We start from the raw sequence: 288,358 nt of genomic DNA, 5'->3' as shown, positions 1-288,358 counted from the left end.
CAACCCTTAAGTGGTATGCCCTGATTTTTAAATTTATTACTAACACATATGCAGATTTTTCTCTTTCCCTGCTGATGTTTATAGGGGTTGAGAAAAGCAATTGACTGTAAGATTAAGGAAGTGAACCATGCACTACACGTTGTCATGCCCAAAATGGAAGAGAATTTAAGGGTGGTTACTTTTTTTAACTTCAGAAGTTCTGAGAATCTTGTTCCTGGAGCCCTGAGCATCTCCTGTAGCTGAGCTGGGGCAACTTCTGCTCTGAGCTGTTGGTTCTGGGTAACTGAAACACCTCCCAGTTCAGGTAGGACTGTGAAAACCCTGAGCTAATGCTCGTTAACTGTCCTCTTATACACACTTAATTAGCCCTTCAGTTACTCTGAAGTTACTTAAGTCACTCTGAAGCCCAGGTGGCTGCTGCTAGCGCAGGGTTAAACAGCAGTGCAGGCAGTTCCCCCACAAATCCAAAGTGCTCTCAGCTGGCACCAGCTTATCCCACCCCAGTTTTTCACAGAGCTGAGGTTTAAGGCTCTTCCAGAAGGTCACTGCCAGAAATCCACTCAGCATTCCAGAGAGGAGCAAAGCCTGAACTGCCGTCGTCTGTGTTTGGTGTTGGAGGTGACTCCAGCAGGTGCAGAGATTCTCTTTGGCAGTGTTCCCCTCAGTAGCTGTTTAGTGGGAGCAGAAGTGGAGGCAGAGAACTGGCAAAGGGCTGCCCAAGGAGAGGTGAGCCAGTGACAAGGCAGACTGGAACCCACTCGTGCTATTCCACAAAGCAAAGGATTTCTTGGTTCCCTTGCTGTAGTCCTGACGTGGCAAATTTGTGCAAGGAGACAAGAGACAGTCTAAGGGAAATATGGTGGGAAAAGAGTAGAACAGAGTCCCTTACCTTGTGCCTTACACAGTGCAGGTGCCTGCAGAGGGGAGGTGGGAGAGGAGCTGCCCGTGTCCCCCAGACCAGGGAACTTCCACAGAACTTGGGTCCAGCAGCTCCTGCATCAAAAGAAGAGAGCCCAAGGCCCTGCTTGGCTTTTATGTGTGGCTGTGGCAGCTCGGACTGGCTGCCAGCTCATCTGTATGCAATGGCTCATTAATGCTGGGCCTCCTTTGTGCCGTGCATGTGCAAGGCAGGGGAAGGGGCTGCAGGACAGGGGGAAAGTCAGTGGGAGAATTGGGCTACCAGAGACAAAAAGTAATGCAGCATTACCTGGAGGAGCTGGCATTACTCCTGCTGCCACCAACACCTGAGTGCCCTGTCCCATCCCACCAGCACCGGCAAAGCACGAGTGCCTTGGCTGCCTGTGAGCATCAGGCCTGTCCTCGGCATGGGGAGATGGTTTGGGCAGGAACCAGGAGCCTCTTGATGCCCTCCTGTACTGCACAACTCTCTGCAGCCTGATTTAATGGGGCTGTGCTCTGGGAGCTGGGTGTGCCCAAACTCCTGCTCTGCCTTCCCCCCCAGATCTGAGCTGAACCCCTGAGCCCATCTGAGCCCTTTGCAGAGGGGGGACTGCAGGAGTGACCTCACTGAGACTGCAGGAGTGACCTCAGTGCTGTGGGACTGCAGGAGTGACCTCACTGAGACTGCAGGAGTGACCTCAGTGCTGTGGGGCTGCAGGAGTGACCCCACTGAGGCTGCAGGAGTGACCTCAGTGCTGTGGGGCTGCAGGAGTGACCCCACCGAGCCTGCTGTCTCTCTCTCTGCACTGCTGTCACCTTGGAGCTTAAAGAAATGTCCATCTCTTGTAGTTCTCAGTCCTTTGCATCCTGAGGGACCAAGTGACCTAGGCCTGGGATCACCGCACTCACCTGCAGGCACACAGAAATGAGGTGTCTGATGAAGCAGTTCTGGTTCCCCTCGTGCTCAGGAGGCACCTCCTCGCTCTCAGACAGGTGTCCAAGGCTGCACGGCTTTGTGGCGGTGCCCATCCCTCTCCACCAGCAGAGAGAGGGCATGGATGGCTGGGGCAGGTTGTATCCCTGAGTTCTGGAGCCCCTGCTGTAACTAAATGAGTTCTTCCCTCACCAGCCCCCAGCCTGGAAGCTGCTCCTCCCTGGGGACAGAGCAACAAGCACCGGGCGCCTCTGGCCATCACCAGGGACAGCTGGAGATGGGATCCTCCAAGGCTTGAGGAAGTTGGGAACAGGATTCGTATGTTCAAAAGCAGCTCTTTAGCCCTTGGGCAGAGCCAGGTGTGCTCAGAGTTGAAGCAGAGGAGCTTTGAGGCTCAGGGAGGCGGCGTTTGCCCCCCAGCACCCTGAGGACAAAAGGCCCAGAACAAGGAATTAACTCTGTTATTAGACACCCCTTTGTTTTTATAGCTCCATCATTAATAACAAATTTGATCCCACCCAGGCAGCCCTTTTCATCTGCAGAGCATGTCAATCCATCTGTTCCACCTCCTGACACTCCTGGCAGGCAGGTGTGTCACACCAACACCTTTGGGCTTTTCCAGCACCAGTGACTGAGCACGGAATTGCTCCAGACCCTTTACCACGAGCTGATTGATGAGGTACACCCTGAAAAAACCTGATTATTTTTATATCCGACCTACTACACTCAGGATTTACATCTTTTTCACCTCTTGGCAGTTCACAATGGCACAAATTAATTTTCTTGCATCACTTAACACACTGAAGATTGTTTAACATAATTTTCCAAAGCATCTGGCTGGTTCTCCTGTACTGAAACTCAACAGGATTTTCCCCTCTAGCTTCAAAGAGCATAGCTGAGCCCTTAAAGGGATTTACTTCTGTTAAATATTATCCTCAAAACTGAGAAATTAAAAGCAAATGGGCTTTCTTCCTTTTTCCTCTAAGACATGTCGAAAGAATATTGTAAGAAAGAATAGCCTTCCCCAGCTTTCAGAGAGTCCCCAAGTGAATTTCAATTGCAGGTTTTTAGGAAAGAGCGTAATTAACAACTTTATTCAGTCTGGAGCCAGAAAATACATTCTATATTTAGCATGGAAAAAGCAGAGCGGGAGGAGGGGAGTACATGACCTAGATTTTCACAAGTGACAAATGACTCCAAGGTGCTTGGAGCCCCCTCGGATGGCAGGGATTCCCACAAAGTGCAGAAGGATTTCTCCTCCTTGTCTCGCATGTCAGACATTCCAAACCACCTAAGGCACTCTTGGGAATCCAAGGGGCTGTGTTTGTGAAACTGTTTATTTATTCACCTTGGGTAATATTCCCAAAACTGCATCCATAACCAAGCAATTAAATCCCATTTTCAGCAGCGACCTTGGTGTGCTGGGAGCTCTCCTAATTCCCAACATTGCCCACTTTTCTGAGCGTCCTCCATTGTTTTCCTGGAAATGTGTGCCATGAGAGCATCTCCCACCAGGAAGAAACGGGGAAAACAAGGCATGACTGAGCTCCCATTTCCAGAATGTCCCTTGCTATATTTGCATTTTCTTGCCTCTCAGTGTTCTGTTTGCCACGATAAAGGCAACATTTTCTATAAAAAGCAAGAGCCTGCTTGCCTACCAGCAGTTTTTCTGTCTAAATGCTGATAATCTCTGTTCTGTCAAAGGAAACATCCAATGCTTTTATCTCTTGGAATGGTTATTTATGGAGAGGTCTCTCGAAGATGCAATCAAAGATATAGATGTTAAAAATAGGAGGCGAGTGAGTCCTGCAGGCGGTTGTTTATTCATTAACCTCGGTGCAGGAATCCTGGCAGCCTCCCAGTCCTTATTTACTGCGAGCTGAGCACGGGAGGGATGGGAGCTCCAGCGCAGTCCCGGGAGGGATGATTCCATCCTTCCGGGGATGAGCCACGCGCTGAGCGAGTTCCAGCCCGTGGAGGAGCAGGGAGAGCAGCAGGGAGAGCAGCAGTGACGGGGGGTGAGCGCTCGCTCTGCTGCCTGAGCGCCTCTGAGTCACTCCCGAACTTCCTTCTCTGGGAATGAGCGCCGTCACAGCCCAGGGAAATGCGCGACCGGGGCTTTGGCTGCTCTTGGCTTCCCCGCCAGCCTGCCCTAAATAAAGCGAGCACGCAGGCAGGGAGTGTAAATCTCTGGGTGCCTGCAGTGGAAGAACAGTCTTAGGGGTGGAGTAAATTACACCCCTCATCCGTCCCAGCACCTTCAAGCCTTGCTAGTAATGAAGGGAAAGGGTCTGTGATCACTTCAGCCTCGCGTGTTCTCAGGCAGCAGGCTGGTGAAGCCTCGCCCTCCTCTGCTGAGTCTAATGACAAAATTTAAATGCATAGGCTGTTTAAATGCTGGTTTGTAGCGCTGGCTGTGCATGTGGGAACCCAGAAAGGCAGAGACCAGTGGGAGTTGACTCCTCGAGGTCAGAAACAGCAGCAGGGCCCTTGTGTTCTCTGCCCTGCTCTTTACAGAGCACTGAGGGCGGGTCGGAGAGGGGAATTCCCTTCTCGGGTTCGACAGCATGAGAGATGCCCTGGTGAGTTATCCCGGAATCACAGAACCATGGAATATCCTGAGCTGGGAGGGACCCACCAGGATCATTCAGCCCAGCTCCTGGCCCTGCACCAACACCCCAACAATCCCTCCCTGTGCCTCCGAATGTTGTCCACATCTGTCCCCCACTGCCCCGTGTGGGGATGCTGAAGACCTCCCTGAGGTCTCCCCTCAGCCTCCTCCTCTCCAGGCTGAACAAACCAAGTTGTTTGGTGTCTTTCTGACACGTTCACACACTTCATTGTTCTGTAACTTTTCAGAGAACTGATGACGAGAATTTAGCACTATCTTTAAGTTGTTACACTGGAGAGGCACAGCTGCCGTAAAGAATTCCTAAAACTGTAGGATCTGGAATGCCCCGGGGTCCCTGGCAAGGCCTCAGGGGACAACACCTCTGCTGGCAGTGCCACGTGGGGAAAGTGGGGCTTATGCAACTCTGCTGATGGAGGGAATTATCCCGACTTCTGCTGGAAGGAGCAAAGCTCCTTACCTGTATTTACTTGTAACTCAGCTGCTTGGCAGAGCAGGGGGTGCCAGGGAAGTCCTTACTTCCCCTGAAAATGTAGGGCACGGGTGCACTGCACAAAGGCACCCCTCTCCATCCGGGCTGGGCTCAGCTGGAGTTCAGCACGGGGAGCGCGGCAAATCCATCAGCGTGGGATGGATGGGGCACGGAGCAGGGAGAGGGATCGGAGCAGGGAGAGGGATGGGAACAGGGAGTGGGATGGGAACAGGGAGTGGGATCGGAGCAGGGAGAGGGATCGGAGCAGGGAGAGGGATGGGAACAGGGAGTGGGATCGGAGCAGGGAGTGGGATCGGAGCAGGGAGAGGGATGGGAACAGGGAGTGGGATCGGAGCAGGGAGAGGGATGGGAACAGGGAGAGGGATGGGAGCAGGGAGTGGGATCGGAGCAGGGAGAGGGATGGGAACAGGGAGTGGGATCGGAGCAGGGAGAGGGATCGGAGCAGGGAGAGGGATGGGAGCAGGGAGAGGGACCGGAGCAGGGAGAGGGATCGGAGCAGTGAGAGGGATCAAGGGCTTGTGGCACCCAGGGTGGAGGGTGTGCAATCCCCCCTGCACAAACAGGGGGGTCACTTCCCTTTCCTAGTCACTGAATCCTCCTTTCAGAGAGTTAAGCCGAGCCTACAGAAGAAAAGATAAGGCTTGTACTGATAAAGAGCCATATTCCTGCATTGGCAGCCGTGTCCTTGTCACCTGCCCTGCACTCCTAAGCAAAGGAATCCGTGATGGAAAAAATGAGTGAGTGCTCTGAACAGTGGCCACTCTGTAGAGAACAGGACAGAGAACACAAGGGCCCTGCTGCTGTTTCTGACCTCGAGGAGTCAACTCCCACTGGTCTCTCCCTTTCTGGGTTCCCACATTTTCAGAGGTATCTGAAATCTCTTTTTCTGCTTGAAGCTCGAAAAACAAGTTTGAAACCTTCTGTGTAGGAAAGTGTTTGAAGCCCTTGAAGAACCAGTCAGCAGCTAACACCTGCTAAAGTTTCATTTCCAAATTTTCAGCTGGATTTGTCTGGTACCATGAAGTTTCTGTGGGACATTGGAGCCCTCACTCTTCCGGTGTTCATGATGGTATTAAGAGTGTTAATTAGTAGCTGCAACTCAGTGACAAAGTTAATTAATTGGGTAGAAGAAGGAGCACAGATGTCCCAGGTACACACAACCTACCAAGGTCTTTCTGAGCAGCAATTGATCAAATACTATGAAGCCTTACAATGAGCTCACGCTTCATTTCATCCTCTGCATGTCTCCTCTCCCATTGGTTTCCAAATAAACACACTTCTGGAAGCTCTTGAAAGGGCATTTAGGAAAGTTTAAGTTGTTCCCAAGGGCCTGAGATGTTTCCAAAATGCCATTTGTGAGGTGTTGTCCCCACACCAACCCCTGAGAGCCCCCAGGCTGTCAGATCCAGCTTTGCTGGGAGCACAGAGGTGTCTCCACACAGGTTTTCCTCTGGAGCATGGCATATCCTGCTTGCCTGAGCCAGCCTGGGAGCTGGATAAGGAGCAGGGTGGCACAGCCAGGCATGGGGACTGTCTCCTGTCTGCCAGAAGGAGAATATCCAAGCAGGAAATGAGCAGATTAGGGTATATTTGGCTTACTTCAGTTGTCTTCCTGGGGTTCACACACATTCAACATCGCCAGCAAAATTCAGTTCGGAATACAATATAATCTCTAGTTCTGGAGAAAGGGTTCTGAAGAAGCAGATATGGATTCCTGGTAAATCTGCTGTCTGTGCCTCAATTTTTCCACCCCTTGTACTTCCCAGATGAGGAAAGGAAGAGTTCTGTGCAGCTACAACCCTGCCTCACTCTGCTCAGCAGCGGCCACTCCTCGTGCTGCTGTTCCCCAAGGCCCTGGGCAATCCAATGAGTTCATCTTGCTGCTCCTCAGGAGTTCCCAGATATTGTCCTGCCTCTGGTTTCCTCTGCAGCAGGACCTGCTGATGGTGGTTGTTGCCCCCCTCTGAGGTCAGTTTTTGGGTCAATGTCCAACTGACCATTTTAGCCTTCCCTTCCTTCCACCTTCAGGAGTTCGTTCCACCTGTTCCCCAAACAGGCCTCAGCTGCGTTTCACAGACTGTTAGACTCAGGTTTTACTTGGGTTTGATAGTGCTGGTTTTACTTTGGACAGTGTCAGTGGGTGCTCTGAGAAGAAAGAGTGCAGCACAATCCTTCTGCGAGGTGGAACATTCAGTTGTGTCCCCAAGGGCTCCATCAGCATTAACAAATGAAACTCCCCCTGTCTTTGGGAATGCAGGTGAGGCAGAGAAGGAGGCAGGAAGCAGTCACCATCCCATTTCTCACAGAGGATAACCAAGGCAGAGAGAGGCAAAGCAAGGTTTGATACCCTGCCCCACTGAAGTCAGGCACTGCTCTCTCCTGGGAGCCATGAAGAAAGTGAGAACACATTGTGTGAAGGAATTACAGCCCTGCTGAATTCCCTCTGCAGATAATGGCTGGGATGGAGCCCACGGTGATAGGCAGAGTGAGGAAGTGAGCAAGTTGTGTGGAATGATTGTTTATTTAGTCATCTCCCAAGAGAAGGAGTGAGGTCCCAGAAGCTGCAAAGACACACGACAGGCTAGTGAGGAAATCAGCACATCCCCTTCACATGTTTTATGCTCTTTGTTCTGCTCTTTCCCTGGGAAAAGGGTTTGCTTTGATTGGTGTCTGAGTGTAGTTCTGTGGAGCCTGGCATTGGGAGATTGAGGCACAGCCTCTGTAGGAAGAGCTGGATCCATCCAGGAGCCAAGCCTGCATTTCTGAGCAGCTGCAGGAGTCTGTTCTCCATGAAGGCAATGCCAAGGGGAACTGGAGCCCCTGGATCCCTGCCTCCCTCAGGAACTCCCCAGCCCTTTACCCTGGGAGCAGCAGAGCTGGGTGGCAGCTTTGTCCCTGCTCCTCAGGGCAGCAGGGTGGGCTGGCAGTCCCACACTGCTCCCAGGGAAGTTGCCATTCCTTTTGTGTGTGGCTGCTGTTATCAGAAGAAAAGAGCATGGAGCATCCAGCAGGCTTTTCCCCTCAGCTGAGACCTGCAGGTGCCTCAGTCCAGGGCTCCCTTAGCAGGAGCACATTTCCCAGGCCTTGCTTTGGAAGGCCAGCACTTGAGGAAGAGGGATGGCTGTTTTCCAGAGGAGTGAGCCCATCCAGGCACTGACCCCGGAGCGCACTGGGAACGGGCAGGGAGCTGTTGCCACCCAGGGTAAGAGAAAGCAGCCTCAGGGACCAGCTGGACCCTGCTCCATTTGCATCAGCACTGGCAGGGGGCTGGAAGAGAAGGCTGGAAAAACCACGGGGACAGTGACAGAGTGGCTCTTCCTGGTTCGGTTTTGGCCAAGTCGCTCAGGGTGCCACAGAGCTTTCCTCAGGAGGCAGCTCCAGAGCCTCTGCCTTCCTGCTGGGATAGGGAGCAGGAATTCAGCCAACTCGGAGCCAGGTTGGCTCCTTATCTTTCTCGACCCTAAAAGGCTGCCAGGCTGGGTAGATGAGACACTCTGCCCTTCCTCTTACAGTGTGTCCATACCCTAAGGCCTCTTTGTGCCAAAGTTTCCCCTTTACAAAGTTTTTATTCCACAGAGACTCTTTCTGAAGAGGAACTTGATTTATGCCCAGGCAGGCACCTCCAGCTCTTGTGGCAAGATTTTTGGGAGGTCTCCATCACTCACACTGAGGTGAAACTTGACTCTGCACAACCTCTTCTGTCAGTGGTAGATGTGCCAGAACATGTTTGTCCTGCACAGGACTTTCTAAAACAATGAACTCTTATCTAGACCTCATATATGGGTAAAGAACTTAAAATCAGCGTGTCTTTGCCATCAAACTATGGACAAAGATTACTTCAGTAAAGCTTCTGCTTCATGCTTAGAACCATGGAATGGTTTGGGTTGGAAGGGACCTTAAGGATCATCTGGTTCCAACCCCTGCCATGGGCAGGAGCACCTTCCACTAGAAAACTTATGCTTGACCAAAATAAAAATGCGTAATCTTTCCTTGCAAACAGGGTGTGTGGTTAAATAATGTCCTAGAGATGTGTGGCTTTACCCTGAGACTGGGCAGGAGAGGAAAAACCAGTGTGGTGGCCCACTCCCCTCTGCTGGGCTGTGCAGGCACTGCTGGAGGCAACGCTGGCTGCTTGTGGTGTGAAAACCTCTGGAAAACATGAAATAAAGGTGGAGGGGAGCGGGGGAAGGCGAAGCTTTGGGCAGGAAAGGTTTTAGCATTTTCCTGCCGTACGTGCCTGAGCCCTACAAAGATCCATCGTGCTCCTTAAAACAGGGCCAGTGCTGTCAATGAAAAAAACCACTCAACCCTTTCTCAGATGGCAAAACCCTCTTGCACAGCAAATGGTGGAATCAGAGAGGCTGAACTCTCCATGCAGCTGTGGTTGTCCTGCTGATGTCTTGGGGATGGGGTGGCCACACTTGGGAGCTGAAGCAAGGGTGGTGGTAGCACTCCCTGTCTGTTGGCTTGAGCAGTTTTACCTCAGATTTAACACAGCTCAGACGAGAGCAGCATCTGGTCCAGGCACAGCAGGGAATTTTCTTGGCCTTGGCTCAGAGTGCTGCATAAGTCTTGGATAAATCACCCAAAGCAACAACCAGAGCCCTTCTGGCAACTCAGGGACTTTATTGGGTGACAAGGTGTGTGCAGGCTGTCAGCATGAATGAATCAATTCTCCACGAATGGGACAGTGCAGAATCCACAAGTTCCAGTGGTTTTGTCAGTGTGGAAACACCACAGCCCAAGGCAATTTCCATACTGAGCTGACATAACCCAGTGCTCTTGCTCGGAAACGTTCTGACATGGAAACGCCTGGGGAGCTGCGAGAAGCCTCACCAGAACAAAGACCATGTCCATATGGCATCATATTTCCTGGGAAAGCTTATTTTTATGCTTTTTGACATGTCTACAATTCTGGTGTTATGCCTCATTTGCACTGGTATGTCCTGGGAAATCCAGTCAATAATTCCTCGTGTCTGTTCCTGCACGGAGCAGAGGGACCCTGGAGCTGGCTGAGTTATGGCTGTGGTTGTGTTCCACGCTGAGAAGGTTTTATAAAGCTGAGATTACACTGATCTCCTTCATCTTGGGCTCAGATACATCAAACAGAGGATGAAATTCATGACTAACCAGAAAGTAAAGTAAATTTCATCCATCTGGGTGAAGCATCTTTTCTCGTTCAATTTTAGCACTGAGCAGCAGTAAAATTTGGAGTTGGTGTGTGGAGTGGCACAGGAAGAAGCCCCTGGCAGATCCAGGCAGAAAGGAAAGTTCCGCCGAGGGGCTGCGGGGTGAATCCAACAGTTTTGCTGCAGTTTCAGAGAGGTGTTGCTGCACAGTGACAGCAGGGGAGGGAGCCCTCCAGTGTCACTGAATCCTGACGAATTCCAGGGAGGGGTGAAGGTTGCAGAGGACCCAGTTTGTCTCCCAGCAGCACAGCCCCATTCCCAGGACTCCCTGAAAGGTCCCTGGCTCTGACCTGCAGCAGGTTCCACATAGGTCACAGCAGAACTCATCTGTTCACTCCTTAGGAGGACTGGGAACACTGTGAGGTCGGCCAATTAAGGGTTCCCCAAAAGTGGTGGGGCACTGGAACAGCCCCCCAGGGAATGGGCACGGCCCCGAGGCTGCCAGAGCTCCAGGAGCATTTGGACAGCGCTGCCAGGGATGCCCAGGGTGGGGTTGTTGGGGTGTCTGTGCAGGGCCAGGGGATGCACTGGGTGATCCTGGTGGTCCCTTCCAACTTGGGATACTCCATGATTCCATGAAAAGCCGTTGTGCAGCTCAGCTCCAGGAGCAGCAGGCAGCTGTCCCACCTGGAGGGGCAGGGTTTGGCCTGCCTGAGCAGCAGGTGCCTGCATCCCTCCTTGTTCCGGCGAATTCAGATCCCACAGCGCAGCACCTTCCTCCTGGGCACACCAGTGGGCTCCAGAGGGTGTCCTGCACTGCAGCCCGCTCTGGAGGACAGCAGGGTGTGTTTGGAGAGGGCTGCCAGGCCCTGCTGTCACAGCCACGGGCTCTGAGGCACCTGAGTCCCACAGCAAAGGTTCCATCCTCTCTGTCCTGTGGGAGAAATGAGGGACACGGAGCCTCCCAGCCCGTGCAGAGCCGGGAATTCGGAGGAGGCAGGAGCAGGGCCACCCCAGAGCTTTGGCACGTTCTGTCCTCAGTGCCTGAGCCAGTCACTGCTGCAGTTTTATATTTATGAACCCGTGCCGGGGGATTGCTGGAGAGGTCTTTAATTTCCTCTGGTTTCGCTCTGAACATGCCTCTCTCGGGACAGAGGGAACATTTTCGGTGTTATTGAATGTCATTTCTGCGCAAACTGAACAGAGGAAAAATATTCTGATAATAACTGGAATATATGGAGGGTGGTAGCTCCTGGCTGATTTTTTTTTTTTTCCTCCCTCTGATGAGAGTTTCAAGGTCAGCTGGCTCCACAGACACAAATATGCCAGGAACAAAATGTGCAGATGCTCAGGAGTGTGGGACAGCCACGCTGGCACCGTAAACAGCCCTGGCTCGTGGCCAGCACTGCCGGCACCCAGCAGGCAGGAGGGTTCAGGAAAAAGCACTTTATTACAGCCAGCTCAAGATTTATCTTTTCTCTCAGCTGCATCATTAAATGTGAGTTATTTGTATTTTTGTGGGAAAACCTGGATTCAGCACAACCTCAACATTTTATTTGGAGGATGAGGAGGGGTTTTATTCAGAACCCAAAAGCAATATCTGAGTGTATAACAGCACTGAATGAGTGGCTGGAACAAAAACAGGAAAAAAAGGTTCTTTTCCTGATTCTGCTGCTGATTTATTGTGTAAACACAGACAAATCTTTCACTGTAGCTGTTGCAGTTTCTTATACACCCTCTCTTTTCCCTCCTAGATATGTCTCCTTTTGTCAGTTACTTGTGTGAACTAAATATCAGCCAGTCAGGCAAGAGCTGGCAATATCTTCCTCCAGCAGTCTCAGGCAGACTTAAAATATTAATGCATTTTATAATGTACTTATTTTTTGTAACTGTCAGTCGTTGCTACTAAGACAGGGAATTCCTTATAAATATTGAATGCTGCTGCAAGGTCTGCAAATAAAATTCTAGAAATGGTTCTCTCAAGCTCCCAAATGACTGAAAAACTGCTGAAAATCTTGCTAATTTTAGTAAAGTGTGTGGAAATCCAAGTTGCGTAACTGTTTCTGGGATTTTCTGATGAACAGCGATAGGTTTTGAATTGAAGCAGCGCTTGCAGATTCCTCACTGGACACAGACACTTTGGGGACGCAGTGTCCAATGGAATGATTGGTTTTGTTCTGTAGGACTCCCTTGAAGGTGCAACTGCATCTCAGAAATCGGCTTGAAGGTCGATGATGTGTAAAAGAATAAAACTTAATTGCAGAGGCGATCCAGTGCCCAGCCCAAGGGCTGGAATTGTGACGAAGCAGAAAATCCCCCTGGAGAGCGTTTCCAGCCTGTGCAGGGGAAAGAGAGTGCAGCCAGGGATGCTGGGCCAGGTGTGGCAGCAGGAATTCACATTTGGTTCTTGTGTGGACCCTTCTCCCACCTAAAGGATCCCAGGAAAAGGCTGAGCAGGCAGCAAGGGTGGGTGAGTCCGGCTGCAAGGGCTGAGCTGCTTTTAATTCCTGAGAACGGATTGCAAAGAGCATCCAAACCTGTCACTTACACAAACTGGTGCTGCAGGGCCTCTCACTGCTGCTTTTGCTCCATGGATTGTGCTTTCTGCTCAGTGACCACAGCATGTGCTGCAAGGGGCTGGTAGTGGTGCCCTGATCTGTGTCCGGGCGATCCTTGGTTCACAGGGAACACAATCCAGGCCTGGAAGGAGCACACAGGGCTTTGGCTGAGCTGCTTCCAGTGCCCAAAGGCGACGTTCAGGGTGGGACACTCTCACGCAGAGACATTTGTGGGATCTCCCTGAATCACCTAAATCCCCCGGAAGGTTCCTCACGGGCAAATGCAGGAATTGCTGGCTCTGCCTCCTGCCTCTTTCCTGCCGCCGCTGGGAAAGCCACAAGCTGGAGGTGAGACCCGTTTTCAATTAAGGGGTTAATTACTGGCTGATTTGAGAAGCGGGCTGCACCCTTCTGGTTACAGCCCGTATCCATCCATCCCACCCCGCGCTTCAGAGGGGGGGCTGCGTGTGTTAGGAGGGAGTTAAAGCAACAGGATTCCCACCTGAAAGAACCGGGGCGTTTGCTTTTGTCAGAAACCTTTTGGAATTCTGACAGCCTAACAAGGATATTGTCTTCCTAAATTTGCCATCAGCAGATGTGCTCTGGCTGCTGTGTTGTGCAGTTCCTGGGCTCGCAGGCAGGGAGAAGCCAGGCTCGGGAGCCGTGGTTTATTCCCAGGGGAGGTGTCACACGTGTCCCGGTTCACACCGTGCCCCTCCCAGCGATTCCTCGCCCTGCAGCCACTGGGCAAGTTCCGTCTCTGGGCGCCCTTCAGCCTTAGGTGCTGCTGCGGCACCTGCAAAACGAGAGCTTAATTAGTGTTAATTACCACAGCAGCTCGCTCAGAACGCGACTAACCCACTCGCGGGCAATCCCGAAGTTCAAAGATCCAAGGGGGAATCCGTGCCCGGCCCGGTGCAGCCGGCAGAGGAGCGGTCGTTCCCGGGGTCTGGATGGGATCCTCATTATCACATCAAAGCACACCCGGGCTGACTCCTCCACAGCGCCTCGCCGAGCGGGGGAGTTCGCCGAGAAAACTTCCCCTCGCCTGCTTCCCAAGTTTCGTTTTGATTTTGGGGGCTGGATAAGCCCCAAACACAAAAGGAAGCCGAGACAGAGTGGGTGACAGTCACGTCAGGATTCTCAGAGCCTCAGCTCCCGTTCAGGGAAGGCTGGAGGTGGATGAGCAATCCTAGGAGCTGTATCCAGCACTGGCTCTTAAAACTCTGTTTTCTTCTAGTGGGGTGGTCGGGTCACGGCTGACAAACGGGAAGAGACATCTCTCATTCCAGAGATCAAATTGCACAACGAATTAAAACGCTCCCTGGAGGCACCGCTGCTCCCTCTCCTCTCAAAGTCAAAGCCTGCCCTGACTGCAGAGCAGGTACCCCCTGTCACCAGGGCTCACTGTCCCTTTGGGTGACGAGTGTCAGAGCCAGTCTGGGCTCAGCAGGGACCGTGGCTCGTTTCTATCCCGTGAAACCTCAGGGAAATGCCGGTAACTCCTCATTTGGTCCCTTACAGCTCAAAAATGGGGCTGCCCTGCTGTGTTCTACAGGAACCTGCAAAAATCCAAACTCTTCATTTTAGGCAAGTTTTGATATAAGTAACATCCTCAAAGAGCAATTTAGTTATACCAAAATGAGATTAGAGCTTGTTCTTCCACATCTTGTTGTTCTGCTTGCAGTTCCAGGAGCTGAGCATTCCACGGTTGCCATAAATCCCCCCCTGTAAATAGCCTGGGATGTCCTTTGAGCAGTACAGCTGTTAGAGCTTATGAGCACCCCCAGGAAAATCAAGATGCTGCAGTGATGTGAAATCTGCACCTCCGTGCTCCTGGAATTGGATCATTCATCCCATTCCAGCACAAGGCCCAATTTGGCTGCCTCCTGCTCCTACCTGTCTCTCTGCATCAGCTGGGAAGGAAGGAGTGCGGCTGTTCAGACTCAGACCAGCGCACCCTGAATGCCACTGCCTGAGGTGAATCCCATCCTGAACAGAAAATCAATCCCTCTGCATTTCCGTGTTTCCATCCCAGCCCAAAACCACCCAAACTGTGCTGTCATTTGGTGTTAAATCAGCCCTTCTGCAGCCCGCTGATCCCTGCAGGTCTGGAACATATTTCAAACCTGTGAGGCCATTGACAACTTTTTCACCACCTCAGCGGGGGCACAGTGATGTCACTGGAGTTGGTTTGCAGATGAAAAACTGCTCTTGGGCCTGGCTGGTCTTTAATCAGCACAAATTGGGAGATGTCTGCTGAAATAATACATGAAACAAAGCAGAGTTCGCAGTGCAGGGATGAGGAAGGAAAGCCGGGACTCAGAGGGACCAGGGAGAAGATGCTTCCTGCCTGGGGATTAAAGAAATGTTCCTTTGGTGCTGATTGAAGCAGTGCCTCTCGAGAGCCCTGTTTGGTGTGGCCTCTGCTGTGCTGAGTGACGTGTTTGGTGCCTCAGCCCTGGTGACAGGCACAGAAAGGCACAGAAAGGCACTGCCAGCGGGTGCTGGGTGGGTCAGGAGCTCCGCTTCGCTCCGAGCTGACACCTGGGCAGAGGGGTGGGCACAGTGCTGTGTGATCCCACAAGATGGGGAAGGGTCAGAGTCATCCACCTGCTCATGAACGAACGTGCCTGGGGGAGAAGCCTCTTTTCCCAGCTGGAGAACACATGTGGGATGCCGGGGGAGCTGGGATTTCTGCCGCCCCTGGGGCTGGGGGCGCTGTGAAAATCCAGGCTCCCGTTTAACCCCTGGCGTAACCCCGCTTGTGTCGTGGTTTTGGGGCTGGTTTGGAGGAGGGACGGGCGCGGTGCCGGCAGATGGCAGTGCCTGTCAGAATTCCACTGTCGGGAGATTAGAATTCCACTGTCGGAAGCCCCGGGAACGTGCCCAGGCCGGGAAAGGTGTCAGTGCCACGGCACGAGGCAAGAGCCGCTCTGGCCATGGGAGCCGTGCGGGGCTGGGCAGACACCACCCCACAGCAGCAGAGACCCCTCCCACGGCTCCCCTGCTCCCCGGGACCCCATCCACGCGTCCCCAGGGCAGACACGTGGGATGAGCGTGTGGGATGAGGGAAGGGAGGCTCCCCCAGCCTTGGCCGTGGCACACCAGCCTTGCAGTGACTCTGCTCCTCCGGGGCTGCCGGTTGGGCAGCACAAAGGTTTCTTCTACATTTCCTAGCACAAAAATTCATTCCAAATCTTGTTAACAGAGATGAGATGAAGGAGGAAGCAGAGCTGGTGCCCTTCTGAAGGTGGCACTGTCCTTAGTGCTGGGGAAGCAGCATCCAGGGACCGGCTCGGAAAGCCAGCGCTGTGATTTAGGGGGGCTGACTCTCCCACTGGATGAATTTACCCTTTAGTGCTTTTGAAGTAAGTTTGAATGCTCATTAAAAATACCCAAACTGCGACTGTCCTCCCCAAGCAGCACTTTTGTAAGGCCATCACAGACATACCCCTAAAAGGTAAAAGTAATTCTCCTAAAAAGACATTCCTGGCAGTTATGAGCAGGCAGAAGATCTGATGGAATTTCCCAGGATTTGATCAGCAGTTCCCTACCATTCCTTTCTTTCATTGCAGGTGGGTTTGCTGCTGACTGGAATTCAGTCCTGAGCTGTTGCAGCCTTGCTGGGCCCCCCTGTGCTGCTGCTGGGGAAACCGGAGCCGGCCTGGCTGGGCCGAGCTCACTGCCCACCCTGCACTGGAGTGCCAAATGTGAACTAACATGTGGAAAAGCAAAATTACATCTGCAAAACTGATTTTTGATGGCTGAAGTCCTTGGTCTGGCTCCAGATTCCTGTCCCATCTGGACAGATCCGACATCCACATCCAGAGCAGGGAACAAGAGCACTGATAAAAGGAGGGTGTGTAGAGATGGGCTTCCTTCTCCCAGTCCCCGGGCAATACGACTATTAATAATCTTCAAACCTGTGGTTATTTCCCTTTCTTCAGCATGTTTGTCTTTGATTTTTCCAGTCTAGTCTCCATAATAAGGTGTTATGTAGCCTAGATTTGAGCTGGTTAAGAATCAAGTTTTCTGATCTACATGAAGTTCCATTAGTTCCCCTTTTCCCCATTCCTAAAAAAAAGAGAATGCAAATAATGAATTTCAAAATGTCTATGTAGGAAAATAAAAGTATCGTTCCAACGCTGATGTATCTCATTAGTGATAGTGTAACTTTTAAAAAAAGAAAAAACTGAAAATCATTCAAAGCTTGCAAATTCCAGCAATACCTGCACGTTCCTGCACAGTGCTTTGGTTTGGGTAAGTTCTCTTTTCCTGACCAGACAAAGCTTCTGTGAAAGCTTTTCTGACGGGCTGTAATGCGTGTGCTCCTGGAACAGGGAGTCAGGGAGGACAGGGGACAGGGCTGCGGGAACAGGGCAACACAGCCTGGGGGTAACCCGCAGTCACCAGGCAGATGTGTCTCAGATACGCGGCTGCCCTGACATTTGCTTTTCAGAAAAGGAAATGTCTCACTAAGCTGGGGAGACAGTGTGGTATTATCAGCGACAAAGGGAAAAAAAATAAAAGAAGAAGAAAAAAGAGAAAGACAAAAAAATAACGGCAAAGCCCTGAAGTGCTTTGAGAGCAGTCCCAGGCAAACCCCCCAACTCCGTAAGCAAACACCACGGCACAGCCTGACGGGTGCCAGGCGAGGGAAACGTGCCGGCGGAGTGATGCTCTCCCCCTTTCCCCGCTTTCCCCACATTCCCCGGTCCAGCCCGGCAGAGTTTCCCCGGTGCCGGTGACGATTTCCACACGTGTGAACCGCGCGGCTCCCGCGCCCTCCCTCCCTCCTGGCTTTTAGGAACTGCTTTCTGTTTGTGTGATTTTGAACCACAAGCACAGCCCCCACCCCCTGACGAGCGCCGGCCCACCCCGCGGCCCGGGAAAGGCGATCCCAGGAGGAGAAGGGAGCGCTCAGCGCTGCGGGAGCCGCTCGGGAGCTGCCCGGGAGCCCCTCGCTGGTCGCGCCCCGTGAGCTCGGAGGTCTTTCCCGAGCACGGAGCTCCTGCGATCCCGAGCTCCCAAGGCAGGGATTCGCCTCCCTCCCCTCCCGGCAGCGCCCAAACCCCTCCCTCGCCCCCCGCCCCTGCGCTCATTGAGAACAGATAAGGCGCCGTCACACGCAGCCTCCGCGCCCTCCCTCTGCCCCAGCCCTTCAAAAGCTCGGGACCACCACGGATCCCTCGGAACGGGAGAGGAGCAGGGAAGCGCAGGCGAAGGAGAGGCAAAAGTGGCAGCGCAGCGGGGGAGGGGGAGGGCTTGGAGCGGAGCGGGGAAATCAGGGATACCCACGGACAGGGGCGTGGGCATCCTCAGTGCCACATCGATGTTTGCTGCCAACGGGCAGCGGCAAGGAGGCGGGAGGCGGCCCGGGGCTCCGAGGACGATCCCGGCTCCCTGGTGATGGCATGGACCGGCCGCTGCTCCCGCAGCAGCTCCCGGCCCCGCTCCTGCCCCCGGCCAGCTGCCCTCCGGAGCCCAGGCGCGACTCTGATGCGGAGCCGCTCGTAGCAAGTAAGTTACCGATTCCTTTGTTATTCCAGGTCACTCCCGGTCTTCTCCGGCTGCAAAGGATCGGGAGCCCAGCGGGCAGCGGGACAAACGCGGAGCTGTTGGGCCAGCGGGATGCCAGGCTCCTGTGCCCAAAGCTGCCGGGGTGTGAGCTGTGGACATGCTGCTGCCTAACTCGCAGCTGCCAGGGAACTCTTTGGGAAGGCAGGGATTGGATGCTGATCTTGGGCAAAAGCACTGTCAGATCTAAAGGTGGGATGCAGGAAAAGACGTTAAAAACCAGGAACTGCTCAGATACAGGATTAGTGGAGATCACTGGAATGCAAAGGGCGCCAGGAGACTGATCAGTGAGCAGCCCCGAATTGTGTGGAGTGACTCCACAATCCTTATCTGGAGTCCAAGATTAAATTCTTTCATAATTAGGATACTTGCCAGTCAGCTTGGAGTTACAGAGCCCTGGCAGGGCAGTCTCCAGATGAGGAAGTGGCATGTTCAGCCCTTGGAGGGGACAAGGAATGCAGAGCACTGGGAATCCCTCGGGGGTTATGGCTCTGGGAGGTAAAAGCATGACTGATTTTTTTACCAGTGTCCTGTTGCATCACTCAGAAAGGCGCCTGGGGTTCTCACTGTGCCAGCACATGGTGCTTGGGAGCATCAGGTTAACTTTTACGAAGCATCTCTTCCTTGGGCTTGAGCAGGGAGTTTCAGGAACCAGCTGAGAACTGGCAGAAACTGGCCCTATCCCAAAAAACTTACCTCTGGCTTTTGGAGATTCTGTCACCAAGCAGCTGCTTCCTCCTGTGCCCTTTTACTTTAAAATAGACCTTGAATTCGTGGAAGAGGGGCTCGGGGGAATCCAAACTGGCTTTTCTCACTGGTTCTCTGACCAGGCCGAGCAGCCAGGATCTCCCCGTGAAGGTGGGGAGTGTGTGGGGCAGTGTTTGTGCTGGGGGGTTATTTCACTTCTGGGGTTCAGTTCTTTGCCTCACCATTCCTACCCAGCTGGAGATAAAGGATCAGGATCATTTCTGATTCCCGTGGCAGAATATTCTCCAACCCTGGAAAGTTCCAGCCCATTTATTTGCAAAAAAAGGGCAAACAGAGCTTTGGAGTAATATTCCAAGGCAAATCTCCAGACTGCACTATTTAAGTCACCCCCTTTCTATTGGGTTTGAGGTCAGGAGAGGCACCTGGACACTTGAGGTGAGCACGGGCCCTCGGCCAGCAGCTTGGTCTGAGGTCGGTTTGTCCCTCTGTGACTCCTGTGCCCTTTCTGCAGCCGGTTCGAGCACTGCTGAAGGCCTTGGGGCAAAAAGAGCCTGTGTTTGGGCAGTCTGTCTGTGAACTCTTTGTTGCAAGGTACTGCAGACACATGAAGTGTTTCAACAGTTTTATTGTATTTCTTTGAAGCAGATTACAGAGTGATTCTCTGTTGCTGTGATGGTGAATTCCTAAACAATGGAGAATGGGAACGTTGGTGCTCCTGGGGCAGGATTTTCTCCTAGAACTGAGATTCTGCTTTCCCAACATTCAGTGTTTTCTGTTCAGTGTAAACAGCCAGGAGCAGGAGAAACAGGAGAACCAGGAGTGTCTGATGAGGACAGAGGTGTCCCTGTCTTTGTTCAGGTTGAGAGACAATGATCAGATTTCCAATGACACCATAAGGTATCCCTAAAAATAGAGATGAGGTGAGAGGCCAGGGACAGAGAGGCTGCAGAGTGCCTCAGGCACAGTCACTTCCTTGGAGGTGGAATCAAATTGATTTATTTCCAGGCTCTATTTGTTGTTGATAGAGAAAATATCATTTGACTGTTCCAAATCAAGGAAAACCCCTAAGAGCACAATATTGTGGTTGCATCCTTTGCACAGGCACTTGTCCTGCTCAAGGTCTTGAACACAATGAAGTACAACAGAGTTGCTTGGGAGTTCCATGGATTAATTCCTCCAAGGATTGGAGGACTGGTGGAACTGTGCCATAGGAGATACTCCCAATCTTATAGAAACTCCATACTCTCCAGTTCTTGTGCTCTAACAAGTTGTAAAAGCCTGCATGATGCCTCAAAAGGCATTTTCTAGTTTTCATCTTGTTCTTTTTCTGCAAAAAAACTCCTCCCAGTCTCTCTCCTCATCATACTTTTGTGTCTCCACTCTTTTCTCTATAGGTCTGGAGTCATTATATTTAATGCAGCTGTGAACTTGTGTTATGTGGGGGGGTTTATACTTCAATCCATAGTTGAGGAAAAAAACATATTTGAAACCTGTGGCTATTTGAGAGAACAGAAACTGCCTTTGTTGGCTTTGGAAATAATCCTGCTGGGTTATTGATCCGAGGGATCCGGCTGTGGGGGCTTTGCAGAGTGACCTTCACACACACCTGAGGCAGGCAGGGACTGCATTCCCTGCTGCTGGAGTGGGGCAAGGAGGAAAGAGTTCTGCAGTGATTCCAGGCGCTGATTTAGGATTTTGGAACTGCTACATTTAATTCCTGCCCTGCCACAGACTCCCAGCTGGGTGCAGAAGAACTAAGTGTCTTTGTGAGTAGATAGAGCCCTTCCTTGGTCCAGGCATCTCGGGAAATGCATAAATAAAACTTTCCAGCGTGTGATAGCTACACTGAGCGCTGTGAAACACTCGGATGCTCTGGGAGTGGGAGGGTCACGCTCCTCCCTCACAACTGACAATGGAAAGGCCCCAGGATATCAGAGGAGAAGGATGGATTGGGAGGTAACTCCCAGGTAAAAGGAAAGTGCAAATGTCCATAAACCCTTCCTTGGGGTCAGGTTGGCTCCCCAGTCAGAGAGATTTTCTTTGGAAAGACCGAGCACCTTCTGCTGGGGTATTTCTGAGCCAGGCGCACTCTGGGCACACAGGAGCTGTCACAGCCCAGCCCAGCTCTGTGACAAGCACAAAGCCACCCTGCCCCTTCAGATGGACCAGCAGCCACCCGTCTTTGTGACCTGGTGGTGGGGTGAGGTCTCCTCCAGCCCCAGAGGAATCTGCTGTTACATCCTGAGTGCCAGGAAAGTGGTGCTGAGACTTATCAAAAACTCACAGAGGAAATGAGAGGCACCTTCCCACCTCAGCGCTGAGTGAGGTGACACTGGGAGAGGCAATTACTGGGATCAGGGAGCTTTTGTGCCACAGGTCTCCCTTCTTTTCCCCTGCCTTTCAATAGCACAGCTTTTCTGCAGCCTTCCCTCCACCTGTGGACTCCCAAGCACTTTCCAAAGAGACAGCCACCAAAACCCCAAAGCTCTATTTATACAGAGTCAGAAAGACGGAACATTCCATGGTTCACCCCAAATCCACCTGCCTTTCCTCACCTTGCATGCACAGCTCTGTGTGGAAGGGCAGTCTGGTGGTGTTGGCTGTTCAGTCCCACTCACACACAGGCAATGAAGACAAGGGTGGAGGAAAGGTGCCTTTTTCAGGGAAATCAAAGCCCCACCTAAGCCAGAGCCTATCTAAAGTAATTTTTCTTTGGGTTGTCAAAGGCCATCTTCTCCTAAGATTTCTCCTTCCTCCATCTTTCCATGAGCACTCAGTATTCAGCAGCCAATGCTTTTATTCTCTTCGGGTGCTGCTGCTTTCATTTCCTTTATTCCTGCACCAACTTCCCCACGTTGCTCTTGTCTGACAATTAAGAATTTCATTCCCTTGCAGCACTGTAACCTAAAGCAGAATTATGTGGCCCAGAGGAAGCTGGGCACAGTAACCTGGTTTATGTGGTGTGGGCTAACAGGCAGCAAAAGAACCAGGTCAGGTTTTTCAGTGATCTCTGTTCAGTATTATTGGTTGCTTGTTGAGCAGTACAGGACTCATTGTCTGCAAAAAAACAATGACAGGGTTAAGTAAAAAAATACTCTTTTGGGAGGTGTGGGAGGTTTGCTAAAGAACGGTTGCTCAATTATTCTCCTAATGTGAGAAAACACAGGCATCAGGTTTAAAAGAAACAAAAAGAGGTCTGCTTTTACACAAATTTGATGACAGATTCACATCTTCAGACTCCACCTGCCTGCCAGTTTAGTCCTTTCCAGCATCAAATCCCATCCCCATGGAAATCTGTTTGTTTACTGCAGCCAGATCAGCAATTGTTTAAATGGGAAAAGCCCCCTGGTCAGCAGGGAAAGAAGTTTCTTCAAGTGTTTTGTACTTTTACCTTCTGTGATGTCTCTGGCAAATTGCTGGAGCTGCCAGGAGCACCTCAGCTCTGTCAGAAGGGGCTGGGAGCTGCTCTGCCAAGCGCTGCCTCCTGGAGATTCTCACCTAACCCCAGCCTGACTCTTGTGCAGCAAATCCCAGCCCCTAAATGTCGCCGCCTGCCCCGAGTGTGTCATCTGGGCAGAGCTTAACATCAGCAGGGCTGATAAAAACCTCTCTGCAAGGCTGATAATGCACTGACTCACAGCTCCTCATGCAGTAGCCTGTCCTGAAGGAAGGCAGCTTTGTACAGAAGTGACATTTTTATTATCCTGGCCTCGTTTAACCAAAGATGGTAAATGCCAAAGAAACAGAAGAGTGCCTGTGACTGTAAGAGGCAATTTCACCTCCTGGCTCTCTGTGCTGGAGGGAGCAGGGATTTACAGACTGGAGCCGAAATCTCTGGGAGGTGCATGAACATATTTACCACGATGTGGCAGAGATGTTTATGTCCGGCAGCAGTGGCTGTGCATGACACAGTGAGGAGTTAACCAGGTCCTTACACAGTTGCACTGCTCCTTTCAGAGCATCTTCTCATTTGGGCTAAAGTTTCCCAGGGCCCTTAAAATCACAAAGGAATGACAGCAAATTTCCTAGAAGATTCTCATGCCTGGGATCTCACAGACCATTCACATCCATATCACAAATTTTACTGCTGGGGAATTAAGGCAGAAGCAAAAGCAGTGATTTGCTCAGAATTAGAAAGCCCTGGAATCATTTGGAGCAGAAAGCTGGATAGTGTGCAGCCATCCAGAGCTGTGCTCAAACTGCTAAGCAGGAGCATTCTGTTTAAAGACTCTGAAGAAAACATTCATGTGCTTAATTATTTTCAATAAGCACAGACTGAGATTATGCTCACACTACAACGGGAGAGTTACAGATGAAATATCCATAGGAATTGCAATGCCACTGAAGCTGTCAGTGAAGTTCTTATCCAGCAGGAATTTTTCTGCATTACTGGATCACTTGGAAGGTGTTCCTGAAGGTTTGCAGAGATGCTTCAGCTGAGCTGTTGTTGGAGATCAGTAGCACCACCAGAGATGTTGCCAGTCCTGTGAGTGTTTTAGTTAAAAAGGTTCCCCTATACATTCATTACTGGTCAGCTCCTCAAACCTGCTCCACCAGAGTGATATTTCCAGTGATTTAGGATTTTTGGTTGCTTTTACTCTGTTCTGTTCTTTGTAGTAAGTTTTAAGATCCTTTTGGTCTCTTTGGTGTGAATCCAGAACATGAAACCTTTCACTCTAGATTGATGTCTGAAACGGGATTGTTCTCTCTCCCATGGTGCCAGTGAAAGCTTTAAATTTACTTTTATAACAAAATTATCTTTAAAACAAGTCTTTTAAAATTGAAAACATGCAACCCTTGCCTGGTTTTACATTTAGATTGATGACAAGCTTTTTAGTCCAAATGGAGTAATTTTGGATTAATCAATCAATGCAAACATGCATCAAGAATATTGTTTGTAAGAAGGAAGCGAGGAGGTTCTTCACTACCTGATTCCCAGTGGATAGGAGGCTTCTTTCTCTATTAAAGAGGGGGAAAAGGTGTCTGATTGTTCTGCCATGTGCTTTCACATGCTGGGAAATGAGAGTCAAGCTGTGCCCCTGTCATTTTTCAGCACCTTGCAGCACTTTGCTCACGTGTAAAGAGACAAACTTCAGAGTGCAGAGACAGCCAGGCGAGGAGGTCGGGAGGTTTCAACTGCACCAGGCAGTGAAAAGGGCTGAGGACGAGTGTGAACACACCCCGAGCCAGCTCTCAGGAGGGACAGGAACAGAGCAGGGGGTGACTATTCTGTCAAAGTCCTGGATGCTCCCGCTGGAGGAAGGGAACACACAGCACTGGACACCTGATCCCTCCTGATTTCCCCTCCCAGCGCCTCGAATCCCCATTCTCTGCCCCTCACCGTGGCTGCAGGGGCTCAGCCCTGGCCCCAGCCCTGCCAGGCAGGCGCTGTGGCAGCAGGAAGCTCTGCTGGGCACAGATGGTTGGGCTCCCTGCGGAGCAGAGCCAGCGGGGCTGGTTCCAGCAACAGGCTCCGGCTGCTTCGTTGGAGCAGTGATTGATGGTGACTTAGATAAGGGCCACGAGGAATTCTCTGCCATTAACCAGACTTGGCTGCAGCCGAATGGAAGTGAAAATTTGTTGCTTCATTTATTCATCCTGCCTCTGCTTCCTTCCCGCCCACCCTTTGTGCTTTTTAATACCAAAAAGATGAAGCTACTTTGCTCAGTCTTAAAAATTGTCTCTCCCAAGATACTCTTAATTGTATCTCTACACCTTTTCTCATTCACAGGAGCATAAGAAGATTAAAGATAGAGGGAGCAGTGATAGATTTAGTTAGGTTTTAATAGGATTTGTAGAGGACAATGCAGGGAATGAACACCATACAAAATATTGCTGCTCTATCTTTGATATCCCTAAGGCTCCTTAGGTAGTCTTTGACAGAGATTTAGTCTGTGCCCTGCATCCAGAGTCAAGACTCTCATTTTTTAAAGGAGTATCTAATCATCTCAGTAAACAGGATGTTACATTATAACTGGCAGAAAGCATTGCAGCCTTCATCTTGTGTTATTTATTTGTATCCTGGTAAGCATAACTCTGAACGTCGACAGCGGGATTGTTAACAGCTCTCTGATGCGTTCCTAAGAGTGCCCAGTGATTTTGTCTAATGTCAGGTGGAGCAAAGGGGTGAGCTCTGACAGATCTCATTAACAGCAGGCCTGGGTTCATCACACCTTCCAATGTGGGATTCAAGATGCTCAATTAAATGTTTATTTCACGTTTGAAGCCCAGGCTCACGAATAAACTTCCAGAAGGTGATTCAGCACTCCTGAAATCTGAATTATCCCTGGAGATGCCTTTCTCTGCTGACTGCAAGGGAAGCCTTCATGCATAATTTAGACTCATGTGAGATTTAGGTAGACAGCGGTGCTCAGCGTTTTCTCTTAATTTCTAAGGTTTCTCTTGATATGCACCCAAAACCTGAGGCATCAAAAAGCTCCTCCTGAAAAGATGTTGACGCATCTTTACTTTGTTCCAAGTTGTGATCTCGAGCAAATTTAGTGTGTAAAAAATCTAAGGACAAAAAGAAAGCCCCAAAATGTTCCAAGGTTTAGCTTTTCCACACTCCCAGAGTGTGCCCATCACCCTGGCAGCGGCTGATGCTTGAAGGGCCTGTGTGTAATAAGCCAGTCTTTACTTCCAGGTCACTGCAGAGTTGCGTTCAACAAGTGGCTGTTGTGGGAGAAGTGCGAACCCTCCAGAAACAACGTCCTGATGGTCCAGACAGTGAAATAAAATGGCTTTTGTCTCTTTTCCTTCTGCCTGAAACTGTCTTTCTTTGTTGTGCAGCCCAGCCATGGCTGGAGATTCCCGGATCTTCATGAACCAGGACATGGACATCGGGGTCACATCCCGGGAGCCCAAGAAGATCCCCAAGCAGGCTCGGGATGACGTCCCCATCGCCACGGACAGGACCCGGCTCATTTCTGCCGAGGGCAAGAAGCCACGGCAGCGCTACATGGAGAAGAGCGGGAAGTGCAACGTGCACCACGGGAACGTCCAGGAGACCTATCGGTACCTCAGCGACCTCTTCACCACCCTGGTGGACCTCAAGTGGCGCTTCAACCTGCTGGTCTTCACCATGGTCTACACCATCACCTGGCTGTTCTTTGGGTTCATCTGGTGGCTCATCGCCTACATCCGGGGAGACCTGGACCACCTGGAAGACGAGAACTGGATCCCCTGCGTTGAAAACCTCAGCGGGTTTGTGTCGGCATTCCTGTTCTCCATCGAGACCGAGACCACCATTGGGTACGGCCACAGGGTCATCACAGAGAAGTGCCCCGAGGGCATCGTGCTGCTCCTGGTCCAGGCCATCCTGGGCTCCATCGTCAATGCCTTCATGGTGGGGTGCATGTTTGTCAAGATCAGCCAACCAAAGAAGAGGGCGGAGACCCTCATGTTCTCCAACAATGCCGTCATTTCCATGAGGGATGAGAAGCTCTGCCTCATGTTCCGGGTCGGGGACCTCCGCAATTCCCACATTGTCGAGGCTTCCATTCGAGCCAAACTGATTAAGTCCAAACAGACCAAAGAAGGGGAGTTTATTCCCCTGAACCAAACGGACATCAACGTGGGATTTGACACCGGAGATGACAGGTTGTTCCTGGTGTCCCCTCTCATCATCTCACACGAGATCAATGAGAAAAGCCCCTTCTGGGAGATGTCCCGCACCCAGCTGGAGAAGGAGGAGTTTGAGATTGTGGTCATCCTGGAAGGAATGGTGGAAGCCACAGGTAAGGATCTGTCGACAATCAGTCACGGTTTTGAGGAGGAAAGGGGCACAGTGAAGGGCAGTTTGGCGTTAGGATTTCACTGCCCATGTCACCTGGACTGGGAACACAGTGGAGTTTGTCCTTGGGTAGTGCCTGACCCAGGCAGGGTGTCTGACATAACCAGTAGTGAAAGGTGGGGCCTTTAGCTCCTGTTGTAGGGCTTCACCCTCTTTTTTGTAGTGTTTCACCCTCTTTTATAAGTCTGGGATTGAGGTAAAGGGGTTAGTCCAGGAGCTGCCCATAATCACTTAGAACTGATCCAGAGGAGAAAAAAGCAATGGATTAAAGGAATTCATGAAGTCTCTGGTGGACCTGTTTCCTGTGATCAAAATTCATGGTGTGAATCTTTTCCCATTTCTCCTCTGTGTTAAAGACTGGCTGTAACTGTGCTATTTTAGGTACTGCTGTAGTGTTGATTTTAATGGGGGCTATGAAGTGCCCAAGTCTCACTGTATCCCATAAAGCAGCACGTGCTGAGGCTGAATGACTTGCACGTGGTGCAGGACACACATCCCCAGAAGGAGCTCAAAGAGGAAAAATACAGAAACTGCTTTTGTGACTCTTGCAGCCCTGCAGCTGCTTAACAGCTCAGACAAAGCTGGGTAATGGGAAATTAGGAGATATCCTCAGCCCATTCCCAGTTTCCTCCTAGGGGTGTGCTTGTGGCAGGCGATGAAAGAACTCTGTGTCCGTGTAGAGTGAATGTGGAAAAGCGGTGAGCTCCAGCTGTCCGAGGAGTGGGAAAGGCAGCTGGGGGGAGGGATGGGCACAGAGGCTTCCCAGCTCCTTCCCACAGGTGTCTCCCACATCTCCCTATCTCCCTCTCTCTCTGCCTGGGGAGGAGGCTGCACCTGGCAGTGGTGGCACTGTGGGTCATTTCCACTTGCATGAATTCCTTTGTTCCAGGTTTCAGGAGGAGCTGGCAGCTCTTCCTGCTGCACTTGTGGCACAGCAAGTGTGTCCAAGCCCCTGAGATGCTCAGGTCCCTTCCAGGCAGGATTTTCCAGCCTGGGATGGGCAGAATGCATTGGTGGAATCGGGGTCTGCAGGGGGAAGGGGCTGCAGGCAGCTCTGAGGAGAGAACTCCTGGCTAAAGATGAACAAATGAAGTCAGAGGTGCAAAAAAAGCTTTTAGCAGGTTTCCCCTTTGGTGTTTCAGGATTTTAGTTATGAGCTCAGGGTTTTCCTGTGGGTGGTGGCTGGATTTTTTTCCCATTCTCTTTGAATCATTAGCAGGGGTTTTCAGCTTGTTACAAGTGCTCAGTGGTGTCAGCACCCTGTCTCACAGATTCTGCCCCTTGCTGACTGTTAATGTTATCCCCTCCTGCAGATTTGCTCATTAGTCTCCCAACAGCCAGAGGAGGAAAATCTCTCAAATTCCTGCATCCCAAACCTTTGCTCCTAGAGGCAGCTGTCTAGAGAGGTAATTCAGTGTCCCAGAGTCTCCCTTTAGGTGATCAGCAGTAGCTGGCTTCCCCAAACAGAGCTGATGGGAGGGGATGGATAAGTTACATTCCACTGAGGCTGGAATACGTGCTGTGGACGTGGAACTCACCTGGCACTTCCAGGGAAATGTTCTTCCCCAGCAGAGCATTGTAGAGACGTGGCAAAGGAAGGGTGGAAAAGACTATCAAAGGCAAGGATTTGTAACAGTGACTTATTCCGCAGCCAAAACATTTATTAGAGGCTGGAGCCTCCTAATCTGAGCATGGAATGCAGCTCCTTGTTTGTCCAAAGCCTCTTTCCCTGTCACACAGTGACACTAGAAATGCTTTGAACTCCTGCTGCTCTGCCTTCCTCGCAGGAAGGCTCAGCCTCTGCTGGGGATGTGTGAGAGGAAGTCATTATCAATAACAACCTCGGAATTAAAAGCATGGCATGGGAATAACACTGCCTTACAAATGGGCTCCTCTCCCAGAGGGATCACACAGGCTGGGCTGTAATGGTGTTAAGGAGCACACATCCGTGGAAATGAATTATCCTGGGCTCAGAAGGCAGCCTGGGAAATCCCACACTGCAGCTGGGGCAGGCACTTTGCACTGAACTCGGAGCTGGGTGGACCTTGGATGATTCCAGGATCCAATTTGGAGGCTGGGATGTGTCTTGAAGGACCTATGGCAGCCAGGGGGGAGGGATATTTTGTCACAAGAAGAGTGGCCTGCAGAGACAGTGTTTGTGCTTTCCTGCTTCGTCCTCACACTTGGGAACACTGATAAAGCAGTTTGGGGTTATTAATCCCTCCCTCCACACCTTAAAATCTGCTCCAAGCAAATTCTTTAGGCTGTTCCCAGCCCATGGCACTGCTCAAGCCCCATCTGCTCTCAGGAGTGGTGTGATATTTACACCCAGCAGGACTTCTGTTAAATCCTGACACTGTCACAGCCTGGTCGGGTTCAGGGCAGCGTAAAATACAACAGAGAATTTGTTCCCTTAGCAACCCCTACGAAAAATTAGGAATCCACTCCCCAGAGTTCAGAGGTACCACTGGTCAGAACATACAGCTCTGCTTCCCACCAGGTGTTTGGAAAGCAGGTCAGAATGGTGACTGGCAACATATCAACGACTACAGAAATTTTAGCATGACTAAAAGTGGGGATGTTTTTCACTGATAATTTGGGACAGCGATTTTATAGCTATTTTCAGTAGATTTAACCAGGCACACACATATTACAAATGTAATGTATTGTCTCCTCTCAAACAAGCAGCTCTATTTACTGACATTTAAGTTTAATTCTGACCCAGTGCAAGGCAGAGATGGTAAATAGCTTCAAATGAAAAGTGTAGAGTAAATGCTGAGGAGTTCACATCCTTCAAGACATTGGGGTTTTTACATTTTTACAAAGTGAAACATTGTGGCTTAAAACAATGATTTTGTGTTCAGGTTGCCTTGACTTTTCAAAGGCCTGAGTTACAGCACATGAAGAACAGCAGCTCACCGGCCAGCCTAAAGCGCAGTGGGTTTATTTTGCTGAAAAGGACAATAAACGTGGTGTTATTCCAGCGAGAGCCCTGGGGGTATCCAGGGCTGCCCCACTGCCTGACCCTCAGAGCCAGCCATGGCACAAAGCCAGATGTGGCTTTTCCCATCGATATTTGGGATGGGCGAGGCACCGTGGCTCCTCAGCGGATGGGAAAGGCCAAAGGCAGAGTGAGTTTCTGGGCAGATCTGTTGTGGTCATTGCTGGGTGAAACAAGCACTGTGAAGACAAAATCAATATTGCTGACAAGTGTTCTGACTCCAGGGATGCTTTGTGGGTGTCTCGGGGGCAGCAGCATCGCTCCCAGTGCTCCTGATCAACTGGGCCCAGGGATTACTGCAGGGAATTCATTATCTCTGCCTTATCAGAGCTGGACTCTTGTCAAGATCAGCTGCCCCAAATCTGACCTGCAAGAAAAGGGAACAAAGCAAAGGTGGAAAATCTGTTTGCACAGTGAATACATTTTTGCTTTCCCTGCTTCTCTGCTTCCCAAAATCTCAGGGCCACCCTGGTGACAGGACAGCTCCTGGTTGCTGCTGGCCAAAGCTCCTGCCCTTCCCCTCCTGATCCCAAACTGAACACAGTTTGGAAGCTGCTGGGACAGGGCAGAGCAGGGCAGGTCCAGCCCCCTCCCAAGTGGTGCAGAATCAGCTGGGCTGTGATGAAGGATTTGCCTGATCCAATTAGGGAACATTAGCAAGTCCAATTTTTTTAAATACTGTTTTTCCCTGTAAGCCATCACTCCATGTGCTGACACACTCTGCATATCCTACCAGACTTCCTGGCAGGTGATTTGAAGGGACTCTCTTCTCTTCCAGCTTTACCCTTCCTCTGCTGTTTGCTGACAGTTACCCAAATCCTGCTTTTTCCGTAGCTTCCTGCTGCCCTCATTCCCTGGGCTCAGCCCCCAGCTCTGCTCTCTGGGCACGGAGGGGGCAGAGCTTGTTACTCCACTCCTGGTCCTCCCTGGTTTTGATTGCCTCTTTTCCCCAGCACAATTAAATAAGGCACAAGAGACACTCCAGATGCCTCATTAGTCCAGTCACTAAGTGAAGTTTTAATGAACTCTTATGTAAGTACAGGTATATATTCTTCTGGCTTAGAGTCTGTGATAAAAAGGGATTTAGTGATTAGAAGTAATTAACCCATCCTGTCCCTGTGGGAGAGTAGGCAAACAGCAGAGTTTTCACACCTCCATTTATCCACCTTTCCAGAGGACAGAGTGCAGTTTCCTGGCTGTAAATGTAGGGCCAAATGGAGTAGTGACAACAAAAGATATGCTGAAATTAATCATTATTTTCATGGGAGAACAACGGAAGGGTAAAATTACTAAATTGAGTTTCTGGGCATTCATCATCTGGTTTGGGTTGTCTTGTGTTGTTTTGCATTTTGCATATAAATAACTTTTCTGTGAGGAGGACCTTGCAGAAGTGTTCCAGAAAGTGCCTAAAACATTATAGGGAAGAGCTGTCTCAGGTCATTGTGCCTGAGGTGCCCTGCAGTCACTGTAAACTCCTTTGGGAGGGACCCAAAGTTACCTGGTGTGAGCTTGGCTCGGGCTGGGCCTGGTAGAGACATGGCAATTGAATCCAAGGTCTTTACATCATAAAGTCCTTTTATTATATTTTTTTCCCCAGTGCCTAGGAGCTTTTGCATGCCTGGAGAGCATTCAGATAAATTAAAATCCTATTACTCTCCTCTGGCATAAATATCAAAGTGAATCAAGCCCAGCCATGTCCTCTAAAGGAGACAAGCACAAATAATTGGAGGACCATGCTCCTACCTTCTAATATTCCTTTTCAAGTTGGAGGAATATTGACTTTTTGGAGGTTATAGTGTTCTTTGGTCTAATTAACACAGAGGGACTAATAACTTTTATAACTTACCATATGCTAATGCAAATTGAAAAACATGTATTGCTTAATTACAGCAATAGAACTTAAATTTTTTATAGCCTCTCCTTGCCACCCCTAAACTTCCATCACTGCCACTGCACCTCCGAGGCCATCAGCTCCTGGGGTGTGGGTGTTCCACAGCTTCAGAGCATCTGGGAGAAGGGGAAAAGTCACCCTGGACACAAGAGAATGTGCAAACAAGGGCAAAGGAGGGAGATCGCTCCCAGCAGTGCCCAAGCTGGAGGGAGCCGAGCAGATCTGGCCCAGCCCAGCCCAGCCCAGGCACATGACATTTCTCAGCAGATAATCACTGTGCTCCCTGGAATTTCAATGAGCACAGTTAATTTTAGCCTGATGAAAAATGTGGTCTTGACACCCCCAGGGGCTGGGATATCTCTGCCCACTGAGGAGGTTCAGGCCATGGAGCAGCACTGGAAGATTCGCCTCTGCTCGGGGTGGGATCCCATGGAAGCCTGGGGATTGCAGAGCACCCTCTGCGTCCCCCCGTGCTCTCCCATTACCCCTCCAGTGAGGCCACCTGGCTCGGATGGGATGTTTGCCAAAAATCAGCATCCCCCAACAGCTGGGGAGAGCCTTTGGTGGTACAGACAGCTGCAGCTGCAGATTTGGGGTGACGAGGGCTGGTTTTACCTGGGAACCAGGACCAGCGTCCCCTGTGCCGGCATGGGGCAGCGCAGAGCTCTGCTGCAGGGGCAGGATCAGAGGGATCAGCTCGGAGCAGCCCCAGCCCCGTGCTGAGCCAGCTCCTCCTGCCCTTTGTCAGCACGTTCAGACATTCCCAGCTCTTTGATAACGCAGGAGCCACTTGATCCCGCTGATTGTGATGACAGGAAGGAGCCTTACTGGAGAGTTCCCTGGCGCTTGTTTTACACACCAGCGTTTCCTCTGTTCTCAGACGTGGTGAGACACCTGCTTTAATGCACATCACAGTCTCCTCTGCACTTTTCAGCTGCTGGGAAGCAGAACGGAGCTGAATAGGGAGGATCCCTGGCTGCCTTCAGCAGGAACAGGCACAGCTCAGTTATTGATCTGTGGCTCCAACCCACAGACAAAACATCCACTTCTTAGGACTCTGCTATAATGAAATTATCATTAAAACTCTGGGAAATGTTTATTGCACAACTTGAAACCAGGATACAGTGCCCTGGTCTCCAGCTGCTATAAATCTTGCGACTGGTTCCAGCTTTATTGAAAACTTGATACATCTGCTTCTAACTTCAAACAGGTTTTATCTCTGGTTTCTATTAAAAATGAGTTTTGTTTGCAACACGAAGCTGAGCTGCTCAGTGAGAGATGAGAAAGCTGCAACTAAAAGTTGACACCTGAAGATTTCTTATATCATTCCATGTTTTCCATAACGGACAGATTGCACACATTTATATTAAACATAAACTTTTTTACGTTTAGACCAGATTGTTTGTTAGATGAAACTTCTAATGGTCTTACAACCTGGAAAATAGGATAGAGTTGAAAACTATGTGTCTGTGACTTCAAGTACATCTACTTGGACCACAAAAAGGAAAATGAGGATACAGGGCCATGAAGATGATGGGATGGAGCAGCTCTCCTCTGAGGCAAGGCTGAGACAACTGGGATTGTTCGGAAGAGAAGGCTCCAGGGAGAGCTCAGAGCTCCTTCCAGGGCCTAAAGGGGCTCCAGGAGAGCTGGAGAGGGACTGGGGACAAGGGATGGAGGGACAGGATACAGGGAATGGCTTCCCAGTGCCAGAGGGCAGGGCTGGATGGGATATTGGGCAGGAATTGTTCCCTGGGAGGGTGGGCAGGCCCTGGCACAGGGTGCCCAGAGCAGCTGGGGCTGCCCCTGGATCCCTGGCAGTGCCCAAGGCCAGGCTGGACACTGGGGCTTGGAGCAGCCTGGGACAGTGGGAGGTGTCAATGTTTAATGTCCCTTCCAACCCAAACCATTCTGGGATTCTGTATTCTTTTGGCATGAAGTTTGTTTAAATGAAACCTCCAAATGCCACTTCTCTGTATCTGCACCATTTAAACCCAAAATGTGTAGTCATATCTTCTTTAAGGAAAGGATTAACAGCCTTTATCAGGGCCATACGTACTATGGTTTATAACATGGCAAGAAATTTGGAGAGTTTGGAATCTCTCTTGAGTTCTTGTGCGCCTCGAAGTGTCAGGGCTTCAGGGCTGCATGAGTGATATGGAAGAGCAGTGATGTCACAGCTGGTGTGGCACCCAGATCTGGGTCTGTTTGCAGCCAGGAGCTTCACTGGCTGATCCTTGTGGCTTCCTTCCAATTCAAGATATTCTGAATTCTGATTCTACTTGATGTATAGGAGCATATTGCAAATGATTCCCTCTACCTGTGACATCCCACAGACTCAGATAAACAAGAATTCTGCAATTAAACAGGTGATTTTTTCAGGGATACACAGAGGTCTGAGTCCAGGGGATTGCTGTGCCCCACTGCAAGGGGAAACTGGCATATTCCGAGCATGGAGGGCACATGTTGTGTTCCAGTGGAAGTGGCTGCATCCATGTGCTCTTAATAAAAATTAGGTTTATTGTTTCCACACCTCTTCTGTCATCTTTTCACAGTCACAGAGGCAATAATTAGCTAGGGACATTACAGATGCATTAATTAACCAGGCTGGAGAGCACAGGGCAGCCTGCAAAGCAGGCACTTAATGGAATTTAAGGCAGAGACAATGGTGTTGTTTACTGGGCGATGTGGGAGTTGCCAAGCAGTGTGTCCCCACGCAATTAAACACCACTGCACATGTGCTAAAAAGGAATATTTGAATGGGATTATGGAGCAATTACAAGTTGTCTTATTGTGCTGGCTCTGTGTCCCCCTGGGGTTACAGAAAGCAGCTCCTACAGGAAGCTGGCAGCAGCAGTGTTTGGTTGCTGAAAGCTTTCCATTGTTCCTGCCCTAATTGAATCCTTGGAGCAGGACTGGGACGGTGTCCCAGGAGCTCAGGTTCACTCAGGTGCTCCCCCAGGGAAGGAGCTATTTCAGGCCCGGATTATAAGGCAATTGTTCCCTTAGGGAGCTCCAGGCCCCCACATTTCACAAGGACACCCCATCTTTGCCCCGGGGACTCCTTCGTGGTACCTTGATGCAGCACTTGGAAAACCAGGGTGAGAATCAGCTGGTTCATTCACAGGGCTGATCCTGGAGCCTGTGGGGTCTCCTCTCCTGCTCTCCTTGCTTGCTCTGGAGGAGGAACTTGGAGGCCTTTGGGATTTCTGGTGCCAAACCAGCTCTGTGCAAAGGGAAAAGGGCTGGTTTATTTTAGCCAGCTGCTGGTTTCCAACCTCCTGGCACGAGGCAGCACCATGAAATGGGATTAGCCCTGCAGCCCTGACCCCCATAGCCCAGGAATAAAAGCCCTTGCCCAGGGAGGTCAGTGTGTGAGCAGTGCCGGTGACACAGCTTCCCTGGGAAAACCTGTCCCAGGACTGGCAAATCAGCAGGAATCCGGGCTTCCAGGGTGAGTGGAGCTGGCCCAGGGCAGGAGGGCTGGCACTCTTCACGGCGAGGGCGGGCGATGCTGCACATTGCAGAGCCGCCGGAGTCAGGAGTGGCCTCACCCTGTTCTTCACTCTAAAGCAAAAGCCGAGAGTTTCCTGAAAAGACGCTGAACTTCCACAGAGCTTCTCCTTAAGGCGGCAACACTTGGGGTGATTTTTAATTCCCTGGCTGTGTTTTTCATGGCAGCCTCTGCACTTCCTGGTTCCTTCCAGCCCAGGAAGCAGGCACGCTGGAACAGTGTGACTAACGCTGTACTTGTTGTTCCTGCCCAGAAGCAAACACTCCTGCAGATCTTGAGGGGAAAAATTGGGTTTTCAGTCTGTACTACAAAACTGCAGATGTCTCAGCATTGCGTGTGTCACTGTCTCTTCCCCTTTCAAGGAACAAAATACTCCTGGCCTGGTAGCTTTAAACCAAGGAAAGCAGTGAGAGACTTTTGGCTTTGCAGAGCACTTGCATGTGTGGGTGTCTTTTAATGGTCTGTAGCAATTCTGAGAACAAAATATTCCTCTTTTGACAAAGGCGGGGTTTTTTTAAAAGGAAAGGGGTTTTCTGATTGCTCTGAGATTTCAGTCACTTAGGAGCTCACAGAGTGAGAATATGTGATATGCTCTTCCCTGAATGATCTGACACTGAGACTTTTCCCCCTATGCATTACTTCAGATTTCTGTCTGTGTGCTCTGGGCTGCAGGAATTAGTCTTGAAAGTATTGGCCAGAAACTGGATCGAGTGCATGTTCTGAATGTATTCCAGTCCGGCCAACCTCTCACCCTCCATGAGAGAACAGTGGGAGGACTTTGTGAGGTTAGGTTTTCACTGGAAATTAATTCCAAAATCAAAACATAATTAGAACAAAGAGAAGACAAATGTTTGGAAGAGAAGTGAGCCTTGACATTGCGAGGTGATTCCAAGGGCATTTGCACACAGGTGTGCTTATCCTTGCTCTGCAAAGCTCTCTTTAAACTTTTCTAAAGTAAATTAGCTCTGATCCGTGGGGCTGAGAAGCAGCTCGACAAATATCAGTGCCCTGTTAGCCACAGTTCATTCAATCCACAACCCATCGGGACAAGGGATTGAACCCTCCGAGGGGATTTCAAAGCCAGCTTGGTTGGGAACCTCTCACCTTCCAGGCTGTACATCCAGGTGTGTGCGGCTGCGTGCACAGGAATTGTGGCACTGATGGAGAGGGAATTGTGGCACTGATGGAGAGGGAATTGTGGCACTGCTGCTCAGGGAATTGTGGCACTGCTGCACAGGAATTGTGGCACTGCTGCACAGGAATTGTGGCACTGCAGCTCAGGGAATTGTGGCACTGCAGCTCAGGGAATTGTGGCACTGCTGCAGAGGGAATTGTGGCACTGCTGCAGAGGGAATTGTGGCACTGCTGCAGAGGGAATTGCGGCACTGCTGCTCAGGGAATTGTGGCACTGCTGCAGGGGAATTGTGGCACTGCTGCAGAGGGAATTGTGGCACTGCTGCAGAGGGAATTGCGGCACTGCTGCTCAGGGAATTGTGGCACTGCTGCTCAGGGAATTGTGGCACTGCTGCAGAGGGAATTGTGGCACTGCAGCTCAGGGAATTGTGGCACTGCTGCAGGGGAATTGTGGCACTGCTGCAGAGGGAATTGTGGTACTGCAGCTCAGGGAATTGTGGCACTGCTGCAGGGGAATTGTGGCACTGCTGCAGGGGCATTGTGGCACTGCTGCTCAGGGAATTGTGGCACTGCTGCTCAGGGAATTGTGGCACTGCTGCAGAGGGAATTGTGGCACTGCTGCAGAAGAGGAGGGATGGGCCCGGCTCCGGAAGAGGGCAGGGCAGTGACTGCCTGTGCTCAGGGCTGTGTGGGTCAGGGCTGGGGCAGCACTTGCAGGGCTGGGGGTTGTTCCAGCAGGATCCACCGGGAGCTGTTGCTGTCAGCCACACAAACAACATCTCAGCAGAGCAGGGTGAGGCAGAGAGAAGCTGCTTAGAGGCCCCCGCCTGCAAACCCGTAAGCACGAGGTTCAGGAGGAGGAAGATGCCGAGATGAATGCATCCCTTTCCCTTTGGGTGCTCAGCTTGTTCATGATAGAGGCTTTTGTGAGGCTTATCAAGCGAAGACTTTTCTGTGTCCCAGAGCAATCAGGTATGGAAACGACACGAAAGTGCTTTTAAGTGCCAGGTGTGGTTGGGTGAGCAGGTAAGGGAGCTTTGCCTCTAACATCCCTCTCTTTCCACCCAGGGATGACTTGCCAGGCTCGCAGCTCCTACATGGACACCGAGGTACTGTGGGGACACCGCTTCACCCCCGTGCTCACCCTGGAGAAGGATTTTTACGAGGTGGACTATAACAGCTTCCACAGCACCTACGAGACCCACACGCCCGTGTGCTGTGCCAAGGAGCTGGCGCAGTCCCGCCGGGAAGGGCAGCTCCTCGGAGCCCTGCCCAGCCTGGGCCGGGACGCAGGGACAGCCAGGGAGGACGAGGAGGACGAGGAGGAGGACGAGGAGCAGGAGGAAGAAGGCAGGGAGCCGACGGGACTGAGCGGAGCCAACGGGACAGCGGGAGGGGGGAAGGAGGAGGTGCCGGTATAACCCCGGGCCGTCCTGGGACACGGCACCGGCCGGCCGGGAGCCGCCGGGGAGCCAGGGCTGGGGCTCGTGTCCAGCTCTGCTGCCTGCTGCTCATCCTGGCAGTCACTGCCCTGCACCGTGCCTCAGTTTCCCTCCTCCTTCCTGAGGCGCTGAGCTTTGCCCTCCTCTGCAAAGCATCTGGGTCTCCGTGGACAAGGCTCGCTCACTCTTCTCGTCGCTGTTAAAACCGAAATCCCCTCCACTGGCTGTTTCAAAGGGTGTGCATTGGGCGTGCAGAGCTCTGCCCCTCCTGAGAGGGTGTCTAACCAGTCCGGAATGTCCCATCTCAGTATGAAGAATGTGATTTCATACCTTCACTTAATTTGTGAGTCAATGTATTGTAGACATTGTTACAGCTAAATTAAAAGAAAAGGAAAAAAACTCTCTGCTATGTAGCGAAGTGTTTTGCCCTCGTGAATTTTACAAGCAGATTTTAGTGTTTTCTTCCAGGATCGCAGCCATTGGGATTTATTTCCTGCAAAATGTCTGATATGAGCAGGGCACCTTTCCCTGCAGACCTCTAACATGTTTATCCAGTATTTTGTCTTCTCCAGCTGAAGTGTTTCGTGTACTCTTTTAATGGAATCTCTGACACATTTCATAGGCTACACATGGCCAGAGAAAGTTTAGATTTTGCCCCCATGAAGGCTTTTTTTTCTGGCCTCAATGTCCCAGCTGCAGTTCCATTTGATGGTTTAAAACAAAGGAAGTAGCCCCTTGGGGATTGGAATGTTCTAGAATTTCAGAGGCTCTGGAGTAGGGAGGCTGGGTAAGTGGCAGTTTGCAAAATTCGCTGCTCTTCTGCAAGGCATGTATTTACAATAAAGGTTGAGGTGCTGATGTTCCTGCAGCTAATGGGAACACACACTGACATAACTGAAGCCAGCAATTTTGATCTTTAGAAAGAGGCAGAGAACCAGATTTCCCAAAGAGGATTGTCTCATCCAGAAAAGGAATGAAGAAAAGCAGTCTGTGAGATGAAAGATTTCCACAAATTTCAACAACACAGGAAAAAAAATGGCCTTGTTGGAGAAAATCTCTTCCCTTGCTCCTCAGACTTCAGTGGGAAAAAAAGGATACCTGCAGAATTACTTTCATAAAATAAAATGAAGAATACATAATACGCAAGAGTTATTTTCCGTAGAGAAAGGACTGTATCTTTATCTGGGGAATAAATGTGCACTGTCTGGACTGAGCTGAAAAACAGTTTTATCTCTTGATTTTACCACAAAGACAAGATAAACTGGAAATAGAAAGCAGTGGTCTTACTGACGTGGAAACAAGGAGGAGAATACAATCTGGAGGGGTCAGAGGTAGCATTTACTTAGAGATACAATCTTATAATGTAGGTAAAAGAGAAATTTGTGGGGGTTTTCCTGAGGAGGTGGAAGAATGCCCACGACATGGCTCTGTTGTACTTAAACCATGTTAGGAGCCAGCAGGCAGCTCGGCTGCCAGGGTACAGGAGTTACCTCTCAGTTACGCAGCACATTTCCAAGGGAAACAACGTCACTGGAAATGCTCAGCAGTTCTAGAAAGCATCTTGCAGCCTTGGAGTGGGCAGAACTTTTCCAGAGGTCTCCCTTTTGTTTTTCTGCTCAGGTTCTTCTTTTTCTATCCTGAGTCTCAGAAGGAACAGAGAGAAGAAAACAGAGAGAAAAATGAGATCCTCAGAATGGCTTGTTCTTTTTCTGAGACCTTCTGTCCTCACCCAACCTCTGCAAGATAATTATGTGTCAGAAATCAAGACTGGGTTTCAGATTTTTTTCCTCTGGAGCTGAAGTGATCTCCTAATGCAGGAGATGGAAATGGAAAGTAAAACTGCAGTGGGTCTGTGCAAGTCAGAGGCAGTTTGAGCCCTCAGAGGGATGTTACGTAAGCTCTGCCCGACGAACTGCCTCGTCCAGCTCAGCTGACCATGAGAGAGGTTTGATGGGTCCCTGCTGTGAGGCCAGAGACAGAGAGCCTGGAAAATTGCACTGGACTCCCTCTGCACCTTTCTCCTTCCTGGCTCTTGCCCTCCAGAGAGAAGGTGGCCACCTGCAAATATCCCAAAAGCTCTTTTGTCTGCTCATTGCCCTCAAGATTTCATCCCACAAAACTGCTCCTTCCTAAGAGTGTCAAGTCTGGGAATTCATATATCCTCATGTAAGGAATTGGGTTGTTGCTGAAGGCTGGGTTGTGCAAATCCATCCCAGGGCATGGGGGGTAGGACAAGGCTTGTTCTGTGTTTGGAATCTGCAGAGATGCCCCAGTGACTTCCTGAACTGAGCCTTCAAATAGTGTCTGCATGAGCTGAGCCCAGGAACTTCCCAGGTTCTGGAGGATGGGAGAAACACCCTCCTGCATCCCTCACTGAGCTGAGCAGATCCAGGGCAGCGATCCCCCAGGGCTGGGGGCACCCTGTGTTTCTTGTATTTCCAAACCATATTTTCAAGTTGTGCGGCTTGGCCACCACTTCTGGGAGTTCAGGGACCCTTTCCAAAGACTGGCAGACAGGCCCCAGGGTTGTCCTTTTCCTGAAAGAGATTTAATTTAGTGAGTGTATTGAACTTTTCTGGAAGTGAGGGAGAACACCTCTTCCAGATTTGTCATCTCTGACAATTGGATCTGTTTCCTTGCTGTTCACCAGCGTGTGCAGGACAATGGGAATAAAAGCATAACAGACCCACTCTTTGCTGTAATGAACATTTAATACAAAGCTGCATCTCTTGTGGGAGTTGAAATAGCTCACACAGATACATCCACCCACGTAAATATCCCATATGAACTCCACACTCATCGGTGTACTTTAAAAAATGTTAACTAATAGTCCACAAGAAACATTTGTAACCTGTAAGCACGCTGTTCACCCACGAATAACCATTCACAGTTCTAGAATGGACCCAGTAAACAAGCTGAAAATACATATTCAAAACATGGAAAACATCTGCTTTATGAATATATCACTGATAAGCCAAATTCACAGCAGGATCCATCCACAACTCATGTGGGAACCACTTCAGCATAACAGGGGCTCTCAGAAGCTGCCAGCGTTGTGTGCGCAAACATTTCCACCTGAATCCTGCATTTTAACACAGCACCTGAGGGCTGGGTTATTAAACACGAGCCCAGGTGCCTCCCCACACACAAATGTGCACATGGTGTCCCCAGCAGGCAAAGCTGCACCTTCAGAGGGTTTCCCAACAGAGGCAGACCCCGCGTGGCACAGCACAAACCCCCTCGGCAGCAGAGCGGGGAAGGGGCTGGAATCCAGGGTGTGCTCCTGCCCCGCACTCATCCACCAGAGCTTTGGAGCAGCCAAAAGCCGCGTTCCCTGTGCTTAATTTTCCTCCCTGTGCAGGATGGCTGGGGAGCACCTCTCAAAGAGGAGAGCTGAGGGGGCAGCGGAGCAGGCAGGGGCAGCACAGCAGAGGCTTTGTGCTCAGCTGGGTTTTGAGGGAGGCTTTGGGAGTGCACCGGGAGGAGCCCTGCACACCCCGTGGTTTTATTTAATCAGTTGCTTTCCCAGACCCATCCTTTGAGCTGTTCTGTCCCTGGGCAGTGGCACTGGTGCTCAGGGAGGGCCAGGCTGACCTGTGTGCCTCGGGCGTTTCTTTCTCCTGTATGAATTCCCATATTTATGCTTGTAAAGACTTTTCATTTTAGTTAATTTCTTGGACTGATCTGAAGATATCGTGGAAAAACCCAGCCCTTGCCTTGGCAGATGGTTCTGGGCAGGGGCTAATCAATATCCCTCTTGGAAATATACCTTTATTTTTCGCTTTAATTATTCTGGCTTTAATTTTCACTCATTGCAAGATTCATCACTCATTTTAGGCTTAAATTTGCCGCCTCATTGTTTTCACTCTCTCTTGTTACTGTGAATATATTTCCATCAGAAAGGGTGGATCATGGGGCTGAGAGAAGAGGGAATGTTATTTATGCTCAAGTAATTAATACCCAGTGATAAGCTCTGTTTGCTGCCAGCCATATCTCCTGCAATATATGAGGGGCAGGTTGCCAGGATGTGTTAAGCAGCAGTTTGGGGGACGATGGAGAAGATGCTTAATTAAGGTACAGGGAAAGCAGGCAGGGTTTCAGAAAAGTGGTTCCATTCCAAGGCCAGTGAATCAGTGATGAGCTACTGAGAGTCTGCTTGGTGTGACACCAGTCAGGGCTTCATTTCCAGGGGTGCCTGGTCTGTGGTGGCTGTGAGGAGCAGCAGAATCCAGATGCTGGCATTTTATTCCATGAGGAAGTCAGGGCTGAATTCTGATTTCTTTCTGGGTGATCGTTCTCTCTCAGGGAAATGGGGAAAGGTTCCAGGTGACCCCAGTGGGTCCCTCAGCTTTGCCAACAACTGTCAGACCAGAACTTGGTTCTTAAGTCCTGCTGTAGGGAATGGAGGGGAAAGTTGCACTTTCAGACACTGTTGTGCATAAGAAAATGCCCACAGGGTGTCTGTGCTGAACAACTGGTGCTGGGGGATCATTTCTGCTGAAAAGTAAAGCCTAATTCTGCAGCTTTGCTGAAGGAAGTTTGTTATTCTCCTTGCAGGACTGAGCTGTCCTGCTTAGCTGAAACCAGGCAGCACAAACATGCAGCTGCTTTCCTGAGAAGGTGAAATCCAATGTTCCACTAAAATCTGTGCTTTGCATGTTGGGGTGAATGCAATTCTAGAGCTAGTTCAGCAAGCACTGAAGGTGTGGGCAAATACAGACTCTGGTTCAGTGGGGTGATCTGAAAGAATGAATGAAAAACCAGCAGCCTGGTTTCATTAACTCCAGTAAAACCGGGAGTAACTCCTTGGAACCAGAGCTGTATTTCGGTTGGGTTAGTGACATCAGAACCAGGACATGAAGTGGTTGTAAAGCTCTGCTTTAACTCACAATTATTTGCATCCTGGTCCATCTCTGAGTAGGACAGAGGAGGAAATCAAGGACCTTTCTGTAGCTGGGAGTAGAAACAAGCTGATCAGTGGGATTTGCTGCTCTCTGACTGTCTCTCAAATCCCAGAAGAACAGGATGACCTGGTGCAAAGAGGGGCAGGTGCAGCACTGCACAGCAAAGAGCTGAGCCTTCCATTTAGCAAATACTGTGAATAACAGCAGGCGAGGAGGAGGGGAGGCCTTGGGCCATCACACAGGGCTCGTTTGCCCCAGGGGTGACAAGAGCTCCGTGTCCCCTCAGTGAAGCCAGAGCTGGTTTGTTCCAAGCAGCAAAGGGGGACAGCAAGGGGGTTCCAGCTCAGGGAGCTCCATCCTCACCCAGTTTGTGCTGGATTTAACCCTCTCGTTTCCTACCAAATAGGGCAAGTTATTTAAGGAAGGGTGATTCAAAATTGGAACAACTCTATCCTTTCAAGCCTCATCTTGTAATTGAAATATTCATAAAGCTCTTCATTCAGCATAAGACCATTGCAGGAATATTTTAAGGATTTCATGCCTTTTGCAGTTACAATGTGCAAATTCAGCAAGACTAGCCTGCATTTTAGGAGTGCAAATGCATCATGTTTTTGACCCATCTTTCTTTGATTATATTTTCCTTTATGGGATTTTCATCAGATTGAAAGAAATTGTGGTTTTATTGTGTGTGCAAACAGCAGCTCTGGGTTAGGCTGGGAACCACTGAATTCACTGTCCTGGTTGACAATTGTTTTGGGGATGGATGTCAGAAAATACTAATCTTAAAATCTGTTCTTTCTTAATTTTACTCAGGTCCTCATATCCTGTGTGGATTTAGAGATGAAAACTAAATGCAGATAAAGCCCAAGGTTAATAAAAAACATATTTCCATCCCAAAGAGGAGCAAATGCTTCCACAATTCCACTTTTGTTACCCCAGTACTCAGAAGTGCCTCATGTCCTGGTGTGCAGCTCACTGAGCAGGGACACAGCAGTTCTCACTGCCCAAAAGTGCAAGAAATGCCTTGTAGGAAACCAGAGCAACAGAGCTAAAAGCACCTGAGCAGAACCCGGCTGACAACTCCAACCCTCCATGTTTCTGCAGATTTATCACTGAATGAGGAGGAAAACTCACACTAACAGGAAAATTAATGATGGTGAAAGCTCCTGGGTGCTCACCCCTGGTGTGTTCGGGTTGTTCCATCGCGGGTCCGTCATTTTCGTGCCGAACAAATGAGCAGCACAACCACACTGAACCCGTGCTCCATCTGCCTCCCGTTCTGAGCAGGGCTCAGCTGCTTCCCTGCTCCCAGAATAGAAGGAGGAGAGGCAGTGCCAGGTGGAGGCAGAGACAGCCTTGGCCTGCTGTACCCTTCCAGGGAGCCCAGGAGGGGTTTGTCCTTCCCTGGCAGAGCCTCTCCACGCTGCCAAGGCGGATAAAGGGACAGAAACAGCACTTGGGAAAGGAGAGGGAGCAGGGCCAGGACCTTGATCTCCTGGGGCAGCTGGGACAGGGCTTCCAGTAGTGGAGAGGAGGCGTTTTTCCACCCTGAATTTCAGGATGTCAGGTTCTATTGGATCAGGGGTGTTTGCTGCCCTGTGCTTCACACGCCCGGTTCCCCTCCCCATCTGCTGCCGGGAGAGCTCAGCTCCCGGGGTTGTGTCTGCAGAGCCCGAGTTGGGCAGCTCCTCTTGCATTCCACATCCAAAACTCAGCCCCTCTGCAGCTCCTCCTGCTTTACACCCCAGCAATCAGCCCTGTGAGCCCAGTGAGGAACTGGTCCTGGCTGGTGTCCCTGAGCAGCCAGCCCAGCACAGAGAGCTGCCCCTGGCTCCACACAATGAGGGGAAGGCACCGTAACCGGGGGCTGACTCCGAGCCCTGCATTTGCCCCTGGCTCCCGCTGGCCCCGCACAATTAACGTGACCCTGCTCACACGTGCGGCTTTGTGGGATCTGTTTAGGCTCTGGCTCAGGAAGGCCCACAAGCATGTCCTGAATTTTAAACGGGTTGGTTTTTAGAGCTGGGGCTTTATGGCTGCAATTTAATTGAGGCTGGAGCTGTTTCTTAATCCAGGTTTGTACAACAGTGGAGTGGGGCACTGGCACAGGACATCGTGCAGCCCTTGAGTGCAGGGTGGGACATCTCCCTGTGACTGTGCTTCATCAGCATGGGCATGGATGTTGGGCATGGATGTTGGGCATAAGAACCAGGAAAAGCTGTGTCCCGACAGGGCAGACTGACTGGGGACTCAAACAGCGGGGAGGAAGGCCCTGGGAATATCAGACCATGCAAACTTGGAACATCTCCCACCTGCAAAGCCTGCAGGCTCCCAGGATTTTCCATTCAGAAGGTGGGGTCTACAAACTAAATCCCCAGTGGGATTTGGGAGATACCTGCATGAGGCAGCCTGGCAGAGGTGGGAATGGCTCCTCATCCTCAGGGCTGAGCTGTGCCTGCACAGCCCGGTCCGTACAGGGAACATGATCAGCCCCTGCTGTGTTTTGGGGGTGGACGGGGGGTCTGCAGTGTTCTGAGCAAGAGCAGGTTCCGTACCTGGAACAGTAATTGCTCCATTTACATAAAACATATCCATTAATTGCCTGAGTTTCTGTACTCCCTGACGAGCTCCCTGCCTCCCCAGACCTCGCCTGCCTCAGGCTTTATTTATAGGCTCCCCTGACCTTTTCATTACTCAGAGTCTCTCATGGATCCTGTCCTCTGTATGTTACCACATCACTTTTTCTTGTCCCGTCTGACATTTAATTTTTATTAACTGTGGTGTGAGGTAAAGCTGGTTTTCTTTGTTTTCCACACTGTGTTCTTCTCCTGCTCTCCAGGCCATAGAAAGTCATTCCAGAATCACTTGGGAGAATTTTTTTCCTTGACATTCTGAGATTTTCCAGCAGGACATGGAAGATTAAACCTGGATTTAAGGTTAATAATGTCTCCCTGAGCCCATGAGGACTGTAAGGTGGGTACATGAACACGAGCCTCAGATCTTCAAGGGTCTAAGTGTGGGTCAATATCTTGTACACACCAGAAGGTGACCACTGGTCACTGGAGAGCCCCTCTGCACCTCCTGGTTCTTGAGTGGCTGGCTCTCATTCCAGTTTGTGCAAAAAAGCAGGAGCATATGGTGGGAATTTGGGTATAATGGAGACATGCTGTAGTTTTCCAGCCATGCTTAATGTGTTTGCCACACCCTCTGCTGAGGAATCTCTTGTTGTTACTCATTTAACTGAATAATCCCATGAACTCAAACAGTTTAAGCAGAAAACATCCAAACCAGGAATATTTGTGAGAGACAGATGAAAAAATCCTTCCATTAGCTGCTCTTCATTTGGGAGGTTCCTGCCAATTAACAGCAGCCGTTGCTCACTCTTGGATGATGTGTTGTCTCCTGAACTTTACCGGCTAATTAAAAAATCCTTCCCTCAAAAAGATGAAATCCTCCCCATCTTTTTGGTGAGTCACTGTGCGTGTTTCAGTGAGAAGTGCCTCACGCTGAATTTACAGCCTGCATGAATCTGTATACAAACATGTTTATGCAAACAAACATTTCTTGGAATGGATCCATGGCTCAATTCTGACTCTAATGGACAGTAGAGAAGCACGAGCTAAAGCCAAATCTCACTAAATTAAATCCTTTAATTCTGTTCAATAGAGCAGCTAAATTCCCAAATGCCAGGAGGGAGAATCTCAAGTGCAGGCCCTGGGATGAGTGGCTCTGAAGCAGAGCTCGCCGGGGGGAGGCCCCTCAGGACGAGAAGGACATTGAGGGGCTGGAGCGTATCCAGGGAAGGGAATGGAGCTGGGAAGGGTCTGGAGCCCCAGGAGAGGCTGAGGGAGCTGGGAAAGGGGCTCAGGCTGGAGCAAAGGAGGCTCAGGGGGGGACCTTGTGGCTCTGCACAAGTCCCTGACAGGAGGGGGCAGCCGGGGGGGTCGGGCTCTGCTCGCAGAGAACAGGGACAGGAGGAGAGGGAACGGCCTCAGGCTGGGCCAGGGGAGGTTTAGATCAGATATTGGGGAAATTTTCGTCACTGAAAGAATTGTCGAGCCCTTCCAGAGCTGCCCAGGGCAGGGGTGGAGTTCCCATCCCTGGAGAGATTAAAAAGCTGTGTGGATGTGGCACCTGGGGACATGATTTAGTGGTGGCCTTGGATATGCTGGGCTGTTGTTGCCAGGTGGCTGCTGTTGGACTTGATGGTCTTAGAGGGTTTTTCCTGTTCTGTGGCTCTAAATACAAAGTTTTCTATGTGAATATTGATATAGTCTATATTCCAAAATGATGGAATATTTCACATTGCTTTTAGATTAAAAGTTGAAACCAGATCTCCAAATTTCTCATGGGACTCTTGTATTATGTACTGAGCAATAGTATTGTGCTACTGTGTGTACAGGGGAATATCAGATGTCTGGAAGAATTAATGAATATTCAAGGAGTTCTGCTTTGCAACGAGCTTCAGCTGAGAGCTGTGTTCATTCATATACATTTAAGTAAAGCTTGGATTTCTCATTTTTCATAAATCTTCTTTCGAAAGGAGGAAAACAATCAGGCTGTGCTTTTATAGAGTGAATTTAAAATTAAAATTAGACATTTAGGTGTCATTTCAGTTGTAAAGTAGCCCTTAGTCTGATGGTTGGAACAGTGGTTCCAATTATGTTTAATTTGTATGCACAGGGCTTGGTTAGACAAAGTATTAAGTGTTCTTACTTGTTCATAATATTTCTGTCGTGTGCAAGGCTTTTCAACACCCTCACTAAATTAGTTCTTGGAAGCCCTTGTTCACTATATTAACGTAATCTATCCCACACACAGTAAAACAAACTGTTTGGCCTTTCCAATGAGAGGACCCCAATCTTAATAAATATTGAATTATAAAACCCCTGCGTGGGGAATACAAGCTAATTCTTTTCTCTTTGCACCAGCTGCGAGCTGCTCCATGTGATGTATGGCACAAACTCTCCAGGAAAGAGGAGCAAATTGAAAACACCACCCCTGTGGGTTCCCTTATTAGACTGGAAGTGACTGTGAAATTTGCAGGACACAGCTCATTAAAACAAGGCTGGCAATCTGTGACCCCTTGAATGGGAAGAGGAGATCCATGCTGGAAAACAGGCTGTTGCTCTGACTGGGGAAACTCAGCTAAGGAGGAGGAAAATGTGTGTGGCTGCTTGTTAACCCCCTCCTCACCAGAGTCCTTACAGGGAGCATCTTCAGGACATTGGGGCAGCAGTGGCTCAGGCCCGGTTAGAAATGAAGGGGTGGAAGCCTGGAGAGCTGCTGGTGTTCCCCAGCCCAGCTCCAGGGGTGCTTGTGCTGCTTGGGCACCCGAATGGTGCAGTGAAAGTATTAGTGCCCAGGTGTTTCATCAGGCACGTGGGAACTCAGCGCAGCACAGGACCAAGGGCTACAGAGCTGCATTTTCATTATTGAGATATTTAATTGGTATTAATTTGGTGATGATCGCAGTGGCCCCCCTGACCCAGGCAAGTCTCTCACAGAATCCCAGGATGGGTCAGGCTGGAGGGGACCTCAGAGGGTCACCGGGTCACAGCTCCCCGCTCCAGCAGGGCCATCCCAGAGCACAGGGCTGTGTCCAGAGGGTTCTGGGGTGTCCCCAGTGAGGGACACTCCACACCCTCTCTGGGCTCTGCTCAGAGCAGCAGTTCTGCCTCCTGTGCAGGGCAATTGCTGGGCTCAGGCCCTGCCCGTGGCTCTGGTGCCACTGCCGGGCCCCGGAGCAGAGCCTGGGCCCTGCCCTGAGCCCTCCCCGCACCCAGGGACAGCCAGGGCTGAGGGCCCCTCTCAGCTGGGGCTCCTCTCGAGGCTGAGCAGCCCCGGCTCCCTCAGCCTGTGCTGGGCACGGAGCTGCTCCAGGCCCTTCCTCAGCTGCACAGCCCTCGCTGGCCCCACTCCAGGAGGAGCCCAGAGCTGGACTCAACATTCCAGATGTGCCTCGCAGGACTGGGCCCAGGGGCAGGATCACTCACCTGCTGGCAATGCTCTTCCCAATGCTTCCCTGGATATACCATTGGCCTCCTTGGCCCCCAGGACAACGTGCTGGCTCATGGTCAACTCCATTCCATCCTGGGCTGTCCCATGAAATGACTCCTTGGAGTACCTGGTGCTGAATTCCATCCTTTTGGCAGCTCCGAGCACCATGCTCTGTGTGTGGAAAGCCTCAGCTGCAGGGGAGCTGTCCTGGCTCTGTAAATCAGCTCCCAGCACTGTCAGAAGCCAGACCAGACCCAGACTGCACAGCCAATCTCACTTGCCCTCAGGCACAAGTCCTCAGAATTCCTCTGTGTGAGTGTGCACTGCCCAGGGTGCTCCCAGACCTGGCCTAGTCCTAGTTCAGTTTGGTGTTGAATATTCAGCTGTCAGCTGTTTGCACTGAAGAAAAGAACAGGATAATTTACCCCAAACTTATTCCAGGTTCTAATAAATCCCATTTTCATGCCACCAGAACTCAGGGAAAAAACAAGGCAAGAATGTTAATATTTTCTGCTTGAAAAAGCAGCTCTCTTAGTAGTTAAGTTCAATCCCTTAAGTGATCATCTAATTCTAGTCTGACATTTTCTGTAAGCGAATAAACCTGTATCTTAATTCTCCCCCTGTCAAAGATTAAATAATGCTACATCAGCTTTTAACGTGATTGATCCAAATAAAGACCATGAAAAATGTAGCCTCGTTGGAAACATTCAATGAAATAATACATCTGGGGAGGGCTCCCCACATCCCTGCTGATGTGAAAGAGCTGGATTGCGGGAAGAGAAAAGCTGGGATGACAACACTTAAACTGACATTGCTCTGTGTGAGGGAGAGGAGAGGCTGAGCACAAAAGGGGCTCAGTAATTGCGAGTGAGATCCAGCATGGATGCCTTGGGAAGAGCAGGTGCCCTTGAGGCAGATCAAGCTGGATTTCCAAAACGACCCCTCAGCCACAGGTGAAGATTTTGGCCCTGCTTACCATGACAGAGGAAAGGACCAAACCGCCTTATGTGTGACATGTGGGGGATTGGTAACCTTCCCTTGGACTTGGGACTTTCCCTTAGGAAGAATGGGAAGTGGGGGTACAAGAAGTAAAAGTCTTACACATTTCTCATGCCTTTTGTGCCAATATTGCTGTTCTTTTACGGAGAATGAGGGGTGGAGGGACACCTGACTGGAAGGGACAACAAGGAAAGGACTTTATGATGCTGAACTTTGTGTTACTGTGGTAGTTGTCCATCATCTGCCTGTGAGTATCCTGTAGTCTCTGAACCATTACATTTGTTTTTCAGTTGAAAATAAGTTGTAAATTCTTCCTGCTGTAATTGTGACGTGGAAAAGCTGCCTTTTCCTCATCCAAATCAATTTAGTGATTCACTCCTTACACAGTCTGCTGATGGTTATGAGAATGGAATACAGGCTTTGTAAATGATTGTAAAACACAGGCCCGGCTCCAGAGTGGTTTATTTTCGTATCAGTGATTTAGAAAGTGAACTTAAAAGTGCTGTAGATTTCCTTGTGCACTGGGAGGCTGGAGAGAGGATTTTTGGAATATTTGATCTGCACAAAGTGCAGATGAGAAGATTGCTGACTAGGTGGGCAGAAGAGAGAAAGAAAACAGAGAAAGAAAACAAAGGAAGGAAGAAAGCCAGGAAAGCAAAGGTTTATTTTTAGGAAGTGTTTATTCTTAGAGTGGGAACTCACAGCCAGGCTGCACACAATGTTCTGACCTGCAGGTGCCCAGATACCCTTCCAGAGCCCCACACAACCCCAGCAGCTTTGGGTCATCCCAAGAGAAGTGGCTGATTGCTTTTGCACCTATGCTATTAATAACTGAGGTGGGAGGGCAAAACTGATAGGTTTTAAACACTGAGGTCATTCCTTAAAGTCAGATTATACTGGGCTTATGCATTTGTTCTCATCCCAATTAAATTTGTGGTCCTCCCTCTTTGAATAGTGCACGTTCCAAAGATTAAGTAGAACGTTACTGGAAAAACTCTGAACTGATAAAAAGAGATTCATATTTCTTACCTAATTGTCATTGAGGTGGATGTTTTGGGAATATTTCCAAGACTACACTTGGTTTAGTAGCCACGCTTTGAGCACATCTTGCTGAAGCCTTAGGAAGTGGTGAAGGACAGGGATGTGTTTCCTGCATGGCAACCCTAAAGACTCTGGGATGAGCTGACCCAGGCTGGGCCCCATGATCCCAGGGATTACACAGGGAATCTTTAGCACATCTGGAAAGTTTGTTCAATAATTAAATTACTCGTTTGGAACTGTGAGTCTTAAACTTCCTCAGTTGTTGGGCATTTGTCAGTGAATATGTTGGACCCCTTGCTGGAAGGTTGTGCTCCCACATGGAAAATTGCAGGAAAGCCTGGGTGCAGTAATTCGGGCCCTGGCTGAGAGGATGCTCTTCTTGACGGCTCCCACTCCAAACTGGCCACAAGGAGAGAAGGGATAATCAGGACAGCAGCTGAAGGAGTGAAGATCCCCTCCCTCGCCCTTTTGCCTGCTGTCCCCCCCAGAGCCACAAGTGCTGACAGCAACTCTGGTTCCGATTTGTTTTCCCGTTCCTATCGGAGCACAGGGCTGTCCAGGGGAGGGAACCTTTCACGCCGATCCGCCAGGTCCTTGACGGGTGTGAAGAGTAAACGAGGTGTGAACAACACATCAAGTGGGCAGCACAGGGAAGCGGAGCCGTGAAAGGATTTGCTCCGTAAAAATAGAACGGGGCTGTTGGCAGCAAGAGGTGTCTGGAACAGATAAACCCGGCCCGGAGTGAGTGATGGGAGCTGGGCGTGTTTTACTGACGCCGCAGTCTGAGCTTCCCGACCTTATGAGAGAGGAGGGAGTTGGGCAGGACAGGTGAGCTGGTAATTTGTTCTTTAACGCTGCACGGACTGCACCTCTCCTGATTCTGTACACAACAACCGAGAGCAGTTTTTAACCCCGGATCGTCACCTCACCTCTCAGCTGGAATGGGGAATACAGGGTAGATTAACACCGAGCAGTGGTCCCATGGAAAAGCGTGAGCCGCACTCTCCTTTGTTTTAATGGGCTTCACCGTGGAGGAGCTGCAGCTCTGGAGTCCCTCTGGAGCCCCCAGTATCCATCCAGCCCATCCTCTTTGATTATCCCCGGGCACTGGGAAGCTTGTCTGTGTGCTTGGATTTAGCGTGGATGTTCTTCTCAGGTGAAATATTTATAAATCAAGGGGAGTTTTTCTGACTAAACAATAAATGGCAGCGTGGGTTTGCTATGAACATCCCTCAGGTATAACTGTCATAGCACAGCACTGCCTTCAATCCAGGGATCTCATCCATCCCCATCCCACAGAGATCAGCATATTACGAGCAGAAAGTGATTTACCAGACAAGTCCCAGTTCCTGCCTGTATTATTCCATGATTTATGGCCCATCTGATGTGGCTGTAGCTGGAGTGCAAGAGAGAAGCTGTTCTGCAACACAAGCAAAGGGATTAGACTAACAGCTCTGATATTGAAAGATGGGTATCTCTTTGCATTGCAGCTCTCTGGCCTGCTGTTTATTTGCTGTCTCACTCAACTCCAGCTCCAGCCTTGCTGCTCTGCTGCCACAAAGGCTAAAGCATAAAATGGAATTACAGGTATTAACAGCTGTGGGTTGTGTCACCCAGGAGCACACAGCAACCACTGGAAGGGCCACCAAGGATGGGGAGGGACAGCAAAAGGGTGCTCAGCACTCAAACCCGTGAGGTTTTCCCCACTGGCACCAGGATTTCAGGTTTGGCCTGATGGGAGCAACCACTCTGAGTGAGATTTCAGCCACTCTGTGGCTTTTAAAGGCATTAATAGAGCATCTAAATTTAGAGCACTGCACTTTTGTTTCATTAAGAGTTCCACTTTAGAAGCAGACAGACTCCATGGAATCTGCCCCCGGAGCAGCCACTCTGCTGCACGGATTAACTCTCGCTCCTCACAGGGCCTCCTCTCACCCTCAGCTGCTCACAGCTTGGGGTCTTCTTCACATTCTGGGACCTTGAACCTCAGCTAACCCCGTTCTTTAGGTGTCATGGGGCAAGTGCTGCTCAGCTGAAGCCACTGGAACAAGAGCTCATTTTAGCCTAAAATTGAGTGAGGAGGCCTCGTGTGAGTGCCTGCAGAGAAAAGAAACACATGCAGGTTTGCAAACATCACTAGTGCTTGAATTTCCCTTCTGTGCCATCTTGGGGTGAGCAGATAGAGAAATTCAGGGGTTTCTCATAGATCCCATAGAAGCTGAGACTCAAAGGTGATGAAATCAGGCTTCAAACAGCACTGCAAAGAGCCCAAATCAGGCACCCCGCTCTGGACACCCCAGCTTTGGGCACTGGGCCTCTCAGAGGACTTTGGATGCTGCCAGGTGTCTTGCTGGTGGATCGTGTTATCCAGGAGCCAGCGGGAGCCCTGGGGAAATGAGCTGAAACTTCAGAAAAGACAGGTACTGGTGTGACAGATGGGACCTTGGCCCAAAGCTTAGGAATAGTGAGAATTAGAAGTGTCACCAGGGAAAAGCGAGATCAAATGCTTTAAATCACAATATATTACACCTCCCTCTAGCATTTTAGCAATATACAAGCTTAATGCCTCCTTTTTGCCCTTTTTGGGGGAAAGAATGCCTCAGTGTGGACTTACCCTAACAGTCCCTAAAAATTGGGAATTTTTTAGCACTTGATTATTCTAAAATACTGAGGGTTTGTGGCACTTGAGCAAGTGGACTTGAAATCCCTGGTTGGCATCTTGATGGTTTTTCTCTTTGGCCTCATTTGTTAAAGGGATTGTTTGGCCAGAGGCATTTCTGTCATCTCTCGGGAGATGGTGCATGTGACTTTCTGTTTTCCATGGAAACTGGAGCAGGAAATAGTTAACAAAAGGCTCCCAGCTCTGCAGTGTGCGGGAGCAGCTTAAGAGGTTTGGGGGAAAAAAACCAGAAAACAAGAGCATCACTCTCAGCAGCAGCCAAGGGCAGAGCTCTCCAATCTCCTGCCAGAGCCTGTTCCCGGGGCAGTCAGGCTCACTCTCTCTTCTCCAGAGCCTCGTGTGGTTTGAGGGCTCCACAGACCTTCCCCTCCTCCTCAGCCTGAAAATCCTCACCGAGGAGCTCTGACAAACTTGGGGAGATAATTTGGTCTAAAGCTTGCAAAAGCACCTGTCTGGCCTCCTCAAAGCAAGAAACCTCCCTGGTTGAGAAGTGATGAATTCCAGGGCTGTTTGGAGCCCTGGCCACCCCCATTTAATTGGAGGTTTCCTGCAGAGCCAGGGGCTTTGCTGGCTTTGGGCATCACCTTTGGAGCCCAACCCAGCAGGCAGCTGGGGCATGGGGCTGGAAAGCAGCAGAAAGATGCTGCTCATAAACTAACCCAGCTTGGCTTCCTGGCAGGGAGTGTCCACTGGAGGTGTCTGTTGGGAAGGATTTCCATCCATATGGACCTTCCCCCGCTGGTGCCTCAGTTTCTCCTTTGGGTCCCAGCTCTTCTGTGACCTCACTGGTGCTGATGAAACTTTAATGCTTGAGAGGGTCATTGCTGGAGGTCTGCTCTTGGTTAATTTTCTCCTCATGGCTGTGGACTGTGGAGGAAAATTTCCCCATTGCTCTCCCGTGGTATTTTGTCAGAGCTTGTCACATCCCCTCCACTCAGCAGCTTCTCCCTGGGGAACTCCCAACCTTTGCTTTTCCCTGGCAGGCTGTGCAGGAAAGAATGGCTGCAATTTAAGAGCAGAGCAAAGCACTCAGAGCCACAAAAGCACTGGAGATTCAAAGCCTCCCCTACCTGTGTTCCCAGGAAGCTCACAGAGTCTCAGCAGGCTGTTCCTGAACACAATTGTGCCTGCAAAGAACCTGTCTGAGCACTGTACAGCACAGGGCAGACTTTTAAGTCCTTTTTTTCTTCCTTTTGCTCCCATATCCAAGGTCTTTCTCGCTTTGATTTATGGATCTGGAGTCCATCTTTAATTATTTGCCCTGAAAAGCTGCCTGAAGCAGGGCTCAGCAGCAGTCAGACAGAGGCAGCTCAGCCCTCCTGGCTTTGCACAGCAGCGTTCCATGGGAATGGCCATTCCCATGTGTGTGTGAGGGGCACAGCTCCCTGGCTCCTGCCCTTGGGCTGTGGATGTGCTTGGATGTGCTGGGCGAGCTCACAGGCTCCAGCACTTCATGTGCTTGTCCACCTCACCCCCCTGCTCCACAGAGCACAAAGGGACAAGGCCCACAACAGACACAGACGATTCCAGCGAGGCAAATCACCCTGGATGTGATGCCTAAAGGTATTTTCAGTGCTGGGAAATAAGGGCTCATTTATTCCCTTAAAAATTTCTGCTCCAGGATGAATAGCAGTGATGAAAATCTGCCACAGAGCAGGCAGGTCTGCATGGTCACCCTTGTACTGCTTAGCAAGACCTGTTTGGGTCTGGGAGCTCAATTTCCCTGTCTCAAGATGCTTTGAATGGCTCTGTCTTGATTGCACTTCCATCCACTCAAGATAAATAATTGTGTTATCAGTCCACAGCAAAGCCTGAGCCTCCAGGGTTTCCTAGCAGCAGCACTGGAGCTCCCAGTGCTCACACAGGATGGGGGACCCAGAGCAGCTGTGGCTGCCCCTGGATCCCTGGAAGTGTCCAAGGCCAGCTTAGATGGGGCTTGGAGCAGCCTGGGACAGTGGAAGGTGTCCCTGCCCATGGCAGGGAGTGGGATGAGATGGGCTCTAAGGGCCTTTCCAACCCAAACAGCTCTGGGATTCCATGATTCTCTTCCCTACTGATTGCAGGGATCATCCTCCACCTGTGCATGGTGGGATGCAAAACTGAAGCTTCTTCCTCTATGGGTAAATCCTATTTGAGCTCCCTTAAATCTGTTCTTCCCCAAAAAAAGCTTACAACAGCTCTCTGCTGGAAGCAGGGGGATGGTTGTCGAAGCCTCAGGAAACCCCTTTGATGTGGGGCAGGCAGCTGGGAGAGGTGGTAATGAGGTGCTGGGAGAACTTCAGTCACCAGGGAGGGAGCCCAGCAGTTCTGAAGCTGCCGGAGCAGCAGGGCCCCTGTGCTGACAGACCACAGGGTGAGGGGATGGCTGATTAAAGCTTACAGGCCCTGAGTGCTTTAGGGACAGACTCATTCTGTGGCTCTGAACAGAATTTCTGGACTTGCAAATTTATGGAAACACTTTTTTGGGTCAGCAACAGAGGGAGCAAACAGGTATTCAGTTTTCAGATCATACTTCACTTCAAAGTGTTCATCCCTGCCTGCAGGCTGCTTAAATGGAGAATTCTCTGGGGCAGGACCTCTGCCCTTCTCCTCCTGCACGGCTCAGAATAGAAAGGGATTTCAGGCCTGGGTGGAGTGCCCTGATACCAGGTTATAAATACAGTGGTGGTGGCACTGCTCTCTGCTGAGGGGCTTCGTGCCAGCCCCAGCCAGTGAGGGCCTGACTGAAGCTACAGCAGCAAAGAACAGACCTGTGGGTTGCAGATAGTCCTGCTCAGTGGCATCAGGGTCACCTCCCTCGTGCTGCCATCACGGGCACCTCTGAGGCCACTGCTGCAGGGACACACGTGGCAGTGCTGGATTAGAGACCTGTGCCAAACTGTTTCCCAGCTGGGGACACGCAGGGACAGCCAGCACTGTCCCCGGGACGTGTCACCCGTGCAGCACCACCGCTGAGGCAGCACCACCTCGTGACATTTACCCTGCCCCTTCCCACCTTGGCTTTCCCCAGAAATGCTCCTGCTGCTCTCTGTTCCCAGGCCATGGGGTGTGGCTTTGTGTCCTGCTGCTGCCAGCCCTGTGCTCCGGGGACACTGTGACCTGGCTGTGACAGCTGAGCCTTCCTGGGAATTCTGAGTTATGGGATGGTGAGTGCTTTACGTCCAGCATCCACCTGGACAAAACCTCTGCCTTCTGAGAGCTGCTGTGAGACAGAAACACTCTGAACGCTTATTCCACGGTGTATTTTCCTGAAATTTGACTCCAAAACCGACACAATTCCCCATCCAGATTCCCCCCTCCACAGCCCTGCTGGAATCACAAAGGCAGGACCACAGTTCACATCCCCTGCTGAGTAAGGCAGAGCTGAGCTTTGACCTGGTCTAAGCCTCCAAAGCCTGACTGTAAATCACAAATGCAGATTGTGTGCCAGACAGATTTTTATCTTTTCCTAACTAAAGTACTGTTGGTATCTCCAAAGTACTGACAGGAATTTTCCCTGCTGCAAGTGTGGACACTGGGGAGGATAACAAAGTGTGTTTGTGTGGCTTGGGCTGCTGCTTAATAACTTGAGAAGAGACTCCAACTTCTCATTAGAAAGTACCATTTCACCTTTTTATTGTTTTTTAATGAAACCATTTCTTCCCGAAAGGGAAGAGAATTGCCTTGTTCCTAAGTGGATGTTTTCATGAAAAAATAATTCCTGAGTTTTCATTACAGTCTTGAACAAGAACTTGAAAATAAAATCTGCTTGTTTCTTCCCCTGGCACACTGCAAAAGGGAAAAATAGAAGAAAAACAGAGCAAATGGGAATTCTCAACGCACATTTTTGTGGACAGAGTGGAAACATGTAAAAGCTTGCTTGGTTTTGAGATGCTATGAATTGAGTTGACATTTTCCAAAGTCTTCATAAACCCTACTGGATTATTTTGGGCGGGTTTCATCTCTAACACCCCAAAACCGAGTGGGAGCAATGTGGTTTTGCTCTCAGGTACCTCCCCAGGCCCTCAGGAGGACTCCCTCCAGCTGCTGAGAGAGCAGAGGTTACTGGGGTCCTTCTTTTGTGTTTTCCTGTGATGAAAAGTGGGGGTTGAACTTGGTTTTGCTCTGCAAGAAAATAGCTTTGGTTTGGCTGGAGGGGCTGAAATCTCCTGATAGACATGGGGGGCTTCTCCTTGACTTCTCTGCTGTTTTGAGCTTGGCAGGGACAGGTTCAGGCCCCTACTGCCTTCTGCCCTGCTTCCCTGAGGAAAAGGAGCAGCCATGGAGGAGCGGGAGGGGAGGAAAACTGGAAGGGGTTTGCATGCTGCCCTTATTGTGTATGTGGAAAAACCAAGCTGGCTTCTTTCTGAGGGGCTCAGCCTGGGGGTAATTACTCTCCTTAGGGTGCCCCATGCTGGCACCTTTCTTGAGGTGGGATTTGTGCACTTGGAGTGGTTGTTTGGGTGGTTTTGCTGTGCTTCAGGGTCTGGCTGTGCTGCCAGTGTTGGTGTGAAGGACGAGTGCACCAGGTAGTGACCAAGTCATGTCTTTGTCAGGAGGTGCTTTTTGCTTTGCTGAGCACTGAGATATGGACAGTAACCCAGTTCCATCCTGCTCTGCGCCTGGGGATCTTGCCAAAGCCCCTTTAGCCCCTGCCCCCCTAAAGGCTGCATTCCTTGGTCACAGCAGTCACACAACCTGTAGCTGGCGTTGCAGGGGTTTGTGTTCTAAAGCATTCCATGGGCGCCTGGTGCCACTTTCCACTTGTGCAGCGGGAGGAACTGAAGCACAGAGCAGGCAGGTAATGGGATAAATGTTAGAAACAGATTTGTATGGAGACTTGCGGGGTCTGAGAACTTTTGTGAGGCCTCTCTTAAGCTCTCTGGCCTCCTCCTCAGCTGCTGACAGGGCTGTGATAGCACAGAAAGCAGTAATTCCAGTGAGGTACTGCCCACCTTGCACTTAGACCTGCTTAGGGCCCACTGGCCCTCCGTGACCCATCTGTGAAACTGAGGCACGCAGCTCCCAGGGCTTGCAAATCCCCTGCTTGTGCAGGCAGGAAAACTGCTGGAAACTGCAGCACTTCTGGAGAGAGGTGCTGGTGGCAGAGTGGGTCCTTCTCCTGTTTGGCAGAACTGGCATCGAGGTGGCTTTGGGGGTTTCTCCTCCCCTTTGGCACCACAAGGGCAGCACCTTTCCAAAGCTTTGCCTCCTGCTTGTCCCACTGGATTCTCTGGACACCTGGAAGCTTCTGTCTCTTCTCTCCCTCCCAAATTCAGTACAAAGCTGCTTCTTATGCTGCCTGAAATCCCTGACACAGGAGGATTTCCACCCTGCTGGGATCATTAACCTTCCTCCCTTTCCAGTATTTGCAGCTAATGGATAATTTCCTTGTTGTTTCGGTAATTGTTTTGTTTTTTCAACTATTATTCATTTAGGGAAGTTCTGGGACTGCCACCTACCTGTCGTGGTCCATGGGCACAGCCTTCCCTGTGCCACAGCAGGGCTCTGAGAGCATCAGGTCGGGCCAGCAGGGAAATCACAGCAGTGACACCAGGTGCTCCTTATGAGGGACTTGCAGCAGTTAAACCTCACCTCATCCCATTTCAGGGCAGGGAGCAAAGAGCAACCCCACACCATCACTAAAGGGAGGGGCACGGGGGCTCAGCTCGGTGCTGGCACAGCAGGATGCTTCTCCTGCCCGGGAACAGGGAGCTGTGGGGTTTAGGATTGACCTGTGCAGTGCCACAGAGCAATCCCTAAGTAGGTCAAGCACAGGCATCCTGGAAGTGCCAGGAATGTACCTGTGGAGGCACAGAAAGAGCTGCAGTGCTGGGCTGAGCATGTGCTCCCTCCCCAGCACTCAGCAGGGCTGAAGTGCCTCTGGGGGCCTTTTCTCCAGCCCCAAAATGAGATCATCTGTGTGCTCAGGAGGCACCAAACCCCTCTCCTGACAGCAGGAATGCTCAGAGTCAGCAGGAACAGGCAATCCACCCTGCCCTGGGATCTTGGGCAGAGTTGGCAGCAGGGTTGCTGTGCCACGAGGTTGTGCTGTCAGAAATCCTTTCAGGCTGCTCACAATGCAGTAGGGAGGGTTTCCAATCACGAGAGGGAACTGAATTCCTACTGCATGGACATTAATTTGCTGCTTCAGCCACCAAGTGGGTGAAAAAGCATCTGAGGATGCAGCAGTGCAGCTGTTAATGTGTTTACTGGGATGAAGAGTGTGCTGGGAACATGCCCGGAGTGGTGGCTTCTGTTTCTTTGCAGAAGGCACAGAACACACCAGCAGGATTTAGGAATGTGGAGCTCCTGGTTACAGCCAGGGACCAGCTCGTGTTTCTATGAAGCCGTGTTTGACTGCAGGACACGATGGGGGTGTCTGTCACATAAACACCCAGCGTTAAAGGCTGTGGTTAAAGCTGCCCCATGATTCTATGGAGCTCCTCATGTTCTTCCGTGCTCAGCCTTCCCACTTCCTCATCCATTCCCAGCCTGCAGGCTTCCCATTGCTGGCCAGGTTTCTCCTTACAGACTTATTATCTGCATTTCTTGTTCCGTGGGGAACTGGACCACTCTGTTTCCCTGGTTTCCCTGAATTCCCCAATCCCCACTCTGACTCTGCTGTGGTTGTGCTCCGTGCCCCGTTTCCTTCTCCTGGACTCTCTGCTCAGGTGTTTCCAGTTCCCTCCCTTTCTTTCTTGTGCTCTGCAGCTTCTCATCAAATCCTGTGTTGTCCCACCCCCAAAGGCTTCTCCTGCTCTCCCTTTGGGGTGTCCCTTTTCCCCCTGCTCCCATCAGGTGAGTGGGGCCCAGAGGGGACATTGCAGGAGTGGGGGTGCTCCATTACTTCTCCAAGGGTTTTGCTCCCTAGGGAAGGTGGGGTGTTGGCACTGCTGTTGAAAAGGGCGGAATTTGGGGCTATTTTAGAACCTTAAAGGCAAATCCTACTTCAGGTGCATTGTTTGGGTGGGCACTGCAGGCAAGGAGGTGCCTGGATGCAAACTGGAACCCAGTGGATGTTTCTCCATATCCCAAGAGATGAGATGGATTTTCAGCTGAGGCTTTGCTGGAGAGCCCTGTTGTACTGCCGGGATGTGCTGGGCAATATTTCCTGTGGCTCCACAGTTAAGTTTTTATGGAAGCCTCGTTTGGTTTAATGTAACTGTAGCTGGGTTATAAATTAATAATCCCAGCTGCTGGGACTGCTGTGTAGCAAGATGGCTTTGCTGAATGTGTGTGTAAATAATTCATGCCATTAAATTCATTGTGTTCCCTGTCCACAGCTCGTTTACCTGCTGTGACTACAAATACTGCTCTGCACGTTGGAGAAGGTGTTGGGAGATGCCAGGCGTGAGAGGTCCGTGTCTGCCAGGGAGAGGCTCTCCCCTGGCTAAATGGATCAGAGGCTCGTGGGACAGGGAGGGCCAGGGAAGTCTGGTTTGTGAAGATGACAGGGTGGAGATCTCACCTTGGGTTTGGAGATGATGGCAAGGTCCAGGCTGTGAGAGATGGGCTTCCCTGGCACATCCATCCTGGGGATCAGGAGGAATTTCTTCATGGAAAGGGGCTGCCCAGGGAGGTTTGGAGTCCCCATCCCTGGAGGTGTCCAAGGAGGGCCTGGACATGGCACTGAGTGCTCTGGGCTGGGGACAAGGTGGGGATCAGGCACAGGCTGGACTCGATGGCCCTGGAGGGCTTTTCCAACCTCAGTGCTCCAGTGATTACAGCTCTGCCTCCTTTCCAAGCTCCCCCTCTTTGTTTATAGCTCTTCTGGAATTATTTCAGTGGTTGTCCCTACCAATAAACCAGGAAGAATTGGAATTCTTCCCTGCTTTGCATGCAAATTCCATGTGGTTTCCAATGTATTCTTTTTATTTAAATTCCCCCCATGTTTCCTTGGAAAGCAGCTCCCACAGAAGTAGTGAAGAGTCCTTTCCAGCCTCAGGCATCACCATTCTGTGCTGCAGTGAACAGAGCAGGGTAATGACAAAAATCCTGCACAGATAAATGTAAAAAGAGTACAAAAGAAAATAAGAAAAGATATTATTAAGTCTAAGAGCTGTTTTCCAGAGTTCCAATGCACAGTCTCTAAAATGCTTGCATCTTTGTGGCACTACCTGATGTTTCCAAGAGCTTTGATGCTGTTTTATTTCCCCTGTATTGGCAGATTATTTCAGAACACACTGGTGATGCTTTTGCTGGTGTGATGTTGTCAATTCTGGTTTGTTTTCCCTCAGCCTTGCTGCTGCTCTCATCTGCATGTGATGATCCAGGGCAAGACTTGAGGGAATCCAGGGAAGACTGTGCTGGAATAACTTCCATCTTCTCCCCACACACCAGAAACCTGATCCTCTGACAGTCAGTAATATTTATGTGCTTTTATGCATCATACATAACCTGTAAAATTGTGTTATTGTCAAGTTACCATCATATATTATCTAGAAGCAACTTAAAAAGCTTGGTTTAGCTTCATGTATAAATATTGATGAGAAATCTGAAGCATGTTTTTCTGCAGAAAATACTTACATTCATATCAGACTCACATTTATCTGGAAAAGATGTTATTCCTTATGTTCCTGCTGAAGTCTACTTAGGAGACAGCCTGAGCAAGGCTGTGTCTGTATAAATGACAAGGACTATTCGTTTGGGACCAATTTAGTCACTGAAAAGGCTTCTGAAGAAATGCATCAGCATATTGGAAATCACTGGAAAGGGTTTGGGTGAGGTTCATTTGGGCTGAAGACAAATGTCTGGGATGGAAGGAAACAAGAAAGAAGAAGTCCTGTAGTTACAGGAGCTGAACAAAATGAGGCAGGTGCTTGTTAGCTTTGAAATAACTGCGAGTTCTTAAAGTTTTTTATGAGGGAAGTTTCACTGCTGTTCGTTTTGGTTCAAAAACAGGTTTCTGTTTATCTGGGAAAAAGATTTTTAAATAGTGAAGGAACGAGTGACATGAGTGACATCGTGATTCGAAGTTTGGCACTTGGCAATGAATCTGTTTGTTCTGGTTAAGCTTTAGGTTGGGATTTACAAGTGATGCCCAGCAAATGTCCAGCATGCCTGGCCAATGCTCCCAGACAAACTGGAAAAGCAGAGCAGTGGCCACTGCAGGTTGCCCTGGGAGGACACCTCTTGTCCCAGTCAGTCAGCTGGGACTGACTGGGAGGAGGCAAAGGGATGGAGCTGCTCCTCCTAAACAGGAAAATGGGCTCTAATATCTCCTTTAAAAGCTGCTGCAAACAGGCTGGGGAGTGTTTTACTGCCGCCAGGCAGGAGTGACCTCCCGGACAGCCCTGCTCTGAGGGGCATTGCTGCCTTGGCTGGGTTTGGTGTGTGATTTTGGAGGCTCCCACAGCCCCAGCCCAGCACTCTGTGTGATGCTGTTTGCACAGAGCACGGGGCCATAATGGAACTTGAAGTATTGTGCTCTTCCCTAACCTATTTACATGACTTCATTACCATTGAATTTTTACTAGACATGTCAGGATTGGAGAGGGAAATCTGGTCTAATAGGAAGGAATGTACCTCTCTGGAGCAGTGAGGCTGTGAGATAAAAAATGGGGTTTAGACAGACAAATGAACTGAGGCACTGGGGAAGGAAATGATCACACTCTTATTCTTCCCCCAAAAACGAGTTAAAATTCCTCCCACAAGTTAATGTTGTGGCAATATTCAAATGTCCCAACCAGTATATTTTGCAAGGATTGAAAGGAATAACAAAGCCAAAGGTGATGGAAATAACTGGATGATGCAGTGGATGAGAGTCAGCTGGGACTGGGATGTCCATACCCCTAAAATGCATTGATCAAATGCATGAATGTATCTCACTGTCCCCGACTGTTTGCCTTGAAATGGAAGCAATTTAATCTTTAAAAAAAATAATGAAAGAGCAAACTGTAAATGAGACCTTCTGGCAGCAGGACGGGCTGTGGTCCCAGAGGCAGCAGCACAGGCCAGGATGACAAATGAGGTCATTAAAGTAAATAGTGTAAATTGAGTTTTGGCAGTGGGAAGGAATCCTTATTATGATGAAGGGCATTAATATGGGAAGAAGAAAAGGGGGAGGAGGAATTCAGTGGTGACAGGCTCATCTGGGGCAGGGAGCAGTGTAATCCTGTGGCTGCTCCAGCTGCCTCCTCATTGCAAGGCAAGGAGCCCATTTAATTTCACAGGGTTTTCAGCAGGGCACGGTTTCAAAGTGCATTAAAGATTATGAAGTGTCACCTCTCCAAACAGCATCCAGGAGGTGCTGAACCAAGGGCTGGGATTCTTTACTCATTTGGTCTCGTCTTTGACATCACATTTGCAGCACAGTTGTGCTTTGCCTGCTGATTTTTCATTTTTAAAGAGTTTCTTAATATGAGTGTTCAAAACCTGATCACTTGGTTGCCGCTGGGTAGTCCTTGATTATGGAAAGTGCAAACCGTGGTGTTAAAGGGCTGTGGCAGCCAGTTCCCACTGACTGACCAGCCAGGGAGTTCTGGCCTCTAAATCTAGGCTTCTTTAGGTGCTGGTGACAGCCAGGTTGATTATCCTGCTCAGATTAATGCGGAGTTGTGGCAGTCCTTAAGCTCACAGAGACTTTTTAAAGTTGCCGGGCTCTTTGAAAGCTGCTCTGAGAATCAGTGGGCAGCTCTGTGCAAAGTCTTGGGGTTGCTCTTCCTCGTTCAGTGATACTGAAATAAATCCCTGCTCTTGTAAGAGCAGATATAACTGACAAGTTTGGGCATTGCCCTGGGAATCTTGAGCCCTCAGTGTCACTGTCCTCTGGCCTTTCTGTGGCCACTGTAATGGCACTAGTGACACACTGTGTAAAGGCACCTTACAGGATGTTACTAATTAAATACAACTTCATATGGTCCCATTAGTACCCTAAAGTTCTGTGGTTTTCATTCTCTGAGGTTCAGTTCCTCTGCTCATCCTATTGCGAGGATAAATCACTTGTGAAACGCAGTTTGAGTTAATGAAAAACACATTTTGCCTTCAACGAGATGGTCTGTGAGGTCCCTTCCAACCCGAAGTCTGTGCCTAGGGCCAGATTTTCCTACACACTCCTGAGCCGTCAAAGAGGGCTCTGAGGCATGGAAAGGCATGGAAATGCACTTTTCCTGTTTAGCTTGCAGAGGCAGATTTATCTCTAAGAGTAGCTCTTATTTTTTCACAACATGCCTTGAAAAAATGAAAGCCCAACCAAAACCAAACAGAAATGTTCTCCCTTTGCTCTGGAAATGCTGGGTTTTGTTGAGCCCATCATGGTGTGGTAATAGAGATTTGCATGGCCTGTTGAAAGGAATGAGCTCCAAAGCTGCTGGGAATGGCACTGAGCTGTGGGAGGAGGGGAGGAGGAGGCTCAGGGACAGTTCAGGGTATTTGCATTAACAAACACTGCTGGGGCTGGGGTTGAGGCTTTGAAAAAGTACATTTCACAGCAGCATCTCATGTGAGTGCAGCAGGACGGAGGAACACTTCCACAGGGCTTTGTGGCACACAATTGGATGAATTGCTGCAGAATGGATGGTGGAGGAGCAGGGAAATGGGATGTGAAGGAGCTCCAGGAGCACTTGAAATCATGATGGTCCAGACAGAGAGCAGAGAGCTGCATTAGGGAGACCTCTAAAATCAGTTTTCACCTAAAGGTGTGGAAGGACTCTTGGGTCAGGCTGGGTACCAGGAAAGGCTGTGCCCCCAGAGGGTGCTGGGCACTGCCCAGGCTCCCCAGGGAATGGGCACGGCCCCGAGGCTGCCAGAGCTCCAGGAGCGTTTGGACAGCGCTGCCAGTCAGTCCCAGCTGCTTTCTTTGGCTCCAACGTGTGTGTGCCTGGCCTGGGAGAGCCCTGTGGGACTCCTGGATGTCCCACAGGTCTGGGGAACACTCCACCAAGCAGCCTCACCCCCATACACTTGGGTTTTCCTTGTAAAACTCCAATTTCAGGCACAGGCAGCCTGTTCTGCCAGAGCCCAGGGAAGCATGGAACAGGGGAGTTGAAGGTGGAGAGTTCATTTGCTCAGGTTTTGCCTCTATTTGCTGCAGAGTGAAAGTCTGCTCTGCTTTTCTTGGGGTGGTTGAATCCAACCAGAACTCAAATCCAAGGGCAATAAATGTTTCTTGCAAATGGGGGTAGGAGAAAAGCACTGATTCCCCCAGCTCTGGGAAAAGGGACCTAAGGAAAATTTATGGTGAGGGCTCAGCACTCCCTGAGTGAAACCCCAGCCCTTGAGAGGATCAGATGGGGTTTTTGTTACACTGGGTTGAGGAATCCCAGCCACGTGCCAGGTCCTGACACTGGGAAAAGATTGTGTGGCATGTTTGGGTGAAATCTGTGTGGTTTTGTAACAAAAAGTGTGTTGGGTGATGTTTTGATGATCAGAGCTTTTCTGCCATGAGAAGAAGCAGGAAGCTGAGCAGAAATGAAAACTCTGTCCCCAGCTGTGTGCCCTGCAGGGCCAGGAGAAATTCAAGGACTCACTTAATGCTGTTGTTATTAGTTAGAACATCTATATGCTGGAAAATGCTCCTAGAATATCAATAAAATAACTATAATTTTTTGCCAAGAAATATTCAAAACCTTTTAAGCAAATACTGGAGAAAAGCATTTATTAGAAGAAGAAGGGGAAAAAAGGGATTGATTCTGAAAAATGGGATTTCAAACACCTCCCTCAGTCATGGAGAAACCTGAAGTTGTGCTTCATCAGTAGGAAACCAAAAATGTGGCTCTGGTGCCACAAATCCCTAAACAAATGTGGCTTGAATAATAGATTGACTTGCTTAGGAGAGCTTTCCCCTAAGCAAACTTAGGAATCAATAACTAATTATTTGCAGGAATAGCCTTGTGAATTTCCCATCATAAACAGATCCAGGAAAACTCTCAGTTGCTCCAATCCATTTGTGAACAGTAAAAAGTAATTATTCTCTTAGCTCACAAACTGATTTATCCTTGGTTTTTGCTCTGCTTGTATTTGATGGAACAGCTGCACTTAACCCATGGCCTTGTTTTTGCTGGGAAAACCAGATCCTTTAACTGCAAACACATCACTTCAGGAGCTGAACCAGTTCCTCAGCTGCAGGTTCCCAGTGTGGGTTCAAACTTCGTTGCTGTTTAGAACCCGAGTGCAGCTGGGTGAGGGTTTGGACGCGATGGACGAAGGGACTCCCGTCAGGCCCAGGGTCTCAGGGGCTCTGCTCCGAGCAGGGGCTCTGCAGCTTGCTGACATCTGCTTGCTGTGAAAGCCTTTCCTGCCACAGGGCTGCTGCCATGGGCTCTTTCCCTCTGCCTGGCTGCTATTTCCATAAAACTTGCCAGAGCTTCATCGTCTTTGGGGCTTCTCTCCTCCAAAGTGATGCCCTCCGATGAGCTCCTGGGTCTGGTCAAAGTGAGGCCAAGGTGTGGCCTTGGTACAGGGGAATGCACAGAAGCTGAAAGCTTGTGACCACCAGTGTTTGTGGGTGTGTTTTCCCTTGCAGAGGACAGAACCTGTCTCAGGTATTTATATGTGTTTGTATTTGTTCTTTCCCCAAATTTAAATCAGCTCAAAGGGGCCAAGCAGATCATACATTCTGATGGGTCTCTGTCTCTGCAGCCGAGCTGCTGCTTATCTTATCTTGATAAAAGCCCTCCAGAGCGTCTCTTTCCAGCTCAATGAATTGCTGTGTAAGATCTCCAGTATTTGCTGTTGCTGCTGGACTGGGAACAGGCCTGTGGAAATCAGCTTGTCTGTGGAAAATGGAGATGTGGGAGCGTGAGTGGGATAAACATCACCCCCCTCGACTGGAGCTGCTCTGAGCAGCCCGAGGCTGCCAAGGAGCTGCTGGTCCTGCCTCACGTGCAGAGCCTTTCCTGGGCACCTCTGCTCTTCATTCACTGCCTTCAGTGTCTGTTCAGCCCTTTCATTTCTCCAGTGTCAGACTGTCAGTGTCAGACTCTGTCCCAGTAACACTTCCTGGGGCTCAGGCTCTTGTCAGGCCCTTTCTCTCCAGAGTATTTCATTTTGCTCATTGATAGCAGCAGCTTTCTCTGGAGAAGCAAAATCCCTCCTTCCCTCCCCCTTCTCCCCTGGGCTCCTGTTAAATAACCTCGTGCACAGCCAAGCCAGAAATGGCTCTGGGAGAAAACCAGGCTGAAAGCCCCAGTGTGGCCTGGGCACTAAATCCAGGAGCAAATCCAGCAGGAATCCAGAGCTGTGAGGATGATGAGGGAACTGGACCATGTGTCCCGTGAGGAAAGGCTTGGAGGGTGGCAGAGCCCTGAAAGAGCTGCCCAGGAGGCTGTGGAGTCTCCTTGTCTGGAGGTGTCCAGCCCCATGGGCTCCCTCCTGTGCCGTGGGGTGACCCTGCTCCAGCACAGGACTGGAGGTGACCTCCAGAGGCTCCGCTCTGTGATCCCGGGCTGGGCTCTGCTGTGGCCTCAGCTCACCCCCAACGATTGAGGCTGCTCAGTGTCATTGCAGAAGGAGCTGAAATTGTTCCCAGCTTGCCCAGTCCCGTTGCTGGTTGGTGCTGGCTCTGTTTTGGATGGAGCCAGCTCAGGAGGACTCTCGGTCTTGCTTCAGGTTTGTTCGATCAGGGATACTTGGGTGAAAATTAGTCCAGATTAACAAAGAGCATGGATTGAAGGTGGATCACTTAAACTGCACTGGCATGGCTGCTCTAGGTCAGAACAAAGGCGGCCTTTAGTTATTTACTTCAGAGCTCAAACAAACGAAACCTGCTTCTAGCTGAGTCCACACAGGGGTTTAATCCAGTTTTTCTATGCCAGTCTTACTCAGATGGACTCCTCAAAGCAAGGATATTCCAGAGGATGGGAGAACTTGGCCCATGGATCCTCAGTGTGTGTGTGTCACACTGTGCTCATGCCAAGGTCCCTGTGGGAGCCTGTGGGGTGTGACAGCTTTTGCCATCCATGGCAGGAGTCCAAGTGGTCCTTTTCAAGACATCTCTGTACCCCCTTAAGTCCTGGAGCCCCCCATCCCTGCTCCCCTGTCTTCATCTCTTTGTCCAAGACCTCTCAGTGGTGGATAAGCACCAATTTCCTTGTCTAGAAAAGCTGGAGAAGGGAAAAAAGCAACCCCAATTTGTATAAGTATAGGGAAAAGTGAACACTGCTAATATTAGTGTTGCTTTTGTATTAAAAATTCTCTGATAAATGCCTGGGTTTTTTCTTTCCCAGTCTAAAAATACTCACCCAGCTTGGCAGTGTGTTGTGACTGTGATAATGAAAGTGCAGCAGCATGTGCCTGCCACAGCTCCTGCCCTTTCCTCCTGGGCTGGCACAGCTCTGGGGTTGTCTGAGGGAAGAGAGGGCACACAGATACTGAGATGAAGGAAAGCTGGTCCCGACTCCTGCCTTCCAAAAGGCCACAGCCCAGGAATTATCTCAATTTCAGTGGAACCCAGTGTATTGTGGAAATGTCACGTCCCTGAGCCAGGGAGAGAGGTGGAGCACAAAACCAAACCAAGAATGCTACAAAATTTTAAAAGAAACAGCTCATTTTGAACTGATTGAGGTTAAATATAGATTTTTTTAAAGTGTTTTTTATCTCAAAGACCGTGGAACTCCCTGCTAGAAGTACTTGTGGAGTCAAAGGGAGTGTGCACGTGTTCAGGTGATGAATGTGTGGTTTGGTAGTGCCTGTGGCTGGGAGAGGACCCTGTTGTCACTGTCACTGTTTAACTGTTGTCATTGGTGCTGCACCTGTATGTCATGACAGCTTTCACTCTGAAAGGACATTCAAGCAGAAGCTGCAGCACAAGGTTGCTGAGTGCCTGCCCAGATGCTGGAGATCATCTTTCTGCTGGCTTATGGCAAGTCCTGGACCTACACAGGATTTTTGGGGTGTAGCTCTGAGTGCCTGCAGTGGCTGGGTGGGTTTGGGGTGTGCTTCTGCTGGGAGGGAGCTCCTTGCTGGGAGCTTCAGCTGGTGGGAAGAGGACTCTGCTCTGCACTCGGGTGTCATTCCCTCCCTCACACTCTGTGTTTTGGGCTCTCTATGGGGACAGAACCTTTATACCCCTGGGCCAGACCGGACCAGAGTCACATCCTGTGGTGCCAAAGAGGAGTCTAAGCTTTGAGTATTGAGCCATCCTCAGGTACATGAGTTTTAGGAACCACCCTATGGTTTTTGTGCCAAGGGACAAAGGAGGGGACGAGGCAGATGCTCTGTGGGATGCAGGGACCTGCAGAGGGGTCAGTGGTGGCACCCAGCCTGTCCCCTCAGCTCTGGGCTTTTGCTTTCCCAGCCCCTGTCTGCTCCCTGCAGAAGGTGCCTGCTGCATTCCCAGCCCGGGCTGGAGCCAGCACTGATTCCTGAGGCAGCTCCTGGCACTGGGAGAGGAGCCAGGGGAGGGGAAGGACGGGTTCCCAGCGGTGTCAGCCCCAAGCCCTGCAGAGATGGGTGTCAGGGGCTGTGTCCTGTCCCTGTTGTCCCTTAGCTGGGGCAGCAGAGCTGGCTGTTGTGGTGCTGAGCTGGACTGGGGTGGGTGGGGTGGGGTGGATTGGGGTGGGTTGGGGCTGCATCCAGCAGCTCCCCTGCTCCCTCTGCCTTTCCTGTTTCAAGAAACGAGGCTGTTTTGTTTTTATAAACATGGCAGCCAGGGAGCTGATGATCCTGGTGGCACCAGACAGCCCAGCCTGGGGTATTTGTGCCACCAGCAACCTCCTGGTGGGAAAGGGGAGTGGAAATGCCTTGTCCTAGAAACAAGGCAGAGCTCTTGGACCCACCCTGTGGGCTCAGAGGCTGTGGAGAATCAGTTTGGGAGGCAGCTGAAGGGTTTATTGCTGCTTGCAGAGGCCTTGGGAGAAATGTCCTTTTCTTGCATGTTTTCCTTGAGGTTTCAGTCTTGGAGTGATCCTTGAAAGGAAGGGATTGCATTTATTTCCCCGGGACTCAGGCTCAGGAGGCTGCTCAGGACAAGAGGAGCCCAGAGAGGGGATGGCTGAGAGGCTGGAGGGATTTGCTGTGACCACAGCAGCTGGGCCAAAGGAAGCTGGAAAGGCCACGGGAAGATGAGGTCAGCTGTGCCCTTGTCCCGCTCCTGCCTCTTTCCACAGGGACACAGAGCTGCCTTCCAGGACTTGGATCCTGGGAAATGCCCACAGGGGTTTTCCTCTGCAGGAAACATCCACCACTGACCTTGTCCTTGACAGAGCAGGGCAGGAGGAGGCGTGGGACCAGCAGGGCAGTGACAGCTTTTTTCTCACAGGTAGAGCAGAAACACTCAGGAGTTGGGACTCTGGGGGGGTTCCCATGGTCAGGGCTGGTTGGTGCCTGGTTGGTGACCTTGGGACCCGTGACTCCTGTTCAGAGCTTTGGGGCTCAGTAATTTGGCTTTTCCCCACTCTCTGAGGTGTGTCCAGTGGCACAGGGTGGTTTCCAGGCACATCCCAGCAGTTCCTCTGCAGAAAGGGGGATGTTACCTCATCCCCTGACTATCCAAGGGAAAACACTTGGATGAGTGTTAAAATGGGAGACATTTTGTGCACACTGGAGAGAATTCACAGGATTTGAGTGGATAGAGAGAAAAGGAACCTCTTCAGCCTTAATTGCTTTGGCATTTCTATTCCTCAAGTGCAGAGTGCCCTCCTGAGCTCAGGATGCTTCAGTGGGAGTCCTGGGAGTGTCCAAAAGCAAACCTGCAGCATGGGAAAGACTGGACAGGGCTGTGTCCCAGCTGCTGGCAGCTCTCCATCCTACTCTTCTGCCTGCTGAAACAAAGGGGATAAATCTGATTTGTATGCCTAGCTAGTGACCCCAAACTGATCAGGTGCTTAATTACCTCTGAAGGTTCTGGCTTGGCTGCTGGTGCCATCTGAGCCTGGGAACTGGACTTTGGGAGCTGAGGAGCCTGGGGAGGGTCTGCAGTGTGACCTGTTCCCCATCACTGTGCAAAGATAAACCAGGAGAGAATAAACCTGGAGTCTGAAGCCAGGAAAATTAGCTCAGGCACTTGTGGCAGGGTCTCCTGGGGACACTGGTGTATGTGGGGTCCCATTGTCACCTCCCAGGTGCTGTTTGACCCTGTAAATTCACTGAGCTGAAGAACTCTGGTTTTCCTTCAATAAAATGGGGATGAAACCTGCTTCCCAAGGCCTGGGAATGAGAAACTGGAGTGTTTTGAAATCCATCTTCATGGAGTCCCAGAGTGGTTTGGGTTGGAAAGGGACCTTAAAGCTCATCCAGTTCCCTGGGCAGGGACACCTTCCACTATCCCAGGGTGCTCCAAGCCCCATCCAACCTGTAATCATCCATTCCCCAATCCTGTAGGGATTTTTGACAGACAAATTTGGTGTCCCTGTGTCCCAGTTTGAGACAAATTAGGAGGAAACATCTGAAATGAATGTGTCCTCTGACAGAAGGCAGGTTTCAGAAGCCCCTCCCCCACCAGGTTCAGAAAGAAATTTCTTGGAGGAAAGTGAAAAAAAGCTGTTTATTTAATGAGCAGGGTGCACGCAGGCACGAGAGGGAAGAAAAAATGAATCGTTAAATAAAGAAACCTCTCGCTGTGGAGAAGACCTGGTAGATTCAGAGCCCTTTCTGTAGGTGTGGCTCTGCTCTCCCCGGAGCTGGGATGTGGCGTGGGCCCCTCCGGGCCGCGCTGTGGGGCCTCCCAGTGATATGTTCCGGACCGAAGCTGAACAGTCCCAGGAAAACTCCTTGCTTCAGCTAACGAACAAGAAGCTAGCTAAAGAGCAAAGAATTTTAACTCTCTCTCTCCTGAGAAAAGGAGCCGAGAGCTGGGGAAAAGCAGGAAGGTGCTCCCTCAGCTCCGCAGCAGTGTCTTGGTTCGAAAGACAGGTGTCTGCTAAGGAAGGCAGGAGCCCCCCTTGGAATGGAAAATGCAACCCCCTTCCCTCCGAGTTATTATAATTTTGAAATCAAGGGGCTTTTAGGCAAAGATGTGGGAAATAGGAATAGCAGTTCTTTACTATTATATATATAACCAGTCAAACAAACAGCAATAACTCTGGCAGTAACAGCAAACAATCCCAAACCCCGTCCCAGCCTTCTCGGCTGTCGGGCCCTTTCCCCTCGGGTGCAGTTCCGCTCGCAGCCGGCAGGGGCGCTGGCGGCTCCCGGTGAGCAGGGCAGGTGCGATGGTTCCCCCGCGGCTGCAGGGGGCGCTCCGGAGCGAGCTCTGGGAGCACGCGGCACTGGCGGCCTGGGATCCCGGGAAGGGATGGAACAAAGGCTTCACAAACCCCTGGGCAGCCGATCCCGGGATCCCGGGAAGGGATGGAACAAAGGCTTCACAAACCCCTGGGCAGCCGATCCCGGGATCCCGGGAAGGGATGGAACAAAGGCTTCACAAACCCCTGGGCAGCCGATCCCGGGATCCCGGGAAGGGATGGGACAAAGGCTTCACAAACCCCTGGGCAGCCGATCCCGGACTCTCGGGAACAGCAGGCTGGAACGGCAGGGATGAGCACAAATCCCGGGTGGCAGATGAGATGTATCAAACTCCAGAGCTGTGGTGGGAGCCCCCGGAGGTCTGGGCAGGCAGGGCGAGCGGGGCTACAGAGCAGCGAGGGCTCGAAGCAACGGCGGGGCCAGGGCAGCTGCAGCCCAGCTCCCAGCGGGGCAGGGAAAGGTGGGCTTGGGATCCCGGGGTTTCTCCCTGAGGCACGGTGCAGACGGTGGAAAGGTGGGGTGTTGGGGTCCCGGTGCAATGGCCGCTCCAGCAAGCAAGCTCCACTCACGGTAGAAGGGAGGCATCCAAAAGCAGAAGCCTGCAGCAGCAACAGAACTCCCTCCACAATGATGGGAGCCCTCCCCTCCCTCCGAACACCGAGAACACCAGCCAGCCAGGGGCTGTACCCACCCCATTTTCCCAGTTCAAATCTCACGGCATCCCCCGCCCTACAGGAGAAAACCCCAGGTGAAAAAGAGAAGCCAGATGCACCCCTCCCACTGTGGCTGGGTCTTTCGTTTTTCTTAAGCAGCCAGTAATTTGTCCCCTGGCAACATGTATGGGGAAATTCTTTAAAGAGAAAAAGAAAACGGAGAACTCTTGAAACCCCAACAAGCGGGTGAGAGGCAGTCTGTGAGTCCTTGAGCACAAACCTTGCTGAAGAATTCGCTCGGCTTTCCCTCCCCTTTCTCTTGGACCCATCTTAAAGGCGCAGAGAGGCACAGGACTCATGTCTGGGCATAGAGCGGCGAGAGGGGATACACATCATAAAGTCACCCCAAGACATTCCACCCCTCATCCCAGATGGTCGGCTCAATGCCCAAACGAACACATTCCAACTGCACACACACACAGACATATCCGTACGTGTACACACACACACACGGCACCCCAAGCCACCCTGTCATGAGCTGGGGATTTCTGTGAAGGTGCTGCTGGCCCAGCTTCCCATTGCAGGACCCTTCTCCTCATAAATGATGGATTCTGTGAGCCGGATTTTATTGTTAGTGAGTGGTAGTTAACCTGTGGTAATGAGGTCCTGATGGGGGAAAGGCCTCCCGGATGTGAGGACGGATCATCCCTAAGGCACCGCACAGCTCAGGGGTGCTCCAGTCCATGGCACCTGGCAGGACATGGATGCTCTGGGTCTGAGTTTGTCTGTGTTACACCCAGAAAGCCACAGCATCTGTAGCGGGAAAAAAGAATGTAAACCTAACCCCTTGTTCTCTTTCTTCCCTTTCATGATGAGGGGCTTTGCCAGAGCCTCCTTCCCACTGGTGCTTTTGTGGGGAGACACAAACCATCAGAGCTCCCTGCTAATTCAGGTGCTGAGTTCCTCTCTGCCTGCTCTGACTCTCCACAGAGTCTCTGCTCCCTCCTTGTCCTCACTGCTCCATGGTCCATCCTCCCCAAGCTGAGCTGAAAGGGAGCAGGAACAGGGACACAGCTGCTGGAGCTGAGGTGGGGGCAGGCTGTGACGGGAGTGAAGAGACGGTCCGAAGATCCCTCATCTGCCTCACGGTCATCGCCGAGGACAGAGACTGAGCACAGCAGTCCTGGCCTGGCTGAGGTGGGATGTCTGCCCAGTGTTGCCTGCAGGTGTGCCCGCTGGGAACTGGTACGCATTCCTGAGGAAATTTGTGCAGGTCACAGTGGACTGCACCGTTCTTGCTGCCCAGGCGGGAAGGACTGCGCTGAAGCGGAAAGGAATGACCTGTCCTGTCCCACCTGTCCTGTCCCACCTGTCCTGTCCACCTGTCCTGTACCTGCTTCCCAAAGCAACAGGCCCCATAACAATGGCTGTAGATTTCCCAACCTCTTGGCCAGTTGCCCCTCACTTCTGAAGTGGACTATAAAGGGACTTTCTGAAATAACTGAGATGAGATCTCCCCACGGAAGGAAGACAAATCTATTGGCAGCAGAGCACGAGGACTTCGTCTCATCTGTTGGTAGCCATTGCCCCCCCTTTTTCTTCCTCTCTACTCTTTTACTTTGTTTTTCTTTATCTCTCTCTTTCTCTCCTCTATCGCATTACCGTGTTGTGGGCACTTAATAAAGGTGCATTGTTCTGATTAAAACTGAAATCCCTTGTGTCCTTTTGCACTCAGAGATCTATAAACGAACCATCACGACCCTCACTTGTATTAGTGGATCCTGACAAGTGTGCAGGAGCAGGGAGCAGAGGCGGCATCTACAACACAAACCCACAAAGAGAATTCCTGAGGTTGCAAAGAGAGGAATTGCTAGCAGAGGGATGGCTGGGGAGTCTCAGTCTGAACCTTTGTGTCTCAGCATTATGATGGCTTTTATCTGTGCAGCCCCACTGTCCTTTCCCAAGGCTCCCAACCCACCTCTTGTGGGGTGCAGGATGGATCACGTTCACCTGCTTAGCCCCCATTAAATATTCTTTTTTTCCTGTGGTCTCATGTCTGTGCCTCCATTACTCAAATCCTGCTCTGGAGAAGGGAGTGGTTAACTTCAAGCCTCACAGGCTTTTATGCCATCAGTTGCTGCTTCACCAACAGCAAATAACCCCTCTGGCTCTTGGGAAGGAGCTTTTCCCTATTTTCCTGATGGCCCACCTGTCCCTCAAAACCTAACGTGAAAATCACTCAGTTCAGTTGGACCAGATGAGCTTGAAGGGCTCCCTCCCACCTAAACCATTCCATGATTCCCAGCTGCCCTGCAGATTCCAGACTCTGACAGCCCTGAGGGAAACCTCCATCCATGAGAAGAGCTCACTGTGAGTGGGGACACTGAGCCTACCCTCATCCTTCACCTTAAAACCATCCCTGAGGTGCAAGGGAAAAGGTTGTGACTTGGGGGTGTTGTTACAGGGGGGTTGTTTTGCTTTTGGACTTATTTTGTTGATAGAGGAAAGTATTTTATAAAGTGATGGCACTTTGGCTCCTTTCCCAAGAGTCTTTCAGACAAGGGAAATGTGAGGAAGTTTAAGGCAGCCTCTCCTGCTCTCCTGCAGCAGTTGGTGTCTTTTGTGTTGGAGATTAGTTGGGAAGTTGCTGCATTCTCGGTGAAATTCCACTTTCTCCATATCAGTGAGAATAAAGAGGGGTTTCTGGCCAGCACAGTGGGGTTTGTGGTGGGATCCATCCACCTGCCCTTCCTGTGCAGCCATCCCTCCCCAGCTGTCTTTGGCCACAGAAGGTGAGGCAGATCCTGCTCCATCTCCCACCCTTGTGGGGCTGGATCAACGGAGAAAGGCTGGCAAAGCTTGAGCTGGATTCAGAGAAAAGAAACCAAAGGCTTGAAACAAAAACCCCAGGGGGGAGGTGATGCAGGTCCCCCTCAGAAAGCAACCAGAGGGAATGCAAAGAAAAGAAATAAGAAAAGAAGAGAATAAATAAAGAGCAGGGATGAGGAGCAAGGAAGCTGTCTGCCCGTGCTGTGTTTGTGCTGCTGGCTGCCTGCCTGCCTGTCTGAAAACCTGGCCCCGTCTGGCACCTCTTTTTTTATTCTGATGTTTGAATTTATAGCTTGAAGTGCAGCAGAATGAGGTTCTCTGGAATATTGCTGTAGGTGGGATTGGCTGCCCGGGAGGGCGAGGGTGGATTTGGAGGAGGGGGGACTTGGGTTTCCCTTGCAAGTTTAATGTGGGCTGCTGTGTTCTCCTCCCTCCCTGTGCCTCTGCCTCCCTGCTGCCTTTCCGTGTGTGTTTGCATCAGATCTGAGTGACACGGGTGGCTCAGGAGCAGCTTCTCCCTGGGTGTATCCTGAGTGCATCCCACTGGGATTTTCGGTGTAGTCTGGGGGCGGAGGGGAAGCAGGGCTGCTGTGAAGTGCTGAGGTGCAGAGCAGAGCCAGAATCCATGCAAACCGCTGCAGCCGCCTCCTCCGCCGGGATGACACGGATCACCCACACTTCCTCCCTGGGAGCGTGCCAGGAGACTTGTTCTCAGTGAAGGTTTTCAGGCCTCCAGGCTTCAAACGTTCACACAGTTTGAATAATGCATAAAGCTCCAGCACTTGCGGGAGTCAAATATTCTTCTCCAGCATCTTTAAAAAAGGGATGAACACATTTTTACTTGAAAACCTCCCCCTCTGTGTAACCTGCTTCTCCTTTCTCACCTGACGCACCTACAATCCTTGCATCCTTCTAAATGCACAGCCCCCATCAGGGTCAGATCTGTTCGAGGATCTCGTTCTTCCCCGCTGCCTTTGATATTTGGAAAGGCAAATTTCCTTGTTCAGGAGGTGGGAGCCTCCTGACTGCATCTGCCTGTAATTAATGGATTCAGTCACTCTATACCAGGAGGTTTCTGGGGGGATCCATCTTCCTCTTCCCCTTGTGAGGGAATCAGAGCAGTGACGCTCCCCCTGTGCTGCTGGGCAGGCCCTGGGTGGCACGACAGGGACTGTGTCACGACAGGTGGGACAGCAGCTCTGGGCAGAGCCTGGAGGAGGCTTCGTGGGGCAGGGAGACCTTCCCAGGCAGATACTGGAGGAGCCCGTCCTGCAGTTTGACCATAAAACACAGACACAGTCTGGACTCAAGGTGTCTGTCTGAGGCTGGTGACTTTCCCTGGCCCACTGGGAAGGATCTGGAACTGGAAGGATTAAGGTGCATGGGATGGAGTTGAGGCAGATTCAATTTTCCTGTGAAATGCACCAAGCCCACCCTTTTTCCAGGACAGCCCATTCCCTATTCCAGAGATGCTTTCTGCTGGTCACACCTTTGGTTTGGGCTCTGCTGCCTCTTGAATTATTGACCTTAGGTGTGGGGGTGTGGTTTGGCCACCCCACAGGACACTGCAGTGACTCTGTGTGTGCTCAGCAGCAGCCCCCAGGTTTAATCAGGAGGGGGGGATCCCTTCCTCAGGACACCTCAGCCCTTCCCAACACCCCTGACTTCTCTCACTGCATCTGAGCACCCAGATGGCACAGGATTAACAGAAACCCTTCAGGAAAGGTTGATGAAGTGATGGCAGAGGGGCAGGGGAGTGTTGCTGTGACAGCTCCTGATGCAGAGCTGCCTCGAAGCTTTTGCAGAGGAAAAGCAAAGGGCAGGACCTTGCCCTCTCTGCTCTTCCCGAGGCAGGAGTGGGAGGAGGCTGGACAGCCCTGGAGCAGGGAGCTTGCTGCGGCTGTCCCCGGGAAGGATGAGAGGAGCACAAAGGGTTGCTTTTCCCATCCATTTTGGTTGTTGGTGTTGGCCCCATATCACGAATTCTCCCTTAGAAGAGGCCGGTCTGGCGCTCCTGGGCCGTGCCTGGGCAGGATCCCTGCCCTCCGTGACAGCTCTCTGGAGGGGCTGGCAGGCAGCTCCTGCACCAGCAATGCCAATCCAGGGGATTTGTGTGACGTGCCGCATCCCTCCCCCGCTCCTGTGACGCTGCCAAACTTCTGTCGAGCCCTGCTGGAGAGGGGCACCAGCAGCTCCCAGCTTGGAGGGATCCGGGGCAGAGTCACCTCTGTCCCCCTGCCCTGCCTGGCCCCTCAGCCCCTGGGGGATGGGAAGATGAGAACACAAATGCAGGCTTGGGTTTGGGGAGGGAGGAAGGGAAGGGGAAGGGAGGCTCAGCCGCGGCATGGCTGGGGATGTGTTTGCCCAAGCCTTGCTCTGGCAGGTGCTGGGGGCTCTTCTGGCTCTGTGGGCTCATCATGAATCTTAGCCGGGCATCCGTGAATCAGCTGGAGGGAGAGAGGAAGGACTGAGCATCTCTCCGGCTTTCCCAGCATCAGTTGCTGGTTTTGGATGACTTTTAGTGTGGAAGTGAACATATTGTTGTGTTCCTCAGGGACGGGGTCCTGAACAGCCGGTGGCTGCTCGGGGAGCAGCAGAGCCCTGCCAAGGTCTGCAGGTCCCTTCCCAGTGGAGATGCTCAGGATCTGGGTGAGCGGGGCTGCTCGGCCGGGCGCTCACACGGGGCTGCTCCTCAGGATGCTGCCGGCATTGACACTCTGCAGATCTCCTCTGATATGAAAAAATTTAAAGGAAACCCGCCCCTACACACAAGGAGCTGGAAGCCCGAGCGGAAACTGCTAGAACAGAACCTCATCATCATCCTTTTCAGCGGCCGGCCAGGTCGGGTTTGAGAGGCGGAGGCGGTCTAACAGCGCTGCCTGCTGGAAACTCCTTGGGAGAAAAGAGATTCTGCGGCCCGGGTTTCACCAGTCCTTCGGCAGTTTAAATCCGTCCTTCTCCCTTTTCCACAGCCTGCTCTTCCCACAGACCTCAGCTGCTCGGGACAGGCTGTCAGAGAGGATGGAGTTTCCATCCCGTTTATCCTCACAGCAGAGGCTGGAGAACTGGGTGCACCCCGGGCGCTCTCCCGGCGTGTGGAACCCCAGGCCTGGAATTCAGGGCTCACTGGGATCTCGGTGGCATTAAAGGAAACGCCCGTGGTGCTGCTTTTGGAGCATTTCAGGCCAAGCCAAGCTGGGGAGGTGGATGTCACTTCTGGGGCTGCTCCCTGAGGAAACACCCCTGGGGTTCATCCTCCTGCTCTTCCCTTACCCACCCAACCCAAGTGTCCTGGCATAGATTTACCCACCCTTCTCAGCAGAGTACTGTGCAGAAAAAGGGCTGAGCAGCCACCAACACTTCAGTTAAGATGTGAATTTGTCTACTGGACTGAAAAGTCAAGATTTTTATTTGCCAAGTCAGCCTGGTCATGTCCTGCCCTCCGAGGGCAGCTCTGGTGTCCTCCCACGAGAGGGGGGACACTGAGCACGGAGGGTGCTCTGCAAGGCCCCCTGGTCCTGGCTCTGGCAGAGCAGGAATTCCTGGCTCACACAGGAGGGTTGGGCTGCTGGGTTTGCTGGTGGAACCCTACAAGGACAGCAGTGCCGAGTCTGGGTGTGCATTAATGAGCAGATCTGGACTGGAAAGGGAGGATTTGGGAGCAGATGAGGCCAAGATTTCCGAAGCCCTAACGCAGCCCCGCTGTGCTCACACAAAGCCTCCGGGCAGAGCTGGACTGCACAGCACGAGCCACCCCTGCCCCACAGGGCCATGAGCAGTGGGGTCACCTGTCCTCCAAGGAGAGGAGGATTAGGCTGCTTTGATTCCTGGCAGCAGTTCTACACCCCATAACATCTACTGGATGAAAAGATTCTGAGAATTCCTTCTCAGAGTGTTAAAAATGTTTGAAATTCGCTTCCTTTCATAATCTTTTTGCTATTAACTATGAGCAGTATTACTGTGGTGCCCAGAATCCCTCCCAGCTGGCTCAGAGGTGGCCTGTGCCATCTGTTTGTCCTGACTTCATCTGCCCTGTGCCTTCTGTGCCAGGGCCAGGCTGTTTCTGCTCATGCTGTCCTGCTGGGTGAGAGGAAAGGGACACTCACACAGCCCAGGCAGGTTTATTTATTGTTAGGAAGCAGCAATGGGCACAAGTGGAGTGGCACAGATAAGCCCAAGCCTTGGCACAGAACTCAAAGTCACCTCCTTCATCCTTAGCTGCCTGCCAGCATCCCTCCCTCCAAAGCACGGCCCCAGGCTGGCTCTCCCTGTTTTGTTTTTTTAACTACACTGTTAATTAACAAGGCAGAGGAAAAAATACACACAGGCACAGCAGAGTAGTTTTTAACCTGGCTTGATTAATGCTGTCAAGTTGCACATCTGAGTGTGAGCTCAGTGGGACTGTTGCTTTTGTTTAATACCACAAGACACCTCAGTCTGGATTGTTGCATTACAGTACAAATAAAAAACAGAAACAAAACCACATCTGCATCATACAAGGTGAGAAGAATATGAGAATTCTAAATATTTACAGAGAAGGGCAAGTGGGGAAACCACAAAAAATATTTACATAAAAATACATGAGCTTGTCGGCATATACATTTTACACCAGTTCACAAAAAAAGACACTCTATAAATTAAAGTGAAGGGAACTCCAAAGGTAACCCAAGACTTTCTGGGATGTTTCTTTCATGCGGCTCAGGGAAAGAAAAATCAAGTCTTCTACAGCAGGAAAATGAACGGCAAAACAACAACCCTTTTCTCCCCCCCTCCCTCCCCCCAGCTGGACGAGGCAGGACTCTGCACACAGGAGGAATGGTGCTGTTTGCTCACACCACACCATGCCTTTCACACCGGGACCCGGGGCGCTGGGAAAACAGGAACGTGCCTAAGCCGCCGCAACGAAAGGAAGGAAAACAACTTCTCACCCAGATTTCCTGACATTTAACACATCACTCGAGTCAATGCCCTGTCACCAGCCTGGGGGATGGCAGAGCACACTTGAGGTTCTGTCCCTTCTGGGCTCGAAGAGGAACAGGACGTTTTCAAGTCGGTTTTGGTTTTGTGTAGCAACTTACTACCACTGTGCAATCCTTACTAATCCCCCCAGTGATGAGCAGGGCAGGGGGATCACTGCAAAGACAGAGGCACAACGTTGTGGGGGTGTTCTCAGAGATGCATATAGATATCACCTGATAAGACTCTGCAAAAGTCAGAAATTAATGCTTTACATAAGACTTCATAGGGGCCAAGTCCTCATTACTCACCCACTGACTGCACTCCCCTTCCCAAGGAAGGTCTCCTGGGGCTCACGTCCTACTCCAAAGCAGAGGTGAAAATCCAGAGCTGGAGCACACTCCTGGACCCCCATTCCTGCGTGCACTGGGAGACCCTCGTCTGGAAACGGAGGGAGTGGCAGCTGAAGATGCAGACAGCGCCCATGTGAGGGAACTGCTGAGGAACAGAGCTGCTGTCACCTCGTGGGGACGTGGTTAGGCAAGGAATTACTGAGCCCGAGCACAACTGCACTTGGATTAGAGAATTACCTGCGCTGCTGTCCCCCTGCTCTCCACTCCTCTGCTGGGACACAGGACTGGGCTGTCACCTTCCTCCACCTCACCCACCCCGGACTCCTGGTGTCACCTCCCCGCCTTGCTCTGATGCACCCTTTCCAACCTCACCTATGAATTTTGGGATTAATGAGGATGTAGAACTCTCTGTAGGACCAGCAGACTGAGCCCAGAGCAGGAGCAGGACTGCATAGTTCACTGTATGGCTTGGCAGGGCGGGATCGTGCGGGATGCTGAAGCCGTGGGCAGAAGCAACAACAAAAGGTGTTGGTCTATGTTATTTGGGAAAAGCTGGTGCCTTCACCTTTCTGAATTCTGTACTGTGGCTCAGTAGTGCTGGACACGAGTTTGGGTTCTTGGAGAGCTTCCACCCTTGGAGCACACCTGGCTGGGGCTGCGTGCCTAGGGGGAGATGGCAGGGAGTCACTGCTGTCTTCTTCCTCTCGTTCCCAAAAGGCTGTTTGCAGCAGCCCTCTGGGTTAGGGTACAAGTGAGCACTTCCAGGAGCCCTTTGGGAAAGGTTTGTTTCCGATGGGATGAGCGGGTGCTTCGCACCTGGCACTTCACACAACGCAGGGAGAGCCCGGCTCGGGCGGGAGCAGCACGGCACTGAGGAGCAGGGGCTGCCCAGGGATGGCACTTGGGCTCTACAGGGAGACAGTGGCTTCGAGCAGGAAAATCCAGAGGCGTTTACAAATAGTGGGAGCTGGGAGCAGCCCCTTGTAGTGGCAGGATAGTCCTAGCTGATGTAAGGCCCAGGCGGAGGGAGGGAGAGGCTGCGGGGCACGGGGGGAGTTAAGGCTTTCACAGAGAGAGAGGTGGGACCTGCAGCTCTCGTTACCTGAATCCCAAATAGCCTGAATCCCAAATAGCCTGAACCAAACACTTGTCCCTGCTTCAACTGGAGACCTGGCAGGTATCCAGGGGCTGAGGCTGGTCCTGCTACAACACAGCTCTGCTGAGAGCACAGATAATCCAGCCTGGCTCCCAAGGAACCGGGGCAGCTCAGCCTTTCCTTGGAGCTACTGCCAGTGGAGACAGCCTAGCTCACCCAGTGGCCCCTCTGTGTGTAGTTCTGTCTGTTTTCCTTAAAAGAAAACATTACAAAAAGCATTCCCTCACCAAAAACCCCAACCCCTCTACCTGGGAATTCCTCGTGAGGAGATTGTGGTAACCTGGATCACAGTGCTGCTTTTTTCTTTTTTTTTTTCTTCCTTCTTTCCTACTGCCAGATTTCATTCTGTAACATGTGAGAACTCTTCTAAACAAAATGCTTAAAACACCAGCATTGCACAATAAAACAGAACCAGAAGGTAGTTACTGAAACAGCCCCAGACAAGGCTCCAAGGTTAAAAGAAGCAAACAGCTACAGACTAGTCAGCAACTAGAAGCAGGTTTTCCTTAGGATTTAAAAGTCCCAAAATAGCCATGAAACTTTTTTGTTCAAAAAAACCCCACCTAAGCAGCTGTGTGCTAAGTGCAGGACTTCCAGGTTTTTTCATAAAACATTAGAGATTTGAAACAGGTAGAGAAGTTCTTCAACCACACAGAACAGGAATGGCCCTGGAATTTATCAGCAAACATTTAAAAACTTCTAAATCTCAAGTATTGCTTGCAAGCCCTGCCTAATGGGATGGATGTGCTTTATTTGTACAGGGGGTGTGAGTCCTGGGGAATCTGAGAGGCAGCATGAGGGGCTGCCAGGCTGTTTTTACAATATCAGAGCTTTTCAACAGCTTGGACACCATATTTGGTGTATTTTAGAGTGCACTGGCCTTCTGTCCCTACTCACTGAGTACTGGGGGAGCTGCACCTGGGCACAGCACTACTCCCTGTGTGCCACAACTCTACAGGGATCTCTGCCCAACACGGAATGCAGAGGCTGCAGAGAGCCTGGAGAACTCCAGCTTAAGCTCAGCAGGAGCATTCCCTGATGGAATTGCTGCAGGACCTGGCCCAGGGTAGCTGCTCATGCAGACAACTTGTCACACACAGCTGGCAAGGTGGGCTCTGATTTACATAATACTATAGACTTTTAAAAAATCTATTGTTCTAGTATTGTTTGCAGTGAGATGACACAGTCTGGCCAGCCACAGGATGGAATGAGCTCATCTAGGCCACGGAGAGCCTTGCAGCAAAGAGGAAGAACTGGCATGGAATGGGTGTGCTGTTCTGGGAGTAGGGTTTGGTGTAGTTTTGTGTTTTATTTCTTTTGGTGTGAGAAATGCAAACCTGCCCTACATGGCTCCCGCAGCTGGCCTCTGCTTACAATAGAGAAATGTGAAGGAACTGGACTCCTTGTAGGCAGAAGCAGCTTGTTAAGCAAGAAATGTAACAAGTGAGACCTGTTGTGAGCTAGCTTCGGAGCCTATTCCACAGGTTTGAAGTCAAAACAGGCCCCCACCCACCTTGGAGCAGCTGCAGTGGGTGCACCATGCCCACGGGAGAGGCAGGGCCTCAGCATGAACCCAGGAGAGGATCCCTGGGGAGCCTTTCCCCCAGCCCCACTCTTGCTGTTAACTCCAAGGAGCAGTGGTTCCTCCACAGTGTGGCAGGGAGCCCCTTTCCCGGGAGCCAGCCTGGGACAGGCAGTTTGCAGCAGGAGAGAGCTGCAGGCACAGTCCATCGTGCACAGCCCATCGTGCATGGGACCGTGGGTGTGGGGAGGAGCAGCCAGTGTCACGTCTGGGAAGGGAAAACTTCCCTCCCTGCCCCAACAGCTTCTGTGTCAGCCCTGCCCGGCCTCTGGCAACACCTGTGTGCCAACAGCCTGCCCTGTCCTCCCAGGTGGCTCAAAACTACATGAAAATCTATAGCTCTACTACGTAAAAACAGTGAGTGGGGGCTGGGGGGGCTGAGGGGGGTTTGCTTTGCTCACCGGGGCAGGGTCGGGGGGTTTTTTTCCATCACTGAAAAAATAAAACAGTCCACTGTCCAGCAGAGGCTGCTTAGACTCTATCCCTCGTCCTCCCCAGCTCACTCGACGTGCACCTCTGTCTCGGGCCTCTGCAGACACAGCTCTGTGGGCAGGAAGGCTCCCTGCCCCAGCGCCGTGGCGTAAGTTCTGCTGTGCACGTGGGGGAAGCCGGGGGGCACGAAGCCCCCTGCTCCAGCATAGCCCCCTCTTTGGTGCTGAGGCAGGGTATGGTAATCCTCCAGATTATCGTACTGGGACACCACAGTCATCGTGCTTTGGCGCTTGCCCAGGGTTTGGTAGGGGTACAGCAGGGCAGAGTCCCTCTCCATGGGCTCGGGGTGCTGCATCCGGAGGCTGTGGCTCCGCTCGGGCTTGGGCGGCGGTGCCACGGAAGGGGCAGCGTGTTCCTCCTCCTTGTAGCAGTCTCTGGAGTGCTTCTCCATGGATGCTCTGCCTCGGGGCCTCTCCAGGTCTGGCCTGTCCTCTGCCAGCCTCCCCTCCTTGTGGTTCAGCCTCAGGGTCTCCTGGCCGGCCGTGATGTACTTGCTGCCCGAGTGCTGGTAGCCCATGGGCTCGGACGGCTCTGGGCCACCCTTAGGCCTGTACTCGGAGTAGGGGGGCCCGTTTTTGGGTTCGGAAGGCTGCCTATGGCTCGCTTCCTGCTGCAAATGCGTCCTGTGCTCGCTGCTGCTGCCACCCGGCTCGTGCATCTTCCTGTTCCGGATGCTGCTCTGCTTCTGGGGCAGGGATGGCTTCTCGGGCTGCCCGTTCCCGTAGCCCCCGCCGTGGTAGTGGGCTCTGTCCAGCTCGGGCTCTGCGTGCTGCCCGTAGTAACGCTCATCCCCCTCGGGCGTGGCCGCCTTGGCCGGGTACCTGCCCTCCTTCCCTTCGGCCACCGTGAGCAGCCCGCTCTTGCCGGGATCCGATTTGCTGCGCAGGTGGACGGAGTCCAGGCCCCCCAGCTCGTCCGGCAGCAGCGGGGCCACGTTGTCGTACTGGGACATGAGGGGCCCTTTGACCTTCTGGCGCGTGCGGCTCTCGCGGCGGATGGACTGCATGCGGTACTTCTCCATGTCCTCCAGGTCCCAGGACATGTACATGTGCTTGATGTCCGGGGCGGGGGGCACATCCCTGCTCACAAAGCTGTGCTCCTTGCCCAGGTGGTTGATGAGCCCTGCCCGGGGGTAGGCAGCCAGGCTGGGGTAGCGGTACAGCCCCTTGCCCTGCAGCCGGGACGTGTAGGGGCCGAACTCGCGGCCGGGCAGGCCGTGGAAGGGCCGCACCCGCACGGTGCTGTAGGGATCCAGGTCGTAGAAGCTCCCGTCGGCCGCGGTGTAGTAGGGGGAGCTGGAGGAGCTGGAGTAGGGACTGTAGCGATAATGGACCCGCCCATTCTCGAAGTAAGGCTGGAGCTGCGTGACGTGGTAGTCGGAGTGGGGCTGATATGGCTTGTACTGGTAGAGGGGCCGCGGGCAGTACATGGGCTCGTCGTCTGGAGGCACCTCCGTGCGGGAGATGGGCACAGAGCGGATGGCGGCGGCGGCGGCCGGGCTGGGCACGTGCAGCGACTGCACCCTGCGGATGGTGGGGTACGGGGGGGCCTCCTCGGCGTAGCCGGTGCCCCGCAGCCCCGTGGGGCTCACGGAGGACACGAAGTCGGTGCGGCCGCGGGGCTTGGGGTGCAGGCCCGCGGCAGAGCCCTTGCCCTGCGTGCCGTAGGAGCTGTAGCGCGCGCCCGCAGCAACGGGCGGCTCCGGGCGGGGCGGGTAGGGCTGGTGCTGCTCGGCCTTGCCGTGGTAGCTGTGGGCAGGGACGCTCTCAGGCCGGTACTGGTGCTTGGCGTGCAGGTAGCCGTCGGGCCCCACGGGCTCAGGGAGGCTCTCCGGCTTGGGGTGCGGCACGTACACCGGCTGCAGGGATGCGTGCTTGGGTGGCGGTGGCGGTGGCAGCAGCGCCTCCTCCACGGAGGATGCCAGCATGGAGGAGGCCAGGAAGGAGTGGTAGTTGGAGTTGTTGATGGTGTCCGTGTTGTTGGAGTGCATGGCTGCAGCGATCTTACTCTCCAGCGTCCTCACAGGCGGCACAGGCGGGGTGAAGCTGTAGGAGGAGGGCGCAGGGACGGACTCAGAGCGCAGGTGCAGCGGGGGAGCCCTCGTGCTCTCCCGAGGCTTTTCCAACTGGCTCTGGTGGCCTGCGGGCACAGAAGAGGAGCCACGGGTGCTGGAACTGCTCTCGGAGACAAAGCCAGGCACAGGCTCTGGAGGCTTCTCAGGTGCAGCGGTGCTCCACACCTGCAGGGAAGAAAGCAGCCAAAGTTAGGGACAAGCGGCTTTTCCCCTGCTGTTGTGTAGTTAGAACATCCCAGACACTCATGTGGGTCAGCTCCATTACAGCCTGTCTGTGCCTGGTTTGTTTGCTGGGCAAGGACAGATGTGTAAGTTCCCTCTCTCAGCATGGTGCCACTGGCAGATTTGGGGATTCATCACAACTGCTGTGTTCTGCAAATGCCAAACCAGAGGAAGGGGAGGAGGTGGCTGTCTCTTCACACAGTGCCCTCAGTGTTTTGTTAGGTGGTCTGCTTTTAAATGTATGATGTTAATGAAAACTTTCCTGGATTTAACCTGCTCAGGGTCCTGGTGAGCACATCAAGGAGTGCAATAGAGCAGAAATTCCTGCCTTAAATGTGGCTGCAGGGCTTAGGATGGGCTGCAGCCAGGCATGGGCTGGGGGGTTTGGATTTCTGACGGAACACTTCCATGTTTCAATCCTGCACAAGGAATCTGACCTGCTTTGTTTAACCCAATCACAGAATCATTTAGGTTGGAAAAGACCTCTGAGACTGTCGAGTCCAACCTGAGACTGATCCCCACCACCTTGTCACCAGCCCAGAGCACTGAATGCCATGTCCAGTTGTTCCTTGGACACTTCCAGGGATGGGGACTCCACCAGTTCCCTGGGCAGCCCCTTCCAGCACCTAACCACCCTTTCTGTGAAGAAATTCTTCCTATTGTCCAACCCAAACCCCCCTCGGCGCAGGTTAAGACTGTTCTTCTCATCCTGTCACTGACTGGACAAGACCCTAATCAGAATGCTGGAAGAGGACCTTGTCAGAGGATCCAAGAATTCTTGTTTCTGAGCACTCTAAACCATCATTCCCTCTGTCAGCTGCCTCTGCAGATACTTTTTTCCTTAAAACCAAGGAGAGTGGGTATACTGGGACGTTCCCTTGAGAAAGCAGCACAGGATTTCCCGCAAGGCTGTGTTATACCCACATCACTCCTGCTGTCCTGCGAATCCCCCCCGTTGCCATTTGGATTTGGACCGACTTTCCCAGTGCTCAGCACTCCAGAGGAGCTGTGCAGGGAGCAGCACGTACCTGCCCGGAGCCGCTGGGTGCTTTGGCCGCTGGCACCTGTCCCACAGCTGCCTGGTGCTCCTGTCTCTGTGCCGGGGCCGCGCGCGGCGCGGGCGGGACGGTGACATCCGCCGGGGGAGCAGCGCCGGGCGGGGCGTGGGGCTCAGCGGCCGTGCTGGGGAGGGTGCTCAGGTATGGCACCACGGCCGGGCCGCCCTTGTCCCCGGCAGGAGCCACGGATGGAGACTGCAGCTTGTCCTCGGCCGTGCAGGGAGCGTGCAGCTTGTCCCCAAGCAGGCCCGTGCGCAGGTGGGGCTGCTCCACAGCCAGCTCCGCGGCAGGCGGCTCCCGCTCGGGCAGCGCCCCTGGGCCGTGCGGGGCCGCGGGCTCCCAGTCCCCGCCGTGGGCCGGGAAAGGCTCCTTGTCCCCCGCTCTGCCGGGGTGGAAGCTGCACTGCTCCTGCTCCGCATCCCTGCTGCCAGGCGTGTCCCCGGGCACGCCCGCGTGGAGAGGCGGGGGCTCCTGGCCTCCAGGTGCGCCGGGAGGGTGGTTCTGCTCCCCGGCCGTGCCTTGGCAGTCCTGCTCTAAAGGTGCCCCGGGCTGGAAGTGCAGGCGGTTCTCGGGCAGAGCAGTGAACAGGTGGAGCTTGTCGGGAGCACCCGCAGAAAGATGGAGCTTTTCTAGAGCTGTGCCAGCTTCAGCCTCTCCATAATTTGTGCTTTCAGCATGAGCATCTCCTGGCCTTTTGTGGGACTGGGCGGATGCTTGCTGTGCGGACTCGGCTAACGCTAGGGCCAGCATGCGCGCTGCGTTTTTCGGAGGAGGAGGAGGGATAAGAGACACAGAACTGACGGGAACAGGATCCTGGGGGGAGTCGAGGGCAACTGCTCCTAATGGGGGGAAAATTGAGAGAGAGAGTGATTTTATGTTACCCAATAAGGAGAGTGACCTTAAGACTATTATAAAAAAATAGATGCTCTCCACACTTTCACAGTGGAAGTTCCTTCTGATGTGAAACACTTGTGTCTCACAGGCAAACGCTGCTCGACAGCACAGCAGTTCATCACAAAGAGGAAAAAACCCACGAGATTGTCTAAATCCTCTTGCATTTCTAGAGAGGTAGGAAGGAGGTAGCAGAGAATGAGATACCCTTACACAATTTTGATCATAAGGTTTTAGGTGGAAAGGTCCCTTCTTCGAGTGTTGGCAGATTTTTAATTTAAAAAAGGAAAGTCTTAGATGGTCTACTGGCTGAAATGATTGAGAAGGACATGCTAGAGATTTTCACGCATGACAGGATGGGAAAAAAAAAGCGGAATATAAAGCATTATGGAAATTATCCGAGATTTGTGTGATGTAGGGAGAAGGCAGAGGTTAAGACCTTACTGATCTGCACAGCCCTGCAAGACACTCGTGACCAGAACTGATGGGCAATCCCCTCTCCTAAAGGCACGCAGAGGAGGACGGTTCTGAGAGCAGCTCCCCTTTGGAACTTAAAGAAAGAATGGAGGAAAATGCACTGTACCTGGCTGTGTGTGTCCACCGGGTACAGTCTTATTCTGACTGCTTGGCATGGCTCTCTCCCCTTCTTCTGGCAACTCTGCTTTGCAAGCAGCCACTAGCTGGGGATGCTGCAGCTCTTGGTGGGCTCCTTCCCCTGCTCCTGTTTCACTGTTTTTCAGGGGCAAGGACATCTGGGTTGGGGACCTGTTTGTGATCTCAGTGATGCCAATCCCTTTGCTCCAGCTGGAAGCAGAGGAGTTCCTGGATGTGGTGGGCACTCCTCCCAGGGCCTCTGGCACACGGCTGGGCAGCACAAAGGAGGTGGGTTCTGTGGTCAGTGGTGGAGATTTGATAGGCTTTCGGGCTGTCTTGGGTGAGAAGCTGAGGGGTTTGCAGGCCTGCTCTTCCGTGGGGCTCAGGTCCAGCGTAAAGAAGGGACTCATCTTCTCCTGGAAAGGGGACACTGGCTCAGAGCTCGTGGCACTGCCCGGGGTCTGGGACTGGCTGCCTGATTCTAAATCCTTCTTGAGCAGGCTTGGCTTCTCCTTATTGATGTCAACAGACTCCAGCAGGGAGGTGCTGCTGTCCAGGCACTCGGACTCCGCCTGGGGGGGGCTGCACTGGAAGGACATGGGGTCAAAGTCCAGGCTGGCGACACCGATGTCCGGCGGGCTCAGGTCCACATCCTCCGAGGAGCGGGGAGAGATGAGGGCAGGGACATGGATGAGCCCCTCGTCCCCGTCGCTGTCGTCGTGGGGGAGGTTGTCATAGGAGTTGCAGCGGTTCATGTTCCCCAGGAGCTCCCCGTTGAAGGAGGCAGACAGGGCATCGCTGCTGGACCTGGGCCTTCGGGGCCGGAACAGTTTGGATTCACCTGGAACGAGGAGACACACATGGGTTAGTGACAGCACCTCCTGTCCAGGAGGCCAGGCCCTGTGGGCAGGGGTCAGAACAGTCCTAAGGCAGCAAGAGGTTCCCTGGTGATCTCTGCACACAAAGTAACATCGTTGGCAGTAACTGCTTATTACATTTGCTTAAACTCTTTTGCGTGACTTGATCTGAAACTAAGCTGTGTGCACAGGCAAAGACTAAATGTGCTGAAGCCCTTTCTCAGAGATGACTTTCCTTCACAGTGCTGTCCTATCAACCTTTAAATAGCGAGGGGAGGTGCCAAGGAATGAACATAAGCAGTGCCAGCTACACCAGAGCAAGAGGTTTGCTTTTTTTAATCTTCAAAGCAGGAGAAGCCATGAAGAGCATTTCTGTGAGACCCATCTGTGCTGGGAGCAGAAAGCTGCTTCATCAGTTAGCAAGTTCAGCTTCCCTGAAAGGGTGGAAAACCTGCCCTGTTTAATATCTGCAGCCAGAGATGACCAAGTGCCTCCCTTAATGCCCATTTCCTGGAAGTGCAGGTAGGATTCTGCCTTACCATCCACGGCATGCAGGGAGGTGAGGGACTCCTCGCTCTTGGCCGAGCGGAGCGTCCCGCTGTCTCCTCGTCCTCCTGAGGGAAGGAACCACACAGGGAAAGGATCAGTTAGGAAACGGGTTTACATTTAGCTGGGTAACGGTGGCAGGAAAAACATAAATGCGTTTCTAGCACCAACATCACTGTCTTGAGAGTAATTTTGTTTTGAGGGTGGGTTTCTGATTCTCATTTTACCTGGAAACCATAACTGACCCAAATGGTGACTGCTGCAGGTGACAGGTTGGGAAACAAATCCCCACAAGCAAAACCCCTCAAAAAGGGGGAAGGAAGGAACATTTACACACCCTGGTTTATGGGCACTAAACAAGTACAATTTCAGTCTCTGAGGAGACAGTCCCAAAGGGCATCACAGAGTGTGCGAGGACTGTGAGGGTAAGAATTTAAAGAGCGACCTGGGAGATGAGGGGATAAAAGTTCTCACAGGCCCACATTTTGGGATGTGTGGTGTGTTCTAGTGCAAAAACACGTTGGTATTTTTTAGTTTGGAAAGAGACAGAAAATTATATATGGAAAAGGCTGAGAATTCCACCTACATATCCTGGCTGTGGCTACAAAGGCTTGTTGGCTGCCTTCTCTGGGTACTCTGGTCCAGCTTTCGGAGGGAATGTTTGTGGGAAGGTGCCTTTCCCCTGTTTCATCTTCTGACAGCAGCAAGGGGAACCAGAACTGCATTCTCATTTCATAATGAGAGTGTCAGAAGGAATTACCCCGTGATTTATTACAGCAGCACCCACATCTTGTCTTTCCAAAGCTGCTCCAAGCAAAGCACGGAGGTGCAAGCCCTGGCAGGCTCCAGAGCTGCCTGAGATCCATCGGGAAAGAGCAGCTGCTGGAGGTGTCGTGCATGGCTTGGACGCTAGAAGGAGATAAAAGCCCGCTGCACACATCCCTCTGCACTGCTGAAATGCCCGGGTTTTGGAAGGGGGCCTCACCTGCCAGGGCTATGGCTTTCATTTCCGAGGGCTCGCTGGGGTTGCGCTGCAGTTTGCGCTTGGACACGGAGGAGGATTTTCCCAGGTTGAAGAAGGAACGCCAGCTCCCCACTGGAGACTTCTTCATCTTACTGGGAGGCCTTTTCCTGGGGAGAGAAAATGGAACACATGGATGGAGGGGGAGCTGCAGCTCAATCCTGGCTGCTTGTCATCAGCACTCTCTGCTTTCTGCTCAGAAACTCCTGGTTTCTGCTTGGAAACTCCCTCTTTTCCATAGCCGAGGACGTTTTCATTCTTCCAGCTCAGCCCTAAAGTCTTGCTAGGTGAATTCCCCCAGCCTCTGCAAAGCAGCTGCAGTGCAGGTGAGGAAAGGCTCCTCCTTGTCCAGTCCAGCAGCCAAGGGATGGATTTTATGGAAGAAGCCCCAGCTCTCTGGGAAGCTGGACAGCCATAAAGGTGTTCAAAAGCATCTCTCACTCCTGCTGTAAAACCACCTTTGTCTCCTCCACTGCCATATTTAATTTCTAGTGTCCTCAAGCCTGTCCAACTGCTCCACTTCAAGCGAACCTGGATCTGTGACAGGCACTTAGTCCTGAGATCTGGAAAACCCCAGCATCTGCAGGTGTTCACCCTGTTCACATTTCTGTGTGTGACTGGTCCAGGCATCTCTGCATCACAGACAACAGGGATTTATACATTTAATGATACCCCTGCTGAAAACAAGGGAGTAGAGCACAAATTATTTTTGTCCACCACACCACTGATGTGAGCTAAATCCTCCCAGAGTCCAAAGCAGGTGGAAAACTGGCTCCAATGCTTTACATATTTAACGAGTCTCAAGTCAATATAAGCAAATTCTTGCCATATTCAAAATAACACAGTTATGACACATGCTGGAAAGGAAACCTGTCTCTACCTTTCAGATGGGAAGTCTATAACTGTGTGGAACTTCCCCTGCAAAGCTGCTGGGCCTTCTCCCACTTCGATGTACTTGCTGTCTGCCACGATGGGAGAGTTGATCTGGGCCTGCGTCCGTGCCTGAGCCTCCTCCAGCGTGAGCAGCTTCGTGGAAGGGGAGGACACCAGCAGAGACTTGGGCCGGGACAAAGAGCTGTGCCCTGCAAGGAAAACCACAGGCAACAGGGAGAGTCAGCAAACAGCAGTGCAAAGATCAAAGCTCAGCTCTGTGTGTCTAGGGAGGTGCTGTGTTTTTCTGAACCTTTGTTATCCCAACCACCAAGACGTGGACAAAATGTGGTCACAATGTCACAGATACGTTGATGACTAAAAGAATAATGGCTTCGTGTATTAAAAAAAAAAAAAAAAAGCAGAGGGAAGCAGGTAGGATGGAAACCTTTGTGACATACTTTCCTTCATCTCTATTCAAGAGCATAAAGAAAATTATGTTTTCCTTTGTATAAAACCTGGGCCATTCCCAGATTCCACTTCTCGCTGCAGCAGGAAATGCCATGTGTGACTGAAACTGCTAAAAACCAAAGTGCACCTGGGCACAGCAAACAGAATCTGCTGTGTGCCCTGCCCGTGGCCTTTTACAGCTTGTGCCTGGTTTTGGAGACAAATGTGTAAAATTTCAAAGTAGATGCTGTTGCCTCCTGCTGCTGACAGGTTCAGTGGAGAGGAGATTACAGGGAGCCTGTTGTAGGAGCAGCTCTCCTGTGTCTGCCACTGCCTCTTGTACAGGTGTTTCTAAGGTTATTCCCAGGTGAGTTCGGGGCTGTGAGGGAGATGTGCCAGTGCAGAACATCCTGGTTGGTCCAGTCCCATGGCTGGCCCTGGAGCAGCACAGCTCTGTGGGAAGGATGCACAGTCTGGGGGGTGTGGGAGCTGTAAATGCTGTCCTGGGTGAAGTTCAGGTCTAAACAGGTCTGGCAGCACCCCTCTCACAGGTGGGTGCAGGAGCTGTGCTCACACCCAGAGGCTTCCAGGAAGCCATTCTGGGATGCAGAATTCCTGCACTTGGTCAATATGCTGCCCAACAGCCTGACCCTTCTCCCTGCCAGGTCTGTGTCAAAGCCACTGAATGCAAATGACCAAGTCATTAAACAATTAGCCGAATTTACACGGGCCATTCTAAGCCTGGATAATCATCTGGCTGGGATTCGGGGCATGCTTATCTTCCTTCCCCTGGCAGAGTCAGCCTGCTGGGGCTGGCACTGCTCAGCCAAGCTAACCTCTGGCTTCCATGGTGTGAGGAGCCAATTCAGTTTTGCTATGGCTGTCAGAGGCATGTGGAGGAGGGGTGCACATGTGCCATGTGCAGGAGGCAACCAGAAGCAGCCTGGGCTCTGGGGGGACTCTGCCTGGCAACACCTCCCATGGGGCAGGCAGTAGGACGCTGTGGAGGAGCTTCTCCAATCAGGTCGAGAAAGGTCTCCACCCATGGATGGCACAGGAAGGCTGGACCAGACCAGTGGTTCCCTGTCAGCAGGCGGACTTTGGGAGGGGCCAGGGGGTAGAAAAACCAACTGCACTGCTGCTCGTGGGGCTTGCTGCTGTTTGCTGGTGTTTGCCAGCTGGCTCGCTCGCTCCTTTGCCCTGGCCCCAGCCTGCCTTCTGGCTCTGCTGCCCTCGCTGGCTCGCCCTCGCACCTGTCCTGCCTTCCTGTGCCACTTCACCCCATGTCCTTGCCCGGGCTGCCCGCATCCTTCCCTGCCGTGACCCCGTCCAGGCTCCTGGTGCTCCTGGTGCTCCGTCCGAGCGCCCACTCGCCGCACGTCCAGGGCCGTCGCCCCTCGGGAGCAGCCCCAGGAAGGCAGCGAGCACGGCCCCCACCTGGGCACCCACAGCACTGCCCTGACCTGCTGGGGGTAATGCCCTCTTCTTCCCTCTGTCCCCTCTCTCTCCTCTCCCCCAATCCTTTTCCATTCTCCTTTCTTCTTTTCTGTCTCTTCCATACCTCTTTCGTTTGGGCAACTCCTTTTCCTTCTCTTTTTTGTTACCAATAAATGGTTCTCAGATACAACGTTTGCCTTGTTTGGCTTCATTTCCTTCCCGACCATCCATTTTTAAAACTCCTCGCAGTTTCGCCACAGTGGAACACAACACATGGACTTAGAACTGCCTTATGGCAGGAGAAAAAGCTGGACTTGGATCAACTCTGCCAGCCTAAGCAGAGGTAGGGTTTGTTTAAAAGAAGGGAGCAGCAAATACAGTGGAAACCCAGCTCTGTGCAGTCCCCAGGTGGGGGCAATTGCAGTGTCTGTGCATGTTCCAGGCAAGGGCAGGTTATCAAGGCAGATGGTGCAGCCTTAATGCTGCTTAGGAGCAGGAACAGCTTGTGGCAGCCACACTGACACAGAGTAAACTTTTCTCCCGGTGCAACTCTGCTCCTTCTCCATGGAACAGGTACATGGTCTCAGTTACTCCAGGGAATTTGTAGGTTTTAAGGCTGGATGACGTTCCAGGTGCTCCAGGTTCATTCCTCATCCTAAAGCAACACCAGCCTGAGCTGTGTGGCTGCTCAGCCCTGCTCATGAGCCCACACAGGTTCTGCAGAAGGAATAACCAGTACAGCAGATGTCAAAATAGCCTTTTAAGAGCAAGATTTAAGTTCCTTAACCTCAACATTACTGAATGCAGAGAGACTGCTTTACACCAGTTCATTCCTCTTTGTGCTCTAAGGTATGGATGAGGGTAGACAGACATTGGTAAGTAATACTGAAGCAGGAACATCAGTAAAGATGGTTTTAAAAAGGAGAGGGAGCAGGGGGGACAAAGATTTAAGTGATTCCTTGCAATTTCACGGTGGCAGGACATAGAAGTAGAAGCCAAACATTCATCTCTGCACTCCTGTGGCTTCTAAGAAAGGTACTGACAGCAATTTCTAAAACCAAGCCATGTCTGGGTTCTGACATCCCAACCCAGAAACGCGTCCTCTAGGTTAAAAAAAAAACATTTCAGCGTCCCAGAGGAGGCTCAGAGACCACAAAGTGCTGCCATTCCTGCCCAAGTGAAGCAGCAGAGAGCACGCACCTGCCCCATCCCGGATGACAGAGCTGAGCTTGGAGCTGAAGAGCACATCCACGTGGTTCAGGATGAACTCCACCACCACCGACTGGATCCGCACCTCCATGAAGGCGGCCGTGCCGCTGAAGCAGGCGGACTCGATCTGCTTGGACCTGCACAAAGGGACACTGCGTGAGGGGAGAGGCTCCTGCTGGCTGAGGCCGGGGCACCTGTGGGGCTGCAGGGCCTGGGGCTCAGGCAGAAAAGGCTTCAGGACAGTTCTGGGGTTCAATCTCAGCAACGCTCACAAATGATCACTGACTGTGGGGATTTATGGCCAAACTGCAGATCCAGGTGCCAGTCTTACTCACAGGGCAAGAGGAACACTGGGCTGGGAGGAAAAGGGAGTGTGGGACAGGTCTGAATTGAGGTAAATACACTGAACACCCACAGTGAAGAGCTCTTTGTTAACTCATTTCCATGGCTGGAACAATTTAAGGCAGTGCTGTTGTACAAACCTACTGTGGCCTCTAAGGGGATTTTCCCTTGAGCAGGGAGTGTCTCCAACTGATCCTGCTGAGTGAGTGCCCCAGGACCCACCAAAGCAATCTCAAACACAAGGTCACTCCACTGCTTGTGGAAGAATTGCCAGAAAGAAGAGCCCACCTGCATAAACTGGGAGTGTCCAAGGCCAGGACAGGGCTTGGAGCAATCTGGGATAGGTGAAGGTGTCCCTGCCCATGGCAGGGCTTTAAGGTCCCTCCCAACCCAAAACCCTTCTGGGATTCCACAATGAACTGCACACTCGGATTTCTCAGGTTGCTAACAACAGCAGTTCAGGAGTCAGTACAATAGAGGGCAGGGTGACACTCTTTTTTTGCTTTTAAAGCAAAATGTTTTAAGTTACACCATTAAAGTGCCCTATCATGCAGATTCAAAACCGATTTTAGGGGACAGATTTATCCAAGATCACTTCTGTAAGTTTCAATTCTTGCAGCCAAAAGCTGTCAAATTAGACTCTAGAGACTTATGCAGTGGGAAATCAGTGATGCCACTGTAGAAATTTTCCTGGATGATCAAAGACACACCAGTCTCATCTAACCAGGAGAGGAGAAATTATCCTCTAAAAGAGGGTTGAGGGAACTCTTCTTTGTCACTACTGACAGAACTGCAGGCAGTGGAACTGTGTTGTGTGAGACAGGATAATACAGGGGCTGGTTTACATCACTAGGTCAGGAACTTGCCAGTTGATCTTAAATCCTGCTTAGAATAATTTCCCATATTTTACAGGAGGAGAAGAGCACCCTGGGTGAAGAAAGGAAGAGCTCTTTCCAGCTGCTGAAAGCTGCGATTTTCTGCAGTATCTGTTGTTTATAAATGTGAACATTTATCTTCCATTGAAATGGGAAAATCCCACAGTACCTGAGGAGGTTTGGAGCCCAGACGATGGCCAAGTTCTTGGTGTGCATATTTGTGATGGAGCAATAATCAGCCAGACGAGCCAAGTGTCTCATTAGGAACTCCAGTGTCCTGGAAAACAGGAGAGAGGCAAACGTTCAGCACCACTGAGCAAAGCCAGGCCGTGATCCACAGCACAAACCCAGCTCATTATTTCCTTTTGGTTTGACAGCTCCCAGAAAGGAATGTTGAACTCTTTCCCCTGAGCCCCATGGTGGACATGGCTTCGGCAACAATGACACATGCTGGGGTGAGGGGAGTCTCTTCTGACTTGTCCAGGCTCAAGGAAAGGACAGCTCCAGAAAAAAACCCTCTGCAGGTGTGTGGCAGCCCTGAGGGGCTGCTCAGGGATGTGCGGGGAAGGATGTGGAATGCTAATCCTGGGAAGGGGGGGAGTATTGCTTCAGACACCCCAGGACACTGAAAACCAGCCAGCTGTATCTGAGCCCTACTTTGGAAATTCCTGGCTGCAGGTTTCCTGTGGGTGGGTAAGGCAGATAGAAGGTTAAACTTCAGAGGCTTCTGTTCACATTAAAAAATGGTGAGTTTTATATATTAAGCACTCTTGTGTTTAATACAGGCTGGGGAGGAGGGAGCAGGAGGTGGCAGTGAAAATGCTGCTCTACCCTCCTGGTGCCCCTGGCTTGTGTCTGTCTCACAGCCTATCCTTTTTTGGGGGGGAAGTGAGATGGAGCAGGGAGGGTGATTTGGGGCTCAAAATTCCACAAATAGACAAGACTGGAAGTGAAGAAAACAGCTATGGCTGGAAACCAAGCAGACACCTCCTGCCTGCAACTTCTCATCACTGAGTGGAAGAAAAAGAAAGTGTTTTTTCCTTTTTCCAAGTAAACCCCAGGAAAGGAGAGCAGCCCCCTGTAACCTACAGATTCTACATCCAGGTGTTGTGCCCCCTCTCAGAGACTGATGAGCTGCTGGTACCAGTGCCCAGTTTAACCAGCCCCATAAAGCAAAAATCATTTCAGGGAAGAGGTGAATGGAAAAGAAGGAGATCAGTCTATTTTTGCAAGGACCACACCCCCCTCAATTAACATCAGTGTTGCAATTAGTTACTACAAGCAGCAGCTGTTGCACCAACTAGCCAACCTTACAGAAAGAGCAAGTAGCACAGCTGTAGTTTATAACACATCAGTTAAATCCCAGTTAACTTTTACAATTAGTTATTTATACCACTCACTGCAGCATTGCAGTTGTCCAGCTAATCACCACAGATCACAGTAATTGAAATTTAAGCATTTATTAGCAGAAATGACTATAAAGTTATGGATAGCTGTCCTCATGTGTTACACCAGACCACTTGGACCAGAATTCTAACTCATCCTGCAGATTAACATACGTTACAATAATCAATTGATGATTGTGATGAAGTATTGTAATTTAGGTAACAACAGCCAAATATCGCCTGCATTCACCCCAAATGGGCACCTAAACCACGGGCACACATCAGGGCAACTGGCCCAGCCAATTAAAATAGTCACCAATCTGTAAATAACTTCCACCATACACTGTCATTAGCTGTTTCTACCAAGTGCAGTTCACAATTAGTGAATGCTACTTACCATGCATCACTAGTAATTAATATTAAAGTCTCATTAACATGTATTCTATGTAGTTATTAACGCCAATCACCAATACCAGTTTGTCTGATGCCTTTTCACCATACCCTGCCATAATTTTTGTTACTAAAGACCGTTAAAATGTTGTTGTTCTTAGTCAAGACTCATTACCATACAGCATGAGTTCTTACTACCACTTATTAACTTGAATACAGTATTTTAACTGGTGATTTTTAAACACCATATTATGCTCTCTAATATATAACACTAATATAACTAATTACATCAGTTATTCTCACAGAGCATTGTTGTATTTGCTCATTACTGTTGCTGCAGGGAGGGGCAATCTGGAGACAAAATACAGTTGACCAAGTTTGACTGAAGGCCTGAGCAATTTTTTGGCTATATTTCACTTTTTTTAAAGTGCTCTTAGCACTGTATTGTGCCCCCCCACAATGAAACTGTTTCCTTAGTCTGACATAACGAGCTCCTCTTTCCCTCCCACACGGAGTTTCCAAGGAAGTCAATTAAGACCATGTTTAGTGTACAGCATTTGGGAAGGAGCTAACTAAAATATAAATCAACCTTCTATAGCCATAACCATTTCAGTATGCAGAGGCACAGGGTGGCTGTCTGGAGAGGGAAACTGGAATTACAGAATTCCTCTCACAAAATGCCCACAACACCCCAAAGGCTGCACTCACCTGTAGTGGGGAGGTGGCAGCTGCTGGATCACATCATGGATCTTAACCAGCCTTTCCTCATCTGTAGCAGCAGAAACAGCATCCTGGAATGAGGCAGGAAAGGATTTAACTGCAAATAAACCCCCAACACACCAATCTTGGCAGTGAGGTGGATTTTGTTGCTCTTCTCCCCCTTGGGTGAGGGGTCTGTCTTGGGGACAGAGCAGCACATGGATCATGTAAGGAAGGCCAAGTAACTCATGACCTGGGACATGTTAATGGCACAGAGAATTCCTGCAGAAGGCATTCAGCTCAGAGAATCATTTGCTTCTCATCCCGTTCCTAGGAAATGGCAAACAAGATGGGAACTCCTGCAAAGCGTGGGAAGTGTGCCAGGTACCTTCTGCTGGGGCCCCTCAAGTGGAACCAACACAGTGTGGCACAGGGGACAAAGGCACCTGTGAGTAACCTAAAGGGGACACAGAAAAGGCCCCTCAGACCCCGGGCCACTGCCAGCCCCTTCTGGAATGGCAGGATGGAATCGGGAGTGTGGGCAGCACAGTGTCAGGCTGGGAATTCTGGTGATACACCCTTCTGATGGCTCCAAACCCCAACTGACACAGAGCAGAGAGGGAAGAGAGTGGAAGGCAGGTCCAGCTTCCAGGTTTTCTCTGCTCTACCAGCTGAAGCCCCACTGAAAGGGGAAGTGCCCCACATTTGCCTCATACTTACAGAGAACTTCTCATAGAGTTGGTAGGTGAGCAGGGGGTTGGGGAGCTCACGGAAGTACAGCTTGCACAGGGAGCCCACACAGTGGATGTCCTGGATGTAAATATCCTTGGTCAGGTCAGGAATCTGCTCGGAGTCGAACTCGTGGCTGGCAATGAGAACAGAGAAATGGGTAAAGGGGTTTGAGGAGGAGGAATGACATCAAACCCAGCACAAATTACAGCAAGGCTTTCCTGATTTACAGGAAAAAATAAACACTTAGTCACCAAAGCCACATGACCCACGGCTGTGGGGCAGCCAGTGGGGATTTTTTCCAAAAAAGAGACTTTTCTTTTTTCTAATAAGGCATTTTCAGCTAGTTTTACGACCAACTGGCTGCAATCCTTTTTGCTGCATCAGGGCTTTTCACAAAGTCTCCAGAGAACATCTTCCAAGACCACAAGAACAAGTTTAACTCCCAAGGGCTGTGCCTGGGATTGCCCATAGGAATGATGAAAGCTGCTGTCTCTCTGCATTTCAAAGGCCTGGAAATGGCAATGACAAAGCCATGCCAGCAGCACTGCCATCGGCAGCATATGGAAACCAGGGAGTGCAGGAATTCCTGGGGGATGAGCTGGTGAGCTGAGCCTGCCTCTGCTACAGGGAGAAGACAGCCAGGAACCACATGAAGAAAATCCCATAGCACTCCCTTGGTTTTCAGAGAGAGAAAAAACCCCAAATCACCAATGTTTATGAAATAAAAGCTGAGCTCAGAAGGCTGAGCTGGCTCACTGCTGGGAGTATGTGCTGGGAAGTGCTGTTTCCAATTAGCAGGACACTCCAGGGGGATGAGCGTGGTGAGCCAGGCCCTGGGAGCTGGAGAACCTCAGGGTCCCTGCCAGGGTCTTCAGGCTGCTCACAGCCATGGGGACTCATCCTGTCAGCACTGCAACCACAGCTGGGGCTAGCTGTGGTGGCCATGTCCCTGTCCCTGTCCTGTCCCCCACCCAAAGCTGGCAGGTTGTGCCCAGAGGGTCACACAACCCCTGAGCTCACTCTGCCCAGGGAGCAGGACGTGCCCAGGGCACCAGGCATGTTTGTAACTGGGCCCTCCCGGGACCAGGCCGAGCTCCTTCCATCCCTGGACACAGACACTGCTTGTGGGAAGCCCTTCACACCCCACACCAGGGGCAGGACAGGTCCCCACCTCCTCAGGGTGAACAGGCCATCCCTTCCTCACCCCAAGGACAGCACAGGAGGAAGGGAAGGATTCAGTTTTCCAAGCCCTCAGTGTCAAGCACACACCACTGCCACAGGCACCTTCTGACTCCCCCCTTGCTCACATCTGGGACAGAAACTCAGTTCCTGCACTTGGCTCCACAGAGAAGCTCAGGAAGGCACGAGCCCGCCCCACACAAACACACTCAGCCCTGGCTCCACCTCCCTGCCCATATCCTGCCCCACTCTGCTGGCTTTTCCTGGGAATAAAGCTCACACTGGGTCAGATGTTCCCCTGCAGAAGTGAATGTGGAGGGAAGACAGGGATGCCCCACTACACTCAACCCTCCATCCCTCTGCACTGACTGTTCCCAGTGCTACATGTTATTCCTTCTAACCCAAAGAAGAAGGATACAGGGATCCACACCCCAAACCAACAATGGCTCTGCTGGCCCACCTGCCAAATAAAGGCAGCTACTGCCCTACTGAAGAGCCAACCTCTGTCCCATTGAAATCCCCCATGTAGAATAAATTTTCTAACCTTCTCTCCAACCAAAAAGCCCTTTAAATCCAGGAGATCCAGTTCTTCTGTGGGAAACCTAAGCACAGTGACTCACTTGTAAGGATACTGCAGCCCTAGCTTTGAAATGCCCTGTTTATACAGCTGGGAACTGCAGCAAGACGTGTCTTACGTTCATCAAACACTCAAAATCTGTAGTGATTTACATGAACAGGGACAGCGTCAATAAGTTATGCCATGTACTCCCTTCCTTTTGTCCTTGGAACATCTCAGAAACCTGGAAAACAGGCTGTTACTGCATTCTCTGCACTGGAACAGGGAACGATGCCATTACAATTTTAGAAAACCATTTCTAAAGCACCTTCGATACACACTGAAGGAGAAAATGGTCCTGGCAACACTAAAGGGAAAAAATGGACTAGGGCAGAGATTAGAAGGATGGTCCAGCCCAAGTCAAAATGGGGAATAAAGGGATGTAACTGAAGCAACAGCAAATGTTTTATTCAGTCACAGCTCCAGTTGGAGCCTTTGGATTCTGGATATCAAAGTCTTGGGACCAGATTTTTAAAATGGGACTTGCTCAGATGAGAAACGGGATTAATCTGAAGCAGAACAAATCCATCCATCCAAGGGTTTGAACAGTCACTGTCCCAGCTCAAACCTGCCCACTGAACTGGGGGACAGCTGGGACCAAAAAAATCCTCTGCCTACGGAAAATCCCCCCATGCTGCCTCTGCAGGCCGCGGGCCCAGGACCAGTGCTGGAATGAGTCACGTCCACTCGGCACCCTCAGCGCTCCACAACAGAATATCCCACACCAAACGGCAGGAGGAAAACAGCCTCACAGAACAATAAAGGGTTTGCTGTGATGGGAACACAACCAGGACACACTCCTGGCCCTTCCCTGTGCAGCACAGCAGTGCCACCCCCCAGACTCAGGCACGTATCCTTTGCACATCACCAATTAACTGCGGGTAAAAGCCAGGAGCCCAGGGCAGCAGGGAGAAACATCAACTGCTCCAAAGGGCTCCCGGAGCGAGGAGGAACAGAAATGAAACATGACAGCACAGTGACACCATGAGCCTGATCCTTTACCCTAAAGGAAAGCTTCCTGCAGGATGACTCTGCCTGTGGAAGCCCAGGCTGTGCCCCTGCCCGTGCCAGGGGCTCCAAGGCAGGCCCTTACCGGAGTTTCTGGATGTTGGAGGCGATCCCGGACAGCCGGTATATCCCATCCACAATGCCGTGCTTCTCGATGAACTCAGTGCAGCTCTTGAGGACCTGGGGCACTGAACAACAACAGCTGGGGTTAGTGAAGTCCTAGTTCAGGCTGTGCTCTTGGCAGGTGCCATAAACTACTCCCAGCTGGGCCATGGCTTCAGTTCCTCCTTAGGGGAGAAAGCCTGTAGGAAATTTAACTTCAGGAGTTGGTGTGGAAACTGGTCAGAGGTGCTCCTGCTTTAACAAGAGAATGCCAGGATATGGATCAGGTCAAAAAAGGCCAATTCTGGCCAAACAGAGACAGTACAGGTCCCATGACAACTCGCACAGGAACTGTGGTGTGAAATCCCATCCCAGAAGAGCCTTAAAACGGAATAAATGCTATCTTTCAAATCTAGATAGGATTAACCTATCCTGCTCGGTGTAAGGAAATACAAACATCAGGGAGATGCTACGAGAGCTTTTATAACCGATAATTTCATCCCCAATAATTTCAGCTGGATGTGGAGAGCTCCACAGCATCCCACGCTCACAGAAAGTGCAGACAGAGCGGGGCATGACAGAATGGAAAAATCAGCCCAGGGGATATAATCAGGTGTCAAGTTAATATTGCAGCCGCTTCACCACCCCATTCCTTCCAGCTGGCTTCCCAGGCTCACGCACATCCAGTGCCGGGGCCGCGCGTCCATCCCTGGAAGCTCGAAGAGGAGCGAATCCCTGGATTTACAAAAGGCCATAAAACTGCCCCCAACACACAGAGAGCTCCTGTGAGCATCAGCAAATCTTCACAGAAAAAGCTGGGGTCCCTGTGGATCCCTGTGGATCCCTCTGCCAGCCGCCCTTTTGCAGCAGCTCCTCTGCTGATCTCGGTTTGTTCTGTAAATGCCAGGTCTGGCCAATGTGCCATGTGACACAGATTCCGAGCAGCTCATGTGGCAAATCCCCTTACCCCACGCAGCAAACGCCATCTGGCAGGCACTGCTCCCAAGGGCTGCTGCACTTGGGTGCTCCATGCTCCCCCCAGCCTCCACAAGGCTGCTTTCCCAGCCTGCAGCAAACCCTCACAGCTGGAGGAAAGGCTCCTTTCAGACGGCTCCCTGGAAATCAGCAGGTGTATCCCAGGATAAAGGCACGTCTGCTCTGCACTGGAGCACAGGACAGGGTGAAAGCTGTAAATCCTGCAGCATGTCAATCGCAGGCTCAGCTGGAGCAGATTAAACCCTGAACCTGGAATGCCCCAAGGCACCAAGAGACAGCCAGAACCGAGCCAGCCAGGCTCCAGAGTTACATTCCCAGGGATGTACAGCAGCTCTCACCATTTTCCAGTCAGGGGCAGGCTTTGAGACAAACAGAGCTGTTGTACATTAAGCAAAGAGCCTTGGAAACCCAGTGCTGCTTTTCTGGGGAACAAAAACCAGTGGAGGTGAAGCCTCCTGCTACCTCGGCACCGGTGAGCTCCGAGGAGGACCACAGCTGATGGCTTCAGGAACCAACCAGACACTCTGAGCTGTCTGAGCTGGGATAGGCAACAGGTTCTCACTGAACACACACCCAAAGCACACTGGGGGACACATCCATCAGTCACCCACAAGGACAGATTTGAGCAGAGCAAGTAGAACACGAGGCCCAGAATTCTCATAGTGTCTCAAAACATTTCTGGAGGACAACACTTAAGCCTTTATGCAAAAAGATTCAACGCCTCTTGAAAAAGAAAGTTTTTAAGGCTGGAAGTGGACAGGGAAGGAGTTCTATCCTACTCAAGCAGTGGCCAGAAAGGGCTGAAGTGTGCACTGTACTGCACTACAGCACTGGGAGATGAGTGGGGCCCAGATGTGAACTGTGCAGGGCAGCAGAGGTGCAACAGCTCCATCCCGTGCAGCAAAGGACGAGGACAAGGCTCTGTGTGCTGACACAGCCGGTGGTGTTTGTCCCCTGTGGGAGAAGAGCACCCCAGGCTGCCAGACACACCCGAATCAGACCCTGTGGATGTCCATGTGCACCTGCCCCACCACCACCCCTACAATGGTCACAGATCTCACCGGTGACCTGCACAGGGCTGAGCCCCCAGCAGCAGCATTTCCTGCATGCAGAGTCCCAGAGGATCGGGCAAAGGAGTTTTACCAAGTTTTAAAGTGTTGTGGCAACATCTGCTAATGCTGCAAATCCCAAAGACCTAAATGGTCCATCCTGCAGCCACAGGAGGGGGCCCCTGGAATCAGTAGAGCCCATTGAAATAAATAAATCAAGATGCAAATAAATCAAGAAGCAAACACATCAAGAGGCAGATAAATAAACAGCACCCTCCCTGTCTGCCCCATTCCCACCAGGAAACCTGGAGGGACAGTGGGGAGCAGGGCAGGGGAGCCAAGGGCTGCAGCACCAACGCTCTGCCTCAAGTTCTCTTTTGTCATGGAAGAGCCTGGGTACAGTGAGAATAATTAATACACCCTAAAAAGATCCCCCCAGGCTTGTTCCAGGCATTTCCTCATCTGGTTACCAGGATGATCTGTTCTTTAAGCTAAATATACCATACCAGCACCAAGGATATTTTGGGGGAATTCTGCACGGTTGGAGAAGGAACCGAAATTCAAGGAGGGTTAAAATTGTACCTGAGGGCCCTTTGCTGGAGTGGTGACTTCATTTTTCAGTTTCTGAATGAAGATGACACCTGGCCATCGGGTGTGTGTTTAACCTCCCTCTGCCCTTTGAATCCCCAGCCTTTGGCTGAATACCCATTTTAGGGATGTACATCCACACATGGAGGGAACAGTGACTGTTCCCTCAGAAGGAAAAGGCAGGATGACAGGATGACAATCCAAGACTTAATTTTGCAAATGTCAAGTGTGCCCTGACCATCACCTAGAGCAGCTCCTGACACCACACTGTGACTCTGTCGGGTACCTGTGTCCATCTGCTGCAGAAATCCCTCCCCTGCAGGTGAACTTCTCGGTTCAGGAACTGATTTTGGCTTCTAGATCCCAAACCACAACCCAGGTTTGAACCAGACAGGTGATGCCTTAGGTTTTAATTTTCTTACTTTTCAAATCCTGCACTGCCCAGTGTGTAACTCTGGAGTTTCTTGGAGCCTGTTCACTTCTGCTCTCTCGTGCCAGGCAGACATAACAAAGCCTCTCCAGGCCTGCTCTCCAGGGACACCCAGACTGTCCTAGGCCAAAATGTGTAAACCAAAGCCTCTAAAGGGGGGGGGGGGCAAGCTTGGGGAAACGACATCATTAACTGAAGCTTTAATTGGAGAACTAACCCTGATATGCAAATGAACCGAAGCTATAAAAGTGTGAAGAACTCATGACCTGGGGTCCACCTTGGGGTCCATCTGGGCAGTGGCCTCTGGCTCCCCAGGGGTATCTTTGAAGGCCTTTCAAATAAAAACCTGCTTTACTCCCTTACTCCTGTCGAGTCTCTGTTTTTAGGTGGCCTCAAGGCATCACAGGTACCTCAGCCTCATCCCAGCAGGGAACAGACACAGATTTCCTCTCGCAGGATGTAACAGCAGCAACACTAAAGTTCTGCTAATGGCAGTTAATTACTGTGGGTTCCTGCAATTACACCAGACTCGATGGCACACGTGGTTTGCATGAAGAGCCATAAAGGCCCACCTGGGCCAGCATGTGGCTCCTGGCAATGCCCAGGAGCTTTGGGAAAGGCAGGAGGAGGGAGTGAGCGAGCACAGGATGACACTCAGTGCACTCCTGCAGCCCCATCCAGGGAACTGGGTCAGAGAATCTCTGAGCCCAGAACTGGGGCTGGGTTCTCCAGCTGAGCACACAGCCCTTTCCAGTGCCACATTCCCAGGCAAGTAACAAAAATCACTGATCCTAAGCTGGATTTTAGTCCTTTTCTGAGCTGTGGGGTCTTCAGCCAGTGAGCCCAGAAACCCTCCCTGCAGGAAGTCACTGCCTCAGCTGCAAGCAGCTCAAACCCTGCCAGGTGCTGCCTGGGAACAACCAGCTCTGCAGTGGACACTCCTCCCATTCCAGAAACAATCACCTCTCCTCCTTCCCTCTGCTATCTCCAGTACCAGGTGGTTCCAGGAGATAAAGTGCAAAGGGCTGGAAATGTGGATGCCTCACCAAAGGGGACCCCAGCACATTTCATCATCACAGCAGCCAAAGGAATTCATTCGAGTCCTTCCTGAGCATCTCTCAGCTGGTTTGAAAGGTTTATTGCATCTCCAAGGGCTCGTTAACTGCTTAATTCTCTGCCATCAAGAGGAAGCAGAAGTTTTATGGTTTTCATTCTGAAAAACATTTTGATTCATCCTCACATCAGGCACATTTCCCTTCCTATCATCTTGTTGGGTGGGGTTTTTTTAAAATCTTTTGTAATGTTCCCTCCCTGGGCTTTGGGAGGCTTGCTCGTGTTGTGTTTTATTTTATTTTATTTTCTTAGCACATTACTGGAACCAGAAGTGTTTGTTCAGCCCGGGGCACGAGGCCTCCGACCAAGCCCCCCTCTGGCACTGGCGTTTTCCCAAAACACAGCAGTGGGGTGCAGGTCCCATGGGCCAGGCCTTGGGGATGGACAGTGGCCCAGAGCACCCGAAATGCTGCTCCTCACTGAATTCCACACGTAGCAAACCCACAAGGGAGCTCAGCATCCAGGAACACCGACTGCCCCCAGCTCCACCTCAGCAGAGGTGACAATCAGCACCCAGTGCCAGCAGCCTTGGGGAGCACACTGGGTATGGGGTCCTTCTGGGTAACAGAAGGTTAAAGGCTGTTTTGAGCCACCAGGGTAGAAACTGCAACAATCAGCCACCAGATAAAACACAGGTGGAGGAGCTGACCCCTGGCTGTCCAGGCTCCTTTGGGAACAGCTGGGAAGGACAGGCAGGGGCAGGGGAAAAGCACCCCAAGGATACCCAGCACAGCACAAACGGTGCCACTGCAGCAGCATGAGCCCCTTTCTTGGAATTCTGTGCCTGGCCCAGACTGACAACTTCCAGGCATCTGGAATTAGCCAATAAATCCCAAATCCCTTGCTATTAATGCAGGATTATGTAAAAACCTAACAAGGAATATCCTCTCTTGAAGAAATACAGTTGTTTTTACTCCAGTAATTTCCTACTTTAACTCAATTTTAGAACCATTCAGGTTGGAAAAGACCTCTAAGATCATCAAGGCCATTTTCAAAAAAACTGTCCAAGTATTTCCTTAAAAAAAACCAAAACAGTAAAAACCCTGTAATATTTCAGCCTGTGACTTTCAAACTTCTCATTTCTGAAGCTCTTCCCTCCACCTTAGAGTGAAGGTTCCAAAAAGGTGTAAAGCAGCAGAGGAGAGAGGTTAAGGATTTTCTCTTTATTGTTCCCTGTCATACAATATTGTACCTGCACGTGTCATTCCACAGGCGCCAGCCCCCTGCACATTCAGAAGAACATCAAACTCTAAAAGACTCTTTTCTCTGGACTTTTGTCTCATTCCTAAATCCCTGTCCTCATGTTCGAATCACCAAGAGAAATACAAGAGCAACCAGACAGACACTTTCTGTCCTTCAAGGTGCTCAAGGCCAGGTTGGACAGGGATTGGAGCACCCTGGTCTAGTGGAAGGTGTGGGGAAGGAAGGGGGTGGGACTAGGTGGGATTTGAGGTCCCTTCCAACCCAAACCAGCCTGGGATTCTGTGATTCTTCAATTCCCTGTCCCTCATTTCCAAGCCGTGAACCACATTTCAATTATCCACACTGGTGATGAGCGGTACAAAGTCCGAGCTGCCCCAGCTCCTGGTCACACACACACAGTTCTTATCTGGAGTGTGACTTTTGCACTTGGGAAGGTGCAACCACGGCAGAGTGGACCGTAACCCCTGAGCTGCGTCCCTGATCCACGCAGCGCCCGCAGAGGGATCGGCACCGGACTCTGCTTCCTCAGCCTGGAATTGGCTTTTATGGCAGCTCAGCCAGGGCTGTGCAAAAGCAAAGTGCAAAGCTCAGGCCTGGGGAACATAAATCCCCCTGGGCTGCATCAGGCAGGGCAGGTCGATAGCCACGTCTGTCAGGTCCTGGCAGATCAGCAATGTTCCCATGGCTGTGCCAGGACAGCCTGGAACCTGAGGGCTGCCAGGGGGCCCTCACTGCCCATTATCCACGATGGAGATGTTGTACAGCCAATCCCTAGCCCAGGCTGCACCCACCAGTTCCCAGGGTTTGGGTTTAATTGGTTTTAATACAAAATGTCACAGAATCATTCAGGTTGGAAAAGCCTCTAAGATTGAGTCCAGCTGCTCTCCCAGCACTGCCATGGCTGAACCATATCCCCAAGTGCCACAACCCCACAGCTTTTAAATCCCTGGGCAGCCTGAGCAGTTCCAATGCTTGACAACCCCTTCAGTGAAGGAATTTTTCCTAATATCCAACAATACCTCAGATTTGGCCAATGTGCTGGACCTTTTTTGTTTCAATCAATTACACTCCCTACAATAAATTGAGAGGGGGGAAATGTTCTCCCCGTGCTAAGAGCAGCAGGGTAAGAGCACAAGCAATTCCTGTACTTGACTGTGACATTGTTCCTCATGTTTGTTCCCCCCACAGCTGTAGTGTTTCGAAATGCAAATTAATTTTCAACTCCCGGCTGTCCTCAGGGTCACTCAGGCACAAAGAATTCTCCCCTCGCAGCTGCAGACAGGGTGAGAGAGAAGGGGAGAGACAAACTGGGTCTTTTTTAACAGCAAAGGCCTGTGCTCCCTGCTCAGCAACCCCAGGGATGTCCCCCAAACAAGGCATTCTCCACAGGGATCCCATATACCCCTTTGTAATGCTGACCCCATACCCAATAATCTCGAGTTCCAGCAGGAGGGCAGATGGTGAAGCAATAACAGTGCCTATTGTGGTTGGAAATGTGCCCAAAATAGCTCAAAACTCTCAGCCTTTGAAAGTATCAAGTTGTGTCCAGTTAGTTTGTGCAGCAGGGAACACATCTGCAGCAAGGGGAGTTCTCTACTCATCTCCATTTTGGGTCAACTATTCCCTTTTTTTCCAGGCTGCTGGATCCACCTTTGATGCCACACGAGACACTCACTGCCACATCCAGGAGGACTTCAGGCACCTAAAACACTCTGGCTTGCCACAGTTCAACATCAGAAATGTTCGGATTTGGGAAACCCAACCACGGAACACAATAAATACAGGGGGAACACACAGGGAAATTTACTTAATTCCCATACACATTCACAACTGGATGTCACATGCCAACCTGTGCTGGCACTTGGATAAATACTATTTGATATTTATATCCCACTCCTAATCTCCCAAGTACCTCCTGGGTATTAGGAATTTACCTCGTGGCACCTTGGGGGCAGGTACAGGTTATTAGTTTGATTGTACAAGCCTGGAGATGGAATGGGAGATAACAAACAAGTTCCCCAAAGCCAAAAACTTCTGGTAGAGACAGCTCAGGGCCAGAACTCTGAGTGCAGCCATGGCCATTAACTGCCCCAGTCCTCTGGAGATGGATTTTGAATTACTATATTGATTACTACAAATCAGGAAATACTGAAAGGAAACTGGTTTTGGCATGTTTGAGGCTGCCTGGTTTCAATATATTGCCAATTCAATTAAAAAAGGGACAGCAGGATGGAGGGAAGGGGATGGCTAAGATCACCTGGGAGCTCAGAGGTTGTGAAGCCACAACAGCTCCACAGAACTCCTGCCCCAGAACACCACTTTAAAACCTCTTTCCCCCCATTTACACCATGTGTGCACAGGGCTGTGCACAACAGGGACTCAGGTGCAAGTGACAATGCTGAGACAGGCCAGCATTCCTTCAGTGCATGACAGGAAACTGTTTATAGACACACAAACACCACCGAGGCAGGCAGAGCAGGAGGATTTCCAGTGGCCCCAGTTAGGTGGCCTTGTCAGGAAACAAAGATCCACCCCTGATTTGTGAGCTGCAGCTCTGTATATAAACAGCCAAGCCCAGATATCCAGGAGAGCATTACAGAAATTACTGGATGAGTAAGGATGCATTATTTTTCCTGCTGTGCCAATGGAGAAGTTAGGATCCCCTTTTTTAAAAAACCACCTGTAATAGGGTAGACAAGGTGAATCACCTCCAGACATCCCCACCTGCTTGGATAACAAGTGTAAAGGAGACAGGCCCTACTTTAAGGGACTTGCCAAAGTCACACAAGGAATGTCTCAGTAGAGAAGAGAACTGCAAACAAAAACTTCAGAACTCAGATTTGTGTCCTAATCACAAACTGCTTTAGGCATATAAATGCTTAAAAATAGAGCCAGAAGGAAAACTTGAACTGAAGCTACTTGGAGGTTTGAAACTTTTCAGTTTACATCCAAACTTGTCAGCTTGGACACTCTGAAAATACCTCCCGAAAGCACAAAAAAGCCCCAAGGGTTCATTCCCAGAGTGAGCACATCTAACACAACCTCCAGCCTCATCCAGAGCCAACATTCCCTCACCCTGCTGGAACGGCCGTGGCCCACGTCACTGCTCTGAGGGAAATGTCACACGCACGCCACACACAACCAACACTTCAATAAACCTTTGTACAGGAACAAGTTGTTATTGCCTGAACAAACCCATTGATGTGGCTGCCAGCATTCAATAACAATTCCAAACATACCTGGGAATCACAGGCCAGGCTGCTGAGCTGCCACAGAACTCCATGGGAGCTGCAGGTAAAAACTGAGGATCTATTTCACGTGGAAGCTCTGCAAATGTTCCAAAGTCTCTCTGAAGAGAAAATCCTTAGAGCAAAGCCAGGCCATCATGAGCAGGGATTTCGCCATGGTCATCAGAACACTGAATCCCAGAAAGGTTCAGGTTGGAAGGGACCTTAAAGCTCCCTCAGTCCCATCCCTGCCACGGACAGGGACAGAGCAATAACAGGGAGTGGGAACTGGTTACATTTGCCCTCTTGGAGTTAAAAAAGCAAGAAAACTGGAATTACTTAATCTGTAAGACTCAGCTGTCCTGAACTCCCAATCAAAGCTTCCTTCAGGATAACAGAGATTCCAAGCCAGGCAGGCAGATTATAACGACAATTCTGAGCTGGTTGAAGGGGCTCCTCACATCAATACCAGGAGCCAAAGGGGTGACACAGACTGCCAAACCTGTGCTCAAGCTAAGGGCAACCAGGCTTTCTGAGATCCCAGCCAAGAGGCTACCAAGACCCCATTCCTTGTGCTTGTGTTCTGGCAACAGCTCTCTCTATACCTAAATCTGCCATCAATTACCATCAGAGGCAAGTACATCATCCAGCTGCAGGTAGGGGATGGCTCCAAGGGATGGATAACTACTGAGGACCCCAAACAAGCCGTGATGTCACCAGAAACCCCACGGTGCTGCTACGGACCTTTCTGAAGAGCATCAGAACCAGCACAGGAGAATAAAGCACCCCTGGCAAACCCTTGCTGCTCCTGCCCAGTACATAGAGATGCAGATGCCCTATCTGCTATTTTCTGCTGTTCTCTTCCATTTTATTTTTTATTTAATTCTACCCACCTGTCCAAATTAATTCTGAATAAATGTGGCAAACTGGAAGAACAGGAAGGACACAGAGCAAGATCAGGCGTGTTAGTGAACTCTGTCTTTTGTAGGCATTTATATCTTCAGCAGCAAGCCAGTGCCTCTTCCTGCTGACCACACAGCGTGGGTATTTTATAAAAATATAAAAATAATGTATAGATCCTTCACTATGGGAAACTTGTCAATTAAAAATTCCATTTGTGAATATATCTTTTCCAGTGGTGGAAGCTGATGATGTATGAATGTGACAAAGGCATAAAGAGGTACAAAAAATGCCATTTGCCTTTAGCCTACAAAATCCTCTGTGGATCCAGCTGGTTGTATGATGGATTGTCTCTGGAGCTGAATCCTTGACACCACCTCACTGGGGGACCCCAGGGCTGGCCTGTGCTTCAGTCCAACTGCTAAGGGAGAAAGGGTCACTCTCAACAAGTGACAGGTGACAGGAACACTGCTGGCTTGGCAGAACAAATGGTGTCCCCATGCTCTGCAGCCCAAGCAAGCGCAGCACACGATGCCCAGCAGTGTTTGAATAAAAAGTATATTGGAAAGTAACCCCTCAGTGCTGAAGCTCAGGAGTCCCCCACTCCCAGAACAGCAAAGTGAGCTTTTTCCTGGTGAGTGCTGACCCTTCCTGCTGGGTGCTGACCCACCCTGGCCTGTGCTGACCCATCCCACCACACGGAGCAGCCCCAGCCCTGCCTGGGCTCCCCGTGGGCATTGGGGCTCCATCCAACCCCTCGTTGATCCATGAGCGCCTCAGGACCATGCCCAGCTCGTCGAGCCCTGCCTCTCCTGCAGCCCAGCACCATGTTCCCCCTCACTCCCACCCCAGGAGCCGTGGGGAGCTCCCTGGCCAAACATTCCAAGGCAGGATCCAGGGCACAGTGCAGCTGCTGCAATGCAGCACTCCACCAGCTCCCACACTCCACAAACGTCCTCTGCCAGCAGAATCCTGCTAATTGGGGTCGGGCTAAATTTAAGTTCTATTTCATTTCTTTCAAGAGAGAAAAACTTGGGGGAAAAAAAAGAATCTCTGCCTACAAAGGGAATAAGAACAAGGTCTCTTCAGGAGTCAGGGACTGGGGTGGATTTGCTGTATCTCTCAGCTCCATGAAATTGTGACAGGACACAGGGAATGGCTGGAGCTGTGTCAGGAGAGGTTTACGCTGGTATCAGGGAAAGGTTCGTCCCCCAGAGGGTGCTGGGCACTGCCCAGGCTCCCCAGGGAATGGGCACGGCCCCGAGGCTGCCAGAGCTCCAGGAGCATTTGGACAGCGCTGCCAGGGACGCCCAGGGTGGGATTTTGGGGTGTCTGTGCAGGGCCAGGAGCTGGACCAGATGATCCTGGTGGTCTCTCCCAGTTCAGAATACCCTGTGAATTTGTAAAAGAAACCAGCAAGGCAGGTGGCAACTGCACCAACCCAACTGGGAGCATTTCTAAGGGTGATGGAGAAACAGCAACTCCCTGCTGAGCCTGGTCTGCTGCCAAGAGACGCTTCCCTGGCAGGGAAGTATCCCAAGCCCAGCAGGAGCCAAGAGATGAGTAAGGCACTGGATGGGATGCAGACAGGACTCTTCAAGCAGGCTCCACAGGGTGTCTGGAGCTGACTGGAGAAATATTGTGCAAACCAACATACTTGAAGGGAGCATTACAACAGGCTCTGCCAACAGAGAAATCAAAAAGCCCTCGTATCAAAACTGGTTTTACTCCGGCAGGTCCCAGCCCATCATTCAGTGCTGACATGTGACAAGAGAGAAGAAAAGGACACCCTGCTGAGACTTTCACTGGAAGCAACACACCCATGCATACCCAGCCCCATGCCCAGGAGTCACGTGGCTCCCAATTCCCTCTTTTCCAAGCAGCTTGGAGCACAGATGACTTTGAAAAATAATCCTGTGATCTGCCCATGACTCAGAACCTCACCAAAGAGACTGGACAGCAATGCTTCCTTCCCCTCACCTCCCAGGGCCTTTGGGGAAGGACTGCCTGGCACCTCGTGGAGGTGTAACTCCTGCCCTGGAAGGGCTCCAGCATTGTTTGGCCAGCCCAGAGTGTCAGCACAAACCAAAGTGCAACTGAAAAGCAAACACACCAAACCCAACCCCCGGGACACTGCCCAGCACTCAGCACAACCCCCCCCCATGAATCACCAGGATCACAGGAGGGTTTTAGGGCGCACTGCTCACCCCTCACACTGTTACTGTAAACACTTGTTAAATCCTCACCTCCCTCCCTGCAGCTGCTCAGTGTTTCTGCTCAGACCCACACAGGACACTCAGGGAAATGACAAGCCACCTCCTCCCCAGGGCAGCAGCACCACCAGCCTGTTCCTGCACTCCTCTGCCTTCCCCAGACACCGTTCCCTAGGGAGAAACCTGGGCACAGCCGTATCATATCCTGATCTATAGAGCTGCAGGTTCTGTCCCGCCAGCCTGGGAGGCTCCTTCCAGCAAGGAGAGCACGGCCTCGGCACAGGCCCATCCCAAAAACTCAGATAACCACGACAAATGCTCTGCTAGACCAGGACTTGGCAAGTGCTGCACGTGGAGCTTTGCAGGATGGCATCCCAAGGCTCCTGGTCCCTATCAGCAAACCAGGGCACATTCCTGCATCACTTTCCTCCTGTGCATCCCATGGCAGATTTATCCTCCTTCTGACAGCGGCTCAGCAGACCCAGAGCAAGGGATTACTTGCTGAGCCCACAGAAAGACAAGGTATTGCAGTCAGTGAAACATCTCCTCTGTGTTTGTAAACCCCCCCTGGGTGCACAGCAAACACACTCTTCTCCTGGCTAAGCAATCTGAGCCAGCTGCCTCAGCGCAGGGTTTATTACAAAAATGTTACACTTATTGCAGTTTTTGTCCTTAGCCCTTTTATTCTCTCCTTCCACTTCCCACTCACTAAAACTAAGCCCAGTTTCAGAGACTCATGACTACAGAATTGGGGCTGCTCGTGTTGTTTCTCAGCAAATTCTTGAGAATTTGTCAGCTTCACAAAGCTTCTTAGCATAACTCCAGTTTGGTTCAATATTGCATTTTTGAGGTGCACATGATGCCTTGTCACTCACTGCAGTCACTGGGGACAGTGGCATTTGCTCCTTCAGCCCTGATAAATATTTTTGGGGGTTGGACATTGACCCAACAAAACTAACATGAGCTTAAACAAATCAATGAATGTATTGGGTTCTTTTTGTTCTTCTGAATTCAGATGTTGCAGGCTGTGATCCCAAAGTGTCATCAGCAGGTGCCACGCACACACTTCAGCCAGAGCATGCTCTGAGCTCCTGGAAAAAGCACTTGATGTTCTGACTGTGAGAAGGAGCTTCTTTAATTCACCTCAGGCCCCTTTCAGTAGGCCAGCACTGCAAGAGGCTCCACGACTGAGCCACAGTAATGCTACAGGAGGAGGGAATCTTAAAATGCTGTGCATGCACAGAGCTCTACTCGCAGGGACCCAGAAACGTCTCCACAAGCCCCATTCTGGGGATTACTCACTTGGAATACAGGTCAGGGAGCTGAATCACGTGGGAAACAACAATCCTGCTGTGGGAAACAGAGCCATGCCCCTATGGGCAACACTCAAATTGGATCTGCTTCACTCCAGGGAGTTAGGAAAGGGTTATTAAATCAAGGGTGAAAGCAGCTGGTGACTCCTGAGCTGAGGGACCTCGTTAGCACAGCACAGTCAGTGTCACCCCATTGTGTGGGGTAGCGGGGAGCGACCAGGAGAAGAACAGAGCTCCCAGAGACTGTCAAACAAGAACCTCCAGTGGAGTTAAAGCAGTTTAGTTCAGCTCAGGATGTGTCTCTGAATGCTACATAAACCACCCCTTGAAGCCAGGGGAAGAAGTCAGCGCAGAGGGCAGGGAAAAGCTTTGGCCATCGCTGACATGTGCCTAACGAAAACAGCCAGGAGGAGGGCTGGGGATGAAAGGGAATTCTCTCCTTCCCATTCATGAGCTCACTCTGCTGGCACAGCTCCTGCCCTCCAAGGGTGCTCCCACAGCATGCACATAAAACCAGCTCCAGAGCCACCCGGTGTGTGAATTACCTACCCCTGATGCAGCTCCACATGGGTCACTGTCTGTTCCTGACTCCAAACCATCTCTGGTGTTTTTCAAGCCCCAATAAAGATCTCTACTGGTTCCAATTAGGCTAACGAGCCTTGCCACCGGCCTAATTTCATAAGGACAAGCACACATTCTGCACCAGCTGCTAGTGAACACTTTTCTGTCAGGTGAGGGAGTGCACATAGCAGTTACCAACCAAATCAGCTGGAAAAAGAGCAAGAAATGGCTCCCTGCCCTTTGCCAGCCCTTTTTCAAAAGGCACTTGGATGAACAAGGAGTCTGAAGACTCACTGAAAACAACTTTAACAGAGAAACTCCCTTCCTGCCCCACACATCCTGTCACTTCTCCCTCTACCTGCACACAAAAGCTGGGAGACATCAGACGGACAACTCTGGCACAAAGGATCTGCTGCAAAGCCACCCAACAGATCCCATCACTGCTTTCCTGATGGCCTCAACTCCTGGGCAAACCACCAGGCTCCATTCCAGGCTGCATTCCCAAACATCCCTCAGTGTGGGCTCCCAACAGGAACAGCCCTGGCTGGGGCCCTGGGACAGCATCTGAGTGCTCTGGCTGCTCCTCAGCACTGCAGGAACCTGGGCTGGAGGTGGCACAGGGAAAGGGCAGGAAAAAGCCCGTGAAATCAGAGTTCGTGTTGGTAACAATTGTGTGATTTTTTTCTTGGAATGGAGAGGTTTTTTCCTCTGCCTCCCTGAGCTGCTGATGGGGAGAGAAAAGGGACCCAAAGGGAGACAGAATGAACAGAGAGGGAAAGTAAGCTGTGAGGAAACACAATATCCGGTTAATTCCTGTAAATTCTGTGAAATCCAAGGAAAAGGCAGATGAAGGATTTACACTGCAAATTGTGCTAGAATCATACAAAGGTACTGAGTTAGAGAATGTGGGGGTTTAACATGCCTGTTCATCAATCACTGATGCTGACATACACATAAAGCTTATATACCTGCAAAAAAATATTTATTTGAAGATGTGAAGAGGTTGAAAACCCATCTGCAGGAGTTGCAGCCACCTTCAGTGTTCCCACATCAAACCACAATGCTTCCCACGTCAAAGCATGATGTTTGCATCTTATTAGGCTCAGTTTCCCTTTCAGCCACGGATCTGTACCACACATTTGTCCCCCAGCACGAACCCCGAACAGCTACGATCACCCTGACAAACTCCCAACAGAGGAAGAACCCAGGAGCAGGTTGTTTCTTACCGTCATGGCCAGAGTTGAGCAGGTGCTCCCCCAGGTCACAGCCAAACACCCTTTCCTTGAGGATCCCCCGCTGTTTCAGTTTCTGTTTCGTTGGGCGCGACTTCATGAATGTCCGGAGGAAGGTGATGAGCTTCCCGTGCTTCTTTGACACTGCACGAGACAGCAAAACAACCAATTCATTCCTGATCTGGCAGCCACTGAGCAGAACTCATTCTACAAAGCACATAAGAACTGTAGTAACGTTAATATCAATTATTTACAGGAACAGATTTTCCAAGGTTCAACACTAAGCAGAGACTTGGCTTTTGTCCCAACCCTTGGCTAGTGCAGAGTCACCAGGAGCCAGCTGGAATAGAAGGACTAACACAGAGACACATTTCTCTGCAGAGCAGCTTCAGGCGGGAGCGACCTGAAAGGCTGATGGTGGGCAGCACCTGGGAGGGCAATTTCATCTCTGGCAAAGGGAATGAGGCTCAGCTGAGAAATCTGGTAATCTCCTGTGCAAATCAGTGGGCAACCCACACACAGAAATAAAGCTTTGTGACTGGCCCTCATTCTGCTCTGAGGCCCCTCCAGAACAAAGGGCTGACTATAATCCCTGAGGCTGAGCAGGTGTAGCTCCCTGAGAGCCCAACCTGCCCTCCCAGCACACCAGGGCTTCACCGCCCCTGCACAAGCACCACCCCAGGGCCTCAGCAATTCCCTGATCTTCTCAAGCCATCGCAAAATAAAAACATAGAACCACGGAGTCACTGAGGTTGGAAAAGCCCTCCAAGACCATCGAATCCAAGCTGTGCCCAATCCCCACCTTGTCACCCTGCCCAGAGCACTGAGCGCCACATCCAGGTGTCCCTTGGACACCTCCAGGGATGGGGACTCCAGCACCCAGCCCACTGAACAGATAACTAAGGCAGCTGATTGAAGACATGCAGTTTATCCCCTCCAGAATTAACACAAGCAGCCTCCAAAGAGAGGAGGACGTGGCTCAGGAGCCACCCTCCAACCTCCTGCTCTCTCTGGGCTGTGCTGGAGAAACTCTGGTCCCTCTGCTAAAACCACCTGCTCAGGAGTGGAGAGGAAGGCAAAGGAGAGCAGTCGGTGACAGCAGTGACCTGGCCCTGAGAGGAGAGGCCGGGCCCAGGTTGAATGGGAGCAGAACAATGCCCTGGAATGTCAATGTTCCTCCAGAGGCCCTCGGAGCCTCCCCAACAAAAGTGCCATTGTGTACACGATTTAAAAGCAGTTTAATTCAACAGAAGAGCTCTGCTGAAGGGAACAAACCACTGGGTACAAAGGGCCCTGCTTTGTGAGGAGGCCTTTGAAGCTCGAGAAGTTGTAAAGGCTCCTGCAGCAGCAATCTCCCTCCCCTGCTCCTCCCTCTCATGCCAGGCAGGAAAAACAACAACCGTGTATTCCACCTGCATTAATCCCACAAATGCTGCAATCAAATATCAGCAGAGTAACACCTTCCAAAGCAGCGAAGACCCCTGGGGACAAAGGTCCATCCCTTCAGTGTCACCTCTGCTGCCAAAAGAAATGTGAAATACAGAGAGCAGCCCTGAAACTGGGACTCAGCAAAGCAGAGATGGATGAGCACTGCTTCACTCAGGGGATTTCTTCAACCAGGGAACGTGGAAAACCTTGTCCCACGATCGTGGTTCCACCACACAGTGCTTCAGGATTTAATCCCTTCACACCGCTGAGGATTTCTCCTTCCATTTCACCAGACACTGACACGGTCCCTCTACTGATATATATAATAAACTTGATATATTTATATATATAATAAACCTGATTCCAGTGACCTTAACAAATGTGTACTGATGTGAGGAAAGCAAATTTCTCCTTCTGCACAAAGTCCCTTTAGCAGCACAACACCAAACTGATCCTCAGCACCACCTGAATACCTGAAATACTAAAATCCCCACCAAAGCCCCACATCTGCATCCTTGGCAATCTAATCCAAATCATTTAACAACCACAGGAGCCTTGAGCATGACAAACTGTGGCTGTGGGGACTTTAATTAAAGGAGTGTTTGCAGTTTGATGGGGTTTTTAATTGCACGCAATAAAGGAACAGATTGTGCTGACCTGCCAAACAAAGTTAGGATGGGGTTTGGTTGTATCCATCATCACAGGAAAACAAGGGCTCGTTTATCACCTCCTATCAGCCCAGCTCAAGGATAAATGGAGACAGTCTCATCCTGACTAGTGTGGAATTTCCAAGGTTAGCACCCTCGGGCTGCTGTGGTGACACCACTGGAGGTGAGAGACCTGAGACAGATGCTTTTAGAACAGGCAAGCAGAGCACCTACTAATCCAAAAAAAGCAGTCATTAATAGGCGTGTATTCATCTGAATCACTTCACACTCTGTATCCTATGTACCTTGCTTGACAATGAAAAACAAGCCCATCAGAGAATGGATTTTAAAGGGAGAAAAATGCATCCAATTCTAGTCCCGAAGAAATTCTACTACTAATGCAGATCAACAAGTGGCTTTTGGGTGTCACCTCAGCACTAAAACCAGGAAAAAAAATGCAATGGATGCACTTCCATGGTCTAAAGATGTACTTGGCTTGGTACTGGCATCACCAACCACAAAAATGACCTGAGTTTTTAAAACATAATAAATCTGCTCTGCCTTTAAGCCACTCAGTGCAGGTTAAAATAATTGTCCTGCTTTCTGCACCATTAAGCAGACTCCCACAAACTCCCTGCCACAGAGAAGTGGTGCAGCAGTCAAGGACTCTGCGAGGGCAGGTTCAGCCACTGGAAATTCCCTCATCCCCAGCCTGTGGAAGCATTTGCACGGCTCCTTGGTCACACAGAGCCTGCTCTGCTCACCCCGGATCCCTGCCTGCTCTGCAGAGCCTCTTCGAGGCTGAACCCAGCTCTGAAGGCTGTACACATGCAGGAATGATTCACTCGGGCTTCTGCTGGGTGGGGGAGAGCAACAGCAAGAAAATCCAAGCAGTCATCTCCCTGCTGACAGGTTATTATGGAGAACAAAAGCAGGTAGGTGTCTGAGAGGGCTGAGCTCTGCTCCTGAGCTGTGGGAGCCACCTCCTGCAGCAGCAGCAGCAGCAAAGGTGAGATCCCCCATCCTCCGGCATCACCGACCCTCGAACCAGCAGTGCATCCCGAGGGACTCATTCCTGCTGCATCCTGGTTTACATGAATGCAGCACAGCAGATCCAGGCTCTGGATAACCAATGCCAAAAGCTGCCAGGAATGCTGCAGAATCCAAGTTTTCCTGCTCCAAAACACCCATCCCAAAGCTTTTCTGCCCCACAGGCGACAGTGACAGCAGCAGCACCAGCAGCTGTTCTGCACCCAGAATTGATGACTGCAGGAGAACCAGGGAATCAAGGCACAGGGTTTAGACCTGAAACAAATCTACAAGTGTTACAAACTAAGCAGACATGGATAAAAGAATTAACCCTTTCCTACCATTACTGTCCCACTAATAGAGCAGGGACATAATAGAGCTGACCCACTCACAGCTTGGGTCTCCACACGAGGTGTGCATTGAAATAAATTCAGGAACCAGAATTACTTACAGACAATTTTAAATGGTTGCTGTGCTCTGAGTTACCAACTGGAAGTCGAACCAAACTAAACAAAAATTCCAACACTTATCCATATTACTTTCCACCTCAGACTTAACCACTATAAAACATTTTGTTTACCAAGAAACAGAGACTTTCCTAGAAGGAGCAAGGGCTGCTTTTCCTCAGAAAGGCAGATTTGGCTTAACATCCTGGCCTGAAGAAGTAAAGAGAAATTCTCCATCCAGTGGAGAGAGCCTGGCTGCGAAAGTCCCCAAATGAAACCCAACTGAAAAACCCCACCTGAGTCTGGACCACTTCTGAAGTTTTGCTGGCACAAATGTGTCAATTAGGAGCAAGAAAAAAATCTCCCCCCCTTTGCTGTCGTAACTGTGCTGGCCAAAGCCTTTACACAGTGGAAAGGGGGGAAGGAGAAGGAATCCTTGTGCCAGGTAGCTCATTGTGGCTTGGGGAAGCTGCCCAGTCCCTCCCCCAGGAACATTTATGGATCAGGCAGTGCTGTTGTTGTTACACCACCAGCTTGGGTGGTGCAAGTGAGGCCCCCTGACACTGGCAAAAGCTATTAAATAACCATCACTTCATTAAAAGCAGGGCTCGCTCACCCTCAGGCCCTGCTTTCTGCAGCTTTACTGGAGAGCTGTGCCAGCCCTCAGCTCTTCATCAGCTCCATGCTCTCGGTCAGCACAACTTGCCCTCCTGGCTTACTTCAGGAACTGCTGGAAGCCCACAGGGATCCCCTGGAATACGCTGAGGACTCCTGAGCCTTCCTCTGAGCTCAGCTGCTCACTGCTGAGTGTCCCCACAACTGTTCCCTGAGGCTGAGCTGAGCCACCACTGTGACCTGGATTAGGAATAATCTGCTGCCCCTGATGCTCTTAGGGCAGAGCTGAGCCAGCCCAGCCCAGGTGAGACAACTCAGAACTGACCTGCTCCCCCTGGTCCTGATCCCTCCTGTGCTCCATGGATTCATTTGGGATTCAAGTTATTTGGGATTCACAGCACAGTCCAACACCACCACGTGGCTCAGCCCAAACTCCACAGGTGATGTCTGGCCATAAAATCTTTCCCAAGACCACTGCAACATTTAAGTGCTGCCAACAGAAGGAAAGGTAGGATGGCAAAGAGCACTGGCTCCTTCAGATTCCTTGGCTTTGGATCATGGAGACCAAACAGGAAGGAACCTTTTAACAAGCACAGCCTTACTGTGTCCCCAGATTTGTTCTGCTCAGCAAGAAAAACCCCATGAGACAAAGGCTTGAAAACAAAACACAATCCAGCTAACCCTGCAGCAGGACAGCATCTCCCAGCTGACTCCCAGCATGTCCCAAAGGCCAGGGGACATCCAGGCAAATGGTGACCCGGCAGCAGATTCTAACCACAGAATCCCAGAGTGGTTTGGGTTGGAAGGGACCTTTAACCTCATCTTGTTCCACACTCCTGCCATGGGCACCTTCCACTAGACCAGGCTGCTCCAAGCCCCATCCAGGGCAATGGCAGCTTCCTCCAGGACACCATCCCAAACTCCCTGCCTGTTTCCCAAGCCCTCTGTCTGTTCCCTGCAGCCTCATCAGCCTTTGCCAAGGGAAAACAAGCCCCTGCTCAAAACAAAGAGCACCTGTCCCATTCCCTCTTGGTAGCATGAGATATTTGGTGTTTGACAAAATCCCCTTCCCAGGGTCACAGCAACACATTTCCCGATGCAGGGTTAGCAAACTTGGGACTCTAAGAGAATAATCTTGGAGGGTGTTTGCTGACCCACATTCCCAGCACACGGGCAGCCTGTTTGTTTCTGTTTTTCCCAGGGACTTTACAGGTCACAGCACCCAGCTGGCCCCCGCTGTGAGGGGAGCCTGGTTCTCAGACCAAAGCAACAACACATGTGGCTGCAGAGCTCCACGGCCATAAACAAACTGCACTGGCAGGCACAAAATCAAAGATGCAAAAAGGTGTGGGAATGTAATAAAGAAAGGCATTACACAACAAAAGTGAAATCCATCCTCTCTGAAGGGAGATTTACAGCAAACCAGGCAAAAATTTTTCCAGGCTATTAGTCCCTCCAGAGCCATTCTCTTCTAAAATTAAACTGCTGCGGGGAGAGAAGGAGAAGCAACGACTCTTCTGAAGAAAGAGCAGCACCAGGAATCAGGAGATGAGAAAGTGGGGTTTTGCCACACATTTCCTGCAATCCTGATTCTGCACACTCAGGATCACACTGAAGGGTGGGAGCGGAGCGAGGTCAGCTGGGTCCCCACACAGCATCAGTTATCCCAACCCCTCCTGAAAACATCAGCCAATCTACCCGATATGCATCCCCTCACACTTGGAAAAACCCGCTCTGCAGACCCACATCTCACCGAGGAGAAGCGATGCCAAGCCAAGAACTGAGTCACATCTCCCAGTTCTCTGTCATGTTCCTTAGCAACAAGACATTTTCCTCCTTCCCTCCTGCCACAGCACATTCTATTTTGGAAGCTCATTTACACAGCCCTAAAAACCCCAAGCAGAATGTGGAACCACGCACCACCAAGCACCATCCCTTAGTCCTTGAACAGGATGCTGGGTTTGAAGAAGGACCAACCAACACAGCAATAACCTCATTAATCTCTACACTGGGCTCCTTCAGCAGGCATAAAGATTTTCAAGAGATAATTTAAAATTCCACAGATATGAGAGTCTAAAAATATCTATCTCCAATAACTTTTATAAATGTGTACTGACTGATTTGCCATAAACAAGAGCAAAATAAATGTGTGTTTTCTGATGCTGCAGCATCTCCCTTGTGCCAGGCTGCCATCAGTTAAGGCTGGGCTCTGAAGTGAAGAAATATGTTAAAGGTGATTCATTTCAGTGTCATTTGATAAAAACCATTCAAATTAACTGTGAAGACAAGAATCAGCCAAGATAAGGACAGATTTCCAGCTACCATGAGAGCCCCCCACACATGGAGAGTAAAGTAGGTCATTGATAAGAGCTGGTGCTGTTAATTTACAAAGCCCAGTAATAAGGAAGTTGCATCTCCTGCATCTGCCCAGGCTCCTGCAGCCATCCTTGAGGCAGTGTCTGGGCAATGACCTCAGCACAACTCCAACTATTCCCCACCCCTGCCAACAGCAGCCCTTGGCTCAGGTTGGCTCCTCTTGGACAGCACAGGAACATCTGGCACCAGAGATCCACCAGCCTGGCAACTCACACAATTCCTTCACCTTCTGCAGCATCTGGGTGTGGTCATTCCTCTGCCAGAGACAGACACTGCAAATCCAGAAGCTACCAGCATGGAGGCTACTTTCATTTAACTAAAATCACCTGTCTGTAATGACAGGCACGAGGATCATCCACAGTGTGAAATGCCTGGAGAAGTTTCTTTCTGGCCATGAGAATACACAGACATGAACCAGGAGCTAATGTACAACAGCAAAACCTCTTTCCTTGTTCTTCTGCCAAATTTTTTGAGTATTTGTAATGGCTTAAGAATGACAACCACCAGGTTAGTCAGATGCAAAAGTCTATCCACCCATGTCTTACACCAAGAAATCTGCGCTATTTTCCAGCTTTAAGACATGACTGATCTTTGACCAGAATCTAAGACCATAAAGGAGCCCTAAGATGGTACAACCTGACCTCCTGAACAAACAGACCCCAGGGCATCTTCGAATTAATCCCTGAAGGACAGCACACCTGTCCCAGGGCAGTGGGACACTGCCAGGAGATACAAATCAGTTATCTATGCAGCTGAAGGCTAATGGAGACATCAGAGAGGTTTCAAATGTTCAAGGGCTGGCAAGGTCAATCTATTAATTCTGTTACCAAGTTTGAATTGTATTGGGGGGAAAAAACCAGCAGCGCTGACTAACAGAGTGCCAGTGATGATGCAGCAGGGACAGGCTGGGACAGGTAACTGGGGGAGGAAATAATGATGGATGGGGCTGTAGTGCAAAGGAAACCAATTATTAGAGGCCCAAACTGGAAAAGGAGTGGGAGCTGAAAACACACCGATAGAGATTTAGCACACGTGGCAGTGGGGTCAGCAGCTCAGGTGACACAAAGAGGTCACAGAGCCAGCAGCGAAACTGGGAGACAAGAGGAGCAAATTGGGAAACATAGAGCTAGGAAAAAAATATCCAGAGAGACACTTGAAATGCCTTTTTTCTCTTTCATTCTAGCTAAATCTCTGTGTTCCAGCAGAGCTTAATGCAGTCCTTTTGCTTACCTCGCCTACCCTGGAGACTCAGGATCCTTTAGAAAGGCTGTTCTGACTCAGGTAACTATGACAGGCAGAACTGAACACCAGATCTGCCCATCAGGGACATGGTGTCAGCCTCCCACCCATGTTCACTTTGGCATCTCAGGGTTGTTTGACACCCAAAGATGGGAGATCTGACACCAAAATGATCCTCTGTGCCACCCTACATTCCCACTGAAGAGAATGTGACGCTGTAACCTGAGGGTATCTCTGATACACAATTTGCATGGTTTGAGAAGAAATCCAATTTCAGGACAACCCCAAAGGTTGTTCTGATGTGGTCCATGAAGGGTGCTATCGGTTAAAGGAATTTCTGGAACCTCAGCTGGGGCAGCAGCACCAGCAGCTGTTCTGCACCCAGAATTGATGACTGCAGGAGAACCAGGGAATCAAGGCACAGGGTTTAGACCTGAAACAAATCTACAAGTGTTACAAACTAAGCAGACATGGATAAAAGAATTAACCCTTTCCTACCATTACTGGATGGTCATTCAGGATGACCAAGGTAAACATCAACATCAACAACCAGGGCCCTGTGCTGGATAACTCTCCAGACACCTGCAAATCAGGGAGAAATGGAAGAGCACTCAAGAGACAAGATGTCACCTTGACACCAGAGCAGGGTCATCTCTGCCAGAAGCTTCTCCAACTCACCAGTCATCACCATCAGGAATGTGATCCACAGGGAGATGGTGATGGCAATGCCACACATTCCCTGCTGGAGCTGACTGGAGCCGCTAGCTATCCATACATGATTCCATGAGGTGGAACCTCAACCTCCCTTTAAGACAATCTAAACCAAACACTTTTTTTCCTGGCTCCAGCAGCCACGGCCTCAGGGAAGTCAAGAGCTGACTGTTCTCAAACTTACAGCCTCTTGAAGGCGAAGTGCCTTTACTCTGCCTCATCCGCAGCCCAGCCGTGCTCTGTGCAGCTCCTTCCCTGATTAAAACGCTTCCCAACAGCCCCGCGGAGCTGCAGCTCGGCTGAGCCTCGCCCACGCGATTCCTGCGAGTGGCAGCAGTGCTGCAGGAGAGCTTCCAAAAACTTGACAGCAACACAAGCCAATCCTGCATCACACCAAGCGCTCTGGACACAGGCAGGCAGCCTGGAGCCCTCCCCAGCCATTCCAACAGGAGTGTGGCATCAGCCGGGCCGGGATGGCCGGAGTGACGGCAGCACCGTGCTCCTCCAGCCCGGGCCACTGGGAGGAGGCGAGCGATGGAAAAGGATCTGACAGGAATCAACAAACAACACAAGTGGAGGAATGAGGAGTTTGGCAGATGGAGCCCGATCCCACAGCGAGAGGGTGTTTGCTCTTACGCAAGGCCTTGGGAAGGCACCGAGAAGGAACAAACCCTTTTGATTCCATGGGGAAGGGGCATGAGCCATCCCTCTGGAAGCAGGAGGAGGCCCGGGTCAAGGCCCACTGCCTCGCTGTTCCCAATGCCCATGGCACAGCCTTTGCCCCAGTCCTTGGGTACAGACTCTCCTGAGGTACGTGGTACTTCCAGTATGACAGGTTAACATCCCTGCTGCTCTCCCAGTCCCTTCCCAAAGACTGCGTCTCTCATTTTCACTGGCCTGAGGGCAAGTGTTTGCAGCCCAGGCCAGTTACTGCCTAACTGCAGTGACCTATCCTTCTCAGACTGATACTGCTCTGGTTCTTCTACTTAGAGCCCCGACTTCCTGAACTGTTCATACTTTAGCTGTTAACCCTTGCATTAAGCCCTGAGATGACTCTGCCTTTGGAAGTAAAGTTTCCACTCACCTGGAGTGGAAACATAAACGATACTGAAGACCATGGCCATGATTTTCATTCACATTACACTCACTTTACACAGCACAAGGATACAATAGCTAAAAGAGGATAAAAATTATATTTTCACATACATCCTCCTTACACAGCTAAAGAAGTGTAAAAAACTTCACTGAAAGTGAAAATTGGACCTAATAGTTTAGAGATTTGAGGTGAATTAAATCTGCTTTTTAAGACTTAGGAATGCAGATAATGTATTGTTTTGCCTGCTTTATATTCTTTTCCTTTCACTTCCCAATGCAGGGCTTTGATTTCAAATGAGCCTCTTTTATCACGCCTGTGTGGTGCCCAGAACAAAGGAGGTCAGGGAAGAGTGGAAAGGGAAGGGAAGGCCTCCTGTCTTCTCTGTCACAAATAATCAGATCCTGCAGGGCATTTAGTCCTTAAAATGGGCTATGGCTTTTAGGAGGTTTTCTGAACAAATATGAACAGACGAGCCATGGCTACTTGCAAAGTGTCTACTGTGATCACAGTAACGTCTCTCCCTGGGAATTTTATTTTCCAGAGTGTGCATTCCCTGCCCCAGGGCTTCAGCAAACAAAGGGCTGGCAGTTTTAAATAGGAAGCCCCTTTCTCCTAACAACAGCATCAATAATATTAATGCTTAGGAATGTGCCAGTCTGGGGAGGGAGGGAAGACAAAAAGATAAAGTGATATGCAAAAATCTATTGAAATTTAAATTGCAGACGTTCCCCTCTGTCAGCTGCCTCTTTGGGAGGGAGGTATAAATCTGAGAGGGAGGCACTGAACTCCAGCCCTGCAGCCCCAGGATCAGGGCCGGGGTGAAGGGGGCCTGCAGGCTGGAATTCCTCTTCTGCTGGGACCTGGGTGGGAATCCTCACACAAATCATCCTGGACATGAAAGACTCTCCCTTTAACAGCTACACACCCATGACCCGAGAACAAATCCAATAAAACAGTTTACAACTATGGGCCCAGTGTAGAGCAAGGAGGAATACAAACCGCAAGGCAGAGATTAATTAGAGGGAAACAGACGTAAAACAATTAACAAGGATGGGGAGAGGGGTAAGTAAGTAAATTTAATCGGTATTTGGTCACCAAGCCAGGGCACCTGCCCACGGGCACAGATCCCCGAGGATCGTCTGCCACTGCAGAAGCACAGGTCTGTAACTAGCAGCCAGGGATGAAAGAGGAATTACTGACACCAGGTATGTTCTACCTGTCTGAAAGCATGACCCCAGGCAGGGAGGCATCTGAGCACCCCCACAGCATCACCCCCGTGTAGGATCAGCTCTGCTCCAGGCAGTGTCCTGGGCAGGACACCCCAGCACAGCCCGGCACCGCTGGGCCCAGCCAGGGGGTGTTAAGTACCATCAAATAACGGAATAGTTTGGCTTGGAAGGGACTTAAAAGCCCATCTCGTTCCACTCCCTGCCACGGGCAGGGACACCTCCCACTATCCCAGGGTGTTCCAAGCCTTGTCCAACCTGGCCTTGGACACTCCCAGGGATGGGGCAGCCACAGCTGCCCCGGGCAACCTGTGCCAGGGCCTCAGCACCCTCACAGGGAGGAATTTCTTTCCAATATTTAATGCGAAGCATGTGCCCAGTGCCTCTTTCCTGATGCACCACCACCACCGGGAAAGAAGAATCCTCATCCAAAGCCACTCATTCCCCACACGCACATGAAATATCTGGCAAGTTACTAAGCAACAAGTGGCGCAGACACCTCCAGCCCCTCTCCGAGCCCCCGGCCGGGTAACCCGGGGTATCGCTGCCTCACCTGGCCCTGCTCCCGGCCGGGTCCCGCTCCGCGCCGGGCTGCGCTCGGCTCCGCCGGGATCCGCGGGATGCGCCGGCTGCTCGCAGCCTCTGCGACTCTGCCAAGCCCCTCCCCGGCTCCTCCTCCGCAGGTGGCTCCTTCCTTCCTTCCTTCCCCCTCCGTCCGTCCGTCCGTCCCTCCCTCCCTCCTTCCCCGGCTCCCGCAGCCGCTCCAGCGCTGCCCCTGCGCCGCGGGACCCTCCTGTCCCTCCTGTCCCCCTCCCGGGGCCGGGCAAAGGGCGCAGGGTGGGCAGGGAGCGATGGGGAGCAACACACGGCTGCTCGTCTGGGGGAGGGCTAAAACTGAAATTAAAAAAAATCCCAGGTATAAAAATCTAAAAAGGGGGTGCTGAGAAGATGAATCAGGCTGTGCTCGGTGGTGCCCAGCAATAGAAAGAGATGTCCGGGAAGTTCCACCTGAACACGAGGAGAAACTTCCGTGTGCAGTGACCAAGCACTGAACAGATTGTCCACAGAGAGGGTGTGGAGTGTCCCCCACTGGACACAATCCTGTGTCCTGTGCTCTGGGATGGCCCTGCTGGAGCGGGGAGCTGGGACCTGGTGACCATCTGAAGTCCCTTCCAGCCTGACCCATCCTGGGATTCTGTGAAGGTCTGACCACTGGTTTTGTCCCATATAACCCATGGCTGCTCTGTAACCTCCACCATCAGGATGGGCCCGTGCCCATCTCCTCAGCCTGTGAGCACCTCCAGGAAAACACACGGGCCGGGAAAGCTGCACTCACCTGTATCCACTTTCTCCTTCCTTGCTCCTTCATGCTACAAAAACTACAGAAGACACTGTGGTGAGGGCCACAGCCCAATCCCGCAGGGTCTGCAGAGCTCAGGGGCACAGCTGTGCCATCATCCCTGTCCCTCAGTCACTGCTCCCGCAGCAAATCCCCGAGTCCACACTAAAGATCTGTCTCAGCATGTCCAGAAGGAAGGGAGAGACACCAGGCATGCCCGAGTGCTCGGATGGAAGCACGTCCCAGCTTCCAGATGGGACACAGGCTGGGGCCCACAGCCCAGGGCACCGCACCTCGAACCCTGGGGACAGCACCCCACACCCTGGGGACCGCACCCCACACCCTGGGGACCGCGCCCTCAGTGTCCCCGTTAATGTAATCACAGGAACAATGCCCCCTCCCAGTCCGAGGGGCTAGTTCTCATTGATCAGATCACGGAAAACAAACCCAATTAAAAACTCTCCGGGAGTGCTGCTGTTTGAAAGCAAAGCCAAATGACAGCATCATTTCCCAGTGACCCACTTCCAGCCGGGATCCAGCCCAGGGCACAGCACAGAGACCCCGGGACTCGACCTGATCCCATCACTGCCATCCCTGCCCAGCCTCGACCAGCACCGGAGCAGGAGCAAGTGCCAGGAGGGCAGGAAGCCTCTGCCAAGGCTTTTCCTAGTGTCAGTGAAGCTGTGACCTTACCTGCATTTATTGCAGGTTTGAGGGATAAGTTCTGCCGTTGTGCTGTTTGACCCCAGCTCTCCCATTAACACCAGTTCATCAATTCCAATAATTGCTCTCACCTACTTTAAAATGTGGGCTTGCCAGCTAAAGGTGGGCAACCTCAGGGTCAGAAGGATTAAGGGGAATTTGCCTCTCTATCTGCAGACATCTTGATGAGCAGGAGGGGAAAACTCATTTCTTTCTCCTCCACGCTATTTTCAAAATCATTTGCTGACTCACATCCCCCGATAATCCTGTTCTCAGCTACTCCTTACACTTGGTATTTACTGCTGGACTTGTTTGCCCTGGACAGTGAGCACACTATTACACCAGGGTTTACCTCAGCAGCCAAGCACGACTCCTAAATCCATTTCTCTCTGAATAATTCCAAGTACAAACCCTTCTCCCTGGTACCAGCTCATCATTCTGGCAACGTTCTTCCCATCAAACCCATTGATCAAAGCCGGGAAAATCCCAGCACAGATGCATACAGCGGAAGCAATGCTATTCCTACTTAACATGCAAAATGCACATACAATTCCAAGCAGCATCCAGGACTTCAGAGCAACAACACTGAGCTGCCCAAAGCTGCCAGGATGTGTTGTATGCTCCCTGTATAATTTTTTTTCTTTTTACTGTAGGCCAGGCTTGGCTAGGAAGACTCGTTCAAGGCTGGTGACCCCCGCTGTGACCAACTGCTCCATTCACACCCTTTGCTGGTGCCCAGTTTCAAACTAAGGCCAGGGGTTGCCCAGTCCTGTTTTTGCTAATCAGGGCAGGAATGTAACAGCTGCATCCTCAATAACCCAGAGCTGCCTCAGCTTCAGGCTTGGGTTTTACCTTTGCAATTACTGCTCTGAGGAGGTATTTTACTACCTGGTGTACAGTGACACATCTTCTGCGCTTTTTTTCCTGTAAAGGAAAATCCTTAATCCTTCTTAGAAGCTGCCTTTCTTTTAGGAATGAAACCTGAGCAACCAAGATGTGGCTCTTCTGCACCTGGGACCTTCTGCACCTGCACAGAGGTCTCTGCTCTCCATTGCACTGAACAGCACTGCGATGTCTTCTTGCTGCTTCTGAATATTTGATTGGAAATAATAAAATAATCACATGAGTCTCATTTTCTGTTCTAATTTCTTTTGCCAGACAATTTTAAGCTATTATTATTATTATTATTATTCAAGTGAAAGAGATGCATTCCTCACTCCTAAGGAGCTGGTCAGCTTGCCATGGAGCGGAGGAGGCAGATAATGAGTATCTTTCAAACCCAGCAAAGAAGCCCAAGCATTTGAAACTACAGAAAAAAGGGCCATCCATGTGCCTGTTACAAATTCAATCCTGAAGTCCACCCTATCCTCCAAAACTTATTTCAGGCAGAAGAACTGGGAAGGCAAAGCAACCCAAAGAATGTTATTAGTGCAGCCTGTAGCTTCTTCCACTTTTTGGTTTTGCAAATGTGACCACTGAAAGAGGTTCAAGCCATCATTAGGAGTTGGACAGGCAGGATTTTCCAATGCTGCTTCTTACTCAGCTGGATTTATCCTGCAGTCAGCTGCTCCCAAAACACACACACATACAACACAAATAAACAAAACCCCCTTTAAAAATAAGGGGTATTGCTGAGAAACTATAGATTAAAGCAGACTGGGGCATTAAAAAAACCCCAAAACAACAGAGCAGCACATCATGGCATGGAATGCCTTAAAATGACTGGATTTGATTCAAAGCTGACAGCAACCAGGTATCTCATGTCACAGAGTATGGAATCATCAAATCCCAGAATGGGTTGGAAAAGACCCTAAGGCTCATCCAGTGCCACCCCTGCCATGGACAGGGACACCTTCCACTGTCCCAGGCTGCTCCAAGCCCCATCCAAACTGGCCTTGGGCACTGCCAGGGATCCAGGGGCAGCCACAGCTGCTCTGGGCACAGTGGTACCATGTGGTGACTGAGCTTTTGGTTGATGGAGCCATGGTCTGCCATGGCCTGCAAGAAAAATATTCCAACTATTCCATTTATTAAGTCTTTATGCACAGGGAGGTGGTGGTGTAGCTGCTCAGCCTTTGTGAACTTCCCAGGACCACGCTTTAACAGGAGAGTTGAGCTGTGCACTGGCACAACCCTTGATAAATCCAGAGGCCAGGAACAGATCAGAGCTTTGTGCCATCATCTATGGTTAAAGCTGCCCTGAAGTATTTTGAAGTCGCAATCTGGCTCCCACACTAATTTACAAAATTATTCAGGAGAAAAGAGGAGGAAAAGCAGAGCAGAACAAACTCCCTCTTGCCATGATTTCAGAGCTTCAAGCCAACTATTATTAGAGTTAAGTCCCATTTTGACAGAGCTTGTGAGAAAGGAAAAAACATCCTGTTTAAAAATAACAGCCCCCCCAACCTGAGTAAGTGGAGAGCAGGCAGAGTGAGAAAGCAGCACAGAACAAGTGAAAAGGAAAGTGGCCTCATTAAAGCACACTGGTGCTTCCAACACCCTGCACTCAGCCAAGTTTCACTGCTGTGCTTCACACCACTCTGCCTATTCGGAGGGATCCAGCCTCTCCAACACTGGGAATGTTCCCATAACAAACTTTAACACAGCTCTTTCTTACCTGCACAGAACACAGATCTCTGTAATTATTCATGAACTGATGTGTACAGACTGTGCCCAGATCCACACACCACGCTTGTTCCTTTTATTTTCCAATTAAAATTCCCCAGGAAACATGGCCACGGCTCACCACAAAATTACCTGTCAAAATGTGAGATGCCTGAAGCTGCTGTTTATGGGCTCAGCTTCTTCCCAAAGCCTTGGTGACCACACACAAGGAGAAACTGCACTGTAGGGAACACAGGAATTAACCTGGCTCTTCCCTCTACCGGTGTTCAGGCATTTCCCTGCGCCTGGAGGCTGATTTCCAGCGCTGTAATTACACCAGCAGTGCCTCCCCGTGGGGATGCAGGATAAGCTGGGATGGAGCAGAGGATGCTCCTCAACTGGCAGAGCTCTGCTGCTCCCCTTGCTCCCCAAAGCTACTGAAGGGCTCCTAGGCCAGGAGCCTGGACCCTGACAGGGGGTTGTGGTGGGCAGGGATGGGGTTTTTTGTGCCAGCTCTGTGTGGGATCTTTTCCATATTTCCAGGAGACTCAGCTATTCCATGGAAAAACCTGAATGCTTGGGGGCTGGACACAGAGGCTCATTCACTGACACCTCCACCTGTGCCTTACTGGGATTGTTCAGAGAAGGCAGAAGGTCCCCGGAGCATCCCCAGGCTCAGCCTGCACCTGATGGTCCCACAGGACAACACTGGTGTCCACCAGCTGTCCTGGGACCACTGGCTTTGCACTCATGGCACATTCTGAGGAGACACAGGATCCCTCCCCTCAGGGCTGGGAGGGCTCGAGCAGGGCTTTCATAGATCAGAAAACTCTATTTGAGTTCAGCTAAAAAATAAAAAAGATATAAATGAAACAGCAGAACCAAAGGGCACCTTCCTCTTGCCCCTGGGTCCCTGAGCCTCCAGGTCCCTTTTGTTTCAGTCCAGCTTCTCTCCAAAGGATGGATCTCCTGCCCTGCTCCTGCTGCTCCACCCCTGCTCCAGCTTCCCCTGGGCCCTCCAGACACAGCACTAATCCCCAAATCCTGCTCTTCCACTCCGGGCTTTCAAATCCAGGCCTCTTGAAGAAAATGTCAACCAACTTACTCACAAGTTCCTGAGAACCACCCAGACAGTTTCCATAGCACCCAGGAAATGTCACAGAAACATGATTTGTTCTCACTGCAAACACTGCATCACTATCACCTAAAACCTCAGTGTGGGGGTAAGGAACAGCCAGGGGTGTTCATAAAGCACTGCCAAAGTGCACTCCTGGGTCTCACTGCCATTGTCAGAAGCACCTGCACTGTTCAAGGATTAAAGGATTACAGAAGAAGAAAAAATACATTGACTCCCTAATGCTCTGCATCCTCAGGAACTTCGTGAAATACAATTTCTGCTCATCTCTCACCTTGGAGTTAGCCAAGGTTTAGAGATTTTGTTTAGGTAGACAGGAAAAGTGTTTCAGATTTGCCACTGAAGGCAAAAGGCAAAAGCAAGTTGCAAATAAAAACATGTCCCCATAGGCAGAGGGTGCAGAAAGAATATATTTTTAACTCTAAAACTGCTCCTTTTAAATCCACTGCTCATCCCAGTTTGGTGAAGAACTCCCAAAACTGCAATTCCCTGCCATCCTGTGTACCTGCAACTCTTACCATGGTACATTATGGAGACTCCTCAGGTGGATTTTCATGCAGGTCTAGAGGAACATCCAAACCCTGCCCCCTTGCAAAATGGAAATGGGACATTGAGAAGATCATTCAGAGCTTCAGCTGCACAGCTGGTCCTGGGAATGCTGCACCTCCATGGAATGCCAAGGGCATCCTGTGCCCTGTAGGGGAAGGGGGAATGGAGCAGCAGACCCAGATCCAGAGCCCTGCTGGTTTCTTCTCCCAAACTCCTGCTGGAAAAGCAGAACAACACACTTGGTGCTGCCTGGCTGGCTGAAGCACAGTGGGACTTTCTCCAAATCCAGTCCCCCAGAGAGGGCTGTAAGTGATTCTTCATCCCAGGCAGGACAGATGCTGCTGCTGCTGCTTTTGGGATGCTCCTACATCCCATCCCTGCTTGCCCAGGGAACACAGAATTTTTGCCATGTCTGTCCCCAGCACACAGGCTCAGGGAGCTGTTCTCTCCAACTCCTATTTTTCCAGCAGAATCACAGATTTTATGGTGCAAATTTCAGAGAGGACCAGATGAATCCTCTATTTAGCAGCACTTCCACAGATCAGCCCACAGCTCTCATCCCTTTCTATTTCTGCCAAAAAATGGGAAGGAACAAAAGACAAATCGTTTAAAACAAGGGAGGGATAGCAAAGAGAAAAAGACTCCAAGGAAATGAGAAACTCAGCAAAATGCTGCTGCAGTTCTGGTCTGCACTACAAATTTCAAGACCTAAAAAGACTAAACAGTCTTACAGTCCTGGGCAGTCCCTGCAATAAATCCCCTTCTCCTAAAACCAGGTAATTACTGGAGCAATTCAGGGTAAATAAGCACTTTCCAGAGCGCACTGCACTGAAATCCAGCAATGCAACTCATTTACAGAAGGTGAAGTTTGACATTCTTAATGTATCCAAGAGCCAAACTACCAGCAAAATAATACTATTTTTTTCAAAGCAAGCATCCAGCACTTCTGATGGCAGTGAAATAAAGCCCTAAAGCCTAGTTTAAAAATAAAGCCTCCTTTGGTGACCGGAGAAGGTACAACGGGAATCCAGACAAGGCTTGCAGCAGAGGCAGAGCTTTACACCTAAACCACAAGAAGCTTTGCAATCAGTTCAAATACAATTAGAAGAGATGCCTGGCACCTACCAAGCACTTCAGTCACTGAACTGCACAAGCAGTGGCTCCTTCATGAACTGAAATGTTCTACCAGTGCTGTTGGGTGTCAGGAAAAGATTCTTCCTCCCCCTGGAATGGGCACAGCCCCAGGGCTGCCAGAGCTTCAGGAGCATTTGGACAACGCTTTCAGGCACAGGGTGGGAGTTTGGGGTGTCTGTGCAGGGCCAGGGGTAGAACTGGCTGATCCTTGTGGGTCCAGCTCAGGGTATTCCATGATTCCATGGTTTTGTGGACAGCAGGACTCAAATGAGCTCTGACTGGCTGCATTTATCAGCATTGCTTTGATATCAAATATCCAATAATAACCTGTTCGTTTAACCCAAGGAACAGCTTGGGATGACCTCTAGGAAGGTACAGTTCAACCCCAATCCCAAGGGACTGGGTGAACCAGAGGGACACGGGGGACAACACTGTCTGAAGCCTGTGCAAGAACTCTGCCATGTGCCTTGGTGCCAAGCCCTGCCTAGAAATAAAGCTCCCACACATTGCTGCTCTGCCTCTCCTAAAATCCCACTGACATTCTCTTTCCAAGCACTTAGGAGATCCAGAGGAACAAAGTCCAGGTATGATTTAACACAACAAGCAAATCAATTGAAATGTCTGTTGTCAAATACCTCTCAATAACTGAGGATTAAATGTTTAATTACATAAAATGTACCAGGGACACATCTCAGCTCCTCAGTTCCATTGGAACACTTTAATTTCACCTAATGCCAGTTCTGATAGTGACAGCCACGTTGTCATGGCAATTACAACACAACACAGTTGTTTTCTGCTCTCACTGTGCACTGGGCACACAGGAGGGCTGTTTCCATTGCCATAAAACTATATATTTAACCACATTTCTTCCCTCTCTTATTCAAGCAAGCTCTTCCCTCCAGAGCGTGGTCACAGAGGGTTTGGCAAACCCTTCGGATAGTGAGGCTCAAACTGAAAGGCTGGGAAAAGAAGAACACTTTATATTTAGAGATGCAGCAGCTGGGGAGGAAAAGAAGCTGATTTCTGATACACAGATTACCACCCACATGGCTGCTGATACTGCAGGGTGTGCACAAGGCAAGGCCCAGGTGTGCTGAGCATCACCTGAAGATTTGGATTCACTCACTGGGTCTGGAAATCACTTGCAGAAAATCTGCCCCTGAGAAGGTGGGTTCTCAGAACCAGGCACTGGCTTTTCTACCCAATAGCTTTTTAATACTATAAAAAATTACTAATTCTCTATTTCACTATTTATTACACTACAGCTAGGTTCTGCCAGCAAGCAGGGTTAGTGAGTGGTTATTGCTACCACAGACAGGGTTAGATGTGGTTAGGGTGGCACAGAACAGGCTCTACCTGAGCTCAGGTGGGACTGGTTCAGAGCCTCGGTAACAAATGCAGAGCCTGGTTTTACACTATCCATCTCCAAGTCTGATAATCAGGGTCAGGGCAGGGGGCAGAGGGACAGACAGAGGGCAAGAGAGAGGACAAAGTTAAAATATCTCCTGGAGGGAATGCAGGAGTCCAACAATTCAACGTGGACAGACAGCAATTAGAGAGACAGAGCTGGAGAAATCCAGAGTTCAGTGCTGAGCATGCAGAGCTGGGGCTTCTCTGGGCTGTTCTAGGCCTGAATTGTTCTTCCCCAGCAATATCTGTGTGCAAAAAGGAGTGGGAGGGAGGGGATCCACTGAGCTCACAGCGTGAACAGCAAAAACCATGAGGTGAGCTGGACTAAGCTGAGTGAACACCCAAATCCCTGGAAAACTGAGCTGCTGGGGATGGAGTGGATGCTGCTGGTGCCTGAACAACTGGGCTTGGAGCTGGCTCAGGAGAGAGCACAGTGTGTGCAGGCCAGTTCCCAATTCCAGTCCCTGCACACGGCAGGGGGTGGAACCAGATGATCTTTAGGCTCCCTTCCAACCCAAACCAGTCTGGGATTCTGGGATGCTGTGCACAGACCACCCTAAGCAGAGTTTTCACTGTAAAAAGAGTATTAAAAATTCTATAAAATAGATGTCAGTTTGGGTTGGCACATGGAGAGGAGAAATGAGTGATGTTCAACACAGCACAGCTTGCACAGGAACAGCTTTTGCTGTGGCTGGGAGGCCAAAGATTTTGGGCTTGTGGTCAGGGGCACTTTGTCCCAGTTACAAAACCCTCTTCCAGCCCCTGCCTCCCTGTCCAGAGCTCAGCTCGTTTATCTGAGTCCAAAAAAGAACTTCTGTGCCTCAATGAGCCCAGAAAGGAACTTCCCCTTTGCACCAGCAAAACCTGAACAGGACCTCAAATCTGCCACACTTAAAAAGCACAACTACTCCTAAATTCCTGGCAGCAGAAGTCATGCAGCCATGATCTGTGGGACACAGGAATACCATAACCCAGCCCCAGAGCCTAGGAGTGCTCAGCCATGGGAGGATGTGGTTCCCCAGCTCTCCAGTGGTGCTCTCAGAGCAGCCACAGCCAAGTTTCCCATCTCTGTGGCAATTCCATGACTCACAAAGGACAGAGCTGTCACAAGGAATTAATTTCACAGGAAAAACAAGCAGAACCACTAATAAGCCTCATAGCTCTGAGCAAAAATATTGGAGCTGTTCTGTTGTCAGAATCTTCCTTCTCACAGCTGAGAGAGGAAGGGGACTCAACACTGACCACTCACATTAAATAACCAGAAATGTGGCCATCCCTTGTTTTTGTGTTAGAAACCTAATAAAAAAGCCTGCCTGAAAAAATAGACAGGCTAAAGCCTGCCTGTGTTATCTGAATTTAACTGCTGCTGCTCCTTGGCAGGAATTGCATCTCTGAAGGGCTCAGGGATCCAAGGAACTTGACTCTACAAATGGAAAAACATTAAGAAAAATCTTTTCCCCATATTTGTGTGCCCAAAGGGAACTCCCTGGATCTTACAAGATTCACTATACTGATTCCTCCCAAATTTTCTGTCACGTTATTTATCAGTGGACATGGCCAGTCATAGCAATAAATTCTGCTCTCATTCTTAAAACCTCCCTCCCAGTTTCAGTATTCCCTGGCTCTTGTGGGTTTGGATATGTGCAGTGGAAGAAGCCTCACCTCACTCTCCATGATATATCCCAAATACAAACCCTGTTCTCCCCCTCTGGAGTCTCCTTCTGCCTGGAGGGATCTAATCACGTTGGCATGTGCTCAGGAAGGTGCTCAGGAAATCAAATCTTCACACCAGGAACAGGTTTTCTGTCCCTCTGGAAGGAGCCCTGGGAATGGGAAGCACCTCCCCACATTCCAGGGACAGCAGCACAGTGTCTGTGCCAGCAGCTGGCAGTGGGTGTGTGCATAAAGGATTTATCTGCCTATATATACATGAATATTGTAGATTTTATAATTATCTCTCTACAGTATTTGCATATCCAGCTTTCAGACTGACTTAGGGGATCCAAACAACATCCCAGGGGGAGCCAATTTGTGCAAGTGAGACATCTGCTGTAAAAAATGATAAATCTACATGACCAGTCCCAGGTTTTACTGACACCAGGTTATTGCTGTGAGGTTTAGACCAGCACCAGCAGGATCAAAAAAAGACCATGGCAACGTGAAGCAGGACGCTGAATAAACAAGCCACAAGTCACAAGTTCACTTTGGGCATTGTCAGATGTTAAGCACAAACACCATTCCCTCATAAAAAAAAAAAAAAGGGGAATTTTGGCTTCTGAAGGTTGTCATGTTCTAACAAACTCAAGAACTATGTTTAATTCCTCCCCATCAGCCATTTTTACCTTCTCTTTCCTTCACACTGACATTCATACTTGGCCATCTGGCACTTAATTTCTTTCTTTTTAATCTCTTCAATCTTTTTATGGGTTCAAAATTATTCTATCACCCCCAGAAAAGAGCTATAACCAGCTTTGTTCTTTCCCTGCTGTATTATTTTAAGTCCAAATATCTTTTAAAAAAGCACCTTAGAACACAGGTTTGTTTTGGTTTCCCTAAATATCCTTCAGGGCATCACTGCTCCTGAGCCACATGTAGAGAAGAAGAAGGAAAGAAAAAGGAAACAGAGAAACGAGGCAAGAATGAAAGGAGGACAAAGGAATAAGTGAAAACGTACAAGGGGGGAAGTAGCTCCAGGACGCTGGACGGGCTCCATGGACAGGGGAGACTGGGAAGGGAGAAATAAAAAAATGGGAAAAAACAAAACAAAAAGCAGCTGGTTAAAACATGCTCCCACTGAAAACGGGCTCATTTCACACAAAGCTCGGCTGGGCTATGAACAGCACAATGCAACACACCCAATCCTTCAGGCTGTTTGGTGCTAAACACTTGGGAAATTCAGCAGGACCCAGGAATTCCCACCCTGTGTCCCAGCTCAAAAAACCCCAACGTTTTGCATGTTTGACCTTTCAGCACAAGGTGCATCCCTGTCCTGCCCAACAGCACGGGGCTTGTTACATATTGAATTTTGTTACATTTTGAATTTCCCTGCATTTCCACTGGTGCTAAAGCAGAAGCTGTTCTTAGGCAAAAAGCAGAGTAACTCTCAGTCTCGCGTTTTGCTGCTGTGTCCTTCCTGAAAACCTTGAACTGCAGAGGACACAGGCCCAGCTCTGCCCCAGCCCCATGCTCTGCATGGCAGGGCCCAGGACAGTGGGTGGATGTGGGGACAGGGTCTGCAGGTGAACGTGGCAGTGCTGGGGAACGGCGGGACTTTCCCAGCCCAACAATTCCATGAGCAGGCTGGCACGGACCTGCTGGGGCCTCTGCTGCCTGAATCCCAGAGCCTGGGAAATTCCCCTCACAGACATGGACACGGACTCTGCTGCAGTGAGTTTCCACACTCCCACTGTTGGCCTTTCCTCCTGCAATCCCCGTGTCCGTGCCCAGCTCTGCCCAAGGGATCAGGATTCCCGGCAGGATTTGGTCCCGAGGCCTGGCAGGGCTGTGAGCAGTTCCTGTCCCCTCGGGAGCTCGAGCTGGCAGCCTGGGCAGCTCTGGGTGCTCATGCCCTCTCTGCTTCCCCCCTGGAAATGGATCCCTGCCTTGGCTCAGCACATTTCCATTTCATTCAGCTTTAATGAGACAGTGGCATGGAACACTAAACAACTGCTTTGTTTACTTAAGATTAACAAGACTGGTACTAATTATGTACACTCTCACTTCCCCTGTTTTCTTTATAAAAGCACTGATTAAGACATGATGCTCTAATCAGTGTCAAATGGCTGCTCAGCCCAGGCATCTGCAGAATTTAAGCTCTATTTGCACTTTCTTCTTCTTGATTTTTACTAAAATGAAAAACTGACCACAATCTTTTTTATCCAGGGATTAGAAATGAGCCTGTTTCAAACCAGGCACGGCATTGTGATTGCAACAGCTCTAACTCAGTGAATGTGTCTCAATTTGCATTTCTGCAGTTAAAAGAAATTCCTCCAGCACTGAGCAGAGCCTGCAGGAGGTCAGGGCAGAGCCCATTGCCTGATCCAGAGCTAAATTTCAGTGGATTATTCCTATCGGGTGTGCTGGCCCAGATCAATCTGTTATTGATGTTTTAAAAAGAAAATTAGTCATTCACAACAGCTTGAAATACTGACAGGGCTCCTTTTAATGTTGTGTATCATAAGAGCACCTTCACCTGGCAAATCTAAATTAAATGGATGAGACAGGAATTTGAAAACTCCTCCACAAAGTTGGGCAGAGCTGGGTTATTCATTCTTTGTCCTAAATGAGGAACTGGTGAGAATGACTCCTGAGGCTTTAAAAATGCTTATTTTGGGGGCAGGAAAAAAAAGTGAAACATTACCTTCTTATCCCCCATTTCTTCTCTTCAGCTCTAATTGTCCCCCTGCAAACTGCAGCTTAATTCTGTGTTTCCCCACTGAAAGCAGCTGCTCCCCAGCAAAGACCAAGCCTAAAACCTTCCCCAAAATGACCCTGCAAGGCCATTGCAGTGAAGCTGGGTCACAGGAAGATGCTGCTTGTTAGGAAAAGACAAAAACAAACTGCAGGTACGAGGTAAGGTGTGAGATGTGGGTTAAAATATTGCTAAACTACGAATATCCAGAATTATGAGGAAGAAGGGACTGAAAGAGAGAGCTGAGACACTGCCTGTGACTGATGAGTGGGGACAACATGAACACATGGACATTAACACACTGTTCCCAAAAAAAGAGATGGACAGAGAAGAATGAGAAGAGTCAGCACAGCCACGATGTACAGGCAATTCCCAAATGTTCACTTCGAAGGAAAATCCAGAGCAGCTATTCACACCTTTGCTTCTGAGCAGCACTGAATATTGAAAAGGTTCACTTCTCTCTCAATATCTGAAATTCAAATGCAGCCTTTTTCCTGGAGCTCTAAAAATCCTCATGAATATGAGCTGATTCCACCTATTCTGGCACTGAAATTCAGCTAAATTGATAATATTAACTACGAATATTAGATATCAATTCAATATAATATTTTAGGCTAAAAAATTATCATTATTGTATCCCACTAAGAATACTGGGAGAATTTAGAGAAAAGGAAAGTGGTCAAGAAATGTGGGATTTGATGAGCCCAAAGAACCTTCCTAGATCTTCACAAGGTTTTTTACATAAATAGAAACAGTCAGGAAAGCATATACATTCCAGCTGGGAAAAAAAAATGCGTTTTCTTACAGGACTGAACATGAAAAAAAAGAGGGCACAGGCTTAGTCCAACATAGGAGGGAAAATACCTCTCAACAGGTACCTTTCCAAAACCTCCTGACTCCAAACTTCATTCTCAAATAAATTTGAGAGGTGACTTGGAGCAAAATTGACATTCTTTCGTATCACTCTGCCTGTTCAGAACTGAATATAAAGGCCAGTTTTTCTGTATGGCCCATTTTCCATCCCTTATCCCAGGCCCTGGCTCCATCACTGCTGGTACAAAGCACGTCCTGCCACAGTCCATGAAAATATTGTTTCCAAAAGCAGAGTTTGCCCTCAATCCCAACCCTGCTCTGCCCCTCCCCGTGTTTCATCTCCGTGGAACTGCACTCACTGCTCTGCATTAGAGACCACTGCAATATTTTATGGCTCCATTAAAATGCTGTCCCCATCCCTTGTGCACATCAAACCCTCTAATTATAAATCATAATAGAAACCCAGGGCAGGAAGTTCCCTGCTTTCCATCTGCTTTTCATCAGGTTCCTCAGCCCAGCCAAATCCAGGGACAACTAAGCAGCACGAGGAGTTCTGTGTTTGGAAATTCCTTCATGGCAAAGAGCTTTACTCTGCACATACACAATATCCTGGATGCTCCACACATTCTATTTTGATTAAAGAAATTAAAGTTGGCCTGTTGATAAGTGCAGCTCATCAAGGCCAAATCTAAAACTTCACATTAATTCAGGATGAAATACCCTGCTGATGTCAAGTGAGGACAACAGCTCCAAATGAGATTTTTAGGAAAGTCTCCATTCCCTGGGGAAAGCCAAACTAGTGTTTTAAATACAGGTAGAGGGAGAAAAGTAATTAATGTGGGTATTTACGTGCATGAGAAATACCCTGTGTGCGTAAGGCATGGACTGGGAAACACAAAATGCATGAATATGGGTGAGGAAAGTGCATTATCCTGACAATGCCATTCCCAGTGAGCCCTGCAGGATGCCCTTGGGGACATCCAGTTTCCCATTTGGCAGCACCTGGGGTGCTCCAGCACCTCAGTCCTGCCCCGTGCCACCCCCCTGGGCTGTGCTGGACCTGGAACTCCTTCCTGCCTTCCTCCTCTCACCCAGCTCACACAGGCAGAGTTCCCGGAGTCCTCCTGCACCCATCCAACATTCCTTAACCACAGGAACCTCCTCCCTGACTCCTGCTCCAGCCAGCTTTTGTAGTGTCCAAGGAAGGACTCCCAGACTCCTGTCAACATCAAGTGCTGTCACTTCCCAAGGTGCACAAACAGGGCACCAAAGGAGTGGCATCAGGAATGCTGCGTGCAGAGGAGGGGCAGGATGGCAGAATCAGCTGCACCACTCCTTACACCTCGAAGCTCATTAGTGCTCTCCTCGAGGAGCCTTTTAATGTACCCACATTTAATGTACCCACAGAACAGCCATCAGGGAAGGTCAGGGGACACCCTTGTGACTTGGTAGTATCTTCCAACTTATCACTTTTCATGGGACGTGGGCTTGTGGTGTCAACTTTATACCAAACACTTCCCAGGGCTGAGGGGAAATGCACCCCCCAGTGTGTTGTTAAAGCCAAAAGGAATCTATTGATCCCTTCTGCTCCATTATCTCCCCTAAAGCAGAGCAAGGCACTGCTCCCCAGCAGCTCAGGACACTGAACTGCCTGAGTCATGTTTAACAAACATTTGCTTGTGTATAGGCTGGAAGTTGCCTTTCCTGCTTTAGCTGATGGAGCAGTGACTGGGCACAGGCAGGTCCTGGATGCAGGGAATGCTCATCTCTGTGCCTCTGATTCCACCAAATGCATATTGCCAGGAATGTCACAGGCTGGGAACACCAGTGGCTGAGGACACCCCTGCCCTGCCCTGCCCTGCCAGCTCTCCAAAGCACACAGATCCCTGCAGAGCACTCACAGCTTGGGCTATCCATGACTTTCCACCAAACTCTCAAGCTCTGAGCTGATAAATGCTGTTGTTTCCTTTGGTAAAAGCCAAGCTTTTGAATCACATCTATTTGTTTTAAAGTATCAAGTCAGCAATCTGCCAAGATAAGGAACATCTTTAAAATAGAGAAGAGGGATGAAAAGAATACCAGTTCAACACCAACTCCACTTCCCAGCTGCTTAACATTTTAAGGAAGAACAGCACATTGGAAGTTCTCCTCGATAGTAAAGATACACAGAAATATCTTTATCTATATGAATATAGAGGTATTTTTTAAAAATTTCAGTTTCCCCACCAGTAAATTTTGCAGAGATTTCAGTTATGCCAGAACACCTAATGCCAATCACTTCCAGAGCACACTGAAGGGATGGGAAGGTTGACAGTAGACTCAGATCCAAAATCCCATTCTCTATCTGTTTTTCCTTCCCTCAGCAGAACTTTGGATGCATTTGCCTGTTTTTCCTACAATACAGAACTGTCCAGAAGGCAGGAGGAAGCAGATGGAGCCATGTACCCAGAGCACATCAGCATTCCAATTCTGTTACATCCAACTTCCTCCATCCATCCTCAAACAGAGAGAACTTTCCAGTACCAAGGTGATCTATTCCATCTGATCAGCACCAACATTCCTGCTCATCTATGTTCTGTATAGAAAACCCTGACATGCAACACTCCCTGACCACTCAGAACTGGGATGTTTCATGGAATCTCTCATGACAGACTGCTCAAAGTATGTTAAATTCTTACAAAGCTTAAAATCCTTCAAGTCAGGCAGGAGATGGACATGGATCCAAGTCTGTACAGCAAGTGAAAGACATTCAACAGTGGGAACTCCCCAGAAAGCGGCAACGTGTGGGTGATCGACACACAGAGAGGGGAATGAGGATGTGCAGGGGATGATCAACACTCATGACAATGTGAAGGAGGTATTAGACATGGAACACACAAAGAGAACTCCAGTCCAGTTCACTGCGTCAAAAAAAGCTGATTTACACACCTGGTTTTGGCACCGAATTGGTCACGGACTGAGGGACTTTGTCGTTGATGAGTTCAACACATTCACTGGGAAAGAATCCAACCTGGAGTAAAACAGAAGGACAAAACTGAGTGTTATGATCTGAACTGCTCAAGCAACATGTCCCCTCAACTCCCCTTGCCTGATGCTCCCCGACATTATCCAGCATCAAATGACCAGCAGTCAAAACACTGACAACTGCAGGTTCTGCTCTGCTGCCAGCACCCCGAGGGAGAACAATCTGAGAGCCCAAGGCACTGCAAGGTCCTGCAGTGAGTAACTTTAAATGTTATTTGCAGTGTCCCTGCAGTGACCTTTAATTCAGCATTTCTCCCTGCAGCCCCTCAAAGGCAGAAATGCTGGAGAGTCTCTCTAAACCAGAATAAGGGTTAAAGGCTATGGGAAGGATCCTAATGTTTTCTTGGAGTAGCATGTGCCTGCAGACATTGCCATGCCACTCAAGGGCCACTGTATCTGGGGAGAAGTGAAATTATTTCCCTTTCCCTGCTCGAGGATTCAGGCTAAGCTGTGACCAGAGAGGAGTTTGGCACCTCTCTGCATCCCTAACTTCTCTCTTATTTCCCAGCATCTTCCTTCTCACTCTCATCCCAGGTAAAAGTCAAACCAGAGCAGAGCTTTGGTAACTTTAATCCTTGGTCCATCTTTCTACACCTTTTCTCCATGCTCCTCACCCAGCATAGCTCCTGTCCTGTGAGATGTAACTCAGGCACCACCACCCTTCCCAGACTCCTCACCTAAGGTAGGGCAGGATTCCCTGTCCCGTGCCAGGCCTGTGACTGGGACAGCTGGAAGCACCAAGGCACCGCAGGCAGCCCCAGGCTGCTCAAACACCACAGGAACACGAGGCAAAGAGCCAGAGGATGGGCCCCGAGCTCAGCCAGGACATGTTGGAACAGTCATGTTGGAACATCCATGAAATTCTCTGGAGGCACAGGGCAGTCAGCACCAAACCTGGCAGACAGACTCTCCTCTATTAATTCATCTTCCACAATTCCCTTTTGTCTCCACGGAAAAAGATTGATCTCCTTCCTACTCCAAGCTGATTTTCACCCACCAACCTCCCAGCAGCTCAGTGGCAGTGCCATGTGTGGGGTGTCCTGGCAAACACTCCAGACTGAAGTTATTCCAAATTCTCCAAAGGAAGCAACAGTCATCAGAGCAGACACCTTCCTCTTCCACAGCCCCAACATCCAGCAGGGCAGTGTTCTGCCCAAGCACAAGGACAAGCTGAATGCCACACACTTGAAATACGATTGTTTTAAGACTCTGCAGGAGCAGCACTCTGGGCCAGCAGAACTTGGGCTCTGAGCTGGGCTTCCCTGGAACTGGGACTGGCCTGGGCATCACAAGTGACTCACAGAGTCCACCCCAAACCCAACACAAGGTATGGCTGCACCAGCCACTCCCTCAGCTGGGAGGCCTGCAAGGACATGGTATCCTGCAGTTATGGAATGCAGTGGGGATTTATGTGCAGTTTGCAGACAGAAATGAGCCAATTAACACGAGAAAACGAGCATGAACAGCAGCATCACATCCAGAGGCCCTTCCTCTGGCAGCTCACGGCTCAGGGATCTGCTCTGCTGGGAACAGGCTGAGTGACACTGACACAGAAGTGCTGGTATTTGAACAAAATACACTTCATGGATTTAAATCATGGAATCCCAGAATGGTTTGGGTTGGAAGAGACTTTAGGGGCACCTCCCACTATCCCAGGCTGCTCCAAGGCCCATCCAACCTGGCCTTGGACACTGCCAGGGATCCAGGGGCAGCCACAGCTGCTCTGGGCACCCTGTGCCAGGGCCTGCCCACCCTCACACAGAAGGATTTCTTCCTTATATCCAACCTAAATTTCCCTTTTTTTCATTTTGAACCATTCCCCCTTGTCCAGTCACTCCAGCTCCTGATGCAAAGTCCCTCTCCACCCTCCTCATAGCCCCTCCAGACACTGGAAGTTGCTCTGAGGTCTCCACACGACCCTCTCTTCTCTTCCCCAGGCTGAACAGCCCCAGCTTTAACACTTTACTGTAGCTGAGAGTCTCTGCTGGACCCTTCCTACATGAGAGATACAGGAGGCAGTTTTTAAATTAGGAAAAATGCACAGATCCAGGGAAAGTCTCAGCCCACCACACAGACATCATCTGGGAAACTGCACAGCTGGAGTGATGAAGTTTCTTTCATTCTCAGTAATTGCCCACATTGTCTGTGCCTGAGATGTGTAAAGAAACCTGAAGTCCTGGGACCTCAACCTTCCATTAATCATCTAAATCTGGATCTAAATCCAGCCCCAGATCCCACACTGTTGGACACTCAGTCAAATGCTGCACATGGAATCAAAACTCATTTGCCTTTGACTGTTAACACAATATTTCTCCTGCTCCTGCGTGCACTGTACAACACACTAACCAGGAACTCAGAAATGAAGGACCCTGGATGGTTATGTCACTGCTTCCAGATATCCCAGAACTTTCCCAAATCAAACATTCTACCTGCTGTCCATGTATCACTTTTGCCATGTTCACACCAATAATCACCATGGACTTTCTAGAGGCAAAGAATTGTGCTGGCTCCCTGGCGTTAACTCACTGCTAGAAATTAATTACATTTTCTGACTTACTTATTCCAGCTTTTCTTGCAAGATCCCCAGGAGATCCTCATCAGGGTTATAACCCACACCTTGTGCCTCATTCCTACCCACTTAAGAGATGCTGCTTCTCCTCCCATGGGAAGTTTTCCATGTTTTTGTATAAATAAATGAGCTTAGTCCAAGAGTTAATCTCAACAGATGTAGCAAGGCACTATTAGAGCTTTGAGCCAGGATTAAAGGATTTGGCAATGTAGGAAAATGAATAGCCAGGGCAGTACATATTTAGATAAATACAAGGTCATCTAAAGGTTAAATACACACTACACACCTTCAGCAGAGGAGGAAGGCACAGGCTGCTGGTGCATGACAACTGTTCTGCAACACCTACTACAGCTTTATCTTTTCACTTCTATGCCAGTGGCTGCTAAAACTGGAGGACACAAGAGGCTTTAAGGGGAAAACTCAGAGTAACAATGGTAATTTTCAGTGTATAGGGAGGGAATTCAAACAAATGAGGAAGTACCAGCAACATAAATGGCAAATGAAACACTGGTTGAGACATTTGGGTTGGATCTTTGGGTTTGACATAATCCAAAGTGTGGGCTCAATTTTAGTAAAAAAATTTTCTCTTTTCTTTTTAAATCTGATGACAGTCTAGCAAAACCTGACAGGGAAACTGCAACTTTTTATGGCCTGTTTGGGAGAATTTTCACTGAGTCTTTGCCAAGTGGCTACACAGAGAGCAGGACACCCTCACCTCGTTCCCAAAGCAGCCCCTGCTGAAATGCTCTCCCACTTCAGGGCACCACTAACAGGAGGAACGGGATTTGAGCTCAAATCCTGAGCTCTTGTTAAAGAGAGCTGAACACCTGGACATCAGAACTATTTTGATTCCTTTTATTCACAAAAAAAAAGTCTGTGTGGGATGTTAGTTGTTGATTATCCATTCCTGACTGGTGTGCCAGCAGCACATTGGGAAACCAGAGAGCTGGAGAGGGACTCTGGACAAGGGATGGAAGGACAGGACACAGGGAATGGCTTCCCACTGACAGAGGGCAGGGTTAGAGGGGATTTAGGTGTGATATTGGGAATAACTTCTTCCCTGGGAGGGTGGGCAGGCCCTGGCACAGGGTGCCCAGAGAAGCTGTGGCTGCCCCTGGATCCCTGGCAGTGCCCAAGGTCTGGTTGGACATTGGGGCTTGGAGCAGCCTGGGATAGTGGGAGGTGTCCCTGCCCATGGCAGGGCATGGCACTGGATGATCCCTAAGGTTCCTCCCAACCCATCCTGGGATTCTGTGGAGCTGGGACCTGCAGTACCACAGTCAGTTCAAGCTGCTGCAGTATCACAATCAGTTAAAATCAGCCCAGTCCCCCCTGGCTGCACACGCTGGTTTTTCTCCAGCAGGGCAGGTTTTGGGGCAGCTCTGCGCCTCAGGAAACCATTCCCAAAAACCAGAATAAGTTAGGACATCCAAAGGCAGTGGTGCATCAAACAAGGGCCTGTCCCCAATGACTCAGCTCCCTGACACAGAGCTACTGATTGAAAAGACAAAGCATGAAGCAAAAGCAGAGTAGAACAAAGAGGGTTGAAGGCTGTTAATGTGGAGGTGGCTGTAATTTAGGTAACAATCTTACAGAGAAAGCACTGACTCACACAGAGGGCACTGGAAGAGAAAAAGGCTTGAATAAAAATGTCTTAAAAATCATTTTACTTTAAGCAGAGCAAATGCTAAGAAGCCTCGTGGGCTGTTTTGTTCACCCAGAATTGGGTGTGGTGCAGTGCAGTGGGAGCTCAGGTGTGCAGAGAGCACAGGACCGTGCCAGGGAGGTGTGACAGACACAAACCCAGCGAGTCACTCCTGAAGGACAGCTCTTGCTGGCAGGAACACTCTGACTCCCATGCTGAGTCCAAGCTGAGGGTGCTTGCAGCCTGTCAGAGCTGATTTTTGGCAGAGCTGCCTCCAGTTCCCCACCAAAGCCCTCCCGTGATTTCAAAGGATGCAGCACAGGCAGGAGTGAAGGCACAAAAACAGGGGAGTTCCTTTAAGTCAAGAAGTAATTTTTTCCCTTTTCAGTGAAACAAGGAATTTCTTTCCCTGTTCTTGCTCATGATTTATAATGGAAGCTGTGGTTGGTTGATAAAACCCTGCTCCTTCCCTAACATGAAGCAAAAACCTGAGAAATAACAGGACAAAATGTCCAAACGTTTGGTGGCAGGACCTCCTCCTTCTATCTTCTCTCAGAATCACAACTATCTGCCAAGAGGGGCTCTGTTGATTTATTTTATTAACTCAAATGACTGGATCAACAGATTGCTATCACTGCAATGTTCCTCAACAGGAACAGAACTGTTTGCCTCTAACAAATGCTTTAGAGGCTGCACAGCTTCATCCATCCCTGCATCTACTGCTGTAACAACATTCTTCACCTCCACACTCCTTTTGAGCAGCCATCAAGGACACTTCTGCCTGTAACTCCTCTCTACGTCTGGTGCAGCTACACCAGTGATAAATTCCCTTTCTCTGAATTCCCACTGCTCGTATCATCAAAAGACTTCATTCCATCAGGAAATGTACATTTTCTGCACATTCAGAGCTCACGAGCCTTAAACTCAGCACACAGGTTAAAGCTTTGAGCAAACACAGCTCCTGGAGCTGGGGGAACACAGAGCTGCATCTCTGTGGTGTGTCTGGCTGTCACCTGCTCACACTGTGACCACTCCTGCTTGTAATTAAGGACACAAGATTATTCCACCCCTAATTTTCTGTCAAGCCAGAATATAGTGCTATATTTCTGCAGCTGCTCAGAAGCCTGACTGTACACAGAAAAAGCAAACTTTTCAGGCAGTTTGCTCATCACCATATTTTTATGCTGGGAAACAGGATCACTGTGATCTGAGAGGCACAAGGCTGTGACAAACTGCACACGGGCTGCCTTGCTCCTGGTGCCTTTAATCACCAGTGCTGTTCTTCAGACCTGGCCCCAGTGTCAGCCAGCCCGAAGGCAAGCAGGGAGCCCACACTGAATAATGGGATCTGCATCCCACACAGGAATTCCAAACCCTGTGCAGGTGTCCACACTCAGGCACAGACCACAGAGCAGCTTTGTTTTGCTTTACTGATTCACTTGGAAGTTAAACATGGCACAGGCTGATCACTCCAAGCAGTATTACAGCATTTAACTGACCGAGGGTTGGAACTGATGTCTAAGGTCCCTTCCACCCCAAGCCATTCTGTGATTCTGTTATAGTACAGCAAATACAGCTTTAGGGCTTCTACGATTAGAACACAAGTCCAGCAAAGCCACAACACAGCTCAGAATCACAGGTCTGTTCAAGCAGTACCAGTGTGTTGACCCTAGAAACAAATGAAATTTCAGAACAGGTATTCTATGTCCATGCTGCTCTGATTTTACAAATGAGATGTCATCTGAACTCCCACACCCGACACAAAACCAACAAAAGCTGTTTCTCACGTGCCCTGGCTGAGCAGCCAGCACTGGGACGGTGTAACTGCACTGCATCCAGCTGGGACTGGGAGATCCAACTGCTGGGCATTGACAACAGCCGGGCCACAGGCTGGGTCTGGCATGGAAAAGTCTGTCAGGGAGAACCTGAGGAGGCTTGAGAAGACTTTCCATGCCAAATTACACAAGTGTCTGGGCAATCCTGAGCCTCTGCAGAGCAAACTCCTCATCCCACCCACTCACAGACAGCAGCTGCAGATGGAAATCCCTGTGGCTGAAGGCAGCTGAAATGTGAGACAGGGCACAAGTCAGTCCCCCCAGCTCCAGTGGCTCTGGAGTTTGCTTGGTTAATAGAGACTTTTAAAGCTTTTACATTTCCTAACGGCAAAAGCAAACTGCAGATTAAAAACTCCTTGGAAGGAGTTGCCATTTCAACACCCAAGGTTTGGTACCTGATCCCCAGGTGCTTAGGACCTTCTGAAAACCCAGTCTCCATCTCTGTGCTGTGACATTTACAGGGACCAGCAATAAAACCACCACACAATAATCACAGACATGGATGGGTGGCTTGTCCAAGTCAGCAGCACTGGAATTCTCGGAATTCTCTATGTTCTGCCTGATCTGGTTTTAGCCACTGGAAGGAAGGGGATGATGTGAGTAACAGTGCCAGCTGCCTTGGAGGGGGTGCAGCACAAGCTTCCACTGCCATCAGGCGAGCTGTCCATCACCGGCCCGGCCAGCCCTCCTTCCTTCCCATGGTGAGGGAGGAAGGAAACTTCCAGTGGAGCGCCTGTTTCTGCTCCAGCCCCAGCCCAGAGAGCAGAGGAGTCCCCTGACACCAAGGCAGGGACACCCTGCTCGTCCCCTGAGCCACCCTGAGCAGGCTCAGCAGCTCCAGGAACACAGCACTGAGGCTCCTGCCTTCACTCCAGTCCCACTGGCGTGGCTGTGCTGGTGCCTACCTGGAAGCCGTGTTTTCCTCTCCACCATGAGGTCAGCTCCTTTGGTGGCATGTCAATGACAGACACGATGTCCCCCACCTGCAAAAGTTTGACAGCATCAGTCACAGCCAGGAGGAGAGCACAGTTCCAATAACCACAGTCTCAGCACTGCAAAAAACTGCAAAGCTCCGGAGCAGCTGCACATCTGCCTTTGCAAAGCCAAGCTGGGAGGTGAAGAGCTCCTGGATTATCCAGCACACAGGATACAGCTGTTCCTAAGGAAAAGGGCCCAAAGAGTGGCAGGCTCCCTGGCAAGGGGTACAGAAGGGTTCTGGTCAAGCTGTAGTGACGGTGCCAAACACTTGGGAAAACCTTCTCAAGTAGCTGAACTGATTTTTACTGCCTGCCCTGTCCATGTGTCTGCAGGCACTGAGGTGTCTCCTTGCTCCCTCTCAGAGCAAAGAGTGAAGAGCTGCCTCTGTAGCTCACAACCTGCCCCAGATGAGCTGCCCAGGGTTACAAAATGAACAGAGGAGAGGTGGTGTTACAGCAATGGGATGGAAAATGGCCAAGGACACCAGATAGGTTTTCTAAAGCTTTGCTCATTCCCATCAAAATGTAATACTGCAATAGTTCAAAAGGAAATCAGTATAATCAATACTAAATTTGGCTTAGTTTGAATCAAGCTCTGTGTGACCTCTATTACAGAAAATGAGAAGGGGCAGAACCTAAATAAATACTGCAGGCAGGTAGGGCAAAAATTTGTGCCAGTAATGCCCAACTTTCACCAGGCATTTTACACTGATGGATCCCAAAGTGTTTGACAGAAAAGACAATCCCCAGTTTGCAGACAGGGGTGAGTGAGATGTGGGGAAGTGATTTGCTCCAGGAAACAGTGAACCAAGAGCAAAGTAATTGTCCATGAAGGAAACTGCTGCCACCACAGGAGCAGAGACACTGAGGATGTTCCTCAGAACTGGGGAGCAAACCCCAGTCAGCTGTTTGTGCAACTGCCTTTCAGAAATTAAGAACAGTAAACATAAAGAGATCATTTGGATTAGGGAACAGGACCCAGCATTGTAAAACCCCTGATCCTGTTCCATGTCAGTTCTGTTGAGGTGTCTCACTGCACACCCTTGAAAACCACACGTGCCTCAGTTTCCCCTCTGCACAGAGCAAGATTTACAAGCAGGGAGTGTCACCTCAGTGCTCTCATGAGCTGACAACCAGCCTGGATCGTGTGCTGCTTGGATTCCAGCTCAGAGCTGCCGTGCCCACACGTGCCTCTGGTCACACAGTTCTTTGGGGTATACTAATAACTGCCTTGACTGGAACATGAACAAACCCCTGGCAGCACCAGACTATCACAGTTATTTTTCCTTCCTGTGCTGCACACCAAGGATCACAAAGCTCCTCAGGGCACTGTTTTCCTTCACATGTTTTATAGAAACAGTACCATTGCACAGGGCAACCAGAGCCCAGACTGCTGCTTTTTGGGTAAAACAAACAACTTCCAGACAGCCAAAAACTTCCCGGGTCTGATCTTCCAGATCTTGGATGGAACGTGGAGCAACCTGGGCTACTGGAAGGCGTCCCTGCCCATGACAGGAGGTGGAATGGGATGGGTTTTAAGGTCCTTCCCAAGCCAAACCATCCTGAGATTCAGGGATTTGCTCCATAGCAACTCCTGCACTGGATTTTCAGAGCAGTTTTAGCTCATCACCTGCCCTTTAAGTAGCAATCCTTTGCCAGTCTGGTTCTTTACTTCTCATGGGAGCAGAAGCTCTTACAAATGGTTACAGACAGGGACTTGCTCAGAGGAACATGGGTGGTGTAACCTGGGCAAGGAGAAATGACCTTGTGTCCACACACACAGGGACGGTCATCCTGAACAGAAAACACACGGACTCTGCTCAGGGACAGCCCAGAGGACCCGGCAGGAGCTGGTTAATCAGGAGATACTAATGCCAAGCAAAGCTGTATTTTAAAGATGACTGAGCATCTGCCCACATCCAAATCACTGCAGACCAAATATTTAACTCAATCTTCCAAGCTTCACCTCACAAAACATTGTGGAAGTGTCTGGACATATTCCTGATGGGAACACAGGCCCAGAGACACAGATTACACTCATCTGTAGCTGATAACAAGGAATGCAAGTGCTTTATTTACCTCAAAGGACAGTTCATCTGCTGCTTGAGCAATGTATCTCTTAATGACATGGGCAGCAGCAATAGCAGGGACGTTAATGGATGATTCCTCATGGACCAGCAGGTGATTCCCCTTGTTATCAATCTGCAACAAAGAGCACAGGAGACTGTGAGGCAGCTGAGGACAAGTGAGGAGGCATTTTAGTGGTGTAGAGACTTCAATTTGATTGAGAGAGACAGCTCAGCCCAGGGCCCCAGGAGAGAGGGCACAGCACAGACAGAACAACTCACTGGGGGGGTTCCAGAAGGTCGGGTGTCCCCATCCACTGAGAAGAGAAATGCTGGGTTGGTGCAGCTTTGTGCACAAACAGTGACACACAGTGAGGGTCTGCACCTCCCTGTAACACCAGATCATGGTGGTTTTCCATGGCAACACAGATGTGCTACCAAAATCCTCTACAAGGTGGAATTAATGCTGAAGGTACTGAGGGAAGGGGGAAATGCTGTCAAACCAAAAACTAGTGCTGCTTTCCATTTTCTCCCACCCTTCGACTCACTTTCTTTTTAAGAAAACATGCACCCCCCCTACAATCATCAGCCTACTTTCAAACCTCCCAGATTTCTCTGTAAAATTCTGTAGGAATCTCTGTGAGTCACAAAGGTTATTCTATACTGCATGTGCAGCGGGTTTGCTGTGATCTCCAGGCCCACCCTGTTGCTGTAAATCCTACATTTTATTTCTCTCTACAACTTCCTCCCTCCCTCCCTTTGCAGCTTTCCAAGATTTTTCTCATCCCAAAGGATTTCAGGGTGAGAACGGTATCAGTGGGGAAAACTGCAGGAAAACACACTCAATCCTTATCAGAACCATTTAAAAAGGAGCTGCAACAGTCTATTAATAGCTGTTTCTATTCCTGGTGTGCAGGGATGGAAAGGCACACGTCTGCAGCCAGCCTGAGCAGGGACAGCTGGATACTCACCCAGCCCTCCTGCCCTCCTCCCCAGTGAGGGCTATTGTTTAAAGGCTACAAGACCATCAAACCTGAAAGCAGAGCTGCAGCTGCAGTTCACAACACACAAACTGTGTCACTGCAAGCACAAGGCTGCCTCTGTCTGCAGGGGAGCCAACAGGGGCATGGAATATTTGCTGCGCTTGGAGCTACCACAGGGAAAAACGATTAAAAAAACCCCAAGAGAGTAGGGAAACACCGTAACAGAGACAGCTGAGATTCAGAGATGTGCCACACTTGCAGCACTGCCTTGGTAAAAGGGAGAGCAGGAATACGTGAGCTTTGAAATAAGTGAGCCTTCTGCAACCCGCTACTGGGAGATTCAGCCCTGAACTGGGCGTTCCCAGTCCCACTGGGACTGCCACCTCCTCTGTTTGTGGATATCAGCAGGACAATATGCTTCTGAGAGACAAAACCCAGGTAACAAGGAAAAAAACTCCCACACTCTTAATGCTGGATCTGATTCTGTGTGTCCTACACCTTCCACGTGCTGGTAACAGGGGAATAGAGCATCCAGGATAGAATTCAGGGACATCAACAGGCCTGGAAAGAGCAGGCGTGTGCCTGCTGCTTTCCCAAGGTCAGGAGACAAGGAACACCCCAGGTTTGTGCTGTACCTCCATCCATGTGAGGGCAGGACCACAGTTGATCTTGTTGCCTGCGATGTTGGAGAGCCGAGCCAGGTAAGCCATCAGCATCTGGGTGACCAGCTGGGACACAAACACACACACAGTGGTTCTGTTAGTGCACCTTCCCCTGAAGAGCCTTCTGCAGGCTTAGGGAGACCAGGAATTACCCACTGCCACAGGCCAGAGTCACAGAAATACATTCCCTTCTGCAAATGAATATATTTCTGTCATTCAAAGAACAGCAAGCTACACACAGAGTTATAATGGTTACACCAAAAAAAAAGGGTAAAGAAGCAGCTCTCTGTGAAAGTAATAGTTATTATTATGATTTTGTAAGATTCATGCAGATTTTCATAACTTCCTTTGTCAAGATACCTTAAATCTAAAGCCTTCCCCTCATCATGGGCCTCACATACAAACAACTCGTGTGTCTTAGGGCCACCAAACACATCTGAGAACCACTCAGTGAACAAACCCCTGCCTGCCACTTCCACGCTCTTGCAAAGCCTTAAGAATGTGGCAACTCAGACTGACCCCCTGGCCAAAGAGTAACATTTCAAGCAGTAGAAGAGGGGTTTAAAAATACACTTTGCAATGTCCCTTCTGTAGCAGTAAACTGGTTTTTATTACAGAGAAGCCACTGAGGTCTTTCCAAAGCCTCACAGTGACACTGGTATAAAGCAGCATTGTAGCCCAGAATCTGCAGGACTGTTTAAAACATTGTTCTCCTCAACCATCTGTTCCGATGTGGCCAATTCAAAACAAAAAATATATGATGAGACACCCCACAGCTGCAGAGTTACATTTCACAGAGCAACAGAGTTGTTCAGCATCTTCACCTCCTCTGTGCTTATGGACAGAATGCAGATTTTCAGGCTCAAGCTCTAAAGTCCAGTTAAATCAGTGGTACAAATTAGGATGCAAGAGATAGGAATGCCTGAAATATAATCAAAAATAAACCAGGAATTAATTGTCCTGAGTATTGCTGCTTCTGCTGAATTTAAACTCTAAATCCTCCTCAGAAATACCCTGTGTGAAGCCAAAGCAAGTGATAAATCAGTCTCTCTGCTGAGTGATGGGGCTGCATGATCGGCTCCTAATATTCCATGGCAAACACCCTGTAAATTTCCGGGGGGGTACTAATTCCAGTGTCCACGTCCTCCAAAACGATGCAGCCAAGATGCACCTGCTGCCTTCCAGGAGATTTTTCTGGACATGAATAGATATTTCAATTATCAGCAGTGAGAAGCTGAGGTAATTCCAGCTCATCGTACTCCAGGTGAAGACAGTAAGCCAAGAAACGAAAAGGATCTCTTTGGGAAAAAAAATACCTCATTGAGGAAAAAGAGCTTTTTAAAGACCATTTAAATAACACACTAATGCAAATGCTCTTCAAAAACACTTCAGGAGCATTCAGTTTAAAATGGAAGTTTAGCTCTCCAAATGGGATTGCTCTTGCAGTGCTGCAGCCTTAGACAGCATGATTTCCTGGGAATGATGAGCTGGTAACACTAAGCCAGGAAATACCCACAGCATGGACAAAGTTTCCAAAGACAAAACCAAATTCACATTTAAGGTATCAAAGGACAGCTGCTTTCTTGATCCAGATTCGGGAGCATAATTAATTGGCCTGAACCTGGAGGACATTTTCCCCTCAATCACTGACATTAGGCGTGGAAAACACTGACTTCATTCGCGGTAGCCAATTTTCAAATGTAACCCAGGCTGCGTTAACACCACTCTCTGCTAGAACTACATGGAATTGCTGAGGCTGGAAAAGATCTTTAAGTCCACCATTAACTTCTGTGCCCACGTGCCACATCCACACACTTTTGAACACTTCAGGGACGGTGACTCCGCCAGTGCCCTGGGCAGCCCCTTCCAATGCTCGGCAGCCCTTTCCAGGAAGACATTGTCCCCGATACCCAACTGAACCTCCCCTGGAGGTCCTTCCTTGGACAAACCCCACTCCCTGCATGGTGCCTGTGCTCTGGGTTACCTCGGGGCTGTCCTTCAGGGCATCAGAGCGGGGCAGCTCTGCCAGCTGGGAGAAGCGGCGGTCGTAGATGCACAGGTGGAGGTGTTTGTCCAGCACCCGGAAATCCTCATAGCTCCTCTTCACGATCCAGCTCCTGCCCTGCACACACAGACACAGCCACACTGTCAGCAGCTCCTCACAGCACAGGTTAGCAAAGGGAAATCTGAGCACATACAGCACTTCCTCCTCGAAACATCTGAAAGCGATCGAAGTGCCTGAGTAAGATCTTCATGTTTTAATTTGCAAGTAACATTTTCATGTTTTAATTTGCGGCAGCCATTCATGCTCAAACCAGCTGTTAGTGGTCCTGGTTTAATTATTTAACCATGGGTTTGGATGTGGCCCAGCATCACGAGACCCATCCAGAGCTTTAACTTCCACCTGTCTTACAAGGATTTTGTAGCATTTTCCTACACAAGGTGTCCCTGCACAAATGTAAATCACCAAGTGGTTGCATAAACAGTGTGAAATTAGATTCCAAACAGATTGAAGCATATAAACCCAGGGATCTGAAGGCAGGATTGAAGCTTGCAAAATTTCTGCCAGGTGCCCCAGGCAAACCTTCAGCTGAATGAAGAAAACAATCCATGATGAACAACTCTAGCTGCAGATTTATTCTTGAGTGCATATCATTTCCCCAATTAAAATATAGATAAGATACAGACGGCTCCAGGGGACAAGGAAGGGAGCATGGCAGCACGGAATAATTTGCTTTGTGAAGCTTTTAATATCTAATGATGACTTTTAAATGCTCCATGGCCTATTATGATCAATAAAAAACATTGTAATAATGCAGCAGTTTACAGGTCAAAGCGCTTTATGAAGAGTCATTAATCACAGGATCCCTGAGTGCTTTGGGATGGAAGGGAACTTAAAGCCCATCCAGTGCCACCCCTGCCATTGGCAGGGACACCTTCCATTGTCCCAGGTTGCTCCAAGCCCTGTCCAGCCTGGCCTTGGGCACTGCCAGGGATGTGGAAGGAATCAGGGAATTCGATTGCTCCAGGTTACATGGGCACTCAGAGGCAGGGCCAAGGATTAGAAGTGACACAGGGATGCCTGGAAGTGGAGCAGAAAGCAGGGGATGGGGTGTAGGAGGAGACACAGCAGGAACAGAGCTGTAAATGGTGACCTGCTGTGCATGGCTGGTGGGGCTCTGACAGGTGCCTTCTCCCCTGGGATACAAAAGGCATGACCTACTCTGAATTCTCAGTCATAATTCCTCTACACTGACTTCTTTATCAGCAAAGTTCTAAGCATCAGTTTTATGTTAATATCCAAAGCCTGTGAGGCAGTTGCAGATATAAACCCTCCAATCCAGCTACATTCTGTCCCAATGATTTAAGACAACTCCACACTGTGACTGTGCCCATAAACTCTGCTTTCAGCTCATGAGAAATCACCATATTTCACAATCCTACAAAGAGGCACCTACACAGGATAAATGCTTTGGAATTTCCACATTATGTCATTTCAGTTTTTGTCTAAAGGAGAAAAATAAAACCAGGAGTGCAAGGCTAATTCTGTTCAGGGAGCTGTAAGCCTTCCCCATTTCTCCATCTTTTGCAGTTAAGGGATTCTTGCTCTGTCACCGAGCTGCCAGTGTGACCTTCAAGGTTTAGTCACCATCATAGGGAAGAGCAGCCTGAGAAATCCCTGTGATCCTGGACCTGCCTCTGTCACCAAACCACCGAACCAGGCATTTCATTCCTGCATGACCACCCAAACAACAAAAAGATCCTAAACCTGTCACCAATTCCATTGTATTTCAGTTCCAAAGGCTGGCCTGTAGCTGTGCAGTCTGGCTGCCACGAACGAGGGCAGTAAGAGTTAAAGGCACCCGGGAAGCAGAGCTGGGCCAGCCCCTGCTGTGCCAGGGTGTGCAGGATCAGCCGGGTGAGCCAGTCCCACACCATGCCGGTCACGGGGCTGACAACAGCAGGAAAAGGTGATGGATGAGCAGGGACAGCTTACCCCACACCAGCAGCAGTGTCTCTGGCCCCACGGGAGGCTCCTGGAGCAAGGGCAGGCAGCAGAGCCGGAGCACGGGAAGGGAACCGGGATCCTCGGCTCCTGCACCTCCGAACTGCAGCTCGCAGCTGCTAAGCAACCAGCAGAGCTCTCCCTGAGCTCTCTCTGAGCTCTCCCTGAGCTCTCCCTGAGCTCTCCCTGAGCTATCCCAGAGCCATCCCAGAGCAGCCCAGGCTCCAGGACAGGGATGGTGCACGTGCCTGGAGGCCAGAACCTCATCGCCATTCCCAGGTCACTCAGCCTGGGATCGTGGACGTCAGGCTCTTGTGTGAAAGGATCATAGGATATTTCATGGAATCATGGAATATCCTGAGTTGGACCCACAAGGATCATCAGTCCAACCCCTGGCCCTGCACAGTCACCCCAAAATCCCACCCTGGGCATCCCTGGCAGCGCTGTCCAAATGCTCCTGGAGCTCTGGCAGCCTCGGGGCCGTGCCCATTCCCTGGGGAGCCTGGGCAGTGCCCAGCAGCCTCTGGGGAAGAACCTTTCCTGGTACCCTGCCTGACCCTGCCCTGGCACAGCTTCAGCCGTTCCCCAGGTCCTGTCACTTCTCTCAGAAGAACTCACCACCTGCCCCTCCACCTTCTGGAACAGGGCTGCCAATTCCTGTCTCAGAGTGACCGCGCACAGGCTGTGCTGGCACAGAGCAGCACATTCCATAACACACATTTCCACCCAGCAGAATGTTATTCCAACGCCCTAAAGGGGAGCATTTACCAATATTCTACCATTTTAAGCCTGCCATAACTCATTTCAGAAAGCACCCATGCTTTAGGTTGGACTTGAAGTTCTATCAAGCAAAGTATTTTGCAGATTGGGGCCCTGAGTAACAAATTTTTAAGCCACATTTACATGGGATGCAATTAACCTCACAGGAAGGAATTGCTGCAGCAATCGAGGAAGGAACTGGACAATATTTAGTGCTTCCCCTCAGATCTCCAGCACAAATCACAGGAAAGCAAAGCCTGGATTCTCCCAGCCAGACTCCCAGAGAGGCACAGCCAAAGCAGCAGCAGCAACAGTGGCCTCATCCCAGACCCGAAGTACTACCAAGGTTTCCCTACACCAATACAAAAATTGTACATCCTGCCCCCATTTCCTGCAAATTCTCAAGTGCCAGAAAGGTTTGGCAAAAGGATTCTTTTTTAGTTTAGAGAATTAATAAAATATTAGACACAAGTAAGTGCCTGTTAAGTTGGTCTCATGTTGTCAGTTGTGTTTTATAGCAAAGCTCAACATTCCTGGTGCTTCAGGCACTCACCATCCATATGGCAAAAATGTCTTCTTCACATTTTCAATGATTTCCATAAACTGTTGCTCAAATAAATTTTTGATCAGCCTCTAATTTTCTAATTCAATAATTACTTTTCCTTAATTATTAATGGTCCTGATTCACAGAAGCACGAGCTTAAATCACATTCTCTTCAGTGGGACATAAGAAAGAGATGAAGTTAAGCACAAAGTGATTTTCCAGATTCAGACCTTCAATTACAAACCTGGCTGTGACAAAGTTCTTTAAAATAAAAAATCAAGTATCAAGTGAAGATTTCAAAAATGCCATTAAATAGTCTCAGGATATTTAAAAGGAAATATTGACCCCACTGACTTAAAAATAAGTTCCCTTGAAAAAAAAAATCACTGTATTTTTTGAAATTTCTTTTTACAGAAATGTTCACAACGAAAAGCATCATGACAAATCTGGAATTTCTCACAGAATGGAAAATCTGGTCTCATCCCTACTCTTTTTCCAGCCTGATCTGTTCTCCCTTACTCCACTGGGTCGGATTGAATGTACGACGAGAGCCTGGTGAGATTTCAGCCTCTGCACAGAGCTGCTGATTTTTTCCCGATTATCAAAGCAAGGAGAAATGTCATGCTAAAGAAATGACTGGAGATCACTGAACTGATGATTTAATTTCCAGTGAGCCAGAGATTTGAACCCTCCATCAGTGGCACCATCACTGAGAGATCAGAGACGCTCCCGGGCTTCACTTGGCACGGGAGGAGATGGGGAGGGACAGGGATCCAGAGCCAGCTCCACAAGGAGTATTTTTAGCTCTGCTGATCAAATGGCCTGAGGAGGATGATGAGCAGCCACAGCCTGCAGTGGTTTCCTACTCCCTTAAGCTCAGTTCAATCCTGTGGCACTTGGGAAGAGCAGCAGTGTCCCTTCCCATTCCCACTCTTCCCAACCCATCCCAATTCCTGCAGCTCAGGGGCGGCTTCATTACCAACAGACAGACATTACCCACTGCAAATCTGAGAGGAAGAGACTTTAAACCATTCCCTGCATTTTCCTTCCCAGAGTCAGAGCCTCACTTTGCTCCACCATCTCTTAAATGCTTCAATTATCAGTACAAAACCCGTGCTCGTTTCTAAGTGGGGCTCCTCTAAATCCAGGCCAGTTCCATACACGAGTATTTGTCTGTGGGTTTAACTGTTTCCACTCAGCATCTGGCAGCAGTAACTCTTCCTGCTGTGCCCTGGGCAGCACTCAGAGCACCCAGCCTGCAAGAGAGGTCCAGCTGCTGCCAGGATTTGTGGTACCATCCATTCACAAAACTGACATGCTGAATTTTTTTATTAAAGATTTACAGATCTCCTTGCAATGTAAGAAAAACTTCTGTTTGCAGCTGGATCTGTCTCCATGTCAGCAGACAGGACCCCATCCTGCCCACCAATCCCTGTCCAAGCCAGCTAGGCTGCCACTGAGTTCTGGCACACACAACCTTCCTGTCCCACAGTCTGACTAGGTTTGCTCTACAGCACTTAGGATTTATTTATTTTAAGACAGGGATAGACCTTTCTCTTCTGGTTCAAATGCTTATTTCCTCAGAGAGAACACATGGATGCTCTCCTGAACCTTGCAGCCCACATGGAGAGCGACAGCAGAAAATGAGATGAAAGTATGAGGCAAAAGTCACTTCATTTTGACCCCTCAGTAAGAAAACACCACGGATTAAATAGCTGGAAAAGCAGCAGCATCCAGCAGGAGAGGTTAACTCTGCCATGGGTGACTCTTACAGCTGTCTGGGGCTCGGGCTCTGTATGTTATTCCAGCCTGACCCTTCAGCCCTTTCCTGTTTCAAGTCACAGTGGAAAATGGTTTAGAGATTTAGTCAAAACAGAAAGCAACATGGATAAAATCCATCCCAGGGACTTCACCCAGGAAGTGTTTTTAGCTGGTGCCTTAGGTCACTTTATCTACACTTAGATCTGTTTACCAAAGTGATTCCATGACTTCTAGTGTGTTATTTAACTTGAAGAAAATTGTAAATCTTTAAAACACAAAGGGAGTTTGCACTAAGGCAACATAAAAGTACTTTATTTCTGAATGAAATGCTAAAACTTCAGCACTCCACCTGGAATCACAGGACATGGAGACAAGGGAGGAACAAGCACAAGATGCAGGCAATATACAAATGGACAGAGCACAAGGCAGAGGAGAAAATTTGGTATATTTACGTGGTGAACCCTTATTAGCCTTATTCCCCAGCAGAAATTAATCTCTCAGCATTAATTATCAGTTCATTATCAATTAATTGCAGTCACTAGGAAAAAAAGAGGTATTAATGGAAACCACTGCAGATTTTGTCCCCTAAAAATTAGACTTCCTTGTGCTGCTGGATTCCATTTACACACAGAAGCCCCCAAAGCACACGTGGGGACGCAGGGCTGGGTCTGAGTGACAGCATCCCTGCCTGCCCTGTTTGGGAAATCACCCCCTCAGGTGTGTGTGGCTCTCTGGGGGAGAAGGTGACACAGGCCATGAGCTCCAGTGGTTCCTGTGTCCCTCAGAGGAGCTTTGCCAAGAGTCAACACTTGGCTCAGGCTTTGGGGGTGAGTGCTTTTGTACAGGTACACAGGAGTAAGAGCTCAGCAAGACAACCCAACACAAGCAGAGTGTCTGAAACCCTAAGAGGCATTTTTCCTCCCAGAACCAGCCCATTTCTGAATGGCAGCCTGGCAGACCTTGAACTCAACCCAGGACTGACAGCCATCACCATGTGAGTGACATCTCTGCTCTCCTGACAGGCTGCAATTTAAACACTTCCATATCCATCATCTCTTTAGCAAAATTCCACCATGGAGCAGCAGGTCAGGGGTGAGGGGAGGGTGGGCACAGCGTGGGGGGCTGCTTTTCTGCACTTCAGAAAATCACAGTCGTGACACAACAAGAGCTTGGAGCCACAAACGAAACCCTTCAGAGCCACAGAGCATAGCTCAGGGAGCTGAAATTCCAGCACCCTCCAGGCAGCACGGCAGTGAGGGGGTGTATGTACAGCTAAAAATGGATGCATGGACACTGCAGGCATTAAATACAGCTCCCTCCTTACCCCACAGCCCAAACGTGCCATAAACTGCTCTGCACCTCACCGCAGAGAGAAACACAGTTCCATCAGAGCCCGTAGCCACCAATGGCCTTTAGAGCAAAACAAACAAAAAAACCTTTGAAAATTTCTTGCCTGAGGTTATTAAAACAAAATAAAAGAAAATCACAGAATCCCAGGATGGCTTGGGTTGGGAGGAACCTTAAAGCCCATCCAGTCCCCCCCTGCCATGGCAGGGACACCTCCCACTGTCCCAGGCTGCTCCCAGCCCCAATGTCCAGCCTGGCCTTGGGCACTGCCAGGGATCCAGGGGCAGCCCCAGCTGCTCTGGGCACCCTGTGCCAGGGCCTGCCCACCCCCATAGGGAACAATTCCTTCCCAATATCCCATCTAATCCTTCATTCTGGCAGTGGGAAGCCATATCCCCTTTTTTCCTATTTACAAGAACTTTCCAAATTCCTTGCCTGAGCTCACCTACAGCATCAGCAGCTTTGGCAGATAGAGATCTCCATTTTCTTAAGTCTCATTTCTCAGGCAGATTATGGAAGCAAACAGCTGACTTGTGTGTATATATATATACAGCTGGCCAGAGCACAGAAGCACATTTTTGTAAAAACAAACTACGAAGGAGAAAAGAGGTTTTTTGTAGGTCCAAACCCAAAAAACTTTATTTGAAAACCCCCCATGATCCTGTCAGGGCTGCTATGCCACAGACCAGACATCCTTCACCTCATTTACAAACGAGAGTCACTCAGGAGCACGGCAATAATGAAACGCTGCTGTGTCTGACTCTGCTCCCTTCCAGCCCCGCTCATCCTGACACCCCGGAACGAAGCAACACTCCCAGTGTTTGGAAAACATCACTAACAGGGTAAGAAATGCCTCTGGGCAAGGTTATAGGTAAAAACCATGAGTAATTCCAGGGAAAACACTGGCAAGCAGGGGTGTTAGAGATGTACCTGATCAAGCCTCAAGGACAGAGGTTGGAAGGGTGAAACATTATTTAGAAAGCACAAGAAACAGACGCAGCCTTGGGGAGGTTTTGTGAACAAAGATGGTACCAAAATGGAGAAATCAGCTGCTTTTCTGGCAGCTGCAGCCATCAGTTTTAAGAAGAAAGAGTGAAAAGTGGTGCCAAGACCCAGGAGATGAAATATTTAAGACAGACCATCTTCACTGTCTTACATCCCTGACGGGGACTTTTAAAAGCGTAAACCACAATGTTTGAAATAAAGGCACGGTTTTAAACCCACGAATGAGTTAAAAATGCACTATTTGGAAACAGAAAGTCCTTCCTAATCTGTCAGAACCTGAGCCCTTGGTGGCAAACCTGATCTACAGTCTTGGAAAATACAGTCTGTGTTTATTTCCGATGCCTCCGTCCGCGAGCCTGTGGCACATCCTCAGTGTGACACAACTCAGAGTGACAACACCTGCTCTGTGGATTTTAACAAACTTGGGGCCCAAACCTGCTCTGTAACTCTGGGAAAGCCCCAGGAATTTAAGGAACAAGCTCAAATCAGGTTCCCCCTGAGAATTCTGTGACTGACTCCTCTAAACAAAACCTATTTTTAATGTAACATCCAGTTGGGCAAAGCACCTCTAGCTACTGAGTGCAACAGTGGCACTCTCAGCCTTCTTATACCCAAACAACTCAATTACAAATTATCTTCAGAGTATCAGTTTAATAATCCACGTGCACTCAGAATAACTGGTAGGAGAGAACTTTGGGAAACTGCTGGGATTGTGTATTTTGCCACTTGGCTCTGTGCCAGTAAATATTTGCTACAAACAGTGAAAACGATGCATATTTGATTTACCACTGAAGTACCTTTAGGACAAGATGCCCTAAGGAGGGTTAGGTTGGATATTAAGTTTAATTTTTTTTTAATGGAAAAGGTTGTCAAACCCTGGCAGAGGCTGCCCAGAGCAGTGGTGGGTGGAGTCACATTCCCCGGAAGAGTTTAAAAAGCCATGTTGATGTGGCACTTGGGGACATGGATTGGTGGTGGGTTGGCAGTGCTGTGGCAAAGGTTAAACTCCATGATTTTGGAGGTCTTTTCCACCCTAAATGACTCTGTGACTCGATGATCCTGCCTTTACACACACACTGTTTATTTTGATGTGGTTTCTGTGCCTGGACAGAGCCTTTTTGAAACCATCCTTTCCTGACCTGCCTGCCCTGCGTTTTTTGTTCAGTGAATCTGCTGTTTGGAAGTGCAGATGTTGTTCCAAGGTCCGTGACTGTCACCTACCCTGAGGCTGAGCATCCCAACTGCACACCTGGGCTGTCTCCTGCTGCTTCCTCAGCCACCTGACACCCAGCATCACCTGCTGAGCAGAGCAGCTTGGCAGCCTTGCAGAGGGTGGGACTGGATGAAACTGTTTGAGGCGATTTGTCCTAACAGTGTCACCTTCCCCATGTAAACAGGTACTAAAAATGTGTGCATGGCAAACCTCCCCATAAGGAATAAACATCAAGGCAGGAAAGAAAAACAGAATATCCACCACAGTCCTCCTCTCATTCTGGATTTGAACCAAGCCCTGCTCTTGGAAAAGTTGTAAAACAAGTAAATTGAAGGCAAAGAGCTCCTCTGCAAAGCATCTGCACTTGCTCAGTTGTGGGGAGGACTCGGTGTCTCATCAGAACAACCCAAGTGTCCCCTTCCATTTGTGGCTGGGCCCAGCCTTGTCTCCAAAGCACCACATGAGGACCAGGAGCCCTGCCAAGATCCATCACTCACAGGGAGAAACCACAATCCTGTCCCCATGGATTTCTGCAGCAATCCTCAGTGCCAGAGCCCAGAGCACAGTCTGGGGACGAGCAGAGATCTCTAATTCTTGCTTGTTTTCTGTCTGAAGGCAAAACGCCCAAAGGCCACAACATTAACAGACTATCATGGAGCTGTGAGAGCCTCTGCTGCTCACAGACACCCTTTCAGGACAGCACTTTCATGTGATACTGCACTTTTTCCTGACAAGTAACCTTCCCTCTCGCTCATCATCTCTCCCTAGAGCATGGACTGGCCCTTCCCTTCAGCTGGGGGTTTCCACCAGGGAAAACCATCTGAAGTTGTATCACTCACATTCCCTCTGACCAAGAACCACCCAGCAGCTCAGCCTCAGGCAGGTCTGAGGAGCTGGGAGGCTCTTGCCTTCAGGAGGTTATTTCCAGATACCCTCTTTCCCCAGAAAAACCCACCCTCAAATAAATTCCCCAGAGCATTTCCCCACTGGAGTTTGAGCACAGAAAGCCTCTGTCCCTGGCACGTTGAGGGGACACCTTGAACTGCACCTACATTTGCACCTGCTGAAAAAACGTGCTTTAGCACCAACAGCTCCACGACAGTTTTGATGTAAAGAATTATTCCATTCAAAATCCACACATAGCTACAACACTGCTTCTGCGTCTCATGCATCCAGAGTTAAGAAGAGAAAGAGCTGACCCCATTTCTGTCACAATACACATTTAAATAATTAAATAGAGAAAAAAAAATCCAAAGAGAGCCATGAATGGAGCAGATAAAGACCAAAGTTTAAGGGCGACAGTAATTTTTGATGTCTCGTTACCAGGGGATGGATGGACACAGCAGAGCAGTGAAACTGCCCCTGGCTGGGGCTGAAGGACCAGTCCCACCAGCAGGGCCAGGGAATCCCAGAGCCCCAGGACACACGGATGCAGCTGGGACAGTGCAGTGCTGCTCCTGGAGGGGACAAAAATCCCTTTTGCCTCAAAACTGCCACTTCCATGGTGACATGTCACAACAGGACAAGAGGAAATGGCCTCCAGCTGTGCCAGGGGAGGGTCAGGGTAGACACCAGGAGGGATTTTTTCCCGGAAAGGGTGGTCAGGCATTGGAAGGGGCTGGCCAGGGAGGTTCCTGGAGTGCCCAAGGAACACCTGGACATGGCATTCAGTGCTCTGGGCTGGTGACAAGGTGGGGATCAGTCACAGAGCAGACTCGATGGTTTGGGAGGGCTTTTCCAACCTCAGTGACTCCATGATTCTGTGTGTGAATTAAGGATCACAGGGCAAAACCCCAGGCTGAGCTAAGGGTATGGTGAATCTGCTTTTAAAACAGGGCACAGCACACCCCAGTGTTAATCCTGCTGGATGTGAGTGCTGCCCTACCCAGTTCTGCTGGAAAACTCCAAACACCGGCCACTCAAACCCTTGTCCTTAATACCTATTACCCCAGTTACTCAGTGAATTTGTCCTCCAGTGTTATCATGCCAGCTACAGAGTAATAAACATTAATTATGCAGTTCAGATGCAATTCAACCCCTACAGATGCCAATTCACTTTCCCAAACCCTGGAACAGAGCCAGGTGTTTCAAAGCCCCTCCACCCTGGCTCTGGGATCTCCTGAGGTCTGAGCACAGCCCAGCAGCACCCTGCAGGCTGCCTGCCAGCTTCAGGCATTCTTGATTAATTCTCATTCCCACTGTCACTTCATTTTTATTTACTGCTGCTGGGAGCAGGAGGCACGGAGTGTGTGACCTCAGATCCACCGGAGCACAGCACGTGGAATGATGGATTAGCAGGGTGGAAACAAGGAATTCTGCTGCTTTCTTTTGCCTAATGTGAAACAGCCCTCAATGCCCGAGAAAAGTTTAGGACAGAGGTTTCAACACATGTGCACATCTGGAAGGATGGGGTAGAAATATCCAAGCCAGAATGGGCAGGTTTTCAGAAGGTTTCGTGGATTTATAAAATACCCAGGATTTGTTACCCTGAGAAGCTGTGGCTGCCCCATCCCTGGATGGGCCAGACTGGAAGGGCCTTGGAGCAACCTGGAATAGTGGAAGGTGTCCCTGCCCATGGCAAGGGGTGAAACTGGGTGGGCTTTAAGCTCTTTTCCAACTCAAACTCTCCATGATTCCATTTCCAAACACCTGCACACATGAGGCACCAAATTCGTGGGCAACCTGTCAGTGGAAGTTTCATTTCTCCAGTCATCTTCAGGCAAGTGGTGCCAAGAGGCAGAAAAGAAGAACAGAAAACAAGGCAGGGGAAAGGTCGTGATGGTGACCAGCATTTTAATGCATCTGAAAGCAGAGCAGCTTTTGTGAGCCCTGCTGAGCACACACAGGCTGGCCCTGACCACGGGGTGAGGACACACAGGGGGCTGCATCATGTGAAAATTTACTGTTTAATAAAAGCACCTACTAATTGCTTTTGTTTTGTTTAGCAAAATCCTAAATCAAGGCAGAAAATTGTATACAAACATGGAGAAGGAGCCATTTCTGAAGACAGATTTTGCACTGGGTAGGATCCACCTGGATGCTCCACACAGATACATCCCTTTAACAAACATGTGAGAGCTTCCCCCTCTCTGTCTTTCTGAAAATATATAAAGCAAATAGAAGAAGATCTGTGCGTTAGAATCTGTCCTTTAGTCATCTGTTTAAAGAGCTTTTCACAGGAGCAAAGTAGCACTTACTCAGTTCCTGTTCTCCAGGTGTTTGAGCTCAATCAGAAACTATTAATAAAGAACAAGCCTTCCAGACAAAAAACCCAGCCATACTTTGAATGTTTGACTCAAAAATCCTCCTGCAAGCAATTTGTGGTTCCAGCCTGGACCATTCCAGGCAGCCAGAAGCAGCAAACCACACTTGAGACATTGCTCCTCTGACTAAGACATCGCCCCTGGGGGAAGTATCTTCCACTCTCCCCTCCCCACAAATCACCCAGGGTGGGGAGTCCTGCCTGCTCTTCCTCCTTGGAGCCTGTTTTTCCTGGCATTCCCTCCTGTGCCCTTCAGGCACTCATTATTGTACAGGAAATGTGGGATGGGGATGCCTTCAGAGCTGGGCAAATCCTGCTCTTCAAACAGAAGGTGCCCAGCTCGAATCTCCCGCAGGGCAGAGCTGGGACAAGCAGCTGAGGTTTGGGGCAGTGTCTTCCTCTGTGCATCAGAGACCTGATTCCATCCATCAGAGCAAACACAGCCCAGACAGCAGCACTGCTGGAACCAAGAACAGGACAGGGCACGGCACTGGGCATCCCGTGCCACAGGAATGGCTCAGCTCCTGCCAGCCTGAAAATGGGAGCAGGAAAATGGAGAAAACCATTGGACCACGAGAATACCTGCTCTGGGAACAGCCTTAGAAACGTGCCAGTGCTGGAGCAGAAAAAGGCTTCCTTTGTTGGCACTATCCCCTGGAAAGCGGGAGCAGGAAAGGTGCTGTGGCTGGGCTGGCATCACAGCAGTCAGCCTGTGTTTAATCCCCAAGACTGTGCCAGCCCCGGCTCGTGCCCGTGCAGTCTGACATCCCTGCTCAGCAGGGCCTGCCAGCCCTGCCCCAACAACCCACCTGTGAGCATGGACATGAGCAGCAGAAGCCTTGGGAATGGCTGGAGGTTACGTGAACATCTCCACAGCCAGTCCTTGTTCTCTCCCTGCCACTCAAAATGTCACCAAAAATGATGCTTGAGGTGTTCAAACACCACAAATTTCACACTCTAAACAGTATTTACAAGTTTCTTTTATTTTTCAGAACAAAAGCTGAGACGGGGCATTCTTCTGTCGTAATATTGAAGTAAGTACACAGGGAGGTGCTGTAATGTCACACAGACAAACCCCAAAACATCCAAAAGGCACATTTCCAGCCTTCCTTACAAGCTGCCTGGATTAGCCCATCCCAGCCTTTCTGCAGGCTCCAACTTGTGCTGATTTATTCTCCATACACCAGGTAACCCCTTTTAAATGTTGTTCAGACCATGTAAATTCTTTGCTTATCCCAGTGGAAACTCGCAAGGATTGCAAACATTGTCCAAGGACCTTCACAGCACAGTACAGCATGAATTCCTACAGGTCTCAGGCACCCCCTGTGCTCCTTCAGGGACCACAGGGATTATCAGTTACTGTCTCCAGGTTCAGAGGGTTCAGTCCTCACATCATCGTTTCAGGACTTGACCCTTTTATTTTAACAACATCACTCTTTTCACAGCAGTCCTGAAATAGCCATCTTCTAGAAATGCAAGTTCAGTGCAATCTTACTTGGAAAAGAAAGGAAAATCCACCTGCATTGCTGAAAAAAACCCAAACCAAACCAAACCCTCCTATCATTGGCTCTTCCCAACAGGATTTAATTCCCTCCCTTTGTCATTTCCTAGTTTTCATGTTTAAATTTTTCCACAGGAATCAAAAGAAGAATCCTATCTCTCCTCTTTTCTGAAACAGCTCTCTATATATTCCCACTGCTCCTTAAGAGCTAATAAACTGGATTAATTTTTTGAGGTTTTTAAGTAGAAGAGAAGCTGAGCAGAGACTTAACCCCCCCTCCAAACCTTGCACAAAGCCTGGATTTCACAAGCTGACTTGCAGCACAAATACACCTCCCAGAGAATGCTTTTTCAAACCTTATCTGAGAAGGTTTTGCAAAATAAGCATCAAGCTTATGTAAGTGGTGTAATTCTCTTTACACCACTAAAATGATACTTACAGATGGGAAAGAGTGGGGTAGAATTCCCTCAGTGTAAGTAGCTGTGTCCTGCCAAACCCAGCCAAGGCTGAGATGGATGTTTGAAATATCTGCTGTTCAAAAGCTTTGCTTTGCTGCCTGCTGCAGAGGGAAATGACACAGTAAATGCCACTGATGGGCCCCAGCACACAGGGTGGGTCTGCACAGCCCAAAGTGGGCAAGGCCCAGCACTGAACCCCAAACCCACAGGTTTAACTTATTTCTCTAAGTCTGGAATCCAAAGTTGCCAGGATGGCAACACCCTCACTCTCTGCTATCTGCTTCTGCAACAAAGCACAGCTGTTTGAAAGCTTCCACATTTCTGTGGATGCAGCCTCACTGACAGAATTCCCTGTGTCCATCTGAGCAATCCAGGATATTGCTCAGGCTGCTGCAGTGGCTGAACACCAGTGCTGGAAGCACATCCAAAGGGTGAGGAAAGCCAAATTTGGTTTTCAGGCTTTTTTCCTCCCTCCTTCAATATTTTTGGCCTGATCCAGCTGCGTCCTGCCAAAATCTGTCCCCACTGCACCATCATTCCATGAGCTATTTCACACCTCCCATTCCATTCTCATGTGGAGCCAAATCCACGCAGACACTGCTGGTGTCCAACATGTGATGGAATGGAATCTTCCCCTGGGCACTGGGAGAGGCCATGGGATGTCAGGGGTGAGGTATCTCCATGGCAGAAATGGTGCTCAGCTGTGCAGTTCCTTCCATGCCTTCCTGGTCATTGGATCCAGATGTCACAAGCTTCTCAGCTTTCTATGGATCTGAGAGACAGGGACATGGAGTAATATGGGAGAGGGTGATCACTTGGGGGAGGGAGAAGCTTGAGCTAGCCAGGTAGAGTACTTTAAAACAGAAGAGAAAAAAAAAAGGAGAAAAAAGAAGAAAAAAATACAGGAAAAGTACGGAAAAAAGGAAAAAGAGAAAAGGGAAAGAGGGGAAGGGGGAAAGAAGAAAAGGTGAAGACGGAAAGGGGGAAAAAGGGAAAGAGAAAAAGGGGAAAGAGAAAAAGGAGAAAGAAAAAAGGGAATGAGGAAAAAGGGAAAGGAAAAGAGGAAAAGGGAAAGAAAAGAAGGTAAAAATAAAAGGAAAAAGAAAAAGGAAGAAAGGAAGACAAAGGTGGCTGGTTCTATGCCCATCCTTTAAAGGGATGAAGCCAACTCCCAGTGTTTCCATTTGAGTTCAGTCAAACACTGAGAGGGAAGGGGAAGGGGAAGGGGAAGGGGAAGGGGAAGGGGAAGGGGAAGGGGAAGGGGAAAGGGGAAGGAGAAAGGGGAAGGAGAAAGGGGAAGGAGAAAGGGGAAGGAGAAAGGGGAAGGAGAAAGGGGAAGGAGAAAGGGGAAGGAGAAAGGATATTTCTCAGGAGCTGGGCCTGCAGAGGAGCAATTCCCTTTGCCAGGCTCAGAATTTCCCCCACTGTCCCCACACAGATGAAATCCATCTGTACCCTGAGACACATCCCTGCAAAGCACTGGAGAGTGGGAGTGAGGTGCCAGAGGAGTGGGGACAGGCCTCACCTCCATCCTGCCCCATCCCAGCTCTCTGCTGCTCCTGAGGCTCCCTCCTGCACAGGGACATTCTGCAGGCTTTGGGACACACTTATACCTGAGGCACCCTGTGAACCTCTGCAGGTGTAGGGTGGGGGAAGGATCAGAAGTGATGTACTCTGGAGCTAGAGGAAAACTGCCACATTCTCCAGGCTCACCTGCAACAGCCAGGGAATAACCCCGGGCTCATCCCTCTACTAAGCACTGCAAATGTGTCCCAAATGTGAGTGCTCCAAACACTGAAATTCCAGTTTCCTACAGTCCCCTGGAACTCCCTTTCCCAGGCACTGCCCTGCCCATGGCTGGACACAGACGTGTGCCCGCCGTCAGGGTTTGCTGTGCTGCTTGCCAGCCTGGGCTGCTGGCCTGGGAAGTGCTGCTTTTGTGCCAGACTGGCTCCAGGGGGTTACAACAGTCCTGGAAAATTCCCAAACACTGGCAAATTTGAGAGATGTCTACTTGGAACCTCCCTTCCCTCTCCCGAGAGCACATTTATAAACACGTACAGGAACACATGAAAGCTGCCCACAGAGGGGAATTCCCTGCTGGAATTAACCCTGCTGGAGCTCAGCCCGGCCAGGCTCCATCTCCAGAACAGAGCGAGAGGCTCTGCTCTCCAGGATGTGGAATGCTGTGCTCCATAGGATGCAGGATGCTCTGTTCCTCGGGATAAAGGATGCTGTGTTTGTGTTCCTCGCTCCCAACAGCCCACTCTGAGCACAGAGCTGAGGCAGCAGAGCAGGGGCACTGCAGATTCACCCCATCTGTGTGTACTCCTTGAAAAGAGGGACACTCAGGTGCTGAGGTGAATCATGGAAAGAGCTGCTATCCTAAACCCAGGAAAGCACCCAAACCCAGGCAATAACTGCACTGAACCTGCCCCTGCCCTGCATCTCTCACAGAGAGGGACTCACTGAGCATATTAAAACACACCCATTATGTAGCATTTTACAAAGTCACACAGATCAGCAGGTGGAGAATTTGTGGGACAGAGCAGCAGATTCCTCTGCCCAAAGCATCTTGAGATGAGAATTCCACACCAGGTGTCTGGGATCAGCACACTGTGGTAACAAACCCCTGGCTGGGATTCTCCCTGTCCAGGTGTCCGTGTCCCCCCAAAGTGCCCTCAGCCTGGGCACACCCACTCCTGTCTCTGGGCTCATCCCTGGGCATCAGCAAGGAGTCTTTGCTTCACATTCTCCATTTTCTCCCCTCAATGCTTCTCCTCTCCTATAGCGTGCTGGTGGCAGCACCACAGGCAGTATCCCTGGGGGACTGAGCCAGGGAAGAGATGGAAAACCCCAACCACACCACAGGGAAGTGTCACATCACAGTATTCTGGGGCTCTGTTGGAAAGAGAATGAAAGCCAGGCTGGGGAGAGGAAAAGGGGCGTTTACCTGACACGAGATCTGCACCAGGTACACGAGTTCCTTGGACTCACAGCCATTCCTCGTTACTTCATTCTGTTCCTCCGGGAGCGAAAGCTGCAGAGACAGGGAGGGGAGAGAGAGAGGAGCAGGTCAGTGAGGGGGATAAACCAGGCACACCATGGCACATGGAGCACAACATCCACACCAGCCAGCTCCAAGACATGTCTGGTCTCAGGGAATCGGGGAATCATCAGGGAAGGGCTTGTCTGGCTGGAGCTGCCCCAGGGGAGACTCTCCTGGATTCTGGCACCTCACCTGACAGGTTAAAAATAAAAACATGGTTCAAAAATAAAACAATTATGGGGAGGCAAACTGTTCAAGGCAGGATTAAACCTCCAGCTTAGAAGTCTGCAAAATTAATTGTTCACTGAAAATATCTCTATAAATATTCATGGCTAGTGAATATAGAACAGTGCTTCTCCCTACCCCCTTCTCACATTTTATTTATTTTTTTATTTTATACATTCAGGCAGACATTAGGTAATAAAACGTATCTCCTAATTTCAGTGTTGTCAAGCAATTCACCCCAGCAGAGTTTTATGGCACCATTCATCACACCCAGAGTCATTAACTGCATCATCAGGATGTGTTTGTGTGAGAGTAGTGAGGAGAGATTTCACTGTCTCATTTCTGCACAGGGACCAAGGCCGGAGCATGCCACTCCTGGCCCTGTTATCCCCCTAGTCTTGATATCCTGCACTGAAAATGGCTTATGTTTAATGATCTTCTCTGAGAACAGAAATTACAAATCATCATAAGCAAATTAAGACTGTTTGCAAAGCAAATAAATAAAGGAAATGTGTACATAAAACTTAAAAGGCTGTAAAAAAATCCTAATTAGCCAAGAGTGAAAAAATCCTGAAACAAATAAAAGCAGAAATGAAAGAAAGGCTGAGGAGAAGAATCCCAAGTTGATGTATTCAATGAATGTAAGCAAGGAAAATCAGAAGTGGGGAGTGAGAGACACCTCATGAAAGAGGGACAAAGAAGGCAAAGTTCTCTCCACACAAATGACCATGACACCTGGAATTAATTTAATTTTGTTCTGCCACAATCTCCCTTCTCTCTGCAAGGAAGTCCCACAGCACATGGATTCAGCCTTCTCCCTCCACCAACCCAATACTAATTTCTTTTCTGATGGCTGTAGACAGGTAATTAACAACATTCCTGGACCAAAGAAGGTCTTTGGACTTGTACAATTTATTATCAGCCTAGGCTGCTGCCATTAATGTGATTAAACACAACCACTGCTTCTGTATTGCACCTTCCCCCCACCTTTGTCATCATTCTTTGCTATCAAATGTCACATTTGAAGTGCTACTGAGTTTTGAAACTACAGCCAAAGGAAACCCAAAGCAAGCAGTAGAGGAAGGCTTACAAATGCTGGAGATATTTTCCATGTTTGCCAGGCATGAGGAGCTCCAGTTCAAAGAGGCCACAAAGATGATCCAAAGGCTGGAGCAACCCTTCTGTAAGGAAAGGCTGAGAGAACTGGAAGTGTTCAGCCTGGAAAAGGGAAGGCTCCAGGGAGAGCTCAGAGCCCCTTGCAGGGCCTAAAGGGGCTCCAGCAGAGCTGCAGAGGGACTGGCGACAAGGCATGGAGGGACAGGACACAGGGAATGGCTTCCCAGTGCCAGAGGGCAGGGCTGGATGGGATATTGGGAAGGAATTGTTCCCTGGGAGGGTGGGCAGGCCCTGGCACAGGGTGCCCAGAGCAGCTGGGGCTGCCCCTGGATCCCTGGCAGTGCCCAAGGCCAGGCTGGACAGGGACTTGGAGCATCCTGGGACAGTGGGAGGTGTCCCTGCCCATGGCAGGGGGTGGAACAAGATGGGCTTTAAGGGCTCTTCCAACCCAACCCATTCTGGGATTCTATGAATTAAATGTGGGTTTCCTACTCCTGGAGAAAGGTTTCCATCCTTCATCTCCCCTGCGCTCACCGAGGGCATACAAGCCTCCCAGCCCCAAGGGAATTTCAGGTGTCCCTTCACTGTGTATCAGTGCCGAAGCTCATCACCACAGGCCCCCGAAAAAACAACAGCCAGGCAACAAAATCACCAGAACTCCCTGGAAGGAATTCAGGGCCTGATTCTGTGCAGCAGAACGTGGGGTAGACAAAGGCACGGGGCGAGTTAGGATGGGTTGAGTTCATCCCTGTCCCTCTCACACACGGCCACCAGGCCGGGCTCCGGCCTCACCAGGGCCCTGCACAGACTCCTCAGGAGAGCAGCAGTGTGTCAGCTGCAGGTGTGGGGTCCATGTGTGTAGGACACTGAGGTACAGCAAACCCCATTCCCAAGGCACACCCACCTGAGGACCATCCTGCTGATGCACATTCAGGGAGTTTGCACCCTCCCAGGCAGCCCCTGCTTCAGTCACTGTTCAGACAAACTCACTGTGTGGAGAGGTGACATCTCAGCCCACGGATGGGCCCTACATCCATGCAACTGTCTTGTTTGAGAGGGGAGTTGTAAAAACCAGCTGAACACTGCTCCCCTCCCACAGGCAGCCTCGTGCTGACTGAGACAGAGACAGAAACTGTTTACACAGGAAAATCTATTGGGTTTATCCTGCAATCCAGCTGTCCTCACATCAAAATGCCCCCAAAGATGAATATTCGCTCATGTTCCCGGTCCCCATGTGGCTCAGCTTGTATTTTGCTTTGTTAATAGACATGCACCAAAGCTCTCCCAAAAATTGTGGCTGTCCTGTCGTTTAAAAGCCTTTCCTGCTGCTGCATCCCTTGTAAACAGAATATCCTGGAAAGCACAGTGGCCCCCAGGCTTGATTTGAAATCCAAGCACAAAGCAAAGACCTTACTGGACTCTGAACATGACTCACAGGCAGAATTTGGTTGGCTTCAAAGTGGGACATTGATTTTTGTGTTCTTAAAGAACAGCAGGGCCTGGTGGATATCCCTGTAACTGTGCCAACGTGTTTTCCTGAGATAAATAATCTGTAAATAGCATTTATGGCAACTGATCAGAGTTAAACAGCACATATTTTATAATATATAATCTGCAATGTTCCTTCTTCACATTGAAATTGGCTGTCAAAGCTTCTGAGCCTGACGAACAATTATGATGCATTAGGTCCCATTAGGTTCATTTATTGTTGGAATACATATACTTAGCTAGGATGAATGGATGAAAACCGATTTCATAAATTATATTTAGAGTATCCTCAACTTTTCACTGGCAGCATTTCATGATATGCAAAGAAAGCCTTAAAAATGGTCACGCTACACTTTATGGATAATTGCAAACACCACAGAATCAGGGAATCCCAGAATGGTTTGGGTTGGAAGGGACCTTAAAGCTCATCTGGTTCCTTGGGCAGGGACACCTCCCACTGTCCCAGGTTGCTCCAAGCTGGCCTTGGACACTTCCAGGGATGGGGCAGCCACAGCTTCTCTGGGCAACAATGCCAAGGCATTGCTCAGATTTGCTTCTACACAGCTGGGGACAAGTTTGGGAGTCTCCCCCCTGCTTCCTGCACACACCCACTGAGAACTGATGATGAATTCAACACAGATCATTGTTCCTCTACCAGCAAACTGGTACCACAAGCTTTTGGCTCTTTTTGCCCAAAAGAGCAGCGCTTGCTGGCCAAGACTTTGCTGATCACATATATAGGGAGGTCAAGCTTAAAAATGCTTCTAGTTCATGTCTGAGACAGAGGCTCATCTCTGGCAAGCTGGGCGATAAGGGCACTGATTACAGGGGTCTCCTGCAGAGCAAAACTTATTGGTCATTCCTGTTGTAGGGAAGAACAGCGACAAAGAAGGAGGCTGAGTTATGATATGGCACATTCAGAATTAAAAATAATTAAAAGATGACCCTTGAGATCTGTGCAATCATTTTTTATTTCCAGCCACTGAAGTCTTGTGTGCTCCTCTTACAAACCACAAAAGCTGTGAAAAATCATCTCAGGGAAAGCACTACATAAATCTGTTGACAGGACTGGGATTGTTGGCTACTAACAAAGTGCCAAATCCTGGCCAGGTAAGACCTGGTGCCCCTGAGCCCCAGACGTCAAAGGAAGCTCAGCTTTAACTTTCATCTCCTTGTTTCCTGAGTGATGTCAATTCCATCACCCAGCTCTCCCGGTGAAAGGATAATTTGTGAGAAGCCTGGGAAGCATAGATTTAATTTGTCTGTGGGACTTAATTCAACTTCTGCTTCATAAAGCCATGAACACACTGATCTCACTCATGCACATCACAGCCAGTGAGTAACACAGAGCTGCAGCAGAGAGCTCACAATAAAATTAAAATATGTAAAAAAGAGAAAAGGAACATAAAAGAAAAGAAAAAGCCCGAAGAAATCCCCCTCCCCAACAGAATTAGAGTTAAGGTTAGAATTTAATGGGGGAGGCATTCGGTAATTAGATGACAATTAATGAGAACTGTGAGCTAGAAAAATAATCTTGATTCCAAATAGAAGGAGCAGATCATCCTTCCCAAACAGTGTAAACTTTTAGTAAACTTTAATTAATCTAATTCACTGACACCTCATCTCATGTCAGAGGTGTGGAGCTACACTGACCTGGGACACAGCCAGGGAATAACACTCCAGAGAGCAGCAAAACCCTGTAAAATAACTCCTACAATTCCTGGAGTTGATATCAGTCTCCCACACAGCACCTGCCAAGTTTCATCTCAGTTCCTTGGGTAACGATGCCTGAGTGGGAGCCAGCAGAGAGCCAAGACCTGGGCAGGTGATGCTGTGTTTGCACACCAGGGACTGCTCCTTCAAGAGGCTTTAGGGACACTGCTGGTGCAAACAGGAGCTTTTCCAGGAAAATACTGGGACAATCACAAATATCCACCAGCAATCTGAGCTGACAGAGGCATTTCTGGCATCTCTCAGAGATGGTGACAGAAACCTGTCCTTGGCCCTGACCTGAGGGTTTCTCGTGGAAAACACACATTTCGTGGCCAGTCAAAGGAATTATGAAGAATCCCAGAACTGTTGAGGCTGAAAAAGCCTCTGAGACCATGGAGTCCAACCGCTTCTCCAGCACTGCCAAGGCCACCACTGACCCACGTCCACAAGTGTCACATCCACATGGATTTGAAATCCCTCTGGGGGTGGGGACTCCACCACTGGCCCTGGGCAGCTGTGCCAGAGCTGGACAGCCCTTTCCAGGAGGAAATTTTCCCCAATATCCACCCTGAGCCTCCCCTGGCCCAGCCTGAGGCCATTCCCTCTCCTCCTGTCCCTGTTCCCTGCCAGCAGAGCCCGACCCCCCCGGCTGCCCCCTCCTGTCAGGGACTTGTGCAGAGCCACAAGGTCCCCCCCGGAGCCTCCTTTGCTCCAGCCTGAGCCCCTTTCCCAGCTCCCTGGACATAAAATGAACACAGCTGCTCTCTACAGCTCTTTCTCTATGCTTCAAAATATTAATTATTTAACATTAATTACTGCTATTTAACGCAATATTATTCACCTAATATATATAATTATATTGTAGTATATATCTAAATATATGCATATAAATGTGAGTACATTATTTGTATAATAAATATTATTATATTCATATAATAAATTACATATCTAATAGAAAAGACAATAAATATGTAATTATATTTATATCCTGAATATAACTTAGTTATTATAAGGTAAAGTCCAAGCAAGTTGAGCCTCATTAGCAGCCCCTCTCCCCTGTGATCTAACACAACCAACTGGCAGCATCTGGCCAGTGATCCAGGTGGGATGAGGAGCTCACATCTGTAGGAAACTCCAGGAGATGGGATGGCAGGAACGCTGACCACAGCTTTAGCCAGGAGTTTTAAGTCAGTGGAAAGGCTGCTGCTTTTCCTGGCAGAGGTTGTGTCATTGTTCCAAGGAAAGCTGGTGATCTTGCATGTTTTCCCAGGATGGAATTCCAGGTTAAATCCCCGGGGAAGGCAGCCAGACACAGGCAATGGGAATTACTGCCACTCACACTCAGCCATGGCAAAAGCTCATCAAGCCTCCAGAGCACTGTTACATCTGATAACTTCTTTCTGACAGTATTAGGAATAACTTTTCTTTCCCCTTCCTAAACCACCACACTTTAATGTCTGTTAATCTATGTTATTTGTGCACTTTAGCAAATCAAACGAGGTCAAAGTCCCGGGACCAGCGGCACCTTCACGCAATGTGTGCACTGGGTGCAAGCCTGTCTGGTGGCCAAGGCAAGGAGCAGGAGGCTCATTTCCCTGTGAAACATCGCTATGTTTGATTAAGAAACAGTAATTCTAAGACCCAAATATCCTTGGGACAAATCCTGAAGAAATTAAAAGCTAATTAAACTCCGAGATGCTGCCTCATTATAAGGAAAAGCTGTGACCACATATCTCAGCCCCAGTCACCAACAGCCAGTTCCTGCACTAGTTCCTAAATTATCCTGCTGACCCAAGACCCACTTCACCTTCATTACCCAGGCCATTACTCACAGCAGCTTGTGTGGTAATGGGGCATCTTCCAGACCTGCCTTTTGATACATGTAAAGATTTTATTTTATTATATTTGAAATTTTAGGTTGGCAAATCTTCTCAAACAGGGAAACATTTTCTACCTAATTACTCTGACAGCATAAATGTATTTATCTGGCCTGTTTTGACTCACTCCAGCTTTATCTTGCTAAATATACTAGTTATCCTCCCACACACTTCCTATCTTCTCCCGTTTTCCCTTCTAATCCTCAACTGTGGCTTCGGAGCAGGAAAAGAACATTTTCCACAGAGTGGTTTCTTTACCCAAGTGTAAATATCCTGAAGTAATGATCAAAGTAAAGACAAGAAAGCCCCGTTTAAAGAGTATTTTTCTATCTGACTCTCCTTTTTCCCCCTGCTATTCTAAATCACCCCTCTGACAACTCCAACACAGCAAAACTCAAAAGCAGCAAAAAACACACAGAAAATCAAATAGGGCTTGATAAGAGTAAAAAGGAAAATGCACCTCCTGTAATGCCACACAATCACTACTCCAGGCTCCCCAGGGTGTGAGTAAATCCTTCGCTGCACGTCGTCTGAACCATGTGGAATGCTGGGCCTTATCCCTGGACAATCATGGAGCACCAGGGGCCTGCCCAGCCACACTCAGCCACCATCAGCAGCAAGCTGAGCAGAGATCCAAGCACAGCTGCCCCTGACCAAAATCAGCTGGATTTTGATCTCTAAGGACTCTTCCAAACACAAGCATTCTGTGTTTCTTGGGTTTCCACACCTGTTTTGTATGGAGTGTGAGATACCATTGTGTGGAAGGGTTTGGATGCTGGAATTAAACTCCACAGCACCTCTGCAGTAAAGAGGCAAAACATCTCCATGGAGAGATCTTCTCTGGTGCCCAGTGACACCACACGAGGGAATGGCTGGAGCTGTGCTAGGGGAGGGTTAGGATGGATTTTGGGAAAAGGTTCTTCCCCCAGAGGGTGCTGGGCACTGCCCAGGCTCCCCAGGGAATGGGCACAGCCCTGAGGCTGCCAGAGCTCCAGGAGCGTTTGGACAGCGCTGCCAGGGATGCCCAGGGTGGGGTTGTTGGAGTGGCTGTGCAGGGCCAGGGGTGGGACTGGATGATCCTGGTGAGTCCCTCCCGGCTCAGGATATTCTGTGATCTGTGACAGGGTGATTCTGTGACACCCTGTTTTCTCCCCATGGGTTGAGCACAAAACAACAGAAGACATCACTGGAATGTGCAAGGATATGAGGGAGAGATGTGAAGTTGACTCATGGAATCCCAGAACGGTCTGGCTTGGAAGGGACCTTAAAGCTCATCACATTCCACCCCCTGCCATGGGCAGGGACACCTCCCACTGTCCCAGGCTGCTCCCAGCCCCAATGTCCAGCCTGGCCTTGGGCACTGCCAGGGATCCAGGGGCAGCCCCAGCTGCTCTGGGCACCCTGTGCCAGGGCCTGCCCACCCTCCCAGGGAACAATTCCTGCCCAATATCCCATCCAGCCCTGCCCTCTGGCACTGGGAAGCCATTCCCTGGGTCCTGTCCCTCCATGCCTTGTCGCCAGTCCCTCTCCAGCTCTGCTGGAGCCCCTTTAGGCCCTGCAAGGGGCTCTGAGCTCTCCCTGGAGCCTTCTCCTCTCCAGGTGAGCACCCCCACATCTCCCAGCCTGGCTCCAGAGCTGAGGGGCTCCAGCCCTGGCAGCAGCTTCGCATCCTCCCTGGACTCGCTCCAGCAGTTCCGCATCCTTCTTTCATGGCGGGCCCCAGAGCTGGACACAGTAAATCTCTTTCCCAGCAGACAAGAGTTCCCATCCAATCAGAGGTGTACTCAGAGGTTGGGTTTTATGCAAGAACTCACACTGAGTAAATGTAAGAGGTTGTGGGATGTGTGTTTTGCCTGCAGTTACTTCCAGAACTATTTTAAGCTTGCAAATCACACAAGACAATTTCTTCCTATGGCAGGATGATTATTCAGCAGTCAGCATCCCTTCATCTGAGCTTCACCTTCAAGACTGACAAATCCTAGCATGGTTTATAAATATGAACAGCTCAAGAAAAGGGCAGATCCCAAGCCCAGTGGGACCCTCGGGGTGCTTTACTGGTACTGGATGCAGCACTGGCTCCACATGTGCCTTACAAGTGCAAGAACAGGTCTCCTTTGGGCTATTTGGCTATTTTGTTTTTAATATCAGCTTCCAGTGAGGTTGTGCACAAGTGCTGCACATCTTGGTGCTTCTGAGAGAGGTGAGAACAGCTGGGACACTCCTTGAAGTCCTCCAAAATCAAAACTCCTGCAGAGAATAACTTTAAAATCATAGAATCACAGAATTCTATTCTAAGGCAGGGACACCTTCCACTAGCCCAGGCTGCTCAGAGTCCTATCCAACCTGGCCTTGGACACTTCCAGGGATGTGGCAGACACAGGTGGAGATGTATGGACACTGAGAAGACCCTGCTGGGCTCCCATGGAAAAGTGGAGCTCCTGGCGTGGGACAAACTGCTGCAACTTTTAAAATACACATCCCCTGAGCTCTGCCCAGAAGGATGGGAAATGGCATCACTTCGAGGTGGCAGCAAAGACTCCTCTGCAACCACAGCAGCTCTGAGATCTGACCTGCTGGGTTTTCAGTTTTCCACAGACTGGACAGGTCCACTCTGGCCCATCAGACATAGGGTAAAAAGATAAGGCAGGTTAAGGGATATCAATCAGCTAAGAGAGAAATCTAAAAACACTTGGCCAGTGCCACACTTCTCTGGCACACAGCAAGAGGAAAGGGAAGGCAACTCCTCATGAATTTTTACCCTTTCCAATCTCACACACTGCTTTGGACAGGAGGGTCCTCCCCATGCTGCTGCTGTAGAGCTGCTCTGAGACACAAATCACAGGAGATCCAGCCGGTGCCTCTCTGGAGAGGAAATCAGGAGTAACCTTGACCTAAGTGCAGTCAGAAATGCACAACTTGGAACGATCCCCCTTTCAATCCCCGATCCCAGGCGGAGCTGCCAACGCAGGCCGCTGGTGTATAACTGCTGGAGTCTGTTCTAACTCCTAAGCCAAGTCTATTTGATGCCTAAGCTTGTTGAGACACAAAATCTCAGAGTTATATCAGAGACACTTTCCTCAGATTTTCCCATATTAAGCTGCAAATGTTTTCTCAAGTGGTCTCACCCTTCTATTTCCGCTAAATGTATAAGAAGGTCAATCTTCAAAAGCAATGAAATATTGATAAAAACTTCTTAGATGCGGCCACTGGAGACCCCATTAGGCAAAAACAACTTCTGAGCGTCTCCAAACAGAATGTTTGCATGGAATTAAAATATCGGAGGTTATTAAAAACAAAGCAGGAACACCCCTGCATGTGGCTGCAGGCAGAGCAGGGCCTCGGGCACTGGGGATTGGCACAGAGCACAAAACATCCCGGATTGCTCCATGGGCTCCATCTGCCACCTGTGGGGTTTCTGGTTGGAATTTCCTGGGTTTGTCTTCTGTCTCTAAAGCTCTCTATGTTGAGAAACTTCTGCGCTCCTTGGATTCCAGGCTACAGAAATCACGGCCTTCAGATAAACAGTGTTGAACTTCATCAACTGAAGCCACTGGGCTGAGAACTGCTTCTCACCTTAGCTGGGTAAAGCCTGGATTTTATTGGTTTTTACGACACAGGATCTATGTCACTTGGAATGGCATTTGGGAAGACATGGGAGAAACAGAACTACTGACAGATTTGCTTCATAGATTTCCTTCCTGTGTTTTTTTGCTTCCACGATGACCTCATTTCCTTCTCCTCTGGGGGGACACGACTTCCAGTCTCTGGGGTTCAGGAGACAACATGGAACACAACACTAAGCACAGGCTCTCAAACCAACAGCCAGGGGCATGGGAGGCTGTTCTCTCACCAGACTTACAAGGGGTAGGAAGCTACAAACAGTGACAAATTGGAAAGTCCCTGCACTCAGTAACTGTGACCACAGCTGGGGCATCACTGCCAGAGCCTGGCTGGGAGCGTGGAGTGGTTCAGGCAATCACATTCCTCCTGCAGCCTTGCCCCCAGGGAGGTTATCAGGCCATTCCCACCACTACAGGGGCACAGGAGTGAACTTTCTGTGCTCCCCTGTACGGACACGCTCTCCAGGGACTGAGAACTAGAAAATAAATGAGCAGAATCTGTTACTCACTCCCATCTATGGCTTCTGGCCACCAAGAGACATCCCATGGGATCAAACACAAAGCACAGAGCTCTGCCAGCACACCTCTGGTGGGAATCCAATCCACAGCTGCTCCAAGGAGAGCTGCCAGGGTCAGCCCAGCCCGGGTGCATCTGGCTCAGCACACAGAGCCTCCATTATGGCACACTGTGGATGCAATGACTGTGTTGTTGTTTGGGGAAAACAGCCCATTCCAGGAGGACGTGTGATGTCCTGCTCTTGTTCCCAGAGCTCCATCCCAGCATCCCTCGCCAACCTCACCTTGAGCTCTGCATCCCCTGGGGCTTTGCTTTTCCCAAGGAAAGGAAATAACTGTGGTGCAGCCACAAGGAAATGCAAACAATCTTGGGGTGCACAACTTATCCCTTCTAAATTCAATTTCCATAAAAAAATATGGCATAAATGAAACATTTCCTTAATGAAAGCAATTGCAAGGCTGGGTTAAATGACTGCGGGCACAGGTTCCTGTTAACACTACACTGCTAGCAAAATCTAATTACAAACAACAGCAATCCCTGGCACAGACACCTCCAGGTACCAGAAACCAGGTCCCAGGCAGAGAGGTTTGATGTAAAGAGTTTGAAGACATATTTGAGTGACTTTACAAAAAGGAACTTTGGGGGCATTTCAGGACCAGGCAGAAGATTTTGAGCTTCTTGTTTTGTTTCACACTTCTGAGACTTGGCTCTCATTAAGCTGCACAGTACTTGGAGGAGCAGGAAGGAAGGAAGGAAGGAAGGAAGGAAGGAAGGAAGGAAGGAAGGAAGGGAGAAGAAGGAGAAGAAGGAGAAGAAGGAAAAGAAGGAGAAGAAGGAAAAGAAGGAAAAGAAGGAAAAGAAGGAAAAGAAGGAAAAGAAGGAAAAGAAGGAAAAGAAGGAAAAGAAGGAAAAGAAGGAAAAGAAGGAAAAGAAGGAAAAGAAGGAAAAGAAGGAAAAGAAGGAAAAGAAGGAAAAGAAGGAAAAGAAGGAAAAGAAGGAAAAGAAGGAAAAGAAGGAAAAGAAGGAAAAGAAGGAAAAGAAGGAAAAGAAGGAAAGAAAAGAAAGAGAAAGCCTGACTATTCACAGAAGTGTGCTGCAAGGAATCAGTGTAAGGAAAAAGCCACAAGTCAAACAGATCCCAAATAATTAATTTAAATTGCAGAGTGGCTGAATGTTGTGTGTGAGAAGTAGTGCCATGCACACTGTGCAGGAATTTGAAAGCTGCCAGTCCAAAAAATCCTGGTTACTCTGCTCAGTCTGCTCCGCCAAACACACACAGAGAAATAAAACACAAAACCCCCTCAGTTTCTTTAACTCATGGCAGACATTAAGCTCGGAGTTCTGAGTGACACGGGTGCTGTATCAGCAGCACCACCAACCAAATGAAAGGTGTCACTCAGCCTGACCAATTTATGGGGGGGGAAGAAGTCTGGGAAGAGATTCCCTCTCTTCACATATGCAAATCTGGGTAGAGGGATGAAGGGCTCAGTAGCCCTTAGGATAAGCAAGGAGCAAAGATAGGCAGGAAATAGGAAGTGGTTTAAGTCCAACTCTCCCACACAAAAGCCAAGGAGCTGAGCCAGCACAAAGGGAGCTTTGGGACACATCCTGACAGCTACAGAGACTCAGCCTGCCAAGGCAAGGAGCAGGGGAATTCTCACAAGGGTTTAGCAGGAGTGTTGGAGATGCTGAGCACCCCCTTGTGCTGCTCACTGAGAACCTGGAGTGGCACTGAGCTCCCAGGGCACGAGTTCCAGAGGTGGCACGGGGACAATGGCATTCCTAGAAAGTCCAGATGCTGATTTTGTCTGGTTAATAATTTACTGGCTATGACTGAAGAAATGCATGCAACCTCCTAGGATTGCTCTGTGGCTCCTGTCAGCACAACATCCAAGTGAGCATTACGTGTCCCTGCACCTGATGGAAGATTTATCCCAGTCTGCTTCACATACCCACAGATCTGCCTCAGAAACATGGAATAAAGGTCTACAATTATACAGGTAAAAGTTCAGAGTCAACATGCACTCACTTTGACAACAGATACTCCTTTATGTTCAAAAGATTCTTTATAAAGGTACATGGAAGATCAAAAAAGAGAAAATAAATGATAAAATCTCCTTTGCTAACCCTACCCATGTAACAAAGGGCATGTCTTAGGAATTATTAGCAATAGTTTGGAACACATTTAGCACCAGAAAATGCAAGACACTCCTTTTATTACTGGCCCCTCCTTTCTCTACTTAGTAGGAGATGCACTAGAGGTTTAAGAACATTTATCTCAAAAGCCATTCCCTTCTCCTGAGGCAGGAAAGCTCTGCTGGGATGTTCCCCACTCCACTCCCAGCTAATTCCCTATACCTCATTAATATGGCTTTTAGACTGACTTCCTCACTGCAAAAAGATCTTGCCAAAGGCCACAGGTTAATCTCTAGGAGGAGAATCACAGTTTGCATTATCCTCAGCTTTAAAATCTGTCATGGAAGACAGTGTGCACAACAACACAACCACCTCCCCCCCTCTGAACTACCTCTGAAGATTCTGCAAAGAACCCTTGTTAAACTGGAATCTGAATCATTCTTTATTGCCACAGCAGCACTTGCTGCCACCCTGCAGGCACTCTTCCAGCGGTTTTATTTTATCTTGATGACCACAGCAAACAAAAAGGATCTCAGAGCAAGCCCAGAGGGTCTCTGAGGCTGTGCACTACTTACCCCTGCTACAACACTCCGTTCTTTCCATGGACGGGCTCCCTAGCCAAGGCCTAACAGCTCCAGGTCTCTCTGCAGCTTCCCAGCAGCCGACTGAGAAAACCTTCCCCGCATCAGCTCCGGACTGCAGCGCTCCAGGCTGGGAATCAAAGCCAGCTGCCCACGGCAGGGTCTCTCGCTCCACAGCCGAGCGTTCCTAGGGCCAGCACCGGGCTCTGCTCCACAGCCGAGCGTTCCTAGGGCCAGCACCGGGCTCTGCCCCCTCAGCCGATCGTTCCTAGGGCCAGCACCGGGCTCTGCCCCCTCAGCCGAGCGTTCCTAGGGCCAGCACCGAGCTCTGCCCCCTCAGCCGATCGTTCCTAGGGCCAGCACCGGGCTCTGCCCCCTCAGCCGAGCGTTCCTAGGGCCAGCACCGAGCTCTGCCCCCTCAGCCGAGCGTTCCTATCGCCAGCAGCGGGCTCTGCTCCACAGCCGAGCGTTCCTATCGCCAGCAGCGGGCTCTGACCCCTCAGCCGAGCGTTCCTAGGGCCAGCACCGGGCTCTGCTCCACAGCCGAGCGCTCCTATCGCCAGCACCGGGCTCTGCTCCACAGCCGAGCGTTCCTAGGGCCAGCACCGGGCTCTGCTCCACAGCCGAGCGTTCCCAGGGCCAGCACCGGGCTCTGCCCCCACAGACGAGCGTTCCTAGGGCCAGCAGCGGGCTCTGCTCCACAGCCGAGCGCTCCTATCGCCAGCACCGGGCTCTGCTCCACAGCCGAGCGCTCCTATCGCCAGCACCGGGCTCTGCTCCACAGCCGAGCGCTCCTATCGCCAGCCGAGCTCTGCCCCCACGGCTGCCCCGAGCGCCGCGTCCACGCTGCCCATTTCATGCTCAGTTGGCACCGCAGAGAAAGCCGTGCTGTGCCTCCCGCTGCCGCTCGCTCTCTCATTGGAAAGGTCCCGCGGGACGAGCCGTGGAGTTCAGCGGGAGCCAAGAGAAACAGGGAAGCAGGGAATGCATGCAGGGATTGTGCTCAGCGCGGCACACGAGAGGCTGCACAGCCCCAGAGCAGAGCAAAGCAATGACAGCAGCTGCCAGCACACGTCTGAGAGCCAGCACAGTCCGGGGAAGGATTCCTCATGTCCCTGCTTTCCCACTGCTGCCGGCCGGCTCCGGGCTACAGCTCCATGAAACTCCCCTGCAGCCCCTGCAGCCCGCAGGCTGGAGCAGTGCAGGATGTGCGCCCAGCGCCGGGGCACAGCGGGGCTCTGCTCACTGCACACTCCCCACACAAAACAAGTGCTTGATGATGAAAAGTTTGCTGTCAAAGCCTTCCCTGGCCGGTGAACAGCCTGGACACGTCTGTGTGTCCGAGGGGCCTGTGTGCGACACAGAATGAATGAGACTCATCTGCAACATCCAATATTGCAGATCATTATTCACTGGCTGGGTTTTATCATTCAGCACCTGAGACCCGATCAACACTAAGAGGGAGGTCACCTTCCCCACAGACCCAAAAACTTGGGTTCAATGTGGGTTTCAATTTTTAAATTTGAGCGGTAATTTAACTGAGCGATTATTCTGATGAACACCACACCAATGTGCTACTGCAATTCCACAACACTTCTGCCAGTCCAGAATATCCAAGCTCAGTCCTTTCTACGGAGAAAGAGGCATTTTGGGAATCACTGGCCATGGAAGTGTTTCTATCCCGGCCAGCCCACCCCTGCCTGGTGATGATTGACCACCAAAGGGAGGAAATGCCATTAACTCCCTTTTCTCTGTGAACTCCAGGGTAATATGGAAATATTAAGATCTGACACTTTCCCAGCACAGCCTCGTGCTTTCATTACATTTGGTCACAGAGGTCCCTTGTCAAATTCAGGTGTAATTTTGCAGTCCAAGTCAGGGAAGTTTTAGAACAAAGTCAGTTCTCAAAAGCTGTAGGTCCCAGTCAGAGCCTTCATCTTCCACAAGCCAAGAAGAGCTTTTACCCTGAGTATGTCAGAAGTCAGACCTGTATTTCACTTACTATTTTACTGTAGATGATGCTCTGTTTGAGACTGTCAGTGTCAGAGATGGGCTGGGCAGCCCAAAAATGCCAGGGAATGATCACCTCAAAGTTCATGTTTTAAGTCTGCAGAGAACAGATTTTCCAAGTCTCTTGCCCACTTGGCAGATTTATTTCTGTATCAACACAGGGAGGGGACAGAGAGTTCTGCCCCTTCCAGCCCTGATACCTCTGCTCCTGCCCATGGGCAGTTCTCCAAATTTTCCCCATTTGTTGCCTACACTGACAACAACTTCAATCTATTTTATGTGTCCCTTGTCCATATCCTACATGATAAACACCCTTGAGGCCTAAAAAGCATCTTCAGGTGGCTGTGAAGACAATTAATCAGCTTTTCTTCCTCACAAATGTCGAGTGTAGCACAGCACAGTGCAGGAACATACATTTTTAAGGCAGTAAAATGGATTTTTACAATAGGAACATAAACTTTTCAAGCCTTCTTCATCAGCTGATAGCAATTTCCTCCTCTTCAAAGTTTCTCTTTGTTCTTTCAGCTCTGAAAATACCCCCGAGAATTTTTAATGCTCAATGCAAGCTGTCTAAAGAATTGAAAACTAGCATTGTTAGAAAGAAACTCTATTTCTTTCCTACCCAATGCCCAATTTCTCCCAAACCTTGGAAATTTCCTGTCCACTAAACTGTCAAGAAGGCCTTTAACTGTTACACTGGAAAATGTGCCACTGCTTGCTGTATTTTCAGGTATGACAAGCTGGGAAAATTTATGAGATGGCTTCTCATATCCCCAAATAAGTGAGACTGTGGGGTGCTGCAGCACAAAGAAATAAACATTTAGGGAATGTTTATGAAGGAAATCAGTGCCTATAAATTACACAGCCTGGGCCACCCCTGGAGCAGCCTTATTTAGTGCAAACAGGGTATAATCAGCAAGAATGAGCCTTCCATGTGCTGCTCTCCCCTCAGGGTCCCTCAGCCCATCTGATTCCAAATCCCCTCCTGCACCTGGTTGTTTCTGATAAAATCAGAAAGCAATTCCTGACACAGAGGTGGTGCCACTACACATCACTATGTGCAGCCTGGCCTGTCATGGACAAAGGGATTAGAGAAAGTGACAATGAAGAAAATCTTTTCTGAGGATGGAAACATATTTGCTGAGGCCAGAAGCACCCTGAAATGACCTGTAAGAGGCAAGAGAGGGATGTCTTGAGTGTGGTCCCTACCACACACTATCACAGAATCATTAAGGTTAGAAAAGACCTCCAAGACATCAAGTCCAACCTTTGAGTGAAGAATCAGCATTTACGGTTTATAAACACATGGAGCTGGAAAGGATCTTACCTGTGTAAGACCAGCCTCATTACAAATTTTGCTCCTTCTGATAAACAAGTTCTGGTACTTGATAACGTACTTCCTACCAGAGAGCTGATTTCCTTCTAAGTGGGAAAAAACCCACCAGCAAATAATCAAAATATTCTCATTCCCTCTACTGACAAATCACATTTTAACCAGCCACGATATGGACTACTCTCTAAGTTAATTTGAGTTCATTAAATGAAATCATTGCTCTCATCCTCACAAACAACATCCAGCTCTCACTGGCACATGCAGATCAGAAGCCTGCTTGAATTTCCAATTCTGAAATAATTTCCCTTTGATCTCCTTGCTGCTGTGGGTGTTTATAGACTCAGGGATGAGCTGAGGCAGTTTGGGAGTGCACACAATGTGCTTTACACCCCACCAGGTTGGTGTCTCCAGTGTGAAGTTCTGTAGAGGAACAAAGCAAAATTTTCCTTGAATTTGCCTCAACTCTTTCCCAGAAGAAACCACCACCAAACCCAAGAGCTTCCCAGGAACCCAAGGCCAGAGGATCATGCAGGAGTCACACTGTGTATCCTGTGACAAACCCTTACCAGCACCCACAACACCCCAGCACCAGGCACTCGCTGTCCCCTCGCCCCACAGGGCTGAATTGAGCAGGTAACTAAAAATTCCTTGGCTGCAAACCAACCTCTGTTTCCGACAGAAATTCCCATCAAACTGCCAATCCAGCCCTGCAGAACCAGCAAACCCAGGCTGTCTCCAGAGGAAACCACCTTCAGTCACTGGCTGCTGGACCCTGGTGGCTGCAATGCCATACCTGTGGGAAAGACCCCGGATACTCCTGGCACATGTGGCCACCCTCCTGTGTCAGTCCTTCCAGCACAGCCATGCCCCCACAGGGCAGAGCAAATGCCTTCCACATCCCTGCTCAAAGCAAAGCTCACGCAGCTAATGATGGGTTACAGCCACACTTGGCATGGCTGGAACACAGGAACTTCAGGGCTCTGGCACAGTGGGTAATTTAAAAAAGAATATAAATGCCCCTGACCTTCCAGCTCTCCACAAAATACACGTTTTTCAAAGTCCTGAGCCAAATCTGGAGCGTTTCAAACCCTCTGAATGGCTCCAATTTAATTTGTTGTTGTTTGGGTCTGTGTTGATTAACACATGTAAATAAAGGCAGCTGGTGTTACCTCTCTCTTTTTCCATTTCACACTCTATTAAAGCCTGGTTTCACAATTAATTGAAAGCAAGGGAGATTATTCAGAAATGAATCCTCTATGGCAGGTCTAGTCAAAACCTGGGGAGACCCAGCCCCCCTCCTGGCAGCATCCAGAATCCAACATCTTGGATACCACACGACACCAAAACAGTGCTGGAAAAGGAAATCAAACCCCTCACGTTGCACATTCCTCAGCACAGGAGAGGGGAGGATTCTTCTGTCCTCCTGGCAGGAAAACTGTATTTGTTCATGTGCAGAATTTAAGAGACCAAAGTACCAATGAAGACGGAATGAAGAAATGCTTCTCCTGCACCCAAACTATCCAAAAACAGGGCCCAAGGAACAGCCCAGCCATGTTCAAATGCCTCCAGCTTGCTGCAGGAGGGATTTGCCTCAGTGTGGAATCAGAACTGTAGCTCATGAGCCATGAAAGCACAGCAGTAACAACTGGATATAAATACCTGACAACCTCTGGACATGCTCTGAACCCCAAAAACTCATTTATGACACATGGATAAATTATACAAAGTCAGCCCATGACCACAGAAATCTCCTCCTTGGACTGCCTCACGGTTTCTCCTGCCCTTTTCTACACCCCAGCCCATCCCCACACCCAAGAAACCCCAAGGAAGCACCAAGATGAGAATTCTGAAGCTCACAATGCTAGAATTTTATCAAACCCATCTCCACCAAATCATAAACTCATCAAATCCCAGAGTGGTTTAGGCTGGAAGGGACATGGAATCCCATCTCATCCCAGGGGCAGGGACACCTGCCACTATGCCAGGTTGCTCCAAGCACTGTCCAACCACTTGGACACTTCCAGGGATGGGGCAGCCACAGTTTCTCCGGGCAGAAATGCATGTCTGGAATTAGATGCAGGCAGGAGACCGCTGCTGTGCTGAATTTGCAGAGCAGGGCAATCCTGAGAGCCCTGTGCACACTAGATGGCATTGCACTACAAACTATGTCAGGGACCGGGACAGGATCCTGGGTCCTGAACAGCAGCACAATCATCCTCCTGCTCCCAGAGCCCCGGGTTTTCCTGAGAGCACAGCCCAGCTGAACTGCGTGAATATTTACAGGGTCAAGACAATGGAGATGGCTCAGGAAGAGGAACCAGCACTTGGTGGCTTCAGGCTAAAACAAAGAGGCAATTAAATTAAAGAACCTGCCTGATTTATGTAGAAGAGAAGTGGCCTTGCCACAAAACAAAGCATCCTTCCTTTCACTGTCTTCCCCTGGACCAAGCAGGATTCTTCCCTCAGCTGTTGCCAATCAATGTGCACAGACACAGCCCCTGTCAGCCTGCGAGGGGACCATAATTTATATTTATTTGGCTCATTCAAGAACCACTTACACAGAAAAGCCACATGAACACACCAGGAATGAGGTTTTCTCCAGTGTTTGTCCATCATTTTTTCACAGATTGAGTTTATGTGCTGGTGACACAGATAAGGATATAAACCACTTGAATCCATAACACGTGGTTTAAGTTTATTGAGAAGTGTATTCATCCACAGTCAAAAAAGTAAGACTAAGGCAGTGAATATGATTTTTTATACCGCTCTATAAGATGTATACAGTTTTTATCTTCCTGCATATAGCATTTCATAAAACTGCTGACTTTCAAGGAAAGTGCATTAAAATCACAAAGTCTTTTTTTTCTCGGAGCTCCAAAATCCATTACATTCTGTGGGAGGCCAGTGACAGTTTTACTCATAGTCTACTTTTCCATTTGCTGGAAACAAGCACATTATTCCTCTGAGGGAACTGAAAATTGATACAGCCCTGTCATTCCAAGCTATTAGTCTCCTACTCACTTCTTCTGTTTTCTCCCCCAATAAATCAATATTAACTTCTTTTTTTCCACACTGATAAGAATCAAAGTCACTGGAAAAAATGCCTTATATACCCGACATATCAGCAGGAGTGCCAAGGGAGAAGAAAAAACAACACAGAACTCCCAGCAACAGTAGTTTTGATGGAGGGAAGAGTGCTGTGGCAATGAGCAGCTTAACTGGCTTAAGGGAGTCATTGATCCTGTCTCACTGTCACAGATTCTAAGCACCTTTTCTACTCCAAGTGCAGCTACATTTATGCTGTGATTTCTCAGCCTCCTGTCATCCACAGAGAGGTATTTGTATTCGAACTGTGCTGTGCTGAGTAAGATTCGGGATTTTTCATGTGCAGAGAAGCAGGGCCAAGAACTGAACTCCTGAAGCAAAGGCCAGAAACACAACTCACCAAAGCACACAAGGGACAAACAAACGTGCCCTGGAGAGCCTTGGCACAGGAGCCTGGTGGTACCATGTGTGGAGGTGCAGGATGTGAACAGAGCTGAATTCCCATTAGGAAGGGCACTCCTGGCTCTCCTGGCAGCAGTTCTGCTGGAGCACAGCCCCACCAGACCCTCCCACAAGCAGGGCTCGGTGCTGGGCGAGGAAGGCTGGAGGAAGCAACACCAGCTTTCCGGACACTCCAAAGGTGGGACACTCTCCCCTCCCAGCATCAAACACCTTGCTGCAGGAGGGATTTGCCTCAGTGTGGAATCAGAACTGTAGCTCAGGAGCCACGAAAGCACAGCAGTAACAACTGGATATAAATACCTGACAACCTCTGGACACGCTCTGAACCCCAAAAACTCATGACACATGGATAAATTGTACAAAGTCAGCCCATGACCACAGAAATCTCCTCCTTGGACTGCCTCATGGTTTCTCCTGCCCTTTTCTACACCCCAGCCCATCCCCGCGCCCAAGAAACCCCAAGGAAGCATCAAGATGAGAATTCTGAAGACTGGAAGTTCACGATGCTAAAATTTTATCAAAACCATCTCCACCAAATCATAAACTCATCAAATCCCAGCGTGGTTTAGGCTGGAAGGGACATGGAATCCCACCACATTCCACATCTTCCACTATCCCAGGTTGCTCCAAGCACTGTCCAACCACCTGGACACCTCCAGGGATGTGGTGTCCAGAACCTCTCTGGGAAATGCCAACAAAATGTGCTTTTTCAAATGATGAAGTAGGGTCTGGAAATAAGAACAAATATTGCTGGCCCAACTTGCACAGGTTTATCTTTGCAGAGTGTGCAGGGTCTCCAAAAGCCTTGTCCATCAAAAATGCACGTCCCTGCCAGCCTGCAGTGGCTGACACCCAAAGATGACACATCCCACCCACACCTGTCTGAGCAGGAACCTGCAGCACAAGGCCCAGGCAGAAGGCAGCGGGGGGAGATCAGTGTCACCACAGCCACACCTGGGAACTCCTTCCCCATGGTTTATTATCTGGCTCAACACCAACTTCTCTTGCTGACAAGAGCAGCAGCAAATGAAGGAAAATCATCTCCCCTTACCTGGCAGGAGGAAGTGATAAAAGCTGAGGGGAAACTTATTGCATTTCCTCCCATGACCCCACAAGTGCGAAAGATCAACAGCCACTCGAGTGGACAAACCAGGCTGTGTGAAAGCCAGCCCTGCTGGCACTGAGGCTGTGCCTACATTCCCTGGCATGAAGCAAAGGTTGGGCTGTGACCAAACTGACTCCTGGATGCACTTTGAGAGAACACAGCCACAGCAAGAGCACTTCCCAATAAAGCCCTTCAGCTTCCCACTCTGCCAGACGTGAGCTGGGGAAAGGTGCAAGCAGGATTTTGTGTGTCCATGCATGAGAAATACCTCAAATCTTCACATCTCCAATCTCCCCCATCCTGCTTTTTTACCCAAAGAAATAAAAAGTCCTTGTCCCACAGCTGGGACAAATCTGACAGATGTTTTATAACCCACTTGCATTTTTGTACAACTTGAGCAAGTGCCAAACATGGAACGGACTCGATGGAAGCTCTTCCCTCAGCTAAAGGGGAAAAGGGGGCTGGAAAATGAGTGGGAGAGCTACGTGGCCAAATTGATTTTCTAAAACAAAAGCTTTTCTAGGAGTAGAACCTAAAACTTCCCCTCTTAGCTGAATGTTGCATAAAAACTTCAGCCAGACTAAAAGTATCTGGCATTAACAGGAAACTCACAGGTCTGGGCTCTATTGCATCTCCTCATCTCTTCCCGTGCACAAACACATCCACACACGTGGTCCTGTCTCCTGCTGCTCACAAATCCCCATCCCCACAGCTCCAGCACATCTGCCCGTGTCACACCTCACCAGCAGCTGTGCTGGGGAACAAGAACAAGCTGTGCCCTGCACAACTTCTCCAACTGCTCTTCCTTTGAAGAAAGAGGTGTCCCAGGGAACCTGCAGGCTTTGGGCAATATTCAACTCACACAAGCATACAAAATTCAAAACATAGCTGACAAGTAATTCAGGTGTAGTGGGTCTAAGAACTAAATATTTTCTACGTATTAAAAAAAAAAAATGACCACACACTGCAGGTGTTTACCTGCTCTGCAAAGTAAATATTGCCCAGACTGAAGAGAAACATATATACAAGGTGCAGAACAAGCATAAATCAGTTAAGGCACCATAACCTCCCTCACACACACATACATGATGTTTTAATATGAGATTTTACGTTCATCAGAAAATCCCAGAGTTGTTTGGGTTGGAAGGGACCTTAAAGCTCACCTCATTCCACCTTCCACTAGTGCAGGTTGCCCCATCCCACCTGTAATCAATCCTACAGCTACAGGACACAGACAAATTAGGGTGGGAGGGAACTGAGCGTGTTCGTGATGAAAACATCCAATGACATTTCCAGGAGTTAAATGATTTAAAGAAACTCCACTGGACCCCATGAAGGAAGTTCTCCAGAGTACAACCAGGTGATTATTTACACTCACAGCCACTACTGTGTGCTCAGCAGTGACGGGGATGGGGGAGAAGAGGAGGAAGAGAAAGGACTGAGACAAGGCCTGTTTCTGCCACATCCTGGGAAACTTCCAGGATTCTGACAGAGGAAACAGGATTAATGTCTTTATCATCAGTATTAACAGTCTTCCCACCAAAACAGAGATGCCCAAACCTCGGCAGAGATCCAAACAGGCACCAGTACAAGCCCTAAAATGAGTGGTTTGGTTTAGTTTTATCTCAACCCAATTAAGAAGGAAAATCTCTAAGAAGATACTGAAACATAGATGCTTCATCTGAGGCTCCACAAAACTCAGGAATTCCATAATGGTTGCTATATAAGGCTCCAGCCTCTCTAATTTTGGCAAAAGGCACTTCCCAGCAAACACAAAGCTGCTCTAACTCAGGCAGTAAGAACAAAACAATTGATACCACTGTCACTGATTTTTAGTGCTGAAAAGAGATTCGTTTGGGAAAGAGACTGAAATTATCATATTGAAATCTTAGGTCTTAAGCAATTATGGGATAAACTCAAGTTTCTTGAAACAAACAAGCTTCTTCACTCTGGTTGAGAAAGCCTTGAAGATACTTGTACACTGAAGGGATTGCAGAGAAAAATCCCTAAGGAAAAGTGAGACTCATTTTGAAATTTTTAATCCCCACAATCTTTTATCTCATTTTATAACTTGGTGATATTATTTCTTAGAGACATTATGGTGGAAAAACTGGATTCTATTGTCAGTGGTTGGTCCTGATGATCTGGGAGGTCTTTCCAACCTCAGTGACTCTGTGTCAGTCCAGGGCCATCAAACTCATGACACTGCACTGAAAAGCATCCCATGGTCTGAAATATTAATTGTAACCTGCTGACTACCAAAAAGTGAAGGCAGTGGGGATTTTAGAGCTTTTCTGGTCAGTCACAAGATGCCAAAGTTGGATTCCTCCTAAATTTTGCCTAGAAGTGAAGCCCTTGGTTCATTAAATAAGCCCCAGTCAGGACTCACAGCCAGTCAGTGGGGTACAACACACAATCCTCTGGAGTAAGGAGAGAAGGGCCAGGAAAATCAGACTCTCCTGAAGCCAGGAACACTGTGCCATCCAACCTCCCACATCCCCTGACACTCCACACCGAGAGCACTTCATCAGCACTGGCTTTTTTCCAGGGGTTACATGTAAATGTACAGCAACCCCCCAGACAGGCCAGCTGGAAAACATGAAGCTGTATTTTCCAGAACACAAGTACACACAGGAATTACCCCGTTACTTGCCTGTCACAGGTTATTTATGTCCTGTGTAAAAGCACTATATCCTGTATGGATCCAAAATGCCAGGGAAGGGAGAAAAATGCTTTCACAGACAAAAAAATGCAGCTTCTGTATGTTGACTCAGTGAAGGGCAGCAAGAACAGCACAAAAAAATGCCTGAAATTCATGGTATTAAAGAAATTACCTTGGAAACCTTTAATAAATAGGATGAGCTTTAATTTTGTGAAGCAGTTTGTAAACAGTGTCTTGGTTTTTTTGATCCATGTGTCAAAATCTTAATTGGTTGTGTCCAGAGGATGGACTTGAAGAGTTAAAAACCTCCAGAGGATGAACTTGAAGAGTTACAGGATTAACTGCATAAAGGGCCACAGACAGATCTGTAACTGTTTTCATTTTTAATTTAGAAAATTCTGCCAAAATGCCAGAGGCAGGAGATAAAATAGTAGAGATGTGAAAAGAATATTTTCACCTTTAAATTTCCCAGATGACAGTTCAGGGAAGGTGGGTTGTGAACAACTCGGGTTACACTGCAAACAGGTTCACATCCTGGGAACTGCCCAAGAGTTTCTCACTGGAATTGGAATTGGGCTTTTGGTGTTTAAACATTGAATTCACTCTCCAAAGGGGTGGGTGTAACCCTGCCCCTGTGCAATGCACTCTTCAGGAGCTCCTGTTCTCCACAGAGAGGCATCACCCTGCAGCGCTGCCCTGGTCCCACATTCTGCACATTTCAGGGGAAAAGGGTCTGTGGGACTCAATTCTTGCTGGTGTTCAAACACACAAGCACGAGGACAAGAGTCATGGCACAACCCAGCCTGGGACAGCACCCTGGGGCCACCTGGGCTGGCACTGCTGTCACAGGGAACGTGGCTCATTAACCCCACGATGCTCATTAACCCAGGTTACACGGCAGAGCCCTTCAATCACCAGGCGAGGGAATCAGCGGTCACAATGACAAATTTGGGACTCACAGAGGACAGCTCTGCTTCACACACCAGGACAGGCACAGGAGTTGGACCTGGTGATCCCTGGGGGTCCCTTTCAGGGTATTCTGTGATTCTATGGAAAAACAGAACCTTTCCAGAACAAGCTCCCAAGCTGCTCCATACTGGGGACAAATGAGATATGTAAACCCTTATTTTGCTTTCTAATATTGGTATTTCAATTCAGCTTTGTACTAGTAACTTAGTCATTTCCAAGAGAATATAATGAAATAATGAATTACCGACCGTTCTGTGTAAAATAAACATTCCTCTACAGCAAACACTGCTACAATAACTTGTCTAAATGAGCACACAAAGGATGTAAAATGCTCCAGCCCTTCCCACAGCTCAAACCACCTTCAGCCATGGGGCCAAGCACATTTAAGTGTGAACAAACTGTGGTGGAACCCTGGAGCACACACACAGAGCCTACAAACCTCACAGCACAGGGACGTGCTGTCATCCAGATTCATTATTAATTCTGCAGGCAATTCAGCTTCTTGTTACTGTTGCAGACACAGTTTTGTTTCCAGGGGCTGCTTTATCCTTACTCTGATCATCACAATTTGCAAGACACAGACACTCGTAATCCTAACAGAAAACACATCATCCACACCTTAGTTGTTTTTGTAATGGGAAAATAAACCATTCATCCATATGATGCACCACGAAGAATTAGAAGAGCATGTGGGTATTTTGTTGTTAAAAATCCAAGTCTTCCCTCTCCCCTGGGTTATCTTAAAATCATAAATGGTAAATTTGGAACATTATTTTCCAGACTCTCTGAGTGAATTGATTGATGGCCAAAGTGCTGCATCTTTGTGACATTGGATAGGCCTGAAAAGTTCAAGTCAGCTGGGAGAGGAAAGCAGGGCTCCAGGAGCAAACCCTCCCTGTGCCTCTGCTCAGCACCGATGCCAGCAGATCTGCAGGATCCTCTGCTGCCTTTGAACTCCACTTAGTGGAGTAGCTGGAAACTGAGGGATATAGGGAGGCTTAAAGGACTTCAAAGGGATGAGGGACCAGGGGAAATAGAGCCCAACACAGCTGTCCAGGGTGTATTCAAAGTGCTCATCAGAGCTCAGTGCTCCTGCTAAAACCCATCAGTAATTCAAAGTGTACCAGCCTCACAACTCACTCCTCCACAAAGAGCTTCCAAATCCAATCCAGCTCTCAGTTAATTTGAAAGCAAATGGCAAAGCACAACACTGAATGAAACCTCGAGCCAGGAGACTCTGAACCAGCTCTGATGCTTCTCAAGTCTCACACCTTTTATCAAGCCTCAGTAACCCTGAGCTCCCCTCACCTCAGCAAGGCAGCACCCTCGTCCTGGTACGACATTCCCTTCCTTTCATGCAAATCCTTTCCCCCCAAGGCTCCAGCTCCCAGTGGGTTCCCTGCCCATTCCAGCACTGCTACACCTACAATTATTGCAGGACTTAGCAAATGAAGAATTATTAAATAATTTAGCAACATTGCAAAGTGAATTCCTGGGCTCAAGCTATAGAAATAACAGAAGATGTTTTGATTTTTGAACTACTTCAAGCCGATAAATGGGAACCTGGTCCAAAATCAGTTCTGCAAGGTAAATCAGAACAATTTCTGTTGGGATCCAAACAAGGCAATGCCACCTCCCCAAGAAGTGCATTTTTCTACTCAGTTTGGTTTATAACCATATTATTAAGTTTCATCAGATTTCCAATAGAACAGAATGGATTTTAAGGCCTGTTCAAGGACTCTGAACATATATAACATATATGGTACCATGTCTTTTTATTTCCAGCTCATATAATACCGGATTTGTGGGTGTCTATTAAGGAATCATCTTCCCTTTAAATTATTACTTACATAATTCTAAGTGTGATATTGCCAAAAGTTCACTCTGCAGTCAGAGCTGTCAGTTCTGACTGCAACTCTCAAACCAAGCCCTGAGCCTCCAAAAAACATCTGATGGAGTTTGAAACACCTCTGTGCAGATCTAAACAAGCTTCTCATAAAAGCTCCTTCTGGGAAACAAACTATTTGAAAGGAAGAAATTCAGGACGGTGGTAGGGAATGTCTTGCACCTTAAAAATATGTCCCAGAGCAAGTTATTATTAATATTTCTTTTACTCATCTGGTAGGGTGGAAAGAAGAATTGCTGAGTAGAATCAAAGTTTGTTCACTTAGTTTTAAGAGATAAAAGAAGTTAAACTTTAGGGGAGGGAGTCTGGAAGAGGCAGTGAGAGAATCTCATGCTTCTCCAGGTAAGGATTTGATTTTCAAAGCCCACAGTCACACATTCACAAGTAATGGAAGCATTCCCTTTCCCTTTGATGCTTCTTTGCCAGGAAAACAGCAGCCTGAGTTTGCAGGTTCTGCTGAGAAAATGGCCAGAAATGACAAGCCAGAGGAAGTAATTGATACCTTTGGAATTCTGAGTCAAGATCAAAGAGCTCTCTGCTCTGGATGCTCAGGAAAGCTGAGGGTCAGTGCCTCGCCTGCAGGACAGGGAAGCTCACACCCCACAGCAAGGGATAAAATAACAAACCCATCAAAGCCCACAACCTTCTCCAAATGCCTTCCAGACATCCAGCAGTCCGTGTGGGGGGAGTGTGTGCCTGTGTGCCTGTTCCTCCTCTGAAAAAGAGAAATCTGCCTGAATCCAGACCCTTGGGAACATTTATGTTCGCAGGAAATCCTCTGCCCAAATCTCTCTGCTGCAAGTAAAACAACCATAAGGGTAGTCTCAGCTCAGCAGATCCAGAAACACCCTCTGTGATCCCTGTGCAGAGCCCTGGCACGGGACAGCGAGCACCTCCACATGGAGCATCCCAACACCAGAAGCCCAAGGGCTTCCCCCTCCCCACAGGACAGCTGGGCACAGAACAGGCAAGGACAGGCTCGTCCTGGGCACTTCAACAGCTCTTCCCTGATTTTATCTGAGACAACAACCTTGAGCTCACCACACCACAGTGAGACACTGTGGTTCTGAGTGAAGCAGTGCTGATGTTCCAAGACTGGAAATTACCTAGAAACCAGATCATGGAACCACCACAAGGAACAGGTCACAAGGCTCAGGACACAGAGCACACCTGGAGACAGAGGTGGAGCAGGTCTGGTGTGCTCAAACCCTCAGCAGAAAGATGTCAAAGCCAAGACAGTCAACAAATGTTGCAGGATCAGGTTATATCCTGTTATGATAGACACAGAACTACAGAACCCCAGAAAGGTTTGGCTTGAAAGGGACATCCAACCCAAAAGCTCATCCAGTCCCACCCCCTCCCCTGGGCAGGGACACCTCCCACTATCCCAGGTTGCTCTGTCCAGCCTGGCTTTCAACACTTCCAGGGATGGGGCAGCCACAGCTTCTCTGGGCACCCCGTGCCAGGGCCTCAGCACCTTCCCAGGGAGGAACTTCTCTCAACATCCCATCCCTCCCTCCCTCTGTCAGTTATCCCAGCCCTGCTCCTTCGGCAGGGAATGAATGAACACTTTCCTAGGGCAGGGCACACACCCCAGGGAAAGCTGAGCTGATGAATGAACATTTAACACCCCCAGCCTGCCTTGCTGCCCCCGAGCTGCCAACACTGCCATCAACCCTCTGAACTCTGGCACCCGAGCAGGGTCTGAACAAACTGCCCTTTCTGTAGGCAGGTACAGTTTAAACAGGATGGGAATGTTCCCACAGAAGTTTGGTTTCACAGCTCATCCATCCTCCAGCTTGCCAAACCTCCACGGGAGGGGAAACACAGAGCCCTGCTCCTGTAAATCTCAGGGATCATATCTACAAGGCAGTTATTAAATCACTGCAGCCTGGCATGCTGGCAGATCCATGAGCCCAGCATTACGCTGCATTTTAACACCATTCCTGGTAACAGCATGGCTGGCTACACACAGAAACAGAAGGGATTTCATCTCCCTCCAAACACTACCGAAGCAGGGATTATTTTTCTGGAGCCCACAGAATTTTTTCAAGTTATAACATATTTTAATTATATGGATAATACAGCTTTCCGTTCTTTTCAGGTCGTTAAACTGCAGAGAAGAAAAATTTTCCAACACAACTCTGTTCCAGTTACTAATTAAACCAATTTTAACACTTTTCTGCAACATGTTGGTAAAGATGATTTATGGGGCTGGAAAACAGCAGGAGGTCAATGTCAAAATAACAGCTGGGCTTCTTACAGCCACTTGAAGATTTACTTATGCCATCAAATACTCACAATGAGCCAAAAGCCCTACAATTCCACAGACAAGCTTGCTATATTTCCAGTGGTAAATGCTGGGGAAGGGAAAATAAGCTGGATTCTTGCAGGAGGTCTCTGTTTTCTGTCCCAAATGGGTCTGTTCTCCTGTGGAGATAAGGATTATTCACTATAAACTCATAAAAATATCCAAGCGAAAAAGGAGAAGGTAAAAAAGCCCCAAAAATACCTGTTGTACTGAATCAAGAGGTTAAATTCTCATTTGCTTGTAATACCTCTTTGTGGGTTCTAGCCCACCCTTCCATGGGTACAGCTTCACAAGCATCTTTCTAAAATAAAGAACACAGATGGAATCAGACAGAGCTGATCAAGATAAATAAATCAGGGAAATACGGAGTGAGAGGCCATTCCATGAGCAGCCAGCTGAGCAGTGCCAGCCAAACTGCCTTTCCCTTTATAAAAAAAAGATCAAGTATTGATTTCAGAACGGTCAGTCAAAGGGAGCAAAGTGTGTAAAACACCTTCAGAATGATTTAGCAGTAAATCCACACGGGAACACCAGCCTGGATCTCCCTCCTGCCCTGTGGATCAGTTGAAGTTATCCTTCCATGACAGGACCCACGCTGGATTTCTTCCCATTTTACCAGGGGAACAAAACAGGCAACCTGGAATTTCACAGGTGTGATCTCATTCCAGGGAAGAATTTTTTCTGAGGAGCTTGTGGCAAGCTGGAAGCCACACCAGGAAACAGCAGAATCCAAAAACTGAGATGAACTTACTTGAATATTTTCCTAACTCCTTTGGCAGCAAACACCTTGGCCCAGAGACTCCAAATTTTTAAAATTTGTTGATCTTGGCAGGAGGCTGTGCCAATTTTCAGGGAGTTGTGGCTGGAATTATTAAGCTAATAGAGGCAGTTTCCACCTACACTCTGAACAGTTGTTTTTATATACCCACGTCCTTAAAACAGCCCTTGCAACATCCCCAGCAGCACTGTGGAAGGCAATAGGAAAGAAATCACATGGAAAAGACAGGGAATGAGAAGGGAAGTCCTCGGTTTAAAGAAAGGGAACATACCAGAATCCAGCGAGGTAATTCTGGGAGGAGATTTACAGCATCCAAAGATGAAGGACTGAAAAGGGGCCCCTCTTCACACATAATCTGGGTCTGCATCTCACTCAAATTATTCACAAAGCAAAATGCAGTAAAATTGTCTTTCAAAGCCCCAATACACACCAAAATTCAGGCCAATGCTTTTTACTAAGAACTTGCATCTTTTAGAGGGACTGAGGCGGGGAACTGCTGGTTTATGTTTTGCCTTTAAAAATCAGTATTTGTTCCTTCTTAAACACTTCACAAAGTGAGTGGGATAAATGATATTGCAGCCTGGAGCTACTCATGCTGCTCCTGACAGCCATGCACTGAAAGCATCATACCCACAGAAGAGCTGGGGACAAACAAACCCTCCTGCACCACAGGCACTGAGCAGGCTTGGGATCAAACCCCTGTTCCACCTCAGGCAGACACAGAGCAGGGAGCATCCCCATCCCTGTTGTTTCCAGCTCATCCACAAGACTCCTTTTAGCTGTGGCACCTGAAACTACCCCAGCTAACCCCAGCCAAGGGCATCTGGTCAGGCTTTACCAGTTTTGTTTCCTTTGCAATCCATCTTAGGAAAAAAAAATCACAGAGACTCCTTCATAAGCACATTCCCCCCATGTTCCCCCTTCCTTGGAATATCATTAAATACAAGAAAAAAAGGCAAACCAAAAGAAGATGACCTCGAAAAAGATCTTCTCAGCAGGCTTTGCTGACAACAGGCACAGAAGAACTGAGCTGCTCTTTGCAATGTTTCTGACTCCCAAGGCACGACAGGAACATCCAATTCCAGGGGCAGAGCCCAGCTGCTGCTGGAGGCAGCCCATCAGCTTGGCTGGAGCGTTGCAGAGGCATTCCCACAGCACACAATTCCTAACAGGAATTCCTGGCAGCTGATGCCTGTGCAGGCGGAAGTGATTCTGCCTCAAATACTTCCTTTACCACTGATAACACAATTCCTGCCACTGCCCTGCCAAGGCTGCGCTGATAAGGAGAGGATCTGCAACCCAGTCCTGCTCCCACAGGGATTTATTTTTAGAAGTCAGATATTGCAAGGCAAACAGATTGTGCTGTTTGAAGGAGTAATTCTGTGTCAAATGCAAGATGCTGAAGTGATATGAATGTGCATTACAGCACTTTCCTTGAGCAAATGGCTTTTGAGGGAGCAAAGAATATTACCTGGGAAGTGGGGAGCTGATCAGCTCTCCATATTCCATTACCAAAACCTACTCAGCTGAAGATAATGTCTTAATTCTTTCAAGTGAAGAACTGAGTATTTATTCCTGGCAGGAAGTAAATATTTAAGGAATTCCTAACCCCTTTTTCTCCTGTTTATATTAATGGCATATAGCATTAAGTAAAGTAAAACCGTATTTCATAGAATCACAGAATATCCTGGGTTGGGAGAGACCACAGGGATCATCCAGCCCAGCTCCTGGCCCTGCACAGACACCCCAACAATCCCACCCTGTGCACCCCTGAGAGCGTTGTCCAAACACTCCTGGAGACCTGGAGCATATCGGTTTTTAGCATAAAGTGATTGAATTACATGAATATCTTCTTAAATTATAGAAGAAATTTAACTCTGTCTCAGTCTAGAGTCAGTTCTTAATGCAAACAAAAGGATATGGGACTCTATCTCACATGTTTAAACTTGGTGAATTTGAAGCTGCCTCAATAGATCCTACAGAGTTTTGTGAGTTTTTTTCAGTTATTTACTCATAAATCTGATAGAAAACCAGCAGATATAACACAAAGTTTGCACTTGCTACATGCAAAGTGCTGCTGTTGGACAGTGTGCATTTTTACCATTTCCCAGGTGTAATTACAGACTCTTCTGCACAAATGCAATTTAACCACTTGGAAATGACCTTCTGTTTGTACAGACATTTTTACATAGACTTACCACCAGTGTGTTCAATCAGCGGGAACCAGGTCAAAAAAGTTAAAGGGCAGATACCTTGTATTATTTACTGAAAAAAAGCTAAATTAAGAAAAAGGTAAATTGAGAAGAAACATTGCATCTCCTCCAGAGACAGACCATGAAGAGGCTGAACCACAGTTCTGAACATTGATCCCATGTCAGACTAAAACACATCTATGAGGCAGAACCTGGCTTTTCACTATGAACTAAAAATCAGTGATGCAGCCCTTAAAGTAAACACAGCAATGAACATAAGGTATTTTGGCAAAATGCCAGTGAATTTTGGGCACTGATGCAATCTGTGAGGCTGAACCTGTCGGTGCAGCTTTGACATCACTGCCTTTGCCTGGTAACCAGCAATTTCCTGGGATGCCACACGTGCCTGGCCAGCCAGCCACAGGTATGGGTAAGATCTTGCTGTTGGAAGCAGCGTGGCAGGAGATTTCTGAAGAGAAAAAGCCCCCCAAAATGCACCCAGCCTCACTAGCACGGTGCAAGGATAAATCCCTTTTTATACCTCTCAGCAATTTAATTTAAAATGATCTCATGAGGTGAAATGCCAGGCTATTAATACCTCCTGCACCATGAGACCATATTATAAGTGCATAAACGTTACAAAACAACCTGAAATTCGGCCAGGCTGTTAATAGACAGCATTACACAATTCCTGACATGGACAGATAATACTGTATTTCTCCTATGCAAATTTCTAACAGTGAATAGATTTTGAAAGCAGTTTACACCCACCACCCCTCAGATGCAACTCAGTAATTCTCTATTAGGTGCCAAGCTGTCACTTCCCATCACTCCAGCCCACTGCTATTCTCTGTTCTACCTTGGGAGCACAAAGGAGCCTCCAACTTGATTAAAATGCATGAGCCCTGTGTGAACCTATTTTTAAATCTCCCAACTAATACTGCTGTTGTATTAACAGCTTTCATTTATTTTACCATTAATACTGGCATTCTAGGGATGTGCTGCAATGCTTTATCTTTTTGCATTTCAGCAGCAAAGCTCTTGCTCTCAAAGAGATTTTTCACCATATAAAGAAGTCCTGACACTGTGGGGATTTATCAGAAACCTTGCTTACGAAAAGGAAGCAGTGAGAGACACAGAGGGCCTGAGTCACCTTATTTAGGCACAAATCTTGCTGTAGGTACACAAATAGCTAAATATGTAGGGCTTTTCAGAGGCAGATGTGGTGGAAACAGAGCACTGACCCTACAACACACACAGAGTCTCAATTTTATGGCAGTTCTTTTCATGCTGCCCCTGTTTTCTTCCTGGTTTCATAGCACAGACATAGATAACAGCTCAGGGCTGAGATAACCAATAACAGCTCAATAACCAATACCACTTTTATTTCCTGTGCTACATCCTTCCACAATTTCTGTTTTTTGGGAAGACCTCCTCTGGTTACAGCCTCTGGTCTGGTTGTGCCAGGGGACCACAGAGTAGGAGCAGGGAAAGCTGCAGGAGCAGCAGTGACACCACAAAAAGCCATGCTAAACCACTCCTGCATGTGGGAACTTCCCACTAGAACGTGCTCCAGGAAAACCTGGAAAGGATGCATTACCTGATTTTGCTTCTGCCTCTCACAAATGTAAAAATGAACCCTGCAGGTCTGCCCTGCCCTCCCGAAAACATCCCAGGAAATGCTTAAACCCACAGAAGAACTAATTGCTGGCCATCAAAAGGATGTGCCATGCACAGCTTGTGCTCCCTCTCCAGCTGCACATTGTGCTGAACATCCCTGGATGATGCATGGAGAGCTCAGAGGAGCACAGGATGTAAAAACCACACCTGTGTGGACACAGACCTGCTCCAACATAAAACTCCTCTCCAGAATGACTGAAAAATTAGTTCTGTCGAATCAGCAAATTACCAGGAGACAGAGAGCAGGGACATGGATCAGTCCTGCTGCTCCTACAGAAAATGAAAATAAAGAGCTTTCAGCAGAGTGAGGACTGCTCCTGTTTGCCCATTTCCCAGGGACCCCCACGGGAACTGAGCTCTCTGCAATCTATCTCGTGCCCAGTATTTTGTGTCACTGGCTCTGCAGAGCCCACAACACCAGAACCAATCCACCCAGAGCCACCACGTGTGAGCAACAGCAGATCCCAGCCACAAACAGGACCCAAGCTCCTTCCCAGCCGGAATTTTACAGAGACAGAGAAAAAACCCAGCTGCATAATTCTGCTTGCAAAAGTGTCAAGTACAGCAGCATGAAAGACTGTAAATAATTCACTCAGTATTACAGGAAATGTTTTACAAATGAAAAGGTTGTAACCTCCTTTTGGCTACAAGGCTGGCAGATGCTGGAGGCATTCCTGCTCCTCTAAGTGCAGAACAAAATGCATCCTGTTTGTGAGAAACTCCTGGGTGTCAGCCCTCCCTGGAAAATGCTTCTGCCTGTATTCCTGAGGGAGGGATCACAGAGGAGCAAAGCAGAAGTGCAGCTCAGGCTGACGAGCAGTTTCTGGTATTTTGATGACACAGCTGCTGCAATGCACAATGCAGAGCTAAGGGAAGGGGTAAATTTGATTTATTTATATTTACATAAATACATTCACACAATTGTTTAATCACACACACACGCAAACCAAAAATACGCATGCGGTGATTACAGATGACTCAAGAATGAATGTCTGATACAGTCTTAAAACAGTGACATCAGCCAAATCCAGTGGAAATAAAACATCTCCAAGCTCAAAGGAGAGCTCCATATGACTGAGTGCAGCTTCTGCCCCAGCACATGGAAGCAATTCCAAATAAAGTCTCTACAGCTTTAACTTCTTATCACTAAACATTTGGCAACAAACCAAATAAGCCTCAGTGAGGTCCTTCTACGCCTCCCCACCGGGTCAGCCAGCAGGAAGCACAAGGTGTTTTGTGTATAAAAGAAATCCAAGACTCACCTGTATGTTGCCAAAGTCCACGTTTTCGTAGTGGAAATGTGCACACTCAGCCATCTTCGGGAAGTGCCCCTTTGTAAAGGATAACCTGGAGCACACCAAGAGCACACCATCAGATGGATGCAGATCACTCAGCAGAGATAAACCACAGGTACTGATACAAAACAACAACAACTTTCTCATCCTAAAGCCGAGGGAACACAGGGATTTGTTGATGTGATGCACCAAAACAGGGGGAAAGGAACCGAGTGAGAAAGGAAAGCTGAAATGCCAAGTGGCTTTTCCACTGCAGCCCTACAGAGCCGTGTGTGACATTCCAGCAGCACCACATCCCACTGCAGCCCTACAGAGCCGTGTGTGACATTCCAGCAGCACCACATCCCACTGCAGCCCTACAGAGCCATGTGTGACATTCCAGCAGCACCACATCCCGCAGGATTCCGGACACGGAGCAGGGACAAGCAGCTGCACCTCACAAATGCACACCCACAGCCTTACACGAGACACGAGGAAAGCAGAACTTTACCTGTGAAAGGCATCACAGCCCATCAGTCCCGGGGGGATGTATCTGAGGGTGCAGAACAAACTCTATTTATCCTTTGCCTTTTGAAAATTCAAAAGTCAGGCATAATTATTCCCAAGTGTCTCCAGTCACACTGGTGGCTGCCGGGGAGCTCCTCTGGCTCTGCAACATGCTCCTGCTTCTACTGAAGCTATTATAGACTCCTATAGATATTCCTGGTGGTGAGCCAATGAGATTGTCATTATCTAGCTCCCTCTTCCCACGGGAATACAAGTGGGAAGTGAGATGCAGCATCTGGCTGCTCAGCACTGGAACAAAGAGCCATTTCCCTCTCAGTGGAGCACTAGAGGAGTGAGCTGAAGGCTCAGATCCATCAATCTCGGGGAGTTCTGCTCCTCAAGTCAGCATTTTTAGCCAAGCAATATTGATTATTTCTGATCCCCATTGCTGCAAGCATAATGACTTGGTTTATAGTCTCTGGGAGACAAGCAGAGACAGAAATACAGCATGAGCCCACAGGAAAAAAAAACAAACTGTGAGATCAGGGAAGAAAAAATATCCCTCAGAAGGGAAAACTGTGCAAAATCCATTCAAATGAAGTTACAGAGGGCAGAATGCAAAAAGAAAAGAGAAAAAAATATCAGATAAAAGATACATCTAGGCCACCCACTTGTCCTGGTTTAGCTTTCCAGAGCATAAGGAGACAGGGAAAATTATCTCATTTACACATTGCCTGGGCTTCTTTCGAGATTTTTCTCTATATATGTTCTATTGTGGGGTTTTTTTTAGTAATCACTTTCAGGAAGAATCACAAAAGAAAATTAAAAACACTGCAACAGTGAGGTTCAAAACTCTGCCTAGATTTGTCTCTATGGCCAGAAAGAGGAGAGAGAGCCAGCAAAAGCTCTCATGCCTAGTTTAGCTCAAACTGCCTTTGTTCCACACGGATTTTGGTTGCTCTGCTGAAGATCCACCATCACAAATTGTTGCTGAATGCCCTGCACTGCAGCACAACAGCTAAAACTCAGCACCGCAACCAGAAGCCCAGGAAAGACACGAAAAGCACCGAACTCTGCTCTTACTTTTTCACATTCTTCACTTTCATGCTGGCCGTGCTGCCGCAGGAGCGGAGCGGCAGCTCCCCCGGGATGTCCGGAATGTCGGCTCCTCTGGCCTGCAGGGAAGGAGACAGGAAAAGCACAGCAGTTAAAACAGGGCTGCAAGCTCTGGACTCTGCCTGCTGAGCAGGAGCCCCTCTGTTCTGCACGGGAGTACAAACCTCAGTGTGCTCAAGTTGAATTCTGCCTTTTAACCAGGGAAAACTGACCCCTGGGATGGGCATCAGGGAGGTGACAATCCCTTCCTGCCCCAAGCCTTGCTAACCCTTGCTATAACTGTGAAATCCAGTGTTTAATTCATTGCTACTTCGGCTTTCTAAAGCAGAGATTTTCAGAGGTGGGAGTGAAATAGATATTCACAAACTCCACACTTGGACTCCTCATTAAGTACCTGATTTCCAGACATCTGTGCATTTAGACTCAGGCAGAGGCACTGCAAAAAGCTGGATTGCTCACACAGTGGAAAACAAGTTAATGACAGAGCTGCTTATATGTGGGAGGTGAACTTCCAAAATAGATGTTTGAAGCTATTGGTTTAAGTGCTTGAGGATATTAAAATTCCTTAATCACTAAAATTCATTTACTTCTGTGAGGCCAGAACTCCAAACTCCCTCCTTTCTGTTCTGTCATACCTTCCCATCCCCTCCTTCTTCCAGCTGCCTTTTCTAAGTCATGAGCTCTGCTGGGGTTGAATTCCCCATCACAAGGGACACAAACACTTGGCTCCATGGTTTTCTCCCACTGTGATCCAGAGGAATGAGGGGGTTCAGTGAGGCTTTTATGGAGAGAGCAGTGATCAAACAGCAAGACCAGCACAGACTTCACAGAGCAGGAGGAGGAAAACAAACCCTAATCCTGGCCAGACACTGCCCATCAGCGATGTGGGTGACACCAGCTGAATGAGCTTCTTCTGCTTTATACAATGCACTAAAAACATGAATAATATTGCAAAGAGTGAATGCTGAACCAAGAGGAAGAAGGGCACTTCAGTGTTACCTCTCTTACAGGCCTGGAACCAAAAGGCATTCCATCAAATCCCTTTCCTAACGACAGCAGCAAACAGGTGATTGTCCTGATGCTACATCAGTCCCAGAGGTTCTGAGCTGGTCCAGCAGCAGATCTGAACAGCTGGATCCATCCCAAAGCTGTGACTGACAACACAACACAGCTGCACTCTGCAGTGTGAAATATGGAGAAATTGGTCTCCACCCCCAAAGCTTTAGAGTTGGACCAGCACAACCCAAGCTGGCAGCCCATGTGTGGGAGGAACACCAGCACAATTTCTGTCACCCCTCCCTGAAGCTCCCATTTCACCCTGACATGGGTCACCTGTACCTGAGCTTCACATCACCAAGGACTGCAGTAAGTCCGTGGCATTCTCCTGCTTGTTTTCATCAACCAGAGCAATGCCAGAGAGAAAGGGATTCATCCCACTGAACCCCAGACAGGCACAGGGGTGAGGCTGCAACAACGTTATCCATGTGAGGGTCCTGCTACAGTCACCAGGGACACTCTGGTACTTTGGGTCCATTCCCCTGCTTCAGACATGGGAGGAGAATCCTGGAGTGGTTCAGCTGGGAAGGGACATTAAAGTCCATCCAGTCGCATGGGCAGGGACACCTCCCACTGTCCCAGGCTGCTCCAAGCCCCAGTATCCAGCCTGGCCTTGGACACTGCCAGGGATCCAGGGGCAGCCCCAGCTGCTCTGGGCACCCTGTGCCAGGGCCTGCCCACCCTCCCAGGGAACAGTTCCTTCCTAACATACCGTCCAACTCTGTCAGTTTGAATCCATTCCCCCTTGTCCTGTCACTCCAGGTCCTTGTCCACAGTCTCTCTCCATCCTCCTTCTCAGACCCTTCAAGCTCTGGAAGGCCACAATTAGGTCACCCTGAAGTTTCACTTCTCCAGGCTGAACAATCCCAATTCTCTCAGCCTCTTCTCACAGCAGAGCTGGCTCCATCCCCCTGATCGATCATCCTGGTGCCTCCTCTGGACAAAGCCAAGCAGGAGCCCCCATTCCCCTGGACACAGGGCTCCAGGATGAGCCTGGCTCTGAGGAGATGAACACCCTGACACCTGCAGCCACCCACCAGCAGCTGCACCCATCCAGCTCCTGGTGTTTCCAGCACTGCCCTTGGAAAATCTGCTCTGAGAGAGCTCCACCCTTTGAGCACTGAATAAACCTGAGTCCAGGTCAGCCACTCTCCCAGCTGCACCTCCCACAGCCCTGAGCGTAAGCAGCGCTCTGACCCCACTGTCCCACAGCTCTGCACAACAGGCACAGTGGCTCAGCAGAGGAAAACAGGAACAGTATTTGTACACTTAAATAGACCTACCCTGGGCTGACTGACTTACTGAGCACACAATCACTTCAGGATGTAATAAGACACTTGAGAGTCTCATTGTGAATTAAGAGGATCATCAATTTAATAAACCTTACAGGTCTTTTACGTAAGAAAATAACTAATTACAAGAATAAATGTGTCATTCCAATAAGCTGCTTTTAGGCCAAGCTGGATGTGCTTGCTTAACTTTCTAAGGAACAGAATTTCTGTAGGAAGAAAAGTAATTTTTCTTCTCCATCAGCAGTAAGAGCTGGTGGGATACAAAAATGGATAAACAATCTGACAGAAAACGTGGGCTTCAAGCCAGTTTGCAGCAGTGGGCAGAGAGCTCCCTGGATCTGACTCAAAGCAGCGTAGGCAAAACTCACACCTCCAGGAGCCCGAAATGCCAGCACCTCTCTTGGAAAAGTTGTATTATCCTCTCCTTCCCAGTGGAGCTATGTCCAAATCGAGCTGGATCTCTGCCTCTCCCATTTCCTGCATCCAGTTAACTGGACAACAGTGAGATGCAAAGCAGTAATTAACTCCAGGGGCTTTTCCAATTAGACCTGAGCTCCATGGACTGTGCTGCAGAATAACCATCTCTCCAAGGCTCACAGGTGAGGCAAAAGCACAGAAAGGTGAGTAAGGGCACAGAACCTGTGCAAGCTCAAATCCTTATTAAGAGGTACCAACACCAGAAAGAAACTTGGTGAAGAGGCAGATACCAAAAAAGAAACTTACTGCAATTTTAGAAACTGTATTACTTCTAAATAGCCACAACTCCTTTCCATTCAAACCAGACATACACAGCTACATAAAATAAACTTTATTCACTATTTTCCACCTGTTTTGATGCAAAACTTGGCATGCAGCATGCAGGTTACTCTCCCCTCGAAACACAAACAAAACCCTCCAAATGAGATTTGTCATCTTTTGTGCTTTGTGTCACAGTAATTTAATTTAAAAAATCATTTTGAAACAGTTGGATTATTTACATCTGAAAATTAGCTACCTGGCATCATCAGTGGCTTCTCACTTCCCTATTCTCTACGCATCGCTGTGCTGAGGAAACCTGGTAATTGCTGAGCAAATCTGTTTATGCAAATTGTTTAGTCCCATTTTCACAGCTGAGTGTCACTGCTGTATCAATCTGCTCCGGTCCAAATCTTGGTAAACAAATTAGAGCTCAAACCAGAACTCAGTGAATTGATTTATCAGGAACCTCAGTCTCTTACCTTTGCAGGGAAGGCTTTGGAGCGACACCACCAGCTTGCCCTGAACCAAGGAATTCTCCTTCCTAAAGCTGCACTTGGATCAGTAGCAGTTGAGACAATATTGCAGAAACTCAGTATTTTGTCACAGACACCGGCAGGGATTGCCAGGCAGGGAGATCCCACTAAACCCTTCCTCCAGGGAGGAGGAAGAACGCCTGTCTGCCTGTCCAGCCCTCCCGTGGATCACAGGATCACAGAATCCTTCAGGGTGGGAAGGGCCTTTAAGATCAAGATCATTACTCACTGCCACCACTGTGTTCACCACTAAACTATGTCCTAAGGTTCCATATCTACACATTTTTTAACACTTCCAGGGACAGTGACTCCAGCCCTGACCTGGGCAGCTGTGCCAGGGCTGGACAGCCCTTTCCAGGAAGAAATTTTCCCCAATATCCACCCTGAGCCTCCCCTGGCCCAGCCTGAGGCCATTCCCTCTCTCCTGTCCCTGTTCCCTGGCAGCAGAGCCCGACCCCCCCGGCTGCCCCCTCCTGTCAGGGACTTGTGCAGAGCCACAAGGTCCCCCCTGAGCCTCCTTTGCTCCAGGCTGAGCCCCTTTCCCAGCTCCCTCAGCCTCTCCTGGGGCTCCAGCCCCTTCCCAGCTCCATTCCCTTCTCTGGACACATTCAAGTGTTGCTCCTAAACTCCCTGGGAATCCAAGAGCTCTCACAAATCAGGCTGTTTGGCTTTAAGCATCTGAAATTTCTAGTCTTTTTATTTATAGACATGATTTAGAAAACTTCAGCTTTGTGCTCTCTAGCACACAAAACCTTAGTCATAAATAATTTATATCTAACGATTCCACTGCATAATAAGAAAGGATCTTCTCCTAAAAAGTCTCCTTGCATTTATCAGAAAACATGTCAACCTGTCTCACTCACATGCAGAGACGTAACACAATCTGAAAATACAGGTAAAACCCAATACAACAGTCCAGTGAACACAACATGATGAAGTTTCCACCTTGGTATCCTCCACAGGGGAGAATATTGAACCAGTGCAGAACCCACAGCCCTCCTCCTGCTGCCTCTGACTTACTCTGGGATGCACAAGAAACCCTGGAATCCCACCGTAATCCCACAGCTGGTTTTCCACAGGACAACAGAAAGACCCCTGAGGAGGCAGCACAGATACACCTTGGCAGGTGGCTGAATCCAGGTGGGATTTCTGAAAGCAGGAATTTAATCCAAGGTTATCAGGAAACAAGAATAACTATTAAACAGGCACTAACATTTATTCATCTTTCCACTGTCAGTCTCTCACCAAAACCAGTTTGGAGGGACCAGATTGCTCTGGATTCTGTCAGCACATGGCCGTGTTTCTAAAAACAGCAGAGCTGATTCTAAGTGCTGCCTGGTTTCCATGACAGTCTTTCCTTTACATCATCTTCATTTCCCCTCAATTTTCTTGGAGGGAAAAAAATACAAAGAGAGGAAAAAAACCCAAACACCCTTCAGAGCTCTCAAAAAACCCAAAGCTTTGTTTCAGTTTTACTTTTTTGCTGGAGAACAGCAGGGAACAGAAATGTTGTTTCAGGAGAAGTCATTGCTCTGTAGGAAGCAGTAATTTCTTCCCTCGGCACGAGGAGGAATGAAGAGGCCTGAAGTGGGAGCTCACATCCAAGGACATCAACAGCTACCCCAGATTCTGGGTACCAACTCACTACACAGCTGGCTCAGCATCCACTCCTTCAGAGAGTTTGCTCTGCAGCACTAAAAAGAAAGTGTCCCACAAAAATCCCTGCTCCCAGAGGTAGAAGGTGACTGCAGCCCTGTCCTGCTCTCAGGAATCACTGCCCAGGAATTCGCCTGGAGCACAATGAAGGAAGAAATTTGGCCATCTCAGCTTCCACTGAACAGCCTTTTACACACTCCGGGGAGAGATGTTCCTCTCTGCTCTTCCTTCAGATGTTGCAACAACTACCCTGTTCTCCACAATAAAGAAGTCAACAAAGGAAAGGGAAAATGCTTCACTAAACTGCAAATCACCATGTCCAAGCTGCTCCAATTAACTCCAAAGGAAAGGTCCCAATTCTGCAGCATTTATCCCTAAAAGGATTGAGATGTACTGAGCACATCAAGGCTACAGCACTGTTTTGAATGGCAGAAATATGTGGGAATGGATGAAGAGACAACATTCATCCCAAAATGTCAGAGGTACAGGGGCAATATGATAGAAATGCAAACACTTGCCAAGTTCTTCATGTTACCACTTTCCATGGATTCATTTAGTGGAACCAAATTAAAATATAAAACAAATACAGCATGGCTCTGTCACGTTAGCACATTGCAGCTACATTTTTCAGAGCTGCTTAAGATATTGGACACATTTAAAATAAAGAAGCAACACCCAGTTCAGGCACCCAGGTCTGACAATGACATCTTAAACAAAAATATGTGCTTATTATACTGCAGCAGCTTTACCAGAGAAGTTAAAAATAACATTAAATATCCCACTCCAATCCTGCACTTCTTAATTGACCAGGAAGGCTGTGGTCTCCCCATCCCTGGAAGTGTTGCAGGCCAGGCTGGATGGGGCTTGGAGCAGCCTGGCACAGTGGAAGGTGTCCCCGCCCATGGCAGGGGGTAGAACTTGATGGGCTTCAAGATCCCTTCCAACACAAACCATCCTGTGATTCTGTGATTTTAAGATTAATCCTGTGCTGTTCATGTTCTCATCAGCAGAGCGCAGCACAGGCACATTCAATAACACCCAGCACAAGGATGTCTTTCAGAGTGAGAAACACTGGAACCTTTTACATTTTGTAAATTTTTTTTCAATTAAAGTCATCACTTAGCTCCTTCCTTAGTGCAAACATCCTTTCTGGCTGGAGGGGTGCTTTAGGTGCAGAGCTCAAGGCCAGGATGGCTCAAGTAATTAGGGGCAGTACTGACTTTTTAATTTAGATCTCAGTCTGGGGATTGTGGAATGTGGAGAAACACTCACCCAGCCAGAGATGCCTTTAAAATCTCATAGCAACTGAGATAACAGGATAGAGGACAGGAGTGAAAAAATGACAAGTGCTTACAGTAGAGAAACTTTGAACATTGGCAATGCACGTTCTTAATCCCATATCTAAGAAATCTGCATTCAATAAAGACATTTCAACGTGTATCATTTTGTGAGCTTAGAACTTTTAATTCCGATTTCCATGTTCCCAATTCTGAATTGCTCCAACTGCATGGCATGCATAAAAGGGAATTCTCTTTTTTTTTTAAAGGACCGCACAGAATGTGCTTTTTCTACTCCCAGCATCTGCACTAAAAGGGGAGGGGGGGGATAAGAAAAAGCTAAACAAAAAAACCCCAACACTTTAAAGCATTGCCATGAGCTGGCAAATTCAGGGAAACCTCTCATTCCTAAGACTTTGCATCACACAGGAGTTAGCCCAGGGCATCCATTTACCATAGTTTAAAGGATCAGCCTGGAATGAGCAAAGAACAAACTCTTAACTATTTGTCTACTGTGTTTTCAAATAAAGATCTGCAGCTCATGGATATGCAGTAAAACCTCCAGCTCCCATATGAAACCACTGAAGTGGAATCCAAGACATCCAACAAGCAGCTTGGCAGCTCTGAGCACCTCCTTTGGCACTGCCACTGTCACTGTGACCAAAATTCACCTCTGCACAGCAGCTTGATTTTGTGCCATGGCAACATTTCCCCAGTGAGCCTCAAAGACATACACGGATTTTGGATTTTTGATGATTCTCTGCACGTGAATCCAATGCACCCAAGGGGTGCTGGTGATTCCCAGCCAAACAGTCCCACACTTGTGTTTTCCTTCACAGAATCCACAGTTTTAGGGGCTAAAACAGATGCAACCAAGCACAAGTGAATGGTCAGCTACTGAGGGCAGCATTAGCATGATAACTCCCCGACAGCCCTGAGTTTGGATCTGACATTCCCATAGTGAAGCCTGATTTCCATTCCCAAAGCCCAGGAGCTGCAGGGTACAGTACACAGCCTCACACAATGGCAGAGTGCCTCAGGAATGTACTTTCTTTAAGAACAAAAATCCCACATACGATATGCGTGGGAAAGGCAGCCAGGGTTAGAGTCCTGCTTCCGTACAGCCTACAAAATAAACTACAGAGAAAAGCCACAGAAAATAGAACATCCAACGAGAACAATACTTTTGATTCCACTTTCTTGTTGGTAAAAAAAAGACCCCAAAGATCCCAGCTACTGCTTGATGCACAGAGGGAGGAGGGGTTCCTAATTATGGCTTGGATATAAAAGGACAATTTGGACCTTTGGGTTGTTATGGTGGAAAGCAATTTCTCATCACACAAAACCCAACAGAGATCGATTCAGGCTCAAACAAGTAAATCCCACTCTGGTAAGTCCCCTGGCCACTGCCAGTGATTATGCAAATAAGAGTGATATTATGTTATAGGTATAAATCGGATTAGCAACTCAGGAGCTGTCCCAGTGCAGCAGCAGCAAGATGGGGAAGGTGGAAAAAACGCAGCCTGACGTTCAACCCCAGCATCTGAGTCAGTACAATTAACAGGAATTTATATTTCTGTGTGTTAAGCCAACGTGGGCTCAGCTTTTGTTTACAGAAAAGAGCTGTTTCCAATGGCATGAGCACAAAACTGGGATCCCCTGCACTCCCTGCCCAAAGCCCTGGAACAACACAGCAATGTGAGGAATGTGTCTGCCTGCAGCATGCAATTTACACCACACACTGTCCACAAACTTCTGACCAGCACAACAAAGAGTGGCTTCATTAACTCTGTCCAAGGGTGTGGGGAAAGCTCAGCCTGGGATCACACACCAGGCTGCACAAACTGGGCAGGACTCCTCAGTCCTGCCTTCCCACCAGGAAAGGTGACACATGCTGGAAATGTGAGGTGACACTGCTCTCCAGAAATGACCTGGTGACACTCAGGTGAGGTCAGAACAGGACACCTGATGTCACACGAGCTGGGAAAGTGAATAAAGACCATGGAGCTGCTGCCAGGGCTGGAGCCCCTCTGCTCTGGAGCCAGGCTGGGAGAGCTGGGGGTGCTCACCTGGAGAGGAGAAGGCTCCAGGGAGAGCTCAGAGCCCCTTGCAGGGCCTAAAGGGGCTCCAGCAGAGCTGCAGAGGGACTGGGGACAAGGCATGGAGGGACAGGACCCAGGGAATGGCTTCCCAGTGCCAGAGGGCAGGGCTGGATGGGATACTGGGAAGGAATTGTTCCCTGGGAGGGTGGGCAGGCCCTGGCACAGGGTGCCCAGAGCAGCTGGGGCTGCCCCTGGATCCCTGGCAGTGCCCAAGGCCAGGCTGGACATTGGGGCTGGGAGCAGCCTGGGACAGTGGGAGGTGTCCCTGCCCATGGCAGGGGGTGGCACTGGATGGGCTTTAAGGTCCATCCCAACCAAATCCATTCTGGAATTCTACAATGACCTCTTCCCCACATCCCCAAGCACATGAACTCTGCAGAAACCAACCGTGAGAACCTTCATCCACCAAGGATGTTTTCTTGCATTCATAAAGTTGTTAGCTAAGAATTAGGAATATTTCCCCCCATAGGTCAATATTTATGGAGAAAAAGAAACAACCCAGAGACTGAGACATAAAAACACATGCACTGAGAAATTAAACCCAAACAAATTAAGAAGCCATTGCTACATGGGAGTGCACCTGAGACACACCAGATGATCTGTGCAGACCAGCCCAGGAGCAGCCAGGGCAGCACATACAAAGCCAGGGAAATGCTGTGCCACAGCAAGAATCCACAGTTAAACCCTGAATTCTGCATCCACACCACAGAGCAGCTTCAGGTGCTTTCAGGCTGCAAATATTTGGTTGCAGTACAAGACACAGAGCAATACAAGAACAAGCAGACCCTAAAATTTCTTTAGCAGTTAGTGAAACAAGAGGCTCACCAGGAGCACTGCGGGCCTGAGGCCGGGTTTGTGATAGCCTGGTTTGAAGAGGCACAGCCGGTATTTTGAACTCCCACCCCAATCCTTCAGCCCCAAGCCACTCTCTCCTCCCTCCCCTCATTGCAGCTGTAACTGGTTCAGTGGTGCAGTACCAGTCCCTGAAACAATCCAGATTAAAAAAGCAAAGCTGAACTTCCTCTGGGGGGTTACTCCTGAATGAGATTAATACAGTGATTCACTTCCCAACTCTTCCTCCCTGGCAGTGTCCAAGGCCAGGCTGGACATTGAGGCTTGGAACAACCTGGGATAGTGGAAGGTGTCCCTGCCCATGGTAGGGGTGGGACTGGATGATCTCTAAGGTGCCTTCCAACCCAAACATTCCATGATTCCATGAATAATCTGTGCCCTGGCAACCACAGTATTTGATCAAATCCCAAAAAACATCGTGCAGCCTTATGCCAACACAGCACTGACCAATACTGTGCAGCAAGGCAGAAATGTAGGGAATGCTTTAAATAAAAAAGTCAGGCTAAAGATTACCAACATTTTCAGGGAATAATTCATCACCTTATAATTAGGAAGGCTGAATCATGGCAAAAAAAAATTAATGCCTACAACCTTCAGAAAGACAAACTCTGACATGATTTGTTTGTCCCTTGGGCTTAAACTGGGGTGGGGAATGGAAGGGGATGGTTGACCAAACTATTGATAATCCTTCAAAAACTGTTCCATCTTTTCCCTGCACTATGATAACTAAGAAGACCTAGACACTTACTAAAAAAAAAAGCCATTATAAATAAGAGACTTCTTTCCCTTCCTAGATGTTCCACCTTATTTTTAAGCAGCTGTGAGTAGGGAAAAGTGATTGACAGTAAATAAATTTTAAGTTTTATCCCCCAAATAAAATAAGTACATTTCAAACAACTGTGGCATTTCCTGTAATCTGACAACAAAGCAGGCACAGAAAGAGATCAGCTTTGGAACAGCCTGGGAGGGAAAGAGGTGGAGGGTCATGACAGTGTAATCCTGACTCCAGAGCTCAGGGGAGGAAAGAACCTGGAGTAGCTACAACAGCATCCCAGCACCATGGGAACAGCAGCACCAGCAAGAGCAGCCTGGCTGAGGCAGAATTAGGAAAGAAATGCCAGACAGGATGCATTAAAATTGGTGATCATGGTGCACAACAAACTGCACTGATCCAGCCTTAGCAAATCCTAAATCATTCCTTCATTTTGTTGTACATAAACAGACTTTCAAACAGGTATTTACAAAATATAATTTGGATCTCCTGGCTCAACACAGCAGTGCCAGAGTGCACACACTGTACAGGCTGTAAATGTAACCAGAAACTATTGCTGCTCTTGCCTATGAAAACTAAATGATTGCTATGAATTAATACTTCCTGCCAAAAATACAGTAACCATTCTGGACTAATTGAACTTATTTAATTGGCAAACCCAAATGGAAGCCAATGTGCCAATTAAGTGATTGCCCCAATTTCTGAAGATTCTCAGGGACAAGCTCCGTGCTGGGAGTCAGCCTGTGAAATGAAAAGGCCCCTCTAACCAAGAGGCAGAGAAAGAACCTCACACAGCAACAGAAGCCCTTGCCAAAAGCTTAACAAGGGGAAAAATGCTCGATTCATGCAGCAATAACAAGGAAAAGCAAGTTACGTGGATTGAAAAGGAAACACAGGTTACTGGTGCAATGCCAGATCAGAACTGCTTTGATCAAAATATTATTGTACCTGAAGCCTGCCTGGTGTGCTGGCCTCTCCCAAAACATTTGTGTCAGATCAGTGCCTGTGTTGTCCACACTTCCTGGATTTCCATCCCATCCTTACCTCTGCTACACCCATTCCCTGAGCTGCAGCAATTCACATGGAAATGCTGTGCTGGACACAGAAGACACGCTGCAGTTTCTGCAAGATCAGCAAGTCCTGACTCACTACTCCAGGCAAGTCAAGAGCCTGAGGACCTTCACAGCACAAAACCAACCTCCAGACTTACAGGTAACATAGGGAACATTTTCTGTAGCATTTAAGAAAGGCAGTGACCCCTCAGACTTAGAGCCAGAAGCCAAATGCTGGAGCATTTAGGTGGAGAACCATCTAAGCCGGGCTCAGAGCCTGCCAGGGCTCATGGAGACTTTGGACAATGCTCACAGAACAGGGTGGGATTGCTGGGATTCTTGGCCCTCCTGTGCAGGGCCAGGAGTTGGACTCAATGACTTGTGGGTCCCTTCCAGCTCAGGAGATTCCATGATCCTAAAGTCCATTTCTACTGAATTGTCCAAGCCCTTCAAAAATAGCAGAAAAAAACCCCAAAATTTCAGCTTCATATCTCCCAAAACTTCCCCTTGCACCTGAGAGGTTAAAACTTTACACTTTTAAAAAGAACTTGCATCTGGGCAGTCAGAGTTCAAAAGCACTTTTTCCCCCCAAGAAACTTCCTCCATGCTGGGGAAGCCATCTGAGAACAGGAGGAGTCTGACAAAACTCTGACAGTGACTTCAGAGCTCCCAACCACATCCTCAGCTGTAAAACTGCGGCCTTGGTTCATACACGTACAAAGCATGAAAAGGCACGGAAAAAAAATACAAAATGTCAATTTTAACATGTTTAAGGGTATTATATCTACATAGCTCAGAAGCTAAAATTAGATCATTTCAGTAAAAATTTGGAAATCACTACAGCTGACAGGGCCAAGCAAATGGGTTCTCCACGTTCCCTTTTTATTCAGATTTTGCCACAACTCCTGGAAGTATTCATGTTAGCCTGCATCAGAAACAGGCCTGATGTTTTGTGAACTAAAAACCAACCAATGAACCAATACTAATTTTAAAAGAAGCCCCTTGTATTCTATTTTTGGCATCTATTCTTGCAGAATCCCCACTCAAGACCTGGGGCAGAACTGACTGAGTGCTGCACAAAGAATGAGAAATAAACACTAAGGACATAAAAATCTTTCTTTAAACCCCTACAATGCCCTAATCTCTGCACACATTCATAATTGCATTTAAAAATAGTTTTCTCCTCACTCATGTCCCAGATTTAACAGTGATATATTGAGGCCTCATTAAAAAGCCTTTATTACCTTCACAAGCCACGGTACTTTCCCTACCTGGTACCAAATGCTGAAAATACTACAGATCTCAGAATCCCTCTGACCTAAGAACTAAGATTCTTCCAGGACCTCATAGGACAGGCTCCAACCCCTGTGCCTTTCTAAAGTTTGCATTTTTCCTAAGAAAATTCCATCAGCATAAGCCTAAAATGGTGATGGGTACCAGCTGCAGCTGCTGCCTTCTTGTGCACTTGTCAAACTCACAGATTCAGGAGACTTTTCCAATTGTAATTTAGGGGTTCCCCCTTTCCAGGCAAACTGGTTCTACACCAGTAACAGCTGACTCCAGCTGTCACCTCACGACCCTGTTATGGACAACAGAACTCCCAGATCCCGTGAGATCCCAGCCAGAGGTGCCCCAGGGGGGAATAAACCTTCCATGGGCTCAGAGACTCATGTTCTGAAGGCTTCCAGAGCTGAAAGAATTGGAAAAGCGCAGGGAAAGTGACTCTTTCAGAAGCACACAGAGAATCACTGAAAGGCTTGAGTTGAAGGGACCTTAAAGCCCATCCAGTGCCACCCCCTGCCATGGGCAGGGACACCTCCCACTGTCCCAGGCTGCTCCAAGCCCTGTCCTGTCCTGTCCTGGCCTTGGGCACTGCCAGGGATCCAGGGGCAGCCCCAGCTGCTCTGGGCACCCTGTGCCAGGGCCTGCCCACCCTCCCAGGGAACAATTCCTGCCCAATATCCCATCCAGCCCTGCCCTCTGGCACTGGGAAGCCATTCCCTGTGTCCTGTCCCTCCATGCCTTGTCCCCAGTCCCTCTCCAGCTCTCCTGGAGCCCCTTTAGGCCCTGCAAGGGGCTCTGAGCTCTCCCTGGAGCCTTCTCCTCTCTGGGTGAGCACCCCCAGCTCTCCCAGCCTGGCTCCAGAGCAGAGGGGCTCCAGCCCTGGGAGCAGCTCCGTGGCCTCTCCAGATTCATTCCAGCAGCTCCCGTCCTTGCTGGAGTGTATTCCCCTGAGCTCCAGTGTCAGGTGAAGGCAGCTTCACGTGGCACCTTTCTGTGTCAGCACAGTTGCAATGGGTGCATAAATGAAGATTTTTGTATTTATCTCAGCATTTTTATCCTGCTTCCCCACAAAACTCAGCCAGGTAGAAGACAAAGGCAGCAGGCACAGAGGGTCTGTAAGCACAGCAGCCTGACGGGGGGAGAGCTGCTGGCTCAGTGCTTTTAAACACTGCAACTTCCTGGACTCACGGAGAGGGGGTGGGAGGAACTCAGGAGGTCAGTAACGTGTGGTAAATGTAATATTAAGCACAAATATCAATTTATGCCAAAGTTAATGCAGGCTGAGGACAGCTGTTTTGTAGGCTCATCTGAGAAATATTACATAAAGGCTCTTTCACAACTTCATTTCTTGTAACTTAGAAATAGAGCACTCAGCAGGGCCTGACAAGGAAAAGATACCCCTTTCCTTTAAAATAACATTATTGTCTCAGAGAAATGTTAGAAAATCCATAAACTGCAATTTTCCTTGGCTCACACAGGGCTTTTCAGCCCCAGAACTCAGAAGTGTTCTATGAAGAACGTCAGTATCATCAACTGCATTTTCTTAAGTGGAGCAGAGGCAGAAATCCCGGGATGTGTGAAGGTTACCCAGCAGGTGCAGCACAGTGGGAATTGGGGCTGAAACAGCCAGAAAAAAATGTGCCTGATACACCCAAATTCTAAAAATACAGAGCATGAGCGGGGGGGGGGGGGGGGGGGAATACAAAATACAGCAATGCTTGAGGAGCACACAGGCAGTTGCCACATCACCCAGCTCCTGGGAGCCCTGTCCAGCCATGGCTGCCTCCCCTTCTGCCTGGACCTCACCTCCAACACAGAACTGCACCAGAAACACTGAGGACGAGGTGTCCCTGGATCCCTGCAAGTGTCCAAGGCCAGGCTGGGTGGAGCTTGGAGCAACCTGGGATAGTGAAAGGTGTCCCTGCCCATGGCAGGGGGGTGGCAGTGGATGAGCTTTAAAGTCTCTTCCAACCCAAACCATCCCACAGTTATGGGATTTCCCCTACATAAATAAGGTCTCCAACACAAAATCACTTGTCCTCCTGCTAAACCACAAACACAAAACAAGCAGTGTTAAAAAGCAGGTGGAAGTATAAATAATAAACTAAAGAAGACAGGAGGGAAGAAGGACTGAACCTACTCAGGTGCCCAGAATGAACTGGCAATGACAGAAACATTAAAAGTAAGAACTTCTGTCACCTTACACTTACAGTATAGGAGGACATTCAACCTCCACACATTTAGAAAGACCTTCAGTTTATTTCTTGTTAAGAAAAAGCTCTGGAAACAAAGCACTTACATAAATTAATAATAAGCACTTTGAAAAATATTGTGGATAAAAGCAGGGAGGAAGAGTAGGGACGACTCATTCATGTAACTGTGAATGCATAAATTGACTTTTCCCAATAAAAGCATGTACCAAGGCAGAGTTCAGGAGACAAGTGCCAGGTGAGTGCCCAGCTGCCCGCAGTGTCCCTCGGCTCAGCCTTTGCTCACCCAGCAGAAGGTGAAATTCATGCGAGGTGACAACGCCTGGTGCCTGTCAGGGCTCCAGCAGCAGCCAGGGGAACCAATGGAGAGAGCAACTTCTTCAGCCCTGCAGCCTCCATTCCCTGGGGCTGGGGCTTCAAGCAGCAATAAACCTAAAAACTGCATCTGCAATGGCCACTAAGCAAAACTGAGGTGTACTGTGGCACTCTGAGACAGTCACACAGCATGGAAGGAGCAATCTCTGGGACAAGGCTGAACCAGAGGCTGCTAAAAATGCAAAGTGAAGGAATAGAGTGAAGGGAGAAATCTCAGGCTTAAAATGATCAGGAAAAAGGCAGAATATTGAAGATATGCTGGTTAAACAGAGAAGAACAGTGACAGTGCTGAACAAGGTCCTGCAAATATTTACATCTAAATACTGCCCCTGACTGGAGGTAAGGCAGAGGTTGAAAGTAGAAATTTGATTCGCTCAACAGAGTAAACACAAGCAAGTGAGATTTCCCCCCCCCTCTTAAAACTGTGTTCAGAGGACCCTGAGGTGAAACCAACACTGTGAGCACAAATCCAGCCACTCTAAATACAGGTTCAGTAGCTTTACTGTCCCTCATCACACCAAGTCCCGGTGCAGTAATCCCAGCTGGGAATTTCCCTGTTTATCATCCTCTCAATCTCTTCTCCACTGGACCAGTCAGTTTTGGCATTGCTGGCACAGAGCTGTGTGCCAGCAAATGTGTTTTAAAACCTGAATTAATGAGAGGAACATGATGCAGGATAAAATAAACACTGAAGAGTGTCCATGAGCACAACAGCCTCAAGCAGGTGAACATTCCCTTCACTGCAAATCAACCAGGAGAAAACAAATGAGATATGCCAGGAAACCTGTGTCACAGGTGAGGACACTGAATTACAGCCTGACAGCTCTGAGACATAGCTGGGGGTCACAGACAGCAGAGAGGTGTCACACAGCGACTCCCACCAGACTCCAGGGTGTGGGAAGCTCCGAGCTGGGAGCAGGTGCTGCTGCCTGAGCAGTGCTGATGGGAACAGACAGTGCTCCCAACGGGGCCAAGGTGGAGAGAAGGCAGAAACAGCCTCACACGAGGAGGAAAAAAATTACAAAGTGAAAACTGCAAAAATTGACAGGCTGGGAGAGCTGGGGGTGTTCACCTGGAGAAGGGAAGGATCCAGGGAGAGCTCAGAGCCCCTGTCAGTGCCTAAAGGGGGCTTGTAAATAGGAGGGTGAGAGACTTTATACAGGCAGAGGGTGACGGGGGGGGGATGGCTTCCCACTGCCAAGTGCAGGGCTAGATGGGATATTGGGAAGAAATTCCTCCCTGTGAGGGTGGGGAGGCCCTGGCACAGGGTGCCCAGAGAAGCTGTGGCTGCAAAAACCCCCATGTATCTTAAGGTAATCCAGGTGTCTGAGGCCCACTGCGCACCTGAGTGCCTTCTGTGAGATGAGAACAGCACCTTTGTGTGTGCTTTTCTGCAGCTCTGGTCCCTCTGACGGCAGGTTTGCTCTCAGGCTGAGGTTTTATTTATGTAGACTTAGCCAGCATTTTGCTAAAATCTCATTCCTCCACAATGCTACATGCTTCAAAGAGCATGTTTTTACAAGAAGTTCCCTTCATGCTCAGAAGTCTTGCTGAAAAAGAGGTTAATGCAGACTGAAAATCGTTGTGACATTATGGACCTTTTAATTGGTTACAAGACCTGCTTTGGGGCACGCATTAATAGAGCAGAAGCGTTGTGAAAGCTCCTTCCCTCTCCTTGACAAACTGCCAGAGGAAGGGAAGCATTTTGGCCTTGTTCAAAGTACTGTGCAATCCATTAAAAAAGCTGAAACTCGGGGAGTATAAATGGAGTAGAGGAGCAGAGTGTTCAGAATGGTGAATAATGGGAGGAGGAGATGTAAGCCAGGTGTTTTACCATGGCGCTGAGCGTCTCCTCCCAGTCCGGCCTCTCCCTGGGATGGATGCTCCTCTGCAGCTCTGGAACAAAGTCATCTTCTTCTGTGTGGACAGAGGACTTCATCATTCTGGAAAGGAGGACAGAAGTTGGACATTCAGTGACAATTCCTAGGTAATTTCACACCGAGTCTGTTACAGTGCTCAGTTATGTGACAGCATAAAATGATTTTCACAGCCAGGACTCCTGAGTTTCCCCCACTTCCTCATTATACAAGCAGGACAAGAGTGTAAATCTGATGGAGAGAAGTCTGCACTTCCTAACCAATCAGTGGATAATTTTGTTTAATCACTGCACAATTTGCAAGTCTCACAACACAGAAAAATGCAGAGGACTAATTTTCAGTCCACTTCAGAAAAATGGTTCCTATTTGCCCAGGCAAACAGCAAGAGAAACACACACTTGTAAGGAGAAATACGCACATTTGATTCCTCCTCCTGGAGGTTTTGCCTGAAATGGGGAAAACAGTTTCCAAATCTTAGTCTGACTCCACATCCCAAGGCCTGATCCATCAGCTCTCATCTCATCCCTTCCTGATCCTATCTGAAGAGTGAGCACCTCAAATCAGCCTGATGTGACCAAGTGAAGCTTTTCTTCAGATAAGGAGCCATCTTCCAAATACCCTGTGAAGGTTATTCCAAGGCTGCACAGAGATCAGAGGCTCAAAATGAAAACTGAGAAGGAATTCATAAAAGCTCCTCAGCCCCTCCACATGACAGCACTCTGCAAATATGAATTCTTTTTTCACTTTGTTTGTATAAATGTGCCTTTGCAGAGATCATGGCATAGACTTGAAGTACCAAAGGCCTGTTCATAGTCTGGTATCACCCATTCCAGTTTCATTAAATGTGATATTCAGGCAGGCTTTTATTCCCTTAATAGATCACCACTTATTTATTTAGGATAAGCATTTTGATAACCAGCAAGGGCTGGTTTCTAACCCTGCTGATTTATGCACCACTTGACTGAAACACGCCTGGTGAAAGCCAGTTAATGAAACTCCTTTGCTTCAGATCCAAGATTTGAAGTTCTGAAACCCCAACATGCTGCTTGACACTGGGCCAAAGCATTTAACTCTGCTTTGTTCTCTCCAAGAGGGTTAAGGATGAAGTAATTAACACTGCAATAATAGCACGGCTGGGTTAGGAATTTCAGCCCGTACAATTTCATCTCCCCAGCTTTGTGATCATATTTCTGCTCCAATAAAAAACACATCCCAGAGAAAATGAGCCTCAAAACCGAAAGTCACAATGCCCCAGGGAAATGCTGCTCACCGGGCTTGTGTGTCCTTCCCACCCTAAACATCACCCACTGTCCTCAGGAGGGAAAAAATGCACCTACCTGGGGAAAGCTGCAGAGAGCTGAAAAAAATCTGGATGAAAGTGCCGTGATTTAGAATACAGAGGTGCAATGTCAGCTCAGAAAGGAGACCCTCACCTTTGCAATAGATGTTTAAAAAAATTTGGGGGTTGAAAGACTAAAAATTTGCTGCTTCAATTCTCCTTTGCACATCAAGAGGAGGAGACCTGGCCTGGCTCTCACAGCCCCAGCTCCACCACAGGAGAGGTTTCCTACTTAATTTAAAGCAGAGGAAACCAAGTTGTGCAACTCAGAAACAAGAGACAAACCAAAAAAGAAAAAAAAGAAAAAAACCTCAACTTTTTAAATCAGTGCCATGATTTTGAAAAAGGCTCATCCTGAGGATTTCTAGACGTTGGGGTTTGACCATATTGCAGCTGAATAAAAAGATTCTAAACAAATTATCCCACAGCAGCTTCAGTCTAATTCCCTGAGGTGACGGAGTGGAAGGAAGGGTGATGTGATCAAGACCCACCTTCTAGAGCAGCTAAAACAATCAGCTTATCAAAGTGCTTGCTCAGTTTGAAGATTTGAAAATAACAGGACTGCATTTACATCTTCATCAGCACTTGGGAGTACAAATGGATTCACTAAACAGCTTCTCAGGCTTCCAGCAATTGCTGCCAGATTTCTCCTCCGAAATGTGTTGGCTGCAGTGGTGAGAGTGAGTGCAGAGGATAGTATGTCCTAATTGAAAATAATCCTGGGAATCAGGAGCATGTTCAGGGTCTGTATCCTCACACTGGATCAACACGGATGTCACAGCACCCTGCTCTTTTTACCACACTCCATTTCTTTCATCTATAAAATTCCATGATAAACTCTTCCCAAACCCTTCCCACTGAGATCCCAAAATGCAGTCCCATTATTCTTCCTGTGAAGGTGTTCTGGACTTTTACTGCAAATTAGAAAAGCTCTGCATGCAAAATTGAGCCTTTAAAACAGTCAGTTCTTTGAGCTTTTGCCAGACTTGGAATATTTTACTGCTGCGGGAAATTCAAACTTAGTCACAGTACCACAGAAATATTGGAAATGATACCGAATATTTTCTCTCTGACACAATTATCAGCACTTGATAACCATCTGTGCACACTTATTAATCTTTAATAGCCCCTACTTAATTGCCTGCCATCTGAGACAGAGAGCAAGGAAGGCTGGAGATGCTGCAGGTAATATTAGTACTTTATGGATTAAGTCTGGTGGCTTTTTCCTGCCCATCAGTGGCCTGGATGAAGGAAAATAACTTCGTGAACTTGCAGCAATGAAGCAGGGAGAGGAGCAGGGCCAGAAAGGGGGGAGAGTTGGAAGAAAAGCAGCTTCTCAACACACTGTCCTTTTTAAAAGGTTTCCTGTGGGCTTGTAAAACCTCAGAGCAACAGCTGGGGAAGGAGCTTTCCTACCAGCCAGGCACAGGGAAAACCCTGGCCTCACCCCAAGACAAGCCTGGAATACTATCTATAGGTATAATCACATTCCCACATTTTTATATGCATGTGTATTATGGATGTTTGACATTATTTTAATTTATAGAGCAAATAAATAGCACAACATACATATGTCTGATTCACCACACATGTCAAGCTGTAACAAGACAAATTGTCTTGTTTCTGCCATGGATTCTTTTCCACAGGAGGGGAAAATACCTCAAATCCCAGGAGGGCTTACACAGAACACTGACACATGGACCTTGTAAACATTAAAGGCCAAACAAACTAAAGGAGCTGCTCTATAATGGCTCCACTTGGGTATTTCAGGAGAGATGTCAATGAGTGAGAAGCCACTACAGAATTTAATCCTGGCCATTAGAATAGAAATATAATTTTACTTAAAATGCCACTTCCTCAACCTCTCAGCAGCTCTGCCCTTGCAATGAAATGTGACACCGTTATATTAATAAAAGTTCTGGTGTACAGAGGCCATTAAGCAATTCCTCTGCAGATGAATGAACCCTTCTTCATTGTAAATTGAGAACCAAATGTACTGGAACAAATGTTTACAGGACATTTCGCAGAAGGCCCAGCCCACTTTCACACCCACCCTTTGAAGTTCTCTGGTAGGTCAAGTTGATTAATTTAGTCAGAACTTGTACATTTGTACACGACACAACTGTATTGAGAAAACATCTCATGTCCTTTTCCACCTTCTCAAACCCCATTAGCTGCTCCCATCGTTTATGGTATTTCCGTGCCCTATCAGGAATTAAAACCCTCTGGTGCCTTATCAAGCATCGGGTCCTGCCTGCTCACACTCAGTTGTGTCACAGGGCAGGAAACACCCACAGGAGATCTGCAGGGTGATTTGTATTAAGTAAACTTTATCTCAAGTAAACTTTATATTAAATAGATGAATATGCAGCTTGATGTCCCTAAACTCTACAGTTCCTGCTTGTTTATAAAATTGTAAATTTTAAATACACCTTTCACTAGACAAGAACCTCCCCTATGGTTTTGAAGGAGTTCCACATCCACAAATCCAACATATTTTCACATTTCTGTTTGCACAAGAGAGAAAGAAACACAAAAAGGGGTTTGTGGAAAGAGCTCCTCAAGTTAAACAAGGACAGAACTCTTAAAACATTGTGGGACCCCTACAAGAGTGTCTGTTCCCATAATTCAGGTTCTTTGGCACAGCCCCAGTGCCACAGCAGAGGAGTGACACAACTGTCATGGCTCTGGTGCCCTGTGACACCCGGTGAACGGCAGGATGTGAGGGGGTGACAAATTCCTTCCCGAGGTGCCAACGGTGTGAGAGCCCTGCCAGGCTCCTGGCAGAGAGTTAATTGTCTGCCTGGCACATCCCACTTGGGCAGGCAATGTGTTCCTTAGATTAAATGCCAAATATGATCTGGAGCTGTTCTCCTCCGTGGGGACATCGGGCACTGCAGCCTCTCCTGGCTGCTCCCCCCACCCGTGACTTTTCTTCCTGACCTCCACCTGAGAGGTGAGAGCCGACCAGAACTGATTTATTGGTTTCTTTATTATTTCTATCACACTGCTGTTGTGCCTGGAGATTGCTCCCCTGATGGAAAAGCACAGGTCTGCCCTACAGAACCAACAATTCAAGAGGATTTAGCGCTCCACAGAAAATTATGTTTTCCAAGACATAAATCTTACCCCAAAGGCTACAATTTAATTAAGGCCTGTGCTGACACCAATCTAGACTGAAAACCAATGAGCTTCAAAAACTACCTGATAAAATCTCGTGTTTGTTTTGCTCAAATAATTTGCACAAAAGGCAAAAATAACCCATCCTAGCCTGGGTGGAGCATCCCTGTCCTTCTGAATGTGACGAGTAGAGTTTTAATCCCATAACTCTCAATCACAGCTTGGAAACGTAATCCAGCAGTGAATCAACAGAGAAATACCTTGAAAACTCTGCTTCAGAGGGTTTAAAATAAATCAGTCAAGATGTAAAGTGCTGTGGGTGTCACCCTACAATATATGACAGCAGAATTAAGTCAACTTTTCACATCTCATGAGCCACCCATTGCCACCAGGAAAGGAAGAAAAATTATTAAACAAGAACTGAAATTTGACCCAAAGTTTATAAACACTTGGGCAAGAAGTTGGAATCATGTGACAAACAGATACATCTTCATTTCTGACCTCAGACTTCTACCACAAACACACCCAAAAACTAGGAAATTACATTAGGGAGATGGGGAAAACACCAAAATGCACATACCCCTCTCAGCCCAATTTTCTGAGTAAACTCTGTGTCCATGAAATTAAAGCTAATACAGTGGAAAGGAAGAAAATAATCACACAATATGGAAAGGAGAGATAGCTCACGAGCCTCAGGAAAAATGAAAGAAAGACAGGAATTGCAGGCTGACAGTGCTGACCTGATGAGGATTGCATTTAGCGTGTTTCAAATCAGCTTTGTCAACACCTTCCTGATTACATTATGCCCATCTGTATTACATAAAACAAGATTTCTGAAGTCTGACTCCAGGATCACAGAACATGAAGCTGGAAAAGCCTGGCAAGGTCAGCTCCAAGCCCACCTCATAAATAAACAAATGCTAAATGGATTGTGTTTAATCCTTGGCCACAGAGCGAGAACCTGGCACAACTAAAGGGCTGCTGTGATTGATTGGACACTGTTGAAAGCTGTAATTGCTACTTTTGATGGAAGTTCATCATCAGAGAGCCCAAATTCAATTATGTGGGAAGGCACTGCACAAGGAAAATCAGGAGAGTAACAGTATATTACAATAGGAGAATATCGAAAAATCACTGGAATGAAATGTCATTCAAATATCAGCAAACTGCATTTCTGTGCACTCCAGGCTACTCAGGATGCATTTATTGCCTGGTTCTGAGCTGAGCTCAGTGGGTTTCAGCCTGGGGGTTGTGGATGTGTGAGGGTCTCAGAACTGCAACTGTGGGCAGCAGAAGTCAAAAAATTAACACAAGCTCACTGTGCTGTGCAGCTCTTTAGTTCAGGTGCCCTTCTCACGGAATGCAGGCTTCCCTGGCAATCTATCCATGAAGGAGGCTGGGAATCTCTGAACTGTGGGAACAGAGGTCTGAGCAGGATCTGCACTGCTACAATGAAACGTTGATCCCATCCTACTGGCTGCGATGGCTTTCAAAAATTAACCACCTTAGGTACAGCCACAAAGATAGCTTTAAAATACTTTAAGCACCAAATTGTCTGGTTTTCCCAATGTTCAAATTCCAAATTCATGGTACACCTATGCCCAGGGAGCCCAAGATCACCAATGCACTAAGATGGCGTGGAAGGGCTGTGGGATCCCCAATGCCAATTACTGTCCTTCAGCTACAGAAGGCAATTGGTCACCACAAACCCCTTCACACAAACTTTTAGTTCTGGGGTTTCTATTCCTACAAAGTATTTTTTTTAAGGAAAGAATCACTTCCCATTTGATGTGCATCTCCACCTGCTAAATGAGATTCTCAGCTGCCTGAAATCTCTTTCTCTAAGGAAGGAAAAAAACCTTTTTTTTTCTTTGCATTAACTTCTCTTCTTAAATGAAGAATATATGATGTTAGAAAAACTTTTTAAAAATTAAATATAGGAAGTTTTAAATAAAGATCTTTTAGCAATCAGCACTATCACCTGATTAATTTTTTAAATGCCACAGTGGACATGACAACCCTTCCACTATGAATGTTCCTCTGCAGAGGTAGGCACACAAGGCCAATGGCACTGCAGAGATTAATTAATATATTGGTTTCCTGCCCTGCTCCTGCTCTCTGGACATGCTTTAATATGAGCTCCAATACAGTCAGACAATTATCTCTGCTCAGGGGCTTTACTGTGGTTTCAGACTTCCAAATATACATCTTGTTTATTAATTTGCAAGAACATTTAAACCACATTTTCTGAGCTCTCAAAGAAAAGTTGCACAAACAAGACCAGATTAGCTGGAATTTAAAACCTGCGGGCAAAAGGGCAAGTCTGGGCAGGACAGTTCCCATTTTAGCAGAAAAAGGCATCTCCAGGTACCACAGGCAGCCCCTCTCACCTTGGGAATCAGCTTTTTATTCCCAATTGACTTCTTGGTGTCCCCAACGCTCTGAGAATCTCCCAAGCCCTCCCTAACCCTCACTGCACAAGCAAAGCCCCTGAGCCCAGGGGAGAATGTGGCTTTAAACTGAAAAAGGATAAAATTAGACTAGATATTTGGAAGGAGTTCTTTTCTTTGAGGTTTACACTGGCACAGGGTGCCCAGAGCAGCTGGGGCTGCCCCTGGATCCCTGGCAGTGCCCAAGGCCAGGCTGGATGGGGCTTGGAGCAGCCTGGGACAGTGGGAGGTGTCCCTGCCCATGGCAGGGGTGGCACTGTCCCTGCCCATGGCAGGGGACCACTTTGAGGTCCCTTCCCACCCAAACCAGTCCGGAATTTTGTGATTCCAGAGCTTGAGGGCACTGCCTACGTTCTCACACAGCCACAGGGTTGTCCCAGCAGGACCTTGGCACCACCAAGCAGGCTCCAAGGCACCAAACAACTGAACACTTCTCCCACCCATTGAGGGAAGGAGGGAGGATGGAAAAGGGGAAGCCAACGCTGTACTATAAAACAAACCCTCTGATTGCTTCCTTTCCACCACGCACAGTTCTGTAGGTACACAGTAAAATCAACCCCCAAGCCACCTTCAGTAAATCTCTAAACCTAAAAGCAGCAACAAGGAACTGGGGGTCAACAGACTCGCCTCCTTTTTATCCTGCCCTTCCACCATAGTTTTCGCAACCTCTTGTCTCACATGGGTGTGTTTTATGTCTCAGCTCAGTAACATCCATTTCCAAGTACAGTAAGTGGGTACAGAGAAATGGACTCCATGCTCTGGAAGGGACTGGAACATGGAACTAAGAGCTTTGTGCAACTGGGATGTAAGAATCTGCATTCACGTTAACTGGCATTTCTTTAAGCACTTTATGAAAAGAATAAGTTCTTGGAATATTCAGCTTTTACAAGCTCTGAGACATGTTCTTAGTTATTAAAAAGCTTTACAAAAATAATCACAGAACCCTCATGCTTTTGCATATGTATTACTGAACAAACCTGCTCTTTTATTTGGCAACACATAAAAGATGTTATTTTAGTAGGTGTTCGGCATTTTCTTTCAGAAGAACACAGTGACAGTCAATAAAAAAAATTCCTCTGGAATAGGTTTCTCTCATCACTTTGCCCAGGATAAGAAAAAGAATTAGGAAATCACTGAACAATCAGAATCACTGAGCCCTGGCTTGGATTTCTTTAGTTTGACTCAGAAACAAGTATAAAAGTATTTAAAAAAATACCTCTAGGGAAAAGGGCACGAACCTCTAACTTACCATTAATAAACTGCCACAAGCAGCTCTGAAGTTGAGATGGGAAAACATGCTGCTGCCACCTTCCTGCTCTGCCCAGGAGTCTGACCTCGGGCACATCAGCAAAGGCTCTTCATGGGGCAGTGGGATGTCCTGCCTTGGGGCCTTTCCCACTGCCACTGGCTGTGGTGGGAATGATCTACACCCCACAGCAGGGCTCACCCTCGCTCCCTGCCCTCACCCAAGTGACACCAACAGGGACCCTGTCACCAAGCTCTCAGTCAGAACCTGTTCCCTGCACTTCCTCTGCACTCTCCTCTTTTTGTTTGTCTTGGTCAGACCAAGCTTTCTCCCAGCCAGCCCTTCTCAATGCCCAGCAAGTGCTGTTCTGCCCCTTGCTGGACCCTTCAAACTTCACCATCACACAAAGCAGGAACAAACCCCACCTGCTCCCAGTTGATCCAAATGAGGCACTTGCCAAATGAGACCCCAAATTGTGAAGAATGACCTAAACCTAAACCAATGGCATGCATCTGGGCTGATCTGGGGTTTCTTTGTAGTTCAGTGCCAATGCAAAGCCATGGCAAATTTAGTCTTCCCTCATGGAAGCACATCCTGGAAAAATGATGCTTTCGGCACATGGAATGATGAAGAGCAATCATCAGGTTTTTTACCTCATCAGTTACAATCAGCCTCACCTGCTGCTGAATGACAACTGCTCATAACATGAAACAACATTCAGAACTTGCCCAGTCAGACAGCTGCTGAGCAGGGAAACCTTTCTCCAACTAAAACATTTATATGGAGCCAGTCACCCACCCAGAGCTACACTTTCTATCCATCCCACACCTTCTATCCATCCAATACACCCAAACTGTCATCTGTGTGGTTATGGGGCGCTCTGTGGTTGAAACCAGGGAAAAAAAACCCACCCCAAGTAGACTTGCTAGTGAATTCTTACAAGGAAATGAATGGAAATGAACTCTGGGACACCAGAACCTGAATAGCTGAACAAATAATAAAAGATAAGCATAAGCAAAGAAATAAAGAGTAGCTCCAGTTACTCTGACTTAAATAAATAGTCTTAAATGATGGCTGGTCCTTGCATCATATTTACAACAGCCCTCCTCCTACCCTCCCATTATCACTGCATCTCAAAGCAAACAGGAGGCTGCTCAGTCCTTTCTCCATCTAGAAATCACTACTTATATATTTCAGTATTATTATTCCTACTGGACAACTCCTGACCAGCTAAATGGAATTAAATGGAGGCCTCCAACTGCAGCAAGTCATCATCAGGGACAGATTTAGGCAGGTGGGGGTCACACGGGCAGGGAATGTGCAAAGCCACACTGTAATTAACTCTCGACAGCAGAGCCATGAATCCAAACAATTCATGATTCCCTGGGCTCACCCAGCCCAGGGACAGACCTGCCCTGCCACCCCTCTGCACGGGTGTTTGTGATGCAGGGAACAGGAAGATGGAAGTGGGAGGGGTGCAGCAGATACAGGGGGGACACGGAGGAGTAGTGCCTGAGAGCTGCAGATGAAGGGGCACAGGGGTCAAACCCTCTCACAGGGTGCCACTGCACACTTCCCTTCACCGCCAACACACCCAACACTGATGAAATCTGTAACAATCAGAAACACATTTACTTTGGCTTTTGGAATAATTCACAATTGTTAATTAGCATTTTCAGTGAATGATAAAACCCCCAATAACCAGGAAAGAGCTCCTCACTCCCCCTTGCCTGGCTCTCAAGCGTCCAGCTGCAGCCACTACTGTCCCTCTTCCCCTGGACACCCACAGGCAGTGCGGGACAAAGGCAGCCGAGCTGGTGCACACGGCTGCTCTCAGTGGAAACCCTGCTGCTTGGTTTCCTGCTGCCTCACAGATGAATACAGAAAAGAACAATTAGCCAAGCCTTCAGTCTAATTTAGATGTATTTTTCTTTTTGGAGGGGAGACTGAGAGATGGTACATCATAAACCCAAACCTTAACTCTAAAGCTGCTCAGAAGAGCATGATACTGAAACACCAGGTGTAACCCATATTGTACAGGCTTCTGATAATAAACACTGACCCCAGTTATGCTAAAAGCTGTACTTGGATATGCCAAGAAACCATAAAACATTAATACAAGGACTGTCTACATCAAAGCAGACAAGAGGTGAGCAAAGAGAATATCTCCATCCATTTTCCAAAAACCAAAGTAACTGACAGCTCACCTAAGTTGTCCAATGTTTCAGAGGAAGACTGGCCCTAAAAGTAGGAAATAACTTCAGTTTCCCAGTCCATCACACAAGGAAATATCAAACACCTTATCAGGGCCTGGAGAAACAGGAATTGAGGCCCAGGAAGAACACCACTCTCCTGTGCAGGAGATCACACTCTGCTCTCACTCAATCCTTGCCATGAAATGTTGTATCCTGGTGGAGCAGAGACAAGAGCCAGCCCAGCTCCCAGCAGGCAATCAGGGCACTCTCCCGAGGAATACGAGAGCCTCTCGAAGAAGGCTCAGGAGTTGAGCTATGCCCTTTCCAAAACTGTGCCTCTGAGCATGGAGGGCTTATGCAACACCTCCTCCTCACCCATTACTCTATGAACTCCTTTCAAAGAAGAGAAAATGAGAAAGGAAAGCAACAAGCTACGACAGAAAGACTGACCAGGACCACTGAGCAGGGAAACTCTGGGCTGCAGAGAGCAGCATCACCACAGAGCTCAGAGACAGCACCTCCACCAGCCAGGAGGCTCCGGGGACAGAGCCCTGCCAGGGCCAAGGGAGCAGCTCCCACCTTCACCTGGTGCCCAGCAGAGGGGTTTGCCCATCTCTAGACACTGCCCTGAAGGAAAAGTAATCCCATTCCAAACAGGGCTGGCGTTGTGCTGGACCAGGAGAGCTGCCAGGCCTGGGAGCTGCTGCCGGGCAGATCAGAGCTCCAGGGTGGGGACACCTTGGGTCACCTGCGCAGAGACGTGATGAGGGACATCACCATCTCAGAGACCTCCTTCTGACCTGGGCCACCTCCTGCCCTCTGAACCTCAGGGGGCTTTTGTAGATCAAAGAACGCCGGAAGCTTTGGGGTTGGAAGGAGCCTTAAGACTCATGGAATTCCAGCCCCCTGCCACAGGCAGGATGCCACTCACTGGATCTGGTTGCTAAACCAGACTCAGGATCCTGCCCTGCTGCCAGCCTGTGTCTCTTCCTACTAACTGAGAATCTGGACATTTATCTGTGCTTTGCAAATACTGGAGCTGAGTCCCTGGGCATGTAAGGGTGCTGCAACGCCTCATCATGCAACATCATCTTAATCCCCTGGCAATGCCAGAGATCAGGAAAAAAGAATAGTTTTGTTGGTTGTTGTTATTTCTAATTAACTAGGGGGGAAGCATCTGAAACCAACACTTTGGAGAAAAAATTAGAGGTCATATTTGTGTTTTAATTTTAAAAGCAAACTATGAAAAACAAAATACAAGAATTACAGAAACAACCTGTGACTGAGGACAATGACATTCTGAAACTGAAAAAAAAATGTAAACCAAAACATTTTAACTGCACTGCTTCAAAATTTTGTGGGCTTATGAAACCTCTTTAATTTTATATCAAGCCAGACAAGAAAGTCTCTGAAATACCAACCTAATTTTAAAAGCAGAAGGAAGGAGGGATAAAGAAAGACAAAACCAGTGAACTATATAATCATAGTCAAGTCGAGATTGGAAAGATACTCAAAGAACAGAGGCCCCCTCTAACACATTATAGGGGATGAAAAATATGAAAGATGTTGAATTGCCTAAGCAGATGCCAGCGGTGCAATGCATGGAAAATCAAAAGCAAACAAGGTTTCCTGTCCCCTCAGCTCCAGGAGAACGTGTCTACATCCACCAGCTGCCTCTGCGCACAGAAAATGAACAATTCCAGAATGTGAACATCACAGGAATAACAGGGCCCTGAGCACAGGACAAATCCTGCCACTAGACCATGCCCCACTCACCCTGATCACAGAGGGACACCATGGGAGCAGCTCTGCAGGAGTGCTTGCATAGAGTGCAGCTACACTGAAGGCAGGAGGAAAGCAGAAAGGGACGTGACAACCGAGTCAGGACTCCAGAAAGCAAAGCTCACAAATGACTGGTGAGTTGTGCAATGACTCAGCAGGAAGGAAGAAAAAAGGAAAAAAAATACAGCAGCTGATAGGAAAGTTTTTTCAATAAGGACAAGTACCATAAAAAAGTCAGTAAAGAAATAAAGAGACAGAAGCAGAGCTCCCAGGCTGGAATTCTGCCTGTGTGCACAGAGCTGTCTCTGCTATTCCCGCTCCCCTCCCAGCACACCTGAGCAGGCAGAGGAGCAGGAATGCCTGGCTTTAACCCCTGCCTCCCCAGTACCTGCCAGGCTTGCTGTGGAGGTGCTTTTCTTGGTGAGCAATGTGAGGGGAAGCTACAGCCCAGGCAAAGTCAGGAAAGCACAGAGCAGACAGAATGCCAGCCTGGGGAACCCAGGGAAAGGAGCAGGAGAGTCTGCTGCCCTGCCAGGCCCAGGAAGGTGGTCAGGACAGGAAGGTGACAGAGAATCTCTGCCCCTCCTCTGTTGTCCTCCTGAGCATGAAATTCCAGCTCCTGTTTCTCTCCATAACTTTCCAGGAGGGCTCTGCCATGGCTGTTGAGGCTCAACAGCTCCTCCTGCAATGGTAAGATTAAATGTAATCTGTTAAACAGAGATAACGTGCTCCAAGCAGATGGATGAGGAAGCCAAGCTGTGCAGATTTCACTGCTCAGTTTGAACATATTCTCACTCACACTCTCCTTTGCAAACCTTTATGCAAATAGCTTTTCAAGAACATTTAATCCTCCACCCTCCCAAATTCCCACAGCAGCGTTGCTGTCCCTTCAGTTTGGCCCCAGAGAGACCCCAAGGCACTGGGCACCTGCCTGGCCCAAGCCAGGTGGCATTCAGTGACATTTGAGCAGATGCTCACATGCTCTGCAATGCAGGGAGAGAAAGGAGATGGCTCAGGTAACTTCAATTCCTTTCCACCATTCCTCCCTGGCAAACCCAATCCCTTGAAAAGCACTGTGTCTTATCTCTGCCTTTCAAATCTCGCCTGGCCTGGTTCCACTGGTGTCAGTTCTGCATCTCTGCCACCATTCTGCTTCTGCACCAGCGTAATAAAAGAGGAGAGGATGCCAACAGCTCCTCTGTGCAGCAGAATAACTCTGTAGAACTGTGCTGGCTGCAGCAGGGAACCATAAAACCAGAGGGCAGGGAAAAGAAGGGCAGCTGAAAGGTAACAGCATTAGGAATGACACTCTGAACGTTCTCCTCTGCCATCACACCACCCCTGATGGCCAACACAAGCTGAGAAATTAACTACTGAGAGAATTAACCCCTGCAAGGCAAGGAAAGCCAGGGCTTCATGACTGGCACACAGAATTAGGTGTGTTAGAAGAGCTGGCAGTGAGGGATCAGGGGGGACCCTGGCCTGGTGTATCACAACCAGTTTCAGTTAAAAACAGGAAACCAGGGTGAAGGCAATCACAACATCTGCAACATCCTCCTGACATCTGTGCCAACATCCAGCCCCCCCAGCACCTCAGGCACAGCTCAGGGAACTCAAGGGGTTGGGATGAACAAGGACAATCCTGCTGAAAATACAACCCACCTTTCAACCCTGTTTCAAAAGGCCAACAGGAATAAAATAAAATTTTGCCCTGAAGTAATTCTTCTACTTGAGCCATGCAGCCCTTCACAATTAAGTCAAAATGTTCCTGTAAAACACCTCTTTTTGTTACTCCTTCTTTAAAAATGGTGTAAATAATGCACAAGAAGACTCAGCATTGCCTGAGTCAGTGAAGCCTGGAGTAAAACCCAAGAGTGCCAGCTGCTGCCTGTCCTCCATAAAAGCCTTCTCTCCATAAAACATGACCACAAACACTGTGTTAACCCAAGCTGACAACCTGTTTGCACACAAACGCTGAGGAACAACACTCCCCCTCCCAGGAGCTCCCAAAAGGCTGTGCTCTGGGGGAAGGACTTGCTGGGAAGGGCTAAGGCAGCACACAGTACATGAATTGTTTATTCTCAGTATGACTAAGGTAACACTTCGTTTCAGTTGCATCACAGTAGAGGCTGCAATATTTCACTGCAACCTTTAATTGTCCTGACTCATGCTGTCAGTAACAAAATACTCTCTTGGGAAAACAAATAAATAGACAAATAAAACCTTAATGATTTGGTAAAGTACCTACCAGTGAAAGCACACTGTCCATTATTTTGAAGGCATTAAAAAAGGTTGCAGGTGTGATGTGCTAGAGCAGGTGATGAAGGGATTTACAGCTTTGTCACTTTGACAGGGGGAAAAAAAAAAAAAAAAAAAAAAAAAAAAAAAAAAAAAAAAAGGAAGTGTGGGGCAGCTTTTGAAAGCATTTGTCTGAAGCACCCAAAGGGTTGTCTGGAAAACGACAGCATTTCTATTCCACTGGCACCTGTGCAGAGCAGCAGGATAATGAAGTGACTGGGCTATTGCCCTTCCCAAAGCAATGAGATCTTGCTGAAAGCAGCACACATTCATTTCAGTGCCCAGGAAAAGGGCACTAAACAGTGCTCTGCCAGCCTCTTCCCCCCTCTCTCAGTAACCAGGATGATTTCAGAACTGACACCTGAAACAGAGACTTTTTAGTGCATAATGAATAACTCGGCAAAAAGAGAAGGCTGTGAGAGAATGGGTAAAAATAAAAATATAGTGAACAAAGGAGTACAAAATTACAAGATCTAATGCAGCCTCAGGGAACAGAGCAGCCTGCCAGCAGCACTTCCAAAGACTCCTGGTGAGGATGTGGCTTACGGAGCCACGGAACAGGTAACGAACCGTCCTGGGAAAGCACCTGCTCCTTGCTCCCACATCACTCCCACTTGGAGTGGAGCACTTGGAAAAGACAGTTCTTCTTGTCATCAGGGCAGGGAAAAGCCCAGTGCAACAAAAATGAGCCTGTAACCATCCTTCAATCTCCTTGCCAAAGAGGACTGGGATTTCCTATGGCCATGGCTCAGGCGTTAGAAATCTGCCCAGGCCAGGAGCTGAGTCCCTCTCAGTTCATGGGAAGGTTCATTCCCGTGCCAGGCTCCTCTCCCTGCTCTCCCCAGAACGGGGCTGGTGGCTTCCCACAGGGATGTGACTCGGTGATCTGTGTTTCCCTCTCTGCTTCTGGGCACTTCACAGAATGAGACTCCATTCCATGTGACAGCCCAAGCCACAGCTCCTTCCCCCTCTGAGGTTTTTGGTTCCCAGAGACAAACGAGCTCACTGAAATGTTCTCTGCAAACTTTGTGCAGAAATTGGGGCGGGTTTCTTAAAATATTTTTTCCTTATTTGGAAAAACATTTCATAAACCATGGAAACACAAAATGGGTTGGGTTGGGAGGGAGCTTAAAGACCACTCAGTGTCACCCTCTGCCACAGACAGGGACACCTTCCACCAGAACAGGGTGCTCCAAGCCCCTGGCCTTGGACACTTCCAGGGACAGCCACAGCTGCTCTGGGTACCCTGTGCCAGGGCCTCCCACCCTGACAGGGAGGAATTTTTCCCCAATATCCCATCCAACCCTGCCCACTGGCAGCAGAAACCATTCTCCCTTCTCCCGGCACTCCAGGATCTTCAATTTAACCATGAAAGTCCTTCAAGCAAAACCTAAGTGATCTCTAGACTATATAAGTGACCTCTTCAAGCCTGCTCTGCTTTGTATTTTATGCAGTAACTGAGCAGGCAACACCATCCAGACCTGATGCCTCCCATTATGTCATGGAAAACTCACAGGAGAGAGCACAGTTAGTGAAAAAGACAAACATTTCTGCTCCTGAATGGAGATTGATATCTTTTTGTATTGCCATTATATAATTAAAGCTTTCAACACACTTGTTTTATTGTAAATGCAGCAGTAATTTAATATGTTCTCTAAAAACAACATGATTTTATTTTCCGTTGCAAACAGATCCAGTGCACACCTAAAACAGAAGACTTCCCACCACACAAAATGTGTCTGCACGTGAAGCTTCCTGCTAGGCCACACTCACACCATGCCAACACTTCCCACTTCCCCAGCTCCCACAAACAGCCAGCACCAACCCTCTGCACCACAGCCAGGAATGGTGACAGCAACCAGGGAACCAGCCCCCTTCTCAGGTCTGATGTTCTGTTTTCCCCTGACATGCTGCCACACACTCATTTCTGCAGAGAGCCAGCCAGGGTCAATTCACTTCTGTTAGCACACTCAAGTAACAAAAAGCAGGATTTTTATGAAGTTCTGAGGTTCATGACAGTGGCAAAAGGTATCCCTTGGTGTGCTTGTTCTTCCTTCCTGTTCTGTTGGCACAGAAAGTGTCAAACATCAGTGGGTGCTGTTTCTCTGATTTACTGACTTAGGGAGTGTTTTAGGATAGCTGGGAAAGGGGGAATGTTTGGGAAAGGATGTTTGAGTGACAAGGCATCACTAGCCTTATAAATACTTTATTTATGGCACCAGCAAAAGCAAGGATATTTCGCCCATCAAAGTACACACTGGGACGTATTCTAATGTACTCACTGGCTGTTGGCTTCCTTTGAATTCCTTATTTCTCCAAAGAGAGTCATATCCCAACCTTTATGAAACACATGCAAAGGTAAAATCAAGAGTGGGCAAACAAGTACCCAGAAGGACCTGCAGTTTCTGTTTCAATATCCCCTCTCTCTAACAGTGCTGAACACCATGAAAGCTTCTTCCCAAACCAGTATTTCCTGTTTGCTCCCTGTGCAGCACAGGTGACTGAGCTCCCTCTTCATCAGCACTTCCAGAACCTGATGGATGATGATAAAACACCTCTAAAGCCCCAGCTACTGCAGGAATATCAACACTCCGGCCACAGCTCCCCAGACATGACTTGGCAGCCAAAGGGGCTGGAGCACAGAGAGCTCAGCAGGTGACACCTCCAAACTCCATCCAACACCACAGCATGCATTTCAACCACAATTGCACAACTCCTTTTTGCCAGGAAGCAGCAATCTGAGGTTATTTCCTATGAGCCTTCCTGTTTCTGTGCACCCAGACTTTGCTTTGTCCTTAGCAGGCACCAAGGAAATTCTGCATCTGCACAAGAGAGAATGGGCCAAAAACGTTCCCTTCTGTTCTTTTATGAGCCACTGGGGATTTGTCAAAAATGTTCCCTAAGCAGAGGCACATCCTGATTCAAAAAGAAGCCAGGTACTAATTAAACATCCTGTGTGGGCAGCAGCAAGGGCTTTACATCTGTGGGTGTCTGTTTCCAACGCCATATCCAGTGTCCATTCCTTGTTAGCTGTAATCAGATCCAAAATCTCATTTACAAAGTCTGCATCAGGCAGAGCAGCACCTTTTCTCCCTGTGATGCTGTGGAGTTCATGAAACATGTTACACACCACAAAGTCAAGGTGGTATTTCAGTTATTTCAACAGGATACACAAAAATAATCAAAAAAATACAGATCCATGTTGCTGTCATTTCCCTGTGGGAGGCACAGAGTAACTCTACAAGGCAGAGAACATTATCCCAGTGCCTCTTCCAGTACCTGAAACTCCCCCTTGACCCAGGCAGAAGGGAAGATGAGGTTACCTGCTGGTCCTCTGCAAATATTTATAAAGCCCTACACAGAGCAGGAGATGCTGCCACAGAACCTCACAATTCTGTGTGAAGTTGTACTTAAAATCCTCTCCAAAGAGAACAGGAAAGGTGTGCACATTTATACACATACATGCAGAAAAAATGCCCTGCTGCTGGTTTTCAAGGAGCTGAGGAGAAATGGGGAAATATTTTTTACTGCCAGACCAACTCCCAGGACTTACAAGACCTGTACAAATGTCCCTGGGACTGGCCATGACCTTGATATAAGCACATTAAAACAATGTTAGAATTTCTCACCATTTCACTGCAGATCTCTCAGCATTTCATATTTTCAAAGCTCCAATGATGGAGTCAAATAGTAATGAAATATTCTCCGTTTTCAGTATAATTATTAAATTATCTTGTGGAGGAAAGGTGAACAACACGACCCATCTTGGACTTCAAAACTCAACTGGAGGACAAATAAAATTATAATCAAAGCACACCTTGAAAAGCATCAGTTTTAAAGTCAGACTTGTGATTTTCAGTAACTTGACTGCTGTTTTTTAAATGCTGGAGGGGTCAGTCCTACGACAGATGAAAAATCACCGTAAAAGGCCATCATTTCTTTAAAATGAGTCCTTGGGAGCAGAACTGAAGTGGTTTGCTCCCTCTGCTCACACTCAGGGCCAGGAGTCAGTGCTGGACCACAGGGACCCTTGGCTCCTCTCCCCTGAGGTAGCCACAGGCAGAGGAATTTCAACATCAACGGGCCCTGGGCAGAGGAAATTCAACATCAACAGGCAGAGGAAAAGCCAAAACCCTGCCTGGGAGATGACAGGAACACATTTTAACCAAACAAACCTTAGGCCCAAGTGCAACCTTATAAAAGGTCAGTTCACTGCAGTAGAAAAACGAAACAAGTACATAAAGGAGAAATCCATACTGCTTCCACTCATGGACTTGTTTTCCATTCCCGAAGGGAAGGGGGAAGGGGGAAAGGGAAAGGCAAAGGGAAAGGGAAAGGAGGAGATGTAGCATATGCAACTGCATTTATCTTTTCCACTCTACCCTTGTGTGTACACGTAATTTTAGTAATTTTTAGTCTGTCCCAAAGGTACTGCATTCTCCTCACAGCACTGCATGGCAGCTCTGAGACAGGCCCTCTCTTTCAGCCAGCTTTATCTCATTCCTTGATCTAACAGCTGCTCCAAAAGCCAGTCAGATCTGCCAATGCAGCACTTGTGAAGGAAGAATAGAAAATACATGATTACCTCATACTACTCCAAATACTTTTTCCCTTCCGATGCCTGGCTGTGCTATTTGCCAGGAGAATTAACCCCACTGTACACAGATCTGAGGATTGAAGACAAAGAAAACTCATGACTGAAAGTACACTGGAATTTTCTGTTGTTAATTTCTGCCATGATGGTTTATAAAGTGTGAAGAGCAGAGTTCACAGGGTGTGAAGAGGTGAGTTTATAAGGCATGAAGAGAGTCAAATAAAAACCAGAAAAATAGTTTACTAACTCAGCTTGAACTTTTCTCCTTTTAGTAATGCTTTCCAGCAATTTGCCATCACAGCTAGGTGCCATTAGCACCCAAATACATAATTTTTAACATCCTTCCTACTGCTCAAAGGAGCAGAAAGTGCTACAAAGGCCAGAAGGAGGTCCCCACCCCATGAACCAGCAGGGTGTGCTTCCACCATTGTTCTCAAGCCACTGAAATCTGCATTTACAGAACATTCCTCATGTGTCATTAAACCTGTCTCCACAGAATCCAGAGGAAAAGTGCGTGGTAAAACCCCTGAGTGGTACCCTGCTCTCTCCCGGGGTTGTGCTCCAGGAGGCAGGAGTTGTTCCGGAGTTGTTCTGAAGCACATTGCTGCTAGGGCACAGGGAGCAGAGCCATTGATAACCCGTGGAACCATTCGTTCTGCATAAATACACTCCTTTTTGGGCCCTCTGGCTGCAAATTAACCCGTGCTGGCTTTCTGGACCCACACAAAATTCATCCTCACAGCAGCAGGTTGAAAGCCCTTCCCTCCAGCCCCGCCAGCCCAGGGGCTGAGCCCCTTCTGCCTCAGCCGAGGGCAATCACTCGGGGCCCTGCTGCTGGCAGGGCTCAGCACCAGGACCAGATCCAGCACAGCTGCATTCCAGCTGGCATCCCTGCTCCTGCTGCTCCTCACGCAGGGCCCGAGGCTCCAGCCCTGGCCTTGTGGGGCTTTCCTGGCTGCTCCTGGGGCAGCGCGGTCAGGCACAAACCCCACTGCTCACTGACTGCACCTGGACTCACTGAAACTAATTCACCACGTTTGTAACCACTCCTGCTCTGGCATTCCCCCAGCAAGCAAGACATGAGAAACGAGGAAAATCAGAATCAAGGAGCTGAATTCAATATTCCTTGGAGGGAAATCTTTATCTTCACAGAGTCCTGTGGCCACGTGGCTCGGATTTCCCCCTGCCAATGTTTCCAACCTCAGCATTTTAACTGAGTAACAAATTCTCAGAGGAATAAATTTCTCTCCTGAAATTCATATGCAGCAAAGCCAAGACCAGGATTGATGTTGTTTGCACACCCAACAGCTCTGCAGACCCTGCAAATCCCACAATTCTTGCTAAAGGGACAGTGACAGCAGCCAAGCACCTTCTGTCTGCCAGCCCCAAATGGAGAGAACAGAACAACAAATAAAAGGAATTTTGCCTTTTGTCTGTGAGTTTTGAGACTTTAAAGTGTCATGAATATGTATTTTAAATGAGCAAAGAGGTGATCCTGAGCCTAAAAAGCAAGAAAAGGGATTGGAAAAGGTCAGCACAAACAGGCCCAATACAAAACAGAACATTGTATTCAGGGTCTGTCGGCATCTGGAATTATTTGTGAGCAGCTGCTCCTGAGAAGTTCCATGTGTGGTCAAGCACTGAAAAGGGAGAATGTGCTCAAACCCAGGGACATTTGCTGGAGAAAAGGTTTTTGTGTGATTTGTGTGTCTGCAATATTTGTTAACACTGAAGAGTGGAGAAAAGCTGTATTATTCCTTCAAGTCATCAGTCCTGCACACAAGGGAAAAAGCAACATCTCCACCAAGGTTCTGCTGCTCCAGAACTGGGGAAAAACCGATTCTGTCAACAGCAGAGACACCACTGGGAAACTGGGGGAAATTAATTAAAATGAGGCATGGACTTTGCACAGAACGGGCTGTAAGCTGGGGAGATGTCCAGGGAGATCTAACACACAGATTTGGGCAGGGTTTCCATGAAGTGTGTGACGAAACTATTATCACCTCAACAAGGCTAAAAACACTGCATAAACAAAGCCCAGGAGCACAACACAGCTTCACAATTAATACTGAGTTGGAGTTTTGGTTCATTGTCTGCTGCTTTTATATATATATATATATATATATGCACACAGAAACTGTGAGAGTTCTCCTTCTTCGTTTTGGTTCTGTTTTAAAGAAAAAGCTTCCCATTTTGCACTCAGAAGCAATCAATCATGGATGCTTTTATAAGCAGGGGAAAATACAATTCAAGTGTCCATCTGCATTCCCAAACCAGACCATGCAGTGTGTCATTTTAAAACAACAAACTTCATTAGAAACAGCAAACTTTATTAGGGTGAAGCTGGCAAGGAAAGCCAAGGCGAGGAGGTAAGGAAGTTCCCAGTGCTCCAGGACAACACTGTGCCTGCACAGCACATTAACTGGGAGAAAAGGGAAGGAATTGGTATGTCTAACAAGGCTTTTTCCCCACAAGAACTCCACTTGTGGTGCTGGGAGCTGTCACAGCAGTTTTTCCAGTAGCGCAATTATCTCCCTATGAAACTTGCTTCCCTCTCCAGAGTCCGGCGGGGGAAGGAGGGGGTGTTTGTCTTTTCTTTCCAGTAATGAACCCCTGGCTGGCAGCCTCAGCAGCTCTGCTCTGTTTCCCAAACTCACGCTGGCTCCAAGGCTGCAGATGGAAGCTCAGCTCCTCCTCCATCCCAGCAACCACATCCCAAGGTGTCCCATAAAGGATAACTCTGGGCTTTGCCAGAGCAGCCCCCACACATGAGCAGCAGAGCTCTGACACTTCCATAACTTCCCTGGGGGATTTGAGGATCAGATATGGAAGCGATCAGAGGCTTGTTAATCTCATTATATTGCTCCTGCAAAAAGCTATGAGCAACCATGGCAGTATTAAACAAATTAGTTTGTACATGAAAAAAGTCAACACAGCTTTGGTTAACTTTCAGGGCACGAATTTAAAGGCTCTCTGCAACCACAAATACCAGGATTTAAGAACAACCATCCTCTGAAATTGATATCTGGTGTGTGCTGGCCTTATTTCCCCCCCACCATTAATAGGGGATGGAGATTCCCAGCCCATGAAAATCTAAGTGTTCTCACGTGTGCCCAGAAGCAGCTCTCCTGGTAGCACAGGGAGCTGGGAAAGTCCCTTTAAGGCAAGCTGTCAACACTGAGCATTGGATGAGACCCTGCAAGATGAAGACACTGGTGTAGTTTCCTTTCTTGTTCTATTTTTCACAAGCCATGCCTTGTTTCTGGTGAGGCAAGCCCTCCAGCCAGCCTGCTCCTCTGTCAGTGCTCCAAAAGAGACCACTTTAACCACAGAAAAGGCTCAGATCTGCTCCTACACTCTGGCTGTTCCCTGGGCTGACACCACCAAGAGTTGGTTTCGCAGTAGATTTTGCTGATGCAAAGGGATGTTAAGAGGTGTCACTGCCTTTACCCTCACAGGAGAGTGCCTGAGTATCAAACACGTAGTATCAAATTTGTTAGGACAGATGCCCAAGGTCAAAACCCACTCTAATTTCACCTGTAGCAAGGGGTTTGCTGGGTGTTAGATGCCATTCCAAGTCCTGCTAAAGGAAAACATGAAAATATGGTCATGGTCCCTCTTCCCATCACTCCAAATTATGAGATTTGCTCAGAAACTGTGACAAAAAATGTACCAAGTAGTTAACTGCTCTTTTTATTTACCTTTTGACTCTCAATTGCATGGACTTTGGGTTGTCAAAAGCTTTCTCCTAGCACTTCTTTATTAGAACACAAACAGATTTTCACACAGCCTCTGTAGGCATATGCACTTAAAATAGTTGGATATTTCCAACTTAAATAGGTGGATATTATATGTAAATAATTTTTTTAAAGCATGGCATGCACTGGCCCAGCACATTTACACTCCCAAAACAGAAGCCAGCACAGTGACACTGAACACTGCAGATACAATGCACATTTACAAATGACATTTATCTCATACAGCAAGCAAAGCTGCTCCACTGAAGTATCAGTAAGAGCAAATGCACAGAGAACAGCAGACTGAAAAGGCTTGGAAATACTGTATTTATTATTTCTGAAAAGGGTTTGTGTGATATCTTGTTATGTTTCACTTTTAAAAGGACAAAACCTTCTGAAATACACAAATGAAAACAAGTGGCCAGAAAATCAAGCCTGTTTCCACGGTTAAAATACTGCTTAAGAGCTGAAATCTCATCTGCCACATTCCAGTCCTGAACAAGATCTGGAGCACTAATTTATAAACCCTGGGGGGCGGGGAAATGCTAAGAAATCCTTGACTATTCAGTAGCCCTGTGAATAGGAAAATCTCTGTATAATGCACAAGGAAAGGGAGAAAGCCCAGCCCGCCGGTGTTCATCAGTGTCACACTCGAACAGGGACATGCACCCGGTGATCCGGATCCAGTGAGGAGCCACAGCCACAGAACTGCCCCTTCCAAGGGTGGTTAAACCCCACCAGGGCTGCACACTGCCCTAAATCCATCTGCCAGGAGAAAGCAACCACCACCACTGCCCATGTCCAGGAAAACATCATCTCTTACTCCAGAAAAGCCACAGGATCCCCCTGCTAAAACTGCCCCCAGCTTGAACTGTCTGAAGCAAGAAATGAAGAGCTGAGTTAAACTCTCATCAATGCTCTTGGACAAGGGCTTTCTGGTCTTTAACATCGTGGGAAGTGTCAGGTTAGAAGTCCTTCCCCAATCTGGATTAACTGGAGAATTTAGACCTTGGAGAAGCCTCGCAGTGACCCTGAAGTAAATCTGTAACCCAAGGAGCTGAAATGCTCTGTCACCTCTGGGTGTTTCAGGAGTTCAGTCAGGTGTGGGACGGGAGAGGGGAGGCCCAACCCTTTATAAATGCAATAATCTGACACAAATGATCCAGCACATCCTGCCTGCTCCTGAGCACACCTGGCTCTGCCCAGTACAGCCACTGCCCCTCGCAACCAAGGGTGGCCTCTGCCACTACAGAGCTCCTCGGAGCAGACTGAAGGGGAACTGGAACAGATCTTTTAGCAAGTATTGCACTTTTACTGCTGTTTTACCCAGAGGAGGAAGCAAACTAGATTAGATGTGGATTGCATAAGGAAAGGCAACTGATGGAAAAGCAGGTGTCACATCACCTCCAAGGTGTCTCCAGAGGTGCTGAGATAACTAATTCCACAGTCACACTTTCAGAAGGAGGGAACACGGGATCTAAGAAAAGCTGGAATATAAATGGCACTTTAAAGCAAGGTACCAAGTTCAAATTCCTGCCCTCCTTCTCCTGTCATCCCCACTCTAAATCACACTGGATCTTCCCACCAGCCAAAGGCACAGCTGGGAGTGTGAAATGCACCCAGGTGCTGAGGGTTATACTTCAGCTTCTTTCTGGATCCCCAATTCAGGCATGTTTGCAAGCTCCAGAAACAGTACACACAACCTCCTTCAACAAATGCACAAGAGCGAGCAGCTGAGCAGCTGCACCACTCCATCCTCAGGAGCTGGATGGAATTCTAGAAATGCCCACTCCTCCTCAGCCCCTGCCACTGCATCCTGTCACTATTCCCAATATTCAAAAACACACACAAAAGGTGTACATCTGCCTGGTTTTGCTTTTTACATGAAAACACACCGGAGCCTGCCCTGCTCTGACTCAACAGCTAACGAGCTGCCCGCTTTGCCATTATCCTCAGGACTGGGAAACTCAGATCCCATCCCAGTTCTCCTGCCTTCTGTCCATCACATCCACCCTTTCAAAGTCACCTTATTTCTCCTTTTCACCAGGGATTCTATGGGGTTTTTTTTTCTCTTTTCTTCAGGCTGACAACTGAATGGAAGCTGGGAATAACATTCCTTTTTTCAACATAGGTGAAAACTAAGGGATTTAATTCCCTTTAATGATGACTATCAGGAGCAGAACATCAAAAGATTAAACTGTGGTCCCTGACACCAGGGCATGAAGTTTTCATAAAATATCAAATAATGAGAAACATGGTTTAACACAAAGAAAGATTAAACCAAAAAGCTCAACAAAGGGGGATTAAATTATTATTTCTGTATTTTTGATATAAATACCGAGGATATGTCACACAGGACATTGCTACACTGGTTGTTACAAGACCCGGGGGAGCCAAGGACGTGCTCACCAATGCTCTGATAAAATTGTCCCCTCCCTGCATAAGACAAAACGAGGGGGTTTTTCCACAGAAAGCATCCCGAGGGGCTGGAGCCTGGGAAAGCTGTGTGCTGGAGCTGGAGGGCGCTCAGAGGTCAGGAGGAGAGGCAGCTCAGCCACGAGCAGAGGACACGCCGTGACACCCAGGTCACCCCGAGCTCCCTGTGCCGAGCACCAGTCCCGAACACCAATCCCCAGCCTGGCTTGGAAGATGTTCCCCATCCCGGGAACACACTCGGCTCTGTCCCTGTCCTCCCAGCCACTGCCCTGCAACACTGCTGCTTTCTGTCCCTCTTCCCCCCAGCCCCAAGGCCAGTGTTATGGGTAGGGCAAGGACTCTGCAACCCTTGGATGTGCCACTCGGAAAAGGACGTTTTTCCTGGAGAAAATCTGAATCAGCACAGCACATTCACTCTGACATCAATAACCAGCTATCTCCCTGCACTCCAAGCATCCATCAGGAGCACTGGAGTAAAAGCAGAAAGTTAAAAATACTCCTATAATCCTGTTAAATGCAAGCTTTGCTTCTAAAAAACAATACCAATTTTATCTCTGTTCTGAAAGGCAGGACATGAGCAAGAGATCTGCCTTCAGAGAGGCAACCATAGTAAGCTCATCCGGAGTTCTGTCATACTCTGGACTCTCTGCACAAGTGACAAAAAGAGGGGATGTCACTGCCAGAACCGAAACCTATTTAATCTGCAGACTTCATGGATGACAAGAGCCATTCGGAGGAAAACTGCATAGATTTTATCAAACCACTGCTAAACTTTGTCTGTCTTCAGCCAGAAACCTCATACAGCACATACTGACATTGCCAGCTTCTCACAAATATCAGAGCTCCTGTTCCCAAGGGAATTCACACCAAACACAAATCCTGTAGCTCCTATTTACAAAATCTGCTCTGGCAAGCATGTGGCTCTATCCTTGGGTGACAACACCCTGCCAATACATTGCATTTTGTGTTTTTTCCGTGACGAAGCTGGGGAGTGTAAAGCCTTCAGCATTAGCACACAAGACACAGTTAATTTTTAAATACAGTTTTGTTTCCAAGTAAGAGGAACCAAAATTTTCCAACTACCTTTCTCACAGTACCCAAGTCAAACAATGAGCAGATATCCAGCAGCAGCTTTCCTAAGGATAAATACTTCAAGGAAGAAAGAAAACACAGACAAATTCAAAGAAATGTTGCAGTGCTGGTAGGAGCTACTCTCCTTCAGTTTCTGGCAGTGTAAGTGAAGTAGGAGGAGTCAGCATAAATTACCAAGACTTTGTTGATAATGTGTTAAACAGTGAAAAAAGAACCTGCATCTCCAGCTCCAGGCACCTTGGTTCATAAATAACTTCTGGTGTGGTAAAACCGCCTTGATCTGTAACCCAGGTGGGTGGTAACAGCAAATTTTAAATGATACTGGGTCCACAGCTCCCTCCTTTTTTTCCTCACTAGTAAATACTTACTCGCTCTCAGCCCTGAAGTAGAAAATCCCAGTTGAACTGCAATAGCACCAAGCACATTTCCTATCAGCCACAGCACAAACCCGAGCCCAGGGTGAAAGGGATGATTTGCCATGAAGATAATCAGCACTGCCTCATTCCACAAGAATTTTAACGACACACACATGATAACCTGGCCCTCCAGAACTATCACTCCTAAACCCATATCCTATCAACAGCTCTTAGTTATCCATTAGAAAGGAAAAAAATACTCAGCACAGAGCCCTTGTGACTATTGCTGCCTTCACACGAAGCAGACGCTGTGTGCTCCTCTCTGCTATGCGCAGGGTAGGGTGCATTTTTTAATAGAAAAAATGCATTTTCTGTCATGTTAATAACCACATTCCACACACTTCACCTGAAAATGCCTCAAGGACTGCTCTCACAAAAACGGACGGGATGCAAAATCAGACTTTGCCTTCTCCATGCTGGTGGGAGCTACACAGCGTAATGTGGCTGAAGCAGGCAATTAACCTTTCTCCATTCAAACGCTCAACCACTTAAAAGACACACAGTCATTTACATGGGTTTAAAAATACAGCAAATATTAAAATGAACTTGCATTTGCTGGATGGAAACGCCACGTTCGCCTTTCCTTAATCCCGCTCTACATATTTATTAGGCATCGCCGGCTCTGACCAAGTGTGAAACAATTACATCCCTCGGAGACACGGTCGCAGCACTCCATCGATGAGGGTTAAAATAAAGGAGGGGAAGGGAGGCTCGTCCCGGAGGAGCGTCCTGAGGGCTGTGGCTGGCACTGACCTGTGCGATCCATCGAGGCCGGTCCCGGCTGCGGCTCCGGCTGCGGCTCCGGCGGAGCCCGCGGCGAGTGCGACCGAGCGGCTGCGGGGGAAGGCGGCAGCGGCGGTCCCTCCCTCCATGTTGCGTGTACGGCCCAGAGCACAGAGCAGAGCACAGAGCAGAGCACACGGAGCCGCGGGAGCTGCGGGATGGAGGTGCCCGGGTAAGGAAGGGGCAGCGGCTGCTCCCGCGCCAGCCCCGCCGCGATGCTCCGGAGCCCCGGGTTCAACCCCCCCACTAAGGTGTGCTTATAAAGGAAAAGCACAAGGCAGCTCGCGGGTCTGGGTTCCCATCCTGCCCTCCCCTCAGCAGCATCGATTCATGTTTTCCTGAGGCTGCTACAGGCATTTCAGCTGTAACCCTTTCCTGGCTGCAGGAGGAAAAGGCATCTCTTTGTCCTGAGCACCTCCATCCCGGTCCCTCGGATCCACGCAGGGATGTTTTCACCTGCCCTGCATGATCTGACCCCTAAATAATACTTAAACAAGTGACCAGTAAGGACCATAAGAGCAGGAGTTATTCCCAGTTCTGCCAACTGGTTAACCTTGGATATATCACATTATTGTGTTCACTGTTCTGCTTCCTCCTTTTGGAAAACAGGGTAATATTTACTGTGTTCCCAGAGGAGACTTGTAAGTCTTCATTTATTTCTCTGTTTATGCAGCCAGTTTGAAAAGGAGATGTGTAAAAACTGCTATTACAATTTCTAGTTCATACACCAAACCAGAAATGAGAAATAATTATTACAACCGAACTTTCAGATCCCATTAAAAGACTGAAATCCTTCACCAGACCACCAGTGCAGCAGTGAGGATGATAAGCTCTCCATCCGAGGCACTGAGGTCTAGCAAATAATAGGAAAGCCTGGATGATGGATGACTCTCAGTCCTGACTTGGCCATCAGCTTGTTGTGTGACCTTCCTCAAGTAATTTTAATCTTTCTGTATCAGTACAAAATGCAGAGCTGTTCTTATTTCTGTGGAGCGGCCCAAGATTTTCTGTATTGTTATCACTGCTACTCCTGCCTGAAGCTCAAAGGTACAAGCTAGAATCTGTAGCAACACTGGATATTGTCTGGCCGCAGCCCATGGAAACTCCAGGTGGAATCTAAAGGTTTTGCATACAGTTCCTTTCAACTCAGCAGTATGCTGAGGGTTATCAGTGTAAGTGAAGATTTTGGGGGGGTGAAATTCTGTATGCTCTTTGGACTCAGCAAGACACCAAGTTCAGAAAGACAAGAAGATTTCCAAAACAACATCTTTTTGTTTAAAATTCAACAGAAGAGGCTGCACAACCCCAAATTATACAGAACAGTCAGTATAACTGTTCTTTTTTAGTCTGTAATGGTTGGATCAGCACTGCTTGCTAAGTGCTGTATAACCAAGTGACAATAACCCCGTTCATCAGCCCTGATGCCTGAGGACACAGCCAGGCCAAGCATGAGCTCAGCACTTACAGGAGACAGGGAAGATTCAAGCTTGGCAAAGCTGAGCAAAGTCAAACAGGTTATACCCGTTCTGTGCCTAGAAAGCCTAATGATTCTTTCCAAATCCCTCTTTCCCAATGCTAATTTTTCTTTGTTTCACCAAAACAGACAAGAATGGGACAAGCTAAAGATAGAACAACTTAATAGGAAACAACATGCCCATTTAGGAAAAAAAGCTGTTCTCTTTCTGCATCAGTGGCTGCTGGGCTGCAGGAGCTGTTTGAACGCCCCTCACCTGCAGCTCCCAGTGCAGAGACCAAGGGATACTGGGTGGATTCATCCCAGGGATTATAAACCTCAGCTGGTGGTCTTGACCTCTCTGACTTGAGTGGGGAAGTTAATTCAAACTCCAAGACAGGAGAAAAGTGAAGCACACTGAGAAGTGAAGGGTTTGCACAATGTGATGAGGACAGAGCCAGGGCAGAGGTCCCCAGTGGTCCAGGACCCCAAAATGGAATGAGAACACAAGGTGTTCTCCACCCAGGTGTACTACAATAAAATACTGCACCCTAACGTGACCACAGATAGAAAATAAACCCCTGCTTAAAGGAGTGAGGCTAAAACCCAGTTCCATAGCTCCTGGAGAACAGTGTTCAATCCAAGCTGAATGAAACAGAACCAAACAAAGCAAACCCAGAGCTGTCACATCAGAAAGTGATAAAGCATAAAAACACAACAGACACTGTCCACAAAGCATCTGTAACAGCTTAAGGTCTACTACCCTGCTTAGAGGAGTAGAAATAGCTGTGGGGGAAAATGAGGGAAATGTATTCACTACAGCTCCAGCAGGCTCTTCCAAGGACCTGGAGCCTGTGACAGAGAAGCACAGAGAAGGTGCATTTCAGTGCACAGAGACTGAGCACAGGCACTCCCTGCACAGGCAGGTGTTGGGGGCACGGCAGAGGATTGTGCCCTGCTGCTGCTTCCTGTGTTTCCATGCTGAGATCCCACCTCCAGCTCCTCTCTCCTCACCCAGGGCTACCTGTTCTTCTGCACTTTGGCTGCAAACCGTACAGCTAAACAATAACAAGGATTTGGTTTCACAGCTAACTAGAATTCACCAGTTACTAGGAACACCACTGTGCACATCCAAGTGTCACATTTAAAAAGGTCTTTAAGAGGTCTCTTAGACAACCAGGCTCAAAATTGCTATGGTTTGATGTAACCTCACAGGCTTCCTGCGCATGAGCTGGGTTCTTTTTGCTGCAGATAAGTTTCAACAGCAATGGATCATTTTTCTAACACAGACAAGTCCCCCTCCCTATGCTTTCCCCTTATTTAGGGCTTGAATTATCACAATAACAAAACAAAATTAAAAGTGTGACTCAAATTGGGATTTTGTTGCTGTTTTTTCAACTAGGAGAACAGACCAGAGAGGTATCACTAACTGCTCTAATTTGCTGTTAAATTAGCAATTGGCCTAGGAACATTTTATTTCTTAATCCTTGGGGTAACAGGGAGTGGCTCAGAACCAAATTCAAAACAAATCTCCAACCTGGACAGCTGCTCTATGACACAGTTGCACCCATGACCAATTTATTTAACTTCAGGTTGATAGAGCTCACACGGATAATTTGATTTACATAATGATTCAGCTTTCTACCACCTAAATAAACTTTGGGAAGCTGCAACAGCAACTCCTGTTTCAGACAATTCTCTCCTAACAGAAACTTCTGTCAACCAATTAAAGAACAGGATTAGGCAATTCTTCACCACTTCTCACCTCTGCCAGTACTTTCTTTCTACCTTTGATAGTTTCTCTGAGTTTAAACACTATTCCATTTAAGAAGATAAAAGTGCCAAGCAAGAGAGGATTTTGAATATAACCTCTTCGATTGCTTGAGGTTATCTAGGCAGAGAAAGACCAAGTATGCTGCAAGCCTTCCTCCCTTGCTCTTTGCATAATTTTTCATTAAATTAAAAATGGATTGCCACTAATAATGTATGCATGATAAGACACTGTAGGATTGCTTTTTTTTCCAAAAGTAAACTAATTTAATGGGAAAATAGTTCAATGTTAAGATATACAACTTTTTGAGTAAATTATTTGAAGCAACACCATTTTTGTAGGGTATTTTACAACCACAATTTTAGGTGAGGTGCTGCTCAATATGCAGTGAAGCAAGTTCAGGAAACAAAGACAAACTGGACAGCTGGAACCAAGAAACTAAAATATTTAAGAGAAGATCTTACTGCTAGCCCAAGATGAGAACTATTTCATTGCTAATTAACGATATAGGTCACAAACTGCTCTCTCCTGAGGATTATGACAGGACATTTGCCTCCCCCAGACACAGAGTGCAGTTGTTCAGGGCCTATGTAATATAATTTTATATGAAAAATGGTGGTTTTATACCAGAAGGACTCGGTGAATCACAGCACAAGAAAGAGAAAACCAGGTTGCACTTTGTGACTGACAAAACATATGTAAAAGCCTTTCAAGCTGTGCCCACATCAGAGGCTCCTCCGGCAGGGTTAGGCTGGATGAGGCTCCCAAGGGCTGCCTGCAGCCGTGCTCCCACGTGAAGGCAAAAGTGCTGAGCAGGCACTCCCAGCCCCTGTCCAGAGGGACATTCCTGTACATTCTCCCGTGCAAGAGCTACGCCCAAGGCTCCACTTTACATACAAGTGTACTGCCACTGCTGCACACCTCCCAGTTAATCATCTTAAGGGCCATTTACCCAGCCATGCATTACTGCATCCCTGGGACAGTTACTGCACCTCCAGACCTCTGTCCTGCTGAATTCCTTGGATAGACCTTGGATTTGTGATGCCCAACCAATCTGCTGCTGATGTTACTGATTTCATAAACTGCAGAGTGAATGTGTTTATCAAGGGAAGGAGAGAAGAAACAATTTAGGATCTCAGTGAAAACCCAGCAAACAAAAAAAAGAGGGTGATTGGGATGTGGAGACCAAGCTCCACTCACACGGGGTACATAACGTGGGACCTCTTCAGCTCCTAACCAAGCCTTGTGTTACAAGGAATCAAATTCAGTTTTTGCTACAAGACAGGCTGTAAAAGCAACACTCAGCAGCGCAGCCATTGCTAGAGATGCCAAGCAAACACATGGAACTGAGTGTCCCACCTCCCCTCCCTAAAGCCGAGCCAGGCTGAGCCATCAGGTGCTGTACCTGTGCAAAGACATTGGCACATTCTGTGGCACTCCTGCACAACAGCAATGCTGCCAAGCCTGACACTCCACAGTCAAACCCACACTGAGAACTCAGATCCTTTCTTACGAGTTTGCATTGTAAAATGTGTAAGTGTCAAAAGCTCCAATAGGACACTCGGACTTCAGACACAGCACCAGAAAAGGAAGCTAAGGAGCCCCTACCTGGCTCCAAGTCCCTCATGGGACACACAGCATGTGTTTGTAAGTCATGAACCACAATCTTCACTGGTGGAATCCCTGTCAGAAGAAGAAATAGGAACTGCCTGCAACTTACTGTTAGTGAAACCTTATTCCAGGGTAAAGGGGAACAGCCTCGTGGAGCAGACACTCAGCTAGATGAGTAATTCCAGCACTCCCACACTGCCTTTCTTCCTCCCCCGGAACAGTCTGAGCAAGCTGCTGCTCAGGACAGGTTTGAGCTTGTCCTGTGGTACTGTGCCCAAGGTGTGTCTCTGTGTGTGATCCACCTGCTCTGTTCAGCACTGTCCATAACCCCTCAGCACCTGCCCTCAGGGAACGAGCAGGCACTCAGAGGTATTCCCCTCTAAAGTGTCTTAGACATGACAAAAGAGAACTCTGCAGTGCAAAGGAAACAGCAACCTTGGTTAAAAATTTACATTTTCACAAGTTCACTGTGGAGACATAGATCATCAGTGTCACAGCTGCTCAGGAGTAGCTCATTCCTTGGACTTGTTTCCACCTGGCTCAAGACTTGAAAATCTGTCTCACTGAGCCTAGAGAAAGTGCAAGATAAGCTGCAAGGACAAGAAAAACTCCTGAGGGATGGAGAGCAGAGATGTGAGAGAGGGAAGCAAGCACAGTAATTACCACACACAAGGTCTGAGTTTCTCCAGCCTTGAAGAAAACAGGAGCAGCTTTAGCAGCAGGGAGAAGCAGAGGCAGCTCAGGGGAAAGAGGTGTTTGAGCTCCTGACACTGCTGTGAAGAGTTCTTGCCACGCTTAAAACTCATGGCCAAAAGAGAAACTCTGTTCATTAAAGCTGGATGATGGAAGGGGCCCGTGAGGGAGAGGCACAGTTTGAGCCTGAATATGGTGGAAAGCAGCCAAGTCCGAGCAGTGGGGGAACAGATCAAATGGCAGCAGCACAGACACATTTCACTGCCCTCAGGGCACAGCTCCCCCAGGTAACAGCATCTGGCCCCCAAAAGATGGCAACTCATGGAGCAGCTTCTTCTCCAGAGCAAGAGACACTAGCAAGGACACAGAAAGAACATCTTGCAAGTGGTTTGAGCATCCATGTATCTATAACCAGAGGAGACTGCACAAGAGTTGAAAAATTCAAACGCTTCCCCCATCTGTCCATCCCTCTCCTTTCTGAGCATCATTCCACACTTCCCCATTTCCACTTTTCAGCCCAGCTGCTCTTAAAGTACAAGCTGATCCTCTCTTTTGTCATATGAACTGAAAAATGTGTGTCAATTGTGAGTGCTGTGGGCAGTCCAGACCACCAGAGCAGTGCACTTTTGGGCTGCAGGAAGGTATCCCATGGGATTGCACAGTCCATCCTCTGCAGCAGGAGTGATCTGACTCCACACCTGCATAGCAGGGAGCTTCCCATCTGGGAGAGCTGGGAACTGCATTAAGCATCTCTGCTGTAGCTGTCAGGCACTCGGTGGCTAAATACACAGTCCTACAAAGGGCTCCAGTTTGCTTCTTCCCCAGGTGTAAAGCTGGCAGTGAGCTGCTCTGGTTTTTATATTAGGCAACCACGATTTGACTCACAGGGATATACTGTAATAGCTCTGGCAATAATTCTGCCTCTATCTCACCTCAGTCCCCGCCTGGATGAAAGCTTTTATTTAAAATATCCCCCAAAACAGTTGCAAGGACAGAAAGAGAAGTGAATTTCTGTCTTCTGTGTCACTGCCTGCTCTTATCGCAGCCATCATTCTCCTTTCACTGACTCTCTCTGAAACAGGGCTATGGTTTTGCCTGTTCAGACATTAAAGTTTGCAGATACTGTGGTTTAAATACCTCCATCTGTACAATTGCTCAGTTCTACTTTTTCTAATCATGTGCAGGCAGTTAAACCTTCCTTCTCCACACTCAGCATACAAGTACTTCATCTAGGAAAGGATATTGCTGATGTCCTCCCTGTGAAAAGCAGGGAACTGAAAGTCAGAAGAGGAATGATTACTCAAACATTCCCAAACCTGCCTGTGTAACCTCTCAGAGCTCACACTCAGTGTCATGCCAAGTTCTCCACATTAACCCATAAAAGATTTCCTCAGAGATCAGTGACTTGGGACTGATGAGGAAGTCAGGGCACACATCCCAGGAGGTGAGCCTGTGAATCCTGCAGGAAGCTTCACTTGACTGAAGCTGCATTCTGCACAGACACTACTGCAGCAGGAAGGTATCTTTAAATGACCTCTGCCTTGCTCTCATTATTAGAAGGCATTTTCAGAATCGTTCCTCCTCTACTTCACTGTGTTTTAAGCCATATCAAATGCCCAAAAACCTGACACCCAACTTCCACTTTGCCCTGCTCCTCACATCTCCTCACATCACTGCTTTACTTCATCAGGTTCCTGCTCAATTGCTTTCCCCTTTTCAAGTTCTCATCCTTTGTTTCCTGCTCTCCACTTTATCACCCTGCTTTCCCACTCGAATCCTTCATTGTCCTGCTGTTACTTCAGCCCTTCCACAACCTCTTATCCATATTCTTCTTTCCATTCTTTCACTCCTTCATTATCACAAAATCTCCTGTATTCTCCTTTCCCAAGCGTTGCTTTCTAAGAAACCACTGTACCCTGCTACAATTAAAAAATCAAGTCTTTTCAATCAAGTCTTGCAATTGTTAAACCCTTGGAGAGAGGTTGGAAAAAGCTGAGGAACACTGCTTGGTTTTAATTTTTAACACTGTCCTTCTGGTGCCCCTAAATCAACATTTTATGCCCACAGCTTTGATGGGCAAATGAAATGCTAACAAAATCCAGCCAAAGTTAAATCAATTATCCAGAGGTCTTGACACAAGCATTGACACCTTGACACCAAGAACACTTAGTAAAGTACAGGATTTTGTCTCCCAGGTCATTTATCCAGACACGGGACACATTGTTATGCTGATAGAGATTTATTTTCTTGTCTCTGGAAAAATGGCTATGCAAAGCATTCCCTCTCCAAGCACAAAAGAGGTGACAGTCTCTCCCCTGCTCTGCAGCAAGTTTGGAAGCTGAAGAAGGGAAAGAAATCCAGTTAAATCAGCTGAGACTGCTGAAGGGAGACAACACATGGTACTGTCAAGGTGGGAGACACAGGAGAAGCAGCAGGAAGGATCAGCTCAATGTCTCACACAAAATCCAGACAGTTCTGCACCACAGGGTAGGACTGGGAGAGGAAATTAGGAAATTCTAGAGTGTTGTTGGTGTAAAACTGGATTTAAAGCTTGTGGGTCAAGCAGCATCACACAGGGAACCTCAAATTGGGAACTCACCTTTATACAAGGCTTTTTCCAGCTGTGCAAAGATAATGGGGCTTTTGGGAGGTAAATAAATGAAAGCCATGACGGAGCTACACTGGAAGCTCAGGAGTGACTCGGAACAGTCTGTGATACCTGGATGTGACTTTCACAGCTTTGAGAAGGGCTGGAGCTACACAGAAAGTGAAGGAGCTCAGAAAAGCTCAGGGAAAACCCAGCAGCACGGATAGGAGAGTTAGAGCCCTCTGGAAGAGCCCATGCTCTGCTCCCAGTACTGGAGCACCAATTACTTCCAAATGCAAGTAGCTGGAACACCCCAGATAAATGAGGTGTGGAGTTTGTCCTTCACAGAAGGTGCTGCCTCAACACAGAGAAACAGCCAACAGGACAGAAACCCAACATGAAGAAAGTTCCAAAATACAGCTGAAACCTCTCATTGGTCAGGGATAGTCTTATCTTTGCCTGAAGGGCATTTATTTGGTCAGTCCCAGCTCTGTATCTGCAACTCCTCCTCCACCCCAGTGCTAGAAACACATGAATATTCTGTTTTATGAGGCTTGAGTAACAATCATGGAAGGTGTCACTCTGCACCGAGAAGGACGAGATCACTGAGATCCCTGGGACAGGATTGTTCTGCTGGTACTGGGGGCGTTATTTTTGTATTTAAACATTGGAGAAGGGGATGATGCATGGAAATATAGATCTTATGTTACATAACACAAATGTTGCAAAGCAAGAAATGCTGCTCCTGCTCCTACCCCCAAGGGAAACCACTGCACCCCCAAGCTTTAGCTCATCCTCTTATGTTCCAAGGTAAGGAGCAATTCTGGCTAACACTCAGAAAAATATACAAGCAAAACACAGAATGCATTTTTATCCAAATCTTTTCACGAAAAATCACTGATTTTGTTAAAAACTGGACATAAGGGCTTTTTGTTAAAATATAAGTTCTGTATTTTCTCAAAGTTCAGCTTCTGGGATTCCTTTCAACACCACTGAAAGCTTTTTAACACAGCACACTGTTAAATGACAATAAAATGGCTGTTTTGAACATGAAGGAGATTATACTTTTTCTGAAACAGAAAGAAAAGAAGATGAAAGACAAATCTAATTTTCTCTCATTATAATCCATTGGCGCACAGATTTTTGTTAATTGCTTTCCTTATGGGTATAATCTAAACATTTTAAGCTATAATAAACCTACTAAGCACCATAGGAAAATAGTAGAGAAAGAGCTTGGGGAATCTTTTAGCAAATTTTTCATTCGTTTTGCATGGAGAACACCATGTGAGAAGCCTGGGTGTGTGTTATGGCCAGGGAAATGGACACACAGAAAAGGATATTCCAGCCCAGCTCCCCAGTCCCATCATCCAGAATTCCTAACACTCCCATTATTCCTGGAAGTGTCCAAGGCCAGACTGGATGGGGTTTGGAGCAACCTGGGATAGTGGAAGGTGTCCCTGCCCATGGCAGGGGGTGGGACTGGGTGGGCTTTAAGGTCCCTCCCAACCCAAACCAGTCTGGGATTTCATGATTGGTTTGGTGTGAAAGGGAGTAACAGAAGCTGTTAAACACGTACTAGAAAAACGAGCTGTAAGATGTTCCAAAATATCTCTGGGAAATAAAAACCAAGGTGTGTCCAGTGTAATTTACCTCAGAGTCAGGAGAGCCCAGCCAAGCTGGTTTGCACTGCAAGGCTGGGGCACCCCTGGCCACGGCCTCCAAACCAGCCCTGCTGAACACACAGCAGGAAAGCTGGGAATTATCCCCACCAGGCTAAAAAGCTGCTTCCTCGTTAAGTTTCCAGAATATAATGAGCACACAAGGTGTAAAAACAGCCGTTTAAAACCCAGTCTCTCCTGTCTCCACAACATAACACTTCTAGATATCCCCACACCCACAGGTAACTGAAATTAAACACAAACTGGAAAATAGATTTAAAGCATTTTCTCAGTAATTGGAATGAACTGAGGATTTAATGTGCTTTTAGTCCTCATGCTCACAGTTCTGCAGCAGGGCTGGGTTTTACTTTAAGCACAGCCCTTAACACTCCATATTCACACAATGTAGCAGTTGATCATTTAGCTATGAGTAAAACCCAGTATTTTAGACACATGCAATGCCCTTTTTAACATATACTGGATATATTTCACTCAGCAAAAAGGTGCTATGTTTACCATTATCACCACTCCTTCCCCCTCAAGGGGTTATCACAGATTTAATGGGAACAGCTTAAATCACCAGAGCTCAGGTTAACAACCTGAAGTTCCCAATTGATGATTCAAGACCCTCCTCCAGGTACAAGATGAAGGATCTATAAGGATGCCCCACTGTTGCCTGCCTTGCTGCAGCTGGTCTCACACAGCCTTTTAGAAACACGTCTCAGAGTTACAGGCTTGTGAGCAGTGCTTGAGAGGATGGTGCTCTAAGGGGAAAAAAGAGACTGCAGACAAACCCAGCCTGAGGAGCAAAAGAGGACACTTGTTTGTATCCTTTGTAACATCCTAAAGATGGGAAAGCAACATTCCCCTGAAGCCACCTCGCTGGTCAGGCCACCCTCTCTTTTAGTTCACAAACTCACTTTCCTTATTTCACAAAGAACTGCTGCTGGCATAAATCAAGTTCTTCACAGATTAAAGAGAAGGAACCCAACATTAGCTGCTAACTACAAGCTTTTCCTGAAAAGCACTACCTGAACCTTGGCTTAAGGCTTACCCCCCAGTCTTTCAGGGGGACAGGATTTCTTAGACATCCATTGCCAGTTATTTTAAACAGAACTCCAGCACCTATTCCATGGACATGAGGGCTCAACAGCTTCAAAACTTCAGGACAAATGATGTCAGTAAATCAGAAAAGAATACAGGAGAAGAGTCCAGCACCTGAGTGCTTACTATCATTAAAGAAAGCAATAAACCCACTTTTCTATTCAATGAAAGTTAATTCCACTCAGGTCTGGGAGTCCCAACATTGACTGAACTCCACGGTTCCAGCAGAAACATTCACCAAACAGAGGAGTCTGCACAGAAAAGGAGAAGAAATGAAGGGGTGGGGCACTAAATAACTTGCCTGAGCACACAGTTAATTACTGTGGGATATCAGTCAGGTTTCCAAAGTCCCAGCTCTGTCTCCCCATCCCTCACAGGCCATGCTGGCTCACCGATACAGATTCCTCTTCCTCAATAAAGGAGGAGGAAGAAAAATCATCATGTGGGGTCAGCAAGGAAGGCAGACAATGTCCTGCACATTTTGTTGAACCAAAATAAGCCCTTCAAGCTCACCCCTGAGCACTCACAGAAACCAAACAAGTAACAAATTTTTTCCTAGCCTGTGAAAGGAAATGAGTGTTTCACTGAACCCAATATAACACGACTGTAAATAGTGTAGCAGAGCAGCACGTTACACACCAGCAGAGAGGCCCTCAGTGAATCACGGGCAGCTGAAGATCAGAGCTCCTACACCAACCACCAGCACTTGCTACTGGGAGCAGGACACGACTCCCCAGTACCTGCCCAGGGTGACACGGCAAGGGAAGGCCCTTGTTGCCAGGGGAACACACAGGGATCGTGTGGAATCACTTGTCCACTCCCACTAGAGAACCCTCAAACCCAACACCTCTGATTTCTCTCCAGAAGGAATAGGCTGTCCCTTTTTAAAGTCTCAACAATCCACACGTGGCTTTTAAGATGTCTTGGGACTCAATTTCTGTAAGGGGAATGGAGGGAAATGAGTAAGTCACCACGTTTAAGTCAAACCTATAAAAAGAAACACGAGTGTCAGACTCCTGGGTGACAACTGTGGGGTGGGCAGGTGACTCATGCCCTGGCACAGGCACACTGTAATTTCGTGTGAAGAAGTCATCAAAATCAATATTTACAGGTGGGTATTTTTATAAAAAAGAGTGTACATTTGCCACAATAGATTTAGAGACTGCTCTTTGAATATAAATAAAAGCATCAGATGAAAAATCCTGCACCCTCCTCAAAAGTAAGTATGTCTTCAAACATAAATACATCTTCAAACCTGATCATGCAGGTGGACATTTACCCCGGGTCAAAAGCATCACTGGAACATCCCCACTGGCACCAACACCCAAAAGCACAGGGTGAGAGAATTTCTTCACAGAAAGGGTTGTTAAACACTGGAAGGGGCTGCCCAGGGAGGTTTGGAGTCCCCATCCCTGGAGGTGTCCAAGGAGGGCCTGGACATGGCACTGAGTGCTCTGGGTTGGGGACAAGGTGGGGATCAGGCACAGGCTGGACTCGATGGCCCTGGAGGGCTTTTCCAACCTGGATCCAACCTGATCCTGGGGATTCTGTGACCCCTCCGTGGGGGAATTATGAAACTTGTTTATAAGGATCAGCACTATTATGCAACTGTTAAATACATTCATATTTCCAGCATGAAAACAAACACTGCCAACAACTCCTCAGGAATGAATCTTGGGAAGCACCAGATAGATTTCAAGCACACGAGGTGATTACTTGGATGTTTCTGACAACTTCGTGCCTAAGGGCTGTGACTGTGAACCAGAACTGGTGCCTCTGCTAAGGGCCTCAGATCTGCAGTGGCAGTAATTGTCTTTTTTCTGTGTCCTATTATATGGAAAACACACAAGAATTTTACAAATAAAATTAGAAAAAAAAAAACTAAACACACGCAAGAAACTTAAGAAAATCAAGATCTTCTAAAAGAAAGAAAATTTAAACTCCACTCATTGCACCACAATTACATATAGAACACATTTATTTCTCAGGCTTCTGATGCCCAGTGCAGGCTCTCCAAATGATCAGCTTTTGCTTGTGGATTTGCTTTCAATATATAACCTTATACATAGGTTATGCACAGGGCTTACCTGCAAGAAGGCCCAGTATTTGCAAATTAAAAACAAGACTATCCCCGTCATTTTAAATCACTACAGAAAGGCTCACAGACACATCTTTTCCAGATCAAATAGGAGGACTCACAGCTGATTTCATTCCAATTCTGTTAGTGCCAAACACCCAGCATTCCAGAACTAGTAAATTGTGTGTCCAATTATCACTCATAGAGAGTTCAAGAGGCTGCATTTAAATGAAGATTATGAAAACGAAAGGGACTCAAAATGCCATTCTGACTAGAGAAGTGAGCACTGAAAGTGATAGCTGCTCAGGGAAAGCACTTCTAAGAATGTTAAGTCTTAACCAAGTGTGGTTTTGATAAAGATCTAAAGATTGCCAAGGGTTTTTCTTGTTGTCCCTCACTCCCACCCCATGACAAAGTAACCTACAAGACACAAAAAAAAGGCGGAGAAACAAAGATTTTCAGTAAGAGTGGCTTTGTGCGTGAATGAGTGGGGGAGGAGGGGAAGATGTATTAAGGGGGAGAAAAGGAAAAAGGAGAATAAATGTTAAAAAAAATAGAGAAAAAGAAACAACAACAGTGGAAGTTCAAACATTAGAAAAAGCTTGCCTCTAAATGGGGAGCAGACACTGCAGAAAGAAAAGTTTGGGCATGCTGAAACACCGTAATTTATGGAAAAATGCAACTAGGCAGGTTCCCTAAGTGCAACCCCACACCCTTGTGAACCAGCACATCCAGATGCCTTTTCCTTCCTTGACACTTCTGGGGCAAGTTCTTTCTCCCAGAGTACACAGTGACCAACACATCAGCCCTAGGTTACAGCTACAGAACTGCTGCCTTTTGTGTTTCTATTCCCAGAGCAGCTGTGGCTGCCTCTGGATCCCTGGAAGTGCCCAAGGCCAGGTTGGACACTGGGGCTTGGAGCAACCTGGGACAGTGGAAGGTGTCCCTGTCCATGGCAGGGGGTGGAATGAGGTGGGCTTTAAGGGCCCTCCCAACCCAAACCATTCCTGAACAGTTCTAGGGATGGAGATCCACAGCTCCCTGTTACCCTGCTAATTCTAAACAAACAATGTGCCACAATCTGAAGTTCCACACAGGAACAGAACTTACATTTCATGCCTAGAATAGGATTTTGAAAGGGTCAGATGGGTTAAAAGTGACCCACTGGGCAAACCACTAGCTAAAATAATGTTTCCATATACATTTTTTGGCAAAAGTTTGAAACCAGCAAGTCATGTTCCTCAGCAATCTCAGTCCCAGTGCCTGATTCCCAAATGATTTCCCAACATTGCTTCCAAAGCAGGAAAAGCACAGAAATATTTATTACAAAGTAGATCAACTTGGCATAATTTTACTATCACAGCCAGGAGAAAGACAAGTGAAGAAGGAAAATGGCTACAAATATTCCTGATTTAATTTCCTACACAGCAGACAAACTGATGGATTTGATGCATTCAGCAATATAACCTAACAAAATCTACTCCAAAAACATTCCTGGGACCGCAAAAGCAATGTTTGAGCCCCCTTGGAGATTGCAAGGAGGTTTTCTCAGTGGGAAGGCAGTAGCAGAGCTGAGCTCAGACTCTGGGGCAGCTGAGGACTCTCTGCCTGCCAGGACAAAGCACAGGAGCCCAGCCCAGCTCCAGGGAAGCAGCCGCAGTCTCGGGGCTGGCACAGAATCCTGAATCACCCGAGTTGTGCCAGGCAGTGTTTTCCCTCGGGACGATGCACAAAGAAGAGCACAAAGAAGAGCACAAAGTGCTGTGTACACGAGCCAGCGTGGTGCATCAGCCTTGTCTGCCTTCAGTCCTGTCACACAGCCCATCTACTGGCACAGGATTTCCCTTTCATCTAAACTAAAGCTTTTAAAGCAGACTAATGCAAATGTTATCCTTGCTGTGACTGCATTCCTGGGCATGGGATACAATAAGCACTGATTTAGCCACAGATCTCAAACGAAAACCTTCACGGATTTCCTGTCAAGTGATCCAGTACTTAATTTAGCCCTTTAAGGTGGGCTATATATGAGAGTACTACAAGTAATCACATTCTGGAGAATTATTTTGGATCACATTCCTGGTCACAATCAAATAGATAGAGTTCCTGCTCTGCTCCTCCAGAATTATTGCTACCATATAAACTCAGCCTCTTGTTTTCATGCCAAACTCACTGTTGTCAACAATGAAAGCAAAACCCATATTTAGTGCTGGACTGGTTCTGCTCTTTCTTGAGACTTGATCTAGATGCAAGGGGTTTAGAACTAATAGTAATAAGAACAATAAAATAATGATAATTAATAATTAGATAAATAATCCTATTGAATATTTAAGCCAGCAACCATCTCCTTAAAAATTTCTCCTGGATGTCTCACAATGCATGTAATTAGGAATCTTTGAAAAAATGATCCAAATTGTCAAAGTAAGTTTCTGTAAGATTCCATATGTTTTTATCATTGTTGAATATCATAACACTCCTACAGGAAAAAGAAAACAGAAGAAGAAGGAAGAGGAAAAAAAATAAACTAGAGCTTGCAAAAAGGAGAAAACTGCTCTTCTCCCAGTGCTTCTTTACAGAAAGGCTGATGAAATTAAGCAATATATTCCAACAGAGGCTTGAAATGCCAGAAAAAAAGAAAAATCCAATAAAGCAACAAAAAAAGCCTGTATTACTAAGAGACTAATTTTGTTTTCATAATTGGAGTTGTAAGCTCCTGCTTTATGTGGCACCTGAGGACCCAAACAGATTATTTCAGTGTTTTCCAGCATCCTCAGTAGCCTGTGTTCCTCCACCTTCTCCCTTGCACATCGTTCTTCAAACTTGCAGCTAATCAAAAGAAATTTCTGGGATCTTCACTTCCATTTTTAGTGCTGGCCTAGTTAAAAAAACAAAGGGAACCCAGCAATAACTAGTGAGACAGGCTCCTCTTTTTTTGTTGAAAGAGCAAAGAGAAAGAATCTCTCTGTTCCTCCTTGATCAGACTCTTGAGGCAAACAGGCTCTTGAAGAGCTGTTAGCAAAGCAAGCACCCAGCCTGGTGTGAAGTGTGGAGGGAGAGGAGATGGGGAAGAAGGCCCTCCTGGAGCTGAAATGCATTCAGTGCACACACCTGGCCATGGCATTCCTGGGAAGTGCTGGTGGAACGCCTTGGCTGGGACTGAACTTCTGGACCCCTGCCCAATTCACTTTGGGTGGATTGAGTTAAATTCTCTGTGTGTGACTTCCTGAGCAAGCAGGTACATGTCCAACTGTCCCAGCTTATTATTAACGTCCATGAAGTGCAGTTCCGTGCAGGAGGGGGATTTTTGGAACCCCCAGTTGCTCACAGCACCCTGATCAGTTTTGCCAGTGGTCGAGGATGAATGGCTGATAACAGACCCTGACAGGTCACATGGAGGCAGCTGGCCTGGGGCAAGTGAAGCCTTGGAGAAAAGAAACTGCACAGGTACCACCAGGTCCTCCCCATGGAAATAACTGAAGACTCAACTCTGCCTGAATTTGCACTGTCCTGAATGTTCCTTTTCCACAAGAACCAGCCTGCTTTATGCCAGTGTACATCCAAGATGACTGAAATAAAGACTGAGTGACAAATTAAACGAGAACACAAAAGCTTGGGAATTACATCAAGAATAGATTCCATCACCATGGGATTTCAGCTGCTCAACAGCACAGTGGGATCAGGTATAGAGATCAGACACTCTGCATGTAAAACAGCCTGCACCCGATTTCTTGGGCAAACTCAGTTTCACAGTGACAACTTGAGGCTTTCAGTGTTCTGGAAGAGACCAAAGTGAGGCTTCTGAAGATGGATTTGCTGAGTTGTTCCCGGTATCCTGAACTGCAGAGGAGAGGCTGTGTGTGTGCTCAAATAACCCTGAGTGAAGGGGCCCAAACACTGCCAGGTGTCTCTTCTGCAGACAGCGCTGCCAAGGAAGTCAAGGACTGTCCTACTCTACTCTGCAAATCATTGGAAACTGGAGAAATAACACCACGGACTTCCAAAGCCATCCTGAGTGAAGGTGACAATCCCTGCATCAGCTCTGAGAGGCCAGGACACCCTCTCCCTCCTGGCACAGCACAGCCCCTGTGCAGCACCCCAGCTCCGCTGCAGCCATCCCCACCCCTTGTGCTCTCTGCTTAAAGTTCAGGGGTGTAAAATGCATTAATTACAATGTTAAATTAACCTGCACTTGAAGGGGGATCAGGGCAGGGAGGAAAAACTGATGTGCAGGTCCCCATGGCAGCAGCCTGAAAGGACAGGCTTTCCAATTCCGTGATCATTTCACCAAGGCAGCTCTCCTGCCTCTGAAGCATCTCTGCTGCAGCTTATCCGATGTGCTCAGCACTTCTATTTATACAGACGTGACTCACCTTACAACTGCCTCACACAAGGCTCCTCTTCCACCTTCCCTTCAGGAAACAACAACAGCAGGAAAACACTGTGAAAGTAAGATCTCTCCTAGAGTTCATCCCGAGCTGGTGACAGGCCTGTAAAGACAGGGCTGTAAAGGGTGATACATGAGGTTTGGAATGCTCCGAACTGCCATGGGGATCTGGGGTGAGCACAGAGGGGAACCGCTGGACCAGAAACCGTCACCCTGATCCCACCTGACACTGCCATATGCCCAGCCCCACAACAGCAGCAGGAATGGGAAGATCCAAACCTCACATGCATTCAAAACATCATTTCAAAGGGCAGACATGTCACAAAGTCATTTTTTCACTGCATTCCCTGAAGTGAATTGTTATGTTGCTTTTATTATTATATTGAGGACATTCCTTTAAAATCAGAAAAATAAGGAAGAAAACAGTGAAGCTTGGCTGGAAAGTTGGGCAGACATGTCCCTAGAGACCTCCCATCTAAAGTCTGAGAAAAAGCAGCTCTAATCTCCTCTGGTACTTCTTAGACTGGAAAAGAGAAACACTTGCAGATGGTGTTCCTGAGGGGGTGTGGGAGGCAGGGAAAAATAACTTCTCCAGACAGCCTTCCTACAATGCGTAAAGGTAAAGGGAGTCAGATTTCTCTCTCTTCTTCAAATTCTACATTTTGGGGGTGTTTTTATTCACCCCTGGTTGCTTCCTTCTCCCAGTTCCCTGGATTCCCATCCACATGCTCCCTCTCCACTGCACCTCATCCCCCCACATCAAGGCAACACCATCCCAGGGCTGCAGCACCTCATCACCCAAGTCTCACAGACCCCACTTCCCAACAGCTCTTTCCTCCCAAGAGCTCCTCAGCAGCTGTACCAGGAGGGAATGTTGCCTCTTTTCTCATCTGTGTAACATGGTCAGAAGAGCCAGACTGACTCCCAGGCACCAAAATGGACATTCCAGTGTATCAGGGACTCTTGGATACACATCCTTCCTCCCACAAAGGACTGGGAGCTGAGTTCACAGGTTCAGCTTAACTGAAACTGGGAGCCACAAAAAGTCACAATGAAACAATTCACAGGTTCATTATCAGTATCAACTACCAGCAAAAAGGCTGATTTGATCAACAACTTCACACCAAAAATGCAGTTTAGACAAAAATAAGCAGAAAACTTTCCCATCCTGTCCTCTCTCATGTCCCAGCTCTGTCAGTTAATTGCAGATGATCCTCATCTACAATGTCTTTTGCTTAAAATTATTTAGTGCCAACTGCATTGCTGGTAAAACTCCCATGTTCTAATAAGAAAAGTGTTTTGCTTATTTGTTTTAAAAGCCCAATACAAAAAGATCAATTTCTTCCTTTATGCTGATCTAATGCCCCAGTGGGCAAAGCTTGATAGTAATCACCTTCACTGGGAAGAGGCTGAGCTGTTCTTCCCCAATTCTCCAGCTGTAAGTAATCCTATGTCAACCACTGAGAAAGAAGTGAAATCCAGCTTGTGCCCCAAGTGAGCTGAAGTGTCAGCATTCCTCAGTGAGGGCTGGGGTCACTGGGAGCCACTGGGACCCTTCCGTGCAGGTAACCATGTGCTGCAGTGCTGCTGTGAAGTGAAAGGCCAAGACAACTCCCCCTAAACAAACCATTTCTCCTGCTCCCTGTGTGTTACAGTGTAAAATACAGTCTTCTTGGACGCTGAGACTTCGCCATCGGCCCACCCTGGAAGAATTCAATGTGAGCTCTCCCATTTCAGCCCTGCCACTATTGCTAAGCACATTTTAAAGGAATTCAGCCACAGATACATCACTAGACAGTTCAATGTGGAAACCAAAAGAGCCCAGACCTATAGGACTAGGAAGGAAATGCTGTCCAGCAACTCTCACTCCTGTCTTTTCCAGCAGGATGGAGTGGAATTAAAGCTCTGACATCACCAGAGCGATTAAGGAACCAGGAGGTGCTGCAGTGACCTGCAGACTCACTCAGAACACAGGATGACTGTTCTGGTATAGAAACTGCAGAAGATGACCTTGGATTTCCTCCTGAGGTGAAATCCCATTTGAGCATGCCTCACCTCCCAGCTGCTCCGACATTCCCAGTGCCATCACTCAGATGTCCTTGGCTTCCATGGGCAAGTCCTATGAATGGAAACAGAACCAGGGCAGAGGCTGTTGAACACCATTTTTGCTTAGCTGCTGCCTAATTAGATGATGCTGACTAATCCTCTGCATTACTTCACAGTGAAAGGAACCCAGCAGGAGCGTTAGGATGGGTTTGAAAGAGCTAAAAGCCATGAATTATTTCCTTTTACAGAGAGCAATTCACTTGTACAAGTTGCTTCCATCAAGTGTTCCTTTCTGAGATTATATTCCCCACAAAATGTCTCTGTGGCCTCCAGTGTTGCAAGTTCAAAGAACAGCAGATGGAAACAGAAAAATGAAGAGAAAAAAGATGGATGCATTCCCCTGAAACATTTTCCATCTTGAAGCAACTACAACGAGAAGTGATTTGCAGGACTGGCCTCTTGACTTACCACTAAGTAAACAGGGGCTATAAATGTTTGTTCTCCTCTTGCAAAACTGTAGATCTGTGGCTAATGTACCCATAATGCAGCCCCCGAGCAAGTTCACAGAGAGCAGCTCGCAGGTTTAGAGTGGGACATGCACAAGCACCCCTTGCAAAGCTCAACCCCACACTTGTAGAGTCCTGTTGGACTGAGAGAACCTCAACAGACTTACCACTGCCAGAAATTTAAACCTAAAATGTTCAGATTGTCTTTGTTTCCTCAGAGATCCTGCTAAACCACAGCTGCAAAAGACACAAGGTGAAAAGAAAGGCCACAGACTGAAATATTCAAGGATAGGAAATCTTTTGTAATTGTCATAGGTTAGCAAGCATAGTCCCGGAAGGGACGTCCTTGCTAAGGGGTGCTTACAGTTTCCTCTGGGAACTGATAGAACCTATCAGCTGGCCAGTTTGAATATGGACAATTTTCTAAGCCACTTAAAGTTGTGAACACCTCTGTGATCCACACTAAAGAATAAACAAACTCCCCACAGCTCTTTCTCTCTCGTTTCCGGCGCTGGGACAGGTGGCTGCAGGCCCCGTGTGGGGGCCAGCGGGCCCGGCCAGGCCCTGCTTGGGCCAGGCCGGGCTGGGCCACGGCCATCCTGGAGCCATGGACCTGTTCCAGCCGTGGAACCCCCCCCACTGCCTTGCCGTGGGCAGCCGGAGCAGCTCGGCTCTCCCCCCTCTCCACTGCGATAAGAAAAATTCAACATTCCAGCTGCAAAGCTGCAAGGCCAAGGTGAGATTAACCCTTTTACTGCTGTGAAGAGCTGAAAACCTGAGGGAAGAGAGAGAGGAGATGCTTAAAGCTGAAATTCTGTTGTGAAGCTATGATATATCAGAGTATCCTGTTGTAATTTCATGAAGATCTGGGGGGTGGAGTGTTCAGCTCATAAGCAAAAGCACCTGTACTGAGATAGGCAGATGCTGACGCAGCTGTAATTTCATGAGAAGTTTGGACAGGGAGAGATGGACCAGATGAGGACTTTTGCTCCAAACGGGAAAGGAGAAAACCTCAGTCCCTAGAGATGCTCCCAGAGATAGTCCTAACGATGAAGATGAGGAAGACCCTTTGCTCCCAGGGAAGGAGAAGGGCCTCTGTTTTTGTTTCTGAACGGCTCAACCTTAAAATTGTACCCCAAAAACCTTCAAGAGTGGACCCTCGAAAGCAGTTGCGGGAAAAGCTGCAAGTCGGGGGAAAGGACTCACACGCAGGCAGAGAGACTCCTCTTCCTAAATGGACTGAACAATATTTGGAAGTGGGCGGCTGGCTCGTTGTGATAATGTGTTCATAGCATGAGCAGAGAGACTCCTCTTCCTAAATGGACGGAACAAGGTTATTATGGAAGTGGTGAACAGACTGAACATCTCAAGGGTTGTCTTTTCAAATTGTCAGTGGGAGAAGGGAGGAAGGTGGGGGGAGGAGGAGAGTTCTGAAGGTGGTATAATTTTTTTTTTCCTTCTTTTAGGTCTGTTAATAAACTTCTTTATATTCTTTCAAGTTTGGTGCCTGCTCTGCATTTCTCCTAATTCTTATCTCACAGCAGATAAACAGTAATGAGTATTTTGGACCAAAAACCACTACACTAAATTGGTGTTTCTGCCCAGTTACAAACCCAACCCGCAACAAAAATCAATTTTTTTGAAGCTTTAACAGGATGACATCATCAGCTACCTCATGACCTGAGCTGGTTCCTACGGCAAGGAGAATTCAACTGCTCAAGCCTTTTTTTTTTCTCCAGGCTTAGCTTGTTAAGTGATGATCCATAGGAAACACAGCAGTGCTACTGAAAAGATAGGGTAAACAACTGCAGCTCAGTCAGCCAGGGTGTAGGACGGCTCTGCTTAGGAACTAACAGTGCTCTACAGCCATGGGGAGTATGGAAAACATTCCCCATTTTCACGGAATCACAGAATATCCCAGCTGGAAGGGACCCACAAGGACCACTGAGTTCAACTCCTGGCCCTGCCCAGACATCCCAACAATCCCAGCCTGTCCCTGAGAGCACTGTCCAGTCGCTCCTGGAGCTCTGGCAGTTCAGAGCAGAACGTGATGTCAGCAAAGGAAAACAAATGCACTTTGTTGGTGAGTTTTCAATAAAACTCAAAGTATAACAACCTCAATGCTCCAATGTTTTACTTTCTGTGATGCAGATTTCCCCAAATCATTCAAGGGTACATCAAAAGCAGCCCCCACTGCCCTGGATGGACAAGTCTGAAGAACATTCATAATGCACTTCTGGTGCTGGTGACTGGGAGAAATTCTACCCTCTCCAGTCAGGAGCTCAAGGCCTCCACACCGTATCAGCCTCCTATCAGCTGCAAGTGAAAGGCTGGGGTGGAGAGTACGTTCCTCAGGTTCCTCCATGTGCATCTCAACCTCTCTTAGAAAGACTTAGTAAGTCTTTCTTAGGAAAGAAAAGAGTTTGAACAACAGTTGAAAATAACTCCAAACAAACATCCTTCTGCCCAACAACACAGCTCCTGAAAGCTGTCCAAGGTCAAATGTGTTCCTTCCTTTAGTGACAAAACCAGGTCCAGAACAACTGCAGCTTCACCTCCTTACCCACAGCGGATCCCCCAGGATGGGCCAGGGCTGCACCACTCACCAAGGGCAGGTTTTTAGTCTCAGCCTTACCTGAGCACAGAAGCTGGCTGAATATTCCATTACCAATTACACAGAAATTTGGGTCAGTGATGGAGGAGAGAACAGGAGCAAAAAGACAGCTGGGTTTACAGAGCTCCCAGGTTTGTGCAAGGTAAAGAATAAAACCTCTTCTACTTACACCGCAGCCACACTTGGTCAGGAAGCAGAATGACTAAGCTCAGGTCCACAGTTATTTTCAAAGTAATTTGCTTTCCAAACAGCTTCCCAGGTGTACCTGCAGGTCAGTCCCTACTGCACGTACCCTTTCAGATCTCATGTTTTTATTGGCAGATGATTTTACAAGTACCTAGTGCAATAATGCTCCAAAAAATGTAATGCATAAATATTCCTGCATACAATTAAACTAATAATTAGTTCCCATCAAGGACACGCATGCAGGAATGTGAAACAATAGCTGAACAGTGAAAGTGTGCAGGCATTCATTAAGTCACTACATAAATGCAGGAAGATGCGCTGCTGGAAATAACTTTTCCTCAAGGTCACTGGTGAAGTTGTTTTAATGTAATTAATTCAGTAGCATTCAGAATAATAAAAACTGGTGTGAAGCACTGATTCAGCTGAAGGACAACAAGCAGCCAAGGACTGTGTATCCTCCACAAACAAAACCATGACAGAGCTGGCAGTGCTGGGCTGGGACAGGGTTAACCAGCCCCTGCTGACTCTGCCACCATTCCTTCCAAACAGGGGGGACAGCAAATGTCCCCTGAAAGTCAGGACCCAAAATGCAATTCCAAGGGGGAAAAAGAAAGGAATTCAGTAAGTTTGCTGCTAGCTGATTTTAGTAAATAGCATGTCTTTCCCCTTGGTATTTGGATAATGTGACAACACTGAGGAAGAATTTTGGTTGGTCTCAAATGAACAGGAGTGAGAAACCATTGCAGCCTGTCCTGGCAAAGACAGAAGGCTCAACAGTCTCACACCCTCCTCCTTTCCTTCCAAGGAATCTTGTCACTTTATTGCCCAGCCAGCAGACCTGCCATGGCACACAGGAGGAAGATGGGAGAGCAACAGCCAGGAGAGCATCAAACACCTTGGAATGGACTTCAGGCCCAACCAAACAGATCTAATCATTTTCAGCACATTTTATTCCAAACAGCATGTGACCTATTTTAGGCCTCACTCTGAGCTGACTATAATTAACTGTAATTTGTACAGATTTCAATTTAATACAGGAACTGGCTTGCTAAAAAAAAAAAAAAAAATTAAAGCAGGGCAATTTCTAAAGTTAAAAAGTTAAAAGAAACTCATTTTTAAGTTAAAGTGTCAGACAAAAACACATTGTATATTGGCTACATATAATAATCTTTCCAACACAGTTCCAAGGTAAATATTTAAGAGGCTTTTATGGTGTCTCAAACTTAGTACAAGGACAGAATGTGATTTCATAGACTGAAAAACTCAACTTCCCTTTAATAAAAATGCAGTTAATATTTGCTTTCTTAGCAGCAGTGGAGGCTTATATTTCAGAATTTGGCTGGGTTTGGGTTTTTTTGCTGTGACATAAAGCACAGTTATGTTTATGTTCAAATGAGATCTCCAACTCTGGTGAGACCTGTCCTTATTTCCCATCTCCAATTCTCTTCTCCTATTTCATTACTCAAGAAAACACCACCATTTCCAGCCTCCCCTTTCACTGCCACCCCCAGTGTCACACAAAATCCCAGCAGGGAAGATAAAGAGAAGAAAGCTCTGTTTCAGAACCTCATGTGGACATTCCCCGAGGGAAAAAACCCACAAGAATAAATTCTTACTCATTTATATCCAGGCCTCTCTTTTTCTCTCCCTCCCAGGCACCCTTATCTATGCTACAGAATTTTCTCTGCTGTAGGTGAGTTATCACAAAATCTCTTTTATAAAAAACATGGCAAAACCAGAAGAACCCCCACAAGGTTTTGAATCAGAACTTGACATACTGTACAGCTCAAAAGGGGTAAATTTGTCTGTCCTGCACCTCCCTTTTGCTACTTAAATTGCACTTCTGTGCTTTGCATCCCTTCTTTGTTGAAAACTTTTATTTCTCTGGTAACTTCTGAAAGAGACAGCAGCTTGTGGAACAAAGAAGAAAAAACCTGTGAATTTTTTTGTAAGGGAGAAAAACAAGAAAAACTCCCAGCACCCTTTTCTGTGTCAGCACCTGCATAAAAACACCCTTGGATTTCTCTCCAGCACATCCCTCCGATGGAGGCAGCCTGCCTCGGAATTCAGCATCAAGCTGGTGCCAAAGTTGTCCTGACTAATGCTGCAAAGCCTGGCTGTGAGCTAAGCTGCAGTGACTTCAACTGGAAAGCAAGTCTGATAGCTTTGCAGTGCTGTCTGGCAGGCCAGGAAAGACATGAGGGATGGAAAGAGTGACAGAAATGGAATTAAGAAGTAGTAGATGAGGTGACATTCAAGAAGAGAGAGATGATAAAAGCAATGACACGATTCTAACTTGACACACTTCAGATAATGTAACTGCAATCTGACAGAGCATAAATAGTCACTGATGATGTAAAAACGCAGTTAGGAGTACTTGGAAGTATTAACTTTCCCAGGGCAACTCTTATTCCTACAGCCCAGACAGAACTTTTTTGCCTCTCTGCAAGTTAAATGGTGCCATTTTGCCTTTGGCTTCCAAGAAAACTTTGTTCTAATTCAGAACAGTCCCTTGCAGAGCAGAGTGAGTTCCCAGCACCACAGTGAATGAATAAATGCAGCAAAGGCAGATGCAACTTCCACCTTGCAAGGGTGTTCAGAAAGCTTTGAATTCATTCAAACACAAGAAGGCAACATCCAGCCAAAGTCATCATGAAGCCAAGGAGAAACACAAGCACAGCCCAAATTCACCAGTGGAGTATAAACTATGAGCTGAAGAGCATTGCAGAAGTCTAAGACAGTTGGGCTCCAAAGCATCCACACCCCTGTGGCTCCGAGCTGAGCTTCCTACCAGCAACACAGAACCACTGAGTGGGAAAACACCACTGGGATGTGCCTGAAAGTGCCAGAGGATGCGCACAAAAAGGCACCAAGCTCTGGTACTCCACAGAATAAGTGAACTTCCAGCACACTGCAAGTGCAGAGAAGCTGAAAGGAATGATTCAGTGAGAGCCAGGGCAGGAACAGCTGGATGACCCCAGATGTGCCCAAATTCCCAGTCCTTCCTCGCCCCTTGCAGCACCTTCAGACCATGAGAGAGGATCTTCCCCAAAGCTCCAGAGCTGCCGCAGCAATTCACCTTCTGCTTCTGCTCCTGCTTCCACAGCAGCCCTCTTAGACAGGGAGGAACCATGAAGGGCTGAAGTGTCCCCCAAACATCCACTCACAGCAAAAGTGTCACCCCAAATAAATCAGAGGGAGCAGAGAGCCATAACACAAAAACATCAGGAAAAAAATACAGCACTGGAACAAGAAAAGAAACCCCAAAGAAAGCAAAAAAGGATCCAGAGATCAGAACCAAGGACTGTGCATCACAACATACTTGGTATGGTTGCTTGTAGAGGGGTGGTAGGGCAGAATCATCCTTTTCTTGAGAATGCTATGATTGGGCTTTATCCAAAATGAATAGTGTTAATTGCTTACACCAGCAGCAGTCGCTGCCATCACCATTTTCTATTCCTCCTCTTTGGTTTCCAATTTTTCCTGCTGTGGTGGCAGCTACTCCTTACCCTAAACAACAAGGAATACTCCTATTCCTGACTGCTTCTTATTTATGCACTCAACCCACCACTCCCAAACACAGGGCTTGTCATAGGGGTGTTTAGTAAAGAATAGTGACACTTGAAAAGGACCCCCACTGAGGACAGTGTGGGGATTTTGCCCTTCTAGAAGCAGCCACCAAAGAAAAAAGCTTCTTTTAAAGATAGTAGCTATTAAAAAATATCCTTGGTTTTCAGAGCTTGAATCACCAAAGTTTTGCCTTTCTGACAGTTGACCAAACTAGTGCTGCCTGTTCTGAATTCCAGCTACCCCCTTATCTCAACCAAGACAAGATTTTTATCTTGCCAGCCTTTAGACTGATACCCACATAAACGCATTTTCATCCAAGTCAAATGAGTTTTCGGCTGTTTTTCTGGGCTGTAAAGATTTACATACCATGTAACAGTGATGGCATTGCAGAACTGGGACAACAGATAGGCAGAAGAGCAGTGCCATTAATTCTTTAACATGCTATAGCCATGTTGAAGAAAGGCAAAGGGGCTTCCCTTTTTGAACATCCCAGAAAAACAGCATGCTCTTCCAAACGGATCATGTGGCTCTCAACAAGCTTCATATTTTGCCAACCAAAACACAAGCCACGCTGACCACATCACTGAAACGTGGCTGAAAAATGGAAAACATTCCCCTTCACAAATGTACTCCCAGGAAATAAATAATCACTCATTAAACACAGAAACACAAACAATGGCATTGCCCTGTTCAGAGCTGGTTTGACTTGTCTCAGTTTAGAGTTTCTTTCTAAATGAAGTGTATCAGCTGAACTACATGTGGCTCCACACACATTTTTAGTGCCTGGAGCTGTCTGGTAACTCAGGAGCCTGAGGCTCTCTGATGTCCTCAATCCTTTGAAGAAAAGAAGCTGTTTAGAGCGAAGAGCAAAGGAAAATGTGCAGCTTCCCAGTCCTAGAATAGACATTGCAAAATGAATGGAGTCAACCACAACAGCAGTAAAGTATTACTTCAGTCCTCCTGCAGAATTCTATTTCAACTTAAAATTCGAACAAGATCAGCCCTTTCTCCCAAAAGTCCAACTTTATCTTGAATTTTGAAGGGGAAAACCCCAACCAACCACTGATACTACAAACGCATCCCACCCCAGCATGGGAAATAAATACTAAGGAAAGTTTAACCCTGTGATTAATCTTTGTTTCACTTGCCCAGTACAGGGGCAAGGCAGTTATAAAGTCATCTCTGCTGAACTTTGGCCCCTCAGATACAGTAACACACATCCCAAATGACTGAACACTCATCCTGTCCTATGGACCCAGCACACCAGCTGCCTTTAATCTTCAGTCCTGCCTAAGCTTTGCATTAAGTTTCAAGGCAAAACAAGTTCTTGCCCCAACAGGCCCGGCTCATCCAGAGACTCCTCCTCTTTATTCCTCTGTACTGGCTTCCTGGGGAGTATTTGGGACTCGGAGAAGCAAAAAGCACCAAGCACAGTCATTTTCAAAGCATTTAATGCGTGCCAGGGAGCAGGGCTGCCGATTCCACCAGTCTCCAGCAGGGAACTGAATATTCTGTGCCTTCCTGAGGAGCTGCTCCTGTGCAAAGCACCCAAACACCTCTCCTCCTGCTCTGCTCCCCGGGACACGGTGGGCAAGGATGCTCAGGAATGAGGATTACAGGACTACAGGGCGGAAAGGGAGGAAGAAAAGGGGGCAAGGAACGGGAAGGAAAGGGAAGGGGAAAGGAGGGGAAAAAGAAGAGGGAGAAAAGGGGGGAAAAAGAAGGGAAAAAGAGGAAATGAGGGGGAGATGGGGAAAAAAGAGAGGAAAAAGGGCAGGAGGGGAAAAGGGGAAGAAAAAGGGGAGAGAAGAGGGGGAAGAAAAAGGGGAGGAAGGGAGAAAAAAGGGGAGAGAAAGGGGGAAAACAGAAGGTAAAGGGGGAACAGCATCTCTGCTAATTTGCATTTTGTTGCTATGCTTCACCTGTTGTAAAGCTGGATGATAAACATGATCTCAATGCACAGGAGAACAGTTCCCCACCACCAATGTCAATCACATCCTAGTCTCTGCAGCCTCCCCAGTTCTTCTCAAGAGGGGCAAAAGGGACTTTCAGAGCTCAAGATGAGGTAAAAGATCTCCTCTGAGACACAGGAGAAAATTAGGCATTGATTAGCATCGAAATCCTGTAGCCTTTCCAGAACTTTTTTTTTTTTTTTTAACATAGTGTTTAAAAAATTCTATTTTACCTGCAAACCTTGTTCAGAGATAAAGGGATGCTAGCCATTTTTTACTATTTGTGTGAGAAATCCAGGTGCAAACTACTCAACCCTAGATTACATTTAGAGTCTCTGGAAAAGCCCTGACACACTGCTCATGGGGAATTAATCTTATCCTCAGGCAAGAATTAAAGACAGGTCAGCTTCATCACCCTGGGGAGGTGCTTGCTTGTCAGCATCAGCTACTGAGGAAGCCCAGAGACAACATTCACACAATATTTAAACTGGATGTTGGGGCAGATGTATGCTACCAGAGGAGGTGGTTTTCTAACCCCATTAATCTGGTCCAGTGACTGGAACATTTTTGGGAAGAATTTCAGGACTCAATACAACATAAAAGGTCACTCAAAGTCCTGGTACAGACTTGGCTGAAGCGATAAAAAACCCACACAAAACCAACCCAACAGTCCTAATTTTAAATATTCCGTTAGGTCACATCCATTCCTAGCCTACATTTCAGGGGGTTTTTGTTGTTGAGTTGGTTTTATAGAAGTATAAAAAGCTTCACACGTAGGGTATGAACAGCTGAACCAGGTGGATTCAGTGGCCTTAGAGATAAAGAAAAACAAAGCTCTGCAGAAGTTGTCTGCATGAAGTTTCTTCCAGCACAGCTGCTATGCTGTCAAATGTGGTTATCAAGGGACACACAGCTCCTTCTTTGCTTCCAAACCCTGCCCTTTGTCCTAACTTCGAAAGCCAAGTGCTCTCTTCTCCAAAACAATGATGTGCTCTGTTGTCTGTCTGCATTTAACAAGACATGTTAATCAAATATCACCAAAGTTTTCGAGAAAGAATCAAAAATTGCCATAATTTGTGTGTCTTGTTTACTTTGTATCCCAAATTTACTTTTATACTAAAAACATTGATTCATTTTGCTCCCATCTGACTACAGGGATAGGAATATGTGTTGCTATTCTGTCTTCTCAGCAGTCAGAATAGATCACTGCTGTCAGATTTTCTATGGGACCTATTTCTACACGGGCTTCTTCAGGCATCCTGGTGAGTCTGAGTAAAATGAGAAAGGCACAGAATATTCAGCCTTGACTCTAAAATATCTAGAATTCAACCCTTCCCATGGGTGCCAGGTGACATTCACCCTGGCAGGTATGAGGCAGCAGTTTCACCAGGTGAGGCAGAAGCACAGCACTGACTAATTCAGCAGCAGGAGATGCCTTTGAGGAAGGATTACTTCATTCCTCTTCTCCACATTCATTCCCCATTGGAATGATGATGTAAAAGTCCCACTATTCATAAAAGACAACAGCCAAATGAAGTGCCAATACACAGCACAGGAAAAACAGGGAGGCAGAGGGACATCTCCCTGTTTTTCCACAGGTTTGCCTCCTGATGAAGAGTATCTACAGCAGAGCAAAATATCGAAAAAACCAAAATCAAAACAAGCCAAACAAAAAGAGCCCCACTAATTTAACAGAAGGTTAAAAAAAAAAACAAACCCAGAGCAGCTCATATTAGAGAAGAGGCATTTTAGGGCACCTCAGAAATACAGAGAGATGGTTTTTAAAGCGCACAAGGGCCCCAGAGGTTTCTTTTCCCCTCTCCCCCACACCTAATCTCTCTCAGTTGCACATGCTGTAAGCAGATGAGGCTCAGAATACAACAAAACAATTGTGTGAAAGAAGAAATTTGTTCTTTTGCTTTATTAAAACTAAAAGGCAGAGGGGGAGGGCTGGAAGCAGGTTCTGAGATGGGAAAGCGAACGAGAATTTGGTCCCAACAAACCCTCCTGATCACATTTTTGCTGCAATGCAAACCAGCTCCTTGTTCCTCCCCAGCAGAGACACCCAGGCTGGACCTCTGCCCTGCTGCACCTGGGATGGCAACAGGAATATTCTTATTTGTGCACAGCTGGAGAAGACACTTCAAACCTCAAGAGCAGTGATCCACCACGGGCGTGGAACTCACAGCAGCACCCACAAACCTGATAAACCTCCCCAGGATAAATGATCTCAGCAGCAGCTAACCCAAAACGCCAGACATCAAAGCCTGTGCACTGACAAACAGTTGGTGAAAGAACTACTCCAAGAGCTCAGAGATGTGGATTTGTAGCAGTCCTGACAGAAGGTAAAACCGCAGCTCCAGCAACAAAATGAATTCTTTGATCATAGGAAAAAGATACCCAGGGAACAGCACAGCCCACTGAAACAAAAATGATTAAAAGAAAAACTGATCACCTAAACCACAGAGTTGATGGCAAAAGCACAAGTGGGAAGAAATGGAGGAAAAGGTCACCCAATCTGTGACTTGAAGATTTAAACAGAAAAGCAATCAGTAACAATATATGGCACTCAAATTCATAAAACCTATTAAATCGCCCCACTGTAGTCTTAATTACTGACAGGAAGTGATTCCTTATTAATTGATAGGGCACCTTAACTCAAAGACAGCAGTGAAAATTTTTGATACACAAGGTTTTTCCCAAAGCTTAAGTAAATTTATCTCATAACCATCCACTCCTACACATCCACAAAGGTCAGAAAAAAGCAATACAGTTCTTTGGCCACTGCAGCAGCAACTTAAAAACAAACCAATAAAAGTAGATAAGGAAGAGACTCTCTTCCTGATGAACACATTATAAAATATCTTCATTCATAAATTGCTTTCATTTTAAAGAGGACCTTGAAGATGCATCTTGGATATGCACTGTGAGGCACAAATTCCACCCAATTTTGGTACTATTAAATACAACTGAGGAATTCAATGAGGCTCTGGAAATATATCATACATAGCACTGAAGGGATCCAGCAGTTAAAGAGGAAGATTCAACCTCCTGGCACTTCTCAGAGATGAGCCACTCATTCATCCTCAGCACCAGCAGTGCTTCAAACTACGTGTGCCCACAGCAGAGCCCTGCTGTTCACATCTACACCTGTGTATGTGCCCTGCAATTACTTACTTTATATTTATACGAATACAAACAAAACGTGGGATTCAGTGTGGGCACAAACACCATTTATAGAAATTGAGGTAACGTTTAGAAACCCTGATCTGCAATTACCTCATTCTCATGTCCCACACTGATACCACATTCACACATACAGTGCACAAACCTGTTCCCAAACTCATCCAGAATTGAATCAAATTGCTACATTACAAAATTCCAGCTTACAGGTTCTGTATTTTTTGAATTTAAGGCTAAGCTAAAATGAAAACAAGAGGCAGGTGAGTATTCCCCACACAGAGCTGTATTTACTGCTCAGATGCTGAGTATATACTTAGGGAACACCCTTCCTACCTTTTAAAATGGTAGAAATAAAACAGGATATGTG

General features: G+C 48.6%; 2 protein-coding genes across 2 annotated transcripts; one reads left to right on the top strand and one right to left on the bottom strand.

Annotated features, from left to right (window-relative positions):
• Positions 1-25,715: 25,715 nt before the first annotated feature.
• Positions 25,716-37,684, top strand: KCNJ5 (potassium inwardly rectifying channel subfamily J member 5; the record flags this gene model as incomplete). The annotated part of the gene is made up of 2 exons (XM_082297075.1): positions 25,716-26,667; positions 37,332-37,684. The coding sequence occupies exons 1-2, from the start codon at positions 25,728-25,730 to the stop codon at positions 37,682-37,684; spliced, it is 1,293 nt and encodes a 430-aa protein (XP_082153201.1). The 5' UTR covers positions 25,716-25,727.
• A 46,777-nt stretch (positions 37,685-84,461) lies between these two features.
• On the bottom strand, positions 84,462-256,674 carry ARHGAP32 (Rho GTPase activating protein 32; the record flags this gene model as incomplete). Its single annotated transcript, XM_082297092.1, has 25 exons — positions 256,570-256,674; positions 229,069-229,177; positions 212,003-212,094; positions 210,924-210,965; positions 210,401-210,485; positions 175,317-175,403; positions 158,492-158,629; positions 156,481-156,573; positions 154,876-154,998; positions 152,725-152,802; positions 145,675-145,756; positions 140,197-140,247; positions 137,469-137,543; positions 117,831-117,980; positions 102,995-103,097; positions 100,095-100,239; positions 99,384-99,466; positions 97,070-97,177; positions 95,675-95,820; positions 92,598-92,799; positions 91,682-91,827; positions 90,690-90,764; positions 89,283-90,134; positions 87,779-88,647; positions 84,462-86,693 (listed from the first exon to the last, which is right to left on the bottom strand). The coding sequence occupies exons 2-25, from the start codon at positions 229,174-229,176 to the stop codon at positions 84,462-84,464; spliced, it is 6,165 nt and encodes a 2,054-aa protein (XP_082153218.1). The 5' UTR covers position 229,177; positions 256,570-256,674.
• Between the last annotated feature and the right edge of the window lie 31,684 nt (positions 256,675-288,358).

The sequence above is a fragment of the Coloeus monedula genome (assembly GCF_965178545.1).
Source record: "Coloeus monedula genome assembly, chromosome: 25".
NCBI classification, from domain to species: domain Eukaryota; kingdom Metazoa; phylum Chordata; class Aves; order Passeriformes; family Corvidae; genus Coloeus; species Coloeus monedula.
This window is presented reverse-complemented; position numbering and strand designations above follow the sequence as displayed.